General features: G+C 46.6%; 3 protein-coding genes across 4 annotated transcripts in view; 1 reads left to right on the top strand and 2 right to left on the bottom strand.

The window, feature by feature from the left end:
• Positions 1-1,016, bottom strand: part of ULK4 (unc-51 like kinase 4) — a 610,308-nt gene extending 609,292 nt beyond the window's left edge. The window contains exon 1 of the mRNA XM_080819657.1: positions 948-1,016. The gene's annotated coding sequence lies outside the window, so the exon portion shown is untranslated. The remainder of the gene's footprint in view (positions 1-947) is intronic.
• A 92,128-nt stretch (positions 1,017-93,144) lies between these two features.
• Positions 93,145-212,079, top strand: TRAK1 (trafficking kinesin protein 1; the record flags this gene model as incomplete). 2 transcript variants are annotated; one of them, XM_080817903.1, is made up of 16 exons in its annotated part: positions 93,145-93,388; positions 126,115-126,309; positions 168,023-168,099; positions 175,724-175,840; positions 178,075-178,175; positions 179,008-179,116; positions 181,026-181,104; positions 181,983-182,113; positions 182,760-182,834; positions 183,500-183,637; positions 187,567-187,643; positions 189,065-189,301; positions 190,305-190,621; positions 197,080-197,433; positions 206,344-206,446; positions 209,302-212,079. In XM_080817903.1, 14 exons carry the CDS (start codon positions 168,049-168,051, stop codon positions 210,098-210,100), a joined length of 2,688 nt encoding a protein of 895 aa, XP_080674029.1. In that variant the 3' UTR covers positions 210,101-212,079. The 2 variants fall into 2 exon arrangements, with proteins under 2 accessions (XP_080674029.1, XP_080674030.1); XM_080817904.1 differs by lacking the exons at positions 93,145-93,388; positions 126,115-126,309 and adding an exon at positions 152,325-152,436 and having other exon boundaries at positions 197,080-197,298.
• Positions 212,080-250,126: 38,047 nt separating this feature from the next.
• CCK (cholecystokinin) lies at positions 250,127-255,817 on the bottom strand. The gene is made up of 3 exons (XM_080811216.1): positions 255,710-255,817; positions 254,435-254,650; positions 250,127-250,535 (listed from the first exon to the last, which is right to left on the bottom strand). Exons 2-3 carry the CDS (start codon positions 254,646-254,648, stop codon positions 250,402-250,404), a joined length of 348 nt encoding a protein of 115 aa, XP_080667342.1. The 5' UTR covers positions 254,649-254,650; positions 255,710-255,817; the 3' UTR covers positions 250,127-250,401.
• Between the last annotated feature and the right edge of the window lie 32,541 nt (positions 255,818-288,358).

Genomic DNA, 288,358 nt, shown 5'->3' with positions numbered 1-288,358 from the left:
TTTCCAGACACCACCATTTAGTCTTCCCAATTTTTCTAAAGGTGTGGCGTGTTTTTTAAGACTCTCAACCTACAAGCTCACCAAGGTATTATCAGAGAAGCCAGAAATCAGAACGAATCACACATAGAACCAAATGAGGCATTCTTAAGATTCAGTGGCTGGGCTTACAGGCAACAAACTCTAAAACTAACCAGGTGCTAGAGGCACGCAGATGAAGACCGGAACCCTCCCTCACTTAACTCTACCTTCAGATCATTAACTCCTCAACTAGCAGCAGCTGACCCAGCCCAAACCTGTTGAATCAGAAACTCTGGAAGCAAAGCCCAGCCACCTGTGGTTTCACTCACCCCCCGGATGCACGCTCAACTTCGACTAAAACAACCTTTTTGGAGGGCGTAAAGGTGGCAGGCGCTGTGCCCAAGCATTCAACAGGTGCGCCTCCTTGACAGGCTTAATTAACTACAGGCTTTAAGCTTAGTCTGATCTCGAAAGCGCAGGTGCTCAATCACTATGTAAACACCCCTCACTCCAAGAAGCTAACTGCCAGCTAACTGGAGGCTTTCACTCTCTCTCCACGTCCACGGACATCTGGAAGCACAGCCGGCTTAGAATTCGGGAAGCGCCGCCAAGGTTTTAACGGGAAAAACTCCGAATCTAGGACGTCCATAAAGCTCATCTCCTGAACCCTACAGCCCCGAATCCCCCTTGCACCTAAGTCCTCGAGGAGGTGTTCCGTGTGCCCGGAACCAAAGCCTCGAGAAAACTGTTTCAGGTTTTTAGTTTAACTCGGTAACAAAGCAGAGTCCGAAGAAAGAAGACGCCGGAGACACAGGGTTCACGGAGAAAGGGTAGGTGAATGGCGCCCCTCCAGGCCTGTAGCGTACCCCGCACCCTCAGCAAGACACAAACCCGAATTCGTAAACCCTAAAACTGCCACTGCCTCTCACCAGAACGCTCGGTGGGGAAAAGCCGCCGACGCAATGGAAGGCTCCCGCCAAGGCCCGCTTCTAGGGTTCTAATCCTTCAAGGCAGGTCCACTGGCCAAGGCCCGGGGTGAAGCAATGAAGCAAAGTGGAACGCGCAGGCGTAGTTTTAGGTAGTGCGTGTCTAACACCCCTCTGCGTTTGGATTCGCCCATCCCGTCTCCAGGGCAGCACGCAGAACGCCGGAAGCAGCGCAGGGCGCTGACTGGCTGAGCAATTTGAGTTCCTATTGGCTAGGACCCGGAAGTGGGGGGGCCGTGGCAAAGCGTCTGTCCAACCTAACTGCGTGTGGTGGTTGGGATTTGGGGCGGATAGGAGACCTGCTTGGGCTATAGAGATTCGCATTTGGAGGCTATGAAAGCCTGGGACCTTGTTATTTCTTCTTGTCCCACACTGTCCTCCTCTATCTTCTTGCATTCTGACACTTGCCGGAGCTCAGGGACGAGGCGACGCAGTCTGGGTAACAAATAGCTCAGAAAGAAGCGGATGTCTCGGGTCCCTCACCCTTTAGAAGAAAAGAGAAGAGAAGACTAAAGAGAAAACCTTTCTTCTTGCACCTGAGAAAACAGACTATATCCTCCATCTCGAGTTGATTGCATATGTCTTTTAAAATTCCACGTCCTCAAATTCCTGCCAGGAGACACGTGAACACAAGCCCCCCTCTTCCCTCCGTCAAGTTAGGCCAGTGGTTCTCAAACTTTGGAACTTTCTCAATCACCTGGAACGCTTGTTGTAACACGTTTCTGGCCCCACACACAGAACACCTGATTCTTTGCCTCTGGATGAGGTCCAAAATGTTGCAGTTCTATCAAGTTTTACCAGATGATGTGGATGTTGCTGATCAGGAGCCACGCTTTGCAAAACTGTATGTGGAGGAGCTGTTCATCTCTTTGATCTCGGGTGAATCGCCGTTATTCTTTGACTTACAACCGTTCGTACTCTCTCAGGAATCTTTCTCAGCGGCTTCTGCTTTCAAGATAGAACTTGGAAGTACTTTCTAAATGACATGAGCTAAAGGCTGAAAGCAGTGGAGAATGAAGAATGCCTTCTGAACCCTGAGGCTTTTTCTACCCACAATGATGGCAGCCCCTAGTGTTCTAATCTTTGGTGAAAAAAATTAGCAAGGTTGGAGAAAGAGATTTGCCAAATACCTGGCAGAAGAGAAGGTCTCCCAATAAAAGAGCTATATTAATGCCTTATTTCTTCTAAACAAAGTTCGCTAATCAATAACCCCCAAAATGTGCGATAGATACTGAATGAGCCTTTTAATGCTTTAGTCTTGCATGTGTATATGTAGCCGCAAATATCAAGATACATGAGGAAAGACCCTAATATGAAAGAGATTAAAATAAGCAAACCAATGAAACAAAAACATGGCAGAAACCAGGCTAAAACCTCAATATAATATCATTATAGATGTGAAATATATAGCATCTGTAGTTTGCATTCTCTTTTGCTTTTCTTTAATGCAAGAGATTTAAGAGTTGGGCCTTTGTTTGCTTTGTTACTAGATAAATTTTGCTCTTCTTGTTGGCCCGCATATATTTGGTTTGGGGAAGCTACTGAAATTTCCTTTGTGGTCTAATAAATTACTAATATTTTTAAATGTTCCACAGGAGTTTGGAAAGAAGATCTGTTTCTTATTTGTTGTGTTCAGAATTTCATATGCATATTTTCAAGGTTATTAACTGACATGTTCTAATCTTTCAAACCTTTTTAAGTTGTTTTATCCTGATTGCTCTGCCACTTCCTGAGAAAGGTGTTTTGAAGTTACTCATTATGATTGTGGATTTGGCAATTACTTGTTTCTGGGTTTAGTTCAAGGACAGTGAGCTTAAAAAATAACAACAAAATTATCCCAGTGGAAATAAATAGAAGGAAAACACTATTAAAGATTTAAAAAGAAATGAAGGGGCACCTGGGTGGCACAGTTGGTTAAACAACTGCCTTCGCTCAGGTCATGCTCCCCGAGTACCAGGATCGAGTCCCGCATCGGGCTCCCAGCTCCACGGGGAGTCTGCTTCTCTTCTCTCATGCTCTCTTTCACTGTCTCTCTCTCTCAAATAGACAGATAAATAAAATCTTTTTTTTTAAAAACAGGAATGAATGAAACAGAAGTGGGGAAAATCCAACCAGGATATAAATTCAGAGGGCAGAAGATGGTTTTCATGGTTCTCTTTTGGGTTGTAATATCCTCCAGAGAACTAGACACAGAAGCTGACCATTGTCCCCTGCGGTCTCCAGCTCTCCTTGTGGTGTGCTCCGTGCTCAGATTACCAGCTCAGGATGGACTATCTGGGAGACACAAGCTCAAGTCTGAGAACCTCAAGACCAAAATACTCCATTACTTGGGAGTACTTTGAAGGCTTGGGAGAGAGCATGACCATTCCTCTAGCACTGGCTTGCAAGTGTAAATACTGAAAGATCCAGGTGCCACCTTCCTCTTCAATGGGAGATTTTCAACCCTATAACACTAACCCATAGTTTTTAAAATTTCTGTCCTCCCGAGATGTCTTTTCCCTTTAATAATAAGAATTAATCACTCTAACATCTGTTACACATGCTGTGGAAACTCCAGGTTAGACTAGATTTCCACAGAAATTACATTTTTTGGACACTTACTGCAACAAATACCTTGATGATTGCTTCCTTCTCCCCGTCTTATCTCCAGGACATCCTAGTCACCTCTGACCCTGCTCCCCCTCATGCATCTGATGGTGCTTTCTTCTTCTTCCTTCTGCAAAGCCCACGTTACTTTGCAAGACGTTTTACCGATGGTGTGGTAAGAACAGAGGTTACAACACAGACAGGACTTAAAGAGTGAGTGTTAGACATAGTCATGAAAAGGGTGTTAGAAAGCAGGCACTTGCACACTGCTGGTGGGAGAGCAATTTGGCAATGTTATCGAAATAACAGATGCACATCCCCAATGGTCCAGCGGCTCTTCTATAAATTGATCTAAATCATATATATGTGTGTGTATACATACACACACATATATACTTACATTTGAAATATAATGTATGCAAAAAGTATTCAATGCAGCCTCGTCTATAATTTTTTTAAAATGTCTATCAGCAAGATAATGATTAAATTAGACATGAATTTGCTCTTTGTGTATTGATATAGAAATATCTCCAAAACTAGTTATTAAGGGGAAAAAGCAAGGTGCATAACACTAAGCCTAATATACTCCCATTTATAAACAAAAAAAAGGAGCAAAAGTACATGCAGATATTTGTTCATATATGTGGAGAATAGTTCCAACACCTCCTGAAGGAAGGACAAGAAGCCAGTGACTGCTGACTATTGAAGGGGACCTGGGTGGGTGCAGGACCAACTAGAAGAGACACACTTTGTACAGTTCAAATTTGAAACCACATAACAGGACTACCTATTCTATCTCTGCATCACATAATGTAAATGAATATATGTTTTTATATGATATATAACATATGGATATGTTTTATATATACACACATATATACATTTATCCACAAATAGACAAAATGGAGTGTGGTTTGTTGCCATTCTGCAAGCCTCCCAGCCACGTACCACCCTCCTCTCTTAGACTTTCCCCATAGCCTCATATTCCCTTCTCTCCTCTTCTACTCAGTTCAGGACTGACATCCCTCTTTCTTTGTCTTCAGGGGAATATTGTCTCAGTCCCATCATCCTATCTGATGGAGCACCTGAGCTCCTTACCCATTCCTTATCTCCTCCGGACAGAACTGATCTAATCTTTCATCAGCAGGAAGGTTGTTACAGAGTTTCCCTAAACAGATGTTGACTGCTCCTGATTGCTACCTTTAGGTATCCAAAGAGTCTGTAGATTATTTGAACTCTGAGTTTTCTCTGAACAAGTCTCAAGCCAAATTATTAAGCCAGCCTCTCTAAGAGTCTCTGAAAGGGGAAGGGCTGGTTCCCTTCCCTCTTTCCTGGTAACACTGAAAGAAAAGTTCTTATCCATCCATCTCCACAAGCAGCTCTGATTTTCAGCCTGAGCATAAATTCGCATGTGATAGGGTAGTGTCACAGGTTTAACATTTCGTTTGTGATTTGTAGAAAATTATTTGTAAGCTTAGAAAGGCATTTCACACACACACACACACACACACACACACACACACACAGGCATTTCCCATGTGGAGATTAGCCATTCACATATTTTCTGCGTTTATTGTTTCGCTTTTACATTGGATTATTTAGTCCATCTGGAATTTGTCTTGGGGAACATAGGGGAAGTAGTTTCTAACTTTATTACACCTCAGAATAATTAACCAGTTATCCCAACACTAACATTCTCCCTTTCCTCAGGCACTTGTGATGCCTTCTTCATTGTAGACCAGTTTTTTGTAATATACACATGAAGCTCTGTTTCTAGCTTGTTTATTTTGATCGGTTGAGATCTCTATTTGTGGAGTAGTTGAAGATGATTCTGAATAATTTGGGTTTTAAAATTTTATAACATGGAAGAAAGACAAATTACCTGCAGAGAACAAAGGGGCAGGGTAACAGTGAGAACATAGGGAAGGGGATGGTTAAGAAAAGGCAGGGCACATGGGGCGCCTGGGTGGCTCAGTGAGTTAAAGCCTCTGCTTTCAGCTCAGGTCATGATCCCAGGGTCCTGAGATCAAGCCCCACATGGGGCTCTCTGCTCAGCAGGGAGCCTGCTTCCCTTCCTCTCTCTCTGCCTGCCTCTCTCCTTACTTGTGATCTCTATCTGTCAAATAAATAAATTAAAAAAAGAAAAGAAAAGAAAAGGCAGGGCACATGTGTGATGGGGAGCCATTTAGAGTTGAAGCCCTGAGCTACGCTAATAGCTGACCTGTGGCTGCAGAACATCAAATTACAATAAGAGAAAAATTCTGGCATTGTGACCCTCTGGAGTTCACAGCTGTCTGGGAACAGGATCAGAGGAATCATATGTATTAACCACGCATTCATTCAACAAATATATACTTAGAGCCTCCTATGTATCAAGAAAGACATTCACTCCTGAGTCTAAAGCAGTGAACAAAAAGATAGCTTTCTGTCTCACAGAGTCTACTGGAACTGGAGAGAGAAATGGTGTCCCTGGACAAGAATACATTGTCAATGGGGGTTATGCATCTTGCTTTTTCTTTTAAAATAGCCATTGTGGATGACTGTCCATTTTTGGTAGTGCAAAACATGAATCTCCTTCTCATAATTGAGTTATTGCTCACTGTCTTGGGTAGCGTTGCCTAGAAATCGAACCTGAGAAGGGGATTCTTGTGCATGTGATTTATTGGGAAGCGTTCCAAGAAAAGGGGGAGTGAGGAAAATAGGACAGGACATAGGAGAAGCTAAGCAGGAATGTGGTCTACCTGGAGACAAGCTTTGGCCCAAACCCACTGGTAGCCCCAAACCATAAATTGCAACTCAGAATTGGTTCCACCTTGAAGCTGAGGTGCCATTTTCAAATGCTGGTAGCCGTCAAATATTGTGGAAGTCCACTTCCACCAGGTCGAGCAGCCTAATTTCCAAGGTTGTGATGGTTACTCTTACATAGAGTAAATTTCGACAGAAGGAAGTAATTGGAGGATGAGTATACCAGCCAGGTAGAGAAAACCTTGGTTAGATCTCAGAAACATGAACTACATTCACCAAGTGAGACTTACACTTGCCTTAACCATAAATCTAACTAGAGTACTAGAGGTAACCCCACCTCTAATCCTATGGGTCTCTTTGTCCTAAGGTTATCAAAAGCCATAAAAGCCTAGACCAAGCCATAACTCTAAATTTACTCTTTCAACCCTAGACCTACGTTAGCCCTAAATCTAATCCTAGCCCCAATTGTAACCCTGACTTTAGCCATATCCCAAACATAATTCTATCACTAGGTTAACCTAAGCCCCACCCCTTTCTCCAATCTGAGCCCTGATCCTAACCCTAACCTTAACCACAGTTACAGCTCTGATCCCATGTCCTAGTCCTATGGTTCTCTTTATTCTTTCTTGTTTTTTTAAAGCCCAGTTCCCCAGTCTTTCCAATATTTCTGTGAACTTCCCTGTATCTTATCAATATATTAATATTTTATTTAATCAGAGTCCATTTCTGTTGCTTCCAGTTAAGAGCCCTGACTAATATGGGAAATGATCCCAAGAGTAGATGCAGACTAAAGAAAAACCCTAAAATTTCAGAGCAAATGGGTGGGTATCAGGTCTGCCTGGGGACCAACATGATGAGATCTAGCTCATTTTAAGGGTGGGAACTTGGCAACCTCTGGAAGAATGAGGGAAAACGATGATTGAAATTATTATCTGTAGTCACCTGGGATGGATACCCAATTGAAAAAAGGCTTGAGAGTAAAAAGCCATTACTGCAGGATACACACACACACACACACACACACACACACACACACACACACCACAAAGAGTTTAAGACCTGTGGCTTGAGATAGCTTCTTCTAATGGGGCTGGACAGTGTTAAGTTCCTAAATTCTTGGTTTGAAGCATGGAATAAAACCTCAGGAACCTGTATGACTATGATTAAAGAATCTCTTATTTCAAAGCTACATGACTTAAATTGGAAAAAAACTGTGGATTGCAAATTATATCAGCTGAATTTATAGCCTATTTTCTTAGTTGATTGAAACTGGTCTCACCGGTGACCTAGTGTGTTTTAATGCCAAAAGCCCCAAGTTATAAAATATAAATCAAAAGTTCTCAAACTTTTTGGTGTTGGGATGTTTTTCCATTCTCAAAAATTATTCAAGACCCTGGGGCACCTGGGTGGCTCAGTCAGTTGAGTGTCTGACCCTTGATGTCAGCTTGGGTTGTGATCTCAGGATCCTCTGATCAAGCCCTGTGTGGGACTCTGTACTCAGCAGGGAGTCTGCTTGGGGGATTTTCTCTTTCTCTCTCTCTCTCTCTCCCTCTCCCTCTGCCCCTCCCCCTGCTTGTAGTCTCTAGCTCTCAAATAAATAAATAAATAAATAAATCTTTTAAAAAAATTATTGAAGGGGTGCCTGGGTGGCTCAGTGGGTTAAAGCCTCTGCCTTCAGCTCGGGTCATGATCTCGGGGTCCTGGGATTGAGCCCCGCATCGGGGTCTCTGCTCAGAAGGGACCCTACTTCCCCCTCTCTCTCTGCTTGCCTCTCTGCCTACTTGTGATCTCCCTCTTTCTGTCAAATAAATAAATAAAATCTTTTTAAAAAATTTATTGAAGACCCCAGATTTTGTGTGCATAGCTATCGATATTTATCATGTCAACAATTCAAACTCAGAAATTTAAAAGTATTCATGTAATAATGTTTAACTAAAGAATAAATCCCTTACATTTTCACATAATGTATTTTGATAAACTATTTTCCAGAGAAAAAATTTAGTGAGGAAGATAGCATTGTTTTGTAAATCTCTCTAGGGTCTAGCTTAAATGGAGAGAGCTGGATTCTCAGTCGTGCCTCTGCATTCAGTCTGCTGAGATGTCATGTCACAGAGCCTCTGGAAAACTTCACAGTCTACTCAGAGAGAATGAGAGTGGAAAAGGCGGGTGGCCCCGTGTTTTACTATGAAAATAGGTTTGAGCTTGTACATACCCTAAAAGGAGCTCAGAGGCCCCCGGGGGTCCCTGCACCGTACTTTGAGCGCCATCGATAAAGAGAAAGGGCTCCAAAGACTTTAAGAGGGGACCTAATCATCCCTTTGTATGTGTCCCAATAGAACCCAGAAGACCCTTACTTCACTAAATCCTTGAGAAATATATTGGGAGAGAAGTATAAACATTTTTTAAGATTTTTTTTTATTTATTTGATAGAGAGAGAGAGACAGTGAGAGAGAGAATACAAGCGGGGGAGTGGGATAGGGAGAAGCAGGCTTCCCACTGAGCAGGAAGCCTGACACTAGCTCAATCCCATCATGACCTGAGCCAAAGCTAGACGCTTAACGACTGAGCCACCCAGGCACCCCTAAACATGTTTTAAAAGCACCTGAGTGGCTTTTCTCTGTAGGCTGTATTTGTTTCAGTGGGAATGGCGGGATCCCAGGAAGGTCTTATCACGCAGCTCTTGACTGCAAAGATTCAAGATGGGCATGGTTACCATGATAGCCGCCAGGGATGGTGAGACTAAACAGAATGTGCTCACCTCAGGGATATTTAAGTGGGGCTACTTAATGGTGTAGTCTGTACTACTAACGTAGATAACTGTGTACTAAGTACTATTTGATCTGTATGACCCTCCCTCCCCCCACAAAAAAGTTTAGGTCTAAAAAACAGAGGTGTAATTTGAAATACCATGATGGAAAATCATGGCCCCTCACCCAAAGACAGACCAGGAGTCTTTGAATGAGGAGGAGGCCCAAATGCCCATGAGAAGAAAATACTTCCACCAGACACAGAAACTTACTGTGTGTCTTCCTCCTGGTATTTTCCAAAAAGACTTGAAACCACTGATCAAAGTAACAGTGCACCAGGGAAAGGGAAATTCCTGGACTGTCAGGGGACTACTTGGCACTGGCTTTGAAATAACAAACCCAGACTGACTTTAAACAAAAGACGTTGCAAAACGACAATGGATTACCACAGGCTTCGTCAGTTGGTGTCTTAAAATTGCACTTGCTTTTCCAGATGTGGTCTCCTTACTGGAGTAAATCAACCTTCTTAGCATCTGGTGTGTAATTGTTATTTGTCAAGTGCATTTTTTAAAGATTTTATCTATTTATTTATTTGAGAGAGAGAGAGCATGAGAAGGGAGAAGTCAGAGGGAGAAGCAGACTCCCTGCTGAGCAGGAAGACAGATACAGGGCTCCATCCCAGGACTCCAGGATCATGACCTGAGCGGAAGGCAGTTGCTTAACCAATGGAGCGCCCCAGGTGCCCTGGGAAATGCATTTTTCTTTATCTCTCGACATGGTGGTGGGGGGGGGGGGGAATCAGTGTTTTTTTCTTCACCTGATAAGGTGAGTAGTGCACTTTCAAATTTTGCCTCTGGCTCTGTGCCACAGTTTAGCTCATAGCGACATTGACCCTCTCATCATCCTACAGGGTATCACACAGTTTCATTATATTGAAGCCATAATGCTGATAGAATCAGGAAAGATGGAAATAACAGGTCCGCTAGATTCCCTGGTAATACATATTTACCCTGTGAATATTCATAGGATATGAATCTTAAGAAACCCTAAGAAAATTCAGATACCTTTTATTTGGTCGAATTTTCTGATAAGCCAGTGGTCCCTACTTCAAAGCCAAGAGGAAATTACAACACCTTGTATCTCTACCACTAAAAAAGATGCACAATGTTTGCTGGACTTCTTTGGATTTCTGAAGCAAAATATTCAGATGTGTTACTCTGAGTCTGCTAACTTATATGAGAAGGATGCCAAATTTGAGTGGAACCAGGAACAAAAGAGCCTCTCCAGCCTGTCCAGGCCAATGAGCAAAGAGCTCTGGGATTTGGTCCACGTACTCCAATGGATGCAATGCTGTTCCAAGTGTTGGTGTCAGATCCACATGGATCCTGTAGTCAGCTCTGACCATGCTAGCCTAGGGCTGGTGCCCATGAATTTGAAACAGAGCACCCTCTCTCCATCAGGTAACCAACTTTGAGAAACAGTTCTTGAAGGCCCCTGGTAGACACCATTAGATAGTAAGTAACCTTGGGATATGAGATGCTTATCATGAACTGAGTTTTAGGATCCACCAAACCACTAAGATGGGTGTGTCCAGTGTTAGTACCACCTTGTTAATTGTAGGTCCTGAAGGCATCAGTGAGCTGCCTGAGCAGGTCGGTTAAACTCCCAGCATGACAACTCTTGATGCATAGAAACCCTCCCTTTTTTAAAAAAACGCTTTAGTTTTTAAAGTAATCTCAACACCCAACATAGGGCTCTAACTCATGACCCTAAGATCAAGAGTGCTCTACCAACTAAGCCAGCCAGGAGACCCTAGAAACCCCTTTTTAACCCACAGCTTTTTCCTCTTGGGGAGTTCCTTTTGACCAGTCGACGGTTGAAATAAAATTCAAGTCTGGCTTATATTGTTCTCTGCAAGGTTTCTTGGAACCCACCGGAAGTGGGCTGCCTTAGCATTATGAAAGACAAAGAAAGATGGCTTTTGAAAACTAAAGGAAAGAAAATCCTCCCAGTGGGGGAACTTTTAAAGAGTGAATCCACTTTTCTAAATAGAGAAAAGCCCAGAAATAAAGAGCAAACAAGATTCACGGGCAGTGTGTAATGGTCACAAGAAGTGAAAGCTTCCTTGGACATCATTCCTCTCTTGTAATCTTATCCTGATACACTTACTGCAACACTCTCCCGCACACTCCTCCACTGTGCCCCTTCCAGGCCCTTCTGCTCTGCCCTCTAAACCTACAACTCATCATCAGCCAAACCCCTGAATACATAGCTGCTCCTACCAACCTCTCAGGCATTTTTCTCCCACACCCCAAATGGTTTTGTCATCCTTCACCGCTTTCAGCTTCTTTTTACTTTCCTAATCACTAAAATTACTCTCCTGTGTTTACCCTAAACTACCCCGAACCTACCTCTCTTTCTTCATTAAACACAATTGGAAAAAACTAACTTGGGTGAAATCCAACTTTCTTCTTCCCTTTATGCCGACACGAAGCAGAGGATTGTGGTCAGCGAAAAACACGCAATCACACTGATCGAGCTCTATTTAAATTTATAACCCACGCGTCTAAAATGGTCCTTCAAGACCTCCATGAAATCCTACATTTTCTTAGACAATTCACTTCTTCCCTTTTTGAGCAGTTCCTCTCTCCTGCAGATTCTGATATTCTCATCACTACCCTCACTCTCAGTGGAAATACTGAATCAAGCCACTTACATCTATCTGAATCCATGAGCCCTCTCTCCCCGCTTACACAGTGGATGGGAGGTGGCACCCCTCTCCCCCACACTTGTTCCCTGATCCATCCTCTCTCTCCTGCATCATCAATTTGCTCTTCCAGCATTAACTTAATATATTCTATTTTTTTCTCTCACTAGATGCAATTTCATGAAAATAAATTAGGAAATTTGATGAAATTGTTGTATTTTTACCAATATTCAGACTCACAACATGGCCTCAAACATAGAAAATTTTAATAAAACAATAACCAAAGAAGACATTGAAAAATTTACAAAAGATCTGGAGTCCCTCAAAAAGCTAAGTCAAGGTACGTTTTGTGAACTCAACCTCATGAATCATTTGTACATTTTTAAAAAAGATTTTATTTACTTGAGCACAAGATAGCACAAGTAGGAGCATGAGTGGGGGGAGCAACAGAGGGAGAGGGAGAAGCAAACTCCCCGTGGAACAGAGAGCCCGATGCGGGACTCGATCCCATCACCCTGAGATCAAGACCTGAGCTGAAGATAGACGCTTAACTGACTGAGCCACCCAGACACCCAATAACATGTACCTTTTATATTGAAGTATGATTGACACACACATGTTCCAGTAGTTTCAGGTGTACAACGTAGTGGTTCCACAGCCTATACCTCATGCTCTGCTCACCACACGTGCAGCTCCCATCTGTCACAGTACAGCTCTATTAAGATACCATTGACTAGATTCCCTATGCTGTGCCTTTTATTTCTGTGACTTACTCATTCTAGAACTGGAAGCCTGTACCTCCCACCTGACCCATCCCTCCACCCTCCTCTCCTCTGGCAACCACCAGTTTGCTCTCCGTATTTATGGGTCTGTTTCTGCCTTGTTTGTTTGTTTTGTTTTGTTTTTTAGATTCCACTTGCAAGTGAAATCATATGGCATTTGTCTTTCCATAACTTATTTCACGTAACATAATACCAAAACTCGGTACATTTTAGGTAACTTGTCAGAAAAGGACTTCTCGTCTTTGAGAGAGGCACACTGAAATATTTATAAATGAGATTATATGTTGTCTGGGATTGGGATTTGCTTCAAAATAATTTAAAGGATGAGGGAATTGAGTGAGGATGGAAAAAGGTGGGCTCTGCCCTGATCATTGTTGAAGTTGGCGATGAATACATGGAGCCCATTATACGATTCTATTTTCATGTTCGGAAATTTTTTTATAGTTTCTTAAAAAAAATTGTTGAATCTGTGGGTGATGGCTGTTGGAATTTCAGGGCCTCTAGATATATATTATCCACATCATCTCTTTAAAAAGAGGAAGAAGGGGTGCCTGGGTGGCTCAGTGGGTTAAGCCTCTGCCTTCGGCTCAGGTCATGGTCTCAGGGTCCTGGGATTGAGCCCCACATCAGGCTCTCTGCCCCGTGGGGAACCTGCTTCCCCCTCTCTCTCTGCCTGCCTCTCTGCCTACTTGTGATCTCTATCTCTTCTCTCTGCCAAGTAAATAAATATAAACCTTTAAAAACAAATCAAAATAAATAAAAATAAAAAGGGGAAGGAGAGGGGGCTCCTGGATGTCTCAGTTGGTGGAGCATGTGACTCTTGATCTCGGGGTCATGAGTTCAAGCCCCACCTTGGATGTAGAGATTACTTAAAAATAAAATCTTTTAAGGCACTTGAGTGGCTCAGTCAATTAAATGACTGCCTTCAGCTCAGGTCGTGATCCTGGGGCCTTGGGATAGAGCCCTGTACTGCTGAGCAGGGAGTCCGTCTCTCTGTCTCCATCGGCCTCTCCCTCAGCTCATGCTCTCTCTCTCAAACAAATAAAAAATCTTTAAAAAAATTTTTTAAATCTTTCAAAAAATTTAAAAAATACAAAAAGAGGAAGAGAAACTAAGAAAAAATTAGAGAAACAAGGAACACTTAGGGAACCCTTTTTAAAAGTGTTTTCTCTGAATCGTTCAGAATTTTACCTGAAACTCATGTCACGGTGGGCACTATGTGATTAATAAAACTTCACAGTTTTCTTCCAGTAACACAGTTTTAATTTAATTATTCAGGACCCCAGAGAATTTTGACTACTAAAACAAAGGGAAAACAGTGTCCTAGCGAAAAACCTAAATTCTCACAGTGGCATTGTTCTGTTTTTCAATTCTCAGTTCCATGCGATTCCTGTTCTTGTCAATTCCCATGACAGAAACAACCCTGTATTTTGCTTTCTGGTTAGAATTAGTAGCCCTCGATGGTTTTCTCAATTGTCTTGGATATTCTTATGTATTTATCCTTCCCTATGAACTGAAGGACATGTTGTTGTTTCCTTAAAATAAAATTTCTTTGGCATCTGATTGGTTTAACATAAAACCCATTGATCAGGGATGCCTGGGTGGCTCAGTTGGTTAAAGCAGCTGTGTTTAGCTCAGGTCATGATCCTGGGATCCTGGGATGGAGCCCAGTGTGGGGCTGCCCACTCAGCGGAGGGCCTGCTTCTCCCTCTCCCTCTGCCTTCCACTCTGCCTACTTGTGCTCTCTCTCTAACTCTCTGTCAAATAAATAAATAAAATCTTTTTTAAAAAATCCACTGATCAATTTGGGGGGATAAATGACATATCACAACAACAACTCTTTCCATCTGGTGAGCTTGGCTTACATGTAATGACTGTCCTTGGGTCTTTGTGAACTCTAATTAAACATGACAGCCCTACATTAGCTGTGCTTGGCTGGACATCGGGGGGTCTCCAGGTGGCCTTGACTGGAGAGATCCAGAGAGGCCAGAGGCCCAAGTGAGTCATCCGCAGGCCCAGCACAAGAGGTGACAAGAATAGCCAGATGGCTTTTCGGAAAATGTAAGCACTCAGATTTACCAGGGGAAGGGGTAGAACTTCCTGTAGATAGGTGTGCATTGGATTCAGGCTGGGTGTGAGCGGACTGAGAAAGGCTCGTGTAAGCAGTTGAGGACACTGCTCTTGTGTTAGTAGTGTCACCAAAGCTTTCTTAAGCTTTGTTTCTTAAGCTTTGTTTCCATTTCTTAATGTATTGTGCCTTCTATTGTTATATGTTTGCCCTTCCTAGGACTGTCAGTGTTTTAAAAATCATGCTCCTAGGATGCCTGGGTGGCTCAGTCGGTTAAGCGTCTGCCTTCAGCTCAGGTCATGATCTCAGGGTCATGGGATCGAGTCCCTCCTCAGCTCCCTGCTCAGCGGGGAGCCTGCTTCCCCCTCTCCCTCTGTCGGCTGCTCCTCATTCTTGTGCTCTTCTCTCTCTTTGACAAATAATAAATTTTTAAAAATCTTAAAAAAAAATGAATCATATTGCTTTTGGTGTCTTTTGTAAAGCTCAGAAAGCTGGACTTTCCTTTATCCAGTCTGAGAGTCTTCTCTTTCTGAGGGAGGATTTAACCTTTTGAAGTTTCCTATGATCCCCAGTTACACAGTGGCCTTCTTCTGGTCATGTTCTGTGTTTGACTTTATTATGCTTTATCGTTGTGCTCCTCTCTTGCTTTGCCTATGCTGCAGCTACTTTAATTCCTCCAGCAATAAGCGTGCCCATCTACAAAATACGTCTTTTTTCTCCATCAAAATCATGCATTACCCAGGACCAAATCTTTAGACTCACCTTCCCTTCAAAAATGTTTTTAAAATGTATTTTTATTTTATTAAAGTATAGTTGGCATACAATGTTCCCTTAGTTTCAGATATAAGACAGAATGATTCAACTTCTCCATACGTTATGCACTGTTCTCCACAAGTGTCCATCACCACACAATGCTCTTCCTATGGTACCATTGACTATACCCCCTGACATGTTCATTCCATAATGAGAAGCCTGGACCTCCCCTTCCCCTTCACCCATTTGCCCATCCCCCTGTCCCCCAAGACTTAATTTCCTTCTCCAACTTCCTCCCTCTCCACGGATTTTGTGGAAATTGTACTTTCATTTCAAGTTATTAACTTTATTTATATTTAAATAATTTCTTCACAACCAGTGCATTAAACATTCTCATCATATTATTAAAAGTTATTTTGACTTTAGGGGTACCTGAGTGGCTCAGTTGGTTAAGTGTCTGCCTTCAGCTCATGTCGTGGTCCCGGGGTCCTGGGATGGAGCCCCAGCTCGGGCTCCCCACTCGGTGGGGAATCTGCTTCTTCCTCTCCCTCTGCCCTCTCCCCAGCTCATGCTCTTGAACGTACACTCTCTCTCAAATAAACAAATAAAACCTTTTTTAAAAAAGTTATTTTGACTTTAAATGGTACCAGTTTTGATGTTTACCATTATTTTTTAAATAAACTTACTTTAGAATTGTTTTAGATTCATAGAAAAATGATGAAGATAGCATGAACACTTCTCATGCCCCACACCCAGTTTTCTCTGTTAACATCTTAGGGTGGCACGCTTGTCACAAATATTGAGACATAACTAAAGTCCACATTTTATTCAGATTTCCTTAGTTTTTACCAAATGTCCAGGAGCTCATTCAAAATACCAAGTTTAGTTTAGTTGTCGTGTCTCCTTAGGCTTTTCTTCATTGTGACCGTTTCTCAGACTTTCCTTGTTTTTGATGACCTTGACAGTTTTGAAGAACACTGGTTAGGTATTTTTAGAACATCACTCAGTTGAGATCTGTCTGATGTATTTCTTATTATTAGACTGGGGTTATGGGTTAAGGAAGGAGGACCACAGGGTGAAGTGCTCTTCTCATCACATCATATCAGGGGTACCTGCTGTCAACATGACTTGTCACTGTTGACGTAAGTCTTGTTCGCCTGGTGGAGGTGGTGCTTACCATGTTTCCCCACTGTAAAGTAACTTTTTTTTCCTCTTTCTGTATGGAACTCTCTGGAAATAAGTCACTATATTTAGCTCACACTTCCAGAGTGGGGAATTATGCACTAACCCCCTTGAGAATGGAGATCTACATACTTTATTTGGAATTCTTCTGCATGGGAGATTTTTCTCTTGCTTCCTGTGTATTTACTTATTCAATCATTTATTTATGTCAGTATGTGTTCATGGCTATTTAACTTGTACTTTGGGTTATAATCCAGATGACTCAATAACCATTTTATTTTTTGCTCAAATTGTCTCAGCTTTGACCATTTGGAATTCTTATAGCTGACCCCTGCGTCCCATTGACATCACCTATCACTGTGGGTTTTGTTTTGTCCTTGAGCATTTCTTTTTCTTTTTTTTTTTTTTAGATTGGTTTATTTATTTTAGGGGTGCCTAGGTGGCTCAGTTGGTTAAGTGTCTGCCTCTGGCTCAGGTCATGATCTCAGGGTCCTGGGATCCAGCCCTGGGATCGAGCTGAGCAGGGAGCCTGCTTCTCCCTCTCCTCCCTGTTTGTGTGCTCTCTAGCTATCTGTCCCTCAGTCTCTCTCGAATAAATAAAACCTTTAAAAAAAAAGATTTATTGGGGTGCCTGGGTGGCTCAGTGGGTTAAAGCCTCTGCCTTCGGCTCAGGTCATGATCCCAGGGTCCTGGGATAGAGCCCCACATCAGGCTCTCTGCTCGGTGGGGAGCCTGCTTCCCACTCTCTCTCTGCCTGCCTCTCTGCCTACTTGTGATCTCTGTCTGTCCAATAAATAAATAAAATCTTTTTTAAAAAGGATTTATTTATTTATTTTGGAGAGAGACAAAACGAGGTGGGGAGGGGAAGAGGGAGAGGGAATCTCAAGCAGACTCCACAGTGAGCACAAAGTCCAACTTGGAGCTCCATGCCACGACCTTGAGCCAAAGATCAAGAGTCAGACACTTACCGCACTGTGCCACCCCCATGACCCAAACACATATGACATTTTCTCATTATTGTTTTACATGTCATCTGTTAGCTTCTTTATTTGCATCTATGTTTGTTTGTTTTCCTAGAGTACATCCTCAAGTCAGATTGATGCCTTGTTTTGATAAATAACCATATATTTGTAAAATTTTAAAGGTAAATATGAAAGAAATCAAAACAGGTTGTAAAACTTCCGTAACAATTGAGACAGGGAGGAAAAGAATCACACGTGTTCTCTCCGGCAGCCTTTTGAAGTGGAGGGGGAGGGGGAAGCAAGGACTTCATCAAGTTGCCTTGAGTCGTGTGTCATTTCTTCCATTTGGCGCTGGGATGTGCACCCCCCACGGAGGCTTCACACGGGGCTTCTGAATGCAAGCAAACCCCAGTTTCAGTTCTTCTCAGGAAGAAGATGCACCCTCTCTGCAGCCTGTCCAAGATGACGAGCCACAGATGCTCCCGCACTTGGCCTTCGCCTTTGTGCTTTTGTCAGCAAGAACGTCATCCCATGTGGGACGGGGTGGCTTTGTGTCTTGTCCCATGCGATGATTCAAGTCAAACGAAAGCCATGAGCACTTCGTGTTCCTGAAAGCCCTTCTTTGTCGCCTCAACTAACAAATAGGCTTAGGTTTGGGGGTTTTTTGTTTCTTTGTTTGTTTTTTAAGAGCTTGCTGCTACTGCTATACCGTCAATATAATTGGTCTGTGTTGGGGGGCTTGGGAGGAAGAGAGCAAACTGTTTCCGCCCTGCCGTATTCCATTACCTAACTCCGCTTCATCTGTGCCAAGGTCTTACATCCTACATGGAGGCTGTTTCTTACAGGCTTATTTATTCCTAAACTCCAGTGAAAGAAACGGGAGTCTGTTCAAGTTGGGTCAACTATTTTCTATTGCTGAATGTGATAAATTTAGTAACAGCAGGGGAAAATGTTCTACTTGCTGATGCTGAGCTCTGCCAGACTGTTACTTTTGTTTTCTTTTCATAGCCCTTGCAGCGCAGAAACCACTGACCCTGCTTCTCCTCACCTTATTTCCCAGCGTGACATAATCACGGTGTCTATGACATAATCACGGTGTCTAAAGAAATTTCCATGGATGTTCTTTGCTTTGCTTTGACAGTACAGAGTCTGCGCTAACAAACATTGACCAAGATGCATAATGGTCATGGCAGGGTAAGTGTCTTAGTCTGGGTCCCCCCCAAAAGAAACTCCAGGGATTTCAAGCTATTTATTTGGCGATCCCAAGAGACCTGGGCAGGAGAGCAGAGAAGTGAGACAGGGAGAGAAAGATAGCCAATGAAGGACGTTTTATCAAGCAAAAATAACTGGAACTTAATCACGTGGAGGAAGTCGGGGAGCCAACACAAAATTGACATTGTCCTAAGGTGCAAGGCAATGGAGACTTCTGGAACAGGGTCTTCAATACCTCCAAACTTCTAAGGTGTCCTAATGAGCAGAACAGCCTTCAATTGCCAGAAAAAGTGGAAGAGATGCATGTGCTGGCTACTGACACGGGCTGCACTAAACTGTGAGGGGGACAGGGAGGGGCACCTGGGTGGCTCAGTGGGTTAAAGCCTCTGCCTTCAGCTTGGGTCATGATCTCAGGGTCCTGGGATCAAGCCCCGCATCGGGCTCTCTGCTCGGCGGGGAGCCTGCTTCCTCCTCTCTCTCTGCCTGCCTCTCTGCCTACTTGTGATCTCTGTCTGTCAAATAAATAAATAAAATCTTTAAAAAAAAAGAGTTCCAGGTCTCTGGCTTTAAACTGTGAGGGGGACAGGGAAATTCCAGTTGTGTCCCTCACAACAGGTTTTTCCAATTAAGTTAATTCAGATGACGCGCTAGTGTGATAATCCTTGTATCTTGCCTGAACCTAAGTACCAGCATCTTTCCTTGGTAACAGACCCCACCCCCGATTCCCTATAGTCATATGACCCAGTCCGGCCAATCAGATCACCTTATGCCTCCTCATGAAGCATAAAGTGAACTAAAACCATAAGCTTATACTTTGAATTAGTAAAGCAATTTTTTCTTTGTAATTTTCAAAGTAAATCAAATGAAAATGCATCTTTTGTGGGGTGTGTGTGTGTGTGTGTTTGCACCCGTTCTTCAGACCCTTCCTGTCCCCCCGTGGCAGAAAATGCTAGCTGAGTACCAAAATCTGTTCCCCCTTTCTTCCTGGTTGCTCAGCTAGATGACATTGCCCAGCTTCCCTCTAGTGACTGTGGCCATGTAACTAAGACCTTTCGCCAGTGAAACTTGAGTGGAAGTGGTTTGTGTGTTCTGCCAGGCCTGGCTCACAGAACCTCCCCTGCAGGTTCCTCCACACTCTCTCCCCCAGCCCTTCACTGAGTTGGACGATGCCCAGCGTGACCCAAGATGGTGGAGCCAGATTTTGCCCATTCAGTCCACAATCAGTCCCTTAGTGAAATACGTGGAACAGAGCTTCTCTACCAGTCTGGAATTACTCTAGATTGTTACTTGAGCAAAAGACAAACCACCGTGTCGAACTGTTACATTTTACATTTACTTACTACATCAGTTTAGCCCACTCAAACTAATAGGCTCCCTGACATCTCCCCTTGGACCTCTGTGGACCCTGGATGAAGAATCCATGCTCAGGGGAAAATGAAACAAAACATAAATATAAAACTCTAGGAATCAGGCAACTAGGAGAATATTGGCCACATGTAAAATATTATGTACCAGAAAATCTTCAAGGCATATGAATTTGAAAAGACTTAGATGGGAGTAAGTAAACAATTAAAATAGCAGAGGTAGTTTCCTATCAGGATAAACTTACAGTGACACTCCAGAGTCATCCAGTGAAATGTGGATTCCTAGGACTTGGAGATAAGAAGTTGTTTTATGACAATATTAGCCAATAAGAATGAGTATACCATAATCAGAAAGTCATATAGGATACTCGTTCCCTTGAGAATAATACTATAGATCTTGAGAATAAGTAGGGTCTCGCAGGGTTTTGATAGATGGTCACTTCATAATGGGTTTGGAAGAGAAGTTAAGGAAAGTCGGGACATACTCTCAAGATGTTTTAACACTGATATAAAAACCAGAAATTACTACATTCTCCACCTCCAACAAGACAATGAAATGTTAATCAGTGAGTGTATTCTGGGTCAGATGGTTCTTTGGTAAGAGTCAGAAGGATGGATCATTTGACAAATAATTATTGAGCAACTACTTTGTTCTAGACATTGTGCCAAGATTATACCTAGGAATAAAACTACCTTGTGAATTGAAAGAGAAAAGGCAGAAAATAAACAGCAATGAGTACATGTTATAATGTGTTGAATAAGAAAAAATAGAAGAGAGCAAGGGGAATTGGAGTGCCTAAGGGCCTTGCTGGGAAGGTGATGGGAAGGGCCATGTGGAGGAAGAGAATTTTGGGCGAAGGGAACAGTGTGCAATGCTGAGGTGAGAGTATCTTTGGGTGTTCAGGGAATAGCAAAGAGATCATTATGCCTGTGGAGTGAAGGGAGTGAGTTGGAGAGAAGAGGGAAATGAGGCTGGGAGGTGGGGGTGCAGACCATGTAGGTCTTATGGACAACTGGAAAAATTTTTGCTTATTTTCTGGGGGAAATGGGGAGCTATTGGAGGGTTTTGAGAGAGGAGGACCATGAAATGAGCCACATTTTACAAGGATATTGGCTCCTGTGTTGACAATGGACTCTGGGGGAAGGGAGAGGATGAGAGAGGAGCAAGCAAGGTTTGGGGACGCTCTTGCAGGGCTCCAGGGGAAATGGAGCAGGTTGAAAGCAATGAAGATGGTGAGAAGTAGATTCTGAATTGTATTTGAAAGGTAGAACCAACAGAATCCCTGATAGGTTGGGAACAAAGAGAGAAGTTTAAAATGATTATAAGGTTTTTGGCCTGAGCAACTGAAATCTAAAAGACTGGGAAAGTAGAAGTACTTGGGGCAAGGCCAGCAGCTCAAGCTGGCGCATCAGAGGGTTGAGATGACTGCTAGACATCCAAACAGAAGTGCCAGTTAGGCAGTTTGTTTACACGAGTTTGGAGTTCAGGAGGGAGAGTCAGGGCTGGAAGTGTAAAGTTGGAAGTTACCCACGTATAGATGGTGTTTAAAGCATCAGGACTAACACCAGCTATTAAAGAAGGTTTTGAGGGATGCCTGGGTGGCTCAGTTGGTTAAGCGGCTGCCTTCAGCTCGGGTCATGATCCCGGAGTCCTGGGATCGAGTCCCACATTGGGCTCCTTGCTCAGCAGGGAACCTGCTTCTCTCTCTGCCTCTGCCTGCTGCTCTGCCTGCTTGTGTTCTCCCTCTCTCTCTCTCTGACAAATAAATAAATAAATAAAATCTTTTAAAAAAAATAAAGAAGGTTTTGATATTAATCTATTTTTTCTTACTTCCCACGAGCAGCTGGTCGGCATTATAAACACAAGGCTACACATTTTGATCCTAGGGTTCCTTTCCCACCTCAATCCTAACCTCCCCATTCTTCCTTTCTTCCAAGACTGGTTGATTCTCTTCTTCTTCACAGGACAAAAGCAAAGTGTTGAATCAATCATAGGGGACTAGAAGCCTGGATTGATTCTGATTTTGTCAGTAGTGTGTGACTTCGGGTAAATTAATTTCTCCGAGGCTCCAATTTTCTCATATATAAATTGCAGATGTTAATGGCTATCACACAGACTTGCTGTAGGGATTCAATGAAGTGATGTCAGTTCTTAGTACAGTGCTTGGTGCATATATGTGCTCAGTAAATGTCAGATTAAAACCCCACAATAAGGGGCACCTGGGTGGTGTAGTCAGTTGGTAAACTGACTCTTGGTTTTGGCTCAGGTTGTGATCTCAGGGTCCTTGGGTCCAGCCCTATGTCAGCCTCTGCACTCGATATGAAGTCTGCTTGGGATTCTCCTTCCCCACTCCCTCTACCCCTCTCTCAAATAAATAAACAAATCTTAATAAAAAACAAACCAATCGGGGCACCTGGGTGGCTCAGTGGGTTAAAGCCTCTGCCTTCGGCTCAGGTCATGATCCCAGGGTCCTGGGATCAAGCCCCGCATTGGCCTCTCTGCTCGGCAGGGAGCCTGCTTCCTCCTCTCTCTCTGCCTGCCTCTCTATCTACTTGTGATCTCTATAAATAAATAAATAATCTTTAAAAAAAAATAAAAACAAACCAACCAACCCTGGGATAAGACATTCAGTGACAATGTGGGTGTGGATATAACAGGATTGGATTTTTGTTCTTGTTCTGGCAGGTTCAAGTTCTTCTCTTGGAGGATGTGTGTGGGGGAGGTGGTTATAAATGAGGAGCCCATGATCATTTGGGGGTGCTCTCAGTTCAGTTAACCTGATGCTTTATTTATGACTCCCTAGATATTTATTAAATGAATAGAAAACATTTTCCCTTTTTTTGTCACATAGTAACCTTGAAATAGTTACTAGAAATACTGATTTTTTTTAAAGATTTTATTTATGTATTTGACAGACAGAGATCACAAGTAGGCAGAGAGGCAGGCAGAGAGAGGGGAGGGGAAGCAGGCTCCCTGCTGAGCAGAGAGCCCAATGTGGGGCTCGATCCCAGGACCCTGGGATCACGACCTGAGCCAAAGGCAGAGGCTTTAACCCACTGAGCCACCCAGGCACTCCAAGAAATACTGATTTTTTACAAAAAGATTTTATTTATTTATTTGGGAGAGAGCATGAGAGCACGAGCCAGGGCGAAGGGCAGAGGGAAAGGGAGAAGCAGACTTCCCGTTGAGCAGGGAGCCCCACTTGGGGCTTTATCCCAGGACCTCGGGATCACGTCCCAGGACCCCAGGATTGTGACCCGAACTGAAGGCAGACGCTCAACCAACTGAGCTACCCTGGCACCCCAGAAATACTGATTTTAATTAACCTTCAGTTTTGTGACCCTATGCTACACTCTACCAGTTGAATTTGCAGGGGCCTGCTTATATGACGTGGGGTTTTAGTATGTTCCCGAAGTATTACTTGTAGCAGTAGTGGAGGTGGAAGTGGAGGTTGTGGGTGAGCCCTGCCGTCTGGCCCTGAAGTGCCGTCTGGGTTTCCTCAAACTGGCACACAGGCCACAGTCTGGCTCTTCCCTGAAATCCCAGCAGGGCCAGCTACTGTCTTTCTTTCTTGCTTCTGGGCCCTTTTCTGATGCTGCCCCTTGCCCCTTGCATGATTGGTTCCTGTTCCTCTTCTGGGTCAACTCCTTACATCCTCCCTGACCAACTGGTCTATTATAAATCCTCCTATGATTCTATTTCCAGTGCCCACATGCTTTTCTTCTCAGCATGTGTCACAAACTAATTGAAGGTGCATATAGAGCATATTATCTGACTCTTCTACTGGAGCGAAAGGTTCACAGGGCCAAGACTGTACCTTTTTTGTTCACTATCACTCTAACCTATCTAATACCCAGTGCACATACAAGTGAGCATGTAAACACACACCCATTGTTGATAAATGACTTATTTACATACTTTTAACAATTTCCTCTACATTTCACTCATTCTGGGTGAATTGATTGAGCATCTACTATGAGTCAAGCCCTATTGTTGCTGCTTGGAATGCAGCAACGAATAAAGCAAGCAAAAATCTCTGCCTGTAGGCTGCTTTTCTGCTGGAATCTGAGCATTTTATATATGTATGTCCCTGTGATACCTTCTCAGTTCACTTTTTTGCTCAGTGCCCACTTGGCCAATGGGAGCTAGGAGCTGGTGGATAAATGCTCCCTTCTTCCGTCTTGCATCCTTTTTTTCAAAGATTCATTTATTTATTTTAGAGAGAGCACAGGGGGAGGGGCATAGGAAGAGGGAACGATAACCCCAAGCTGACTCCATGATGAGCACAGAGCCTGATGCAGGGCTTGATCTCACAACCCTGAGATCATGACCTGAGCCAAAACCAAAAGTCAGATACTTAACCGAGTGCACCCCCCAGGTGCCCCCACGTCTTGCATTCTATGCAATTCCTCAGAGGGTGCTGGGAGGACTGAGCCCTACTTGCTCACGGAGGAGACCACCTAGATTTAGCATCCTTGGATGGGTTTTCTCTCCCTGCCTGTTTCATTCTTTCTGGTCCTGATTCCTTTTCCTATCCCTGTTCCATGCAATCACTTCCCAAAAGAAACTACCTGCTCTTGAGTCCTCCTCTAACACTGCTTTTGAGGAGAACCCAAGCCAACAAAGCTAACGTTTTAATTCTTTTGTCAGGTCATTTTCTGCATTTCCGTCTTGGGTCCCTGGTTGTATTTTGGATTTCTAAAGGGCAGGAATTACACACACACACACACACACACACACACAGATATATATATATATATATATTTTTTTTTTTTCCCCATAGCTACTTATTCAGGGCCTGGCAAATATCAGTGAACATATGCTGATTTTGATTTGATTTGACAGAAGGAAAGAATACAGTGCCTATCTGTGCCCTAAGGGAGGCCCAAGTCACTTCTGGTGTAGAGACCTATGCCCGATGCTGGGTAAGTTTGGGACCTGTCAGACAATTAGTACTTTCTCTTCTGTATACCCATCTAGCTCCCCTCTTAGGTCGCTGCACCCTTGACTTCCAGAAGTTGCAGGTCACCAGCTGCTGAAGTAGCTCAGGGCACACAGCTGGGGGCTCACTCAAGGGGTCCTGCCTGCCACCTGCTCCTACCAAGCTAGGGATGGCAGAGGGAAACCAGCCCCTCCTCCTCCAGGATGCATGCATCTGTCATCTGGTGCTGGAAACAGGATGTCAGGACCCTGTGCCCACAGGGCCACAGTCAGGGAGTCAAAATGAATGAATGGATGACTTCAAAATTTGGCACCAATCTTGACCGCACCTCATGGATATAGAGAGTGACAGGCAACTGGTAAAGGTGCAAAGAGCATTGGACGTATTTGGCAGACAAGAGTTGTAGTTATGGGTCTACCACTAATTGGATGCTCCTTTGGTCATGTACCACTTTTCTGCCCGCAGTTTCCTGAAAATGAGAAGGTTGGACTAGATGATGTCAAAGATCCCCCAGCTCTAGGATTCTTAAATTACAGAATTGGAAGGAACCTGATCTGTCAGTTATACATCAAATAGTCAAATAGTTTATCAAATAGGTTATTATTATTATTATTTTATTTTATTTTTATTTATTTATATTATTTATTTTATTTTATTTTTATTTTTATTATTTTTTAGTTAAAAAAACATGTTGCTAACAGCCCCATGTCTACTCTAAACCCACAAGGAGACAGCACCAGCACATTTGCTCTTACACATTCCCAGTTAGCCCTGCCTACCTACATACCAATCTGGCATATACTTGATCACTTCTTTTGTAATTGAAATTTTTAAAAAGATTTTATTTATTTTAAGTAATTTCCACACCCAGTGTGGGGCTTGAACTCACAACCCCGAGATCAAGAGTCGCATTCTGTAGCAACCAAGGCAGCCAGGCGTCTTTGTAATTGAAATTTCTGTTGAGATAACTGTAGATTCACATTTAACCACAAGAAATAATACACTTTGCACAGTTTCCTCAATGATCACATTTTTTGAAAACCTTGATATGTTATTACAACTAGAATATTAACATTGATAAAATCCACATCTTATTCAGATTTTCCCAGTCTTACTTGTACTTATTTCAGTGTATGTCAGTTCTATGTAAATTTGATCACTTGCTCTAAGACCACAAGTTCTAAAAGCAGAAGAATCTTGTGTCCCCCTTTTACAGACGCACCTTGCCTTCCTCCCATCCAACCATATCCCCTGCTTGGTTTCTCAAAAGTATTTTTATTTGGAAATAATTTCAAACGTACAGACATGTTTCAATACATCCTGTACCCAGATTCACTGATTGTTAATATTTTGCCCATTTATTTTATTGTTTTTCCTATCAATATGTTTTTTTCTGAGTCCCTTGAAGTTAAGTTGCACACATCATGCCTGCACAATACTTTAGTGTATTTCTAAGAATGGGGATATTCTTCTACATGACCATGGTCCAAGTTATCAACAGCAGTGAATTTAACATCGAGTCAATAATTTACTATCAGGATTCCAACCTTGCCTGCTGAAATATTCTTTCCAGCATTTCCCCTCCTCCAGTATAGGATTCAGATTAGGACAATGTATCCCATTAAGTTGTCATGACTTTTTAGCAGCCTTTAATTTGGAACATCTAACCTTCTTCTGTCCTTTTTTTTTCTTTTTCCTTTTTTCTAATGTACATATGGTAATGTTTATTTATTTATTTTTATTGTGTTAGTCACCATATAGTACATCATTAGTTTTTGATGTAGTGTTCCATGATTCATTGTTTGCTTATAACACCCAGTGCGCCATGCCACTCGTGCCATCCTAAATTCCCATCACCAGGCTCACCCATTCCTCTATCCCCTCCCTTCTAAAACCCTCAGTTTGTTTCCCGGAATCCACAGTCTCTCATGCTTCATATCTCCCTTCTGATTTACCCCAATCCACTTTTCCTTTTCTTCTCCTAATGTCCTCTATGCTATTCCTTATGTTCCACATGTAAGTGAAACCATATGGTAATTGACTTTCTCTGCTTGACTTATTTCGCTTAGCATAATCTCCTTTAGTTCTGTCATGTTAATGCAGAAGTTGGGTATTAATCCTTTCTGATGGCTGAGTAATATTCCATTGTGTATATGGACCACATCTTTATCCATTCGTCTATTGAAGGACATCCCAGCTTTTTCCAGTTTGGCTATTGTGGATATTGCTGCTATGAACATTGGGGTGCATATGGCCCTTCTTTTCACTACATCTGTATCTTTGGGGTGAGTATCAGTAGTGCAATTGCTGGGTCATAGGATAGCTTTATTTTTAATTTTTAAAAATGATTTTATTTATTTTATTTATTTGACAGAGAGAGACACAGCGAGAAAGGGACTACAAGCAGGGGGAGCGTGAGAGGGAGAAGCAGGCTTCTGGCCAAGCAGGGAACCCAGTGTGGGGCTCAATCCCAGGACCCTGGGATCATGACCTGAGCAGAAGGCAGACCCTTAATGACTGGGCCACCCAGGCGCTGCTATTTTTAATTTTTTGAGGAAACTCCACACTGTTTTCCAAAGTGGTCGCTCCAATTTGCATTCCCCCCAACAGTGTAAGGAGGTCCCCTTTCTCCACAACTTCTCCAATATTAGTTGTTTCTTGCCTTGTCGATTTTTGCATTCTAATAGGTATAAGATGGTATCTCAATGTGGTTTTGATTTGAATTACCCTGATGGCTACTGATAATGAACACTTTTTCATGTGTCTGTTAGCCATTTGTATGTCTTCTTTAGAGAAATGTCTGCTCATGTCTTCCGTCAATTTTTTGACCCAGTTGTTTTTTGGGTGTTGAGTTCGAGATTCTTTACAGATCTTGGATATTAGCCCTTTGTCTATAGTGTCATTTTCGTATCTTCTCCCATTCTGGGGGATACCTCTTTGTTTTTTTTTTTTTTTTTTTTTACTGTTTCCTTTGCTGTGCAGAAGCTTCCTATCTTGATGAAGTCCCAAAAGTTCATTTCCGCTTTTGTTTCCCTTGCCTTTGGAGACATGTCTTGAAAGCCCAATGTGGGACTTGAACTCACTACTCTGGGATCAAGACCTGAGCTGAAATCAAAAGTCAGACACTTCATTGACTGAGCCACCCGGATACCCCTCTTTTGTCTTTTATGACGTTGACATATTAGAAGAATACAGCCTCTGTCCCTTTTTACTAGATGTTCCTCATTTGGGGTTTTTCTGAGGTTTCATCATCGTCAGATTCAGGTTATGCAGTTTCCCCGGAACACTGCGTAGGTGAAGTGTTCTGAGGACATGGTACCCGTCTACTCTCATTCATGATGTTAATTTTGACCACTGGTCAAGGTGTTGTCTGCAGGCTCCTTTGTAAATATTTCCCCCTTGCTATTAATGAGCCTAAACCATCAATGGAGAGACACATTAAGCGAAGCAAATATCTGCTCTTCAATTAAATCCGCTCTAGTGTTAGCATCCGGGGATGATTCTTGCCTAAATGAATCTTTACGGTGCACTTCAAGTCCTCTTCAGTATTCGAAACCAGGTTTTCTATGGCTCAGCTTTCTTAAGTCTTTGGTTTTGGTTAAGAGTCCTCTCCGTGCCTTCCCAACATCCTCTACGACCTTTGGGCAGAGAAGGGGCCAAAGGAGTACACTCAGCAGCCCTAAGTGTAAATGAGCTAATTGGGTTGTTCCGAGTTAAACTGTCCATTGGTGATTTGCATAATATAATGGCCTGTGAGCACTTACTTCCTGGATCCTTTTCTGATTCCACTCCCCGCCACCCAACCCTCGGCCTTCCCCGACCTAGAGGTCGGTGGCATTTTGTTCAGACTGTCCATTGACATACCCCTCCTCCACCGCCACCCCCCAGCACCCGGCGGTGTCCTCCCCCTGCTTAAGCCTCAGGTTTGCTTCTTAGGAGACCGCCCAACCTGCAGGAACGCGCCTGGACTTCCACTGCTTTGGTGGCAAACAGCGCACGTGCTCCCTGTAGACTGAACCTAGACGGACGCCGAAAAGCGCTAGAAGAAAATAAGCGCTCGGGGAGAGGTGTGATAGGTTTCCCCTACCCAGGTGTTCGAGTCGACCGGTACTTTCCCAAGCCCCGCGGCGCAGGTAAAAGCGAGGGGCGGGACCAGGACCGCGGCTGCAGGGCAGAGGGGCGCGGCTCCCGGCGCAACCCGCGCGCTCTGCGGGGCGTGCATCCTGGAGGGCCGCCCGCAGGTGGCGGCGCAGGCCGGCGGGCGGGCGGGGCGGTGGAAGGGGAGGGCTCGGCGCGCGTCGGGCGGTGACGGCAGCGCGGAGGGGAGGTGCGAGCCGCCCGCCCGCGGGGGAGCCATGGCGAGAGGCCGCGCCGCGGCGCCCGCATCAGTGCCCGCGTCTGCAGCAGCGCCCCCGCCCGCCGCCCCGGGGCCCACCCCGCCGCCGTGCCCGCGCGCCCCGAGCCCGTGACGCCCGCGCGCCAAGAGCGAGGCGCCCCCGGAGAGGGGCTGCGCGCGGGAGGGAGCGCGGGGCAGCCCGAGCACCTCGACGACCTCCGCGTCCCGGAACCGCGGACCCCGAGCCCTCGAGCGCCAAGTCGGCGGCGAGCAGCAGGAGGAGGGGGCGCCGAAGCCGAACCCAGCCGCGTGCACCCCGGTGCCGCCCGGCCGGCAGCTGCGGAGGGAAGCGGAGCCGCCGGGCGGCCGGGGCCGGGCCGAGGACAACGAAGAGGAGGCGGCCGGCGGAACCGAGCGCCCGGAGAGCCCCGCGCGGGAGGCCCCCGGGACCGCGCCTGCGACGGGGCCGCGCTCCGTGCGCCTCTCGCGGGTAAGACTCGGGGCCGCGCATCGGGCCCGGGGGGTGGGTGGGGAGGGACACCAGGGTTCGTGGAGTCTGGGCGCGTGATGCGGTGGTGGCGGCGGCGGGAGAGGCCGGGCTCCGGGACCCTGAGGCAGTACCCCTCCTGCATTGGCCGCACCTGAGGGAGACCTTCGCGGGGCCCCAAAAGGTGCCCATAGCCATGGTGTCGGTCACACCGCGTGGCCCGGATTCCGGGTTTCGGCACTCGGAGATGACAGTGAGGCGACCTTCAGAGAGCCCCGATCTGAGCCAGGCCAGAGAGTGAGCAGCACCCCGGTTCCCACTCACCCGCAAAACTAATGTAAATTACATCATCTGAGTGTGTCTGGGACCAAACGGGTGGCTTTTAGGAACCTTCCTTTCAGTTCTGAGAGTTAACAAGTTTACTTTTGTCACTTTTTTGACGTGGGTTTTTAAATCCTTTTCGAATCTTCAAGGTCAGCAGCCTCTTGCAGGTGAAAACAAATGTGATGGAGTGTGGTTTCTTCTTTTGTTAAGTTGTGTTTAGGGAAGCCCAGCTGCTCCCGGGCTGGCGTTCCCGGTGCACGAGAGCCTTTGAAGCCTCTGTGCTTCAAGCCCTTCCCTGCACTTGCTCAGAAACCGAAATCAGCCTTCACTCTGAGCGCCTCCGAAGTGTAAGTGGTTTGGCCTCCGATTTTTTTTTTAAACAGTTTTCTGATTTTCTTCACCAGAACTTAAGGGCTTCAAACAAATACGTAACTGTTGTCTGCAAGTGCGTAGGCTGGATGGGTACCCTTTCCTGGAGCATCTTTTGTTTATCTGCGGCAGGGATAAACAAGGGATATCAGACAGGGGGACAAGCTAGGAACAGGGTCCTTTTCAGTTTGCAACTGCAAGAGCAGCAGAGAGGGGGTTGGCCAGATTGAGCAATGCCCAGTCCTGAGTGGTCTGCACTGGGGAGGGTCAATGCCCCCCTCCCCCTGCGCCAGACAGGGCCTTTGCCTGGCAGCTTCAGAGTTGGACCTGGAGTGACAGATGGCACCTTCCTCTTTTTCCTGGTTTGGAAAGATCACACTTGGTGTGCCTTTTGATCTCTGACCCTAGTTTTATCACAGAGGTGCCCTGACAAACATAGGCCACCTGGAGAGCTGAGCAGGGCTGGGGGTTGCTGAGCTGGGTTAGAAAGCCCAGCAGGTTTGGCAAGAGTTGGGTCTCAGCTTGACCCCAGCATGAGCCAGTTCCTGTTCGACTCCCCAAGGGCCTGTGCGATTTGGTTTCCCATCCCCAGCTCTTCCTGGAGGGTGTCCCTAGCTTGGCTGTGTTGCTGATGTTCTTTCTGAAAGGACACAGGCTTTTTTTTTTTTTTTTTAAAGATTTATCTATTTATTAGAGAGAGAGTGCATGTGTGGGAGCATGGGCCAGCCCCGTGGAGGGAGCAGTGGGAGGAGGAAAGAGAATTCCCGAGCAGACTACGAACTGAGTACTGAGCCTGATGGGGGGGGAGGGTGGGCTTGGTCCCAGGACCCCAAGACCATGACCTGAGCCTAAATCAAGAGTCTGCTGTTCAACACACTGAGCCATCCAGGTGCCCCAGGACACAGGCCTTTGGGTGGAAGACCTGGATTCAAATTCCAGCTCTTCTGTCTTTTGTGACCTTGGGCCCTTATTTAACCCCTGTAACCTGGCTTTCCCTTCTCTGGGATTGCCTGCCTCCCCGGAACAAACAAAACTCATGAAATTATTACAAGGATTAAAGAGTGTTTTAAATGAAAGTGTTCGTAAAAGTTTGACTAAATGATGTGAGAGGGTTTTCAGGTCTCATTCCAACATGACTAGGTGTGTCACTGGGTGACCTTTTTCAGCCCTAACAGAGATAAAGCAGATATTATACTAATTATCTTTCTTACAATTTTGCTGTGAAGGTCAAATCAGATCACATAAAAGGGCGTTGAGGGACACCTGGGGGAGTTCAGTCCATTAAGCGTCCGACTCTTGATTTCAGCTTAGGTCATGATCTCAGGGTTGTGAGTTTGAGCCCCAGGTCAGGTTCTGTGCTGGGCTGGAGCCTGCTTAAAATTCTCCCTCTCCCCCCCTCCCCCAAAAGGGGGCTTTGAAGATAAACGAGCAGTACTTGCATTGAAAGGAGTTCCTCAGCTTTCAGTTTCCAAACTAACAGCACCTTACCATTTGCCATCTGATGTGGATTTTCTTCTGGTCATTGCTTCTTAAGCCCCACCCTCTGACCTGGCACACAGTAGGTCTCTAATTGTTAGATGACTCTTGAGTTGACCATCTCACATAGGTTCTTAGATTTTATTTTTCAGTCTCAAGGGAGTGTCTTTTGTTTAGAGACACAACGTTGAATGGGCCTTCTGGTTCCTCCCCCCGTTTTTGGGAACAAATATTACCCATTCTGACTTGCTGCCTTATTAGGTGTGTCCAAATGGAGGCCACCTGCAGTGTTGAAAAATTCAGCGTTTTAGTGAAGAGACAGTAACTAATAGCATATGCACAAATCTGGATGCCTCCAAGCTACATATAATGCCAGTGATGAGCAGCTGCTTAAAGAAATGCTTTGACGGTGTGTTTTATGGAGGGACGTGTGGCTTTATGATTCATTGAGAAGCTCATTTAATTATGTGTTTGTTAGGAGTGCACCTGAGGTGGAAGAGGATGGCACACAGGTGGAAGGCTAGCTCTTAACAACCTTGTTTGGCTTCTGGTCCTGCATTTGGGAAGGGCTGCTCCCAGCCTCACCTGGTTAATGGGAGGAGGGCTGTAAATCTCTTCGAAGACTAACATAGCGCAGTGACTTCTAGGAGCCACTCACAGCCAGGTCTCAAGCTATGAAATGCATCATATTGATACTTCTCAAGCCTGCCCCATAATGTTCAGGGCAAAGGAACCCTGGAAAGGGGGATTTTGGAGCATAGCCTGAGGTTTCTGGCACTTTTCAGGGAATTTTTCAATGTGCATTCACCGATTCCTTTGATGGAGAATAGAATGCAGGATTCATGTGTTTTAATATAAAAATGCTTTAAGTTACTGTCTTAATTCAAAAAGCACCCAAGGAAGATGCACCTTATTTTCCCTGAGGCTCTATGGGCTCCCTGCAGCATAAGTTTGGGTACCCCAGGGGTGCCTGGGTGGCTCAGTCGTTGGGAGTCTGCCTTCGGCTCAGGTCATTATCCTGGGGCCCTAGGATCAAGCCCTGCATCGGGCTCCCTGCTCAGTGGGAAGCTTGCTTCTCCCTCTCCCACTTCCCCTGCTTGTGTTCCCTCTCTTGCTGTGTCTCTCTTTGTCAAATAAATAAATAAAATCTTAAAAAAAAAAGTTTGGGTACCTCAATTTAGAATCTTGGAGCTGGATTATTTCTAGGGGCTCTGCTCATTCCAGACTTCATGATGTGCCTGGTTTTTTTTTTAAGATTTTTTTTTTAAGATTTTATTTATATATTTGACAGAGATCACAAGTAGGCAGAGAGGCAGCCAGAGAGAGAGGAGGAAGCAGGCTCCCCACTGAGCAGAGAGCTCGGTCCCAGGACCCCTGGGATCATGACCTGAGCCGAAGGCAGAGGCTTTAACGCACTGAGCCACACAGGCGCCCTGTGCCTGGACTTTTAAAAGCAGGAAGTCCTCTCCTTCCTAGAGGTGAAAAGGGTGCGCCAATATCCAAAGGTATGTTAGTGAATCAAAGAAACACCAGAGTATAAATTATCTGGATTTGAATGTAAAGGAAGACCATGTTCTGGCTATTCAAGGGACTTTGAAGTCTTTTTTTTTTTTTTTTTTTTTTGCCCCTAAGAATTGTTGAAAAAAACTGTGAACCTGTGGATGAAGTGGTTTGACTTTTTCTGGAAGGTATCCCTTGTAGAATAGCATTCAGAGCACTACTTACTTTATTGCATGCCCCCTTAGTAACTAGACCTAGTTACTAGGTAGTGAGATGATATTGATTACAAAATGCTGCTGTCTCCTGAATTACGTTCACATGAACTAGCTGGTAGCAATTCCTACCTTGGATTACACAGATGCAGGTTTGCTTATGTCACTTTAAAATGGGTATTAATTAGAATAAGGGTAAGGATTTTGATTTTTCTTTTCCACGTTTAGGGAGAAAAAGCATCCCTGCAAATGGAGAACCCTGGGATTTTCGAAGTTCTCCATCAGTTCCTCTGGTGGTTTTTGGTAAAGTCAAAACTCCTTCCTGGCAGTTCTTTACATCAGTGGTATAGGCTGTGGGCCTGGATTTTTTCGAGGGTGCGTTCTGCAAGCTCTCACTTTCTAAGTTTTGCAAAAAGCAGAGAAGGCGGGACAGGTGTAGGTTTGCTTCCTTTTATTATGCTCCTTCTCAAATAATAAGTGGGATGTGGTCAAACACCCGTGTCTCCCATTAGAATGTTAGAATAGGTTTGGCTTCCCTTGTGTGATTGGCTCAGGAGTTTGAACAGGGGGAACAGGTGAGTAATGATTGTGGAAGCTGCCCTTGAAGTTGTCAGAAGAGTTTGGAAAATTTTGCCTGGTGGGGAGTGAGGAGGAGGAATTTCATTTTTACTATTTATGCCAAAGGGGACCGAGAGTCCGGGTTCAAGGTGGGACCTTGGTTGGTCCCACCCATTGGCTGTGGCCCCAGGTGGCCGAGAGCGACGCTCATGAGAGGAAGATCCTGATGGTGCTGTTTGTGCCTGGCTTTTGCTCCCTGCTTTCCTGGCTCCAGCTGTTTGCAGGAATGGAAGGCTTCACTACCCAACCTGTGGCAGGTGGGCCTGTAGCCTGTCAGCATTACTTGGGAGCCTGTTAGCCCTGCAGATCCTCAGACCCTGCCCCAGACTTGCTGGATGTGAAGCTGCATTTGATTTGATTTTATTTTGATTTTGTTTTATTCTATTTATTTATTTAGTTTGATGCTTAACCAGTGGAGCCACCCAGATGCCCCATGAGTCTACATTTTAAACCTATTCCAGGGGCGCCTGGGTGGCTCAGTGGGTTAAAGCCTCTGCCTCTGGCCCAGGTCATGGTCCCAGGGTCCTGGGATCGAGCCACACGTCGGGCTCTCTGCTCAGTGGGGAGCCTGCTTCCTCCTCTCTCTCTCTGCCTGCCTCTCTACTTGTGATCTCTGTCTGTCAAATAAATAAATAAAATCTTTAACCCTATCCCCAGGTGGTATTGATGCTCAGAGACCTCTTCACCTGTTGGTGGTTCCTCAGAACGTTCTTTCCCCATGCGTGAGGCCAGACTTCATATATGCTGGGAAGAACAAGTGGCCGGTACACACTTGTTCCCTGCCCCCCTTGGGGGAGTTGGCCCTCAAGGTTGGATTCCTCCTCTTGCCCTCCCCTGGAAGGAAAGGGGTTGGGGTTTCTCAGAAGAGGTTGGTGAACCCGGGCTCTCCCCAGTGCCCACCTCTTCCCTTAAATTGTGCGCAGTGAACTGTACAATGGGAGACCCAAGGAGGGAACGGATAAGTTGTTGTTCTCAGTCAGCAGTGAGGAGAAGCATTCCCAAATGTGGCCTGTCATTTACCCGCCCTGCCACAATGCACATCTCAAACATTCGGTGGTGCTTTACGTTCTTAAAAATACGCCAGAGCAGTGACTAGGTGGTTCTGTCTAAGTTCTAGCCCTAGAGTTGACCCAGCTACCCACATACTCACCTCCCTTTGCTGAGTAGATCAGAAGTGCCTGGTCATATGTGTGGACATCACTAGACAGGGTGGAAGCTAGAGAGAAGGTAGGTGGATCTGACCCCAGTATATAGGTAAACTTTCTCATCCTCCCTTCTTTGTTCTGCTTTCCTGGCAGGTGCAGAGCTCTCGGCCTAGGGTCCTCCTGTAACCTTATGCTGGGATGGGCGCAAACAACCCGCCTTTGCAAAATTCTCCTTTTTTTCCTTTTTGCCCTGGAGGTGCCCAAGATCCCAGTCTGAGAGATGAAAGGAAATCTCTAGGGGCCCCTGGGGGGCCCAGTAAGTTAAGCATCTGCCTTCAGCTCATGTCATGATCCCAGAGTCCTGGGATCAAGCAGGGAGCCTGCTTTTCCCTTTCCCTGACTTGTGCTGTCTTGCCCTCTCTCTCTCTGAAATAAACAAATAAACTCTTAAAAAAAAAGCAAATTAAAAAAGGAAAGGAAATGTCTAATATAATCAACTTTTCTTTTTAAAAAAGTTGTATATGTATACAACAAATTTCACCGTTTTAGCCATTTCTCATTGTACAGTGTGTTGTGGCATTAAACAGATTCACTTTGTGCAGATATCCCCAGAACTTTTCCATCTTCCCCAACTGCCACTCTGTACCCATTAAATCCTGCCTCCCCATTCTCCTGTCCCTTCAGCCTCGGGCAACCACTGTGCTGCTACTTTCTGTCTCTGTGAGTTTACCACTCTAGGTCCCTTGTTTAAGAGGCATCGTACAATATTTGTTGTTTTGTATTTGGCTTTTTTTCACTTAGCATAATATCGTCAAGGTCCATCCATGTTGTAGCATGTACCAGAATTTCAGTTCTTAAGGATGAGTAGTATTCCATTGTGTGTATAGACCATATTTTGTTTATCCATTCATCCATCTTTGGACACTTGGGTTGCTTCAACCTTTTGGCCATTGTGAATAAGGCTGCTATGAACATGGGTACGAATATCTGTTTGAGTCCTTGCTTTACCTTCTTTGGGTGCATACCCACAAGCGGAATTGCTGGGTCCTGTGATAATTCTGTTTAATTTTTGAGGAAGTGCCACACCATTTTTCTCAGTGGCTGAACTGTTTTCTTTTCCTACCAGGAACACACAACTGTTCCAATTTCTCCACATTCTCACCAACGCTTGTTATTTTCAGTTTTTTGTTCTGTTCTTTCTTTGATAATAGCCATTCTGATCGGTGTGATGGGGTTATTTCTTTCAAGTCCCTTTTCTTTATTCTGATATTCTCCTAACACTAGCCACAGTTTTTGCCGGACTTTGACCTGTGGAGAATTCCTGAAAAGTGGAACTCTTGCTTCAGTCCTTGCTGGTGATTGCTGTTTAACTCCTCGCGTGTCACACTGAATTTACTTAGTGTGGTGAGACTCGGATGAATAAGGTTTCTAGGAGCTGCTAGTATTTCAGAGTCTGTGAGGTCTGTGAGTTCATGGTCTTTCCTTCCATGCTTCCCTCTCCTCTTTTATTTTGAATGGGAACGTGGGTGTGTGAGTTGGGGTAATAAGGAGGACAACAGTGGAAAGACTACTCAGTAAGACAGGACATCGCATTTCGTGATTCTGAGTCCAGGGTTCTAAGAATAAATTTGATTTGCTCGTTGGACCTTGCCTTGGAGTAGGGGTTTTTGGCAGTCTAACATCTGCAGAAATCTGGCAACACAGTTGTAATGTCGGCTCCAGATCTTGCCCACATTGCAGAATTTCAAATCCGGGGTTTCAACTCAGTTGGTTAAGCATCTGCCTTTGGCTCCGGTTGTGATCCTGGGGTCCTGCTCAGCAGGGAGTCTGCTTCTCCCTCTGCTCTTCTCCCTGCACCTGCCTGCTCTTTCTCTGTCTCATCCTCTGTGTGTGTGTCTCTCTCTCAAATAAATACAATCTTAAAAATTTTTTTCAAATCTGGGAAGAAAATTGGCGATTTATTTAAACTATGGTGGCAGGCAGATTTTTGTCATGTTACATGGTTGGGATTGATGAGCTTTGTGCCAGGAGATTAAAAACACCAGCCAACAAACAAAACACCAGACCTATGATTCAGGGGTAGCAGTATAATGATTTTGAGGAAAGGTTGGGAGAAGGAAAATGAGCAATTGGTTACACGTTTGAGTCACTGGTGTTGTGTCTGTGAGTGTTAGTTGGACACAGCATTTCTGAGACAATTGGTTTACTGGCTTAGGTAGTAGGGAAGGAAATAGTGTCATCCAGACGGTGGGTATTCCATTTCAACCTTGGCATCGAGAATATGTTTTAAATAAAATGCTGAATCCTGGGAATTGTACAGTTTTGTTTTATGTGCTTGACTGGGGCACAGCCTTATTTCCATTCATTAAAAAATAAAATCCTCCAGATTTAATAGTTTGTTGGGATCAACTGTAGCACACTGTTGATATGTTTGAAGTCGTGTTTTATCCCCTCCCCCCCCCCCCCCCGCCAAGATTGGTGATTTTCCAGGGTTATTTGTGTTGAACCCGGCAAAAACTCCTGTTTGGGGCAGACAATTTCTGAATCATTACGTTGTATAATAATCTCATATGGTTATTAAAGGGATTACGTGAATTTAATGTGTATGCATGGCTCACAGTAAACATTTTGTGTTGGCCATTATAATTGTTACTGAACTCCTTATGATGCGTTCATTCCCGAGTCATTTCAGAGCATGTATCCTGTGCCACGCCCCAGGGCTGTGGGCCTTGTCTTTGTGGTTCTCACAGGAATAGCCCCCATGACCTAAGGCAATGATGTAGGCTGTGAATTTTGCTCACCTGACAGTGAACTTCCCTCCTTTGGCTTTGAGGAGAAGCTGTTCACTTTGCAAGGATCCCGAGGCGTCAGAGAAATCCCTTTGGACTTAACATTTGGACACAAATATCAAGACATTTCCAAGGTCTCTTGTGGAAGAAGTGTAGTTTGGTGTTAAGTATTTGAGAAAATACCTTTCTGTTTGAGAAGACAGGCAGAATATTCTATTACGACAGATAAAAGTATGACAAGCAAATCACTGGGAAAACAAATAGGCTGTAAATTGTTGACTGATGCAGTAGGTGTGTGTTTTTTTTTAATTAAAGATTTTATTTATTTATTTATTTGACATACAGAGATCACAAGTAGGCAGAGAGGCAGGCAGAGAGAGATGGAGAAGCAGGCTCCCTGCTGAGCAGAGAGCCTGATGCGAGACTCGATCCCAGGATTCTGGGATCATGACCTGAGCCGAAGGCAGAGGCTTTAACCCACTGAGCCACCCAGGCACCCAGTAGGTGTGTTTATACTGTACTGGAAAGATAGGAAAATAGTTTGTGTCATTAAAAGAGTAGAAGAGGAATGTCATAGCCACTGCTGAGTGTGAACTTGAACAACTTTCAGCTCTGCTAAGTCTCTTGATACTAGAAGAGAAACAGTACTCATATGGAAGGGAACAAAGGGAATAATGAAGGGAGTTTGGTTATTTTATCAGCAAACATACCCTTTTTCATCATCCTTTATGGTATCCTGATTGAAGAGGCCACACGGCAGAGAATCGCAGTGTAATCAAATGTGAGAATTTCCCTCACAGACTCAGAAGTTGCCCCCACATTTGTTCAGTAGGAGAGCAGGGATGCAGCAAAGAGAAGGCCATGGCGGGGTGGGGGTATGATGAGGGGAGGTGGCTGGCTTCACAGGGTGAGTGTGCCCAGGCATGTGTGTGGTCCCCAGCCTTATCCGCCACTGGAATGACAGCCCGCGCTGGAGCTCTGGTTTGGCTAGAGGTGAGAGAGGGTGTGACTTCAGACAGTGAGCGATAGTGTGGTTAAAGCGGATGGATTCCTTTGGGTGACCTGGAGGGGATACCTCAGCTTGCCCTTCGAAGAGATGGTGGTTAAGGTTTGGGAGGGGTGGCCTCAAGGATGGGGCTGAGAATTTTGAATTGGTTAACTCAATTGTGATAACTCAGTTGCGCAGCGGGGGTGGGGGGGTGGGTGGTGGTGAAGACGGGCAGGACCTTGTTTGGGAGGTCCTGAGTTTGATGGAGGTGTTGAGGGCAGTGCGAGGGCAGGGTGTTGAGGCTTAGGGGAGAGATCCGAGTGTGAGGGGAGGGCTTGGGGGCCATCGCGGTGTAGACAGTAGTGATGTCATGGGAAGAACTCCCAGAGTTCTACCTGGGAGGAGACCAGAGGTGCTGGGGGAAGAGAGAGTGCTTGCAGCAAGCATGAGGTTCCTGGCTTCTCTCTGCTGTGCAGAGCCCCGCAAGATAGCAGCTAAAATGTTCTCTGGGTTTGTTTACACTTGTTGGTATGCAAATATTTGTGGAGTTGTATCTAGAAGGGATGCAGGCTTCGCTTTGGAAGCACAGTAACGTGTTGACCATGACGATTCTTGTGGCCTTCAGGAACATTTTCAAGTGTTCTTGCCAAGCATCCCATATGCTTATCTCATGGGGGTGGGGGGAAGGCATGTTTGATGAGTTCCCCAAATTAGTGAGTTTGGAATTAGGGATTTTGTTGTACTTTCTTGTGACCCTTGTATGTGTAACTTGAGGGTTTTCAGTTTGTGTTGTTAGAGCTGGGGAGTCATGGTGAAATGGGAGGGAATTAGAAGTTGCTTGTTCTAGTAAAGATAACTTCTGCTGCCTGTCATAGTGGATAAAATAAGCAACGGGGCAGTACTAGCCGCTGGTGAGGGTGTGGAACAGGCAGAAGGAAACCTCACGCACCACATGCAAAGAACAACAACCGGTAGGAAGATTGGCGATAGTTACTCACACTGACCATCTATATTATGAGCCCGAGATTCACGCCTGGGCGTATATTAAACAGAAATGCATGCTGCTGCTGCTTAATTAGTAGCAGCTTTGCTCATGTTAGTCCCCAGGTGGAGAAGCCCAAATGTCTATTAATGAGTAATAACAAAATCATGGTTTATCCATACAGTGCACTGCTGCTCAGCGGTAAAAAGGGATGAGCTATTGATCGATGCAACAAGTAGATGAATGCTGCGAGAAAATGTTGAGCTGAGGAGACCAGACACTAAAGTATACTCCAGAGGATTCGATTTTCAGGAAGTCTAAATGGACAAAACTCTCCTACAATAAGGATCAGGATAGTGGTGGTTACCGACGAGGAGGTATTTGTGCAAGATGGGTGTGTAAGGCATGCATAAGACAGTGAAAGGTTCCGGCAAATTTGGCAACTGTGAGATTTTAATGTAACATGACGTAAGATAGTTAGCTGTTCCACAGAATTTAACAGTGCCCTAATCTGGGGTTTCCATCCCCTCGTCCCCTTGTGGAGTCATTTGGAACATAAAATGCACACCTCGTACATGGTCCTTAAGGCAGCTGTTGTCCAGTCTTTGGGGTAGTTAATGAAGCCTGGATATTTACTCATTTTTCCTTGGTTCATGAAGGATGTATTGTTATCATGGTGGCCCAGGGCCAGGCCTAGGGTGATATAATAGAGGCACAGTTTAAGTAATCAAGAGAAATAATATTTTAGTGCGGTATTTCTTTTTCTTTTCTTTTTTTTTTTTTTTTAAAGATTCCATTTATTTATTTGACAGAGAGAGATCACAAGTAGGCAGAGAGAGAGAGAGGAGGAAGCAGGCTCCCTGCCAAGCAGAGAGCCCGATGCGGGACTCGATCCCAGGACCCTGAGATCGTGACCTGAGCAGAAGGCAGAGGCTCAACCCACTGAGCCACCCAAGTGCCCCTTAGTGCGGTATTTCTTTAAAAAAAAAAAAAAAAATCTAAATGAGCACAGAGAAATCAATGATGAACAAAACGTCAACGTTTGTAATAAAGACAGAATTCATATTACTGATTTTTCATTTTTCCCGATGCTCCCATATGGCTTGACAGGGCACTGTCGTGGGCCGGGAGATGGAGCAGGAGGAGCGTGAGGCTTAGGAACCATAGTCTTGGCCTGGATGTCCGACTGACTCAAGAGAGTAAAAAGTGAAAGGGCAGGTTGGTAAAGACTGAACGGCCCTTGATTCTGTTAATGCTTTTCAGTGTTTTGGGAATGGAAACAACTGTGCTGTGTCTTGGAAAGGATTCTTCTCAGTACATTAAACATTCTGACAACAGGGAATAATGTATACAAGCACTTAATGATGGTCCTTCAGGTACGATAATTGTTCTGTTTAAGTTTTGGTGAATTTTGTAGTGTTGACTTCTGGCAAGAGTGGCTTGATGTTCTAAATCAAAACAGGAAATTCTCAAGGCTCAGGTAATTTGTTCATGGCATTAACAAGATAAAAAATGTTGTCTTTTAGTGTGGAACAGTATTTAGTAGTAGAAAAAATTCACGATTGCCCACCTTTGAGCTAATTGTGTGACTGCTGTTGATGTAATTACTCTGTAGGCAGGGCAGAATCTAGTAATTTGCTAGCCTCCATACTGCGTACTTACAGACACATCCATGCGTTTGTATGTTATCAAGTGTGGTTTCTAAAATGTAGCCTCTTGTCTTTTTCTGGTGAATAAGTCCCATGCATCATGTCCATTTGGCTCTTCTTCGTGGTCGGGAGGTGTTGCCTGTACTGAGCGTGCGCACGCGAGAGAAGTCCCATATTTTTCAGCATCTCTTCCAAATTGCTATGGATACTGTATCAGTGCCAACAGGAGTCTCCTTTCTGTCCCTTTCCGACAGGCTTCCCCTTAGAAGCTGAAATGCTTGCCCTTCCTGCTGCTAAGGTATGGGTTCTTCAGAGTACTAGAGGACTTTTCTAAGTGCACTGTATGGGAATTACTTTCAAAAAAGTATACCAGAGAGGGTTAAAACTTCACAGCCTTGTAAAAGCTCACTTCTTTGTTCACAGCCTTCCCACCCGGCTTGCCCATTTTGCTGGGCATGGTTTTCTCCTAGCAACACGCAGTGGTCAGTGGGAAAGTCAAGCTGGCTGAGAGCCTCCCTGCTACAGACTGGCTTCCCCAGACCGGCACCAGGGCTCCTGGAGGGGCTGGTACCCTGTACCCTGGCATCAAGGCACAGCTGATGGTGCACTGGCCTTTCATGGGATCTGGCAAAGTTTTTTCATTAGGAGTTCCATTGCTTTAATAAAGATGGGGTTATTCAGATCTGTTCTTTCCTCTTGTGTTAGCTTTGGTTAAGTTGTATGTTTCCAGGAGTGGTCTATGTCATTGAAGCTGTTGAATTTCTTGACGTAACCATTATCCTTTTAATGTCTAGAAGAGTTGTAGTGGTATCCTCCCTTTTGTTTCTGATCTGTGCCTTTCCTGTTAAGAAGATCTCTGTTCATAGGAACTGCCACATCGGGGTAACTGAGTTCGGGAGAGTGGGTGGGGGTGGTGTTGCGAGAAGGGAGTGGGGAAGGCAGTGGAGGAAATAAAGCCTGGGGTAGGGAGGGCGGAGAGGTAGGGACTGGCCGCTGCTGGCTGCCTTCTCTCTGGGGAGGAGCTGCCGGAGAAGAGTGGTCACGTGGGCGGTGAGCTCATTAGGCTGGGGACACCAGCTGTGCTATTATTAGGGCTTTTAAAGTCCATGGCAGATGTTCTTAGGCGGAGTTCCAGCCTTGTTCACTTCCCACATATGGCATAATACAGTACATGGAAAAGGAGCGACTCGGTAACAGATAGCTTTTCCATGAAACACATCACTCCTCCCCGCCCGCCCCCGTGAACTTTTCCCTTCTCTTTCTCTCGCCCTTTGTGTCATTTTGTCATTTTCTCTCTGTCGTTCCTTGTCTTTTTCTTTCACTGTGTTTTCTCTGTTCTCTTGTCTCTGTCTTTTGTCTGTTTCTCTCTCTGCTGTTTGTTGTCTTTCTCTCCCTCCCCTCTCTGTTTCTGTCTCTCTCTCTCCATCTTTTCTATTTCTGGGCTGTTACACACACCCCCCATCCCTCCCTCCTATAACACTTCCTTCTTTTCTCCTTTGAGGCCCTCTTATTTAACCCGGTGGGGAACTAGGGCAGGACAGAGAGGCACGGGAAGAAAGTTTGCCCATTTTAGGTTAAAAGTGAGCCTCGGCGTTTCCTAGAAAGTATAAGGAGTGCAGGTAAGTCTGAGGGTGATGAACACTGGAGGTTGTGTGGTCAAGAGCCTGTTTTAAACTGCACAGTTATCTTAACTGCTCTCCACTCATGGGGCGCAGCAGTGGTCCTAATGGCTCTGGAGCCATTGTAACCCAGACAGACTGAGGAGCCGGCCAGGGCACTGGTTATTTCTGTTCATTTTTGCACACAGTGTGTGCATTGTTGGTTTGGCTGATGACCTCTCCTCCCACCATTGTCCTGGGTCCCTGCCAATCAACTTTTATCAACAAGCGTCCATGTGGCCCTTCCCTCGCCCCTCATTTTTATAGTAACCCATCTCAGCTTGGAAACACAAGGTAAAATTAGTATCAGAGCTACTTAAATTATTGTTCTGGGAGGACTGAATTGGTATGGGGGATGTGTGGTTATGGGCTGGGACCTCAATGTATATGTTTTAAAGCTCAAAGGGATGCAAGCTTCATTAGAAAAGTTTACTACTGTTTTTTTCCCAGTGCTGTTGTTTTGAGATATTTACACTAATTTTGTAGCTATGACAAACTGATCCCATTTTAATTTCAAAAATAATGAAATAATACATATATCAGTGTCCTATCTTACTCTAATTTTAAGAAAGGCTCTATAACCTGGACATTTTTTTCCAAAGGAAAATAAATATAACTAAATATAACTATTTTAGAAAAAAATTACTTTTTTTGGATTTTAGAAACCATTTTGTTGTGAAAATGCTAAAAAAAAAACAACAAAAAAAACACCCCAAACCCAAAATGTAGAGTGAGATCAGCATGGGAAGAGAGTTATGAACTGGGCACCTAATTATTCTTACTGGTTTCTCTGCCAATTCAGAGATTGGGAAATATAACCAAGAATGGCCTTTTTCCCCCCGTGTCCCTAACTTTATCTGAAGAAGGGGAATCATAAAGTAGGAAGCCTTTTCCTATGATGGCCACCCCAGCTCTTACAGACCGGTGGAAGGGGGTGCCGTGGCTCCATGCTGTGGGGCGACAGGGGCAAGTGTCCATGCCGAATCTCAGTGTATTGGCTGAGTGGTGTATGCTTATCCCAGAATCGTGGTTGGTTCTGACTTCCTAGGTCTTCAGCGGGTAAGAGTCAGCTTTCGTTGGAGTCAGTGCCTTCTCAACAGGATGGGGAACTGGAGGTCTGGTTAGAAGAGTGATTGCAAGTATGTGTGGAGTGGCCTCTCTGGGCCAGGCACTGAGGTGTGACAGTAAACTGGACAGCCCAGGTCTGGGGACAGGTGAAAGAGATGCAAACATGTAGCAGGTGTAAGCTGTAATGCCAGGTGGAGACTGGGGGCGATAGGGAGGGAGGGGTGGCAGAGGGTGGAGCAGCTCTGAAGGCCTCCGCAGGGAGGTTATGGGTGAGCAGAGAGACCCAACCATGGGGAGAGGGAGATGAGCCATGGGAAAATGTGGAAGGACAGCGTCCTCTCAGGTAGAGCAAACAGCAAGTGCCCAGGCCTCTGCAAGTAGGCTAGTGTGACCTTAATGCGGGACCCACACCCCTACCCCAATCCGCCCTGGAAAGTGGATAAAGATGAGGGAGGCAACCAGGACAGGCCTGCGTCCCACTGGCCTGCCTGGCTATGGTCAGCAGTTGCAGTTTTATTTTGAGTATGATTGGTAGGAAGCTGCTGGAGGATTCTGAGCAGGGGGTGTGGCGTGAATGGATTTACTTTGTACATGGGTTCCCCCGCTGCTGTGTGGAGAGCCAGGGCAGGGGAGCAGGGAGAGGGAGAGGGTTCTGTGCTGGTACAGGCTCAGGCAGGGTGGTTGCAGCTCTAGGCCCGATGAAGGATGCGCTGTGTGTTGGGGGTAGAGGCTCAGGACAGGCGGGCCAGGGATGTGAGGAGCCGTAGCAAGGAAGACTCTACGGGGATGCCTTAAATTTTGTACATCCCGAATGGAGCTTTTAACACCGGACAGCATTTACATAATTTAAAATCCTGGTGTTAGAAGTCATTCGGTGTCCTTTGTTGGTGAAGTGGTTAGTGGGGACAGCTGGAGGTAAAGTTTACCCAACACCTAAGAAGTGAGCGGAGGCGTCTTCCTCTGAAGCCGGAGGTAAAGGCCGAGAGGAAGGAGAATGCCGTGTTCTTTCACAGCCCCGAAGTCACTCTTCTTGGCAGAGGAGGGAAGAAGGGGAATCTCAAACTTCAACCCAAGGCAAGGAAAGTGAAGTAACCGTTGAACAGATTACAAAGAGGGAAAGGAACGGTGTGCCTCAGCACATCAGTAATGGTGAGAACCATAGCAATGTGAATTTTCAATGTTGAAAAAATTTCTGAAGATTCTCCAAGCGATTCGGTAGTATTTTCTTTGTGTGTGTTGCCAGTTTGCTTATCCTGTGTCTGGATACAGTGCCCTATTTGGAATTTACTGTTTTAAAAACGCTTCCCATAAATTAGAGTGGGGTTGTCTGAGGTGCCTTGCCGATTTCCTCACAGTGTGGATGATAGCTTTTCCCCCCTGTGAGGATCAAAATTTCAGGAACCAGGAAGATGATAGAAACAGTAAAAGCCGATCCCAGGTTTATCATTATCACTCTTGCTTACCTCATAATCTGAGATGATGTCCCTCCCTAGAAGGCCTGGCCTTGAAACTTGGCCTGGGCAGAAAATCTGACTCTGCCCCAGCTCCTGGGAAGTGAGAGGTTTCCCTTCTTTCACCTGAAGGCTTGAAGGGACTGAGTGAGGAATGCTTAGTAGCCTTCTTTGAGAAGCCTGTGCTGTTGCTTGAGTCCGTTCAGTCGCTGAGATTATCAGTCAAGAATCTGGAAGGTGCGTTCTCTTGGAATCTGAAATATTTAAGGACAGATCTTGCTGCTTTCTGGTCGAGTATGGCAAGAATAATCAACATGAGAGCTGGGCTTACTTGGGATTCCGGTATGTGCAGATGAGTGGGGCATGCCTGGTTATTCCAGAACGTGCTGCCGTCTTCCAGGTCGTGGCTCTGGGACTTGGGTTTCCTCTCTGTGCAGCGCAGAGGAGCCGCCCGTCACCCTGTCATGCTGTTGGAGGCCTGGCGAGTCTTTGCCAAGTATGGTGTGAAGCCCCAGGATATTGCTCAAATTCACCTAGTGTGTGTCAACACCTGAGGGCTGCTTTCCAACCTCTGAACGCTTCTCTTCTAGGCCTTTCCACTATGTCTTATTGGTATCTGAATAAATCAATAGGAAGTTACAAAGAACCAAATTAATGCTGACAGCCATCTTGCCTATTATAAGACTGTTATCCTGTTTTCCTTCCTCGTGTCTTCTCTATCACCCCAGGACTGTGGCACCAATATTTTTTAACTCCCCTAAACCAGTGTGGTAGGCTGCTACCCTCCTTAAAATGAAACTCCATTGTCATTGAATCAAGACACTGGCTGCTTTGTTCGGAAATGTGGGAAGGAAGGGATTTTTCCTGTAGAATACGATCAAGTCAGCTCTTTTAGAAATAGCCATTCTCGGCTCGGGTTGCCTTCAACTATATTTTGATGTGTTTGTCCTGGAACTATTAGCACATCACATTCTGGGCTCTTTTTAATGGGCTCTGGGTAATTACCGTGGCCTCCCATCTCAGCGAGTACAGTAAGCCATTCAGGAGGATAGCCGGTTGCTTATTAGCTGGCAGCTGGTGGCCCCTGACCCCTCCTCCTTGGAGATGGTGTGAGGCCCAATTAGAGAGCCCTTGGACGGGGCTAAGTGATTGCTGGGGCATAAATAATGCAATCTACCCTGTCTCCCTGTGCATGTGGCAGGGCTGAGCACATTGGATCTTCGGATGCCTGAACCTCATAATCTGGGTCCTGCAGGCTTCGGCTTTGTGACCTTGGGAGGGGTCTACAGCCAGTGAGCCTCTGTGTTTCTATCCGTGGAATAAGACTGTCGCAAGAATGTGGGGATTCACTAAGGTGATGTGTAGAACGGTTTGGCTTCTTGCTTGTTCAGCAGGCCCTCAGCCTGGAGAGCTCTGAGCTCCACTCTTTGGGGCTGGTGACACTTTGGGATACTGTCCTCTCCTTCCACTCCCAGGTTGTACGCCTCTCATCATGGAAGACCAGGACGTTTGGGTTACGGTCGTGTTCCCCTGACCTAGTGCCTCATTCGGGATTCTGATGACACACCCGGCACGTTGACCATCTCCTCTGCCGTGGTGGCCTCTCCTCCCTTGCCCTTGTCTCAGCCTGGACTGTGTCATCTCCTGAAGTTACCTGTCCTACCTCTGAAAACCTCAGCATAACTACCCTGTTCTTTGGACTCTAGACCGTCCAGCCCTTCATGCACGTTCCTTGCCCCCTCCAGGTTCCTGGCATCTCCCCTCCACTCCAGCCTCCTGTCACCGAGCACCCGTTGTCTTCCTTTTTGCCACCCGGCAGAACTCTGTGCCGAACCTCCCGGGGGCTGCTGGAGAAGTTCTAGAATCACCTATCACCCAGCACGGTGACCCTGTCAGGCAACTTCAGCTGGGCCACAGGTTTTGCCCAGTTGTATGCAGAAGTTTCTTTAGGTTTCTCTCTCTGTCTTGTGCCCCAGTGACTGTTCTAGACTTTCCAGGTCTTCCCTAAACATTTACCCCTGGCAGTGTGAGCAGGAGCCAACAGACTTGCTGCCTCGCAGCCTTCACGTGCACATGTTGAGAACCTTTTTTCTGTCCTGTCTCCTGTGACGTGAAGGAGGGACCCTCTTCCTGCCTGAGGCTACTTCACATCGGCCTGTGGGTCCATCCTCTCTCATGTCCTCAGGAGCGGCGCCTGAAATCCCCGTCCTTTCTGTCTCTTCAGCCTCATCTTGTCTGTGGACTGCATCCCACATCCCTCTGACATACTTTGTTCTCTCCCATCTTCCTAGACCCCTGGTCTTCCTTGGCCATAGCTCCTTCCTTCCTTCACTGCCAGTCTCACTGAAACCTCCTCTTCCCCTCCTCCTTGGCCCTGTTGCCCTCAGGCACCTGAGCCAATTGTTCCCCTACTAAGAGCTCTGAATTTGGTGCTCTAAGTCCAGGGCACACCCAGTCCTGGCATTCTTAACCTTTGACAGCACAGGCTACACACTCTGGCATTCCTTTCATGTCATGTCGGAAGGCTCTTTTCCCTGGGCTTCTAAAAAGCTGCTCCTTTCTGGCTCCCTTCCCACTTCTGCCACCGCCCTGCCTCACAGGTTCTTCTGCCCCAGTGCAGTCTTTGAGTGGTGGCGTCCTCGAGCTCTGTCACCTCAGTGGAGCACCCTGCCTTGCACACTGCCCCTGGAGGTGGCCATGCCTGTGGCCTCGTTTGCCATCACTACCCAAATCTTGTTTCCTGAGCCCTGGACCCATTTACCTGCCTGCTTCCCTGCCTGCCTACCTCACACCTCCATTTTGGGGTGAATGAACATGGCCCAGCTCGTTAACCACCTCCACCACTTTCTCTCCCTGCCCCCCACTTCCTCCCCACCAAGAAAGGAGTCTCAACCTGTGAGTCCAGTCGCATGGAGGTTATCCCTGTTCTCAGCTGCTCAGGCAGGAACCTGGACCTTTTCCTGACCCTCCATTTCTCACTCCTGCCCCTTCCCCTGGGTATTTGCCTCCTGGGTCACTCTGAATGGCCTGCTGGCCTTGGCTGCTCTAATACTTTCTCTCCTCTGCTGAGGTGACCTTTCTGAAGTGTAGATCAGATGCCTTCATTTGCTTGCTTCCAGCCTGTTCAGGAACTCCCCAAGGGGCCAAAGAGGCTGCTGCCCCTCCTTCCCTTGCTAAAGCCCTTCAGAACTTTTCCGTTCCCTCGCAGGGCCCTGCTTTCCCTTCTTCCTCCTGGACTTTGCCTGTGCTATTAACTCTGCCCCCACTCCCTGCACAGCCTGTCCTGGCAGTTTGGCTGACTCCTGCTCACTTTTTAGGTCTGTCCTGAGTTTGGCACAGGAAGACTTTCCTCACCCCAGGTTACCCATCTGTATCAGCAGTTCTCCCGGAGGCCTATCACTGCTGATATTTTTGTCTGTGGCCCCTTTGGAGGTAAAAAACATCCATGAGAGGCTTCAGTGGGACAGTGGAGGGCATGCAGACATCCGCCCTGGCACGTGGCACTTGACCCGAAGGGCTATTTTCGTCTGGATCTTATATGGGGCACAGCATGTTGAGATCATTCTTTGCGATGGGTGGCAGGTTCCATCAGGGCAGGGATTTTTGTCCCATTCATTTCTCTCTAGTCCCGGTACTACCAGAGGCAGGCATAGCTCCTGGCACCTAGTAGGTGCTCAGTAAATACCAGATGAGATGACTGCAGAGCAAACGTGACCCTTTCGATTTTGTTCAGTTTTCATGATGGCGGATTTAAGTTGCTCTATCTGTCAGGATGAGGGGGGAGAGGGGGGGATGGATTTGGGAATGGGAGCAGCCCCTTGGAGTGGACTTGTTCTACGGCCTCTCTTGTACCGTTTTGTCACACGTTTGTGAGCCTTTTAAAATCACAAGTCATAAATCACCAGAGCCGTGTAACAGAATTTCTGGGTCATGAGATAGTTGCGGCTGCTCTGACTCATGCCCCAACTGGGGAAAAATGGACATGTTTCTGGTCTGGGGAAGCAGACCCGACCTGACTTTCCACGTCACCTTCCAGGGAGTTGATGCTCCTTGGAAAGGGACCTGGCCAAGTGCAGGAGTTGGCGCTGGGGTTCCGGGCACCAGGCACCTGCTGTCGTGCAGGAGACACACGGAAGATGCTTTCATGCTTTCAGGAGCCGAGTAACGAAATGGGTACGGTTCTTTGTCAGTCATTTACTGGACAGATATGTGTAGCGGGCCCATTTTGTGCCCGTTTTCTTAATGATCTTATTCGCTGGTTTTGGGGTTTTATTTCCAGCCTCCTCCGAGGGAGAATGGAAGCTGCTGGAGGTTGGGAACCTCATCTGTGATGCTCACTGGGGGTGCGCAGGGCTCAGCACAGTGCCTGGCAGAGTGCTTCTGCTGAAGGCATGGCGGGCAGGGGGTGGGGGATGGTGGACAGCTGTGCAGTCCCTGCCCCCTAGAGTTTATAGTCTGGTGGTGTAGACAGACATTAATGACGTTTCAGAAAGAAATGTAGCGTTGTAGCAGTGACTGAGAAGCTGCTGGGCTCAGAGGATGATCACAAGAGCTTTTTGGCTTGGGGAGTTTGGGAAGGGTCCCCAGAGGTAAAGGAAAGGTGCTCAGCTCAAGAGAAGGGCAGGGCCGTTCAGGTGGAGGGAGCAGCATGACCCACGTTGGGAAATCATGTTAGAGGACCCTCTTTTCTGTGTCTAACAGTGGACTCTAACACTTGCCTCTCCTTTCTCAGAACAACAGGTGATGTTTCATGGGTGTTTACATGGATTACAACGTTTTAACCTCTCAGTGATTTCGCTGAGTTGGGACTGGCCAACCTTTGGAATTTGAGTAGCTGGTCCATATTGAGGGGTTTGAGTCCAGGCATCTTTACTCGTATCCCTGCTTCTCCTGCTTCCAGAGGCAAGCTGTGTGAAGGGTGTGAAGTCCTGGCTTCCCGAGAGCTGTCTTGCAGGGTCACTGCAGGGAGAACTGCAGGACTTTGTATATGTGAAAGACAGGGTTAGGGTATTCTTTTTTTTTTTTTAAGATTTTTATTTATTTATTTGACAGAGATCACAGGTAGGCAGAGAGGCGGGGGGCAGGGGCAGGGCAGGGGAAGCAGGCTCCCCACTGAGCAGAGAGCCCAATGTGGGCTCCATCCCAGGACCCTGGGATCATGACCTGAACGGAAGGCAGAGGCTTTAACCCACTGAGCCACCCAGGTGCCCCGGGTTATAGTACTCTGACAAGAGTGTGGATTGGAGAGGTCAGCCCCTTTTTCGAAGGGGGACAGCCAGTGGAGGGGAGGCTGGGATTGGAGGGTGGCAGAGAGGTTCACAACCCACTGGGTAACTCTTGAGATCTTTGCAATAGTGTCCCCTCCTAGAGGTGGCGCAAGGGTATTGGGGTAGGGTTAGGAAGGCTGAGCTGCCTTTATACCTGGACCAAAATACCAAGGATATGTAGTTTTGTTTTGAACAGCCTTGAGGTCCAGTTGACATATCCATTCTGTGTTGTCTTTTCACTTTCTTGATGGTATCATTGGCAGCATGAAATTTTTAATTTTGACCAAGCCTAGTGTATCTCTTTTTGGTTCCTTGTGCTTATCGTGTTGTAATGAAGAAACCGTTCATTGCCTTAAGGTCCTGAAGATCCATTCCTGTGTTTTCTTCTAAGAGTTTTATAGTTTAAGCTCGTACATTTAGGACTGCGATCCGTTAATTTTTGTGTGTGGCGTGCTTAGGAGTCCAGCTTTGCTGTTTTTGCGTGTGGGTATCGTCCCACCGCCATTTGTTGGAGAGACGGTTCTTTCCACATTGAATTATCTTGTCGAAAGTCAATTGTCCATATGTATAAGTGTTTATTTCTGGGTTCTCATTCTGTTCCATTGATCTGTAGCATTATGACAATATTACACTGTAGTGATTAACCATAGCTTTGTACTAAGTTTTGAAATCAGGCAGTGTGAGTCCTCCAACTTTTCCTTTTTCAAGATTGTTTTGGCTCTTCTGGATCTTCTACATTTCCACTTGAACTTTAAGATCAGCTTTTAATTTCTGCCAAAAAGGCAACTGGGATTTTGATAGGGGTCACATGGAATCTGTAGATCAATTTTGGGACCATTGATATCTTAAAATAGTAAGTCTTCCTTAATGCGGGATGTCCTCTCATCTAGTTAGATGGTCCTCACTTCTTTCCACAATGTAGTCTTTTTTTTTTTTTTTAATATTTTATTTATTTGACAGAGACAGAGATCACAAGTAGGCAGAGAGGCAGGCAGAGAGAGAGGGAGAAGCAGGCTCCCCGCTGAGCAGAGAACCCGATGCGGGGCTCGATCCCAGGACCCTGAGATCATGACCTGAGCCGAAGGCAGAGCTTTAACCCACTGAGCCACCCAGGCGCCCCTTTCCACAATGTAGTCTTAAACACTTCTGTTGTTAAATTTATACTTTAGCGTTTTATCCTTTAGTATTTTATCCTTATTTAGATGTTACTATAAATGTGATAATTTTCCTAATTTCATTTTTAGAATGTTCCTTACCAGTGTATGGAAATACAACTGATTTTTGTATATTGATGACATATCCTGCAATCTTGCCGAACCTGTTTATTAGTTCCAATAGGTTTTTAGTGGGTCCCTTAGAATTTTTTGTGTATAAGATCTTGTCATGTGCAAGTAGAAATAGAAGCTTTACTTCTGCCTTTCCAGTAATAGTGTTTTTTATTCCATTTTCTTGCCTATCTGCTCTGGCTAGAACCTCCTGTACAATGTAGAACAGAAGTGGCAAGAGTGGGCATTCTTGCCTTGTTCCTGATCGTAGGGGAAGACTTTCATTCTTCCATTAATAAGTGTGGTGTTAGTTGTGGGTTGTTCATAGATGCTTTTTACCAGGTTGAGGAAGTTTTTTATTTCTAGTTTGTTGAGTGTTTTGTCATGAAAGGGTGTTGAGTTTTGTCAGATGTTTTTTCATCGTCTGTTGAGATGGTCATGTGGTTTTTGTCCTTTATTTTATTAGGATGGCTATCGCAGTAAATGATTTTCAGATCATTACTTCCTTATATTATTTTTCAGGATCTCCATTAAAATACTTTTGAATACAAATTGTTTTTCACTGAGCTGAAGTTCTTTGTTTTTTGTTTTTTTCTTTTGGAAAATGAACCCGTGACAGTGATTGCTTCCTAGGATGTGTTCCCGAGAAGAAATGCAGTTCTTAATGTTGATGGCAAACGGGCTGTCTGGCTCTCCAGGGCTGATCATCTCCGGTTGCCACTGCTAGCTGTGACTGCTGCGGACCCTGACCTGCCACGGTCTAGAAGTGTTACTAATTATACTGATCTCCTTGTCTCATCTTTAAAAAGAATGATGAGCCCGGGTTCTTATTACCAGAGAATGTTGGCCTCCTTTGTAAAGAATACATTAGGAAGGATGCTTATGTGGAATTTGATCCCGGGAGCTCTGCTTTAGTGTTCTTGCTGATCTTGCCTCCCCCTTTTGGGGTAAGGATTAGTGTATCTGCAGCCATTATTGTGGGTTTATGGGCAGCAGCTTAGCAACCATTTCACGGCACTCAGCTGTCTCAGTTTGTCCCTGGTTGTGCCCTCTTTCTCCTGCATTCACTCTTCTCCCTCTCCCCTCCCCCATTCCCCTCTTTCCTTCCCCAGTCCTTCCCCTAACCTCTCCTCTGGTCTCCCCTCCTTGTTCCTCTTCCTTCTATCCCCTCCCCCATTCCCTCTCCTGCAGTCCATCTCCCCTCTCTCCCCCTTCCCTCCTCTCTCCTGCCCCATCTTTTCTCTTTCTAGACCCCTCCCCCTGACCCTTGCCCTCCTGCTTCGCCCTTTGTCTTGGGAATCCTTTGTACTTACTGTGACCCCCGGGGGGGGGGGGCTTTTCTCCCCTAATCCCCCTCTGCCCTGTGAGCAAATCTCTCTGGTTTCTGATGGATGTTGTTTTTGGCTTTTTGCCTGTGGGTTTCTCTAACTTGAGACCCTGTGTCCTGTTTTCTCCACAAAGGTGGGGAGTAAGGAGGACCTGGTTTTCATGGTCACTGACAGGCTCTGTTTTCAGGGTCTAGCTATTTCTGAGCCAGTCCCTGGCTTTGCTTTTCAGTATCCCTGGTTCTGATTGTGACCTCTTGAGAGTGGCAGAGCTCCTCCCCCACCATTCCCGGGGGACACATATTGGCAGATTTGAAAGAGGACAGTGCTGTTGCCTCTTAAAGCTCTTGATGACTTGATGGGCAACCTTCTTACTGCCCTTTGGAATGCCTTTGATTAGTGGGAGACAGTATATTTTACACAAAATGATTGCTTTGGTCGTAGTTTAATATTTTGTAAACATCTGGTTGTGATTCTTTGCCCTGATCTGCAGATGTGGGTTGGTTTGGGATGGAAAGGGTAATCTGCTGACCAGTTCTCTTGATTTGCTGGAACCTAGATGTCCTGGCCGCTGGCCTGGGTAGAAATTTACCTTTCAGGTAGCTCTAAGTAGGTACTGGGTTGACTTAGATTTTGGACCTTAAAACTGGTGTTGAAATTTTTTTTTTAAAGATTTTTTATTGATTTATCTGACAGAGACAGCAAGAGAGGGAACACAAGCAGGGGGAGTGGGAGAGGGAGAAGCAGGCTCCCCACTGCACAGGGAGCCCCATGCAGGACTTGATCCCAGGACCCTGGGATTATGACCTGAGCTGAAGGCAGAGGCTTAATTGACTGAGCCACCCAGGTGGCCCTGATGTTGAAATTTTAAAATAATGAATTTTTTCTTTTTAAGTTCTACTTGGGTGTCTTTCACCCTCCCCACTAACACTTTTTCAAGGCTTTATTTTCTTTTTTTTAAAGGTCATTTAAATATTGTTTGTATAATGTGGAAGTTTTCTGTCTCGGAGAGGGCAAGTTTCCTAGAAAGTAGTTAATAAATTGGATTTGCCAGTCCAAGTTTCATCTTGCTGTGCCAAGAGGCTGGGCTCTGGTCTGTGCCACCTGCCTGCTGTGTGGGCTGTTCCTCCCACTCCTAGAGTTGCAGTCTCCTCCTTGGTAGGGCTGAGATGGGGTGCCTTGTTCGAGGGATGGTGTGTGAGGGGGGGCGCTGTAGTTTAAGTGCTTATTACTAAACACCATCAATGTGTTATTATGACTGTTTAGTTACAGAGGTCAGTCCCTGAAACAGCCTTGAGCTGGTTGCCCCTTTTCTTTATTTTTCTTTCCTGTTCTGTTTTTCACTTGAATTGCATGATTCCTCTGGATTTTTTAAGTTAGCCCGGACTAAGAAATTAGAGCTGTAAAACCAATTTACTTGAAGAAAATAAAATCTTTAGCAGCTGATGCCTGTGTGTTTCTTAAAAAAAAAATTTTTTTTTTTAAATTTTAAAAGATGTGGCCATTCTGAAATGGGATGGTTTAAAATTCTCAGAGCAGGAACCTATTGCTGCTGTAAACTGCTCGTGAGGACACATTTTATAGTGTATTACATCTCTATATAAATGTATACCTTTTCTTTTTATAACCTTATTTAGAAGCTGGACTCCTATTTCATTTAAAGGCACCTTACTGTGGGGACTGTTTCAGAGTTGAGTTTTAAAGGTGGAATCACGTGCTTTTTCTATTCATTTAAACATGGACTGAGGGGCACCTGGGTGTCTCAGTGGGTTAAGCCTCTGCCTTCGGCTCAGGTCATCATCTCAGGGTCCTGGGATCGAGCCCCACATCGGGCTCTCTGCTCAGCGTGGAGCCTGCTTCCCACTCTCTCTGGCTGCCTCTCTGCCTACTTGTGATCTCTCTGTCAAATAAATAAATAAAATCTTAAAAAAAAAAGGTAAACATGGACTGAATGCTCTCTGTGAGGTGGGGTAACTGTGGAACCAATCCTTTGCCTCAGGCTCACACTCAAAAGTGGGTCCCCTGAACTCTTGGTTCACTGCATGGTTGGGGCGCCAGACTGGGATTCAGTTTCTCCTCTGGCCTTCAGTTGTCCTGTGATCCTGAGGCCACGCCATCTGACTTCCTCCCTGAACCAAGACTCCTTCACCTGGGATGGTTAGAAATCAGGCCATTGTGTTCAAGTAAACCGAAAGCCTTCATAGTGTACTGTTTGTTCAGAGGTACTTCGGAATCAAACCCATTCCCCTGGCCTGCTGTTCCAATCGCCCATAACATACAAACGTAACCCTACAGATGTGTATATTTAAGCTTTTTCAGTTATATGAATTTTAGATGATTGAACGATTCAGTACATCCTATGAGTGGAGTCCCTGTACCTACAGGTCTCTGAGCCTCCTCTCCCAGACCAGTATCGGTCTTTTAGTAATATGTGTGTCCTGGGGTGGCAGTCCCCGAACTGAATGGCAAACAAATGAAAACCAGGGACTTCCTAGGGTAGCAGATCCCAGATTTGGAACTGGAAGCTTTGCCTTGATAAACATGGTTTGGACTGAGCAACTTTTGCAATTTTCTTTCTTTTTGTGGATTCAAATGTACCATAGAGCATACTTGAAAAAAAATCACATACAATTTTCATGTGGTTCAGGAACTCCCATGAGACCCTCTGCAGGCCATAGCTTGGGAAGGCGGGTGGACTCTGCCTGGTGAGAGCAGATGCGGGCTCTGCTCTGTGCCCCTCTGCTGCCTTGTGTGGCTGCTCATGTTAGGTCTTCCCCTCTGGAGGAGTCTGTTGGCTCATCCAGCTGCTGCCTGGGGTTCTCAGGCCCTAGTATCCCACTCCTAGGAAGATGAATTCAGAGGATGTCTATTGAGTGCTTGGAGCCCTTCTGAGAGAGGGAAAATGAATCAATGTGTTTACAGTTAAGTTTGGATTTAGGCTAGAAGACACAGTGTCTGCTAATATTTACAGTACTTGTCTTGGGAGGAAGAAATGTAAACGGTTTCCATTTTCCGATAAGATTAACTCCCAATCCGTAAACCGATCAAGCACTAATGGGTCATAGTTCTGGTGTTCATTGAGGACTGTTCCCCCCCCCCTTTTTAAAGATTTATTTATTTGAGAGAAAGAGGGAGAGAGAGAGCCTGCACACGTATGTGTGTGTGCGTGCATGCAGGAGTGGGTTGGGGGGCAGAGGGAGAGGGAGAGAGACTCTCATGTAGACCCTCTGCTGAGCATGGATCCAGGTTCAATCCCACGACCCTGACATCATGACCTGAGCCAAAATTGAGAGTCTGCCACTCAACCAACTAAGCCACCTAGGCACCCCTCCTCCTTTTCTTAATGTAAGTGTATGCTTTTTGATTGTCCATTCTGAATATTGTGTTTTGCTATTTCCTGAGGGTCCTGAAGTAACTATTTTTTTGTTGAATTGGATGGCCTTGGTTTCATTTAGTTTTTAAGGGACAGTGCAGACTTTGACTGAAATTGGAGGTACTTGTATATATTTCTTACTAATTAAGAATAACATTTTAGTGCCTAATATTTAAATTCATTCTTTACATTAAGTGTGGTCAAAGTATTAGGTTGCCTTTTTTTTTCATATAAACAAAAGTGAAGCAGACTTTAAAATACATGATTATTATATCCCTGAATTATCTTCATATATTCAGTGGCGACAAGAGGGAATGTAAATGGTCCCACACAGGCCAGTCTTTTGGCAGATCTGGAAGATAGAAATGGGCTCATTTTAGATTTACTTTTTTCCATTTCTATCCTTCAGTTCTAGTTTTGACATTAATCAGGTGGAAAGAAAAGAAGAAAGCTCTGGAACCCCCAAATTTGAATGATTAGCCCATAGATACCTGCGGTTGACTTTTTAAGTTAAAAATCGTGAATCTTTCTTGGCAGTAGCCAGTTTTCAAGGGTCTGTGATTTAGGATGGAACAGAGATGAAAGCAAGAAAACATTCCAAATCAGACCACTCAGAAATACCCAGTGTTGATGCACAGAGAACATCTTGCCAGAGAATCTCATGTGTGTGTGAGATCCACTTGCCTTTTTTTTTTTAAACAATTCTTATCGAGACAAGCACATGCACATAACTTAAAAATTTTTTTTATTATAAAATCAAACAGGTACAGAACACCACACAAAACCGTGAATAGCATAATGAGTTATTATTAAAAACCTTCTATAGTGACAGCCCAGTTTAGGAAGTACAACTTTGTCAGCTTCTGCAGAAGCCCCCTCTCACCCTCCCTCCAAAAGTAACTGCTGTCCAGACTTTTATCATAATCATTAAGTACCATAATTTATTTTTGTCTATTTTAAAAAAGATTTTATTTATTTATTTACTTGAGAGAGAGAGTGAGCGAGCAAGAGAGTGAGTGAGAGAGTGAGTGAGTGCACAAGTCAGGGGGAGGGGCAAGAAGCAGACTCCCAGCTGAGCAGGGAGCCTGACATGGGGCTCGATCCCAGGACCCTTAGATCATGACCTGAGCCGAAGGCAGATGCTTAACTGACTGAGCCACCCAGGTACCCCCGGAAACAGAGTTGACCACAGCTCTGAAATGACCTGGCTTGTGCGTACCGTCACAGTGCAGTTCAGTGTGGTCCTCAGTCCATTTTATTTCCTGCTAATCTCATGTACATGGTTTCTAAAAAGTCTAATAACACTAAGGGACCAGTGAAAAACAACTGTATTTTCCATATTCTACCTGTTCACCTCTCCCTCTTATTACAAGCTCTGAGGTTTTTCTTTTCATCTTCGCTTTTATAGTTCTAAATTATCCTGGTTTACTCTATTCTCATGCTTGATTGGTAGTTGGACTGGGTATAGAATTCTCGGTTGTGGTAACTTCCTCTCAGAGTTCCGAGGGCCATGCTCCCTGTCTTTGACCCTTCAGTGTTGCTGTTAGGAAGTCTGTGACCATCCTGATTCCTGACCCTTTGCATGTCACTCAATTTTTTAGAAGCTTGTGACATTTAAAGATGATGTGTAGGATGTTTGTCGTTCATTACTCTGGGTATTCAGTGGGTTGTCTTCATCTAGAAATGTATGCTCTTCAGTTCTAGGAGACACAGTTTTTATGCATAAAGAAATATTTATGTGATATAAGTGTAGATACAATTACATATAAATCCATAATATAATCATGCATATAATTTTTGTAATCTTTATAAGTATATAAGTATATAAATATATAAGCACATAAGTATATAAGTATAGATATAATTATATATAAATTGTAATATAATCATGTATATAATTTTTGTAAAATCTTTATATACATTTTTGATAATTTCTTCCTGTTATCCCCCAGCCCCTACCCCCCTTTTTTCCATTCTGGAGCTCCTTTTATTGATTGTTGTACCCCTGGGATTGGCTCCCTCTTTATCTTATCTGTTTTTCTCTATTATTAATTCTTATTCTTTTTTTTGGGAGATTTCCTCAGCTTTATTCTTGGTTCTTTAATTTCTTATTTCTGCTATAAGCTAATTTCTGGTATTTGTGAATGCTCACTTTTATTCTCTGAGTGTACCTCCTCCCTTTTTTTGGAATAGTGTCCTATTCTCATTTTTGGGGGGACAGTGTCTTCTCTTTCTGAAAGTGTTAATGATAATATTTTGAAATTTGCTTCTGTTCCCTGCATTGTCCCTGTTTCTTTTGAATTCCTTTTCCTGTTTGCTTTGGTCTCTGTCTACAGGTTAGAGGCTTTTCTCAAATGTCTGGTGGTCTTTGGTTGTCCTTATTCCATTTGGAGTTCTATATGGAGAGTGGGGCTTGTGGATTAAGTATTATGAGTATGATAAGTGTTGGGGCACTTCACCTTTTCACTGGGGACTCTGGGTATCTGGAGTTGTTTCCTTTGGTTCTGGTCTGTTTCCCCAGAGAGGAACCCTTAGTCTCTTGCCTGGCAGCTGGTATTCTATGAATTGAGTTGGGGAAGTGAGTAGGGGGAATCTACACATACTCCCCTATTTTTGACCCAATCTCAGCCCTCCCTGGTGTTCTAGGGCCCAGTGCTTCTGTGGTGCAACGTCTTTGACTCTGACTTCAAAGGTCTGCTGGAATGAAGAAAGAACTATTACCTGGATGTTCTGGCAGGCCAGCAGGATCTGTGGTCCTGGGAAGGTGTCCGATTGCTCTTGTGTGTGAACCTTCTGCTAATCCCCAGCTTGCTGGCCCTCACCATCCCCCACAGTTCAGTCTTCTCAGAGTTAGTCCCTTACTTCTCCTTGGGACCCCCCTGCAGGTACTTGTTACAGTGGCTTCTGCTCTGGGAAGGTGCGTAAAGCCAGATTCTGCTGCCTTTCATCTTCTGAAAGTTGGTTGACGTTTTTCATGTTCTCTTCTCTTCCATTTTCTTTGACTTTATAGCTTATTATATCTTGGCTTTTTTTTTTTTTTCCTTGTGGGACTTATGGGAGTAAAGTTGAAGGCCCTCTGGCTGACTTTATTTTGAAGGCAGAATTTTATTTTTATGTACAGAAAAGCTGACATTGTATCATCTGCCCAGCGTAGAGGCTCTTTAGCTATTGTCTTCGCAATGGTGGTGGGTCCCATCATATGGGCGTTGTTAGCCGCCAGGCCAGAGCTCTCCCTCTTTGAGTTCACCTCTGTGAGCGAGAGATGGTGCAGCTCTTGCTTGTCTTCTTCTTTGATACTCACTAGGGAACCTTCCAAGGCCCGTGGGAAGATGGGTAGGTAGCTCTGAGAATCCATGCCTTCTCGTTTTGCTCTGCAGTGGGGGCAGTATTAACCCTCCTCACAGTTCAGGGGCTCCCTTAGTGAGGACTTACCTTTTATCTGCAGCTTGCTTTTCAGCCTGGGCCAACATCTGCCACGTGGTTTTCCTCTTTTGGGTCTGTTGGGTACTTATGCACCAGTTTGAGCAGGTGAATAGCTAAGACCCAAGTGAACTGGCCTTCAAAGTCTTATAGAGGATGGCTAGATCTTTGCTACTGCCTTTGGATGGGTCAAGGAAGAAGGGTAGGACAGTGAGGGGTGATACATATGTGACCTTGAAGATTGTCAGAACCCCCATCTTTTAAATCATGAAACACAGTGGAGTTGTAGCTGCTTCATTGCTGGTTCCCAAGAACGCAGGCCTGGTGACTGTTTATGTGGGACGTGGGACGGAGATTTTTTTTTCCTTATCAAACTTCTGTCCCTTCTAAAACGATCTTCTTTAGTGCCTGGCAACGCCCTGGTGACTCATTTGGAAGCTTTTGTGACTTGAAGCTGCCCCATGACCTTGTGATATGATAGCTGAGCTGGGGCCCCAGCTTTTGAATTATGAAATCTGGCTTCCTAAGAAGCAAGGAGTAATCCGGGAATTCCAAACTCACAAAAAATTTAAAGAGAATTAAAAGTCCCAGACACCCCTCCTGGATAGTGTTCTAAGGGACATTAGCCCTGTGTTGAAGAATTCAGTGTGTTGGCGTCTTAGGGATGTTTGGCTTGAAATTACATATTGGTTTAGAGCAGTGGCTCCCATTTCGGTCTCCTAGCAGCAGCCTCACCTGGGAGCCTATCTGAAATGTAAATTCTTGGGTCTTACTCCACACTAGAGAAATGCAGGGATGGGGCCCAGCAATCTTAGTTTTTAATAAGCCCTCCAGAAGGTTCCCAGGCATGCTGACTGGTTTAGATGATTAGACTCACACCGAAGCCCGTCCTTGTGGACTTGGGGGTTAGTGGCACAAAGCCTGGAAATCTATATTCCACAGGAGCGGTAATCTTGCCTGCGGCTTCCTGAGAAAAGTATCCCCCCAGCGTCATTGCCCGAGGCCCCTATGGCGTTGTTGAGCAGTTCCAGCCTGGGATTTGGGAAAGCAGCCAACTAGACCAAAAGCGTGGTTAAATCTCCAAGGCAAAAAATAACTTGTCTTATTCTGCATCCTGTGAAGAACTGAGGAGAGGGGTGTGTGTGTGTGTGTGTGTGTGTGTGTGTGTGTATGGGTGATAAGAACAGTTGGCATTCTGGGGGTTTCCTTCCAGTCTTTCTTCTGTGTGCCTGTGGCTACGGGATGTATATTTCACCGAGCTGTGATCCCACTGTACGCATTGTTCTGTATTATGTTCCCTGCCTCCCCCAAACCCATGGTGGAAGAGCCCTGGACACCGCTAAGGACTGAGGTGGCAGGTGGCCCCCAGCTTTGAGTTCTAGTTGTCAGAGGCACCTACCTGCTCTCTGAGAAAAGTGCTGGGCCAGGTGCATGACCTCAAGAAGTCATCTCCCCCATGCCATTTGGGGTTGTCGGCGCTCCTGGGTCATCTTGAACCTTTTGTTAAGGGGGAAAGGCAGGGGGAGCCAACTGACCAGGTCACTCCATTGCCATTCAGATTCCCTGACGCTGCAAGCTGGCTGAATGTTGCTTTCTCATGTGCTGCCGGGAATAAAGCTGCCTGATTCTTTTCCTCCCAAACAATGGCTGGTTCTATGAGTTCTTGCTTCTCCCAGGCAGTGCCCCACACAATGAAATCTTTTCTTTTCCATTTGTTTAAGCTGGTGGACCTTATGGACTCTGTCTCGTTGACTTTTATCTGATGTTTACAGATAGTGTAGTGGGATAGCCGACTAATTCTTTGCACAAAGCAAAAGGTGGATGATGGCATCACTCCATTCCCGGGGCGGGGGGCGGGGATGGGACACTCTGTGGAGGGAGGATTCCACAGTCCAGTCCCTTCAGAATAAGGAATCAAGTTGGTAGCAAGGAAAGAGGGTAAAAGAGGACCCTTAGGGCAGGTGGATGGTTGGGCCCTGGGGTGTGTCTCCTTTTGGTGGGGGAGCTGGGTATACTCTGCTGGGTTCCCCATTCTGTGGTGTAGTCTCCTTTCCTCCTGGCCCCAGGCAAAGAGCAGAGAAATTCCGAGGAGCTACTGCCTCCCTGTCCCCGTCCCTGAAATCCAGGCTCAGAGGAGCCAGCAAAAGTTGGGTCTGTGCCTGTGCCCCAGGCTTGCTCTCAGCCAAGTTCACACTGACCCTGCTTGACCTGGCCCAACAGGTAGTGTGGGTCTAAACGGGCCTGAGCAAAGAGGTGTTTTGAATATAGGGATGTGGCCTTTCCTTCTTGATTTGTCTTCTGTGTGCGAGATGAGACCCCAGATTTCTGTTTGCTTTTTCCAAGCCGGGTGATGGATTTACTGCTCATCTCACACACCTGGGAATCAAAATATGTGTCCCAGCGGACAGCCTATACTACCCTGACACTTACTTCAGCTATGACAAAAGATACTGGGATGCATAAAGGTCTTATAACATTTTAAGTAGAAATGTCTCTAAAGACAGTGGCTTTTTCTGAAGAATCGTCCCTTGGTTCTCCAGGGCAAGTTTCATGCGGTCACTGTGTGTTTACTGAATACCTGATATTGTTGCCATTTGGGTGTTGATACATGGTAGAGCATAAACGGGGACCTGTCCTTCAGGAGCTAACATTGGGTTTGTGTGTGTATCTTTAACACAAACAATAGCTACCCTTTATTGAGGATGCATTATGTGCCAAGCGTGTGCTCAGCGCTTAGTCAACATGATCAATAAGTACTTGTGGAGTGAATGACCTCCTTTCGTTCTCTCTCTGGCTGGAGAGTCGGGCCTGGCTGGTTTCATGGCCTACCCTGCCGTCCTGCCCTGTCCTGGCCCCCAGCCAGCACGGAGAGGCAGAGAGACGTGGCGGCACAGCCAGAGTCTTGCACGCCAGAATCGGGAGCTTGGGTCTTGTTTTAGCAACGATGGGAAGTGGTGGGCAGGTTTAAGCAGAAGAATCAGAAATAACTCAGCCCAGGTCACCTGCTCACCAGCGAAGCAGTTACATAGCAAGACTGAGACTCAAGGACCTCCCACTCCTTGCCTGGTGACTGGGGGAGGCAGCGTTACACTGGGGCACTCATTTGCCTCTGAAAACGGCCTTCTGCTGTTTTACCACCTTCGTACTTGTTCCCGGCATGGTCGAACCATTTCTAAAGCATGTTACAGTTCATGTAAGGTGGAATGTGGAGAGGGCTTGGTCATTTTATGCACTGCAGCAGATACAGCTAATGTTATATCTGAAAATTTGTTCCTAATACGTCAGCTATGGATGCCCAGAGCTATAGACTTGTGAAGAATCTTTTATTTTTCAAATCACCATACAGCAAAATGGACATTGTTCTTTTGTGTCTGGTCTGTGAGACTCTACACACGTGTAGAGTCACTAACCACCATTGAGGGAAAGAGTGGTTCCCTTACCCCAAAGCCACTGCCCTGTCCCTTCATGGTCTCTCGCTCCCATAGACGTCTAAAAAATTTTCTTTTTCAAAATAATGGCTTTATTGAGATAATAATGTGCACACCATGCCCCTTACCCCTCTAAATAGAGAATTCACAGGTCTTGTGTGTATTTATGAGCTATGCAGCCATCATCACCACCAATTTTAGAAGGCTTCCATCACCCCAGAAAGAAACCCTGTACCGGCAGTGGCTCCCCATCTCCCTCAATCCTTCAGCCGCAGGCAACCACGAATCTGCTTTCTGTTTCAGTGGATTTGCCTGCTCTGGACATTTCATATAAATGGAGTCTTATGTGGTCCTTGGCGTTTGGCTTTTTTCACTTAGCATACTGTTTTCCAGGTACTTAATGCCTTTAACACTCCGTTGCCTGCATATGCTACATTTATCCAGTCATCAGTTGAACTTCTGGATTGTCTCCACTTCTTGGTTATTATGAGTCACGTTGCTGTGAACATTCAGAAACAAATGTTTGCATGGAGGTGTGTTTCTCCTCTCGGATGGATACCTGTGAGTGGAATTTGCTAGATCCTGTATATGGTAACCTTTTCAGGAACTGCCCCACTGCTTCCCAAAGTGGCTGCTCCATTTTGCATTTTCCCAAGCAGTGTATGAGGCTTCCAACCTGCCCATCAGCTTACCAAATGGTTGGGTCTTCTTTATCATTGTTATTTTCCACCAGTCCCAGTGTGTGGGATGTCGCAGCTCATTAAGATTTTGATTTCCATTTCCCTGATGGCTGCTGACCTTGAACATCTGTCTCTTCATGAGCTTATTGGCCACTTGTCCCACGAACTTGTGAAATTATTTTGTTTAATTAAAACGTATTTTGGGTGAATAACCAGTAAATGCTTAAAATATTTCAACATAAACAGAAATCCACCCTTTTATCACTGATCTTTACATTATGTTTAGCATACATATTAACTAACATCAAACAGATTTTTTCACCAAGTGAATGTTAGAAATTGTAAAATTAAAAGCAGTCTTTTTTGTTCCGTTCACTTGGAGATCTTACAGAAACAAGGTCAGAATTCCTGCTTTTTAATGCCTCAAATATATTAGAAAAGTGTATCTTTCCTACTGTAAGGTTACGTGTGTGCCACAGTATTGAATATAATACTGAAAACTTGAGGGAGGGGTGTGTGTGTGTGTGTATTCACACATTCTTGCTTTTTTTCCTGGCCTTACTTGTAATGATAGACTGCTTTTCACCCTTTTTAATACCTTCATTGACATTTCTATTTCCAGTACTAGGGTTTTAACAATAAAAATCTCAGGGGAGGAAAAAAGTACCCAAATTGCCTGTCAGAAGAGCCAGTTGTCTATGGATTTGAACCAACCTGTAACCTGAGTCACACTGAGCTGCTATTAATAGAAGGGGCCTGGCGAAGGGCACCTTCCGCCTCAGCCGCTTTGCCCTGAACCACTTCCTAGCCACATATGATCATGGCAATGGGAAGTAGGGTACTGATGCATTTTAAGGTATAGTAATTAAAATCTGTGCATCACTATTATATTACTCTTTGATTTTTTTTAATTTTGGAGGTAGAATTTAGTGATTCATCAGTTGCGTATAATGCCTAGTGCTCATTACATCAGGTGTCCTCCTTAATACCCATCACTTAATACCCATCACCCCCCTACCCACCTCCCATCCAGCAACCCTCAGTTTCTTTCCTAGAGTTAGCATCTCTTTTGGTTTGCCTTCCTCTCAGTTTTCGTCTTATTTTCCCTTCCTTTCCCCTATGTTCATCTGTTTTGTTTCTTAAATTCCACATATGAGGGAAATCATATGGTATTTGTCTTTCTCTGACTAACTTATTTCGCTTAGCAAGATACTCTCTAGTTCCATCCACATTTTTGTAAATGGCAAGATTTCATTCTTTTTGGTGGCTGAGTCATATTCCATTGTATGTCTATAGCACATCTTTGTTATCCATTCATCTATCTATGGACATTTGGGCTCTTTCCGTATTTTGGCTCTTATGGACATTGCTGCTGTAAATATTGGGGTGCATATGCTCTTTCAAATCACTATGTCTATATCCTTTGGATAAATACATAATAGTGTGATTGCTGGGTCTTAAGTTCTGTTTTTAACTTTTTGAGGAACCTCCATACTGATTTTCAGAGAGGCTGTAGCAGCTTGCATTCCCACCAGCAATGTGAGAAGGTTCCCCTTTCTCCTCGTCCTCACCAACATCTGTTGCTTCCTGACTGGTTAATTTTAGCCATTCTGACTGGTGGGAGGTGGTATCTCATTGTGGTTTTGATTGTATTTCCCTGATGCCGAGTGATGTGGAGCACCTTTTCATGTGTCTGTTGGCCATTTGTAAGTCTTCTTTGGAGAAATGTCTGTTCAGGTTCTCTGCCCTTTTCTTGATTGGATTATTTGTTCTTTGGGTGTTGAGTTTGACAAGTTTTTATAGATTTTTGGATACTTAACCCTTTATCTGATAAGACATTTCCAAATATCTTCTCCCATTCCATAGGTTCCTTTCTAGTTTTGTTGACTGTTTCCTTTGCTGTGCAAAAGCTTTTTATCTTGATGAAGTCTCAGTAGTTTATTTTTGCTTTTGTTTCTCTTGCCTTTGGAGACCTGGCTAGCCAGAAGTTGCTGCAGCAATATTACTCTTGGATATTTAGACCACCTGGGTAGTGCTACTCTGAATATCAAGCAGTTGGAAATCTTCTTATGTAAATACGGCTGGACCATAAGCCTAGAATTGAGTTTGGGACAGGTGGGTTTTTTTTTTTCTACATAGGCTGACAAGCTCACAGTGGTGCTTGGATGAACGAACGGACAAATGGATGAGTAAGTGATGGGAGTAGCAGAAACTCATCGCCAACCCACATACCCATCGTCCACCATGCTTTTGTCTTTCCTGAAAGAATCAGGATTTTGTGCCACTCTTCAGCTTCCTTTGAAGTGTACAGTGGTGGGGATAGGGAGGAGAGGGTGGGTGCTGATTGACGTAGGCCTGTCACTGGGGTCGCATTCTCCTTGCTGTGGTTTTGAAATGGGCTTTGGCAACTAGGACAAGTGGGCTTCAGTCTCCTGAGGAAGGTTCTTCTTAGAGAAGAACGACAAAGAGACTTGTGAAGACTGGCTCTCTCCTTCCCCTGAACATTGTCATGTCTGCAGTAATGCTGTATCTGCTCTCTGAGGAGAACCAGCGTGTCGGCAGATGCTGCACCATGGGTGCCCCCGTGGAACAGGAAGGATGGACGGGTAATGGGTTTGGCTCTGACTCATCTGCCTCTCAGGCAGGCCATATGTCCTTCCTCCATAAAGTGCCCTATAACTTTGAGAACTCACCCTGTTTAACTGGAAAATACAACCATCTGAAAGTTGTTTTTTTTTTTTTTAATGCCAGGAAACCTGAGCCTGTCCTTTAAGGCTGAGCTCAGACTTCACTTACACCTTTACTCCTTCCCACCTCTGCCCTCTGCCCGAGGTGAGTTGGGATTGTCCTTGCACCTTTGAGCTCTCCTGGTTTTGCTTATGGTTTTCTTAACTGCTTTGCCACGGGGCATTTTGATGGGAAGTCAGACCTGTGTTCATTACCCCTCCGAGTCTCTCTCCTCGTGTTTAAAATGGGAGTCATTCTCATGTCATCTGGCAGTTACGATGATTACATGAAATAAGGATTGTTTGTAATGTCCTTTCCCCCGTAAACTCTGTTTTGTCATGTTCATCTCCATAGTGGTCAGTGAGGACCAGAGGAACCCTTAGTCACCCTGTCCTCCCTGATGCAAGGATCTCTCATAAGATGCAGCTTGTCCTTGTTCCTCTTCTGTTTGGCCACTTGAGTTGTTGAGCTTCTCTCTCCTGTCCCAGGGGCTCTTGGTAAAGTGACTAATTTACATGATTTCTTCAGACTTCACCATGCCATGTCTAGAAACCTCTCCTCTGTGTTCAGGAACGTACAAAGCCATTGTCCATGGCCATTCATCGCAACATATGGCAAAAGATTTAAGACAGTCTAAACTACTAGGCAGCTGGTTAAGTTAGGGTTTGTCCATTCAGTGGCTTGCTGTGTATCTGCTTAAAGGCAAAGAGATATCTCTATTTGTGCATCGATAAGGACTGATTGGAGATCTGCTAAGCAAGGAGAGCAAAGAACAGATCTGCGTGTATACTATGCTACCTTTTATATTAAATAGGAGTCTGCCATTTTATATACCTCTCAAAAAGAAAAAAAATGGTGCAAAATGAAGTGTAAGATTCCATTGGCTGTATGTAAGACAGACCTTGATTTCAGAGATCTTGAAATGTGAAAAATGCCCATTGTATGTATCTTGAGAGAGTTTTTCTTTACCATCTGCCCTTTGTGCTGTGATATTTTTCTTTTAAACAAGCACGTATTCACCTGATTTAAAAGAAATCTAGGTGCGTGTGTATACATATTCATGCACGGGATGTAAGTAGGCCTGGGGCTTCAGGGAATTTTTTAGAGATGCAGGGCAGGAAGGGGAAGAGAGAGAGGGAAAGTCTTAAGCAGGCTCTACGCACAGTGCAACTTGATGCAGGGCTGGATCTCAAGACCCTGAGATCATGACCTGACCCGCAGTCAAAGAGTTTGATGAGTAACCAACAGAGCCACCCAGGCACGCAGGGCTTCAGCATTTTATGTGTGCTTTTGTTTCTGTACAAATTTTGAGATTCCACTTTCATTTCCCTCTCCCCCCTGAGGATGGGAACCAAGCTAACCGTATCTTAGGAGAATATATACTTGGCTTAACTGGTAAGCTTTCTGGTAGTCTTGATGAATTCCAACAGAATTTTGGAAATAGCTTGGTGAGAACTGGTCTGTTTCTCCCTGTGCCTATCAGCAGGGCCCTGTGTGTTTTCCTACAAGAATACATGTGTCATTTTCATTAATATTTGTTTTAATTTATAAATTATCCAACTTTGAAATGTTATTTTCTAAGAAAAAATTTGAAGTGACTGATTTCAGGGTGTTTTTTTCCCTTACAGAGAAATAGCTACCAGTGGTGGAGACTGTTACAAAGAAAGTATTGGTAGCTTAGATTCTTTCTTAGCTTTACTATTTACTTGTGCCTCAGTTTCCTCCTCTGTGGATTGGGAATGATAATACCTGCTCCTCCTCCTTTACAGTTTTGGGGAGAGCAAATGAGATAATTTACCTGAAAGTGCCGTGTAATCTCAGAGCATAAAGGATAGTGTTGTGTACACATAACAGTGATTCAGAAAGCGTTTGATTGATGTTAGTCACTTTCTTTCTGCATAAGAAATGTCCTTTCCTTATTTAAAATACTCTGTTCTTTTCCTGTCAACCCTAAAGAACCAGGGTTTTTTCTTATACATACTTAAAATTTTTAAATATTTAAATAAAAAAAAGACTCTTTTTTTTTTTTTTTTGTGGAGCAGTTTTAGGTACCTAGCAAAATTGAGTGGAAGATGCATAGATTTCCCATATTCCCTACACCAGCGCAGCCCTCGCCATTACCAGCATCCTCCACCAGAGTGATACATTTGTTACAGTTGATGAAACTACATTGACACATCATAATCATCTGAAGTCCATAGTTTACTTTAGCATTCATTTTTGGTGTTGTACATTCTGTGGACTTGGACAAATGTATAATGACCTGTATCCACCATTATAGTATATAGAATATTTCATTGCTCTAAAAATTCTTTGTGTTCTGCCTATTCATCCCTCCTCCCCACCTCCCACCCTTGGGAACCACTGATCTTTTTACTGTCTCCATAGTTTTGCCTGTTCCAGAATGTCATATAGTTGGAATCATATAGTTTGTCACTCTTCAGATTGGCTTCTTTCACTTAGGAATATGCATTTGAGGTTTCTCCATCTCTTTCTGTACTTGATAACGAATTCCTTCTTAGCGTTTAGTAATACTCCATTGTGTGGACGTACTATAGTTTATCCATTCACCTACCAAAGAGCATCTTGGTTGCTTCCAACTTTGGGCAGTTATGTATAAAGCTGCTGTGAACATCTGTGCACAGGTTTTTGTATGGACTTAAGTTTTGGACTCCTTTGGAGCTTGATTCCTGGATCATATGGGAAGAGTATATTTAGCTTTGTAAGAAGCCACCCATCTTCCAAAGTATCTATGCCATTTTGTATTCCTGGCAGTGAATGAGAGTTCCTGTTGCTCTGTATTCTCATCAGCATTTGGTGCTGTCATTCTCATAGGGGCTTAGTGGTATTTCATAGTTGTTTTAGTTTGCCTTTCCCTGATGACTTGTGATTTTGAGCATATTTTCGTATGCTTAATTGCCACTGTGTATCTTCTTTGGTAACGTATCTGTTAAGGTCATTGGCCCATTGTTCAATTGGGTTTTGTTTTCTCATTGTTGAATTTTAAGAGTTCTTTTTTTTTTTTTTTTTTTTTTTTTGGCTAACAGTCCTTTTTAGCAGAAGTGTCTTTTGCAAATATTTTCTCTGAGTGGTTTGTCTTCCTATTCTCTTGATACTACCTTTTGCAGAACATGTTTTTAATTTTAATTTTAATGTTAAATTTAACAGTTTATCAATTGTTTCTTTCATGGATTATGCATTTTCTGTTGTATCTAAAAAGTGATAGCCACACCTAATGCCATCTAGGTTTTCTCCCACGTTTTCTCAGAATTTTATAGTTTTGCATTTTACCATGGTCAATTTTGAGTTATTTGTGAAGGGTGTAAGGTCTGTGTTTAGATTCATTTTTTTGCATGTGGATGTCCAATTGTTCTAGTACCATTTGTTGAAGAGACCATCTTTGCTCTTTTGTCTGAGATCAGTTGACTGTGTTTATTGGTTCTATTTCTGGGCTCTTTGTTCTGTTCTGTTGATCTCTTTGCCTATTCTTTCACCAGTACTACACTGTGTTGATTACTGTTGATTTGTAGTAGGTCTTAAAGTTGGGTAATATCTGTCCTCCAGCTTTTTTTTTTTTTCCTTTAGTATTGTGTTGGCTGTTCTAAGTTTTTTGCTTCTTCATATAAACTTTACAATCAGTTTGTCAATTTCCACAAAATAACTTGCTGGGATTTTCATGAGGATCGCATTGAATCTGTAGATCAAGTTGGAAAGAACTGACATCTGGACGATATTGAGTCTTCCTGTCCATGAACATGGACTATCTCTATAGAGGGTTTCTGAGAAATTGCGTTAGCAGTGCACAGAACATACAGAAACTCCACTCACATGGAGTGTTATTTCAGTTTGGGGACTATGGACCCTTAACAAATGAGTAAATTATAGTACATTAGAAGGAATGACTTTTTCTTTTTCTTTTTTTTTTAAGGTTTTATTTATTAGAGTGCACACGAGTGGGGCTGGGGAGGGGCAGAGGGTGAGGGAGAAGCAGACTTCCTACTGAGCAGGGAGCCCCACGTGGGGCTGGATCCCAGGACTCCAGGATCATGACCTGAGCTGAAAGCAGATGTTTAACTGACTGAGCCACCCCGGTACCTCTAGAAGGAATAACTTCTAAGGAGAGAAGTATAAAGGGAAGAAGATACTGAATGTTGGGAAAGGTGCAGTTTTAAACTGGGCAGTCAGGAAAGGGCTCTCTCAGGTGTTGCTGTGTCATTAGTTTCTGACAAAAGATGAGACAGAAGGCAGTGAGGATGCCTGGGAGAAAGAGGTTCTAGGTAGAAAGAACAAATAGAAAGATTCAGAGTTTCAAGGAATAGAGGATGCTAGTGTTATATGACTCCTTATGAAGTATTCATTTAAATATGTAATAGTCAACTCTGCGAAAACTAAATGAAAAATATTTTCAGTGCCCTTAAAATGTTGATGGGCTACCAAGGGACCGTTCCTCTGTGTTTGCTGACCCTTTGCATTTGGGAGCGTGGAGATGGGGCAGCATTGAAATGCAGGGTGGTATAGGAGCATAACCAGCAAATGGCTGTCTCTTCTCCAGGCCTGGCTTCATTTAATGGTCTGGCTGGTGTGTAGCTGTGGCCCGTCACGGGGTGAAAGCCTGACTCTGAATGTTGAACACTCATACATTTTTGTCAGGCATGGTTTGCAATCCCTTGGGAAGCTCATGAGCTTCATTTCAGGGCTAAACAAACGGACCTTCTGGGGGATTTAATGGTGGATGCAAAAGGAGCCTGTGAAAACTAGAAGCACCCCTCAGGCCTTCAAGCTGACCTGAAGTTTATTTTATTTAAAAGAAACTCTTTATAATGGTATAATTTTAGATTTGTAGAAGAGTTGCAAAGAGTACAGAGAGTTCCCATACACCCTTGACCCAGCTTCCCCTGATCTTCGCATCCTACATGACCTGTGACCTTCAGCCGTGTTTGCTTGTGTGTGTGCACACACGCGTGCGCACGCGCACACACACACACCCCCGCACGAGGGGGGTGGCTCTGTTACCGCTCGGGCCTCTGGTAGCTCATCACCCTCACACCTCCTGGGTGCAGAATGGACTCTGGCTGTGGCAAAAGCAGGCAGGGAGCTACTTTGAAGCTCAAGTTCCAAAGCGAGAGATAGGGGCAAACAGTCAGCTGTGTGGAGAGTGCCGAGGATCATGTGAACTTAGTGCCACTTGAACTCTATTTAGGAGAAGATTGGCCTCGGAGACTTAATATAGACATCCCCGTGATCATGTGAGAATTCCATTCTGCTCAAATACAAATACAAGAGAATTTGTAAGCGTTCACTTTTGCTTCTCTCAATGCTAAGTCATCTTGCTTCTTTCCCATCTGATTTCTGAATCTGAAGACCAATGATATGTACCAGTTTATTAATTTCCGGATCAGGAACAAGAAAGCCCATTCATCCATCCATTTGCCTGGATTTTGACTTTGTTCAGAAGGATTTTGTTCTGGAGGTGGTATAGGTTGCTTTGGAAATGGACATTGAATCCAAATGGTGACAGCCACTGGCACTCACTCCGGGGCTTAGGAGGGAGCCCACACCCTTCTAGGATGTTCCTGACACCATCCCTCTGGAATGCAGCTGTCTCTCATGGAGGCCCTAGGACAGCTGCTTTTGACCAGGGCTGCCCAGCTATGGGAGAAATGAACATGAAATTGCAAAATGAGTGGTGGCCAGGATCCTGCTCAGGTGTGGGCAGCAGGACGATCCGGTAGTGGACAAGTTGTTGTCAGTGAGGCGATGGAATTTTCCAAACACGGGAGTAGAATGCTGCCAGTTACTTATGGGAAATCTCTTATTCTCACAGAGGACTATTGGTATGATAAAGGGCTGCCCCATTAGGAGAGATGCAAACAGAGTTCTTTAATGCTTTTAATTCCTTTTGGCTATGGATAGATTTAAAAAATTTTTTTGAATACATTGTTTCCCATCAGGGCCAACTTAAGGAAAGTAAAGCTTGCACTCACATGTTTAAAAAATGCCAGTTATGCTTTTAGCATTAAAAAAAATACATATGTATATATATATATATGTCTTAATATATATATACTTGACTCAGACTGTTTTCTGCCTAACCTCTCAGAAATTATAAAACCAGCTTAAATACAGTATGATTATATTGCTGTGCTTCTGAACCAACTTTGTATTTGAGAAAATATTTCTTTTGCTCATTTTGGTATTTTTTTTTTCCTTCTCGTTGAGCATGTGTGCTACTCGTTTGTGACATACTGGTTGTTTCAATACTCTCTGTCTGCCTTAAAACAAGGTATTTTGCTGTTGAAAAAGAGCAAAACAGTGCCAGGTCTTTAACAAAGAGTGTTCAGTCTAGTGCGAAATATAATTTTCACAGTGAAGGTTCCATTTCACTGAAAAACAGTGTAGGACAGTACCTTCTCTCCTGCCCAGCTGGATTTCCCCATGACCCCCTCCCAAGGAGCTGTTCTTCAGGCCCTGCAGGCTAGCACTAAGGCATGCTTGTTTTACTGGGGGGAGGGGTACTGTGTATCCTTCCTGCCCCTAGCCACCCTGGGAGATGGATGATATTACCCTTTGTTGTAGATTTAGAAAATAAACCGGAAAGTTACGCCAAGGTCACGTGGGTAGTGAATGGTGAAGTCAGAATTCCAGGCCTGGTTTTCCATTCCCAAATCCAGTGCTCCTTGTCCTAGACCAGGGGTCTGCAAAATACTCCCTCCCACCGCCTGTTGTTGTAAATAAAGTTTTATTGGAATACAGCCACCCCCCTTTCATTTACATATTGTCAGTGGCTAATTTCCTGCTACAAAGGCTGAGTTGAATAGTGCAGACACCATATTGCCTTCAAAGCCTGGAAAATTTCTGTCTTGCCCTTTACAGAGAAAGTTTGCCAACCCTTGTAACAGTCCATAGCTGAAGAAGCCTTTAGGTTCTTTGTGTTTTCGGACTCCCCCCCCCCTCCCCCCCCAGGAAAGCCTTTGTGGCTGAGTTCTGCTGTAAACAAAGACAAGGCAGGCAGGGGCAAGGCAGCTGTCCCTACAGTTTCATGGGCCTGATACCTTTGGCCATGTGTTGGACCACAGATTGTTGCCACGTTCCTGTGGAGAGGTAGAGTCTCCTTCCCCTGGAACGTGGGCTGGGTTTGTGATTATTTTTTTTTACTAGCCGACTGTGGCAGAAGTGATACTGTGTAACTTTCAAGACTGGAGTCTAGAGAGATGTACAGTTTCTGCCTCATACATTGAACACACCATCTACTAGGGTCCAGCCACCGTTTGAGAAGCTCAAGTAGCCCCATGGAAATAGCATGTTGCCACATAAGAGAGGTGTTTCAGCTTTCCTGCCGTGCCTGCCAAGGTGCTAGACATGAGTGCACCCATTTTAAATGCTCTAGCCCTTGTTATCATCTGACTCAGTGTCAAGAGAGACCCGAGTGAGAACAGCAGAAGGACCACCCAGCTGGGCCTCTGCTACTCCCATAGAATTGGGAGGGACAGTCCATTGTTTTGAGCAAGCGTGTTTTTGTGGTGGTTTGTCGTACAGCAAGAGATAAGCTGCCCGAGACCAAGGTGAGATAAGACCTGGGGGAGAGGCCACAGATGCCTTCTAGACTGGGAGGTGGTGACACAGCATACAGATGGGAATTCTCGGACGCTCCCGTGTCAGTGCCTGAGGACTTTGAGGTGTGAAACAAACTTTTGAACTTGCCATGTGAGTTACCCAGATGTAATTCTGAAGAGCTCGAAAATATTATCAGCTGGAATTTGGGAAGCTCTCATGTGATTCTAGACTTATAAGAATAGCTTGAATGTTGCTCTGTTATAGGAGCTTATCATGGAAAAGCAAGTGAATAATGAGCATTTTAAGCAGCTTACAGAATGGTTCCTAAAATACCAAAGTTAAAATATTTGTGTTAGACTTCCCAGAAAGGACAGCTTTTCTGAAAATGATTTGTGAGTTGCTTTTACCTTGGAATATTAAGGGTTTATTTTCAGTGGGTTAAGGAGCTGTGTGTGTTTTTTTTTCTTTTCCCCCAGCAGTCATGTGGCGTAGGGCTGTTCAGTTTGATTTTGTTTGTTTCTAATCAGAGGAGTTGTGGAAGGGTTGGAATTGGTTTTTAAAACACATGCCTTTCTGCATATCTAAATCTATGGGACTTGTTTGTCCTGAGGCTTCCCAAGCCCCCTAGCCACGAAGTTCTCTCCTGTCAAAGCCCCTGGTGTCATCTTAACTCACTGGGTATCTTAGGATGAACTTGGCAACCCAAAGAATTTCTTCCACGGTAGATTATTTGCATCCTGGATAAAGACCAAGCTCTTTTTAGCATGGGGCAAGAAGGCCAGGGCCATCTTAGTGTATAGTTACACAGGTGACAGTGACTAGCGGCCCCTTGGAACTGTGTGATGATGTGGCCTATGCCTGCCCCTGCCTCTCCAGCTTTCTCCCCTGCATCTTCAGTTCCACCCACACCGAACCTTTTTAGGGTTTCCTTGGTTCTGCTTTTCCTGCCCTTCCCATGAAATAAACACCCTCCACCTTGTTATTAACAATAGTTGTTTATTATGCAACACCAACATATTTATACATTGCACCCCAAATAATTTTAGAAGTGGTTACACCCATTCCAATCCCATCAATACACCTACTAAGTAAGATTGGCTTTGTGTAGTTCTTTTTTTTAAGATTGTATTTGTCACAGAGAGAGAGAGAGAGAGCGCGAGCGCGCGCCCGGGCGCGCACACACAAGCAGGGAAGTGGCAGGCAGAGGGAGAAGCAGGCGCCCTGCTGAGCAAGGAACCCAAAGTGGGACTTATCCCAGAAGCCTGGGGTCATGACCTGAACTGAAGGCAGACCCTTAACCAACCGAGCCACCTAAGCGTCCCTGTGCAGTTCTTTTTGTCCTGAGAATGTATCTTATTGAGTGTGTTCAGGGTATTGGGTGCAAGAGTGACTTTGCCGATTTCTTCTTCGAGTGCTAGTGTTACTCGTTTGCTCTGTGACTGTGTTCTCTTTTGATTATGTGCGGTATCAGTTTCCCATCGTCATTGACTTAATTTTTCAATTATGTAAACTGTGAATCTGACCCAGAGTCCAAAGTGTAGGAAAGGGTGCACCCAGAGATAGCGTGTGTTGCTCTCACCCTGTTCCTACCCACCTGGAGAGGCAACCAGTTTTCAGTTGTTTGTTCCTCCTGTGTTTCTTTTTATAAAAATAATCAGCGATGGGGCACCTGGATGGCTGCGTTGGTTGACCATCTGCCTTCGGCTCAGGTCATGATCTCAGGGTCCTGGGGTCAAGCACCACATCAGGCTTCCTGCTGGCGAGAAGTCTGCTTCTCCCTCTGCCCCTCTCTTAAGCTTGTGCTCTTTCTCTCTCTCAAATAAATAAAAAAAATCTTAAAAAAAAAACACAACCCTGCTACTTGTATGTGAATGTTTTATTTTCCCTTCTCTTGTACATAAAGTAGTAACCTTTTATACCTTTTTTCTTGCACTTTGCAGTGTATTCCAGAAACTAGTCCACAATCCATTTATGGAGATCTTACCTCGTAGATATTTTTTTTCTTTACTGCTGTATGGGATTCCATTGTTTGGCTGAATAAACTCTTTTATATAAACATTTATGCTGTTTCTGATGTTTTCGTCTTACAATTTGTGACACGATGAATAACTGATTTTTATTTTTTATTTTATTTTATTTTTTTTTGAATAACTGTGATTTTTAAAAAAATGTTCTCCTATGTTGTACATACATTTGTTTGGTTTATTTCAGAGTGGTTTATTTTGGCGTGGTGGGGGGATTCATCTGCTGTCGTATCTTCCCTTTGGTTATTGTTCGTGGACGTGAAGGCTGTTGATGTTTGTGCCAACATATCCTGCTACTTTGCCAACTTCCTTTATTGAGTTAGTATTGTTTTTCTCTTGGTTTTTCTCCATATATAATCATATCATCTACAAAGAGATCATTTTACTACTTCTTTTCCCATTCTGAATGCTGCTAATTGTTGATTTGTCTAATTGTGTTAGCTCATACCCACAACATATTGTTACCTAGTAGTGGAGATAGTGGGTGTCCTAACCTTCTCCTCACCTCACTGAGAACGGTGCTATGGTTTTTCCATTGAGTAAGATGTTGATGTGTGTGTGTGTGTGTGTGTGTGTTGTTAAGGCAGTATCCATCAATTCCTATTTTATGGACTGTTTTTACTAGATAATAGGTTGTTGAACTGTATTGAAGTTTTTTAGCATTTATAGAGACAATCATTTTTCTCCTTAGAGTTAGTAATATGGTGGGTTGTAGTAAAGGATTTTTAAATGTTGAGCAGTTCCTGGAATAGATCCCATGATGTGTGTGTGCATGTTTTCTCGGTGGTTTTTTTTTTTTTTCCCTTTTCTTTTTAATGTGACCTGGAGCAATTTAACTGTACTTGGGATTATCTGGTCTTTGACGGTCTAATAGAATTCCCCTGTGAAATTCTGTAAATGAGTAGTAGAGTTTGATGGAGAAAATTTTCATGATGGGAAGTGTAAGGATGTCTTTAAAAACTTTTATGTTGGGTTGTATGTTTTTTATTACAAGTATAAACAAGAAGCTAACCAGGAGTTTATCTAAAACCAGTCCCTTTTCCAGAGATTGGAATTTTGCAGAATGATAGGAAAAAGGGCACCTGCCAAGATGGGAACCACTCTGTATTGAAGGAAAGCTATTCCAGAGTGTAACCTTTGTTAGTATAGAACATGCTAGTAGAGGCCAGGCAGAGAAATACCAAAGGGTGGACCAGCTGGGCATCAGATAGCTGGGAGGGATAGGGACCGTGGCAGATGGAGGGTACCTGCCCTCTAGCTCCTGACCAGGGTTGCCTCTCAGGACCATGAGACTGATGTTACCAGAACTCTGAATTTACCATTGAGAGGTTGAGAAATCCAGATATTTTTTATGCGAAAACTTGTGATTTTTAACGCTTGGCAATTAGTTCAAAAATTAACAATATGCTGTAGGCCAAACATAAGAGAGTTGTGAAAATGTGACCCCGTCAGTTCTCCTGGGACCACGTGGGTGGTGTGGTTTTGAAGTTGTGAGCAAGCAGTCTTCCTTGGGTCTCCTGTTAAACTTGCAGTTGTGAAGATGAAACTCTGGGGTGCGTTAGACTCACCATGGCCTTGGAGAGAGGCCACTTGTTTGAACTGGAAAGATGGTGGAGAGGGAAAGGGATAGCCCAGCTTGGGAATGTGGCATGTGGGCATTGATCCCCCCAGCTGAGGTCATGAACAGTACAGAATTAGTGCCTCTGTGGGACCCCTACTTTTGGCACCCTTGAGGGCAGTGACTGGTGGGGACCAGTGAGATGCCAGTGCTTGTTTGCTTGGAGATGACTCTGTCCTCCCTGCCTCCCACCCATCCAGTTCTAGCCAGTGCGTTTCCTCCTTCTGTTTTCTGTCTTGCTATTGCCTTTATGTGTTGTGGTTATCATGGCCTGTTCACCCTAAGGAGATTTTACCATCTCATGAAACTACATGTTGACTACAAGCCACCTGTCAGGATTCATTCAGTGTGTGCGTGGCTGTTCGACCGGTTCCCTAGTAGCAAGCCTGTTAATTTCAGAGAGCCTCATTGGGTGCCGTGTGTGTGTGTCTATGTGTGTGTGTTTTAAGTAGGATCCATGTCTAGTGTGGAGCCTAGCACAGGGCTTGAACTCATGACCCTGAGATCAAGACCTGAACTGAAATCAAGAGTCAGATGCTTAACCCACTGAGTCACCCAGGCTCCCCTGGGTGCTTTTTTCGGGGGCAGGGGGTGGAATGTGCTTCCTTTAGTCCCTCAGTAGCCATTGTCTCTGACCTCACTGCTTTCTGCGATACTCTTTTTTTTTTTTTTTTTTTCCCCCTGTGGTATCTTCATACAGAAACTTTTGGCTTCTACTCTCAGTACTATGCATTCCTAATTATTTGTGCTACTTCTTGAGTAATCCCAAAGTCTGTTTTGGATTACTTACCAAAAGTGGATGATAAAAATTGAGCCATGGTTTCCCACTTCTGTGTAGATGCCTATGTTAATGTTTTGTAGAAAATTCCTTCTTTGTTGGCACGATGATTCAAGTCCAGAATCTGATTTTTAATGTGGACCAATCACTCGCCTCTTGGGGGATTATTTAGAATTAATAAAATCAGGACAAGGAGATTTGTGTGTGTGTATCCCTAAGTATGAGTTGTTAGTTGAAGGAACCTTTATGTGGTGCAGTTTGTCTAGAGAATTCTGTTTAAGGGCTTTGTTAATTATGGTTTAAGCACATTGTACTGAAAAGAACACTGTCCGGAGCTGATTAGCTGTGTCTGGACTGAGAGCTGTTTCTCCCCAGTTGATCCTACAGTGAAGTCCGAGTAGTGACAACTTCTGTTACCATAGCTACGGAATCTGTTTTCAAAAACACAAGGCTATGATTTCACTGTAGTTTGTTGCACACTGAGAAGCTGATATGGAAATGGGAATGAAGCTTTATTCAGAAGTACAGTTGAAAATAAAAATTTCCTGTCCTCCTCTGATGCTTAGGTGAGACTTACTTTTCTCTTTTAAGCTTTCAGGTTTTGTGGGTCAATTTCAGAAGATGGAGATGACCTTGGTTCTGTCATTCAGGAATCCTCTCACAAAGTCTCTTCTCACTTCCTAATGTGACAGATGACTCAGTGGAAACCCGTTGTACCCCAGAGTCACCACAATTGTGATTAGCCTGTCATGTAGTTGTAATTAAATCAGAAGATTGGGTTGGGGTTATAGTCAGTTGGGCGAGTCATCTAATTCTTTCCACATTCATGGGCCTTTTGCTATATCCCAGGAACTGAGGCCACAGCAACGAACAAAAGAGGCAGAAGTGAGTCTTGATTGTAGTCAGCTTCTGTCCATATGATATGAAGCATAGAATATAAGCCATGTGTGCTTGAACTTTATGCATAGCTTGGTTGTAGGAAAATGCTTGTTGAAATAGGGTTCCCATTTTCCCAACAAGTTGACTCCCATTAAGGGAGCTGTCACTGAGCATTGACTCTGTGTGCTTAGAGTACATTTGACTTTACTTTAACATATTATATCTCACTGAATCCTTATGACAGCCCTGCATGCTTAGGTACTGTTATTATGTCCCATTTTACAGAGGAGAGCACTGAGGCTTGTAGAGGCCAACTAACTTTAACTTGCCCCACCCCCCGTGGTGACTAATGGGGACTGTTTCAAAGGGGTCGAGCTTATGGTGGAAGTGCTTTAGGAAAGGCATTTGTTGCATTGGTAAAGGAATGTGCTTGTACTCAGGCCGTTCAAAAGTTGTGGGCATCTAGGAAGGTGCAGCCATTGAGAGGGGAGGCTGGATTGCCATGGGGAAGGACAGCCAGGGCCCTAATAAGGAAAGGGCAGCAGCAGACTATTGCGTGTAGTTCTGTGGGTGGAGATGGGGCATGAGGTTGGGATGCCCATGAAGATGACATATTCTTTTATTACATTTGTATGTGTTTCATTTTTATTAAAACAGGCACCCTGTCTTCTGCACCTGCTTTTATGGTCTGCCGTTTTCCCACTGAATCTATCCTGAGCATCCTGGCTTGACCACCACACGTTTCTCTGCACTGATGTTAGAAATGGTGTTATGGGGTACCTGGGTGGCTCAGTGGGTTAGGCCTCTGCCTTCGGCTCAGGTGATGGTCTCCTGGTCCTGGGATCGAGCCCTGCATTGGGCTCTCTGCTCAGCAGAGAGCCTGCTTCCCCCTCTCTCTCTGCCTGCCTCTCTGCCTACTTGTGATCTCTCTCTCTCTCTGTCAAATAAATAAATAAAATCTTTTAAAAAATGAAAAAAAAGAAATGGTGTTACGGTCAGGAGTGTACAGATGTGTTATGTGGATGGGCCTTGCTTTATTGAATTGAAGTCCGTATCATTAGGTGTTTTCATTTTCTAACTGTTCTCTGTTGTGCAGTGCTGAGAAGAGGAAAGTTCTCTCTGTCCACAGTTATGGTCTTTTTCCTAGGAAGTACTTGGAGAAGAGGGATTGCTTTTGATGTCTGCCCCTGGACATGAAGCTAACTCATTATCTAAACCCTTGTCTGCAGTGGAGGCTCTATCTACAGGGGAAGAAAAAGGGTTCTTGTTTGATAGATAATGAGATAGTATCTCATGTTTTCATTACTATTTCTTTGATTTTTTTTGGTGATTTTTTTTTCTCCTGAAAACTATTACTGAATTTCCTTTATTAATGACTGATGCCTAAGCATTTTCATTGGGGATGTTAACATTTTTCAGCGTAAAATGATCTTCATGATTTCTTTGAATGCATTTATCTTGAAACTGACATTATCTTATACTATTAATTTCTTTTTTGTGAAGGATTGCTCTTTTTATGTCCTAACTGTTCGGAAAAATTACCAGTCTACATGAGTGGTAAGAGAATACCCTGAGGGACGCCTGGGTGGCTCAGTCAGTTAAGCCTCTGCCTTGAGCTCAGGTCATGATCTCAGGGTCCTGGGATCAAGCCCTGCCTCGGGCTCCCTGCTCAGCGGGAGTCTGCTTCTTCCTCTCCCTCTGCTGCTTCCCCTGCTTGTGTTCTCTCTCTCTGTCAAACAAATAAATAAAATATTAAAAAAAAAAAAAACCATGAACAAAGCTGACACTCACCTTCTGCATTTATTGGCATTTGCTATGTACAACACATTTGCTGTGTGCTGGGTAGACAGGCTAAGGTTCAATACCAGCCCTACCTCCAGGCTCTCAGACCGTCGGCGAGGAATCTCCAGCCCGTGTCTCCATCAGCAACGTGAGGAAGGAGCCACGATGCAGGCCCCAGAGGCAGCCGTGGAGTTTTACGTCAGGACACCTGGGGTAACGCACCCAGCCCTGACCCAGGACATGGTCACTGTGCAGTAACCAGGAGCCATTCGTACTCTTTTCCTTGTAATCATTAAAAGCCAGGCTCCTCCCGGGGACTGAGTGCCATAAAAGCCAGGACCTTGGGAGGGCTTATGCACAGAGAACTGCTCCCTTCTCCTTTCCTTGTCTCCCACCCTTGTCCCACATTCTTGGGCCTCCTTCCCACTCTGGTTATTGTATTAACTTTATTCTGGAGCGTGACAGCTTGGCAACTGCTGTTCTTGGCCAGGCTCGGTTTATTGTTAATTCAGGCCTATACATTGAGAGGGCAGGTGAGGCCTCATGCGCTTGCCTTGAGGCAAGCCATGATCTCTGCTCAAAGATCTCTGCTCTCTTCCCTTCCACACTTTTTGCTCCCCCGAGACCCCATGCCCCTTCAAAGTGATGACACTTGCATCTGGGCTGCAGGGCTTCCTGGTGAGGACATCTGCCTCTTCTCAGGGGACCGTTTCCTCTTTAAAGCAGCTGCAGCCCTCCAGCCTGGAATCATGGAGATTGTTGGTGAGCCATCCCCTGGCGATTCTGGACGAGGTCACCACCCTTGCCACCCTCCCCAGCTTTGGCCAGCCTCCAGAACTCCTCCAGGGCATCCTGGGAATGTGAACAGACCTCTGCTGCAGTTTCGGATTTTCCGATTGGGGTTCGAAGTGGGGCAGGGCACCCACGACTGCCTCCGTCCTGCCTGCCATCTGTCGGGCTGGCCTCGCACTCTGGGGCTGGCAGGATAAAGTGTCCAGAGGCCATGCTTTGTCCTGAGTTGGTCTAGGAGCGTGGAGCGACCCAGTGGCGCTGGGGACACTTGTCTGCAGAGCAACATGCTGGAGTTACCATTCCTCCCCTGGCCTGGGCACTCTGTCTCTGAGGGACCCAGGTTTTGAATGTCTTCTCCAGCATTGAGGGAGGGTCTCAGGTGACACCTGTCTGTGTGGGGCCCTGGCAGCTGGTCTCACTGAACTTGCTTTGTGCTAGAAGGCGCAGAAGGGGTCCTTTGCGGATGAAAGGGGAGAGGCAGGCTGTAGGCGAGGCTCTGCTGCTCAGCCTCCCAGGCCGGTCCTGTTTCACAGGAGAGGGAGCTATTTCTGGCGTGTTATAAATCTGTTGCCGCCAGCTCGAGAGAGCTGGGCCTGTTACGTAAAGCTGTCAGCACACGGCCTTTGATTCCCTCGCCGGCCTTCTTCTGGGAGACGGGGCTGGGAGGGGGCGAGGCTGGGCATTTCTGTTCTCTCCGGTGCGGCAGGATTAATTTTGGAAACTGGGAGATCTGGTCACCTGACAGCAGTTTTCATTCATGAGGCCCGATGGATGAAATGGGCCTGTTCTTCATGGCAGGGACTAGGGGGCGGGGGACAGTGCTGTGTGTGGGCTGGTTTGCTTCTGTCCTAAGCAAGATTTAGAAAAGACAAAGTGGGGTTATATAGGACCAGACCCCATAATTTTTGCTCCACTTGCCTAGAGTTATCAGCCTTTTCTTTGATTCTTGATTTTCTTTTAAAGACTGTTTTGGGGATTCACTTTCTTTGGAACTAGAGAATGGTACAGCCTTGGAAATGGCTTTTGTTTCCTCTGTGTGTGTGTGTGTGTGTGTGCGCGCACACACACACACTCGAGCACTCGAGCATGGGAAAGTGGGTTTCAGTGAGGAGGACACGCGTGGCAGGCACTAGAGTGCCACCCCCACCTCCCCACCTCCACGCCTTCAGCCAGCCTAGTGCAAACCATGACGACACCCGCCTGCAGTCCCTAGCTGTCCCCAGCCCTGGCCTCTCCCTTTCCAGGGCCCCTTTCCAGGCACCTCCTAGGAGTCCACGAGAGGCCCTGACAGTTGTCCTTGAGACCATATGACATTGCCTTTTCTGTCCCTTGGGGTGCCCACTGTGGCTCTGACCTGGCTGACCCTGCCTCCTCGTGCCACGGGTAGTCCCTCTCACTCTCCCAGGACGCTTCTTCCCTTTGCAGTGTGGCATAGCGATCAGTTGTTGAAGTTTTTTTTTTTTTTTTTAAATTAATTTATTTGATAGAGATCACAAGTAGTCAGAGAGGCAGGCAGAGAGAGGAGGAAGCAGGCTCCCTGCTGAGCAGAGAACCCGATGTGGGGCTCGATCCCAGGACCCTGGGATCATGACCTGAGCCGAAAGCAGAGGCTTTAACCCACTGAGCCACCCAGGCGCCCCGGTCGTTGAAGTTTTTGTGTCAACAAGAAATGCTTCCCAGTCCCGCTTCTCCTGTTACCGGAGATGAAACGTGGAGCCAGGCCCTCAGCCTGGCCCCACTGCTGCCTCCCTGAATGAGAAGGGCCCCACCAGGCTCTAGTGTGGGTTTGGTTTAGGGGACAAAGGGTTTTGGGTGTGTGAAAGCCTGCAGTGAGCCATTTTGTCATTCTGCAGGACTGGGGGCTCACCCCCCCCTCCCCCGGACTCCCATCCCTCCCTCCACTGGCAGCCTTGCTCTTTCTGCCATGTGTCACCTTTGTGCAAAGTGGCAGCTCCTCCCCTCCTCATCCTCCAGCTGTTCCAACTGTGCATGGTATTTTCCACTACTTTGCTGCTTGTCCAGTTATTTAGGGAGCTGCCGGAGCTGCTGGGAGTGGCAGAGAGGTCAAATGCGGTGGGGAGGGAGCGATAAGATGGAGAAGTAAGGGAGGACTGGACTTGTGCGGGTGCCCCTCGGCGGCCTGCCTACCCACCCAGCGTGGCCCCAGAGGTCAGACTGCGCCTTGGGCTGGCTGGGGGGGACACATATTTCTTATGTGCACTTGGGTGGTTTCAGTGGGATCTTCACTTTGGGTTCCTTTGCCCCTATTATGGCAAGAGGGTTTGTTTGTTTTGAAAGATTTGTTTGTTTTAGAGAGAGAGAGAGAGCACTTGAGCATAGGGGGGAGAGACAGCGAGGGAGAGAGAATCTAAGCAGACTCCGAGTGAGCGCGGAGCTGGACATGGGACTCGATCTCATGACCCTGAGATCACGACCAGAGCTGAAAACCAAGAGTCAGATGCTTAACCCACTGTGCCACTCAGGCGTCCCAGGAGGGTTGTTTTGAGAGACAGTGGACAGCTGTAAGAGAAGGGGCAGCGGTGAGAGAGCACGGGGCATAGGATTCTCCACTTGACTGAAGGACACAGTAGCCCAGGATCACTCACGACTGCAATAGGGCAGCGTCTTTGGGGCCATTCAGATCTAGGTTCAAATCCTGGGCAAGTTACTTATCTCTCTGAGCCTGTTCCTCTCCTGAAAACAGCAGCTACTGGTATTACTTTGATAGGTTGTGAGCCATAAATGAGGTCATGCATGTAAATTACTAAGTTGAGTGCCAAGCCCGTGGGTCATTTTACGTTACAGGAATGCTGAGGCCGCGTGGGTTCTGAAATAGCGCATGTTAACTGATTCTCGAGAGAAAAACTGTGTTGTAGATAAATCTGCCTCCGCAGTATGTTCAGGTACTAACGCTTAGGCTCCCCTAAGGCCGGGCAGGCCACCTGCTTTCATTGTTTCTCCTTGTCCCAGCCACCTGGTGACCCATTGATGACACCTGCATTTTATAGATGAGAGACATCTTAGAAGCTGACCAAGGACCACAGTCAGTAGGTGGTGGCAGAGCTGGGACTAAACCCTCTCCTGTCTGGTCCCCAGTGTTGGGTCTCAGGCATCTTCCTGTGGGGCCAAAAGGGTCTGGGCTGACTCTGGTTTGCCCTCTCACCAGGCTGGGGGCGACATGGCGGGCTCCTGAGGTCTACTGGGCCTTCAGAACCAAAGGCCCTTGTGGGAGGCAAAATTCTAAAGTCGTTCCTTCAAGATTGCTGTCCCCTGGCTTTCATCAGTCCAGTACCAACCTAGGTTCTGGCCCAAAGGGGCTTGCAGTTGGAATTAAGGTTATTGATCACATGACTTTAAGACAGGAAACTGCCCTGATCATGTGAGTGTCATCACATGAGCCCTTCAAAACAGAAAAGGGGGATGGAAGAGGAGCTACTCAGATGTGGAGGGAGGGGACTGTAAGTTCCAGGTGTGAGAAGGACTCGACGGGCTGTTGCTCTGAGATGTGGGGGTCACAGGCAAGAACCTGGGAAGTATGATAAGGAACACAGGACGCATAGGAGCAAAGGCTGGCCCCCAGCAGAGAGCCCAGCAAGGAAACCGTGATCTCATTCCTGCAAACACAAGAAACCGATTGTGACCAACAATCTGAATTAGCTTGGATTCCGGCTCTTCCCCAGGGCACCAGGAAGGAGCATGGCCCTGCTGACCTGTTCCCCGGGGCCCAGGAGGTCCCATGTCAGATTGCGGACCTAGAAAACAGTGAGTTGGTAAATAGGTGTCATTTCAAGCCAGCAGATGTGTGGCAGCCTGCCGCTGCATCAGTGGAGGACTGATATAATCCTGATGAAAACTTTTGCTGTACTTGGACCTGTTCAGAATTACTAAACTCTGACAGCAGGTCTTGTGCCAGATGTATTGGATGCCTTTGCCCAGAAAACGGAGGCCTTGCAAGCTCAGGCACCTGGCTGGCCATGGAGGGAGTCATCCCGTACCGGCTTCTTGTCACCTCTGGGGCCATTGACCTGGATCCTGTTCTGTTTTCCCCCTGACAACGTCTGAGTTGGTCCTGGTGGAAGCTCCTTTCTTTGGCTCTTGGGAAATACCTGATTCGTCTGTGCAGGGCGGCTGTATCTGCATAGTATCACTTGGCTCTCCTCTTAGAGGTCCCCTGTATGTGGGTGAGGGAGGAGGATTCATGCGGATAGTATGGGGTGGGGGGAGGGTGGTGCAGGGGAAGGGCTGATGACACAGAAGCCTTCCCATAATTTCCTGTGCTTTTGGGGCTCTTCATGGGGCTTAGCTGCAAGGGACTGTCCGGTTCATGCTTGCTCAAGGTCTTCCTTATCCAGATGAGGCACCAGAGAGGCAATGCCATGTCTCAGTGTCACACAGCTCTCTGGGTTTTAGTTCTGGTTCCCAAAAATCACATGCCAGTGGCAGGGGGGACGACGAGCTTACACCCGTGTACTTTGTCAGCAACAAACTAGAGTAAGATGAGTGGCCTGTCCTATCCCCTGACAACCAGGGGGCCAGATCATGGGTCATAAGTTGAGAGGAAGAGTGAGGCAGGAGAGCCTAGGTCAAGGGCCTCGGGCCAGAGGCTGGAGAAGCTTCCTAGCTCGAATGCAAAGCCGCCTCCATGTGTACTTTCTCCTACTTCTTTTCCTGGCACCTCTCTGGCTGAAGAATTGACCAGGTTGCAGAATTTCTCACTCCTCTGCTGAGAAAAATCCCTCCTTCCCGCAGGCTCTGCAAGCAGAAGTCAGGCAGGGAAACAGAGGCCCTTTCATGGCTCAGGACTGTCCACTCTCACTTTGCCTAAGCCCTGTTTGTTTCCTCTGCCTGAAAGAGGCCTTTTGCTGGGGGTGCCAGGGTTTGCCGGAGCCAGAGAGCACCCAGGGCTGTGGCTGCTCTGTTCCTGGATCCCATGAAGCCTCAGATGCTCGTGTGTGGTGGACAGAGGGGAAGGCAAGAGACCAGGTGCTAGGAATTGTCTTCATGTTGGCTTTCCATCCCTTGTCGCAGTGAAGACCTGGATTGCTGGCTCTGTGACCTCTGGAAAGTTAATGAACCTTTCTGAGCATTTCTTTTCTCAACTGTGAAATGGGGCTGGTCACAGGACCCCAGCAAGGATGGGGAGGTGGTAGAGGGTGGCATAACTTAAAGCCTCCAAAATACTCTTGACACTGTGCCTGGTGCACTCTCCGAGCTCTTAGTAAAGTTAATATTGTTGGGGCGCCCGGGTGGCTCAGTTGGTTAAGTGTCCGACTCTTGATTTCAGCTCAGGTCATGATCTCAGGGTCCTGGGATTGAGCCCCGCATTGGGCTCCCTGCTCGGCAGGGAGCCTGCTTCTCCCTCTCCCTTAGCCCCTTCCCCCTGCTTGTGCTCTCTCTCAAATAAATTACAATCTTAGAAAAGAAGTTGATATGGCTAGGACTTTACAGACATGCACTGCCCTACAGAATACTGGTATTCAAAATTGTGCACATTTAGGAACGTTCACTTCTCTTACACAGTAAATAAATAGTTTTGGGAGGCGGGAACAGTTTGGGGATTTGTAAAGTTGGAGGGTTTGCTCTGTGGTTAGCACCGTGCTGGCTATAAAGACTTACATCTGTGTCTATAATCTGTTTAACAGCCTGAGAGATGTGTGTATTACTGCCTCAGAGAGGAGGCGTCTGAGGCTCTGGGACATACGGGAGCGCCTCTCTCCCCCCTGCCCCCCAAATGTTGCTTTGGGGTTGTTGGGGTCACATTGCTGGGTGGTCTCCTTTGCAGTGGCCACTTGGTTCTGGAGTCTGATTGGGTGCCTGGCTCTCTATTTCTGATCCTTGAGCTCTTAGAGTCCCCAGCAGAAAACTGCATTATGAGTAAAAGCGCTGATAAACCACTGTTCTGGGAAAACTGATTTTTGAAATGGTACGGTGTCTCTCACAGCACTCCTGGACCGGCTGCCCGGCTGCACTTAGGGGCAGGAGAGAAGCGTCGTCACCCCTCCCCCACCATCCCTGAGGTCTCCCCGGGTTTGGGGGGCGGGGACAGGATTCGTGCTTTGAGTTTCTTCAACCTAGAAACTGGGTGAGGGACTCGCAAGCCAGCTCTTGAGGGTTTTACAGGTTAGGCTTCCTGATTCCTGAACTGTTGTGTGTGGGTGATCTTACACAAAATCACACTTGGTGTGTATCAGTCAGTAATGGGAAGGGCCTGTTGAGGTTCGATTGGCGCCCTCTTGCAGAGCCCACAGGGTGTGGTCTTCATCCCCCTCCCCCCAGCACTGCAGACGCGCTTCAGAGAGATTCCTCAAGGTCAGTACGTGGCGTTGTGACTTGTGATGGGGTTCGTACAACACAGATCCTCAAACTACCACATCGTAGCTTCAGGAGATCTCAGAGTCATTGGGACCAAATCCCTTGTCTTTCACTCATGACTGTTTATTCTGTAAATATTTACCTAGTACCCAGCAGGTGCCCGGACTTTCAAGATGCTCACAGTGTGTGGGAGACAGGAGGATGGGGGCAGGGGGATTGAGTCAGACTCACAGAGGCTTTTCCCAAAGTAAACTCCGTTAGGTAAACGCCTGGCAACTGGGTACCATGTGGAGAAAGGTTTCACAGTGAAATAGGATGGGAGATGCTGGCATGTGAATATGATGGTCGAATTTGCAAATCTGTGATTATTTTGAGAATGTTAGATGTACCTGGCACAGAGGCATGTGTCTTAGGTGGATTAGCTTCTCTTCCAGAATTTCAGTGGTTTGGGTCTGCTGCGATTTGTAACTTTTTTTTTAACTAATTAATTATTTTTTAAAAAGATCTTATTATTTGAGAGAGAGAGACACAGTGAAAGAGGGAGCACAGGCAGGGGGGAGCTGGAGAGGAAGCAGCAGGCTTCCTGTGCAGCAGGGAGCCCGATGTGGGACTCGCTCCTAGGACCCCTGGATCATGACGTGAGCCGAAGGCTCAGATGCCTAACTGAGTGAGCCACCCAGGCGTCCCTGTAACTGTTTTTGTGTTTGTAGAAGTTCAGGTTGTTTTCCATTTGACTTTAATGGGCGAGAGATTGGTCTTTTCATTTCAAGAAGGGCTTCTCAGTATAGTGCAATATTATTCAGCCTTTAGAAAGAATGAAATTCCAACAGATGCTCCAACGCAGATAAACCTTGAGGATATTATGCTAAGTGACGTAAGTCATTGGCAAAAAGACATGATATGGTTCTGCTCACATGAGGCACTTAGAGTAGGGAATTCATAGGATAGAAAGTAGATGGTGTTTGCCAGGTTGTGGCGGGAGAGGAGGCTGGGGGCTGTTTAATGGGTGCATTTTCATTTCTGCAAGCTGAAAAGCATTCTGGAGATTGGTTCCACCACGAGGGGAAGGTACTCAGCACTACTGAGCTTTACGCTTAGAAACGGTGAAGAGGGTACATTTTATGTTATGTGGGTATTTTTTTTTTTTAACCACAACAAACCAAAAATATTATGACCAAAGAAAGACATGTGGTGAGCATTAAAATTCACAAATTATGGGATATGATGTACCTCAGGTGCAGCGTGCATGTGAATGCCCGTGCCTACATACTTAATTCTTTTTCACCGGGGTTGGAGATGAGAAAATAAATTGGAGTAGTTCTGTTCTACTTAAAAGAGAGAGACCTCTCAAGCTTCTGAGGGCTTTGCCAGTTGCAGCCCATAATAAGTGTACTTTGTGCTTCAAAATGGCTCCTTGTGTTCCCATTTGAGGCTTGAGTGAGCATTTGCTGATGTGTCCAAACTATGTTTTTTAGAAAGTGCTTATACTTACTTGAGCTATTTGTTTTTTAAGATTTTATTTATTTATTGGAGAGAGAGAGAGAGAGAGAGAGAGAGAGAGCACGAGCAGGGGGAGGGGCAGAGGGAGAAGCTGGCTTCCCACTGAGCAGGGAGCCCGACATGGGGCTCGGTCCCAGGACCTTGGGATCATGACCTGAGCCCAAGGCAGACGCTTAACCGACTGAGTCACCCAGGTGCCCTGGAACTATTCGTTTTATAACAGTATGTTCCTGGGGTGAGGGTATGACTACTGTAAATTGAAGCAAAGGCGCCAGGAGGCAGGACAGTAGCAGTTTAGGGCTCGTAATCACCAGGATTTCGGCCAAACCCCTCACTTTATGGACTGTGAAAGCAAAAGTTGTATAATCCACGGTTGAAGTCGTCTTTAAGAAATCTGTATATTTGAGACCCCTTATTTAAAAAAAAAAAAAGATACATTGAGGGATACATTGAGGGTTCAGTCTATTAGCGGATTTGAAACTTTTGGAAGGCCATGTTCATCCTCTCCTCCCTCTGGGCAGGGTGTCTTTCCATGGTGATGAAATCATCTGGGCCCTGAAACTTCTTTTCAGGGTGGCATGGTTGCCTTGTCTCTGGTGGAGCTGTAATTGACCCCCCACCCCACCCCCGCTCTCTGTGACACAGTTGGGTTGTTGTTAGCATTTCACGGTGGTAAACATCCTGGGCCCACATCCAGCCAGGCTGCCCTCCTGAATTTATTACCACCCCTCCCACCCCAAGTAATGCCTAAAACTGTTTCTTAAAAGTCTTGCCAAATTGAACCTTTTTATAATTTTTAAATCTTTGTCAGTCTGATAGAGATTTTGTTTGTTTGGACCGCTATTAAGGTTCCTTAATATTGTTTAGTGTGTGTGTTTGTGTATTTCTTTTTTGGGGACTAGAGAATCTATAAATCCTTTGACCTTTTTTTTTCCCCCCTTTTCAGCTGTTTGCTTCAGGCTTGTGAATCGTGTGCATTATTTAGACCTTAATTCTAAGTGTCCCTGGCTTAATTTCACTGCCATTCTTAACTGTAAGCAGGCCTTCCTCCCCTTTGAGTTCTTTCCATTGATCTGTTCACTAGTGGGAGCCTGTAAGGTGTGGTGGGCTTCCCTGGCTGGAGCTTCCCCAGGAGTATCGGGGATCAAATCTTTAAGCTTTTACATGTCTGACAATGTCTTTCTGTTGTCTTTGCATAGAACAGTAGATTAATGGGCTCATGGGTCTCTTCTGGAGGTCTCCTGGTCCATTTCCGTAGGCCACTGCAGCCTGCAATATTTTTGGGGTACTGCTTGGGAATTCTAGGCTTTTTCTTACCAGGCGGCTTCTCCATTTATATTTGAATCACTAAGTAGATGTCACAATCCAGTTTTATCTCTGGTTACCCTTCACTTTTCACCAGGGATCTACAGGCTCCCCCACTCCTTCCCACTTGATAGTTGTGTGTTCACTTGAATGAGGGCTGAATTCATTTATATCTAATAGGAACTCTTGGTGTATTATGGTAAATAACATCTTGTGAAGGGAAAAGGTCACAGATCTAGGGCTGTAGTTTTCTGTCACAACCTACTGTGCTGTGTTGGTGTTGGGTAAAATGTCCGTTAGCTTCCCCCTCTTTTTGTTTCCTTTCTTATTTCAAAAAAGTAGGGGGCGCCTGGGTGGCTCAGTGGGTTAAGCCTCTGCCTTTGGCTCAGGTCACAATCTTAGGGTCCTGGGATCGAGCCCCGCATCGGGCTCTCTGCTCAGCAGGGAGCCTGCTTTCCCCTCTCTCTCTGCCTGCCTCTCTGCCTACTTATGATCTCTCTGTTGAATAAATAAATACAATCTTAAAAAAAAAAAAGAACTATACTGGTTATTTACTATTAACTATACTGGTTGTTATTATACTTGATGAAAAGAACAGAACTATATACTGGAGCAGTAATTCTAAAACTTTGTTGGTCCCAGGATCCCTTAAAAAATTATTGATGATCCCAAAGAGCTTTTGTTCATAGGCATTATATTGATTATATGAATTAGTATTAGAAATCAAAATGGAAATTTAAACCACAGCTATAGGGAAGGACACATTCCATTAATAAGCCTTCGGGGCAAGGTGTCACCCTACATCAGGTGGTCTCTGGAAAGCTCCACTGTGCCGTTTCTTTGATCAGAATTGAAGAATTTGATGGGAAATGCCTTGGTTTGCAGAATTTGTGATCTGAACCCACATCATCTCAGAAGCTCCGCTAACTGCTCCTCTGTCTGGATTGTCCCCTAGGTTTCCTGTAAGGAGCCCCTGCTGGTGCAACACACCTACCGGGGGCTGTCCACCTGACTGCCCCAGACTCCGGCAGCGGGGCCCCCGATGGCAGTGGGCACCTCCCCGTGAAACCTGCCAAGCTGGACGCCACAGCTCCGCACGACGACACTTCGGCCAACTCTGTGCCCCCTTTGGAGGCGTGCAGCCATGCAGTCCTAGCCTGCAGCCCGGGCATCCCTGAGGAGCACTATGTAAGCGAGGCTGTGGAAGATGCTCCCAGCTGCAGAGGGTACCGGGATGCCTGCACCATCACCGGTAAGGGGGCCTTTCCTGCCTGGGGTGGGGTGGGGGGTACGGGGGTGTGTGGCCACAGGAGTTAGTGGAGGGAGGTGTGAAGGGCCAGGGAGGACGAGTGGAGTGCGGAGGGTCTGAGCTTTGGGATGGCGAGAGCCACCATCCAGACCCAACATGAGATGAAGAACTGCCCTGAAGATTAAGGATGGGAAATTTTCTTTCGTAATTTTATTTATTTATTTGACGGAGAGATACACATCGAGAGAGGGAACACAAGCAGGGGGAGTGGGAGAGGGAGAAGCAGGCCTCCCGCTGAGCAGGAAGCCCGATTCGGGGCTTGATCCCAGGATCCTGGGATCATGACCTGAGCTGAAGGCAGATGCTTAACAACTGAGCCACCCAGGTGCCCCAAGGATGGGAATTTTGAACCCTGAGCAGCTTGCTTGGCCTGTAGTGATGCTGGGTGTAGTTTGGCTCCTGCTCCTCTCGGGGAGACTCCGTTTCTGATTCTCGCATAAAGGCAGGTGGAATGGAAATCACACACAACTGCCTTGTGGGGATGCAAACATGGGGAGCTGCTCATGGTGCCCGGTGTCTGCTGCCAAGGCTGGCTTAGATAGCGCTTCTTACACATGCCTTCAGCCGTCATGACTTCCCCGCGGCCCAGGAGCAGAGTTCATCCCACTGAAGCTCTTGCTTGTTTTCCCCCCGCCCCCAGGGATCATGGGGATGAGTGCTTGGCGGGGTTCCGAGCAGATGTGGTGTGGGCTGGTGAGCGCAGACAGCAGCAAGGAGCGTTGTTCGAGTCACATCTAGATGCTTTCATATCAAAGTTCACCCCAGTTCTCGTTTTGTCTACAGTGTTTGCTTTTCTCCTCCTGTTTGAAATAACACCCAGTGACAGCTGAAAATGTGCAGATTTGCTTCCAGTAGCTTTCCACTGATCTGTCTCACAGTTAAGCATGGGGGACCTCCTGTATGTCAGGAGTATCCCAAGTATAGAGGGCCAGGGGGATGACCCAGGATCCCAGCCTGGGGGCCTCGCCCTTGTGCTGAGTTCCTGCCCCACGAGTGGTCCTCCGTCGGCTCGTGCCCTGAATCCCACCCCTGCTGGTCTGCCCACTTCTGGAAGGAGACGTTTCCTGCAGCTTCTCTTCTTACACGTCATCCATTTCCCCTTGCTCAGGGAGCCTCCTCTTAGCACAGAAGCATGCTATGATCTCTCCCTTCGTGAAGAGGATTGCTGGGGGTCCTCACGGCCAGTGTCGGTACCCATGTCTCTGCTCCTGTCTGTGCTCACCTGCACCCAGGGCGAGCAGGGTGTGAGCCTACCATTCTCCTAGCACTGAAGGCCTTGTCAGTGCAGGGGTCCGTCCATAGCCTTCATCTTCTTGCCTTTTCAGCAGGGCTTGACAGTGCTGAGCACTCCCTTCTGGAAATCTGGTCCTCCCTTGGCTCCCTGATTCTCCTGTTCTCCTACCTTGCTGGCTGTTGTTCCTCCCGATCCTGGGGATGTTGGAGGGCCTGGGGCTTAGTCTTGCTAGCCCCTCCCTCTCTCATCAGCACTAGTGCCACAGGTGATCTCCCCCAGTCCCCAGGATTTAGAATCTGCCCCACACTGACCCCTGTCTAGCTCCTGTCCTCAGACTAATCCTCTCCCCTGGAGGCCAGACATGTTGGTTTAAAGCCACATACAACATCTTCCCCTTGGGTGCCTGTGGGCATCTTAAACTTGAATAGCTAAAAGTGAACCCTTTCCCACCTCGGACTGCTTTTCCTGTAGTCTACCCTGTCTTTATAAATGGTACTTTTGTCCTTGTAGTTGCCCAGGCCAGTCGCCTTGGAGGCATTCATGACCTCTGTATTTCTTTCACACCCCAGTTTGCTGGGAAGTCTGCTGGCTTGGTCTTCAGTGTGTCCAGAATTTGATGGCTTCTCACCAGCTCCATGGCATCTACCCTGTCCTAGGCCACCTTCCTCTTACATCTGGATTATTGCGGTGGCCTCCAAATTGGGCCACCTGCTTCCCTGCTTGCTTCTGTGCGGTCCGTTCTCCGTCTACCCACCAATGAGGCTTTTTAAACACACAGTCAGATGATTTCTTTAACTCATCTGCTCCAGATCTCCATTGGGCTCCTATCGGATCATTGCCATTGGAGGTCTAAGTGACAGGTCTAAGTCCCACCTCTCTGTCTTCTCTGTGCCCACTCCACCCCAGACACACTGGTCTCCCTGCTAATCCTTGGACTCACCAGGAATGTGCTGCCTCAGGACCTTTGTTCTTGCTGCTGCCCAGCACCTGGATCGCCTTACCCTGATATCCTCATGATTCCCTTTTCACTTTCTCCAAAGGGGATTTCATTAGAGGCCATTTTGTGACTGCCCTGAATGAAGAATGGTCCACTGTTACCTTTCCCCTTCTCTTTCTCCTGCCTTACCTTCCTCCCCAGACTTAGTCATGAGTTACTACTGTGCGTTTGTATTTTAGGGCAAGGACTTTGTGCAGCCCTGAATCCCAGTGATTAAAATCATACCTCATGCAGCCAGTGCTTGGCAAGTGGGGTCTCTTATCCCCTTTTTACAGGTAGAGAGACTAAATCATGAGAGGTTCAGCATCTTGCCCAAGATCCTTGAACCTGAGGGGTGAGATTGGAGTGCATGTCATGACCCCAGGACAGGAGTTCTGGGCCCCCCAGGAATACAGTCCAGTGGGGTGGTCAGATGAACGTGTGAAAATGGATGGTGCGCCACAGTTAGCACAGCGATAAGCATGGGCATATGGGAGCATGCTGAGAGGAGTGCTTGGCTGAGCCTGGGAGGGAAAAGTTTGTGGGAGGACCCAGAAGGCTTCCTGGAGGAGGCAGTGTCCCAACTGTGTCCTCATTTGTACAAGCATGTGAACTAACCCCTGGGCTTCCAGTGGCATCTGTACCAGCGAAATCCAGGAAACATCTAGCCTGTTGAAGTAGTTTCACTTTCTCTGAACGTGACAACCGAGGACAAGGAAATGGTAGAATGCAGTGCTGGAACTTCAAACCCCATAGGGCGTGGTGCTTGGAGGCTCTTTGCTGGGATGTTGGTGGCAAGCCGGTGGAGGACAACTGAGACGCAGAGCTCAGCGCTGTCACATTTGGCAGTGGCTGAGTGAACCAGGAGTGTGAGCACAGACCCTGTTTCATGGTCAAGGTGCTGGACGGCCGGATGGTGCAGGTTCAAGTCTTACTAGAGGGTCATTGAAATAGTGAACACTATTCTCGGAGAGACCTGGAGTGTCCCCAAGAATGCCTCTCCGCCTCTAGGGGCTTTGCCAAGTGCAGTCCCGGGAGCCCACTTGGCATCAGGCCTCCGGTAAATACCCTCCGCCCTCGGTTCCCAGCGAGCAGTGAGGTGAACAGCAGACCTTTTGTTCCTTTTTCATTTTTAGGCAAAGCCCAGTGTCCAGCACAAAGCCCTGCTCCCCTGCTCCCCCCCACCCCAACAACTTCAGGATATCACATTTTGGGTGCGTCATTTTCTCTTTGGGGCGGTTTAACAAGATGAGCCGATAGGGTGCCCAGGCTGCCTGGAGTTACGTAACCCATTGTGCCTCCAGAGCAGCCACAATCTTGGGATTTGCCCCAACAAGCAAACCGAGAAAGCTGCTGAGGGAGGCACAGCGGGGTGGCTGTGCTGAGGTCTTGCTCGTGCTGGGGTTCTCACGGAGAATCCCCCTTCTCTCTGAATTGCTTTTGGAGTGGATTTCTGTCCATGGCCTTGGTACTTCGGTTCGGGCAGCCCGTCGGGGCCCAGCCTCTGCCAGGACTGTGCCAAGGCGAGCTCATTCGGACAAACGCATGTGGTAAGAGTATCTGCTGTTTGTTTTCTTTGTGGTGTGGCCGGAAAGAAGAGACCACAGGAGAAGTAGTGTCTCTCCTGCCCTGTTTTGCTTGGCGGGATGTCCTTGGGTGCATAGTGGGGAAATTGCAATATTGAGTCATTTAAGGGCAGAGCCGAGGGTCCACAGAAGCTGGTCCCACCTTGTCCCCTCATCTCGGAGGCTCGGGGGAGGCAGTGACACGGGGCTGTGAGGACAGCTCTGAGTTGGGACCAGGCCTCCCAGACTCCCAGCACTTTCCCCCTTGTGGTTCTTTGCAGCAGCTAAACAGGGAGGGTCTTCCAGCTTCCCGTCCCCCCAGCCCTTACCTCTCCAACTCTTCAATTTTTCCTAATCCTGTGTCTTCATCCTGGTTTCTCAGAACCTCACCTGGCATCTGGGTCAGCGAGGACTTTTTTGAAAGGCGAAGGAAGAACAGAGTTAGTGTCTCTCTTCCTCCCCCTCTCTTCTCTGCCTTTACTTTTTTTTTTTTTTTTTCCTTTCTTTCCTAAACATGCTTGGCCCCGTCTGTACCTCTGATCCACACCCCAGTGATGGAGAGCTTGCGAATCATCTGTGCTCTGGCTTGTCTCCCCTGCTGGGGGAGCGGGTCAGAGTCTGATGATGGATGAACATCTGGTGTCTGTCCTGTCTTCCTGCTCTTACCAAGAGCTGACTCGGCCCAAACCCAGTAAACTGAGAAGCGAGCCCCTCTTGGCCTGTTCAAATTGGTTCAGTTTTCAGGACATTTAAGAGTTCAATGAGAGATGATGGGGTCCTGTGAGTGTGTGAGTGTGGGGGTGGGAGGGCTATGTAAAGCCCCTCAGGCATGTGCTGCGATTCTGTTCAACCAATAGCTCCGCAAGGCCAGCATTTTGTTGGGGTCCAGCCTGAGAACTGGCTCCGGCTCTGAGCCCCGGAGACAGGCAGAGGTTGAGCTGACCAGCGGCGGCCCCCGAGCATTGCTCCCACTCTGCAAATCCACTGTTTAGGATTTGTTCCTCTTCTGTTGCTAGCCTAAGCCATCAAACCTGATGGTTTATCCTCTGAAAACATGCTCAGAGAAAATATTATGGACGTCTTTTATGAGTTCAGTTTAACATCTTGCCTGTTGGTTCCTGTCTAGCGTAAAAGTCCTCATGTGTTTCCCGTTGAGAAGTTTAGCCTGAATGGTACTTGGCTGAGTGAGACAGAAAAGAATGGACCGTGAAATATCCCTTCTTTCACAGGGTGAGTTGTGAATTAGCATCCAGGGAATGACACGTTTTCTAAACTCATAACTTAGACGTGTTCTTTTCTTCGTAGCGGAATCTGCTCTGTTGAGCAGTTGGTTTTTGTGCGTGGAATGCCGAGGAAGGCCTCGTATGCTGGTTTCCGGAGCTGATGTGTAAGCTTCAGCAAAACACGCAAACATTCACATCTGTCCTTTCAATGCTCTGTAAGTGATTTTGGAGGTCCGCAGCGGATCCTCCTTCCCCCTCGTTCCCTCATCGTGAGGGGAGTGGGGAGAATATCTGTCACACAGGGTCTTCGACAGACATTGTAAAGTCTAGGCAAAATGTATTAGTAAGATTTTTAGCATGCGATCTGGCATCTGTAGTTCCAGGTGCTTGATATCTATGTATTTTTTTATTGTCCGAATTGGTTTGCATTTTGAATTTGAAACAAGTTTTGAACATATCCAATGTATTCCTGGTAGTCTCTGCCCATTTTAAACCGTTTTAGGAAGCTGGCAAATAGTAAATGATGTTAAACAAAATTAAAGAGTGATCTTGTTATTTCTCTTAAAGATTTTTTTTCTTTCTTTGAGAGAGAGTGAGAGAGCACAAGCAGTGGGGGAAGGGGCATAGGCAGAGGGAGAAGCAGGCTTCCCGCTGAGCAGGGAGCCCGATGCAGGGCTTGATCCCAGGACTCCGGGATCATGACCTGAGCCTAAGGCAGATGCTTAACCAACCAAGCCCCTCAGGAGCCCCGAGAGTGATCTTATTTTAAAGTATTAACCAGGTGTGCTTTGCAGGCGCTTCAGGACATCGATCCCAGCCTCAAATAGCGTTCCTCATGGCGTTCCTTTGGCCGTTCCGTTTTCATAATGGATTTATATTAATTTGCAGGTATCAGAGTGAAATGAGGATCGCTTCTTACATGCTTTTGTCAAGGGGTCCCCTTTTTGATGTGACCAGACCAGGGCTCAGGGGCATTTGCTGACTGAGGGGCCAGGTGTGGGCCTCTGGCCTTAGCACCCTGTTTGCCCCCTTGGCACGGCGTGCTATAGGGCCTTTCCAGGGAGAGGGTGTGAGGCTGGCAGGAGGAGCTCAGTGTAGTTGTTCCCCTGGGTTCAGATGTTCCCCTGTCTGTGCGGTTCAGCGGTGACTCTGGGACTCGGGGCCTGGGGAGACCTGTCTGTGTTCTCTGCCCCCCGATGTGGTGTGAACATTGACAGATTTGAGCCCTTCAAGCTGAAACCGTTGTGAACTGGAACTTTATAGCTATAATTAGACCTGGAACGAATCAGATTTCATAAATCATGTATTAGTCAGGGCTCTCCAGAGGAACAGAACCAACAGGATATACATCTGTAAAGAGGTTTATTATGAAGAATTGACTCACAGGATTATGGAGGCTGACAAGTCCCAAGGTCTGCAGTCAGCAAGCTGGAGACCCAAGAGAGCCAGTGGAGTAGCTCCAGGTCAGAGACCGGCAGCTTGCAAGCTAGGAAGAGCCAGTGTTTCAGTTTGAGTCCAAAGGCAGGAAGAAGTTGATGTCAGCTCCAAAACAGTCAGACAGGAGGAAGCGTCTTACCGGAGGGGGGTTTCTTTGTTCTAGTCAGGCCTTCACCAGATGGGATGAGGCCCACCCACATTAAGGAGGGCAGTCTGCTTTACTGGGTCTACTGATTGAAATGTTAATCCTTCCAAAAATACCCTCACAGAAACACCCAGAATGTTTTCCCGACTCTCCCGGCTTCCCATGGCTCAGAAGGGTTAACAGCCATCACAAATGCTAACACAGGCTGATGCTTATGAGTGGTTGCTCTGTGGCTGGCAGGCTTCCGGGCACTGCTGTGGAAACTCATTTCATCCTTGGCACAGCCCTGCTGGGGTTGGGGTGGTGGGCAGTGTTATCACTCGCACCCTTAAGGAGGTGTAGAGTGAAGTGGCTTGTCCTCTTATGTGAAATAGGGGTCCTTGGGGTTTAGACCTCATGGTGTCATTTGCTGACCCTATTTCAGTGGATTTCCTCCATGTGAAAAAAATTTTTTTTGAGAGAGAGAGAGAGAGAGAGTTCTTGAGCAAGTGAGCAGGGGGAGGGGCAGAGGGAGAGAGAGGGAAAGAGAGAATTTTTTTTTTTTTTAAAGATTTTCTTTATTTGAGAGACAGAAAGAAAACGCACAAAGGGAGAGTGAGAGGGAGAAGCAGACTCCCTGCTGAGCAGAGAGCACGATGTGGGACTTGATCCTGGGACCCTGAGATCATGACCTGAGCCAAAGGGAGAGACTTAACCCACTGAGCCACCCAGGCACCCCCTAAAGACCATTTTAAAAGAACCAGCGTAATGCTTCCTTGTAATGTGGGCGAGAAGCCAAAGCAAACTGCTGTAACCTGGATCTCGGTTGTGACTACAGGCACATGGCCTTGCCAGGGTGTGTGACGATCAGTCAGCTCCTGCCCCTGCAGGTGGGATCATCAGGGAAGGTGGTAGCTGCAAAGGCAGTTGACCATGTGCTGAGTACTTAACGTCCAAGCAAGAGCCACTGTTTGGGGTAGACTCCTGTCAGGGGAGCCTTTACAATATTTCCAGAGTTTTCATCATAACAGTATGCCAGGGAATGGTGTTGCTTGATATCTTTTGGGTCACTTATCCTATGTGTCTGTAAGGTAACAGGGAATGTGCATTTAGGATTTGGTCTACACCACAGCACTGCCCTCCAGAGAGCCTGCACCCATTAAGTGCCCAGGACGAGTGTAAGGGTGTGGCCATTTCCTGCCAACTTTGGGCATCGTCAGCTCTTTTCATCTTGGTTAATCAGGTGGTCAGGAAAAAGGGGACTTCATTTTACTCTGTCTTTTTCATTATGAATAGTCTGTACCTCTTTTCTGTTGCATTTTATTTTCTGCAGACAACCTGGGTTTTTTGGTCTTTCCTCATTTTTCTAATGGGTTGTTGACCTTTAAGAGGTATAATTGAGTTTCTGTTGTGTGTACAGAGGATAGGGCAGTGTGTCAGGTTGAGATTCTTTTACGTTTCAGAAGAGGAAAAATGTCTCAAAAATAGTCACACGAATTACTGTTTAACTACTATTACTATATCTTTGATATTCATAGGAGAACCAGAAGGTAATAAAAGATTGTATGAAGGGAATTTCTGAAGTGGCATTTCCAAGAAGGTTTCTGTGGGAAAGCAGTGTTTGAGCAGAAGTCTGAAGAGTATGTAGGAGTTTGCATGGTGGGGATGGGAGAAGAGCATTCTAAGCAGCGAAGACAGCCTGAGCAAAGGCCCTGTGGCAGGGAGATTATTGACACTCATAGCTAACACTGAAAGAGCACTTACTATGTACTTGACGTTGTCCTAATTGCCTTTTATATCTACCTGCATTTAATTCTCATGTATCACTTATGCAGCATACTTCCCCAAACCTTGGCCGTTGAGAACAGCAAACATTTATAGTCTCACATATTTCTGTGGGTTGAGAAGTTAAGAGTAGCTTGGCTGGGTGGTTTTAATTCAGGGTCCCTTGCAGTGTTGATGAAGGCTGCCGGGGATATCGATGTTCCCAGATAATTGAGCAACTATATGATGAAGACAGTTGTGGGACTTTCTGGAGTGGGGACTTCAGTTTTGACGGATGTTGCCAGAGCAGTTGTATTTTTATGCAGATAAAGTGGGGGTGTTTGGGCCCACACCCCTCTGCACCCCCCTGCACGCTGGGTATTGGCAAACACCTCGTGCTTTGCCAACTGAGGCGTGAAAACAAGAGCGCAGATGGTCTCGATTTACATTCCCCTCAGTACGTAGAGGGAGTTTTTATTTTTATTTTCTGTATCTGAGAGAAATGCTTCTTACCAGTTTCTGTTTTTAGCCCATGGAGTAGTTAATTCCATCATTCCATATAAGAGAATAGTAATTTACGCTTTCCTTCCTTTGCCAACGGTGGAGAAGGTCTCCTTGTACCTGCCTCACGGGCTTGCGTGAGGATTCACCGAGTTACCTCACGCACGGTGCCGAGCATGCTGTGGGCACATAGTAGGTGTTCAGTGAGTCCCTTCCTGTGTCCGTTACTGTTGCATGCGGACTGTTTATCATCTGTCCTTTGTCTGTTATCGCTGTCTGTTGGTCTGTGTGTTTGGCCCAGAGGAGAGGCCTGGGCTGCCTGAGGCTGGGTTGCTGGGTGGAGGGTCAAGGGGAAGGACCGCAGGCTGCAGAGTTGTTTCACCTGTTGCCCTTTTGCTCTCCCTTGGTTTTCGGTCCCCTTCCCCCCTTCTGTCTGTCTCACTGTCTCTGAGAGGGTCCCAGGTTTTGGTTTTTTTTTTTAAGATTTTATTTTTTTATTTAATAGAGAGTGAGAGAGCACAAGTAGGCAGAGGGGCAGGCAGAAAGAGAGGGGGAAGCAGGCGTCCCGTCGAGCAGGGAGCCCGATGCCGGGCTTGATCCCAGGACTCTGGGATCATGAGTTGAGCCAAAGGCAGAGGCTTGACCCACTGAGCCACCCAGATGCCCTTTTTCTGGGCCCCAGACTTACTCTGTCCTTTCTGACATCAGCACGCTCCCACCCATCTCCCAGAAATGTGCTTATCTTTTACTCACTTGTGCCTCCTCTCTCACCTCTTCCTTCCTTTGCCCGGGCTGGGTTTGTTCCTCCTTTTTTGTTACTTTACTGCTCTCCTTGTTCTGGGTCAGCCTCAGTGGGGAGTGGCAAGTTGGGCGGGATTTGGCTCCCATCACTGGAAAGCCTTGCGAGGAGACCTTGGGGCGGGTCTCGGAGGCTTCTGAAGAATGCTCAGGAAGCAGAATTTCTCTGCCTGTCTAATGGGGATGATGGATTTATTGAGGGGTGAAGCAAGTAACCTATTTCTGTGAAATACTTAGAAAAGTGACACTCGACAGGGAGCCCAGTGGCACCTTCTACAGTGATGGAAATGTCCTCCATTAAAATGTTCATAGACATCCAGCATATGATCTCTGATTTTGCTTTTTTTAAAGCTCTGGTTGATTATAGAAGTGATTGGGATAAAATATACTTCCCATTACATTATTGAATATTTGTCTCAAAAATTTCTGGGTGAACTTGGGGTACCTGGGTGGCTCACTCGGTTAAGCAACTGCCTTCAGCTCAGGTCATGATGCCAGGGTCCTGGGATCGAACAGGCTCAGTGGTGAGCCTGCTTCTCCCTCCCCCTCAGCCCTTCCCCCTACTCATGTTGTGTGTGTCTCTCTCTCTCTGTCAAATCAATAAATAAAAAATCTTTAAAAAATTTTCTTGGTGAACTCTTGGGATTCTTGCTAAAACTGTTTTCTGCTTAGTTGTGGTTCTTTTTATTAGATAATGAGGGTTTTTGTTTTTGGGGTGGGTTTTTTTTTTTTTTTTTTTTTTTTGGTGTTTGTGCCAGGGAAGGTCTCTTTTTGCCTTGGTTTCTAGGAGGCTCAATTGCCTTAGGTTTTCACTGAATAGGTATTCTGGTAAAACTGTCCTTGCCTCCTTCTGCCTCCTTCCATTTAATAGGATACACAGGGTGCTCTCTTTTTATGCTTATTCTTTTCTTTTTAAAAGATTTTATTTATTTATTTGACAGAGAGAGAGAGAGAGAGAATGAGCACAAGCAGGGGGAGTGGCAGGCAGAAGGAGAGGGAGAAGCAGGCTCTCTGCAGAGGAGGGGAAGCCCGATATGGGACTTAATCCCAGGACTCCGATTGAGCCACCCAGGAGCCTCTTTTTATGCTTATTCTAACATAGTTCTGTTGAAACCTTTATGGACATATATGAGGTTTGAGAGGAAATAAAGGCTGACTCACTATACTTTCTCAAGGCTCCATGAACTTGCTCCTGTGGGAAGTCCACCCACCCCCATATTTTAGCCTGTACAGACTCTGACAGTATTCCCAAGGGAGAGGCAGTGTGCCTTCCTGGGGTTCTCGGCCTAACCATGTTGGCTTTGGGGCAGAGACATTTTGGGTGTGTTTTACGGCTGCAGCATTTACTGTGGGACCTTGGGCAAGTCAGCTTGTCTCCGAAGCTGTTTCTGCATCTCTAAAATGGGATGACAGTAAGAACCTCAGGGTCCTTCGGTGTTGGTACTCAGCATGGTGATTCCTATTAAGTCCTTGGTACAACGGTACAAGGAAGGTGTTCAGTAAGGATTGGTGACTGTTGTTACTTATGGCTCTGCTTAATTCCCATTGGGGTGAAGCTGCCTCCATGCGGCCCGGTTTAGTGGGAAATCTGCTAGAGACCTTGCCCGTCGTCCTCATCTCTTAGTTCACTGTCCGCACTTCATGACTTTGAATTCCAGGAGTGCCTGCTGGGGTGTGCCTTGGTGCCTTATGCAAACAGGGATCACTGTGTGTTTTGTGATTTGAGCCTTTAAGTTTCACAGGTGTCTGTCCTGGGAAACAGACTGAACACAGGTGTGGGGACACGTGGTCAGGCCGAGACTCTGGGAAGGCCTGCAGGGCCCCGGCTTTTTATTTTTTTTATTTTTTATTTTTTTTTTAAAGATTTTATTTATTTATTTGACAGACAGATCACAAGTAGGCAGAGAGGCAGGCAGAGAGAGAGAGGAGGAAGCAGGCTCCCCGCTGAGCAGAGAGCGAGATGCGGGGCTCGATCCCAGGACCCTGGGATCATGACCTGAGCCGAAGGCAGAGGCTTAACCCACTGAGCCACCCAGATGCCCCAGGGCCCCAGCTTTTTAAACTGCAGTCATACTGGGGCCTGCCTCGGAGCCCTGGGCCAGTGGGCATCCCGTTGCCGGAGGACTCGCCTGGAGGACTTATATTTTCAGTTTCTTTTTCCTCCCTTGTTTCTTTTTACTTCTCCCCATCTTTCCTCTCCTATCTTTGTCCCCCCTTCCTCTGCCCTCCCTACTCCCTTTCCCCTCTGCCCTTCCCTCCATACAAGAGAAATGATTTCTTCTTTTTTCTTTTTTAGAAATATTTATTTATTTTTAGAGAGAGTGTGCGACCGCGCTTGCTCGCACATGGGGGTGGGGCAGAGAGAAAGGGAGAGAGAGAATCTCAAGCAGACTTCCCACTGAATGTGGAGCCTGACTCAGGGCTTGAGCCCACGACCCTGAAATCAGGACCTGAGCCGAAATTGAGAGTCAGACACTTAACCGATTGAGGCACCCCTCTTTTTTCTTTTTCTAAAAATTTTACACCGGGGTGGATCTAGCCGGGCAGACTCTGGAAACTGTGTCACATTCGACCAGAACTACTTTGGTAAAGACTGCAGGATACAGGCCCTGCTGGGTTAATGTTCTTTAGTGCTTTTCTGGCACAAGGTGGCCTGTTGTAAACTAGTTCCTTTCTTGTGTCTGGGTAACAGGCACCTTCTTCTGTTCCTGGACACATCCTGGGATAATGAAGGGGCTCCGTTATGCTGATTTGGAACATGCTGGGGTTTGGCTACAAGAGGAAGATTAGGAAAGGTGTTTCCCAGCCACGCTGCTGAGCGTGCTGGTGAGCGAACAGACAAGAGAGGGGACGGGTCCTTAATACCGTGTGTGCAGTCAGTGTGCGGTAGGTCTAGGGAATTCTCAGATGGAGCTAAGTGGGAAGGGAGGGCTCTGTGTTTGCATGTGAGCTCTGGAAGTCTTTAGGAGGGAACCTGACCACTGGGAGAAAGGAAGAAGGAGGGAGAGCGTGCAGAGACCGGCCTCTCCTCCTGTGGGTGACAGCAAGCTGCTGGAAGGTGTTTTACCCTGAGTTACTGCTCTGCAGAGAGACGGTTTTAGACCTTACCCAGCCCATCTCATCCCCCACCCTAGCACTGTTTCAGAATAGATGATGGGGTGCTGGGCATGGGCCCCCTCAGCATGGGAGTCCTCAGCTTTCTAGGGCTTTCCACCATCCTCATGGTGCTTTCTGCTTTCCCCTAGTGCTTCCGGGAGCCCAGGGACAAGGCAGGGCAAGGTGGACGCTTGTTGCCATGCAGAATTGGATGAAAGCACCGTGGAGTAAGGGGGTAGTTGAAGCAAAGGGCTGTGGGATTCAAACTGGAGGGAAGGGCACAAGAAAGGCAAAGTGGAGGAATCATAGGGCGGTGGTTTCCGGGTGGTGTAGTGGGAATAAATGAGGGGGAACTGTGAGGAGAGGGGGCTGGGGGGGCTGGTTGTGGTCAGGGAGGGGGTGTCTGAATTTCGGATTGCAGAGGTGGCCATGATGCGGCTGGCAGAGGTGGAGCGTGCGGTCAGGGAGAGACTAGGGAGTGGACAGGTGAGCGTGAGCAAGGGTGGCTTGAGTCTCAAGTGAGCCAGCGTAAGGGCAGGTGGAAGGAAATGAACCATCGGTGGCTGGAGGAGCCGGAGAATGCGGATACCAACTCCAGACCCCAAGTGGACCAGCTCAGAGCAAGACTTGAATCCTCATCTTCCAGGAGGTCTTCTGCCCTCCTGGATTTTGACCTGTATGCTGGAACATGTATGTGGGCCGCACTGAACCTTCCCAGTGGGGGAGAACTTCCTTCTTGCTTCTCAGTGGCTGGGAAGACGATGATAGGGCTAAGCCTGGGGCATGGCGACCCTGACATTCCTTCTCTTACAGGAATTCTGTTCTCCTTTTCAACCCAACTTGCCAAGTTTCAGCTTATCTGATAAATGTAATTGTACTTCTTTTTCCGTATGAAGAAAAACCTTGACAACAGTCCGTTCAGATGATCATAACTGCAGGCGTGAACTCCTCTGCTCAGTGTCAGCTCTGTTTCTCCCTATTTATGTGGGGCTTTGTGGTGAGTAAAAAATGGGAAGGGACAAGTCTGAGTTTGAGAAAAGGTGTGTGAGTCCCCTGGTGCCTAGTCTGCTTTTGCTGGGACCAGGAGGCTGGGAGGGGTGCTGGGCCCACCCAGGTGTGCACGCAGCACCATCTAGTGGGCGAGAGAAGCACCAGCAGCAGGAGTGACAGCTTAACTCAGAGAAGAGAGGCATCGGTGCCCTGGGGTCCGCAACTTCCGAAAGTGGTTGAAGGAAAGAGGAGGTTAATTGTCCAGAGAATCCCACAGGAAGGCAGACGGCTTCAGTTGTGTAGAACAAAACAAATCTCCCTCCATCCCTCCATGCCTTCCTCTGTCTCGTTCTTTCTACCTTTATTCTAATTGATCCCCGTCTGCTGTTTGCTGGAGTTCATTCCAGAGATTGTTTTTTGCAATTTATGAGAAGAGGGAGGGTATTAGGAGAGCCAAGCGTGACCGTATCTTTCCTGCTTAGGCTGCTGTTTAGGGGGTCCTGGTGGTGGTGTGATTTCAATGCCATGTGGGCAAATTTTTTCTTCCAGCTCTCAGTCATTATATGTTATGTCATTTCAAACTGAGTGTATATTAGTCAGGTTTTGCTGGGTAACACACCACTCCCAGATCCACAGTGGCTCCTGTAATGTTTATTCCTAGATTGTGGTCTTCAGTAACCTGAGGTTGGCCCAGGCTTCAGTTCAGGTCTGCCCCCCTTAGCTCTCATTGGAGGATTTGGGCTGAAGGGGCCCTGGCTGTCTTCGGCCATCCATCCCCTTCTCCTGGCAGAGGACAAGGCTTACATGGACAGACTCAGCCTGCACATTCAGAGTCTCTGGCTGGACATGCAGCGGAGTCTCTGGCTGGCATTCCAGACTGGCCGAGGCACGTTCTGTGGCCTCACTCAGTCGCAGAACTGTGAAGTGGTGTTCTGTTCACAGTGCACCAAAACCAAGGTAGACAGTGAAGGAAGAATTGTGAAAAAGATGAACAGCCAGATTTTTAGAAGATCCTTGAATGGCTGAGGTCCCTCGGTGGCCTTCAGGAAGCCACAGGGAGTCCACATCTCCCCAGTGGCTTAGAATACCGGTTGGCAGACCTTTCCCCTAAAGATCAGAGGGTAAATATTTCAAGCTTCTGGGTCACATGACCTGTGTTGCAACGACTGGCCTCTGCTGTTGTAGCTGAAAGCAGCCGCAGACAGTATCTCAAGGAATGGGTGTGTAGCTGGATTTCGGTAAAATCCTTATTTATGAAAACAGGCCGGGGTTGAATTTGACTGTGGATTGTGGCTGGGGGACTCCTGGTGCAGACGTTCCAGCCCTGATTTCTCCAGATGTCAACCTAACAGTAAGAGAGGAATAGCCTTTGTTGGGAGGCTACTGGGGAGTCCAGTAATACCCTACCCACCGTGCAGCATCGTCAAGCTGTAAACTGGTTCTTTGTCGCTGAATTTTCTAGGCAGCCAAAGCTGCTTGTTTCTACATACGAAACCTCGTTTTGTTTAACCTGTTCTCCATGGAAATGTCTGGAAAGGGTATGAGAAGATCCTTGGTCTTTCCAAGGATAATAGTGAAGGTGATTTAACCTTCCTGGGGGATTCAGATTTATCTTTCAGAAACAGCATTTTTGGTGAAGGACTTTGAGGTGGGCCTAAGTAAGGGTAGTAGGTGTGCTCACTGACCCTACTTCCCCATCTCTTGTGGTTACATTTTTATGTGTGTGGCCACTCCATTGAGATATAATTCACCCATTTAAAGTATATAGTTTTATGGCCTCTAGTTTGTTCACTGGGTTGTGCAGTTGTTACCACAAATCAATTTTAGAACAGTTTCATCACTCTCAAAAGAAACTCCAGACTCTTTAGCTGTCACCCCCAATCCATTCCCATCCACACACCTCCCTCCAGTGTGGCTGAATTTTTTTTTAAATTTTATTTTATTTTTTCCCAGTGTTCCAAGATTCATTGTTTATGTACCACACCCAGTGTTCCATGCAATATATGCCCTCCATAATACCCACCACCAGGCTCACCCAACCCCCCTTACCCCTCCCCTCTAAAACCCTCAGTTTGTTTCTGAGTCCACAGTCTCTCATGGTTCATCTCCTTCTCTGATTTCCCCCAACTCCTTTCTCCTCTCCTTCTCCCAGTGTCCTCTGTGTTATTTCTTATGCTCCACAAATAAGTGAAACCATATGATAATTGACTCTATCTGCTTGACTTATTTCTTCCAGTCCCATCCATGTTGTTAAAAAAGTTGGGTATTCATCATTTGATGGAGGCATAATACTCCATTGTATATATGGACCACATCTTTCTTATCCATTCGTCTGTTGAAGGGCGTCTTGGCTCTTTCCACAGTTTGGCGACTGTGGCCATTGCTGCTATGAGCATTGGGGTATAGATGGCCCTTCTTTCCACTACATCTGTATCTTTGGGGTAAATAACCCAGTAGTGCAATTGCAGGGCCATAGGGAAGCTCTATTTTTAATTTCTTAAGGGATCTCCACACTGTTTTCCAAAGTGGCTGCACCCACTTGTGTTCCCACCAACAGTGTAAGAGGGTTCCCCTTTCTCCACATCCTCTCCAACACACATTGTTTACTGTCTTGTTAATTTTGGCCATTCTAACTGGTGTAAGGTGGTATCTTAATGTGGTTTTGATTTGAATCTCCCTGATGGCTAATGATGATGAACATTTTTTCATGTTCTGTTAGCCATTTGTATGTCTTCTTTGGAGGAATGTCTGTTCATGTCTTCTGCCCATTTTTTGACATGATTATCTGCCTTTTTTTTTTTTTTTTTTTTTTTTTTGAGTGTTGAGTTTGAGGAGTTCTTTATAGATCTTGGATATCCAGTGTGGCTGAATTTTTAATGATTTGGAGGGTCACCTCTTGGATTCTGCTGCCCTGGTTTCTTGGCCCTAACAGGCTCAGCTCTGGCCTTGGAGAGCAGAGTGAGGAATCATCATCATTATCCACCATCATCATCATCATCATCATCTTTTTCTTCTTCTTCTTTTTTAAAGATTTTATTTATTTATTTATTTATCGGGGTTGGGGAGGGAAAGAGAGAGAAAGAATGAGAGAGAGAGAGAGCACAAGCAGGGGAAGCTACAGGCAGGGGGAGAAGCAGGCTCCCTGCTGAGCAAGGAGCCAGATATGGGACTTGATCCCAGGACCTGGCACCATGACCCGAGCTGAAGGCCGATGCTTAACCAACTGAGCCACCCAGGCATCCCCGGAGCCAGGAATCTTCTTGAGTGGTCATCGCGCTCTGCAGGTGCACAACCAATACTTTCACCGCCCCTGAGAACCTGGGCATCAGAACTACGTCAGCTGAGGACATAGCTTTAACATTTGTCCTTTATCATACCTTTCTTTTTCTTCATTTGTATTTTGCTTTGGAGGAGTCGCCCTTTGTAATTTTATACTTGTGTTGTTTTGAGACCTGGTTCAGGGAACATGGAATCATTTCACACTCGGGTTTTATTGGTTTTACCTATTTTGCTTAACCGCTTATTGTTGGGTTTTGGTAATGGTTTGGGGGATGAGTTTGTAGTCTTTTAATATCCAGATGATCTCACTTCATGTTTAGAAAAAGTGGCCATTGTTCGCCTCTAAACAGAATTTCCTGTCTAGGAAATCATTTAGATGAACAATAAAGCAGTGTACCGCATTCAATGGTCGAGGCACGGTAGGCATTATGATTTTAAAAAATTGTGTTCTATTAATAAAATAAACTTGTCCTGATTTGCCATCTGACCGTTGATCTCAGCGTTTAACCTTCGACATGAATTGGCTTTCATCCCATCATAAAAGCTAACTTTGGGGAGGAGAGGACCTGGGGAGGATGTGGGCCTTGAACTCTGGAAGCTGCTCAGCTGCTTTTCAGGGCAGCAGATTTTCAAAGCTGCCTTGAAAGCTTTAGAGAGCCTAACCATAAAGACTAGGTATAGATGTTTCTGGGAAACAGAAAGCAAGTGTTAGTGTAAAAAGTTAATCTTTTTAAAACAGGAGACTGGATCTGAACCCACAAATTAAAGCAAAAAGGAGTCAAGGGGGGAGAGGGAGATGGGTGAGGTGAAGTATGACAAGCTGTCTTTTCTTTGCTATGGAGAAGCAGAAAAATAGGCATTTACCTCCTAGTGACTGAAAGATAACTGCCAAGCAGCGGCTTTACCTGGTAGGATTTACGTAGTGGTGGTAGCCCTCCACAAATGTTTGCCTTCTTATTACTGTTGTTTGTTATCATTATAAAAAGTACAGCTGGATCCCTACATCGCTCTCACACCCAGTAAAATCCACATGGCCCAAAGAGAGAACGAACGTCAAGAAAGAAGCCAGAAAAGTGGTAGAAGTAAACATTTCTGGGTATTTTAATCATCTCGAGACGGGCAAGGCCATCCGAAAGCTGGATGCAGAGGTTAGAACTGTAAAGAAAAGGAGGGATCATTTTGACGATTTAAAAAATTAAGCCTGAGACGGGGATTCTTGCTGTAACTCGATGTGTCTGTTCCTGAAAAGCTCACATGTTCTTCGGAATCACCAGCCAGAAATAACAGGAGTTGGGCGACTTCGTAGCCAGAACACTAAAAAGTACAAAGCACCCACAGTGCACGGGGAGATAAGGTGAGGTTGTGGGAACCGTGCAGGGCAAAGGCTGGGAGCCGTGCAGACACAGTGGGGGCTCTGAGCCCTGCAGCTCTCATGGAGGTGGGCATAGGAGGAAGGGCAGCCTCTGCGAAGAACCCCCCTGCAAGGCTGGGCTGCACCTCCTGGGGGATGGAGCCCTATGTGTAGGGCTTATTTTAAACTTCTTTAAAGAGGGCTGAAAGGGCTCCTGCCTGTGCAGTATAAGAGGGCTTCCCTGCTTAACACTGACATAGGAGCTCCTGCTAGAAAGTCCTATTGCAGCACACAAGGCTGTGTGGGAAAACCCAGGAAGCACGAGTAGGGCTGCATGACCAGTGGGGGGAGGGAGGGGCAGGTGGCAGGAACAGTTGCTCTGTATTTGATAGGGAATTAATATAAAGCTTCTCTGTGTATAACAATGTTAAAGAAGAAATAAGCAAGAAAAAAATACATATGAGCATCCTATAAAAGCAAAAGGCCAATATGTCCGTGAAAAGAGGTTGGATATTATTAAGGAATAAAGGCCAACAGTCAGCAGGTACATGGAAAGGTGCTCAGCATCAGCAGTCATCAGGGAAATGCAAACCAAAACCACAATGAGGTATCACCCCCCCCCCCCCAGCTATTAGAATGGCTCGTATGGAAAAGACAAGAGACAACACATGTTGGTGAGGATGTGGAGGAGAGGGGACCCTTGTGCACTGTTGTTGGGAATGTAAATTGGTGCAGCCACTATGGAATATTTATTTTGGTGTTAATTGCAAAAATCTGAGGAGTCTGTGAATGGGAGAGGGATTGCATAACTGAATTGTGGCACATGCTGCAAGTGGAATACTATGCAGCCCTTACAAAGGAGGTGGCTCAGAATTTATTGTCATGGAGAGATGTCTGTGACATATTGATGACATCACCAGTGAATTTTCCAAGGCATATGGAGGGAAGAGAAATAAAATCACAGGAGACAGAAAAGAGATTTTCAAAGTGGTTTTGGAATTAATGACTGTCTCCAGGGCTTTTGGATGTTTTCCTTCCTCCCTTCTCCTAAATCTGTGGCCAGCTTACTGGTGCAGTTCTCATCCATCAGCAAGTGCTGTTACCTCTACCTTCAGCATGTTTCCTGAATCTAACCACTTCTCCCACCTACGTCATTCTAGCCTGAGTCACCATTGGTTCTTGCTTGGACTTCAGCAATAGCATCCTGGCTTATCCCCAGCTGGTAGCCCCTTCAGTCTGTCCAACAGCAGCCAGAGAGGCCTGTTTAATTTCCGAGTCAGAACATGGCACTCTTGTTGGCGGGGCTGCCCATTGTGGCCACAGTGGGCTCAGACCTCCTGCCATGGCCCAAAGTTTCTGGGTGCTATGGCCTCTCTCCCATCCCACTCCCCCTGCACTGCTTTTCCTACCTGGTCACCCAGGATGCCTCTGGCCTTTCTTTATATTTACTCTTCCCTGTGCTTGGAGCACCGTACCCCTACATCCTCATTCCAGTTTCTGCCCCAGTGACCCTTCCCCTGAAGTGAACAAATAATCGATATTCATGGTTTTATAATAGTCTACTACGTTGGTATGATTTACTTAAATACTGCCATTTTGCTAGACATGAAGGTTGTATTTGGCCAAGCAGTGAACACCCTTCTGTTTTTAAAATTAAGAATTTTTAAATTCAAATATAATGACCTTACAAGATTCTGTTAGTTTCAGGTAACGAGTCAACAGATCTATACATTTCTCAGTGTTCATCAAGATAAATGTACTCTTCATCCCCTTTCTCTCCTTCACCCATTCCCCACCTACCTCGCCTGCGGCAACCACCAATTTATTCTCTGAATTTATGAGTCTGGTTTTTGGTTTCTTTTTTTTGCAATGAACATCTTTTTTTGAAAGTATGTCGAGGATGTGAGTGTTAATGCAGAAATGATTTATGGGTACTTATGACCCCCATTTGTCTTTGATAAGCTTTTGTTTCGATTTCAGGCCTCCTAAGTAGTCTACCCAATTTAGGGTGATCATTGTTCAAGCAAAGACAATTTTTAACAGCCTCGTTGAGGTGTAATTTACGGAACCGTATAATTGTAAGGACACAGTTGAGAGAGATTTTGCTGTGGACTTGAGCTGTACCATCTGTCAGAGGACCCGTACCATCTCCTGTTCCCGTCTGCAGTGTGGAAGGGTCCCAATTTCTCCCCATCCCCTCTGACTCAGGCTGCTCTTTTTTGTTTCAGCCGCTGTAGCACGCGTGTGATCCTGTTGCAGTGTGGTCTATCAGCAGGGGCGCTTTCGTTATTAGAGTTTTTTTTTTAAACTATGTTAAATCTATGTAACATTTCCCACTTAACAATTTTGAAAGTATATAATTCAGTGGTATTTGGTGCATTCAAATGTTTGTAAGCACCATCTATTTCCAGAACATTTCCTCACCCCCAGAGGTAACTTCCCATCCATCAGCGCTCACTCCCATTCTTCCCTCCTCTTAGCCTCCAGCAAGGGCCAGTCTTTCTGTCTCTGTGGCTTTCCGTATTCTGGATATTTCCTGGGAAGGGAACCATATTACCTGTGGTCTTTTGTGAGTGGCTTCTTTCACTTCGTGTGATGTTTTCAGTGTTCATTCGCATCATAGCAGCTATCCTCTTTATGGGGCAGAATGACATTCCATTGTGTGGTTATACCATATTTTCTTTATCAGTTCATCCATGGGTCGACAATGGGTTGTTTCCACTTTTTGACCCTGGGGAAGAGTGTTGCTGTGGATGTTTGTATACAAGATTTAGTTTGAATACACACCTTCAGTCCTTTTGGGTATCAACCCAGGAGTGGAATTAATTGTAGGGTCATATGGTGATTCTGTGTTTAACTTATCGAGGAGTTGCCATACTGTTTTCTAGAAGGGACACCTTTGAGTATGACAGAGTGATACTAATACTTACACTGGGAGAACAGGCATGAACTGGGGCTGTCCTTGGGGAAGCCCAGACAAATGGGCATCCTTGCTCAGCCTAGCCCCGCCACCTCCTCTCTTCCCTTTCCTCCTGGTGTTAGCCGCCATCCAGATGGTGTACTAGGTTCCCTCGCATGTTTTTCAACTTCTATTCCATGTGTATCTTTTCTTGTCCCTGAGGTGCCAAGGTCCCCAGGCTTCCAGTCTGAGAAAAGGAAATCCCTAATGCAGTGACCATCTTTTATTTCTTTTAAAAAATAAAATAGTGGTAAAATACACATAACATAAAACTTAACGTTTTAGCTATTTTTAGGTATACAGTTCTATAGCATTAAGTACCTTCAGGGTTAAGCTAGTACTGCCTTCATCCATCTCCAGAACTTTGTCATTATCCCCAGCGAGACTCTGTACCCTTTAAGCCCCCTGTACCCCTCCCTCCAGCCTTATGCCCCGCCCCCCCAATTCGACTTTCTGTCTCCATGAGTTCGCTGCTCTGGGTACCTCATAGAAGAGGAAGCATGCAGTGTTTGCCCTTTTCTGACTGGTTCATTTCACTTCATCTGAGGTCTTCAAGGTTCATCCATGGTGTAGCGTGTGGCGGAATTTCCTTCCTACTTAGGGCTGAATGATAGCCCCCTGTATGTACAGACCACGTTTTGATGTCCATTCATTCATCTGTGACCACTTAGGTTGCTTCTACCATTTAGCTCTTGTGATTGTGGGTATACAAATACCTGTTCAAGTCCCTGCAGTTGCTTCTGGACATATATCCAGATTTGGAATTTTTTTTAAAAGATTATTTATTTATTAGAGAGAGAGAGAGAGAGACTGGGCGGGGGGAGGGGCTGAGGGAGAAGCAGCTTCCTCGCTATCCTCGCTACACAGGGAGCCCCATGCGGGGCTCAATCCCAGGACGCTGGGATTGTGACCTGAGCTGAAGGCAGAGGCTTGACCGACTGAGCCACCCAGGCGCCCCCAAGATTTGGAATTGTTGGATCATAAGTTAGTTCTGTGTTTAACTCTCGAGGAAATCGGTTAGCCATGTTTTCACCCAATGCACTGTAAACATGCTTATATATTTGGCATGCTAGATTTTTTGGATTCCTTTCTTAGATTTGATCCTATATGTGAGAGTACTGGCTTGAGGGTCATGACACATTTTTGGTTCTCCAAACATGCTGTCAAACTGTTTACTGCCAGTGTTGTTCCAGTTTATACCAGCTCCATCTGTCTAAACACTAATTCAGCTGCGAGCACTTTAATTGCAGTCATCACCCCGACCCTGGCTATTTTTGTGTAAAATTACTTCCCCCCTGGTGATTTAGTAATTATAAAATATACACTTTTAAGAGAAATGATAAAGGAAATTAGAAGACCAAAGTATTTTTTTTCTGTTTCTCTCCCACTAAAACAAATTATTCTAAGGGGGAGGAGCACTCCCGATTTTTGTGTGCGTGTGCAGGTTTAACCATGGGCTGAATTTATACACAGGACTTTTTCCTTGTAAGATAAATTTCTGTACAGTTCAAGCTGTATGTCTCAGTATAACAATCAGTCCAGCCCGCAGTGTGACATCATTCGCTTTGTCAATTTCTATGCAAAGCCCACTTGGGGGCGCTCTTTCAGAAAAGCTGGATTTGGTTTTTGCCACTGGGGATCCCCCGTAGCAGGATCCGCCTCCTTTGCTGTGCCTTGCCTCTTCTTGCCCTCAGTTCTTGCACAACACCCTGGCGTGTTGGGGTGGACGGTGCCACGGTCAGGTGCACGGGATTGCACTGTAGCGTCGCGTCAGCGATCCTGCGCGTGAACATGGCCGTCTCGCCAATGGGCCGTCTCTGCCGCCGTGCTCCTGGCAGGGGTAGGTGTCCTCCAAGCTGGTGTTCGTGTGATTATGCGATAGCTCGGGACCTGACACCAGGTCTCCGTGGAGTCCACTCTGTGTCATTGTTGATCCTTTTTCTTAGGAAGACTTGCTTCTATGGTAGGTAGGGTCACAGCCATTGCTGGGAACTCCCCCGTCTAGGTTTTCCTTCCTATAGTTGGCCTCTTCTTTCTGTGTCCATGAAGTTTTCTCTGTGTGGCCCTGCCCTTCCCGGGGATCACGTGTGCTGCTCCCAGCAAGGGAGTTGACCCTCAGTGGGGTGGGGCAGAAGAGGAGGGGAGGGAGGACTGAGGCCTGTCCCTCTGGGGCTGGAACATGAGCTGAGGTGCCGCGGGTGGACAGCAGGGCTTCGAGTATGGTCCGCCTACAGCCCTGCACCTCGTGGGGCCTTTTCTCCTGTGTAAGGCGAAGGGGAGGGTGAGGACAGGCTCATGGGGAGTCCACACTGGTTCTCAGGAGAAGTCTGAGAAGGGTCTTGTGTGCACATAAAACAGGGTGGAGTGTGGGCGAGATGGAGCCGGTGGAGAGACCTGCTTGCCCTTGTGTACAGTTTGAGTATTGAGCCACATGCCTTACTAATTCATTCTATTTTAAAGAAACCAAATTCAGTTAATGAACACCACCAGGGGCTAGGTATCAACTCTCGGTGTGCAAGACCCCTTGGAGGGCTTGAAATAAAAGTCAGTTCCTGGGTCACACCACCTAGATCCTGGTATGGGAGGTCTAGAGTAGAGCCTCAGGAACCATCTGAAGACCCCTCAGAGAGAAGCTTGCCTATTGGCAATGCCACCCTCACGTACGGTTCCTGGGAGGATTCCTCAGCACGGATCAATAAAGGAAGGGAAATGCTTTCTCGTACATTCCTTTCCTGGAGAATCCTCACCAGGACCCACCAGACGAGGAGTGAGCTGTGTGTCAGTTAGGGTTGGGGGGAGATGGGCTACGGTGTGGGGTCCAGCTCAGCCCCTTGCTAGCGGAGTCACTTGGGCTCCTCAAATAATCTCTGAGACTTTGGTTTCCTCCTCTGTAAAGTATGTTCTTAATTCTCCCTACCAGCTGCCTGCTGGTTCATGAGAGTAGATTAAATTCAGGAATAGGTACTATGTGCATTGCATCATTCAGCAAAAGTTTGTTGAGCGCTTACAGATTACCAAGGCAGGGTGCTGTATAAACAGCGGGGGGTGGGGGGTGGACAGATCAGCATCCAAGATGGCATTGTCCCTTTCTGAGGCCTCTCACGTGGTGGGCTGTGGAGCAGGCTGAGCACCTGCTTCACGTCGCGTCTGTTGCTGGTTGCTCCCTGGTATTTGGCTACCTCCTCAGCCTCTCTGAGTACAGTCTTTTTTCCGTTATGTGAGGCAGTCGAGCCAGTAATTTTTAGCTCTAATGGTCCTTTTGCAGTTTGTGAAATTGCAGCTTTTGTGATGTAGAGCATGACTACTAACCCTGAGTTCCTGAAGATGCTGAGGAGAGGCTCTCAACCATGTGACCCTATAGTAGGAATATTCTAGAAAGACACCAATTACAAAGTATCACATGTGTCTCCGGCACCAGAATGGCCCCTGTGTAAGTCTTTGCATCTGTGCCCTTTCATCTTAATAATATCAAGAAAAATGAATTGTTTTCAAGTCTGTACAAGTGATTTGCAAGTGGCTGAGAAGGAGAACGGTTGTGTCTCATGCAGTCTTTAAAACACTGCTGCGGGTTTACCGTCTCTGCCAAGCATAGTGGTTAATTGGAGGCTTACCGCCTTTCCAGAACCTCCTCAGGCATAGACCTGGGGTCACGTTCCTCAGCCACCACCCTTGTGGCTAAGTGGACGCGTGTTGGGCAGAGAACTGGAATGGGTTGGGGTAGGGGAGAAAAAGTAGAAAATAGATGGGCTTTTAGGATATGGCCAGGTTTGTTGAGTTCAGGTTCCTTTGCTTTTTCTTTGATTGTCACCTTTGTTGTAGTCTAGAGCATTCTCCCGAGGCCCAGAGTGAGACACTAGCTTTGGAAATCCCTGAGCACAAACAGGAGGCACACGCATGTTTAATGTGGTTCTGGGGTGTTTACAGAATTCTGAGTGCCTGGCATTGACAAAAATCAAGAGATCTCATGTAAAAATGCAGATTCCTCTCAGAAGGAATCAGCATGTCCGGGGCTGCAGGCACCCCCCTGGGAGGAGCAGGGAATGCTCTACACGCAGCCCTTGGCCCAGCACGGGTAGGGCTGGAATCGAGCTTTTCTGCAGCCGCACACCTTTGTTCTGTGCATGCAGAAACTGAGCTCCAGATGGACGAGATGGCACTTGCTGGGGTGACTGGGAGAAGTTGGGGACAGAGCCAGGCTTGGGGTCCCCTCCCCTGAGTTCTCCAACAGCACTCCTGCTGGACCTGGGCCCCACGCACCTTCCGGCAGGTGGCAGTATTGCTGCTGGCTTGCCTCCCAGTCTGTCTCTTCCCTGACTTGACCGGGTTCCCTTGTTCCCCTCGCTCCTGATTTAGCATTTCTTCTCAGGAAGCCCTCCTCTTTATCCAGTGCTGTCCCCTCTCTCCTTTTGTTCCTTCTCCTCCCCCTGTTGTTGCCCCAGGATCTCCTGGAGCCTCGGTGAGTGTTTGGGAGGCTTCTCCCCTGCATCTTTGCAGTTCCCCATTCTCCTGGGCCCAGAGCCCCCCAGCTTCAGCGTGCAGGCAGGGAGGCCCAGAGACTCCGAGGGAGACACCCCCACCCCGTCTGGGGATGGCCACCAATCAGCGTGTAACCGCACGGGTCTGGATATGCTGATTTCTTCTAGAGGCCAGGGATCTGTGTCTTTACATGAGCCTCCCTGATCTTTAAATGTCAGGCACTGATTTAGAGCTGCCGCCTCTGCTGTAAAACGTTAAGCATTATCTCAGGCACCTGGCAAGTTCCATGAAGCAGGCATGTCCCCTGTGTATCAGAGGGGCCTCCTTCCAGCCCTTCTGTGGGGATGAGGATCTAGCCCAAGGCAGGTGTCAAGGGGACATAGTGCCCCCATACCCCCCGACCTTTAGCACCCTGTCTCACCTCCCAGCCAGTCCTAAATGTAGCCTTCACCCTCAGGTAGGAGGAACCCACTCCAAACCTTATGCCTTGGAGAAAACCTAGGAGGGATTATAGCCCTGAACAGTTGAGGAAACCCATTATGTTTTGCCCCCCAGAGTGGTGTGGTAAGAATAGGGGACATTGGATTGGATCTGTGTTTGCTGAGTGATTGAGGGGACATTCCCTTCCCTGGGGGACTTACCTCCAAAGTCCCCCATGCCGAATGAAAACAGCAGCAATGCAGGATGCCTGGAGGGGCCTGAAAACAATTGGCCCTGCCTCCCCCATGCTGAATGCTGGGCTTTGGTCTGTCTAGGATGCAGGGCTGACAGACCAGCCCTGCCACCCACTGCTGGGTTTTTCCCTTGCCCTTGTCTCCATTGTTTACCCAACACTCACTGGGCTCTTACTGTTTGTTGCCCAGCTGGACAAAGTCGGGAACTCAGTTCTTCGCCCTGAGGGGCTCAAAGCTAGTCGAGAAGGAGCTGCAGAAAACACTGATCACGTTGTAGTGAAATCATCAGTGTACTCTGTACCTAGCCACAGGACACAAGTCAAGGCAAGCTTGAAATACAAGGTGACATTTGAGTGGTATTTTGAGATGGGAGTTTGCTGGACAGCGAAGGGCATTCTAGGCAACAAGGACAGCTGGTGTAAAAACCAGCATTTGTGAAAAAGTATGCTTAGCAAGTGGTGAGAAGTTGGCGTGGCTTAACTGAAGAGGTACTGATAAAACAGCAGAGTCTGCACGTGATAAGAGAGGCTGTTTTTACGACACCAAGACAATAGTGCCTTCCACAAGGTAGACCTGTCTTTCTCTCCTCAAAGTCCCAGGTGAAGGCTGGGCTCAACCAGGTGGTCCCTGGTTGCTCTGGCCTTGCTCTTCCTTGTGTGGTTAAGGATCATTTCAGCTCCATCCCCCCTCTGCACCGACTGCTGGAGAACATGGCTTGGAAGCTGTCTTTATAGCGTGTGAACCAGGCATGGGGACTTACCCTGCTGCAAGGAAAGATGGGAAATGTAGTTTTTAGCCTGGTGGCCATGTGCCCAGCCACACCTTGGGAATTCCATTACCAAAAGGAAGGGACTGAAATTGGATATTGGGAAACCTCTCTTCCGACAGCTTCTATTTTAGGAAGGTGTGGGCCGAAACCTGGAACACTATGTAGGGAGCTGGGAGGTTTTTAAAGCAGGACAGTACCATGTTTTTAAAAAGCACCTTTCCTCAGATGGCCCTAGTAGCAGTGTGGCCAGCAACCTTGGGGCTGTTGTAGTAACTGGGGAAGGGGGAGATCGGCCCTGACTGAGCCAGCCCGGCCTTCTGATGGTTTGACAGGCTGGACATCGGTGGTTCCGGACTGTGTGGTTGCTGCACATCTCCCAGAAGCCAGGGACCTGTTGGGGTCTGAGTTCAATCTGTAGGCTGATGCCCTTTATTTGAGGTTTATCTGAGAACACACTTTTATAGCTTCTTAATAATGTGAGTTGGGGGCCGCCTGCGTAGCTTAGTTGGTTAAGCATCCAATTCTTTTTTTTTTTTTTAATTTAATTTTATTTTTTCAGTGTTCCAAGATTCATTGTTTATGCACCACACCCAGTGCTCCATGTAATACATGCCCTCCTTAATACCCATCACCAGGCTTACCCATCCCCTCACCCCTCCTTCCAAAACCCTCACTTTGTTTCTTGGTGTCCACCGTCTCATGCTTTGTCTCCCCCTCAGATTTCCCCCAATTCACTTTTCCTCTCCTTCTCCCAATGTCCTCCATGTTATTCCTTATGCTCCACAAGTAAGTGAAACCATATGATAACTGACTCTCTGCTTGACTTATTTCACTCAGCATAATCTCCTCCAGTCCCGTCCATGTTGATACAAAAGTTGGGTATTCATCCTTTCTGATGGAGGCATAATACTCCATTGTATATATGGATCATATCTTCTTCATCCATTTGTCTATTGAAGGGCATCTTGGCTCTTTCCACAGTTTGGCTATTGTGACATTGCTGCTATGAACATTGGGATGCATATGGCCCTTCTTTTAACTACATGTGTATCTTTGGGGTAAATACCCAGTAGTGCAATAAGCATCCAGTTCTTGGTTTTGGCTCAGGTCACAGTCTCGGGGTCCTGAGATCAAGCCGCATGTCATTGGGCTTTACACTCAGCCAGGAGTCTGCTTCTCTCTCTCCCTCCCCCTTTGTATCCCCTGCCTGCCCATGTTCTCTCTCTCAGATAAATACATAAAGTTTAAAAAAAAAAAAATAATGTGACTTGGAGCTGTGCAGAAATGATGACAGTCAAGAGTATCAAGGGGTCTTTTCCTCCAGGCTGGGCTAACAAGTGTTCTTTGACCTCGTCAGCTTGAGTAAGCCCCCGGAGAGGGGGCAGGGCCGTCCTTCTTGCACCCCTGACCCTCCCTGGTTCTGCAGACAAGTTCCTTCACTTCTCCACTCTGCTTCCTGGGCTCTAGGAGGGAAAATCACTCTGATGCCTCCCTCATTGGTCAGTGTGCTTAATTGCACATCCCTGTCATGCTTATGAAGTCGTCTCCCTGCTTAGAGCAAAAACTTCCTGATCAGAATATCCTGGGAGTTCCCCAGCATTTCTTGTGCGCCCGCCTGGGAGGGACGGACTGCTGGTGGCAGAGGGAGGGGCACAGCTTTTGGTCAGACAGCTGAGGCTTCTCATGCAGGAGCTGCCACTTAGCTGCATGACCTTGACCAACAAGATATTCCACACCCCCTGTGAATCTCTGCTTCCTCCTCTGTTGAACAGAGCAGATATTCTCTGTCCCAGGTTGCTGGCAGGTTCAGAGAGTGCCCTGCACGCAGCTGGCTTGGGGCCTGCAATACTGCAGGCATTCCTGGAGAATTCCAGAAGGCTATCCTGCTATGTGTACCCAACCTCAGGCCTTGAGTATGTCTCCTCCGTGGGGCAGATGTGGTGTTCCCCTCTTCACCCTGCCGCCAAGTTTAAGGAATGCTCCCTGGGTCTCTGCAGTCCTTCCCTGTGCTCTGATTCTCTGGACCTTCCAGGTGGCCAAAAACTTGCTATGTTTATATGGCTGGTCATGTTATGGCAGAATCAAATACACAGAATTGTTTGTTTGTTTGTTTTTAAAGATTTTATTTATTTGAGAGAGAGAGAGAGAGAGAGAGAATGGGGAGAAGGTCAGAGGGAGAAGCAGACTCCCCATAAAGCTGGGATCCCGATGTGGGACTCGACTCTGGGACTCCTGGATCTTGACCTGAGCCAAAGGCAGTTGCTTAACCAACTGAGCCACACAAGCACCTGAGTTTTTTGTTTTCTGTTTTTTTTAAAAAAGGCGTTTTGGCACAGTCTCACCTTTTGATACTTTATCTTGCCAGTCATCATGTGCTCCGAGGGAAATGACCTCTCTTGGACATCAAGACCCGCACTGTAAATAAGTTGACCTTCAGTCCTGGAAATGTAGAAGGACAGGTCAAGCCTCAGTCTGAGCAGCTGCCAACATGCTCAGAAGTAACCCAGTATTCTTAGGAGGGACTTCTGTTTTAGATGGTTGCCTTCCCTAGCACCCAAAGCAGTGACACCAGAAGACTCTAGGCTGTTGGGAGGGTGAGTCATGCAGGAATGTGTCAGTCCCCTGCCTGGTCTCCTCGGCATAGGCTGGCGCTGGAGCCCATCCGGGTTCAGTTAAAAGAGGCCACCAGTCAGGTGTCAGCCCTCCTTGACCCTGTGTCCCCTCAGCTACAAGGCCGCCATTTTTTAACCATGAAGCCTCTCCCCAAGATGAGCTTTGTGAGAACTTACTCTTCACTTGATTATGAGGGGAGGAAATACTTGCTTAGTTACGCGCCCCACTTGAGCCTCTTGAGTGGCATTTTGTTGTTGGCGGGAGGTGAGAAGAAGTAGGAGACATCTGTCTTGAGCTTGGGCTGTTGGCACTGGCCTCAGGGAGGAGGCCCCTTCTGTTCGCGGCAGACCTTTGCTAAGTGGCAGAGCAGCTCTGGTCTGGTTTTCAGCTGGCTGAAATGCCAAGAGCGCTTGCAGTGACATTTCCCACTTGAAGCCAAGAATGAGTGTTCAGATGTTGTCCCTCTCCAGTCCCTGAAGCTCCAAGGAAAATTCTAAATGTCTTCACTTTGTACTTATTTTCTTCTCTTTCCTCAGTGCTTGAAAAACACACTGACTTCCTGAGTTGAAATGTTCTGTGGTAGAGCTTTGCATAGTGAATTGAGTAAGACTGGGGTGTGGGGGGGTGGTAGGAGGTGGAGAGAGTCTGACAGGTGCTTGCTTTCTTTCTTCCTTTTTTTTTTTTTTTTAAGATTTTATTTATTTATTTATTTGACAGAGATCACAAGTAGGCAGAGAGAGAGGAGAAAGCAGGCTCTCCATGGAGCAGAGAGCCCGATGCGGGACTCGATCCCAGGACCCTGGGATCATGACCTGAGCCAAAGGCAGAGGCTTTAACCCACTGAGCCACCCAGGCGCCCCTGACAGGTGCTTTCTGAGGGTGGGCTCTTGCCCAGAGGGTGACACTGGGACACCAAACGCTTCCTTGACCTGTGATTCTGTATTTTTTTTTTTTTTTTTACCTGCCATGTGGCCTTAAACAGGAAGGACAGAGGGATTTTGGTAAGTCTCTGGGATAGCCGTTGTTGTGGGCACAGGAGGCTCCATATTGTCCTCCAGTGTGAGTGGCCCTGCAGCCACGCCCTGCTGCCACCATTGCTTTGGTTCAGCCCCAAGAGCAGCAAAGGGACTGGTCTTCCCTGCTCTGCTGGCCTTGGTTCCCCAGTGAATCCCGAGGCCCCGCCCCGGTCCCTTCCTGCTCCCTCCGCCTCCCCTTCCAGCTTGCTTCCCTCCCACTCTTTGTGCCACTCATTTCCTCTCTGTGTGTTCAGGCTGGGCCTCTCTCCTTTCCTTTGATGCCACCTTCCATGTCCTAAGAATGACTCATAAGAGTGATCTCTTGTCAGCATCTCTTCCTTACTTCACCTTGACCTTGTGTGGTTTCACATATCTCCAGAGGATTTTCTCCTGCCCCTTCTTGTACTTTGGAGAGGGATAGGAGGTGGAGTCCCATGTTCTGCCTTCCACCTTGACCCAGGCCCCCGCCTTTGTTTACTGCTTCAAGGCAAGAACATTGTGCAATAAACTTCTTAAGAATTGCTCTGATTGTAGTCTTTTTTTTTTTTTTAAGATTTATTTATTTATTTGACAGAGAGATCACAAGTAGGCAGAGAGGCAGGCAGAGAGAGGGAAGCAGGCTCCCTGCTGAGCAGAGAGCCCCATCTAGGAGGAAAGACCGAGGTAACTCTCTTGTCCAGCCATGAGCACCATGGGTGCTCCGGTTTCTTTATGGGTTCACAAGACCACCACTGCTCGCATCTGCCGTTTGCCGTCATGGGTCATGAATATTCTCTGTGAACTGGGCCAATATGGTCACTGTTGTCAGAATTAGTTGAGAGATAATCAAGGCTCACCCATTAGCATTTATTTAATTCATTCTTCCTCGCGGTAGAGAAGTTGAGGAAGACTGGTCTTGTCCTGGGTACACTGGCTGTGTTGTTGTATTTACTGTTTAATTACGAGGCCTCTTTAATGGGCTTCGTATGGATTGATGGACCTTCACAGGTGTTGCAGTGCACCCCTTGAGCACAGTCTGGGCCAGGACCTAGGAGGGGTACAGGTGGTGGATTGAGAAAAACCAGTGGTGGAAATTGGCCTTCTCCCAGGGGGACAGGTTGGATACTAAAATACCCAGAAGACAGAACGTAACAGAATATCTAACAAAACACTGTGGGAATATGGAAAGGAGGAGAGAGGTTAATTCTTCTTGAAGTGTTCAAAACACCAACATATCCGGGAAGATCTAGCCTCTCCCTCAAAGGAGGGGCACCTGTTGCTTTAATGGTTAGAAGCCCCACAAGAACACAAGCATTGCGAGAGCAGGACCATGACACTTGTGTTGACTGGTGCATCTCCTATGTCTCTGAGACTCAGGGTATATTAGGATGGATGAATGGAAAGAAATACAGGTGGATGAACAGTTGAGTGAATTAAATGAAGGCAAAAATCCCAGATGGGATTTTTGAGTGGTAAGAGTAGCAGGCAGCAGTTAGGCATATTGGTGAAATTGTAGCGGGTTTGGCTTACAGGTAGAGTGTTTGAAAGAGAATGGTCCGAGAAAGGGTCGGGAAGACTGACTGAGCCCAGAAAGCCCAAGAGTTGTGGCTTCACTTTGAAGAAAGTGAGCTGCTAAAAACCGTATAGGAACTGTCTCAGGTAGGTCTTGTATGTTTTGAGAGTGGAATTTAAATTGGAAGAGGGCCCCTGAGGTGGCCAAATATGGCCTCGCCCCGCTGTGGGTAAGTAGGTGAAGACACCTGTTGGGACCATGATGTCAGTGGCTAGCAGCCGCAAGGCCAGAGCCAGTTCTGGGCTTTCATTTACCTGTCTTCTTCTCTGTAGACGTGTGCAACAGCACCGATCTTCCAGAAGTCGAGATCATCAGCCTGCTGGAGGAGCAGCTGCCCCATTATAAGCTAAGAGCCGACACCATCTACGGTTATGACCACGACGACTGGCTCCATACACCCCTCATTTCTCCAGATGCCAACATTGACCTCACAACCGAGCAAATTGAAGAGACGCTGAAGTACTTCCGTGAGTAGTTCCCCTTCATCTGGTGATGGCACTGTGACGGCCGGTGGTCCTTAGCCATGGCCCCACGTGGGACCTCATGCTGGTTAGCAGGTCTTACGGCTTGCCGTTCGTGGTAGGGTGTGCCAAGAAATGTGGCTGTAGGGTTTAGCCACACACAAGGCCTTGATTTTGAGTGTTCTGAATAGAAATTTTACGGTGGTGGGGACCAGGTACGAATTTTCATTTGAACCAGTTTTCTCTTAACTGTGCAGAAGAATTTGAAAATATTCCCATTTCCCCTCTCTTACCAAAATACCATGTGAGTCCGTAGAAACTCTCCCTGGGAAGGAGTTTGCATTTAAACCAAAGGCACTGGGAACATCTTGGCTGCATAGCATTATTTATATGATATAGCAAGACATGTATACTGAGGCTGAGCATTTTCTTTCTTTTTTTTAATTTTTAAATTGGGGTATAATTTACATATTAATTTCAGGTGTACAATGTAATGATTTGATATTTGTCTACACTGCAAAATGAATGATTGAACCACATTGTTTTGTTAACATCTATCCCCATACATAGTTAGAAAAAAAATTTTTTTTTTCTCATAGTGAGAACTTTTAAGATTTACTCTCTTAGCAATTTCATATATGCAATACGGTATTATTAACTGTGGTCATCATGCTGTGCATTACATTCCCGTGTCATATTTATTTTATAAATATATTATAACTGGAAGTTGTTTTGTTTGGTTTTTGTTTTTGTTTTTAAAGATTTTATTTATTTGATTGACAGAGATCACAAGTAGGCAGAGAGGCAGGCAGAGAGAGAGAGGGGGAAGCAAGCTCCCTGCTGAGCAGAGAGCCTGAATGCGGGGCTCCATCCCGGGACTCCGGGATCATGACCTGAGCTGAAGGCAGAGGCTTTAACCCACTGAGCCACCCAGGCGCCCCTGGAAGTTTTTTTTTTTTAAGATTTTATTTATTTATTTGACAGACAGAGATCACAAGTGGGCAGAGCAGCAGGCAGAGTGTTGGGGGTGGGGGGAAGCAGACTCCCCGCGGAGCAGATAGCCCGATGTGGGGCTCGATCCCAGGACCCTGAGATTATGACCTGAGCTGAAGGGAGAGGCTTAACCCACTGAGCCACACAGGCGCCCCATAGCTGGAAGTTTTAACCTGTTGACCCCCTTCACCTGTTTTTCCTGCCTCCCCCCGCCCCCCAGCTCCCAGCTCTGCCTCTGGCAACTACCAGTGTCTTCTCTGTATCTGTGAACTTGGTTTTCCAAGACTAACGATTTCTGTGTGAGAGCCCACTAAGCTGGTTATTTTGGATTTTCAGGAAAATCCAAAGGCTGCTCCAACGACAAACCAGTCATCTCCTGGGGCTGCAGAGTTGGTACCTGGTAGGGTGAACAGTATACCACGTAGGTGCCCCCCCCCGCCCCCGCAGCGTGTGGTGACAAGGATGTGAAACCCAATATTGCAGATTTGGAAAACATGTGATAATTTAAAAAAAAAAGCACATGCTAATGATGTTTCTAATGTTCATTCAAGAGGCACCTTTGTAGAAATCATTTTACACTTTAGAAATTCAACACAGCCCAATGAGGTTGGTAGGACAGACCCAGCTCTCCATTGTCTTGACACCTCTGAATTTAAAATTCAAGTTAACTTTAACCTTGTCTGAATTAGTGATGTTACTTTGGCAGTGAGATCGTTTACATACCTGTGTATCATTGTGTCACCTTTAAAAAGAAAAAGTATAGCAATCCTGCTTCTACTTGATGGTAACTTGGTTCAAAACCAGCTTCTAACATCCATAAGTTTTCTGTAATTACTGTCTCAATACAGAGTGATCTCCGGTGTTCTTGAATTTGGTAAATCATTTATAATAAACAAGTTGGAACTACAAGTTTCTCTTTTAGAATGTATTGGGGCTATTTTCTCTCTTAGATGTCAATGAGAAGGGAATTTTGTTTAGATTGACCTGTGTGTTTATACCTGAGACAAATCAGGTATATGAACACGGCAGGTAATCAGTTTCGGTTGGAATAAAAATAGAATAATCCACACCCGGGCAGATATGAAGCATGTTAGACTTGTACCAGTGTTCCCAGTGGAGCTTTAGACTTTCTGACGTGTCTGGCAGTGAATAAGAAGCTTTTTGCTGTTCCCTTTTGTTGACTCACGATATCTGTTACCCCAAGAGATGTGGTGTTGGATAGAAAACTGTGTCCAGAGTCACGTCCTTGGCAAGTTCTGTCTTTGGTTCCTTCAGACCGCTTCATGGTAGAATTCACAGCAGGACAGGTTTTTTTTGGGTTGGTTTGGTTGGTTTTTTTTTTTTTTTTTTTTGGTTCTTTTCTCCCCCCAAATCCCCGTGTATTACTTCCTCTTCCTTCAGAGATCCTCCTGTGATTCTGCGGGACCCTGCATGGCCCTTTCCGCTGCGAGAGGCTCCTGGGTCCCTGCACGGGTGAATCGCTTACAGGCACAGTGTAACAGGAACCATCCACAGGCAGGACTTCAGTATTCTCGGAGAACTTTCACATGAATTGTTCCTTTCATCCCTATGCAGTGTCTGCAGTCTGGGCAGGGCTGGTTTGGTTATCGAGGAAGTGGAAGCATGGAGGGCTCCTGTATTTCCTCCATAGCACTGACCTCTAGCTTCTGAAATACTTGCAGACAGTTAGCCTTGAGCAGACGCTGTGGCTCATTTCTGTTTGTGCACTCCGTTTTTGGTTATGCATTTGGCAGTGGATAACAAAATTATGCCAAAATTAGAGGAAGCTGAGCAGAAACTCTGATAGTTCCTAGGGCTTGGTTGCCCCCAAGTCTTACGTTAATTTTGTATTTTTCTTCTGCGTTACTTGTGCTTAGAGCAAAGTGGGTATTTGCTAACTGTCGATTAAATGAATGATCAGGGGGAAACTCTTAAATAAAGCACGCTCCTCAGCATGGCTTTCCAGCGGAGGTCCTAGGACCCTTGAAGAGTCTATAGAGGGAAATTGGGGATTCTGTGAACTTGTAAAGAAATGACATGGCGTCTTTATTTTCACTGATTTCCAACTGAAATGCAGTGTTTCCTTTCACGGCGAACCCAGAAAACAAAGTACGGTGGTATCAGCAGGCCCTGTGGCTTCATCACCGCTAGAAATGAAGATTTTCATGTCCTGCTGCGGTGGAGATGGTTTGAAATACCTCTACTCGTCACGGCTCTGAAATTACCTTCGTTGTAAGGTGTGCTGATCCATCTTGTTATTTAATGCATTGACAAGCTCTTCTATCACAGACTTTCTGCAAGTTTTCATAGCTGCATTGCAATACAATCGGTTTCCTCCGAGTCATCTGTACTTTATGTTGTGTTTTCAACTCTGTCTACTAAGAAGGGGTCTGTGAGCCCGGCCAAACTGGCCGAGAGATCGGTGGAAATCACAGATCAGGAGCCCTGCTCCATGCGTGGTGTCCTCTTTGGGTTTCCTTGTTTGTTTGTAGGAGCATAACCCAGGGGATACCGTGGCCACAGCGCTGTGACTCACCGATGTGTCAAGTCAGTTGTGAGGTGTGGGAGAAGATAACAGAGCTGTTTCCTCTTAGATTTCTTTTCTCATCAGTTAGGGCAGTGGTTCTCTGTTGTGGGTGGGAGTGGGAATAAGGGGTACCCTAGGGGTTCCGATAATAGGAGATGAGGTAAACCTCAGCTCCCACTCTTACAGGCTGTCTCCCAGAGTAGAGGAATGATGCTTTGCCTTTTGGATCTGGCCCTCCCCTGGCTTGTTTTTTTAAAATTTTTCATTTTTCATTTTTTTATTTTACGTAGCTTCCATGCCTAACATGGGGCTTGAACTCATGACCCTGAGATTGGGAGTCACATGTTCTACCAACTGAGCCAGCCAGGAGCCCCTCACCTGGCTTGTTAAGAAGTGGTGGATACCTCTTTGGGTGTCTCCCTTTACCAAGTGGTAGAATGACCTTTTCAGACAAATTTTTAACAGGTTGATTTTTTTTTTTTTTTTTTTAATCTGGAGGAGCGTGGGAAACACAGAACAGGAAGATGATTCACATAGCAGATGTACCCATAAATGGGGACATTTAGGATTAGATGGTCTAGGAGGAAGACAGAGTAGTCAACATTTAGCCCTTACTGTGTATCAGGCACTGTTCCTAATTCCTTACATGTATCTCATTCAATTCACACAGTGTCCTCTGAGTGAAAGAGTCTTGCTGTCCCCATCCTACAGATGAGGACACTGAGGCACAGGGAAGTTAAGAAGCTTGCCCAGAGTCACACAGCTTGCAAGGGGTGGGGAATGGTGAGTTGCAAACCTAGGTTGTCTGCTCTGCCTCTGTATCTTAACTACTCAGAAGAGCAAAACGAGAAAACAGTTGTAGTTTAAGAGTAAAACTGATTTGGCACGTGGGATGTGAAGAGCAGACCCTCAGTTTGAGAATATCAGTAGCTATTTGTTTATAAAATGTGTTTCCTACATATTTAGATTTAACTTTTTTCCTCTAAAGGTCACTGTCCCAAGTGACACTTAGTGGGAACTTACTGTCAACTTCAGATTTCCTCCCTGCTTCCCTGTGGTTTTGCCTCTGTCATGTGGTCTGTAGGTCACGTTTCCTTCCCTCTGGTGGAAACAACTTGTGTGTGCTGTGGACCTTTCTTGTCACATAGCATTCTGCAGACACCAGACGTGGAGGTGGCTGGCTTGGTACAGAGGTGGCTGTGGCCCCTTCCCATTCCTCATTTCCAGGGCCTGCTGTGTGTCACTTTTTGGTTAAGGAGCATTGGGTCAAGAAAAGAAATCTCTCTGTGTCTCTCTGAGTGCATAGGATTCCCTGACCACTTCACCTCCGACTTTACCTGGAATAATCTTTTTTTCCTAAGGAGAAAAGAAGGTTATAAAGTCAATAAGAGTTTCAAGACATTGTTCTATTGTTTACTCTTACTGTAAACTAATCTTAATGAATCAGCCAATAGGTATTTACTGAGCGCCTTGTATGTACCTGTAATCTTTTGTGAACTTGACGTCTTTGAGTTCCAGCTCAGGTTTTCTGGCTAAGGAAGTAAGAACGACTCCTGGATTATGGATTTTCTTCCCTCCCTGAGCAGGGACTTTGCAGCTGGACTTGGGTCCATGCAGAAAGCCCTCCAGGCCTCTGCACAGTTGCTTGCCTTGCTTATGCGGAAGGAGCGAGTGGGGTCTGGGAACTTGCATATTCTACCAGGTCCCTGTTTTTAAAGTTTAATTTAAACAACAAAAAAATGAAAGACCATTGTTGGAGCACCTGAGGCCTGTGGCAAAGTGCTTCACTAAGCTTGTGCATGGTGCCAGCCTTGCACGGGCCAGGGGTCGTGGATGGGTCCCTCTGCCCCTCACCCTGGCCCTCGGGAGTTGTGTCTAGGGAAGATTGGAGTCCACAGTCACTGTCATATGCTGATTTCCACTGTGTTCATTCACTTGTGTCCACATGGTCCCAAGCGTCGTGAGTGTTTGTATGAGCTTGTGTGTTACCCTTCACCACACTAGGACTCTTTCAGGGCAGCGGGAGAGTGCTTGGGACGAGGTATGCAAGCCCAGAGCGTCTGCAGGGTTCTAACTGGCCAGAGTGTTGGCTGGACCCCAGCATCTCTACCTAGCTGTCCCTGGAAGTCTTGGTGCCCTGGGAGCAGGGATGACACAGGGACCACTCCCTTCTGGACTCTTGCCTTCCTGGAGAGCAGCCAGCCCTTTCCTTCTGGCTGCCATTGCGGCTGGCATCTGTCTATATGCTTCCACCACGATAATGCAAGCAGTAATAATAATGAGTCAGATCTGGGGAGTGCTTCCTGTTGGCTGGTCTGGTGCTCATAAGCGCTTTACCTTCATGAATCTATTAGGGCACATACACTGGATTTGAAGTCCATGATCCCCTCTTTGTTAAGTGATTTTTTTCAGATATAGTGCAACGGTGTATCCAAATTGAATTGGCCATTTAATCCTTAATTTAGTCTTTCAGGGTATTAAACTTCGCTTTCATAGAAACAGCTCTTTGTCTGTGCGATTCATGAAATAATAAACGTAACTCTGTCATTGCATTAACAAGCAAAAACAGCCATGAACAGATCTGGGGACAAACACAAATGAGCCTTGGTAGAGAAAACTTGATTCCTACGAGCCCACATGGCCAGGCTGGAGAGACAGTGGTGTGTCTGCGGGCAGTCAGCCTGCCCTCCAGGGGCCTCGACTCCTTGTTGGGACTCTGGGTCCGGCAGGAGTGCCTGGGACTAGAGAGGGCTGTAGCAGCTCTCTGTGCAAGTGACTTGGCCTTGGCAGTGTTGTAGTTCTGCCTCTCCTCAGACCAGTCCTCTCTGGTCTGACTTGTTCCTGTTCCTTTTTGGTAAATTTCTTTTCTCCTTCCTCTGCTTCATGATAGGTGCTTACCAGTCTCCTGTCTGGGGTTCTCCAGCGCGCCCCCCCCCCCACCTTTTCTTTAGCCGTGCCTCTCTGCAGATGGCTTCTGCATGTCCCTCTCCACTGACAGGATGCATTGCCAGAGTCTCCTGTAAATTGAGCACGGGTTTGTCATCTTCACACCGGTCTTCTTATAGCTACCTGACGTGCATGGAGGTCCCAGGCACCTGGCCGCTGCCTGTGCCACATCCCATCCTTTCTGTCCTCAGGGGCACCTTCTGGTCCTGGTCCTGAGTGAGCGTTACTGTCATCTCCACGAGCAAGTCGTGGAACCTCTGTGGACCTCGGTTTTCTTTCTTTTTTTTTTTTTTTTTTAAGTTAAAAAAAAAAAAAGGTTCTGTGACTCTGTTGGGACATAGTGTCCATTTCTGATTTTTCAGGTGGAGGAAGCAGGGATGCTTGTCATCACTCTGCCCTTAGTACCTGGCCATTTAGTGAATGTCAATGGTCCTTAAAGGGAGTGAGGTTTTAAAAATAGTATATCCTTCGGTCATAAAAATTTGCTGATTGTAGGTAATTTAGCAAGACTTAGGACAAAAAGATGACTAACTTAGCAACCATTTCTCATTTTTGTGAGATATTTTTAGTGGTTTTTTTTTTCCTCCAACAAATATATTACGTATCTGGGGATGTAATGCTTTTTTACTTAATTGCATATGTTGACCATTTCCCTGTGGCATTAAAATTCTTGAAAAGCACAGTTTTCATTATTGCTTAATATCCCATCATTTATACCTAATTATTGGTCGGTTATTGAGGATCTGGGCTGTTTCTAAATTTTCCTCAGATAACACACCGGTAAACATCCTTCCACATCCGTAGATGTCTACCCAACTCATGGTTTCATTAAGGTGTATTTCTAGAAATTTACTTGGCTTGAAAATGTGGCAATTTTTAAGTTTCTTTGAACTTATTTAAGATTCTTTGAACTATTACTCTTAGATTAAATATTAACTGGGACGCCTGGGAGGCTCAGTCATTTGAGTGTCTGCCTTTGGCTTGGGTCATGATCCCAGGGTTCTGGGATTGAGCCCCATGCGCTCAGCAGGGAGCCTGCTTCTCCCTTTCCCTCTGCCTGGTGCTCCCCCTCCTCATCCTCTCTCTGCCAAATAAATAAAAATCTTTTAAAATAAATAAATAGATATTAACTTACTGCAACAAAAGCAGCCCATTCTTGGTGAGCATGAGATCATACGAAGACATAAGATCATTAGGAGCCCTGAGGAATAAATGTTGAGTGAGTGAATGAGTAGAACATCATTCCACGAGGTGCTAAGAGTTCATAAACTTCCTGATTTTTCTTTTCTAACCTAAGAATGGTAGGCAGAGATTCCGAGATTGGTGGATGCCTCATTCTTTGGATACAGAATTCTTTTCGGGTTTCATCTCTAATTTCTGCTGGATGGTTTGTACGTCATGGTGGTTAGTGAGAGATGAAAAGGACATCTATTGAGTGCTTATTACATTCTGAGCAATGAGTCCCCGTGCAGTGCTCAGAGGTAGAGACTGGCTTATCCCCATTTTTAAAATGAGGAGGCCACGGTTAGAGGGACCCTCCATTGCCAGCCCAAGGTCGCACAGGATGGGGGAGAAGCAGGATCTCAGCCCAGCTGGACCGAGCCCATTTTCTTTTACCTTAGGATATCCTCAGTGCAGCCCAGGCCTTATTTGTGGTTTGAAAAGGTCTTATGTACTTTTGAGGTGCTTGAAATGGGCAGCATTTCCCTGCTCCCTAGCCCTGACTTGTGATCTTCTCATCTTTCACCAAATCTTTTTATTTCCAAGACTTCAGGCCGTGTAGTACTCAGAAGCACTTTGCCTGAAAACGCCATATTTGGTCTTGAAGAAGTCTGAACATATCCTATGTGTTTTCTTACAAGACACCTGAGGAAAGATATCTGACCCTTAGCTTGGACAGGTCGTTACGCATTAATGTTTGGAAAATGACAGTAATAGATAATGGCCTGAAGAAATGATTGAAGTGCTCAAGTGTGTCTGTGTGTGTGTGTGTGTGTGTGTGTTTCAAAGTGTTATCCAGGGATCACCTTAAACTTTTCACCAAGGACCGCTTCATGAGAGAGAACAGTAATGTATGTTGTCTGTACAAGTTTAGCTAGGACTGAGAGATGCAGCTAATCTGTGTGGGGGTAGGGGATGTCTATTGAGGTTTAGGTAATCTCCCTATATGGTGAAGGTTTTCCTCTTGAGTAGTTCTTAGAGACCAGTCGTGAGGGACCCAGTAGTCAGCCCTGTGTTAGAGGGCCTCGCCTCCCTCATCCCTCTCGCCAACTCCATGTGTGACCTTGAGCAAATCTCATAGCCTCTTAGGGACTCAGATTTTACTGTCTGGAGATTAGTCAGCGTTAAACATTCTGTGGCTCTCTGAAATATGTCACTGAGAGTTTTTTACTCTTTTGTCAAAGGGATCCCAGGACAAAGTTCTTTTATTACTGTTATTGTTTTTGTCTTACTGTATTTCCTTTTAAAATATTTTTTCTATATTGTATAATAGGAGTTATGAGACTCGCGACTTTAATTTTCAGTTTTAAGAAATTGTTAAAAAGAAAAACCAGCTTTATAAGTTAAAAAAAAAAAAAAGGTTGTTTTTGCTCTTTTAAAATAGAAGTGCTGGGTGGCTCAGTGGGTTAAAGCCTCTGCCTTCGGCTTAGGTCATGATCCCAGGGTCCTGGGATCGAGCCCCGCATCGGACTCTCTGCTCAGTGGGGAGTCTGCTTCCTCCTCTCTCTCTCTCTGCCTGCCTCTCTGCCTACTTGTGATCTCTGCCTGTCAAATAAATAAATAAAATCTTAAAAAAAAAAAAAAGAATTCTCAGAACACGATAGAAATACTGGCCTAATTCTCTAAGCACATTTTAAATTACCTAGAACTTTTCTCATTAAAATTTAGATCTCTGCAAGGCTTATGTTCTAAAAGACTGCAAGCTGTTAGAAATAATTTCTGCATTCATTGAGTAAATCCCAAGGGGACAGAGCCCTTGTCTGCCTCATGTTTGTGTTAAGTAAGTGTTTAATAAATGCTTCCTCAGGAAGAGAAAATGAAAAGATATATGTTTTTAGGTTCAAGTTTTTCTCCTTTTTTAAAATAAAAACAAACCCAAAAAACCCATATATGGCATACAGAGTTTGGTTTTTGCCACCTTCCCAAGATGGCCTTCAGTCTGATTAAAATCCTACGTGTGGCCAAAATAGAGGCACTGGGATATGCCAAATGACATGGATGGCTAACACCCGGTGCTGACTTCCTGAAGGGAGGGGCTTAATAGTTCCGGGAGGTGGCGACATATGAGAAAACATGGGGGAGGGTGCCCTGTGGGACCCTGGGGATCTGTTCTCCCCCGGGTGTTATGTGTGGTGGGGGGGGGGTCGAGTGAGGGGAGGAAAGACAAATTACAGGGTTGGGGTGGAGCATGTGTCGGGGATGGGAAAGGGATCTCGTGGCGAGGAACAACTTCTTATTTTCATTTGCAAACCAAAATGATACCAAAATGCATACATTATAATACATTTATAAATAGTTGCTGTGAATTTCTCTCCTGTAAACGCCCATGCTTTGGCTGGGTCCTTCTGCCATCCCAAGACCGGGGGCCATGTTGTTGACAGGTGAGCGTCCAGATGAGCCCTGGATTGTGCCTGCTCCCCTCTCTTGCTTGCCCCTCGCACGAGTGGACTCTTCCTTGGGCCTGTTTTTGCTGCTTCTAGCTCTCCAGGGGTGTGCAGGGGCAGAGGTGGGAGCAGAGCAGCCCTGGCTGCGTGAGCCCTGCGCACACGTGAGCCGCACCTGGTCATAGCCATTCTCACCCTGGCGTGGGCCCAGGCCCCACGGGAACTGGAGGACCTGTATCCCGGGGCCAGTGCAGGGCAGCCGCACGCTGGCGAGCCCGATAGCACCTGCAGCTCTGGGCGCAGCATCCGGTCAGCAGGGTGGCCAGGGACTCATCCCTGGGGGCAGTCTACCCACGTGTACCCTAAGCTTCCTCTGGCTTTTGCCACCTGCCACCTTTTTTTTTCCCCTCACCAAATCAGATTCCAATCTTAAGTATCTTTTCTTTTGAGACCAAAAATGCTTGGCACGCAGTTCTGTACAGATTGACTGTTTGCCTTCCCGCGTCCCTCTGGCGCGTCCAAGACAAAGTTGGAATGGGCTCAGGTGGGAAATTGACGTGACAGCTCAGCTCACACCCCCATCGGCTCCTCCTGGGGGACGCGCTCAGGCCAGAGGGGCTCCGAGTTGCAGCAGGAGCAGAGTGGGGGTTCGGTGGAGCTTCTGGCTGCGTTTTGAAGCCTGTGGCATCGGCCATGTGACCTGCTGGGTCCTGGAGTGGAATGCCCCATGCAGCCCCCCCAAGGCTGCAGGAAGCAGACTGGGAACCTGGGACACATCTGAGCTGTTTCTTCTCCATTTCCTTCTCGGATTTTAATAACTCCACCGCAGGGCCGCACATCGGGTCTGCAGTGGCCTGTTGAGTGCCATGTCCCTGCCTTTGGATGTGTCTCTGAAAGCCAGGCTCTGTTCTGCCCCAGAGAACTGGGAGGTGGCATGGGGGCCTGCTTTTCCTGAGCTTGAAATGAGGTGGAGATGGTTTGGGAGGGGGGTAGCTGACAGCAAGCTGTTTGCCTTCTGCCACAGGAGCTCAGTGACTGGCAGTGGCAATGTCTTAAAGATCGGAAGGCGAGCTCCCCAGAAGCATTCTCTCTGCGTCAGGTGCAGGAAGGTCTGCTGGTGAGGCTGGGTTTCATGCGAGCTCCAGCAGCCCTCTCTGGAAGCCCATTTTTCTGTTGTTAGGCTTCTGGCCTCTTTGAGTGCGATAGAAGGCCAGCCTCGCTGTTTCCTGAGGGGAGGAAAGCCCTAGAGACTGGGATCGTGTTCCAGAGGGGATTGGGGCCGCCGAGTGGTTCTGCTTCGTAGGAGGAGGGAAGCCATCCTTCTACCCACCTGCTTGAGCGAGTGGCAGCGCGTGGCCCGTGCTGATCACTGAGGGGCACGGAGGAAGGAAAGTGGCGTGTGCCATGACATCAGATACTTTGGGGCAAACTCCTAACTGCATTCTTTGTGCTTTAAATTGTTCAGTGTTAGTGTTTACTCATCTTTTAAGCATATTGAATAACTGTTCAAAATTAGGTACACACATATGTATATGTTCAGATATATATATAGAAAATCACTCATATGCATGTGGGTATTTAATTCATACGCTAACAGAACTAATCATTAGAAACTTAGAAGCTTAGAAACTCTTTTCAATATTTGAATCTGATCACAAATGCAAGCCAGCCATAGATTCCCTGCAGACCGGATCTGTTAGATTCGCTTCTGTGCTCCCCAAAGCAACAACACAGGACAGGACCCTCCTGCTTGCCTGGGTGTGGCCTGTGACCACAGCGTTCTGTTCTGTTTCTGTTCTCCACCTGCCTCCTCGTTCCATATCCGGTTGTTTTATTCACAGCCACCCTACTTCGAGAAGTGTTCATGTAATGCTTTATAAAAGATATTAGTGGCAGAGACAGAACAGTCATACACGCCCACCCTCCCCTTACTTCTTCAGATGGATTAAAAATATCTTCCTATAATCTTCTCTCCTTTATACATCAGTTGCCTCGTTCACTTGGTTGCCCTTTTAGTCTTGGCATTCCCTGATCATCACCACGATCTTTACAGACTCGACTTGTTCCCTTTAAATGTCATTAACTGTAATCGGTTTTTGATGTTCAGTTTGTCACAGCCTGGCCCTTGACCATCCTTTTAAGCTGGCTTCTGTGCCTTATCACTTCTACCCCCAAGACCTTGTGGAGCCATCTTTGCTTTCCTGCGAGCCAGCCTTGTAGGTGGATCTTGGTTTTTCCTGCCCCAAGGCATGGAATGAGCAGCTCTCCAAGGAGCGCTGTTGACATTTCACCTAAAGCTGGACATCAGAATGTTGACCTGCTGGTTGTGGGTGCAGTAGTGTCGTTGCTGGGCCACTTTCTTGACAGATCTGGAAATAGTATTTCTTTTTAGTATCACTAAGTCCCATTGATATTTTCAATTTAATTCTTTCGTGATCATTTTTTAGTTTGTTCTTAAAAGGAAAAAGGACTTCACAATTTTTTAAAAAGATTTATTTATTTGAGAGAGAGAAAGCAAGCATGAGTGGGAGGGGCAGAGGGATAGGGGCAGAGAATCTCAAGCAGACTACCTGCTGAGTGGGGAGCCTTACAGGGCCTTGATCTCACAACCTGAGCCAAATCCAAGAGTGGGGCGCTTAACCCACTGAGCCACCCAGGTACCCCCACAATTTGTTTTTGCTGTGAAATACCAACTTGAGTTTTTATCTTTGTCTCCCTTTTTCCCCCCCTTTCACAGTTCATTTGTAAATAATCCTTAGATGTTTTCTTAGTTATCGTGGGAAGACTGTAGAGGTGGACCATGCCCAGTTTAAATCTACATGCTTTTATTGCTGACTGATCTTGGACAAGTGAGTTAAATTCTCTGGGTCCCCTGGCCTCCTCTGCACAGCGAGGGGACTGGTAATTAGGTAGCAGGGTCTGAGGAAGGAGTGAGCTAGAAAGTGCTGGCTGCCTGGTGTGCAGCCTGCATGCCCTAAATGGTATTGGGTGATGAGGGTGAGTGAGAGGTGGCTTCTTTGAGGCTCTCCGGGGACCTGTCCCTGATCCTCATTCCCCCAGGGTAGGGCAGTGATGGGAGCAGTCCAGGGGTGGGGGTGGGGGTTGCTGTGGAGGAACTTGCTTTTTCAGCTGCAGGAAGTGGGGGGGCAGATGGGGAAGGAAGGGAAGGAAGACTGGGACCCTCGGGGCCATGGGACTCTTGGAGGAGAATGTGGATTTGAAGGCAGGTACAGCCAGATCTCAACCTCAGCACCATTTCCAGAGCTGCAGATGGACTGCTTTATCCTTCTGAGCCTATAAAATGGGAGTTGTGGTATAGATGTTCACTCTGAATCTTGCTTTGGAGCCTGTGGAAGTCACCCACAAGTGATGCTGTTTCCTTTGTGCTTGTTGCTGCACACTCTGTTTTCTTTCCCATTTTTGTAAGACGTGAATTGGGTATGCAGTCTTTGCACACGGTGTAAGTCGTGTTCAGGAGTATGTCAAAAATGCGTCCCCTGCCCTGCCCCCCGCCGACTGTCACTCGGGCCTATTACTGTGAACTCAGTGCCTTTTCATTAATTATGCGGGGACAAGCCAAGACAAGACGGTTTTACCTCATTTCCCTAATTATAGCTTAGAAAATTGTACTGTCTTTCTAATTGCCTGTACTGCCTTACTTACGTTTTTAAAGAATTTGAGTGATGAAGATGATCGGAAAGTAATATTTATTGCAAACTCATTTTGTCCCAGGCACTGTGCTGAGCGTTCCGCCATCCATTAATTAATTAATTAAAACCTCGCTTGTCTCTGAAACAGGTATTACAATCCCCTCGTGTAACAATTAAGGCTCAGGTGTCTAAGAAGGTCACAGGGATGGTGGATGAGGAGCCTGGACCAAACCTCAGGCCATCTTACGCCAAAGCCCACGCTCTTAACTATGAAATTAAACTGACTGTTAGTCTGTCTCTCATCTGTCTGTATGTCCATCCATCCATCCATTCATCCATCCATCCATCCATCCATCCATCATTTTTTGCCTTTATGATGATACCGATAAAGTATTTTTAAGAATTCATAGTATGGGGAGGGAAATGTGCATGCCTTTGTTTGTCTCTCCCCTCATCTGACTTTCTGTGACGCTTTACAGAGTTTGCATTTCCTGTTCGTTTATTACATCTGCATTTTGCAGATTCATATTGGACCCTTTCCCCCAGACGTAGTGGATTGAACCTGTTGAGCATGCTGATATTTGAGGAATCTGTTAATTGTTGACCGGAGGCCTAGAATCATCTTTTTAGAAACACCTTAAGGAACTTTATTTTTATTTTTTTTTAGATTTTGTTTATTTGAGAGACAGAGAGAGGGCACAAGTAGGGGGAGTCGCAAGCAGAGGGGAAACAGGCTCTCTGTTGAGCAGGGAGCCCGATGTGGGGCTTGATCCCTGGCTGTGGGATCATGACCTGAGCTGAAGGCAGATGCTTAACTGACCGAGCCACCCAGGCACCCCCAACTTAAGGTTTTAAACAAAACCTTGGAAAACCTTGGGGCACAGCCTCTGCTCATGTCTCACATGGGGGTTTGCTGTGGGGCTGTTGAGAGGTGCTGTCCTTGCCAGGGAGAGACATGATAGAGGACCAGAGGGAGAGATATGTTCAGATAATGGGGGCAGCTATAGCCAGAATTAAAATCATTGGCTGCTGAATTTAAATAGGCAGATGTCCTAGAAAATCTTAAATGTGTACCTAAGCGGGGGTCAGGGAGAAAGAAGGGCAGGGATTCAAGTGAGTGAGGGAGGTGATGGGGTCTGATTTCTATGTTGCCCAGGAAGAATTTGGAATTGGGTGGGGAGGGGCACTGTTCCTCCAGGGTATAGGTGACAGCTGGGGAACAGCATGACCAGAGACAGTGCCATTCCCTGGCACTGTGTATCTTCCAAACTTTCCCAAAAGCCTGTTTACAGCCTGAGCCAAGATTCATCACCAGCTGCCTTTAGCTTTCCTTCCCCTTCTGAGAGTTGAGGAGGTTCTGCTATTTGATGTTGCTGAAGAGGCAGGAACCCCGCTTTCCACACGGGACAGGACGTGCTCTCCCAATGTGCAGTCCAGTCCAAACGGGCTCAGTTGGCCACCTGGCAAGTGGGAAGATCTGCTTGTAGCATCTTGTGCTGGTGGGCAAGCACGGCCTGGTAAAAGCACAGGGCCCTCGAGTACCGAGAGGGTACCTGGAGCTGGGAGAAGCTTCTGGAACCTGCACGGGGGACAGGAAGCCAGCTCTGGGGACTTCACAGCACAGCATTAGAGGTGCATTTGCTTCCCATGATTTAGGAAGGTTGAGATAGATCTATACGTAGTACAGATTCTGCCCAAGAGTCCATACATGGGGTTTGGAATTGTGTGTGTGTATGCGTGTATATAAACATATGTGTGTGTGTGCGTGCATATCTACACATAGTTTTTTCTTAAAATTTTTTTATTCAAATGCAGAGAGACACATAAATATACACACACGTACACACACACAAATACGCACACACTGTGTATGTTGTTACCCTTCCCGATCTATCCGTCCTACTGACGTACCTCACCATTGCAACTGTGGCCTGTGGACCAGCAGCATCGCTGTCCCGTGGGAACTCATCAGAGATGCAGAGTCTTGGGCCTGCTGCACACCTGCAGCGTCCGGATCTGCAATTCAGCAACAGCTCCTGGTGCTTCATGGGCACGTTAACTCCCGGAAGCCCCGCCCTAGAGGGATGCTTCCGAGGTTGTGAACTGAGGCATCATATGCCACTGGAAGAATGAAGGGAAACCGTCCCTGCTCGGTCACTGTAGAAGGAAAGGAGCATGCTCTCCCCATGGTGGAAAAGAGACCTTCTCGTATTACTCGTTCACAAGTTACATGGTCTTGAGTAGAAAATAAAGAGGAGAAACCCATCAGAGCCCACGCAGCTGCTGATGATGCCAGCACATGGTTACGGTATCCAGCCAGCAGGCTGGTGAGGTTTGGTAGGGAGTTCTGTTTTCGGTCTTTGGTTTCTGAGGGAGATTTTTGTTCCCAGAGGACATTTGGCAGTGTCCTTATGTCAAGGAGAGAGAGAGGGTAGTGCTCCTGGGATCTAAGTGGTAGAGACCAGGGGCACTGCTAAGCACCCTGCAATGCCCAGACAGCCCCCCAGCAGCAAAGAGTAATCCCACCTTAAATGTCAGTTGATCTGACCTTAAACATCAGTAGCACTGAGGTTGAGAAACCCTGGTTCAAGGTATGGAGCTAACCTATAATAAGTCCACAATCTATTACTCATTTAATTGAGATACTTAAAACATGCCAAACACTAATCAATGGTGACTCCATTTTTTTTTCTTTAAGAAATAACACATTACAGATGCATTTATAAGGACGGTTGCAAAAGCCCATTCCCTCCCTCCCTAGAGGCAACCACACCATTTTGCAGGTGGGCTCTTGCCTTCTGTGGTTTGTACTTGGATCACATGTGAGTGCCGGTGAAACAGTCTGTTGCATTGCCTGGGCTCCTTTGTGATGGCGTTCTCCCCTGTTTGTATGTTGCAAGCTGTTTTCCCAGAAGTTTGAGCAAAGGCATGAGCAGCGGAGCAGAACTGCATTTCAGTGAAAGCATTTCCATTTTCTTTTTCTTTTCTTTCTTTTTTTTTTTAAGATTTTATTTGTTTATTTGAGATCACAAGTAGTCAGAGAGGCAGGCAGAGAGAGAGGGGGAAGCAGGCTCCCTGCTGAGCAGAGAGCCTGACACAGGACTCGATCCCAGGACCCTGAGACCATGACCTGAGCCGAAGGCAGAGTCACCCAGGTACCCTAGCATTTCCATTTTCTGAGTAATTTACCTTTCCTTTAGGTGGTGGTCAAAAATGTTCACAAAAGGTGTTTCATGTATTAAATCAGGTTGACCAAGGAAAACAAAAAGTAATGGTTACAGATTTTAGAACGTGGCATTTTTTCAAATGCAGACTCCGTAGTGGCCCAGAATTGAGCAGATGTTCTTGTCTTTACATTTGTTGGAAGTGATGATGGTGGCAAGGCCCCCGGCTCCCACCTGCCTGCACCCCCCTTTCTCCTTGTGTGGCACCTCCCCGCCCCTGCTCCCAGCATCCTTGGAAGACATTTCCTCCATCTTGGCATCATTTTTCAGAGCTGGCCAGTTTCTATGGCAACTGTTAGATTGAAAGATGATCAGCGAGCGGGAGGCAAGAGCGGGAGGGAGGCTGGAGTGAGACCTCCGGGTGGTGGTGTGTGTCCCTGACGTCACCCTCCTCGCGTCTGGATAGGGCGATAACGGATACTCCCATTCAGGGCTGCTGGCTACTGCCGCTTTATTAGCAGGGCTGCTGGGGGGCTCTGCAAATTGCTTCTCTTTCTGCCCCTCCTGTCCTCGCCCCACCAGAATTCTGCTTCTCACGGCCTCTTTTTCTGTTTCGGCGGCAGACTATCATTAAGAATGCACGGCTTAATCCCGGTGTGTTTTAGGATGCTCTTCTGCCCAGTGTTCTGGAAGGGCAGGGAGGCATGGCAGTGTTTTACTTGATGTTGATGGTGCTGTGAAGTCCGTTCTTTCTTCTGCGAGAATACTGACTATGCAGAAATTTATTGAAGCGGATTATTATGAACTAGACTGGTATTATGAAGAATGCTCGGACGGTAATTATGGACCCCCCGCGAAACAGAGCGGGAATGTGTAGGAGCATTGTCTCCCTCTGGGGTGGGGTGGTGATCCTGAAACCTTTGCTAGGGACACGGGCAGGAGGTGGTGGTGGGGTGCCGGAACCTGCATGACCGCAGGCGTGCATGGCCCTGATGGTTTTGAAAGCAGGGTGGGTGAGATGGCAGGTGGGCAGGGCTTAGGGGGACCCTTCTGCGCTTAGTCGGTGTTTGCTCAGAAGGGCAGACGGTGTGTGCCTGGTTTGTGAGCATTGTACTTCTCTTGGATTGAATTCTCTCCGGGGTGAGACGTGAGTTTGGTGTTGATGTGCGCATGCATGCACACACGTGTGTGTATGTGTGTGTGCACGCGCGTGCAAGGAGAGGTGTGTTCAGTGACCTTTGTGCTGTTGGCGGGGCTGGGGAGTAGTGTATTGAGGAGGCGCCTCTCTGGACTGTTGGCAGCAGGCCTGGAAGAGTCCTCCCTTTCCCAAGCCCAGACCGAGCCCTGACCGGGGGCGGGCCGTGGGGAGTCTGGAGAAAATGCAGAAGCAGCTTCCCACCCGGCAGGCAATTCAAATGCATTTTGCTTGTGGGATCCCAGCGATCTGTGGGGGTGGGGAGACGTTGGGAGGGGCTGGAGAGACTGTCTCCTTCCGTCACAGGCCGAGGTTGTGCAGGGAGGGTGTGGCACATTCCAGAGGAGACTGGGTGGAGTTTGTGTGGCCGGACAGGCCTCAGGAGCTTTCTGGTACCCAGAAAATAGCACTGAGGTGCATTCTCAGGGAGGCCACAGGAGAGGGCCCTTAGGCTCCTGTGGTGCTGGGTCCCAGAATCGTGTAGGGCACAGTGGATCTGTCTTGTTTAATTTCTTCTTCAAAATGACCGTCAAATCACATGTCTTTTGCATGCCCCCCTCTTCCCCCATACATGAAAAGAACACAGTTAATATGTACAGTCCGAGGGTCTGGTCCCTAGTGGTACCATGTTCTCAGCGCCTCAAGAGCCATTAATAGGTGAGGTAGCTGTTTCTTAATTGAATTGGGAGTTTCAGACCGCTCTGACCATGACCACATTGGATGAACCTGGATGATGTGGCAGGCCGGGAACTGGCCTCGTCAGTAAGCTGAGGAACTGCATAATTATCTCCTGTCTGCTGATTGCTGCCTTGACCAACGGCTACAGGAGAGGGATGGAGAGGCTTCCTCTGGGAGGGAGGGTGGGTATGTAACTGCGCTGAGAAACTTCCCCAGTTGAGCCCCACTGTCCCCTAGCATTAGGTGAGGACAGCGTCATGTGGAGTTCCTGTGCGGTTTTTAAATATCCCGAGTAATGGTGGTGGTGGGCAGCTCTGAGAGTCTTCTGGGGAAAAGGTGACTGGGTCCTTTTTGCAGTTTGGATGTGTTATTCTTGATGCAAGTTCCCATCCTGTTACCCCACTCCAAGAGGCAGTGATAGGGAGGGATGCTTCTTTTCAGAACTGTCACTGAACTCTTAAGAGTTTCCTTGGTGATTTGGGACTCAACTGAGTGAGCTCTCCCTAACTTTATTTTAGAGTATGGACCTCAGTGGATCCCTGGAATGGGGAGTGTGAGTTCTGGCAGAATGCCTTTCCCACACTGTGGCTGAGTTGGGGCGTGGCCATGGCTCCCACGGATCCCTCCTAGAAGTGGGGGAGGAAGGTTTCATACTGTCTTGACCCAGTTGCTACAGCGTCCAGCTCTCTTTACACCCTGGTCCTTGGGAATAAAGCCAGTCGCTTGTGGTAGTCAGTCTGAGGACTGAGAGGAGGCGGGCTGACTCTTATCTGGGTGTCTGTCAGAAGGATTTTCTTACCCAGCCATTTCTCAGTGGAGTCTTTTGGCCCGGAGGCAGCCAGATCTCTCTTCTTCCAACTGAAAGGAAAATGGAAGGAGAGGCGACTCATCTGTCCAAGGGTAAATCAGTGTTGCTCGCAGTTACTGTCTGAGTGTGTGTTGAGCAAAATACTTGCCTTTACCCGCCATTCCGGTTTGGATAAAGGGGAGAGGGCCATTGGGACAGAATCTACTGGGACAACCAGCATTTGCGTAATCCCATTTTTAAAATAGTCAGCAAAACGGGGATACAAGGGACAGAAACCCAGAAATCATCGAGTTTAGGAAACCCAGGGGATTGGGATTTCAAGTAAATGCTAATTTTATAGTTAACTCCTTTACTCATTTCTCCCTAGTTGGGTTCTTTCCTGGCCTGGGCAGCTGGTCTGGAAATGCATTTTGCCTTTGTTTATATATGCATCTTTTAAATTGCAAACAAAATAGTCCTTTCAACTCCGAGTCCTCCCCTACTGGGCGGTGAGGGGGCCAGGTAGGAGTAGACACCCCGCACCGGCTTTGTCTCTCTTATCATTTGGCATTTGAATCATTAACGAGGGGAACTTCCAGGGACCTTTCCATATTAATAACAAAAGATGAGTCAAATGTTTTGAGAAAGATGCAAAATCATCATTTATGTCAGCGTTACTGACTCACATTCGCATTGGAGGGTTAGCACTGGAAAGTAATGTGTATATATATATGGGTGGGAGTATGGACCACAGGACAGTTAGTACCTTTCTTTTAAAATTGGAATAAAAAAATAGCTGCTATTCTCTTTTCCCTCTGAGGTTTAGGAGAGCTTTATTTGGTGTCGAATGCCGTATCCTTCCCCGTTTCAGCCTCAGTTACGGAATCTCACACATCACCTTCCCCACCTGCCCTAACCAAAACCAGTAAGACCCCAGAGGGCATAACAAGGGGTATGGGGTAGGGGCTTAGAATAATAAGAAATTGGAGGGTTTGTTTGCCCAGCATCTTAAAGTCATTTCTAGAGATTCGAAACAACCAGCCCTCAACAGTATAGCATCTCCTTCGTGGAATTCGCGCAGATAAACGAGGGCCTACGGTTTTAAACTGCAGTGTCAGACAGCCCCAGCTAGCCACAACGGATGTGTCCCCCATCTAAAGCCTGCCAGATTCTGAAAATCACCCACATATTTAGAAAGAAGATTCTCGGATTTACTCCAGATCCAGAGAGGTCCTGAGAAATCTGAATTTTTAGCACATGCTTTAGGTGATTCTTTACATCGGGTGTGTTTGGGAAACTGTCCCAATGTCCGTGGAGACCAGCCCCAGGCTCCAGGGTCTGGAAAGTAGTTCTTTAGATCTGTCACAGAATCCTATGTTGTTTCTTGGCTATACTGGTTGCTTTTTTTTTTTTTTAAGTATGTTTTTAAAAACAGGCCTTTTTAATATTTAAAAAAGGCTCGGGTTCAAGTGTGGGTCTTTATTTATTTATTTATGTATTAAAGATTTTATTTATTTATTTGACAGAGATCACAATTAGGCAGAGAGGCAGGCAGAGAGAGAGAGAGGAGGAAACAGGATCCCTGCTGAGCAGAGAGCTGGATGTGGGGAGAGGCTTTAACCCACTGAGCCACCCAGGCGCCCCAAGTGTGTGTCTTTAATGTACATTAGCAATGACTGTACAAGTACAGAGATTGCCAGAAAGTGCACTGGCCTGGAGTTTTCTGTCTGAGGCCCGTTTAGCACTCTGTATGGCTGTGTGGTTTGGGCACATCTTGGGACCTCTCTGAGCCCCTGTCAGCTCAGATGCCCCATCTGAAAAGTGGGGATAGCCACACTGACCAGAGCCTTAGTGAAGAGTAGTTAAGCCATAGTGAAGAGAGTCAGCCACACTGACCAGAGCCACAGTTGAGCCTTGAACAATGTGGGGTTTGGGGTACTGACCCCCCATACAATAAAAAAATCTGTGTAGAACTTTTGACTCCATCAAAACTTAACTGCTATTAGCTATTGTAAATAACATAAATAGTCAATTCACACGTATGTGTATGATATACACGTATGTTATGTCTGTCTATTGCAGTAATCTTAGACTCAAGTAAGCTAGAGAAAAGAAAACGTTATTAAGAAAATCGTAAGCAAGAGAAAATATACTCACAGTACTGTGCTGCATTTATTGAAAAAAATCCACATATCAGTGGACCCACCCACTTCAAACCCATGTTGTTCAAGGGTCCACTGTAAAAAGCTTCTGTAAACGGTGATGTGCTAGGTCAGTGCTTAATTTTATTTTCTCAGAAATAGTCTAATTAGTACGTTCTTTTTAAAAATCTCTTTCAGGGGGCGCCTGGGTGGCTCAGTGGGTTAAGCCTCTGCCTTTGGCTCAGGTCATGATCTCAGGGTCCTGGGATCGAGCCCCACATCGGGCTCTCTGCTCAGCAGGAAGCCTGTTTCCCCCTCTCTCTCTACCTGCTGCTCTACTTGTGATCTCTCTCTCTCTCTGTCAAATAAATAAATTAAAAAATCTAAAATAAATAAATAAATAAAATCCCTTTCAGAAGGGGAGTGGCATTTTGAACAGGGTATAGTATCTTTCTTTCTTTCTTTCTTTTTTAAGATTTTATTTATTTGAAAGAGAGAGAGCCAGTGTGAGAAGGGGGACGGTCAGAGGGAGAAGCAGATGTCCCGCGGAGCAGGGAGCAGATGAGGGCTCCAGGGCTCGATCCCAGGACTCTGGCATCATGACCTGAACAGAAGGCAGATGCTTCACCGATTGAGCCACCCAGGCGCCCCAAAGTGTAGTATCTTTACCACCTGTTTTTTGCTAGTCTCTCTTGTACCCGTGCACCCTCATTGCCAGCTGTACGACATTGTAGTTGTGAGTGTCGGGGTTGGGGATGGTTTCGTTCATGCCGTCTTATCACAGGGAAGCTCCAGTGGACGACTAAAGACATTGTTCCTTGGGCTTCTTACTCCATAGTGAAAAGTTGGTGATGATACATGGAGGCCGTCATGGGGGCTCTGGGTGGTCGGGGGTGGTGGCTAGTTTGGGAGTAAAGTTTTGTTAGAGGTATTGTAAGCATTTATTAAAAAGCTGTTCCTTGGTTTCGAGATGATTTTCTAAAGTTCCTGAGCTTTGTGTCAATGCAAATAGGCCCCCATGCGTTCATCTCTTGCTTATTGTGGGATGCACCTTTGGGAGTGGGTGATGGTTTTTCCCTTTCCAGACACAGTACCCTTCTGAATGGCTGTAAAAGTGAGTTAAAAAAAAAAAAAATTAAGTACAAATGCATAAAGTAACCGTCCGATCTTATTACTAGCTTTGGGAAAGTAGTGGTAATGTCCTCTCTCAGATGTCCATGCAAGCCCAGAGCCCAGGTTTTGAGCATGATGTTTCTGTTACTTATTTTTTTTTAATGGCATAGCGAGGTCCTTGGACCATGACCCTCAATAATGGGGGCTCTGCTCCAACGGACCAAGAAGTGGAGGTGGGGTGCTTGGAGCACTGAGAGAAGTCTGTATGGTGGATGGTATGGGAGTAGAGGACAGAAGGACACTCGTGGCAGGGGGGTGCAGTGGGGTCAAGGCAGGCAGGGGGCTGTTGGGGAGGCACAGACCGTGGAGGTCAGAAAGTGTACAGCTCACATCTTGAAAGGAAGGGGCACCCTCTGGAAGGAAGCTGTCCAGTGGGACTTGTGACAGTGGAAACATTCTGTGCGTGTCTTCCGGGATGGTAGGCTAGCCACCTGTGGCTCTGGAGTACTGGAAATGTGGCTAGCATGACTTGGATTTTGGATTTTATTTAATTTTAATCAATTTAAATTTGAACGTAAATGGCCCCAGTGGCTTGTGGCCTCTCTTGGGACAGTGCATGGTAGAGCTTTGGGACAGTGATGTCTCTGATGGTATGTTAAGTGGATCCGGAGAGAGACACTCCCAGAAGGAAGCCCTCTACCTTCCTGTCCAGTGTTCCCGGCCACCGTCCGGAGCTCAGTCCTGTCTCTCTTCCCCGGGGCCCCAGTGTCAGGTCCTTGCCTCCTGGATGCACACACCCTTGCTACTTGACTCCTCCTGGGGCCGAGCTCCATGTGGAGGTCCAGGATCTCCCCCTTGGCACAGGGATTGCTGGGCTTTCTTGTTTGGGTTTTTGAAGAAATTACTCTGTCAGAGAAGAAGTTCTTTGGTCCATCTCTGCCTTTAATCTTGAAGTGTATGCAGGTGTGGTTCAGGTTTGAGAACTCCTTGACATCCCTGGTGGGGGGAGGGAGGGAGGAGGGGGAGGAGAGATTTGTGGCGCGAGGCAGGGAATATCCTGAAGGACTAAACCCAGAAATACGGGGTGCCACGAAGAGTCTGGTTTTGTGTTCAAAATGCTGTGTCCTCAGTGTTTATTATGTAATATATATAGACTTGGACATCTTTTGTTAAAGATAGCCTAGATTTGAGTTAAAGGCTGAGTTAGAAACAACTTGGTGATGAGTCATCACTGAGAGTATTTTCAAACACATGAGATCAGCTTTTGTTGTCATTTGTACACACCGTGGCCCAGTACAGTATCCTACACATCTTACAGTCAGTCTGATATTTGCTGAATGAATAATGCGCAAGGTGGAGATCCTCCTTCCCTTTCTCCCTCCCTCGACAGGGCTTCAGACTCACTGTCATTCGAATTGAATTAAGCCCAATTTGATGCCATTTATTGAGATTAAATAGCACCCCCCCCGTGTGTGTCCTCCTAAACATTGTATTTAAAGCTTATGCAGATTTTCGAAATGTGATTTTAAACCCCTTGCCACTGAATTTCTGCTAAGCCTCCTTTTCATAAAGAGTACCTCTTTAATGTTGTACAATGTAGTAATCATTTCCAGGTTCCAAAATATTAACCAGACAATGCATATGTCTCTCGGGTTTTATTTTTAAATAGCATTTTCCTTGCATTCTGGTTTGCTATTTGAGGCACTCATATGGTCTTATATTCATTTTTGTGGAGGTAGCAATTCAACGTAGCAGACCTCTTTAGCTGCCAAAACGGGATCTTCAGCCCTGCGGATCCAAAGCCAAATGAGACCAGGCACCCGCCCCTGGGCAGGGAATTCTGCGTGATGGCCTGGCCCGGGCTCTGCTAGCCGCCCTCGCGGTTACCTGGGGGAGGTGAATCGGCAGACAGCTGGCTTAGGTCTCCTGCTGTTGCTTTTAGGAGCAGAGACACCCGCCACAGTGTAGCTGGGAGTTGGCTGAGGCACGGAAATTGCAGAATGTGCTGCAGTCCTTAGCTGCCAGTGCTTGGGGCCACCTTCCGGTGGGTTTGATGGAAGAACCTGCCACTTCCACTGTCAAAGGCAGAATCAGACAGTGCTGAGGAATTGGTACTGAGACACACAATTAAACCACGGATTCTTCTTCCAGGCGACATTGTAAATTATTCGGTTTTAGATACTTTTCCCATCCCCCTTTATCCTAGCAATTAGAATTTGTAAATCTGACTGTGAATACACAGATTTAGCATGACAGTAAAGGTTATAAAATGCGGATTTAAAAACAGCAAAGGCCATGTATTATTACCGAAGAAAGACTGAATGAAGCTTAAAACCGGTAATGGTGACTGCCATGTCTCTTTTTCCTTCTGCTAGAAATCAGAGTGATCACTCCCTTCTCTATTCAGCAGTATGTCAGGCTGTTTGCCAAAGTCACAATGGGCTCGGGGGTGCCTGGGTGGGTTGGTCAGTTAAGGGTCTGCCCTTGGTTCAGGTCATGATCTCAGGGTCCTAGGGTCCAGCCCCGAATCGGGCTCCCTGCTTAGTGGGGAGTCTGCTTCTCCCTCTCTCCTGTTCCTGCTGTCCCTCAAACAAATAAATAAAATCTTAAAAAAAAAAAAAAGGCAGGTTGGTTTCCGCTTCCGGAGCACGCCCACCAAAATTCTCTCATCTGAGGGCATTAGGCAGTTACTCATCAGGGCAGCTCCCCTGCTGGAGTCCTACCTTTAGACAGGTGTACCTGCTTCAGGCTTGTTTAGTATTGTCGGGTGCAGTTGCTATGAAACTTCAGGGAGCTACCATTCCTCATTGCTTCCCCGGGGGAGTAAGAGTGGGGAAAAGGATCTGGAGGTGGAGAGCTTAACCTAAAGTCCTGCACCTGCCTGCCGGCCTCCCCTCTGAGATGACAGCACCTGGCAGGGTCACCTGGGGCAGGCAGGGCATTCCCATTCTGGCAGGTGCTTCTGCCCTGCCCCGCCCCACACTGTCCCTCCTCCCAGCTCCTGGGAGCCACCCCCTTCCGGGTCTGTCCTAGGTGACGCTGGGCCAATTCCCTGTGCACACCCTCCACTCCAGCTCAGCCAGGGAATGTCCTCTGCCCCGTCCAGGGCCCAGCATGTGCCCCAGGGGTCCAGGCTCCAATGGCTCCTCTGGGTAGACGGCTGGGTGCTACCCCAAGAACCGCCCATTAGGGCAATGTTTGGGCTTTGGGGTGACTTCAGCAATGTCCCTGAGAGACGTGGGAAGGGAAGAAGAGTACTTTGAGTATGACTACCAGGATGAAGAGAAGAAAACCTCCCGTGAACAGCATGAAAGCCTGGACCTCTTGGAAGAGGGTAAATTCTATACTTTGTTCCAATCTGACCCTTTCCCTGTTAGTGTCTCACTGGCTGTTTCACTCATCTCACAGCACTCTTCTGTTTTCCTATTGAGGTGTAACTTCCAGTATACAGATCTTACATGGTGAGTGGCTTGTAACGACCTCTGTGTAAAACCACACGCAGCACGTCCAGCACCCTGAGGAGGCCCCTCGCACCCCAGGAGGGAGGCCACTGTCCTGGCTTCTGTCATCTTTGCTCTGTTTGCTCCTTTGTTCTTGATCTGTGTAGATGGAATCAGTATTGGGAGTTAGTTTGTCTGGCTTCTGTTGCTTAACCAATTCATACATGTTATTGCAAGTATCAGTAGTTGTCTGGTTGGTTGTTTTTCCCTTAGTGGCATCCCAGTACTCTTTTTTAAGAGGTTTAGTCATTTTCTTGTGGCTGATTGGATTTTGGTAAATTAATGGGCAAGAGACTGAGTCATTATTAAATAAAGTATGTTTTTGTGCCGGTGTTATTTTTACTTATTATTATTTTTTACACTTAAATTCAGTTAATTAAGGTACAGTGTATTGTTAGTTTCAGGGGTAGAATTCAGTGATTCATCAAATTGCATACAGCACCCAGTGCTCCTTCCATTAAGTGCCCTCCTTAATGCCCGTCACCCAGTTATCCCATCCCCCTTGCCAACCTCCCCTCCAGCAACCCTCAGTATGTTTCCTGTAGTGTGCTAGCATTATTCTTCAAAGATCATTAACCACCAATTTGAAATAGGGACTTTAAAAAAAAAAACAACTTAGGATTCTTTCTTTCTTTTCTTCTCTTTCTTTCTTTCAAAGAATTATTTATTTGAGAGAGAGAGTGAGTGGTGGTGGAGAGTGAGGGGTGGTGGAGGTGGGTAGTTAGGGGCAGAAAGAATCTCAAGCGGACTCCCTGCTGAGTGGGGAGCCATTACCCTGAGACAATAACCTGAGCTGAAATCAAGAGTCTGTCCTTAACCAACTGAGCCACCCAGGCGCCCCAGAGTGGTTAAAGGCTCCATGCCCAGCGTGGAGCTCACCGTGGAGTCTGAACTTAAAACCCTGAGGTCAAGGCCTGAGCTGAGATCAAGAGTCGGATGCTTAACTCGATGAGCCACCCACATGCCCCTGGGATTATTCCAGATAGAAAAGTACAAGGGCTGATGTTGAAGTCACCTTGGGAACCCACCTTTGGGCTCTATCAGAGAGATGCTGCTTTTGGACAAGCAGGAGAGTGTTAAATTAAGGATAGGCCCAAAGGCTTGGTGTGAGTTTCCTAGTTGGCCTTCTTTGGCTTTCGCCCACAACCCAGAGAAATCCCAGAGAAAGGGATTTTTGGGGTGCAGCTGGATGTTTCAATGGTGACTGCATGTCTGTTCCTTAGGTCTTGAGTAAAATCAGTGTGAATACCTTTTTAAAATTCTGCTCTGTGATGATCTCTTTTCACGTCTCAACAAAACTTTACTTTAGAAATTATTTATAATTGTCCATATAGCAAAAGTTTCTCTTTTGAGGTTTCTGTCCTGAAGATACTAACATTTCCCCTGCTGGACAGTTAAAAGCATTACTTTGGAGAAAGCAGGGAAAGGGGACAGCCAGGAGAGAGCCAGGGGACTCTGTGCTAAGGCTAGGTGTCCTGCCTGGCCCTTTCACAGAGGAGATAATGGAGGTGGATGGAGAAGTGTCTGGCCGATGGGGACTGCACATAAGTCAGGTTCCTGAAATACTCAGGAGAAAGGCATCCATGTGTTCTTGTAGGTTTACCTGGATCAGCTGCTGTCCCTTACAGCTGTGGAACTGTAGCCTGCAGTCCGTGTGCCCACATCACCTGGGACCTGGTTAGAAATGCACATTCTTGGGCCCCAGACTCACAGTCACAACCCACTTTTTAACAAGATCTTCCAAGGCTTCCCATGTGGATGAAAGTGTGGGATGAGCGGTCGCTGTAAAGCAGAGTAGGATGATTTTAGAAACCACTCATTGAACCATACGATTCTAAATTAAAGACTATTCCAGGTTCTGGAGCAGTGCCTTATAGTCTAAGCAAGAGAAGAAAAAACGTTGTATTGAAAATGTTTCCTATATCTGTATTTTTAACCTTAAGGCAAAAACTCTGAGCCAGATGATGGTGATGAGACCCAGTGTTTGTCTTGTATTTACTGCACGGGCCGGGCACCTTTCTAAGTATTTTCTGTAGGTCTGTGCATTTAATCCTTAAAGCAACCATATGCGATGAAGTGCTGTTACCATTTCTATTTCACAGGTTTATGAGAGGAAACTTATCTGACCTTGTCCAGAGTCATGGAGCTAGTAAGTGATTTCAACCTGTGTAGAACGGCTCAGGGGCCCTCTGCTCTTAAACAATTGTGCTAGCAGTTCTCAAAAGTGCGTTCCCGCCTGGTAGCATCAGCATCACCCAGGATTGTGTTAGAAATGCACATTCTCGGACCCTGCCCCAGAATGTGGGGACCTGCTGAGCCAGACACCCTGGGGTGGGGCCCTGCAGACTGGGTTTTAACATGCCCTCTGGCTGATTCCGACGTACATTGTCCTGTGCTGGGCCACGTTTCATAGATAACCATGGGTGTTGGTTCGCAACCCTTTCCAGAGCTTCCTGGGTGTAATCTGAAACCCGCCCCCATTCCCCGTGGGTAGCGAGAGATGAAGGAGGAGGCAGGCCACTCCAGATTGGTAGGTGGCAGGTTTTACAAGCAAAGAGAACTTCGTAGGAGGCTTGCCTTGGGCAGCTGGAAGACAGTGGGTCCCCACACCTGCCTGCCAAACCTTAGAAGTTTATAGAGGAGCTTTAACTGGGTTTAGTCACGTATACCGTGCAGGTGTTCTCAACACTACCTTACCATCTCAAGGCTTTGACCTTGGAGTGGCCTCTGGGAGCAGGAAAGGCCAGCAGAACCCACATTCCAAGGATAGGGAGGGGACGGGGAGCCTCTGAGTGCCCAGGTCCGGCTCACAGGTCACCTGAAGGTGGTCACATCTTTTTTTGGCATCCCCCAACACAGGTCCCCTACTTGAAGATCACATTCGAGGGGGGCCACTGCTCTGTATTTGCCATCTCGTAGACTTAATTTGCCTCTCATAGACTTAAATTCTCTTTTATTCCTTCCCATTCCATTGCCTTCCTTTCTCCAATAAAATGCTCAAATGTCCTGGAGGGGTGAAGTGTTAACAATAATTTCAGGACAGTGAGCTCCAAAGAAAGACACTTTATTGCCAGTGTGCTTCCTTTTCTTTGTAAAATGAAATTCATGAGACTGGCTCCCGGCTGCAGGAAGTCTGGGGTATGGATCAGAAGACGGCGGTTTGGTTTGACAGGTTTGGTTTCTGGGGCCAGTCCTGTGTCCCGGAGCAAGCCACTCGCTGGACAGGCTCTTGCTTTTCTCCAGCGCTTTCATACTGCCTGTGTCTTGAAAGCAAGACAAGATGGGAAGCAAGTCCTGTGTGTGGAAGAGAAGTGCTCTTGGGTCATGAAATTATGTGCAGGATGTGGACAGGACTGTTCCCTGGATTCTGAGCTGGTTTAGGTGGTTTTCTTCCCTGTTAACTGACCGAAAAGAAGTGTTGGGTTGCTCTGATAGCTGTGGGTCTGGGGCACATTTATTCTCTTCGGTCACCTCGTGGGGGTGATAGGCACTTTCCAATGTCATCCTTTAACCTTCAAAACAGCCTTTGAAATAAATGCTCCTCCCATTTGCTGTCAGCGCAACAGAGGCTGAGCTGGACTGTCCCCGACCTGGGTTCCCCCACCGTCCTCCTGCCTGGGGTCTGCCTTCCACCACACCCAGGCGCAAAGCTAATGGAGTCGAAGGCCCTTCCTGGCCTCTCTTCATGTAGTGGTGCTAACCCATGAGGCGGCTGCTCCCAGGAGAAGCAGCTTGCTCTTCTTCACAGGCAGCTGTGAGGGGCAGCTTGGTGCTCGCTCTCCTCCCGGGAGATGTCTGGGTTCTGTCTTCCGGCCACTGAGGACTTGAATAGCGCAGAAACGGCATTGACCCGAAGCAGGTTTGGGGTGTGTGGTGTTCTGGAAGGAGGCCTCTCCTTGTTTGCCGCAGTCCCCTCTGCTCGGGCTGAGAGTGGGCAGGGGGCAGGCCTCAGTGCTGCTGGAGTGAAGTTCTAGGTCGTGCCCCCCTCTCCGTGCCGAGCAGGGTGCTGGCGCTGGCACCAGGAAAACACTGGTGAAGAGCGAAGTTTTGTGGTCATTTCCTTGTGGTTTGCTGTGTGGCAGATTCCTACCACTTTCTCAAGGGAGTGCCTAAGGAATCCCGATTTCGTAACTTTTTTTCTCATCTGGACATTCCTTGAGGCTGTTACCCAACTGCAAAGTTCCTCACCCGGTCCCTGGCAGGTGGCAGGATTGGAAAAGAGCATATGGAATTCTCTGGGGTTTACATGGTGCCCTCATAGCAGGTTTTGGTTTTCTGAGCCCACGGGCTACAGAGGAGCCTGAGTCCTGGGGCCTGCTGGACCAGGGCTGGGTTCTGTGTCTTCTGGCCACTGAGGACTTGAACAGCGCAGAAACGGCATTGACCCAAACAGGGCTGCCATGGTGTTCTGGAAGGAGGCCTCTGCTTGTTTGCCACAGTCCCCTCTGCTCGGGCTGAGAGTGGGCAGGGGTCGGGGGCAGGGCTCAGTGCTGCTGGAGTGACGTTCTAGGAGTGCTGGGGTTCTGGTGAAGTGCTACTGGAGTGAAGTCCAGCCAGGCTTGACCCCGCTGATGGCCAGGACGGAAGTGGCCCCATCCGTGTTTTGCACAAAGGGCAGTTTTCAGGTGTTGAGCACTAACCAGAAATGGTCATCTGGAAAAGTAGAGTTGGAGAAAACACTAGTTGGCAGTGGGAACCTAGCAAGAGCTTGATGGAGAGCCTCCGGCCAGGGGACTCTGTGCATGGTGGCACCCTGCTGGGCTGTGCCTGTTCTCCAGCTGGTTCCAAGGCGCAGGCTGAGAGTCAGTGCCAACAGCACATTCCTCCAGTTTGAGAGGGAAATCGCCAGCTGCGTGGAAGGTGCTGGATGGGAGGTGTTTGTGATGTCTGCCCCAGAGCAGGCACCATCAGGGTCCTGCCGTGGTGTCTGTGTTGACACAGGATGGCCGGCAGCATGTGAGCAAGCTGTGTAGGACTCTCTGCTGTAGGTCACGCAGGAGGAAGGAGCTGACCCCGCTTATCAGTACTGGCTCAGCACTGTTTGCTTGTGGTGTTCATGACCTTGGCCTCCAGCCTGGGGTTTGGTTAGTGGTATCCATGGCCACCCCATGCAGGCCTCCAGTGATGTCAGTTGCTTGGGTGGTCCTCTGACTGGGGTGCAGGGACCAGCATTAACCCAGGGCCAGTTGAGGACAAGGCTCGCCTAGGGCCTGTGTTCTTTTGGGGTCCCTTTGCGGCTCTGCCCACTTCTGGCCCCTGTCCCCAACCCCTTGCCATCCCCAGTCTTCTTGTATCTGAGCTTCCAACAGCACCTCTCATGGCACTTCCTGCTGGGTCCTCTCTGTCGTGCTTGTTTATGCAAGTTCCTTACCTGCTTGAGGTTCATGCATTTACTCAGCAGACCGTGGTTAAACTCGCCATCATGGGGGGAGGGGTCACGGCAATCAGGCCCTCCCATGATAGCACTGTGACCCGGGGGCGTTTCTCCATCTCTAAAGGGTGGACAGCAGTTAATACTTCTGTCCTGGGATGAATGTAAACACTGAAAGAGGCGATAGCCGTCCAGCACTTGGCAGAGTGCCAGCAAGTGGTGAGCCACCACCATCCTGATGGTGGAAGGACACCAGAGATCAACTGAGTGTTCCAGCCCAGGGTGGGGTGGATGGTTATGGCATCAAGGAGTCCATGCTTATGTCCGTGGACAAACCACTTGCCCTCCCTCCTTGCCTGGTGTGTTAAATGGGGATCATTTGTACGTCGTGGAGCTGTGCTGGGTTTTAAGTGAAATAGTCCAGTCCGTTGTGAGATACCCAGGGTAGCAGGTGACATATTGTATATACTCAGTAGGTGTTTCGTTTCTCCTTCCCCGCGTCTTCAGGAGTTTGCTGCCATGCTCTGCTCTCGGCCCATCTTGGAAGGGAAAGTACTAAGTAAAACAGTCACACTGGCATTGTAGTGAGTGGTGGTGATGAGCAGTGAAATGTAACCAGACTGTATTGTCTCGTATGAGCTCTTGGCAGTGCTGCCCCTCCCCCACCCACAGTGCACACGCAGTCACTGGTGGTGGCTGGACAGACTGCTGTTGTAGCGGCCGGCCTCTGCCACCACACCGTCCCAGAGCCCAGCTCCTGGGGCTGCGGTGACAAACCAGCACTTTGCACGGAGAGGAGCGGTGGCCTCGGTCAACCCATTTGCTTCTGGCCTGAGACCACGGCTGCTTATAAGTTGATGCCTTTCCTTTGAACGCTGCTTCTTTCTTAGCAGCTTCCTTCCTCATCCCTTTGTGTCCCATTGGACTTGAGACTGCCGTTTTCCAAGTGGCTTATTTGCCCCACCCCCAGCCCCAGGGACGTGGGAGAGAAGGGGAGGCGATACTCTGGGACCTTTGCTTTTCTTGGGGTGACCAGATATACCCTGAGGCTTTAATGTTTTCATCCCTCTCTGGGGTATTGGTTAGACATGACCCAAAATCTTCCTTTTTTTGAGTATCAGTTATGTGTTGGTCCCCAAAGAAGGCTCCACTGCCTTCCTGTGACGTCCATAGCCCAGGTGGGAGGGGACGTGGGCCATTTGTAAGAATTACATTCATTGGGGCGCCAGGTGGCTGAGTCATTAAGTGTGTGCCTTCGGCTCAGGTCAGGATCCTAGGGTCCTGGAATGGAGCCCCAAGTCAGGGTCCCTGCTTAGCGGGGAGCCTGCTTCTCCCTTTCTCTCTGCCTGCTACTTCCCCTGCTGTGCTGTCTCTATGAAATAAATAAATAATTTTTTTTTTTTTAAAGAATTACATTCTTGGGGTGCCTGCGTGGCTCAGTGGGTTAAAGCCTCTGCCTTCGGCTCAGATCATGATCCCAGGGTCTTGGGATTGAACCCCGAATCAGGCTCTCTGCTCAGCGGGGAGCCTGCTTCCTCTCTCTCTCTGCCTGCCTCTCTGCCTACTTGTGACCTCTCTCTCTCTGTATCAAATAAATAAAATCTTAAAAAAAAAAAAAGAATTATGTTCTTTATGGCCTTGGCCGTGGCTGTTTTTGGTGGGTCCTCACCCTATTCCTATACCTACTTCAAGGGCTACATCAGAATAGTTACTTTGTGTGTTTGCTTGTTTAAGCCAAATAATGTGTGTCTTATGGGTCTGGTAGTTAATCCACTTGGGCTGTTGGGCCAAGTCTGAATGAATTTGAAGATAGGGGAAGGACAACAGCTGCGCCAGGGATGCGGCTGTAACTTGGGAGGAGAGTGGACGCCGGCGAAGGGCATCCAGAGTCCCTCTTATCCACAACTGGACCGAGGTGGCTCTTGGTTTCCTTACAGATCTGTCACCTGAGCACATTTTCATGACAGTCGTGCAAGTTATCCAAGTGAAAGTCGTAGATCGTCTCTGTGGGGTGGATGAGTACATTTGTGTGCTTTTGAGCACGGCGGGTTTTGGACTGAGGAACTGCTGTGTGGTCTGGGGAAGGCTCGGTCAGGGATCGAGGCTGTGAAAGAAGGCTTTTATACTGCCACGTAACAGGGCAGTGGTTGGAACAGAGTCTGTGTAGTTCCTGTATATGTGGTTGCCTGTTTGGTAACTTAGAATATTGAGGAATAACTTACATACCATAAAACTTTAAATGGACAGTGTGATGCTTTTGAGGAAATTCTCAGAGGAGTACAGCCATCACCATAGTCCAGCTGTAGAACATGTGTATGCCCTCCCCGTGTGAGCTCCCTCATGCCCGTTGCTGGCTAGTCCCATTCCCACTCCGAGCCGCAGCCCCTGCTAAGCTGCTTTCTGTCCCTTTTGCCTGTACTGGATACCTCATAGGAAAGCAAGATAAGGTACCTACAAGGTAAGGTCTTTTGTGTCAGGCTGCTTCTGAACGTAGGCTGCTGAGATCCCTCCACTTGATGCGTATACCAAGCCTCCCCTCTTTTTTACAGCTGTGTAACTCGCCAGGGGGCAGATGTACCACATTCTGTTTATCTGTTCACCAGAAGAGGGTCATTTGGGTTGTTTCCACTCTCTGGCTCTCATAGTAACGCTGCTGTAAATATTTGTGTGCAAGTTTTGTGTGGACATAGATTTTTCTTTCTCTTGTGTAGAGGCCTGAGGGACTTGTCAAGTCTGTGACCTTAGGCCATTCATCTGACTTCTCAGAGCCCAAGTTTCTCTGCCATAAAGTATGGGGACACAGGTGTCTAACCCACCAGCACTGTGTGTGGTCAAGGCACGCAGGGGCTGCTGCCATTTAAAGATGTCCCCCTGCCTTTGGGGCACTTGGGTGGCTCAGTAGATTAAGCCTCTGCCTTTGGCTCAGGTCATGATCCCAGGGTCCCAGGATCGAGCCCCACATTGGGCTCTCTGCTCAGCAGGGACCCTGCTTCTCTTTCTCTCTCCCCCTCTCCATTCATGTTCTTTCTCGCTTGCTGTGTTCACTGTCTCCCAAATAAATTAAAAAAAAAAAAAAAAGATGTCCCCCTCATCAAAGTGCTTTGCCAGATTGGCCCAGTCTGGGAGTCTGCTAGCTGTCTTCCAAGGGAAGGCTGACTGGGAAAGCCACAGTCTTTACACGGGCGGACTGTTGACTGCTGGGCCTCGGGGAGGAGCAGGAAGGCCCAGCTGGAGAAGCAGGCAAGAGACGGTCCCTGCAGAAGGAAAGAGGCACATGTGGCACCAAGCCAAACCAAATTCAAAAGCATCTAGACAAAGCTTTGAATAAAGGATGTTTGTTTTGTAATGCCTGGAAACTTAGCCCCAGTGCTGACTCACTTAGAATTTCACAGGGGTGGGGGGCATTTTTTTAGCCTATGACTTTCAGGTTCTAAACCTTCCACTCCTTGCCTTACCTGGGGGCGGGACAGACAGTAAGTACTAGATTTACTTCCTGGAGGATGGGGGCCAACTGTAGGGATGCTTTTTCAACTGGCACCTGCTGTTACTGGTCAGAGAGAGAGAGGGATAACCAACCCACTGATTTGTGGACTCTTCCTTGACACCTAACTGCCGGCTTCCATCTCAGCTGGGCATATTGAAAGCTTATTCAATATGTTTAGGGTTTTTATAAGTATTATAGAAAATAAAATTCACTTTTTTAAAGATTTTAAGGTAAGAGGAGAATTTATCAGGGAGGGGACTTAGAAGCAGGTTCTAAGGTTGAAAAGCAATGTTCTAATTAATTAAAGGATCTGTGAATAAGCTAGAACACCAAAAAACCATAAGCCAAATAACCCAAATAATAAGCCAAACAACCCCAAATGCAAATATTATGGGCAGTCATGAATATCTTCTCTCCATTCGTGGATATTGGTGACTTGGTCTTTGTGTTCTAAGGGAGCAATGTCTCCTGAGGTCTTGGCGCTTGCGCGCACACACACACACACACACACACACACACATATTTATAATTTAATCGTATATATATGTGCACTTTTGTCTGTATACACACATATATTTGTACATGTGCAAAACATTCATTTATTTGCTCCAGAGATGTGTAAAACTGACAGGAGAATTGTTACCAAAATTAGGTTAAGTGATGAGACCTACTCTTTCACACAGCTTGAGGAGAATCTTTCCACCACGATGCAGTACCTAAGTGAGCAGTGAGGACTGCCAACCAGAGTTTCTTGGAGAAGTCTGATAAGGCCAAAAATGTCAAGGGGGCCTTGTTGAGTCCGTTAATGTGATGAGAAGGCACGGGTTCATCGGGAGAGCAGGCCATGTGCTGGAACCTTCTTGCCCTCCACACCATTGGTCAGGCTTGCAGTTCTGCGTCTGACTTCCTGCTCTGGCTGACTTCCTGCTCTGGCCGCTCCACGGCCTGCCCCACCCCTGCCCCCTTCTCCCACTGCTGCCCCACCCCTGCCCACTTCTCCCACTGCTGCCCCGGGGCTCCTTCCCATGGCGTGTCTGATTTAACCCTGGAGTCCCACCCCACCCCCCACCCCTGCTGCCCCTGGTCCCTTGTTTTCTTCCCCGTGGGGGTTTCTCTTGGGCCTCAGGTGGTCACCCCGAGTTTCCCAATGACAGCATCTCCTCATTAGGCAGTCACTCCTCTCTCTTCAGGGCCTGCTCTCTGTAGATATTGGGGATTTCTTGGCTGGCATCTCAGGTCTATGAACGGGAACTGTAAAATGGCTGCCAGCATTTATTCTCAGAAATGTATGGGGCATGGTTTAATTTGAATAAAATTTGCATTGCTGATTTTCAGCCAGAGCTGCACCCCCCCTCCCCACCACGCTCCCCGCCCCGAGCTGCACTCTCCTCCCTCCCCCAGTTAGTTGACAGCCCAGTACAGGCCTTGCTGTCTCTGCTTGGCCTGCTCAGGGCCACTCATTCCAGTCTGGCTTACTGATTCCACCTGCCCACCCAGGGATAGGCACTGGGTTCTTCTCTCATTGCAGACCAGGATTTAGCTCCTGGGAAGTCATTCCTTGCTGCTGTGGCCCTCCTGCTACAGGTGGTTGTGTGGCCCTCTGCCTGGCACGTTATTCCCGTAGCGACCTCAGCCACTGCCCCCCTTGCCAGTGACTGCATTAGGGCCGCCGTGCTTCTGACCTTCCGTCACATGCACCTGTCTTTGTGGGGGACAGTAGGCCTAAGAAGTGGAGTGCCCATGTCCCCTCTGTTCCAGTGAGAAGCCCAAATCCTGTCTTTCTGATTTACCTCCCATCCCATCCTGTCTCTTAACTCTCTGAACAAGAGAGACCACTCCTCTCCATTTCACAGCCATTTAAGAATGCCTTGGATTAATCAACAGCCTTGACTACCCCCGCCCCCCATTTCTCTGTACTGTGGCCAAAATTTTTCTGAAATACAGCTTTTAGGTGGACACTTCCTCTTTGAGAACGGCTTCTGCTGTCCCATCATGGAAGCCCAGGCTCCTTAAAGGGACTTGCCGGGCCTCACACACCCCGGGCCCCGGCCCATAGTTACCCAGAAGGGGCATGTGGGCGGCCTGTTTTCTCTGTGCCTCGGAAAAGGCAGGTTTCCTGTCCTGGTGAGCACAGAGCCTGCTGCTCGTTTGAGACACGTTAGTTTGATACTGCGAGAGGGGTGCTGTGTGTATGGTGTATCAGCTTTGCTACTGTGGGCATGTTAAACTTCTTTTTCTAGGGCTTAGACCCTAGATGTTCATGTTACTATGGAGGTTTATGGCTGTACTTTTACTTTAGTGTTTGTTTTTTCAACATCCTTTGAGTGGAAGTGGATTGATGTGCTAGCGCTCCTTTGGTCAGAACTGGAGCCTCCCTTTGGAATGTCGTTCCCATGGAGAGAGAAACAGGACTATGGTCTCTTGTAGATTGAATATCTAGAAAGTCTGTGCTTGGAAGGTGCAGCCTGTACTTGTCTTACTGTTTAAAGGCATTGTTGGTTCTTTGCCCACTTCATTGTTCTCACCCCAGACCCCTCATTTCTTGGAAGAGGAACCCAAGACACACAATTACAGGGCTTGTCCAGGGCCTCATGACCTTGCTAGAGTCTCCTGTGGAAACCTAAGCCTCAGAGCCCTGGCACAAGGGGTCTCTGCCCTACACCACAGATGCTTCTTGCTCTGTTTCTGGATCCTGAATATTATTGATGTGTGCTGGCCTCAGCCTCGCCCTTGTGTCCTCTAAGGCTCCCTAGCTCAGGACGCAAGCCAGACTGGCCGACGTGCAGTCCTGCCGTGCATCCATGACCTTGGTCGGGTCCTTCACGTCTCGGTTTTCTCATCTGTGGAATGGTCATCATGACAGCACCCACCCTGCAGGGCTGTGGTGAGGATTAAGGAAAAGGCACATTAAATCCCCCAGACGTAGCAGAAACTGTGTGAATGTTAACTGCTGCCCCTGCTGGGCATCTCTTCTTAGACTGACATCACCATTTGGTAGCTGTATGACATCAGAGGAGTGACTTAACCTCTCTGGGCCTCAGTTTCCCATTTTATTTTTAAAAATATTTTATTTATTTATTTGATAGAGTGATCACAAGCAGGCAGAGAGGCAGGCAGAGAGTGAGGAGGAAGCAGGCTCCCCACTGAGCAGAGAGCCCGATGCGGGGCTTGATCCCAGGACCCTGGGATCATGACCTGAGCTGAAGGCAGAAGCTTAACCCACTGAGCCACCCAGCAGTTTCCCATTTTAAAATGGGGTTAGTGTAAGTTCCCATCTGGCTGTATTTATCAATCATCCGTATAGAGGGCTATTAAACATGGCCTGGCCATAGGAGATGTGCTCAGTAAAGGTCTCCTGCTGCTGCTGTTACTGGTTTCTCTAAAAAGTTGCATCAGGGAGGATCTCAGGACCCTATATTGTAGTCAACTGTATACGTTCTGAGAAATATTTTAAGTAATTTTTCCCCCGTCAGTACATGGTCACTACAAAAAAAAATTTTTTGAATTTGTAATGCTATCTAAATGTCAATATTTTTATGACTCTTCTAATTTTTTCCTGTGTTTTTATTATAAATCAGTACATCTTCTCTTCATTAGGATTATATATAATATATATTATATATACTATATATATAATATATATGTATATATGTATATATTTATTTATTTAACAGGGAGAGACACAGCAAGAGAGGGAACACAAGCAGGGGCAGTGGGAGAGGGAGAAGCAGGCTTCCCGCTGAGCAGGGAGCCTGATGCAGGGCTCCATCCCAGGACCCTGGGATCATGACCTGAGTGAAGGCAGAGGCTTAACCCACTGAGCCCCCCAGGTACCCCAGATTACATGTATTTTTCAAAGCATTACTGGAATAACAATACACATCCTTTAATAGCTCAGGGTCAGCAGTGGTTTTTCATTTATGCCTCTGATTTCCGAAGCTGGGCTCTCTCAAAGGCCTGGGGACTTTGGGAAGGTCTCTCCCTCACTCTGCAGCCCTAACTGAACGTGAAAGGTCACACCTGCCCTCCTGTCCCTGTGTGCGTGGCAACAATATGTATCTGGTTCATGCTAGGAAAAAACCCACTGGTCCAAGTGTACATCTTATTGGGTCAATGGTTAAAGCACATTAAAGCTTTTTGAAAATTAGCTTTAGAAAAGGAAACACGAGGGATCTTTGTGGTGGTGGATACACAACCAGCACAGTAATAGGATTGTTGAGAGCTTACGAGTCCCATGTGGGGCATGCTTGCACGCTCAGATGACTAAGAATTAAGCTGGGGAAATCCGAGTCAGCTTCGTGGATTGTATCAATGTCAGTGCCCTGGTTGTGATATTTCACAGAATGTTACCATCTGCAAGAAACTGGGTAAAGAGTGTTAGGGACCTCTGTATTATTTCTTACATCTGCATGTGATTATCTACACATGATTAACTCAAAAAATTCGCCTGAAAGTAGAAGTGTAATTTCTGATTAATACAGTCCCAGAGGAAAAAAGCAGCTCGGAATCCTGCTGTCTCCTGTTCGGGTGACATGGAGACCGATTCAAGTCTAGCCTGGTTTTCTTTTTCTCCACAATAGCAGAGTACTTGGTCCTCTAAGTTAAGGGCTGGGGTAGGCAGTAAGCAGGGCCCCCTGGTCACAACACCGGGTTCTGCACAGAGGCCTTTTGTTCCTGCTGGGATCTGTTTCTTGTTAATGAGCTGGGTGTGCCAGTGCTTGTCTGTGGGGCCAACAGGCTGGGGAGGCCTCCTGCCTCTTTTCCTGCAGTGCTGCCACAGAGCACAGTTGTACCCCCCACCCCCCTCCTGTGAAAACGAACTCCTTAGGGGGCACAGGAATCTTCTCTTAAGGATTTCTCCTGCCCTGCGCTGATGAACAATTTAGAGCCATTTGAGCTGCACTCCACCTCCATCAAGTTAAATTCTGGTTTAAACCAACCCTTCCTTACATGAAGCTCCCTGGTTTTTGCTAGCAGGGCAGCCCCCACTGGAGGCCAGGGAAAGGAAGCGCCCGAGGCAGTGTACTTCCTTCCAGCTCCCAGAGAAGTGTCTGGTGGAGGAGAGAGCTGGAAGGGGGTTTCAGATTTGGACCCAGATTTCAGATCTCCTTAAGCTGGAAAATCATTCCAACGGATCCGGTTTCTCTGAGCTCATTCACTAGGGTGATCTTTACTTGCATTTAATAAAATATTTAGAGACCTATTGCATTCCTCTTGCAGCTTGCCATTAGCAATGCTACAGAGGTTGGCTTAGTAACCCACTTGATTCCCAGCTGCCTTGCCTGGGCCATTTCTGAACGTGGGTCGTTGTGAAAGCTGAACCAAGCCTTCGGCTCTTAAGGAATTATTTTGTAGAGTCTTAGTTATAAGGAGTTACCGGGACTTTATTAATGGCAGAAGTGGCAAGTTTTAAATAATTTTTCACTTGGGTCTTACAGGGACTTACGTTCATTCCTTCCTCCACAGAATAAAACCTGTGACACCCTTCTTGGTGTTTGCAGAATTGCAAATCGATTCCTTGCCATGGATTTAAAATAAAACCGCCCAGTGATTTTTCCGCAGACTAAAGTGTTTTGTGGCACCACCTTTTACTCCAACAGGAGAACAAAGGCCCACGCGCCCTCAGGCGGCCCTCGTAGCCTCTCATGACCATAGCCAATTAGATACCTGGTGAAATACCAGTCTGCGAGCTGTGTTTGGGTTCATGGCGGGAATGGTATCAGCCTTTTTGGCGTGGATTAAAAAGAATCGACCACCCTAGTTTTCATGGTAGGGAAACTGGTTGCCTTGCCTTAGAATTTAGGCCATTTGGAGAGGGGAGGGGAGGGGCTGCACCATTATGAAATGATCAGCTAAGATTGTTATGTGTTTGTTTGTTTATTTATTTATTTTTAAGATTTCATTTATTTATTTCTTTGACAGGCAGAGATCACAAGTAGGCAGAGGCAGGCGGGGCGGGGTGGGGAGGAAGCAGGCTCCCTGCTGAGCAGAGAGACCCATGTGGGGCTGGATCCCAGGACCCTGAGATCATGACCTGAGCTGAAGGCAGAGGCTTAACCTACTGAGCCACCCAGGCGCCCCCTAAGATTGTTATTTAATAATTATACCAGTAGCCCATTTCTGAAGGATCCTTCTCCGTCCATGCAGTTGGGTCTCTGTGGTTGGCGAGCTCTAGACCCTTGGGATGCTTTCTGATCCCTCACACACTGGTGCCTATGCTGCTGATCCGTTTCAGTTTGCTGAGTTTACATGAAGCCAGACCCCTTTCTAATCCAGCGTCTTGTCCCCCGTGCCACCCCTCTGTGTATGCACGAGCGTGGCACACACAGACACATACGCACAATCAGAACCTTGCAGGATTGGAAGTTATCTCATCCCTGAGCCCCCCCTGAGGCTCTTCTCTGGAACTGGGAAATGAAATCTGGTGGTGCCGAGTGCAGTGTGGGTCGAACCCGGCCAAACCAGCGACCCTTTGTGCCCGACTTAAAGGCCGCTTTATTAGATGGGTTATTTGTTTGGCTGGTTTGTGACATCCGTAGCTCATTGCCACTTTTATTTCTTGCAGTTTTATGTGCTGAAAGAGTTGGCCAGATGACTAAGACATATAATGACATAGATGCTGTCACTCGGCTTCTTGAGGAGGTAAGTGCTTCTGGGGAGGCCGAGGGCCGCTTATGATTGACTGATTATAACTTACATTGATTAAAGCATACATGGTTGTTGGTCTCAGTGAAGAGTCCCCAAAATGGAGCCCTCTTGGGGTACAAAGCCGTGCCTTTGCTTTTTGAACTGTTAGCTCCGCAGGTCTTTGTAGCTATAACTTTGTACAAGGTATGTTAGGTTTTTAAAAGGAACGTATAAATGACACAAAATAGGAGTGCTTGCTAGAAGATCCAATTTAAGACTTTTTAAAACCCTGAAAGTGTTTTGTAATGCTATACTTTAAGGGTATCCAAAAGCATCCAAAGAAGACATCATCATTATATCTTTGTGGTTTTTTGGAACTTACCTCAGGTTAAAGGGATATTACACAGCATAGAAATAACCAAAAATCATTCTGGGAAAGAAAAATTATGAAACTTGCTTAGAAGTGGATGAGCTGCTGGTATTTTAGGGACTCTGTTTTTCTCGGTTTCTTCTTAGCATTCTTTTGGCAGTTGAGAATCCCAGGGCTGTGCATACCTCTACAAACAGATGAGCACCATATGTATACCCCCATGCCTAGAACCGGCCAGAATACAGCAGGTTCTTATAGGTGCATATTGAATAAGTGCCTGTCTTTAAACGTTATCAGTCCTTAATGGCACCAGTGCTAACTTAGACCCTTGTTTCTGCTCTGGAGCCAAGGTTGACTTGGGGTCATGTTACTATTCGTCAGCTCTTCTCCAGGAAAAGGGTAGCATGATGTGGGAGACACAGAAATCATTGTTGTCCTTTTCAGCCACTGGTAGGACAAGGTTGAAACACAGGACCGAGCAGGAGTGGTGGAACCCAGAGTTTTGGGAGACATCTTTGTATCCCACTTTTATGTATCTCCTCTCCTATATTTTTCCCATCTGAACATCCAGTACTCTCACGGCTGCTCTGAGGGGTGGACTCTTTGGATTCCCCCCTGAGTTCCTCAAGGCTCACCTGCCTAGCCATCGGCTCCCCTCCCTTCTCCTGCAGCCAGTCCTCTCTCTGCTCTGCGTGTAGGCAGAAGCTGAGACTTCTCGGTCACCTGCATGTCACAGTAGTTACCAACAGGTCGGCCCCAAATAAGTGATGTTACATTTTTGGCCGTGAGACAGGGCCATTGCGAGGCATTTTGGGGCACAGGCCTTCTGGTGGTACTCTAGTTGCCGCCATTATGGTGGCTGGCGTTAGGCACTTGGGAGGCTAGCTTGGTTGGCACCAATGACTTTTTTTTTTTTTTTTAAAGATTTTATTTATTTATTTGACAGAGAAAGATCACAAGTAGGCAGAGAGGCCGAGAGAGAGAGAGAAGCAGGCTTCCTGCTGAGCAGAGAACCCAATGCAGGGCTCGATCCTAGGACCCTGAAATCATGATCTGAGCCAAAGCCAGAGGCTTAACCCACTGAGCCACCCAGGTGCCCAGCACCAGTGGCTTCTGAAAATGGTTCGTCACAGACCCCTTCCCACTGGTCCTTACCCCCCAGCAGTGCCATGCTGTTTGGGTACCCTGGTATTTCCAGCATCTACTCCTCAGTCCACACTGTTAGCTGTCAGTTCTCCTGAGGAGGCTCTGTCTGGACCATTCTTTTTATTCCAAGCCCACTCCACTCCTCCAGCCCACAGAGCCTCAGGAGGGAGGTTTCTGTTTCTTTCTGTAGCCCGCATCCCAAGCCCGCTCTGACCTCTTTGCCCCACCCCCCACACTTAGAGACACTTAGAAGTCCTCACTGTGGCAACCAAAGCTACACACAGATCCCGTTCTGAAACCCCCTCCAGCTTGTCACCAGGGACCTCCCCCATCCTTCCCTGGCCTTGAGTGTTGTGCTGCAGGGCTCATGGGGACCTTCAGAGCTGTTTGTCCCCACGGCTCCAGGGGGTCTGTACCCCCGTGAGCCCTGAGCATGGCAGTCATCCTGCAATTCGCTTTGTTCTGTTCTCCTGGCCAGATTAGCTGGAAGCTTTTCCAAGGTGGGGACCATCCAGGACAGGGGTGTGGGGTTGGTGGGGGGAGGTCTCTTCCCTTATAACCTTGGAAATGATAAGCCCTTTGCAAGTGTCTGCTGCTGTTGTCATGCTTGTTATCAAAGGTGAATTGTTTCTGAGAGCTGTGTCTTGTCAGTTCTGCGTTAGCTCTCGGCCGCAGGTGCCCCCGGTTCGGGTGTAGGGACCCAAATCAGAGGACAGAAGCAGCCCAGGGCCACACGGCTGCCTTGCACCCTAGGCTGGTAACTGCAGCACCCGGGACTCTTGCTTTTGGCTCGAGTGTTGACCGCCCTGTTCATTTCGTTGTGGGGAGTATAGGCCATTGGCTGTCAGTGGGACATTTTAAAAACAGAAACAGGGTCACATTTATTATGGGATGCTGACTCTGTGAGCATCTTCCGCCTGCCGTGCTTGGTCCCTGCTGAGCTGGCACTGGCGGTGCCGAGCCCCATCTCTGCTTGGACATCTGAGGATTGCTTCCGAAGGAGCTGGGCCTGCAGCGCTTCATGCAGAGCCTGGGTATCTAGTTCCCTGTCCCCCCAGCTCATCTGCTCAGCCAGTGTCACTCCCCAGATGGCATGCTGTCCTCTTTAAAAAAAAAACAAACCCCCAAAACCTGAGCTGTCAAGAAGAATATTTGTGGGGTGCTTTCTTCTGGTGGCTTTGTGCCCTCTGGGTTCTGTTTTTAGCAGCTCATTCTGGCATGGTCTGTGTGTGTGTGCATTTCATTTATAATGCCATTCTTCTCCTTGTCCTGATAAGAACCACTGCTGAGTCACTGCCTTTCTTCGGAACTAGGCGGTTCCCCGGTGAAAGGTGAACTGCCTCGGTCACGGGACCGCGGTACTGGGCTGTGTTATGCTTGGCTTGGCTTTGGTTCTGCTTCCTCTGATCATTTGCTTTGGTTCGCAGGCCGGCCACACGCAGGCAGGGTTTGGGGGTGCGGGTGAGGGGAGAGAGAGAGAGAGTGTGTGTGTGTGTGTGTGTACACGTACTACACACAGGATGCCAAAGCGCAGCCGGTGGCAGGTGTGGAGCTTTTGTTTCTGCCTCTAAGGGGAAGAGGATTCCACAGCAGCTCGCCTTGACTTCCTGCCTTTGGATTTACCTTTGGGCAGAGCTTGCCTCCCACCACCCCCACCACCCTCTCCCCCTCGTTTGGAGAGGGTTTTTCCGAGGGCCCCTTAGTCATGCTTTTGATGCTGAGATTGGTGAATGAGATGAGTCATCCGCCATGTGTGGGAGGCTTGCTGCTCTCCATCTCTGAGGGCTGTTGTCAGACAGCAGGGGCGCCACTGGCAGAAGGGGCTGAACCAGGTCACTGTCTCTTTAAGCAAAGCAGGGCAGGCAGAGGGAGCGAGCCCTGGGAATGAGCTCCTCCACCTGGCTGCATTTCCCAGCTGAACGAGGGAACCCGGTTCTTTTAATAGTTTATTACCAAGGGCCTAAATTCTTTATTTGTAATCTCTCATGCTCACTGTAGTTTAACCCAGTGGTCACTTCCTAGCCGCTCTCCTGTTTTTAGCTGTAAACATTTACCACATTTTGGCTGGTTGTGTAATAAATGTGAATGTTTCATTTCTGGAATCATCCAGGAGAAACCAACCAGTCTGTCCTCTTAGTAAAGAAAAACCAGAGCTACTTCAATAAGTTAATGTAACTTATAAATGAACTATTTTTAGGTAACTTTTAAGTAATCTCCACACCCAATGTGGGGCTCAAACTCACAGGCCTGAGAGCAAGAGTCTTATGCTCTACCACCTGAGCCAGCTAGGTACTCCCCTTAGATAACTTTTAGACACCACAGAACTTGTTTAATTTTTTCATTTCATCCATAAATAGTTTTACTATAACTTCTTGCCCTTTTATCCCCCCCAGCAGAGAGTTTTAGTTTCTGTTACTATAAAGATTCAATTTTTGGTGTAGATGGGGTGAAAGCTGCCCCCCTGTGGGGCAGGGACGATGAGGAGAGCCCCAGGTCTGAGGTTTGGGGTGTCATGGGGAGGGCAAAGGGCTTCACTGAGTGCACAGCCCATTTGTTTTTCTTCCCCTGCCCATTGCTCTTGGGCTCTGGCCTTTGTGTGCCATGGGAAGCCCTCACCATCCTTTGGGTGCTCCAGCCGGCCTTACCCAGAGGGCTTTTGTAACTATAATTTTTGCTTGATTTGTTTGCCATGGAGTTTGCATGCAGACTGTGGCCAAGACATGCAGAATGTCTGCGCTTGTCGGAACTTCCCACGATGCATGCATGATGGCAGTGTAGACCCAAGGAGGCAGTGAAGCCTCTGGCCTTAAGTGCTTACTGGGTATTCAGTCTGAGAATTTGTTCTGGTAGATTCAGTGTGCTTGAGTTAGATGTGTGGAGACCACACTTCCAAAGAGAAATTGACACTGGTATTGCCTTTTTAAGTGAGTGTTAGCCAGCTGAAACCATTTGCACAAGATGCTAATTTTGAGTTGGCCTGGAGAGGTAGGTTCCCTCCCACCATTCCTTTGGCTCCTTTCCTCCACGTACCCAGTAAACACATATGTTGAGTCTCAGAAGTGATGAAGGGCCACCGAGCAGAGAACCGTCCTTGGAGGACTCTGTAGCAAGCACAGATGAGTACACAGATGAGTACACAGAAAGTACACAGAAAGGTTCATTGGCCAGAGTCACTGGTCCCCTTTGTGCCTTGGCAGGCTCAGATTGCGGGAATAAGGTGGAGGTATTTGTGGCTCCCGTGATGTGGCACCCGGTTGGCTTCTGGGGCAGCGGTGACAGCAGTGACAGGTTTCCAGACTGTGGGAAACGGAGTGGGGAGTGGCCATCATCTGTGCGAGAGAGTGCCAAATGGCATCTAGAGTCTTCCCAAACAGTACTTCAACCTCCATTGCTCGGCTCCTATGTCAGTGAAATTCCTGTGATAAGCAAGGGGGAAGGTGTGCTGCTCGTGCACGGAATTACTCAGTGGGTATATAAAAAGTTAGAAATACAAAGTGCCTTTGTTTTCTTCATATCGTACAAGTCTGAATCATAATGCTAGGAGATTTTTTTTTGAGGGTAGCTAACAGCCAGTCTGCCCCACACCCCCTCCCCACCTAACAGAGGAGGGAACTGGGTTCCAGGGATGTTCAACCAGAGCCTGATCTCACCGCTGTGGAAGAGAAGGGTTCCCCCGGAGCAGGTAAACTTTTGACCAGTACCCACTGTAAGAAACGCATCTCAGGTTGCAACTCAGTACTCCCATAAATGAGTATATGACAAGTGAAAGCATAAACATGAAATAATACCCTCATTATGTGGAATGCACTTTGGTATTTCAATCTTGTGCTGTTGAATTTCATTTAAAACAAATTATCAGTTGCCATTACAAAAATGATTCTCAACCTATGATGGTTTATAATGTATGTTTGGAAAAAACTGACCTAGAGTGTACCTGATCCTTGTTAAATGGAAGCCATTGGCCCAAGGTCATATGGTTAGTTAGTAGCTGGTTAGAAGCTAAGGCTCCTCCCTAGCTTTTTTTTTTTTCTAAGTTCTATATATTTATTTGTCAGAGAGAGAATTTATTTGTCTCAGAGAGTGTGTGCGTGCGCACACACACACACACAAAAGCAGAGGGAGAGGGAGAAGCAGTTACCCCGCTGAGCAAGAAGTCTGCTGGAGGATTTGATCCCAGAACTGTGGGATCATGACCTGAACTGAAGGCAGATGCTTAACTGACTGAGCCACCCAGGCATCTGCTCCCCGCCCCCCCCCCAGCTTTTCTCCTCCACATTCCCTTCCTCTTCTTCTTACACCAGCTGGATGAAATTAGCACAAGCTTCTTTTTTTTTTTTTAAAGATTTTATTTATTTATTTGACAGATGGAGATCACAGAGAGGCAGGCAGAGAGAGAGGAGGAAGCAGGCTCCCTGCTGAGCAGAGAGCCCTGATGCGGGGCTCGATCCCAGGACCCTGGGATCATGACCTGAGCCGAAGGCAGAGGCTTTAACCCACTGAGCCACCCAGGCGTCCCTAGCACAAGCTTCTTAAATGATTTAGTTTTCCAGAGCTCCCCTCCCCTTGCTAATCCTACCCACAAGGGAGCAAGTTGAACCTAACCACAGTGGCAAACAGTGTCTCAGCACAGAGGAATCAGCCTTTGGTGATGGCGTCTGTCCTGCTGTCTCTCCGGTGAGGAAACATCTTTCCTCCCATATTTATTTATTTATTTAAAGATTTATCTATTTTAGAGAGAGCACAGAAGCAGGGGGAAGGGCAAAGGGAGAGGGAGAGAATCTCAAGCAGACTCCTGGCTGAGCGAGGACCCTGACACGGGGGCTCGATCTCACAGCCCTGAGATCATGACCTTACCGGAAGTCAAGATTCGGCTGCCCCACCGACTGAGCCACTCAGGCGCCTCACAGCTGTACCTTTATATGCCACTAAAGATCTTCCTTGGTGTACTGCTCTGCGGCATATAAGTGGTATCATCAACTGAAATAAAAAAACTTCTGTGTCCTTAACACAGTCTTTGCCTCTGAGGTAAGGCGATTTTATGCTTATCACCATTTTGAAAGTATTTTTTTTTTAAGATTTTATTTATTTATTTGATAGAGACAGCAAGAGAGGGAACACAAGCAGGGGGAGTGGGAGAAGGAGAAGCAGGCTTCCCACCAAGCAGGGAGCCCAGTGCGGGGCTCAGTCCCAGGACCCTGGAATCGTGACCTGAGCTGAAGGCAGACGCTTAATGACTGAGCCACCCAGGCGCCCCTCCATTTTGAAAGTATTTTTAGCAGTTTTTTAAAAGTTTGTTTTTTTTTTAATAATCTCTACATACAACGTGGGGCTCAAATCCCCAAACCTGAGATCAGAAGTTGCAGGCTCCTCCCATGGATCAGGTCCTGATCTCAGGGTCCTCGAATCCAGCCCTGCATTGGGCTCTACGCTCAGGGGAGAGTCTGCTTCAGATTCTCTCTCTTCCCCCCCTTGGATCCTCCCACTCGTGCAGTCACGCTCTCTCTCTCTCAAATAAATACATAAATAATAAAAAACCAACCTAAGTACCCTCCATTAAGTAAAAGAAACATGCTGTTGGATTTCAGAGTAACTTTGGCCATTTTTGTTTCATATGAAGTAAATACAAATAGCTCTGTAAATTCCACTTTCATATGTTCTAAGGAGCCTGCCTCCCTGCATCAGCTCTTTGCTTTATTGCAAGAGCACCGTGGGATTCCTGTGCTCATTCATTCATCCAGCAGGCAGCTAAGGAGTATTTCCATGTGCTGGGCCCTGGGGGTACAGTAGCTCAGCCCTCTGGCGGACAGATTGTCACGTGATTTCACAGACACCCAAAGCCGCTGCGGAGAATTGTTTTTGGAAGCACGTTTCTCTTGTAGAAACAGAGACTTGTAGTCCTTGGGTTGTCTCCCATTGCCCGAGGTCTGCGTAGCTCTGAAACCTTCTGTAGGCAGAGCGTTCCCTTCTTTGAACAGGTATCAAGTGTGGGTACGTGGACGGTGAGTTATTAATACCTTTGTTAGTTCGAAATGTTCTGTTTTCCTCAGTTGACACTGAGTGCCCTGGGCTCCTCTGGGAAGCACAGGTGTTCTGAACATCTGTTCTCACTTTTGCCTTTCATAGAAAGAGCGGGATTTAGAACTGGCTGCTCGGATCGGCCAGTCGTTGTTGAAGAAGAACAAGACACTAACGGAGAGGAACGAGCTGTTGGAGGAGCAGGTGGAACACATCAGGGAGGAGGTGAGCTGGTGGCAAGGGCCAGGGGCCGTTGGGCTTGGGCTCAGGCTCCAGAGCTGTCTATTCCGGGGCGGCCTCTTGCAGGCAGAAGGCTGCCTTCCTGCTGCTGCTTCTGTTCATGACCCTGCTTCAGACAGTGTGGACAGTGCCAGCTGGGGTAGGAACAACCTTTACCTGCTCACTGAGGCCAGAGTAGCCAGTGCCACCAGGCCTGGCTGTGCGGGGGCAGCACCTGTCCCTGTCCCCTAAGAGGCCAGGTCCTCACACAGGCTGGGAAGTACACTTAGCCTGTGAGGAGTGCACGCAGGCTAAGACGGCGGTGAGCGGGGGTTCCTGGGGCAGGTGGGCACAGGCAGGCCATAGGGGAGCCCTGTGGGGAAGAGGCTAGCCCTGCTGCAGAGTAGGGCAGCGACGGCACATTCTTCATTCCAATACAATTTTGTGTTTGTAAAACAAAATGAAAAAATAGGCTGTTGTAGTCACGGTAGGAACCCTGTCATTTTCATGATGCAGACCTTGGCTGAAGGGCATCCGTGGTCAGGGCTGGGGTACTGAATGCTTTAGGCTTTAGGTCTGGGGTTTCGGAGGAGCAGCACTAGTTTTCTGGAAGGTTGTGGTGTGGGCAGGACAAGGAAGGCTCTGCTGAGTTGGGCGGGGTGGCTGGAACAGGCTTAGGAATTAGAGCCGGGCCCTACTTCGTTGCTTCTTCCCCATCACCCTGTCCTTTTAACTGCAGATTTTAGCTGTGAGGACTTTCACTTGCTTCTTCTTCTCCTGGTTTCCCTTATTTTCTGTCAGAAACCTTCTAAGTGGGAGGGGATGCCCGGACTCATGTCTTTTAGATTTATTTAGACCTTGTCCTCATTGAAGCTATTCCCACCTGTTGTTGCCTAGGTTTGGTAATGGTTTTAATATTGATGAAACAGACTTGCCAATATCTGAGAAAACTTTTCACCCTCAGCGGCTTCCTCTGAAAAATGTTAGGGTAGGATATGGTCATGTTTGGAGAAGTCAAGTCGCCCCCTGCTTTCCCCGCACCCAGCATCATGGCCTGACCTCCCCTTCTCGCAGGCATTAGGGAGCAGAGGACCATGCCACCCAGGGGACCATACGTGGTCGCCCACTGTGCCTCGTGTGCTGTTCCTCCACGTGACTGTCCTTGCCGGGGGTTCCCTCACGTCACACAGATAGTACCCACCTCTTTGGAAGTGGATAAGTGTCTTTTTCCTTGGAAAAGCTTTGAATTTGGAAGCTGTAATATGTTCCCCTTTGGCACATCATTAAATTGTCAATGTAGTGTTAGAACTAAGGCTTTTGTGCACATAGAATTTGCTTCTCCGTGGAAGTCATAAATACCCACTGTGTTGGGTAGGAAAGCTGGAAACAACCGTAGACCCCAAATCAAATTAGAAACAAGAAAGAATGACAACCAAATTGTAATTCTTGCTTACAGCACCGGTTCCCTGCTAATCAGAAGTGAAAACTTTTATGGCACAGGTTTGTTTGCTTAAGATGTTAAGTATAAATCAGGCGACTTGCAAAAACTGTCCTAGTTATCAGAATGGCCACTTCCTGATGGCTGCCTCCTTTCTCCCTGTGTCTGAAATTGCTATCTTGTGGTCACTGAGTACAGAGCAAGGTCTGGCCAGGCTTGGCCGAGAGCCCTGTGAGGGTGCAGCAGTCACAGGGTGGGGCTGTGAGTGTCCCAAGTATGACAGTGAGGGTGGGCTAGCTGCTCGAAGCTGCCCACCCAGAGCTGGCATCACCAGGGGCCCGGTCCAGGGTGGCGTTGCGTTTCAGCAGAAGTGAATGGCCTCTTCTTTCACTTGGTAACATGATCTCTTTCTCTGGCCATTTGCCCAGCTGGTCATCTGGCTACTTGCAAAGCCCATATGCTGTCTTGTCCTCCACCCCCACCCCTAAACCTCATTCCAGAGCCTTCTAGTCTCCTCTCAACCTCCCCTCTGAACCAAAGTAAAAACCATAAACTTTGGCAGAGGGTTTTCTGTCAAAACACAGGTGACTGTATTCTTCTTCAGTGGGATCAAATGCAACCTCTTTTCCTTGAAAAGCCCAAAATTGATGACCTGCCTTCACTTTGGGTGAGGAATTAAACAGACATTGTCACCCAGCAGCAAGTGTCTGGACATGGCAGGGGCTCTGTGGTGCTCAGGGCTGAATGCTGTCCCCCTCTCCTCCCCCCCCAACAAAACCCCGGCCCCACTGTGTCTGTGCAGGTGTCTCAGCTCCGGCATGAGCTGTCCATGAAGGATGAGCTGCTTCAGTTCTACACCAGCGCCGCGGAGGAGAGCGAGCCCGAGTCCGTGTGCTCCACCCCGTAAGTCGCAGAGGGCCGTGTCTCTGGGGCCAGGGTGCAGGCAGCTGGCTGTCGTCTGTTTCCTTGGCAGTGCCTTGGCAGGGTCACTTCCCCAGTGGCTTAGGTCCATTGCTCCCAGCCTTCCCCAGACCAAGCATCTCCACGTGCCTCCAACAGAGTGGATGATTTCAGCAGGACGTGGAAGGAGACAGGGTTATTTGTCAATTTAGATTGATCCGGCCTGGTCACGGGTAACAGGTGGGCCCTGGAGTTAGGTAGAGGATAGGACGGATGCTGGAGCCAGAGATGCTATGGTGAGCCCCTGGGACAGAAGGTGTGGGGACTTCTCAGAGAGTCCGCAGAACCTTACATCAGGAGCATGAACTCTAGAGCCCGGTGGTCTCAGTTCACACCTTGGCTCTGTGGTTTCCTAGCTGTGTGCTCTTGGCTAAGTTACTTAACCGCTCTGTATCTGTTTCCTCTTTGTTATATGGGAATACTGATAGTACTTGGTTCAGAGGGTTATGGGCATTAATTGGCTTCATACTTGTAGAATACTTAGAACTAGGCACACAGAATTGCAATGTAAATATGAAATAGACTTCTAGGCATCCGGAATTGTGCGTCAGTTTCAAATAGTTGATTCTGCTGAGTTGTGAGGCCATGTGGTAGCTGCACAATGGTGGCCAGAGGGTGGGGATGGGAGTCCTGAGTGCTGGTGAGCCTATGTGGCAGCAGGGGGCCACCGTCACTCCTGCATGGTTCATGGTCACCCCTCCCCCCACCGGAAATGGTACTTCGCCAGGTGCAGGGAGCCGGTCTCTCTGGAGCGAGATTGCACTTTCTCCCCCAGGTTGAAGAGGAATGAGTCATCCTCCTCCGTCCAGAATTACTTCCATCTAGATTCTCTTCAGAAGAAGCTGAAGGACCTCGAAGAGGAGAACGTCGTACTTCGATCGGAGGTCAAGTGCACTCCCTGCCCTTATTCCCTCTGGAGGGTGGTGGCCCCCTTTGCCTCATCTGGCAGGAGGAGCTGTGCTTACAGCGCGGTTTTCAAGGGTGACCATCTGTGAGAGAGCCACCTGAGCTCCACTCACATCGGCACCCTGAGCCTGGCTGGCATGCCTCCTCTGAGCTGGGCATTGGCTTCTGGGGAGCACGTACCTGTCCGGGGGACCGAGGACTTGGGGATTCTCCTTGCGGGTGGGCAAGAGTGGTAAGCCCCTCCTCCTCCAGTTAAGGCACGCTCTGTCGGTGGTGTCTCTTCGTGGCATCCTCTAGCTCTGCCATGGAGATGACACGGAGGCTTGTTGCCACAGGGCACATATGCTCTAAGGGAATATAGTACGTGAGAACTTGGAGACAGACTTCTTAGACAATTAACATAAAAAGGTAGAGCTGGGACCACATGGGGACTCATGCTTTTGAGTGTTTCTGACTAGCTGGGCGCTATGCACTTTGCCTGTGTTGTGTTTTTTGTTTTTCAGGTTTTTTTTTTTTTTCCCAGTTTCACAGCAGTTGTGTTTTGTTTTTGTTTTTGTTTTTTCCAAGTTTCACAGCAGGGCTAGAAGCTGGTTATTTTGCTTCTCATTTACAGTGAGAAAGCTGGGACCCAGGCTCCTAGGTGTTTGATTTGCCAACGTGGTGAAAGTTAGGGAATGACAAGGGCTGGATTTGTAAGACTCTGTGACTCTGAACCTCTTACTTCCCTTCACCCATGGCCCCTACCTAAAAACACCGATGCGTGCAAGTTTAATACTTTTTGTCTTAATTATCAGTGAGTTATGTTCTCCAGCCAGAGGTATGCTTTGTCAAGTTTGGGTTGCGTGCCCACCTCAGCTGGCTCAGGGTTCCCTGAAATCCCTGCAGTAGGGCAGACCACCTTGAACTTACCCACCCATTGCAAAGAGCCTCATGTCTGAGCTTACGAGGGCTATGCACGAGGAATGGGTCCTGTTTCCTTACACCGTAGATCGTCTAGTCCTTATTTTCTAGTGGGAGACACAAACCCAGAATGACCAAGAGGGTTGTCCAAGCTTTCTCTGATAGCCAGGGGCCAAGCCAGGGCTATTGTCCAGCATAATAGCCAGTGCCTGTCTCATGTGAATGCCCCAGGCCTGGGTGCATGGTAATCTGTCCCTCGGTCAGTGTTCCCCTAAAGCAGGTGGAGGGAATCTGATCCCAGCTGCCTACCCGTTCTACCTTGGTTTCCGGGAGTGTAGTGTCTCCTTTGGGCCTGGTCCTGAGGGCTGGCTCAGAGATAGCTCCTCTCCACCTGGGATATTTTCTTCAGACCTTTGGATCTCTACTTTCTTACCTTGTCAGCTGGGAGCAGGCTATCCAGAGTCCCGGGGTAGCTCCTGGGTCTCTGAATTTTAATGCTTTCATATCGTACCATGTTTTTACTTAGCTAAATACAGTAGATCTAACTCCAACTCAGACCTCATAGGACAGTGCCTTGCATAAAGCAGGTACATGATAAGAGTTAGCCATTCTTGTGGTCATCCGTAGACGGTAGGCAGAGCTGAGTCCTAGACACCCTTGGGGTCACAAAGGGGTCTGTGTCTGTGAGCCGGGACTGATGCAAATGAACAGACACAGGGGAGCCACTTGCGGGCTGTACATCGCTTTGTGTGGTGCCCTCTGGTGGTATGCCGTTTTCAGCTCTTTAGCTTTGAGGGTCCGAGATTCCTTAACTGAGCAGGGCATTCTGATGGACTGTCTGTATTTGAGGGTGTCATGGATGGCAGGTGGGGAGAGGGTGAAGGGAAGTCTTCCAGACCCAGGTTAGTCCTTGCTCCTTGCCCCAGCCTTGCCTGCCCCGCCGGTCCAGGTGTGACTGTGGGGCTCTGACCCGAGCCTTATCCATAGGCCTGCCAGCTGAAGACGGAGACCATCACCTACGAAGAGAAGGAACAGCAGCTGGTCAACGACTGTGTGAAGGAACTGAGTATGGCCTGGTCCCCTTGTTCCATCCCCATCCCCTCTTTTTACTTTCTGTAACTGCCATCATTGGGATGAGACACTCTCCCCACCGCCCTGTCTTGCATGGCACCCCTCACTCTGATTCATAAGAAATTGGGTGCTGGATTGTCAGTCTTACACTGTCCTAATTTCTCCCTGAGATGGATGTTTGATTCCGGCTTTCTGCTGGTATACTGGAGTTATGTGAAATCTAAGTTAAGCCCAGTTAGAGTTCTCCTGCCGATGTGCAAACACTAACCAATTATGGTTTCTCAAAACTGATGGGTGAAAGGTGAGGCCAGAGTTCTCCATTTTGCAAATAAGTACTTCCCCCCCCCCTCTCCATTGTAAGTTTACAAGTTAAGACAAAAGAGCAAACAGTATTTTGAGTTTCAGCAAAACATTCAGTAAATGAAACACCCCCCGTGTTCTAATCTAGTAAAATGAGTTATGACTCTGAATATGGGTTGAAAACACTCCAGGGGATTACACCGTGCCGGTAGCAGTTCCTTCTAGGACATGGTGGAGCAGGGAGCTCCTGTTAATGATGTGGACCCGTTCATGCACAAACGTGGGGATTCGGGCAGATGCACTGGGTGGTGGGGCAGTCATCTCCTGGCTGACTCCCCAAGCCTGTCTGACTTTCTCTGGGAAGGGAGGCGGCTTTGGTCATCAGGGCTGGGTCCCCACGCCTCTTTCTCATGACAGACTGAGCCCGTACGGGAAATCGGGCACTGTTCCTTCTTCACTGTCCTCTCCACTCCTCCCCCTGTCTGGTAACAAAGATGCCTTTTCTTGAGCACACCACAAAAAAACCGTTCTCTCTGGGTCTGACTTTCTCTTGTTGTCATTTCTTGGTGAAAGGGGACGCCAACGTACAGATTGCCAGTATCTCAGAGGAGCTGGCCAAGAAGACTGAGGATGCCGCCCGCCAGCAGGAGGAGATCACACACCTGCTGTCGCAGATAGTCGACTTGCAGAAGAAGGCAAAAGCTGTAAGGCTTCTGTTTCTCTGGCTGCTGCAGATGGCATTGGCCCCTGAAGACCAGGCCCTTTGGTCTCATAGTTTAGGTGTCTGTGCTGCCCCTTTGGAGAAAAGGCTTATTAGCAAGTTCAGCAGACTGAACTAGTCATCCTGAACTGGGGAGGGCATCCTATAACCACCTCTCAAAAATAATCCGTGCATCAATAGAATTCATTAAGAAAAGTACTGTAGATCCAGAGTTCTGGAATCTAGCTCATGAATTTTCTAGTCTAGGGTTTGTTTTTACACAGTGTACTCTGGTGTGTCCCGCAGCAGAGTCATATCCTCTGTAGATTTAAGCTGGAGCAGCAGCAAGACAGCAAGAACAGAACAAATACGGTTTCATTTCCCACGTCAGGCCTTTACCAGAAGCTCGAGGTGGAGCCCATCTGGGGAGGAGCTGTGCCTACAGAGGCGGGGGAATGGGGGGCCATCCAGTATGAACACGGATGTAGGAAAGGCTGCCTTCAGAATTATGGAAAAGACGAAATGGGACTCTGGCATAAAAGTGTCCTCGTAGAAATGTGATAGGATCGGAATAGACCAGGTAATAAGAGGCAGTTAGACGTTTCCAAGTATCTTAGAGGAGAATTTGACAGGCCTTTGCCCTGTTGCAGTGTGCGGTGGAAAATGAAGAGCTGGTCCAGCACCTGGGGGCCGCTAAGGATGCCCAGCGGCAGCTCACGGCCGAGGTGAGCGCCCCCCCCCCCCCCGCCCAGCACCCCCGCCTTTCCCCAGGCCCATCACAGTTAAGGTGCTCAGCCTCCCTCTGACGGGCCTTGGGTTGTGTCCACCTTGCTAGCTGTCCTTATTTTGAATCAAAAGCTGTTCTTACTGGTAAATTCCTGCTGACACCTATCGCTGCTGGCGAGCATCCAGGAGGCCAGGCCCTGCACAGCCCACTCCTGTTCGATGTCCGGTGACAGAAACGGCCCGGAGCTCACCACGGAAAGGAGCCCACTCACAGATGTGGCTGGAAATGAGGGTGTTGGCTTTGAAAAAAATAATCATTTTTTATTGGGTCTCATTGGCACAAGGTTCCGAGAGTTTTAGGGGTACAACGTAGTGATTGGACACCTCTGTACTTTACGCTGTGGTCACCACACTGTTGCCCCATCTGTCACCACATGACACCCCTACTGTCCCACTGACGCAATTCCTATGCCGTGCCTTTCACCCCCGTGACTTACACACCCTGTCACTGGAAGCCTGTGATCTCGGTCCTGCATTAGAACTTGGGAGGCTAGAAGCACGCCCCAAGTGAGAGCCGGACTGAGCCTCCAGGGCCCTTCGGGGTTGGGCCCGGAGGCCCTGGGCAGCCCTGCGCTGACCCCGCGTGCCTTTCCGGTGTCCGCAGCTGCGTGAGCTGGAGGACAAGTACGCTGAGTGCATGGAGATGCTTCATGAGGCTCAGGAGGAGCTGAAGAACCTCCGGAACAAGACCGTGCCCAACACCACATCCCGGCGCTACCACTCGCTCGGGCTGTTCCCCATGGTGAGCACCCACCCTGGGTCCCTGCTCCCCACCTGCCGGGCCACGAGGCACCATGGCAGAGAGGCAGGTCCAGAGGGGAGGTGCGGTGGGTGGGCTTCTCTTTCCACTGCTTAGATCAGATCTGCAGCTGGGGCTCGTGAGCCCTCTCCCAGCTCCTTAACAACGTGCGGCAGACTTACTCCTCCTTTGCCGTCTCTCTGACTCGGTCCTTTTTTTTTCTCCTTGTGTCCGTAATGGATATATTTCATGGGAACCTCAGCTGTCTGGAAGATCTTATTCATACCTTGTTATTTTTCTAACCGTACTAGAATATGAGCTGTTTTGGCCTCACAGTGCATTCCAGATTTAAGTTGCCCATGCATTTCTGCTGGTTCTTTCTAGGCTTCCTGGTCATCCTCTTGGGGGCTTTCAGTGTCTGTGATCTGAAAAAATGCCTCTCCACCTGGAGGGGCATTTCCATTGCTACAAGATGATTTCCCCCGCAGTCTGATTTCGTAGCTCTGGCCTGATCTGTTTCATGCTTGGGGTTTAGGGAGACACGGTTGAGAAGGGGATTTTCCAGGTTAACCCCTCCCTGCTGGGGTTTGGCGGCACCGGGCAGGCCTCCTCTGCTGGTCTTTTCCCCGTGACACGTGGTGAGCTTCCTCGCTGCACCTTCTTCTGTCAGACTAAGGCCCCCCGAAGGCGGGGGCCATGTCTTCTTTGCTCCTTTTCCTCCGTCCCTCGCTGGGATGCTCTGCTATCTACTCGGAGCTTGTTGTGTTACAGAATTGATTATAGATTTGGATGGGTGGACTAACAGACCAAAGAATAAATGACCGAGAACTTTTATATTTAGGTCCTGTTCCGTGGTTTGAGGAAATATCACAGTCTCTTTGAGGAGACGAGAATTTTTGAGAGAAACACTTCCAAATGCATATGAGTGGATGGCGGTGTCAATGTTTGTGACACACAGTCCCTTTGGAATTTGGCCTTTCCTTAGGGCTCTTTCCCTGTACACCCTCCACGCCCGTTACTGACACTGCTCGCTCCCCGCCTTGTTGTCTGGCCCACTTTTCCTAAATCATGAGCTTCTTTCCTTTTATATATCAAAATCAGGCTAGAACACACACACTCTTTCTCTCTCAGCTTAACTACATCTAATGAAACCAAAACGAGAGATACATGACATAGCTTTCCAAGGGGCAGACTGGTGGTCCAGGAATCCCAGTAAGGCAGCAAAGAACATTCGGTGCCCCCCGATTCCTCCATCTGGAGCCGAGGACACTCAGCTCAGACTGGCCTACGTAGCAGTGTGTGCTCCCTGCCTCAGTTTCCCTTCTTCCTGGCTTCCCACCTTGGCGCGGTGGCCTCCTGGGGGCTTCTTACTTCCATGCACTTAGGAGGCTCTCCACCGCATTCCTCACTCTCAGGGACAGACCTGTTTTAAAACGAAGCCGTGACATAGTGAAGTCAAACTGAAAATCTGCGTTTGGGGCTTTTCTGCAGAGATTCTCAGCTTTCATATTTGCTGAGATGGAGCTTTCGCTTGTCTTTCCCTGGAGCCGTTGGCACAGCTGGCCTCAGTTTTTGAGGATGGCTATTTTTAAAGTGCACGATGTATTAAAGGTATTTGCGGCACTGAGTGGTGGTGTGCCCGTGTTTCTGGAGCAGAACGGCCAAATCTGCCAGTCTTGCTCCCAGCCTCTCTAGTACTGAATCAGACCATGAGCAGCAGTTTCTGCCCGAGGAGTGCGTTGCCAGCTCTCTTGCGTTTGGCAGGAGCTCCCAATCGGGGATCCCCAGACAGGACTCAGGGGGCCTATGAACCTGAGGGAGGGGCACATCTTTTCTCTTAATCCCTAATTGTATACAGTGTTTCCTTCTCATATGAAGGTGGGCACCAAGGCACAGTGTTAATAGCACCCGTGACTTTGTCACTTGTGGAGATCACAGCTGCTGTCTGTTGTAAGATGTCTCTAAGTCCTGTTCGTGCTAAGCTCCACTTCAAGGTGGCAGTAATTACCAGGCCTGAAGCCAGGTCCTGGGTGTTACCGTATCACGATTGTTGTTATTAATAGTCTAGTGACTAGTTCAATATATCTGGCTTCCTTTTTGTCCTAATTACTTTATTCACTTAAGATATTGTTCTGAGAAGGGGTCCATGGCTTCCCCCAGACTGCTAGGGGGCTCAGGGCCAAAAAAGGCACAGAACCAGCTTGCAATTTCCTCCAGGCATGGCCTTGAAATTAGTAGTTTGGTGTGTCATCTCTCCTAAGTTGTATGAAGGTCCTTTCCTCGTGCAGAGGAAATGCACTCTGAATGCAAACTATATGGTGAATTACAGTAGTAAGAAAAGGAAACTTGCAGGTTGCCTGGCTGGCTCAGTCAGTTAAGCTTCTGCCTTCGGCTCAGGTCAGGATCCCAGGGTCTTGGGATCGAGCCCTGCATTGGGCTCTTCTCTCTCCTCCCTGCTTGTCCTCTCTCACTATCTCAGTTTCTCTCTCTCTTCTCTCAAATAAATAAATAAAATCTTAGAGAAAGAAAAGTAAACTGGCGTTAAAAAAGCTCACCCAGGGTGCCTGGGTGGCTCAGTGGGTTAAAGCCTCTGCCTTTGGCTCAGGTCATGAGCCTGGGATCGAGCCCCGCATCAGGCTCTCTGCTCAGCAGGGAGCCTGCTTCCCCCTCTCTCTCTGCCTGCCTCTCTGCCTACTTGTGATCTCTATCAAATAAGTAAATAAAATCTTTTAAAAAAGCTCACGCAGGGAAGCCTTTTACAACTTGGTTTATGTTGAATGGCAATGTGTACATAATAATTACTAAATAAAATCATGTATGTATAAATCGGTTCCAGCTTCCAGTCTGGAGCGTCACTCCTTGACTTTGGGACTGTGGAGGTGGGCGCTCTGGAGTTCCCATGCTCTGTCTGCTGGGAGGGCATTGGCCACAAGTGGCTGTTTAAATTTAAATCCATTAGAATTAGTATAGGGAATTCAGGTTTCCAGTGATACTGGTCATGTTTCAAGCACCCGATGGCCACCTGCAGCCCGTGGCTCTCACAGAGCACGGTGCAGAAAGAACATTCCTCTCATCTCAGGAGCTCTTCAGTTAGCAAAGAGTTAGCCCTTCCCTTCAGGCTGTCCTAGGTGGTGTCCTTATCTGAGGCCCCAGCGGGTGCTTTTCTGCACACACCTGGTCCTCCTGTTGGCACCGACCTGTGCCGGTGTGTGGGGTTGCTCTGCCTTGGGTGGTAAGGAGTGGTGGGACATTCAGGGAGGGGGCCCGCTCATCAGAGAGTCTTTATCAGTGAGCCTCAGCTCGGGGCCTGGCCCATCTGAGAAGGCAGAAGCCATCTGTGACCGGCCTTCCCCTGACCCACAGAATCCACAACCTAGCTAGAGGAAGATCCAAGTGAACTCACTGTTCAGGGAACTCGCCGGGACTTCGTGTGTTTGGTGTCTTTCTTGGGGGAGGAGTGAAGGATTGGTAGTGGAAACGAGGTAGGAGTGGGTCATTAAAGGAGGGTGGGCATTGGGTCATTGGTGGGGAGAGGAGCCTTCCTTGCACGGGAAGCGGGGCGGGGGGCACAAGAGCAGGGGCTCACATGACAGTGCTCACAACTCAGGGCCCCTCCTCCACAAATTCCCAGCCTCTCCTTGTAGGCAGAGCCACAGCTCCATGGTGTGGCCAAGGGAACAACACGGGGTTTGCTTAGCCACAGGGGAGCATAGGGGCTGTCTGCTCAGTGCCCACCGGGGACTGCTCCATTCGGAACCCGCCATGGGGCTTGCTCACTCAGGGATGCCCCCAGTGATGAGTGCCGACAGCCTCATGGAAGGGCAGTTTGCAGGCTTCTGAGACCTCACCTGAGACCCTTCTGGCAAGCCAGCCGGGAGCCTCTTTCAGAGACTTGAATTGCTCTCACTCCGTGTGTCTCTGGCTTTTCTCAGGACTCCTTGGCAGCGGAGATCGAGGGGACGATGCGGAAGGAACTGCAGTTGGAAGAGCCCGAGTCACCAGACATCGCGTACGGCCTGCTTCTAAGTTTTCCAGAGACCGCCTCACGCCCCGTGCTCATCCAAACCAGCAGCGTTTGGGCTTCAGACACCAGCACTGTGGTCCTTGCACAGATTTGGGTCCAGGTTGAGGGAGATAAGAGCACATAGACAGTCATGTATATCCCCCAGCTCCTCTTCCTGGGTTTTAAAGCTCTTCTACTAACTTCTAGAAAGTTGAGTAAGGAGAGCTGTGTTTCCCATCTCTGTTAATACAGCCCTGTCTTGATACCACCCCTTGGTTTTATCTTTCCGTTCAATGAAAAACAATACTTGGAAATGTTCAATGTCTGTTAGAGAAAGAGAGATGGCATGCAGTAGGAGATACAGAGGGCTCTTTGAGGGGTGCATGCAAGGCTTCTGTCCTTTCTGGGTATGTTTTCTGATACTGACCCCTACGGGCTTTCTCCCTGGCATGAGACCTTGTGCTAGGCCGGCCCTGAGGTGTTTCCTCAGATGTGTGTGGATCTGATTTCACTGTGTATTTTCTGTATCCAAAGCCCACAGCCAGAACTGAAATGGGATCCTGGGAGTGACCAGAGTCCCCGAGCCTCTGTGCGTGTATGAAGCCTTATGCGTCCCAGAAAGATGTGGCCTTTATAGCAATGTGCCTACCTTTGTCTCCTGTAAAAGGAACACATAAGGGGACGCCTGGGAGGCTCGGTTAAGCATCCCACTCTTGATATAGCTCAGGTCATGATCTCAGGTTCGTGAGATGGAGCCCCGTGTTGGGCTCTGCACTGGGTGTGGAGCCTGCTTGGGATTCTCTTTCTCTGTCTCTCTCCCCTTCTTAAAAAAGGGTGGGGGGTGGGGGACAAATGAACATCAAAAGGAGGTTCCATTCTTAGAAATAGCAGTTTCTGAAAAAGATTCCTGTGGTGTTTATCATCTCATTGTAGAAGTTTAAGATTTTGTCTGGCTTTTATATATATATATGTAAACAGTTAACAAATACTCATTCTACAGATATTTATGGGGTCCTGTTATGTGCTGAGCAGTGAACACTGCTCTCTTGGACCTTGCATTCTAGCCACCATCATGACAGGAAAAGTAGCCAGGAGACAAAAGCCCTACTTAAGTATTTGTATTTATGGGTCAAGCCTAAGGGAGAGAAAAGCAATATCCCCTTGCTAGCATCACCTCTGGGACACAGCCACGAAGCAGAGCCCTGAATTCAGTGGGCACTGAGTCTCTTGCTTTCCAGCCAACAGTCTTAAGAAACACATGGAAGGCAGGGGATGGTAGGTTGCTTGGGGGGTTCACGTGGGCCAGCTGCCTTTTTCACCCCTCAGATGGTAGTTTCTGGAGGGTTGAACTCCACAGTCATTCCTGCATTTGTTTATTCATGGATATTGTACATCTTCTCCACGTCCCCCCCCCCCCGCCCCCCCAGGCACCAGAAGCGGGTCTTTGAGACAGTGAGAAACATCAACCAGGTCGTCAAGCAGAGGTCTCTGACCCCGTCCCCCATGAACATCCCAGGCTCCAACCAGTCCTCAGCCGTGAACTCCCTCCTCTCCAGCTGTGTCAGCACCCCCCGGTCCAGCTTCTACGGCAGTGATGTTGGCAACGTTGTCCTGGACAACAAGACCAACAGCATCATCCTGGAAGCAGAGTCCGAGGACCTGGGGTGAGCCAGCCAGGAGTTTGTAATCTTTGGGTCTGGGAGACAAGTAGTGTGGACGGAGGATAGGTTCGGCGCACAGAGAGGGAGGCGGGTAAAGAATTGCCTGACAAGTATAGACCTTTCGTTCTGTAATCTGTTTTGCTGGGACCTCTGAGTGTGCGCTCATTCTCGATTCTGGTACTTTCACCAGTGGAAGGAGCCACAACAGGAAGTCTGCTTTTCTGTCAGATGCTGAAGGGGGGGGATAAATGATTATTTTCTGTTACTTTTTTCCCTGTCGGGCTACAGAATAGACCTTTGTTTCAGGGACCCCTCTGTAGCTTGGGTGTTTGGAAGGCTGAGGAGGACTCAGGCTCTGACTTGTGACCAGAATCCAGTTTGCTGCAAAAGGCACACATCACAGCGCTGTTGCTGGGGTGGGGCCTCCTCAGTGGTGGGCAGCCCCTCTGTGTCACCAAGCCCCGCAGACCCACTGCTGCGCGCGCACACGCAGGCAGGCATGTCAGCTGTGTTGTACACCCTTTTTCTGTGACAGAGAGATTGGTTCTTCTGACCTCTTGGCTCTGAGGGGAACTGCTTGATCAGAACAGCTGTTTCAGTTCAAGAACAAAGAGAAATGCCCCTAGAACCAGTGACCCTTCTGGTAACTAGGACCTCGGCCTGAAGAAGTCGTCTTCTTGAGGGCTCATGAGGGAGATGTAGCTAGGGACGGAATTTTTTACATAGTCTGTACGAATTTTCATTACACCTTAGTGGTCTCCCCCCACTCGGCAGAACACCCAACAGAGGGAACTAGGTTCCCTCCCCGTAGGCATTTCCCTCCCCAGTTTTGCCTAAATTTCTGCTGCTTGCCTTGTTGGCTTCCCTAGCAAAGATCCTGCGGGCAGCAGGAAACACGTGCACCCCTGGCCACCTAGCAGTAAGGACTGCCTCGCACCGTGCACCCTACCCTGCACGGCGCCCAGTGCGGGGTGCGCCTCGCTCAGCCCCATCTCCCTCCTCGCAGGAACGACGAGCGGAGCAAGAAGCCCGGGACGCCGGGCACTCCGGGCTCCCACGACCTGGAGACGGCGCTGCGGCGGCTGTCCCTCCGCCGGGAGAACTACCTCTCGGAGCGGAGGTTCTTCGAGGAGGAGCAGGAGCGGAAGCTCAGGGAGCTGGCGGAGAAGGGCGAGCTGCTCAGCGGCTCCCTCACGCCCACGGAGAGCATCATGTCCCTCGGCACCCACTCGCGCTTCTCCGAGTTCACCGGCTTCTCGGGCATGTCCTTCAGCAGCCGTTCCTACCTGCCCGAGAAACTCCAGATCGTGAAGCCGCTGGAAGGTGATCACCAGGGGCCTCGGCCCCTCTCCGCCCTCCTCGGCGACCGCCTCTGGTCCCTGATCCACCACCAGCAAGCGGGCAGCCTTTGTCATGCCTACTCCTTTTTCTTCCGGGACAGCCTCCCCCGCTGCTGGTTTGAGTTCCTCTGACAGCGGCGCCCAGCCTGGGCCTCCGTCTCCCGGGGCAGGTGTGGGAGTGTGGACGCCGGCCACAGGCCGGCTCTGACCTCCTCCAGTTAGGCCAAAGGAAAGGAATGAAGCGTTTAGGCCAGTTTCCTAGTTCTCTTTGTTGTGCATCTGGAACCTTATAAGTTAGCATCTTTTTGAGAGGCAGAGGCACTGCTGACGTACTAGAAAGTTCATGAGGTCATGCCTGGGGTCTGAGAAGCGCAGGGAATTCTTGCTGTCCCCTCTCAGAAATGCTGGTGTCTGGGAGGGGTTCAGAGCACATGCTAGAAGTTGTTTTTTCAGGAACCACCTGAAAGCGATCTGCAGTTACAGGCTTTCATGTTTTGTTTCCATCTTCCAGTAAAGGGGGTGTGGCTTTCTTCCAGTGCTGTGGGTTCTGAGCAAGAGGCCTAGACCTCCACAGTTCCGGGGCCAGGAAGGGGGTAGTCAGGGAGATGAGCGAGCTCTATACCGCCTCAAGCTTGCCTTTCCCGGGGCAATTTACTTTTTAGTAAATTGGGACACGAGATGGTTAAACTCCTGGAAAAAATTCACCTTTGTTCTTTGCTTTTTCTTCCAGGTGTTGTAAGAATGTCTTCCCTCTAATTACCCACTTCACCCTGTCAGGAGCCACTGAGAGTTTGTATTTTTCATTTTTGACTCCTTTAGGCTGGAAACCCCTGTGAGTGTGAGAAGGTACTTTAGAATTCTGCATTACATTTCTGATGCAAAGTCAAATCAGAATTTCTGTAAGGCCACATGTCCCGTGTTAGACCTATATTCTTAAGGAGTCATTTTAGACATAGAGTCGATAGTTACTCACTCCTGCACATCCCCACCACATATACACTGTTGATGTATTAGAGCTTTGCTCTCTGCCTAAAAAGAGTGGATTCTTTTTACCCCGTAAGAACGTGTTGAGAATGTGTGGTGTAAAATGAGGGTGTGCTGGTTAAAGACCCAAGACATGCTGGGTCCCGTAGTCTCCAGAGGTAGGAAGAGGGTGGGCTGACATTCTTTTCTCAGAATTATTTTTTAATTGTATAATTCAGACCCTTATTAGATTTCAGAAAAGGGATGGCTCGTTCTGTTTTTAATTGTTTATTCAGTTGTGAGCTTGGTGATTGTTTCCTGATCCATAATTATGTCTGTTTTTCTTTCAATAAAATCTTTCATTTCTGCAATTTTACTTTCTGCCTTTCTTTTCTTTTTTTCTCCTTTGTCTCTTAAAGCTCATTGGAATTTATCATCTCTATTTCGTCTGGTTTCTGTATTTGACTTTATGTTTCATTAGATCATCTAAGAATATGTCTTTGGATTCATTTTCCAAGCATATTGCAGGAAAAGATTTTTAAAAATTTATTTCAACCAATTCATCTTTTTTTTCCTTTTAATCTTGTGGCTTAGCAGTATTTTTTGTGTTACTAGAAGAAGAGGAAATCCCTTGAGGTGTGCTAGATCAGTTTCATCTACAGTACCCTTCTCACCAGGAAGCTAAATCACTACTGTTAAGAAGTCATGTTGTATCACCATGGACTGTAATGCATCCTTATGCTAGAGATTCCTCTCCTCCGTTCTGTAGTTCTCAGACTTCTCAGCTATTTCAGATACAACCAATATTTTCTTTTTTCCTTACCTCCACAATTTTTTTTGTATTACCTTGTTTAATTTGACGAGATGGAGTGCTGGCACTGGGTTCAATGCAGCTCCAACTGTGGCAGAAGAGAAGTGACCCTTTGAAACCCGTTTCTCTGACTTGTGAAATAAGGCTTACATCTGCCACACAAAATTGTCAAGAGTTAATGTGATTATGCCTGGAACCTAAGAGGTGCTCATTAAAACTTAGGTTCCCCAAACTTGCCGTGTCTCAGCAGTTCAGGTCTAAAGGGTGTTGAGATCCCGGACCAGCACTGTGCTGGGGCCATGTTTTCATACCGTCCTTTCCTGTTGGCCCACTTGGAAGCCGATCGTATCCTTGATCTTCAGTGGCTCAGGTCAGTGTGCCGGGATGAGGTCCCTGGAGAGCGTTGGCTGGGATCGTAGATAGCCAGTCTGGGTCTTCCCTCTGCATCTCCCTTCCCTATTTAAAGCATCCTGGTATCTGCTTGTAGGTGTCAGCCGAAGTAGCCGAGCTAGGTGTGTAAGGTCAGTACTCTTGCCCCTTCGTCTTACCCTAGGAGTTGAAGCAGGTGAAGAGCCGGCGAATTTCTCGGACTCCTTGACAGAGATCAGCATGACAAAGATGAGTCTGGCAGTACTTTTCCTCCCTGTATTTGTTTGCTCTTTCTTTGTGGATAATTAAAATCAAGAGGGTATTTCCCAGTAAATAAGTTCACATGTAATTAGTTGAAAGCATACACTTCTTAGCTAAGCTAGACATTGTCCAGCAGGTTAGGTCTAAACTTCCAAGGCCCGGGTACTCCAGTGACATAGATGGATTTGGTTTCCTTCTTCTTTGATCATATCACAGCTTTTAGTTAGAACAGTGAGATGTAGAAGGAAAGCAAACAGGGAAAGGCATGGTGACCATGACTGTGTTCCCTGCTGGTCGCATCCTTGTTTCATAGAGCTTCATCTTGGTGCCAGCTAGGAGCACAAAGCCTCCCCTTTCCCTGACCCCAGCCTCCTTCTCTTGTGGGTGGGAGGGAGCGGCTGGTCATGGGAAGTATCTCACAGTGCGGTGATTCTCCTGCTTTGTGCTTGACACATAAAGGAAGCTAGGCTTGCAGGGGTTGGAGGGGGGGACAGTGGGAGTAGGAAAGAGGCAGCCAAGGCTCTGAATAAGGTGCCGTTCATCTTTAATTTTTAATCCGTGCGCCATCTCATATCAAAGGCAGAACCTCAGGCAGTCAGGAGATTGGTCGGATTCCTACGTGGCGGTGCAGGCAGTGGCAGCGGGAGGGAGTGAGGTGCGAGCTATTTTGCCTGGGTCCTGGACTCGAGAAACCCTCTTGGGGCCTTAGAACCAGTTGGGAATGGAAACGATATGTGGGTCCCCCAGCCTGATGTAGCTCAGATAACAAGGCTGTGGGGGCTTTGGCCAATATTTACTTTTGTAGGATGGAAGACACCTGTATGAAGATTGAAAAAGCCAGTTGGGTGTGTTACTGCCCTGATTTCTGAGACGCACACCCGGGAGGCCCCCTCACTGCTGACCCAGAGAAGGTGTATATGGTTAAGAGGACAGACACTGGAGCCAGCATGGGTTTGAACCCCAGATTAGCCACATGCCGGCTGTGCAGCCTCTGGCAAGTTGCCTGACCACCCTGAGCTCCGTGTCCTTATCTGTAAAATGAGGACAACAGGGTTATGATGATCGAGTTACTAAGTGTAGGCTCTTGGAGGGGTGCCTGACACCGGGTTAATGCTCCGTAAAGGTTGGCTCTTCATGAGTAAGGGGTGCCCAAGGCGGGGGGTAAGAATCCAAGTACTATGCATCTTCCAGCATAATCTCTCCATTGTGATCTCAACTAAACTCCCTTGGCTCTGCGTGTTCAGGGAAGGCAGATAACCCCATGTACGTGTGTAGCATCTTGAACTCCAAACAATAACGTTTCTCTCTCGAGCCTGTGCCGGGAGTGGAGAGAGATGAAGGCTGTCTGCTGAACAGAGAGAGGATGGAGGCCCCTGGGTCTGGTGTCTGGGCCCAGACCTCAGTCTTCCCTGACTTCTTTCTTTCCCTGGGCACTGTAAACCTCTCAGCCCCCTTCAGAAGGGTGAGGACCTCTGGCGCTTCAGACATAGTTCCTCACTTCCCCGTGTCTGTCATCTCTCCCTTTCCTTCCCTCCCAAAAGTAGAGGTGATCTGGCCACACCATACTTAGGCATTTGCCATCATCCTCGTGAGACCAGCATGTGTGTCCCAAGCTGGTTGTCCCGGTGCCATGTTAAGACTTCTCCCCAGTGTGGTATTTTTGCCAGGAATGTGCCTGGGTATCTGGTGACCACATGAACAGGGGCCTCATTATGGATCATGAATGGGGGTCTCCAGGGGGTCTTGAGAAATCCCATCAGCTACAGTGTGTGTGCCTCCTGGCCGGCCTTGGACGGCCACCTAGAACATTTACTGCCCACCATGGATGCTTCTCAGTTGGTGTGGGTTCCTGGCCGGAGCACGGAGGTCCTTGCCTGTTTACAGACCTGTGAACTTGGGCTGGGGGGCAGGCAGGGTGAGCTTACTCAAGGGACCTGGACTGCAGGGCTGCCACTGCTCAGGGACTTGGGAAAATTCTCTAACTTGAGTGACCCTCAGTCCCCTCATTGGGTGGCTTCTGAGCTGGGAGTTGATGTAACACCAGCTGCTCAATCAGGGTAACATTAAAAGAGAAGCTGCTAAAAAAAAAAAAAAAAAGAAAAGCTGCTGTGGCCCCGGTGGCTTGAGCATGTCTGCCGAGCCCTGGCCACTTGCACCTGAGCTCCTCCAGGTTCTCCCGAGATCTGACACCAGAGGACCACAGCTCTAGGTCTGGGTGTCTCCGTCTCAGCCCTGCTGACATCCAGGGCTGGATCACTCGGGGGGTGGGGGACTGCCCTGGGCATTGTGGGACCCAGCATCTCTGTCCCTGCCCCTTCCCGTTCGATGCCATTAGTGCTCCCTCCTTCCCTACAGTGGTGACAACTGGAAAAATCTCCGTTCGTTTACCGAGTATGTGGGACAAGATCATCCCCTAGTTGAGAACCGCTGCTCTAGACGCGTCTCAGCAAGCAGTGAGAGGACAGTGTGGACGCTCTTTGTCGTGCTACCACGTTTCTTCTGCGTGTGGGGTATTTGCTATTTATATGCGGTAGCTTCAGGTGAAGGTTGGACTTGTGCCCACTTAAACCTGGTACAGACCTCCGAGTGGGTGTCTGGGGGTTCTCTAAACATATACTGGCAGCATGTGCAGCTTAAAGTGTGTGTGAACTTGCCCACTTACGAGATCCCTTCAAGACCCTTTGGCTGAGGCTCCTCCCTGGGAAGCTCCTTCCCGGCGGTGGGTTGGGGGCCGCATGCTCGCTGGGTGCACCAGAGGGTCGGGGGCTCCTGTGGAAGGGGTTGTCTGTATCTCGCTCACGTTCCTACACCGGCCCCCGACCCCAACACCTGCCATCCTTTCCTTCTCTCTTCTCTTGTCTCCTGAGCTGCCGGCTCCTGGCGCCCCGGCTTCCCTGTCTGACATGTCCCTGGGCAGCCTGCCCCACAGAGGACTCCCTTGGTAAACCAGCGGTAACTGGGAATCATTCATGTGGGAAGGCTCTTGCTTTCCCACGCCTGAGAACTGCTCTCAAAGCTAAGCATTTGTGTGGCTGACTAATTTATCGGTAAAATGGGGACAGACACCCGACCTCAAGGGCCATCATCCCCGGGCCACGCCAGGTGTAAGAAGTGTCCCAAAGGAAAAAAGGGTTGCTCTGACAAACGGGCTGGGCAGAATCCCAGGATGCAGCAACATACTGAAGGTTCTAAGATGTTCCTTAGTAAATCTGCTTCTCGACCCAGACTGTGAGGCATACTGGTACTTGGAACGCTTCTCTCTCTGAGCCGCCGTGACGCCCTCGAGGTGCTCAGGGACACGATCTGGTGTTATTACAGACCTTGCACGATGTCATCTGAGTCCCGGGATCTGGTGTCACTGAGGAGATCTGCTCCTCTGCTTCAGGCCTCTGTGTGGACTTCTGTGCTCGTCAATCACACCTGGCTAGCCCCATTCCGTCTCCCCAACCTGCAGCCTCTCGGGGTTGCTGCCAGAAGACAGAAACCCTAATAAGTAAAAGAGGCCATAGTCGTGTGCGTGACTCTCATTTCCTTTTGCTTGTGTCTTGTGCATCCCAGGGTCAGTTCCAAATTGTCTTACGCTGCCTGGGCTTGCGTCTTCCCTGTCCCTGGCCATGGGTACTTGGCACAGATTCGGTACCCAGACACCCCCTTTTTGTACTGGTCTCGCTTCTTTTTCCTCTGCTGGGGCTCCTACATGCATGTGGTGTTGGATCTGGGATTCGACCTCACTTGACTAAAATAGTCCCCAAATATCCTTGCCACACCAGAGAGTATTAGTTTCACTTTGTGAAAAAGATTCGCTTGGGATTCCTTGAATGGGTGCCCCTCCCAGGCGTGGTGGGGTATCAGCCCCTGTGGCACGGTGGCCGGGGCTGCTCTGCCAGCGTCCCTGCCAGAGTTCACCGGCCGGGCTCAGATCCTGCCAGGGGTCGGGTTCCACGCTCCGGGGGTGGTGCCCGCCATCTGCTCAGACGTCCGTCCTAACCCTCTCTCCTCCCTGTCCCCCCTTCCCTCTCTGCCCTTTCTCCTGCAAGGCTCTGCCACCCTTCACCACTGGCAGCAGTTGGCCCAGCCCCACCTGGGGGGCATCCTGGACCCCCGGCCCGGTGTGGTCACCAAGGGCTTCCGGACACTGGACGTTGACCTGGATGAAGTGTACTGCCTTAACGACTTTGAGGAAGATGACACAGGTGACCACATTTCCCTCCCGGGCCTAGCTACCTCCACGCCAGTTCAGCACCCAGAGACCTCAGGTGAGGGGTCCCGAGCACGCGAGACTGTCTCAGGCAGCAGAAGTTTCCCACGCCGGCCTCAGGCTTTCCCAGAGGAGATGCAGGAGCCGCCGGCGGCCGAGCAGAAGGAGGAGGAGGAGGAGGAGGAGGGGTCTGGTGAGGGCACCCCGATAAGTCCTGTGAACCTGGCATCTTCACCAGAGGCCGAGTTCTGGGCCATTCTCACCTCTGTCCCGAGCACCATCCGTAGTGGCTCTCTGTCTGTAGCTTCCGCTCGTCTGTGTGGGTGATGATCACAGCTTCCCATCGTGCGGTTCTGTTGTGTAACGCAGAGTCTGATGCCCCCGTAGTGTCTGATGTAACGAGTGGGTGTAGCTCCCTGCCCATCTGGGAGGTGCATGGCCCGGCAGGGCTCCTGACAGGGGAGCAGGAAAGGCTGCTAAAAAGAAGTGGATTGTTGGCCCCCCACCCCGTCCCGCCCGTCAGCTCCCCTGCTTCTGCTGTGGGTCTCTCCCCGATTCTGGGGGGCAAGTTCCCGAGTCCCGTGGTGATTTCCAAACTAAGCTGAGCAGAGTTGGGCATCTTAAGGGGAAATGAGTAGAGTGCCAGAGGAGAGAATCTGTTACCTATGAGGAGCATCAAAATAGGAAGAAGCCCGGAAAGTGTTCAGGATTTCAGACAACACTGGGATAAATCAGCCTTTTCCCCCATTTCTAACTTCAATGAAGGTATATGCATTTTCTCTCCAGCTTATGCATGTGTTCAAAGGGGATTTTTCCAAAGCATTTTAGCAATACTCCTTAACCCAACAAACCCAAGGAGAATGTCAGTAAGCTTTTCCAGAGAGAGGACCCCAGATGAACCCAGAGAAGAGTTCTAGCTGATCACCTGCCCCCTGCTACCTCATTATGGGATCATGAGTTTGCAGAATTATACCCTAGGTGACACTGAGATGAAATGGTTTGGGCTCAGGGTACCGGGACCACACGGGTCATGTGGTTACCATTTGCCCCAGACTTCCTGGGTGCCCCCTCCCCCTGCCCCACCCCAGCCACGGTGCTGAGAAGACAAGGAAGCTCTCTTGTGGAATCAGGGCAGAGACTCAGAAAAAGATGAATTCGTCCAATGCTGTCATCCCAATGGCATCTTGGAGTCACTAGACTTGAGGAGAGGACGTGCATCTTGGTGATTCATAACTTTGGTTCACAAAGGCCGCCCTCCTGCCGGGAAGGACAGGGCAGGAGAGAGCTGAGGTGCGTGGTGGTGCCTCCCTGCTAAGGGACTTTATTTGGGGCCAACTTTTCTTTTTTCTTTGACATAAACTTTAGAGATATCACCAAGTAAAAAGGATTGGTTTATCAAATAAGCTTACGGTTTATTGATTTATTTTTTACCAAATAAGATACCAGATTAAGCTTGCACGGGAATGAAAATGTGTTTTATTTAATATCTTCACCTTAAGGAAGGGAAACCAGCTGTGGTATCGTGACTTCCCTTTGTTCTCAGCACCACTGACCTTCTGGAAGGCAGACAGTGGTATGGGAAACACGGTGCCTGCGAGCGTTGTGACTGAAAGGATAGGAATCATGTCACGGGCGATGACCCCTCCCTGCAGTCCTACAGGTAGACCAGAAGGTGAACGCTCTATGCTTAAAGAAGCACCATTAGGTGTGTCTTCAAGAAATTATTCAGAAAGAAGAAAACTTACCCTCAAGTCAGCTAAGAACTTTCCTCAGAAATTAGAGGGAGAGACCAATTATGACATAAGTCCTGACCACTTTCCTTACATTAAACAAAGACATACTCATATTTATTGCTTCTTCCCTCCTTCCTCAAACCTGCAGCAAATTCATCCCAGCAGCTTTGAAGGGAGACACACCAATCTAGAGTTGGAATTTAGCCCCAGGTTAGAAGTATGTGATCAAAAAGAATTCTGTAGATTGCCAAAGGTAACTTAGGAAGGGCCTGATCATTTAGACAAGAGTTCTTTTGGGCTTGTTCTTGGTCAGACTTGTTAAAAGCTCAGCACAGAGGGTATCAGTGGTTTGGAACAGTGACATGGCTCTCTTTTTTCCTTGCTGGGAGTAAAAGGACTCTTTTGATTACTGGAAGGTAAGAAACTGTCACTCTAAATTGTAAATTACACCCATGCGACCCCTGAGTGGCACTATATACATAATCCTGGAGTCACAGGTAAATAGATAAGCTTCAGCAGGGAGGACTGGGCCATTGCCTCTCCTGGGATTTGTGTCTAGGCTGGTTTAGTCCCTGCCTTGGTCTACCTTTGATATGTTTAGGCTTTTCTGTTGCCAGACAGCACAGTCCCAGAAGCTGCCATCTGGGGATACTGTGTAGGGAGGAACTTTGAAGACAGAGGCTTAGCCTTTTTTCTTGCAACTGATTCTCTGGAAGGAAACTGGGGAGACTTATATATTAGGCACTTTTGTCTAGAACATACTAGCTCACAGAGAAAAAGCTCTGAGTACTGAAAAAAAAAAAAAAAACCCTACTAATATATTTTAATGTATCGTATCATCATTGGCTGATTTCTATAATCCCATGTCTTAAAAAGCACGATTTCTTTTTTTATATTTGTAAATAATTTAGATGATTAAAATGGATTATTTAAAACAATTTTTAGATTACAGTTTTACTTTTCAGTGATGTTTTATGTATTAACTCACATGGAAAGTGCAATTTATCAGGAATAGTCATTATCTCGTACTGTCCGTGTTCTGAATTTTAGGTATTTATGTGGAGGGAAGAGCCAGCATGTGGGAAAGGATTAAGATCAGAGTTTTGAAGTCCTACAGTTACATTGGTAGATGGTTGGTTGGACAGTGTAGTTGAATTATTTTGGACGCCAGCCAGGATCCTTCAAGGAAAGAAAGACGTAGGATTAGCACAACATAGAAGAAAGTGAAGGTCAGTTTATTTTCATAGTCCTACCCATGAAGGCCACTCAGGTGGGGGAGTACCTGAAAGGAGGCTCATAGCAATCACGGCTGCCTGTCTGGCAGCGGCCCCACAGTGGAGCTGTCTTCATTGGGGCAGATGTAAAAGTAAATGTTGAAGGCAAAAATCACATTTGGTCAAACAGTCCTTGAAAAATCCCCTGAAGCCGCAGCACATGGACCTGTTCTCCCCTCTCCCCCACCCTGCCCCAGCATAGCTGGCAAAGGCCAGGAATTAACTTCTGTAGTGACCTTGCTTGGTCCGTAGGTCCAGGTTCTGTTCAGGAGCAGCTACTGAGCGAGGCAAGAGAAGGAAGAGCTCGTGGAGGAAGGGAGCCAGAGCGCCAGTGGGGCCAGCGGAGTATTTCTCCAGCGCCTGGGCCGGCCACGAGTGGGTTGGAGCAGAGCCTCGCAACCGCGCCGTCTCTTTTCTGTCCCAGGACCCAAGCGGGGCCCGATGGGTGTGGAAGGCAAGCCGGGTCCCTCCGATTCCCAGACCCTCAGGTGTGGGAAAGGTTCGTGTTTGTCTCCACGGAGAGAGTGGACCACGCGTTCCCACTCTGATGGGAAGACGTTCCAACCCAGCCCTCGTTCTGGAGTGGTTACAAGAGTTGGGTCCTTGTGCACCTGTGTTAGGCGATGCTAAGGAAGGCCCCGTGCTCTTGCCTCGGGATATCTATAAAACTAGAGCAGGAAACAGGCCCACTGCGACCTGGAAGTAGGAAGATGAATGAAGAGAGGTCGTTGACTCCTCCCAGACCAACAGCTGGAGTCAGCCCCGCTTACAGTGTCCTGAACAAGCTTGCTCTTCGCGAGCGCTCTCTCGATGGCAGCGTCGCCTCTGAAGACCACAGGAGGGCGCCCCCGTGCTCCAGGAGCACCCCCCATGGACCGCAGAGGACTGTGCGCAGGCGGACACTGCGCGGAGGAGAGAGCGCTGCAGTGGGCGTCGGCGGCGGGATGAGCGGTCCAGCAGCACCGCCAAGAGGCGGGTGGGGGAAGCGCACTCCTGGACTGGCTTGGATGGGTCTCCGGCAGAGGTGGGTCTCCGGTGCAGCTTGGCCAGACCAGCTCCCCACGCTGGTGGACGTCTGCCACAGGAGGGACAAGAGGACAGGGTGTAGGGTCCAGCTTTGTTGGCAGCCAGAGGATCCAAAGAGACTTTTGCATTTTGTCCCTTTGACATTTTAACCACCTTAAAAAAAAAAATCTTTCTTCAGAACATATTTCAGGGGCCACTTGTGGGGAATTTCTGTCCCTCTCTGCATGACACTGTTAGAGTGTTCATCTGTTAAATCACATTCTTCTTAGATGAAACAGGGAGTAGACAGCTTGGCACAGTGGGCAAAATTGACTTTTAATTGTTTTAATTTTGTAGGAACCCAAAATAAGTTGTATGGAAACCAGAAGAAGAACTTGTGTAGTTCACCAATCTGTGATAGAATCCTCCCAGGGCCTGCAGGCCCAGGTCTGCATCAGGGGCTCGGGGGGCCCGGCTGAGCTGTAGGAGCAGAGAGAGCCATGTTGAAGAAATGCTCAAGAGGCAGAGAAAGAGAGTAAGCAGGTCCATGTTAAGCCTGGAACTAAGGGCTTAAGAAATGTTGCACTTCTGCAACATTGTTTGGCTTAAAATCACTTTTATCTTCTTTTTGTTTTTTTAAAGGGTGAAAACGACAATGCTGTATTTAGAAACTTTTGGCTTCCATCCCCCAGAGGAAAACTCTTATTAGAGCCACATGAAGCCCAGACGCAATATTGATATTAATGATGAGGCATAGGGTACACAAAAGCATTATGAAGCTTTTCTCAGGTGCACTCATCATGGAACTTTTTTTTTCCCCCATAAAAATTCATGGGCAGAGTTATATAAAGAAGTGACAGGAAAAGTCTTTAAAGCATTTTCCTGTGTCCTGACATTTTAGTCTTTTAGGAAGAATTCAGAAGCCTTGCTTTTGCTTTTTTTAAGAAATGGGAAAGTAACTGACAGGCAAAGACATATCCTCCCCCCTCCAGTATGATTACTCTTTGAACAAAAAGTAACAAAGTTGTTAGAAGCTAGTCAAAAGGTCAAGACAAAAGGTATGGATGCTCTTAGTTCAAGCCACAACCTTAAACTGGTTGGACAGTGGCTTCTCTTTTCAGTGGGTTTGGTTTGGCTTGGATGGAAAAGGCCAGCCCGTGGGTACCACTGTTGATGTGGTGGAAGCTTCTGGAACCCTAGGGGGCGGGGTGGGGGGGGAAGAGAGAGAAGATGTGCGTGTGTGTGTGTGTGTGTGTGTGTGTGTTGGCTAATGACTTCATAGAAATTGCAAAGCAGATCTAAATCATGTGACCTCAGCTTCACCCTAGGTGTTTAAGTTAAAAGGAAATTGTCAGGCATTTTGTTCATTTTACACAGGTTTGGCCGCTTCCCATGAAAAGGGGAAAGAAACAATGGAAAACGTTCAGTGCATCACAAAGACAGTCCTCTTTTTCCAAGATTTCGAGAGGCGTTTGTAATTTTGATTTTTAAGTTTATGTTAGCAAAAACATAGCCTGGGGGTGTGGTGTGGCCAGGTTTCTCCGTCCTCAGAGAGCCCCTTTGAAGCAGCCTCACATGGCTGTGTATTTTGCAACTCTGCTAGAAATCTCCAGGTGCAGGCATACTCTTTGGCATCTGTGTGGGCTCATATAAGGGCTCTTTCAAGGACTATGTGCCATGCTGGCCTTTAGTGGGGTGAGTTTCTGTTCTCCCCTTCCCTGTGGATGGGGGATGGAAAGCACCATTGGGATTGACTGAGATGCATGAGTTGGTGTATCCAAATCACATCATATGGATGGGAGAGGCTGGTAGTCTCGGTTGGGCTTCAGGTCCTCACCAGAGCAACCCCACCTTTATGCTCCTTTTCTCTCCTCACAATTAGAGCAAGGGGCCCTGCAGTCATCCAGATTTGCATAGCACACTTGCAGATAACCCCCAGTATAGTCTCAGGGCCATCCAGGGAGGCAGCCCCAGCTCTCTGGAGACTATGGGCCCCGTCAGGGCACCCCCGTGACTGGCTGCAGCAGCAGGATCCCAGGCACCCAGTTTCCAATCAGTACTGAGCACCCTGCGCCCCCCAGAGGAGCACAGCCCATCAGAACCATTTACCAAGTGCACCTGCCCCAGGCAGAACATGCACAGGGTCTGCTCAGAGAGCAAGCGAGCAGGGTGACCCTTGTCCTTCAAAAGCCTTCCTATGCCCAGCCTGCAGCTAGCTGAAGGGCTGTACCTGTGTGTGCTGTGTTCAGAAAAAAACCAAAAAACAAAAAAACGACTGCATGCTAGGCACCTGTATATAGTTCACCAACACAGAAGATCTTGAATAATCAAGGATTAACTAAGTTTATAGGTTCTTGTTGATAGATTTGGATTTTGTACCAGTGTCAGAACCTGGTGGGAAAGGAACAGACAAAAATAATGTAGGATTAAAAAATAATATTTAAAAAATTTTTTTTATAAATACGTAGGATTAGGGAATGCTTGATGGAAGCCCCTTCCAGTGTGACTACTCTAACCCGTTTAATACTCTCTGCTTACAACACCACGGGGCCCCGTAGTCCAGACCAAGAAAAAAGGATGGAAATAGGAAGCCGGAGCATTAAATCCAAGAAACCCCGTTCCTCGGAGGCCCCGAGTGGGCAGCAGGAGGTGAACACCCAGCATGTAAAGCAGGGCTTTGGTGCACTCTGGGGACGGGGCACTGGAGCAGGGAGCCCTCACCCCGAGCCTCCTGTCCCTGCCGAGAAGGCATCTGGTGCATCTTGCTTGGAGAAATCTCTCTCTCCTGCAGGCAGGGTGTTAGGAATTAGCCTGCAGGTGCTGGGTGGTGAGCACAAGGGGCCTCGGGCGACTCACTATCTCTGTGTTGTGTTCCAAGGAAGGGAAACGCCGCAGCAGCCCGTCGGGCAGTGGTGACTTGCGGAGAGCTGGCGGGGCCAGGCGTCCCAGTGGTATTGCGGAGGGGCCGAACCTCTGGCTTGGCGCTCTTGATTCCTGTTGATTTTCCTCTCCGTGGCTTCCGGGGAATGATGACTTCTGAATTTTAGCAGCCTTTTCCTATCCCCAAAACCCATTTGCGTCCGATGGGTTTTGCTTCTGCTAATGCAACCGTGTCCTGAAAATGTCCATCTTGCGCTACCTGTTGCAATCCAAGATCCCATGGGTGATGGGGTGGAGGAGGAGGGGGCCTTTGGTACCTTTTGATTGGATATTCTGGCCACGTGTTTAAAGGGGGTACACTCCTACTTTTAAATCAGCCTCGCTTTTGACTTACTTGTAAGGTTCTCTCTTTCCACTGTTCTTAGTTACCTCTCTTTACTGCATTTTTCTTTCCTCCCTCCCTCCCAAATAACCCCTCACGCCGGTTATTTGGGACGCTTCTCTCAGGCTTTCTGTTGCTTTTGTTGCTAGACCTTATTGCAGTTAGAGAATCGTGATTGTTCGGTTGCCTTTTCTTCATAGCTTATTCCATTTTTGTTTTGTTTGCAACGGTTTTCCAGTTGCCTGAGTTCCTAAGCCATCCCATTTGTTGGTTGAGAAACAAAGATTCATAAACCTGTTTCCATGTGTGTTTTCCCCCTTCCTGCTCTGCCTGGCACTCTGTGTGGCTGCGAGTTTACTCTGGTGGCTGGGGTGCTGGCTGCCACCCAGGGACCACGGGCACCTGCCCGGACCCAGCAAGATGGGCTGGACTAGAACAATAGGGGCAAAGCAGCCTTACGCTGCACCTCTACTCACTGCCACCATTTTTGTGCTCTGGCTTTGTCCTGCCTGCCTTCAGTTTGCCCGTCTCCAACATTTTTTGTTTCATCTGGTTCTGGGTTTTTTTGTTTTTGTTTTTGTTTTTTAAAGACACAGTTGGCTGTGTGTGGATCTGTAGGTTTAGAGCACCGATCTCTTCTGTTTTGTTTTCCATTTCCTTTTTGTCAAATCCAAGAGAAAAGTGGCCATAACGAGCTAGAAGATTCTCATTCACAGCTTCCTGAATCTTCAGAGTGCTCATGGCATCTGAGAACCAAATGCGTTTCCCCCCAAGAGGTCTCTGGGGGCTGAGCTGCTGCAGGGGCGGCGGGCTGGGCGGGCGGGGGGGTGTGTGTCCCAGTACCTCACTGTGCATGCTGTTCAGAGCAGCATCTCCCCTCCTTTTCCTTTTTTTTTTTTTTTTTTTTTTTGCATTTGAGTTATGAATGAGGGTGACCTCTACAATCATGATGTCTCCCGTAGACTGTCACTCATCACTTCACCATTCGCCAGCTTCCTGACGCACGGTCCTAACACTTCTGTGATTTACTTTGCTCCCAATCCTAGTCTTCAGCTGCCTGAACAACAGCGCTTTAGAGCTTTAAAAGGAAATAACTTGAGGACAGCTGGTGGCTGTCTCACTTTCATTAGAAATCAGACATCCTGGAGAGGCCGGGACAGTGGCCTGCAGGACAGGGGCTGCACGCACTAGAGTGCATCAGACCACCCCCAATCCTAGGGCTGAAGACAGCCGCAGGCTTTGGGAGTCTTACCACCGTGTTGCTGAGGCAGCTGAGGCCCCATCTCCCCCCACCCCTGCCCACCACCGATACACAGTAGTGGAGCCAGCTTCCCTAAGCCCCTTTCCGTGTAATCTGGAAAGGGAGCCGTGCGAGCCTTGCCCTGTTTCCAGGTGGCAAGGCCCTTCCCTGCCCCGCACCTCTCCCATCTCCTTGGCAGAACTTGGCACCTGTTTGCCAGTGAAAAGAAGTGTGAAGCCCCACGAGAAGGAAGCCGATTCTGACCCCTGAGGAGGGAAACCAAATTACCCCCCGCCCCACAGGCTCATTAGTTCCTCAAACTGGATCCACTACTGGCCAGAGAACACCGATGGGGAACCCTGTCTGGACTGGGTCGGAAGCGGGAACTGGTTGCGCTGCACACCAGTGCTCCAGACTGGATTCTGGATTCTGCGATCCAGAACGTTGGCATTACACCTTCCTTGCCCAGATCCAGTTCACAAGGTAGCTCATCGCTTCTTCCGCCGCTGCGAGCCATGCTAGAATTTGACTGTTCTCGTGGGTTTGTGTGGATTCGAGGAATATGTTCTGTTCCCTCCCCACCCCGTAGCTCACCATCCTGGGAAGTGCATGTCACAGACCAACTCCACCTTCACCTTCACCACCTGCCGCATCCTGCACCCCTCAGACGAGCTCACACGGGTCACGCCAAGGTAAGGGACCCCGGCCCCAGGGTGGGGGAAGGGTGCGGTGAGGTTGGGGCTCTTGACGCAAGACTCGAGGTCAAGGAAGGTCGAGTAGAGGCTCCACTGAGGCATCCCGTAGTGCGTGCTGTCACCAGTGTGGGGTCCCATCTTTCCTCTTGACTTGAGGCCCCTGTTAGATTCAGATCCCCCACAGAGACAGACCTAGACCCACCTACAGTTGTCTTTTTCACGGGCCACAGATTCTTAGGGCTGGTCTTAACTGGCCAAAGCTGATGCTACCAGAGGCGTAAGGCCCAGGTTGCTGGCATTTTGTCCCCAAGTTTGTCGGTAGAGCATGAATGTCCTTCACGGAATGGAGTTACTGAGCCCGGTGGAAGCCCCCGGTGCCTCTGGACTAGACCGAGGGAGCCATGCACCGTAGCCACATGGTAATGACTGAAACGGTAAAACCCAAAGACCGCACACTGTGTACCCAGCTTGGGCCATTTCCCTCTGGAGCCTTAAAGAGGTGGTAGAGGTTGGTGCCATCTGGCAAGAGGACCTGGATGGCATGGGGTGGTCCGCTTGGCTTCCAGTGAAAAGGCAAGCCACCACCCCCCCAGGCGTCTTCTGTGTGGCGCAGGTGAGCGAGATGCCTGGGTGCATGGCAGGTAACGCAGAGAGGGAGGGAGGCGAGCCGGGCCCCCTCGCTCGGAGGGAGCAGCTGCCCCAGGGAGCACCTTAAACTATGAATAATTCTCCGCAGGTCATGTGAGGAGGACACCGAAGCGGCCCTGTGCCCCGTTGAGCTGAGAGGAGATGTAGGGCAGAGAGTGAGCCCACGGGCGAGGCAGGGGGTGAGCACACCGCCAGCGCTGCCTGCCTGGCGGGGCCTCCTGGAAGGAGCTGTGTGTGCACGTGTGGCCGCCACTAACCCAGGACTTAGGCGTGGCTGTGTCTCTGTGGTTGTGCCTGGCTAACGGGGCCTTGACAGTGGATACCCCTAACCCCTCCCCAGATGCTCAGTTGAGCCCAGTGCCAGCACTAATATGGGCCTAACCTGAGTTCTCGGCGGAAAGGGAATCCAAATGTTAGCTTGTCTTCTCTGTCTCCCTGCCTGCCTCTGGAGAAGCCAGCATTCCGACCCCCCCAGGGCTCTGTGTTGGAAGAGCTCTTTGTTTTCACCGTGCACTAAAGCTTCTCCTGGGAGAGATCAGTGCCCGGTGCTCTCCTGCCTGAAGCCGTAGGACTCCACCCAGCACACCTGTCCCCATCTCTTATCAGGGACGGGAAAGGCCTGGGCAGTCAGTAGCTAGAGAAGGCTTTTTGCCTGAGTGTGAAAGAGCTTGACCCCACATCACAGATCTCCCCAGAATGGCCCCGTCAACAAGATTTTGAGTCCAGAGTGTTTGGCCTTACTGCTTGTAGACTGGTTTTGTTAGATCCCACCTGTGCCGTTTGAGGAATCCACCTTTTAACCTTAGGACTCTGCTGTGGCTTCTAATCTCGTGTTTCTCTGAGTGCTCCTGACCCTCCAGCAGCCCCACTGAGCTTGTGTGAGGTGGGTCTGTTCTGGGCTTCTCGCCCTGTGCTGACCAGCCAGTGGTAAGCAGCCAAAAGGATGCCTTAGCTCGAACTTGGCTTGTGAACCTTCCTTCCCACAGCAGGAGGCCCCTTCCTGCCCATTCCCCTGGCTCCGGGCTTGCCCAAGGTATCTGGCCCTCCCCTCACCAGGCTGGGGACAGACGGTCCCCCAGCTCCTGGGGCCCACCCAGCTGGCTGCTCCAGGGGGCACCTACAGCCCCTGCCATGTCCTTGGGTGGGTAGCAGGACAGGGCTCACAACACTAAAGAGAGGGGTGTGCTGCTTTGCCCTTGCCTGTTCATCCAGCAACTGTGAATGGCCTCTGTGCCTGAGTGGCCTCCCAGCCCCATCCCTGTACCAGCTGTTAAGAGAGGGCCTTTCCTCCGTTTTAAGCAGACAGCAGTGCCTTTCCCCCTACAGCACTTTACGCTATTCTTTCCTAACTCCTGTTACTGCGGGACCCCAGCTTCTGGAACATCCTGGGTCCTCAGCCGCCATAGCAGGGGTGGATGAAGAAATCTTTGGAAAGAAGGCTTTCCTTTGACGCAGGCTTTATATATGCTATGAGCCTTTTCTAGATCCTTCCACAGATGTAGGCCTGATGTTATCTGACATGGCTGCCACTGACCCCACATCTCCACCCCGAGGTGAACTAAGCAACCACGGGAGGAGGACAAAGGGGCACAGAGGGAAGAGCCTACAGTGGGGGTCAGGAGGCAGGGGTCCGCTGCTGGTGTGATGCACACCCTCAGCCTCCATCTCCCCATCACTCAGGGGCCCTCCACCTGGATGTCCCACCTGCTGGGGCCATTCCCAAGATGAGCTCTCGGATCCCAGAACCCTGGTTAACTTCTGGCCTCAGGGAAGTAGTCGTTAGGAAGGAATGCTGAAATTTGATTACATTTGGTAGGGAAAGGAAGCCTCTCTGCTGAGGGGCTCCCCCCACCCCCATCCTTGAAGCCTGAGCCCTCAGACTTGGGCTCAAATCCTGGGTCTTCCACTTAATAGCTGAGTGTGACATTGACTAGCCCCCTAACCTCTGAGTCTGACTTTCCTCACCTGCAAAGGGGATAGTTAGCCCCCCTTCCGGGGCTGAGACAAGGGAATCATTTCCATGCCCCCTGCAAGGGAACCCAGAGCCCTCTTGCGTAGGAGGGAGGAACAGACAGGGAAAGAGGTATCTGGGGAGCCTGGGTTGGGGGACTCCTCCCTGTGCCCCTGCAGGAGACTGGCTACAAGCTGTTCCCAGGGGCTTATGGGCATTTCCTGATGAATGACCTTTTGTCTTTTCTTATCAGCCTTAACTCGGCTCCAACTCCAGCTTGTGGCAGCGCCAGCCACTTGAAGTCCACGCCCGTGGCCACCCCATGCACTCCACGGAGACTGAGCCTGGCCGAGTCCTTCACTAACATCCGTGAGTCCACGACCACCATGAGCACGTCTCTGGGGCTGGTGTGGCTGCTGAAGGAGCGGGGCATTTCTGCGGCCGTGTACGATCCTCAGAGCTGGGACAGGGCCGGCCGGGGCTCCCTCCTGCACTCCTACACCCCCAGGATGGCCGTGATCCCCTCCACCCCACCCAACTCGCCTATGCAGACGCCCACGTCCTCCCCGCCCTCCTTCGAGTTCAAGTGCACGAGCCCTCCCTATGACAACTTCCTGGCCTCCAAGCCGGCCAGCTCCATCCTGCGGGAAGTAAGGGAAAAGAAGAACGTCCGGAGCAGCGAGAGCCAGACAGACGTGTCTGTCTCCAACCTCAACCTCGTGGACAAAGTCAGGAGGTTTGGCGTGGCCAAAGTGGTGAACTCAGGGCGAGCCCACGTCCCCACCTTGACTGAGGATCAGGGACCTCTCCTCTGTGGGCCTCCGGGCCCCGCCCAGGCCCTCGTCCCCGGCGGCCTGGTCCCTGAGGGTCTGCCCCTCGGATGCCCCACCGTCACCAGTGCCATGGGTGGGCTGCAGCTCAACAGCGGCATCCGGAGGAACCGCAGCTTCCCCACCATGGTGGGGTCCAGCATGCAGATGAAAGCCCCTGTGACTCTCACCTCGGGCATCTTGATGGGTGCTAAGCTCCCCAAACAAACTAGCTTACGGTGAGGAGGGGAGGGGGGCCCTTCCCCTGGAGGTGACCAGGCTCGCTCCTGCCTCCCTCTCCTCCCCCACTCTGCACTGCGCACTCTCCCTCTTTCCTCCTCCGTCCCTCCCCTCTGAGCTAGACAAATCAACCTCGTGCCTATTGGGGGAAGAGTGGAGACTTTGTAAAGTGTGTACATAGGACTTGCAGACCTTATATCCACCTGCCCTTTCTCCCGATCCCGCGGGAGGGGCCCCCAGCACCATCCCTGCTCTCACTGGGACTTCGCCTGTGCTAGCCCGAGGCAAAGGGCAGCCGGGTGTCCTGTTCTCCTCCTCTCCTTCGAGAAGCACTGAAACTCCCAAGTGCGTTCTTATCCCATGGATAGGAAACCCGTGAATATGTGGCTGGCTTCCAGTGCCACACATTGCGAGCTGGCACGCGGCCCATGTCGCTGGGCGCCTCGCCTCCCACACCCTGGGGGAGCCGCCGAGCCTCCGTCGGCGGCCACACGCAGCTGATGTAGCTTCCGGGATGGCAGGGCTGTTCTTCCTCTTCCGGGTGGCCCAGCTTCCTCAAGACCTTCACTCCGCTTCAATGGAGAGTCGCTTCTTTTTTGAGGTGTGACTTTTTCTTTCCATGCCTTCAACCTGAGTCATCCTTCAGTGTCCTTCAATGTCCTGTCCTCAGTCCTCAGGCCAGATGTCAGACCTGAAAGAATGTATTGACACTCCCGCTGTGTTCTGTGTGAGGTCTTATTTTTTCCATTTTTTTATATGCAGGGAAGTAATGGTACTAGATGGAAAGTCGCAGTCTCTCTCTGTGGCTCTGGGACACGGAAATATGTTTCATGCACACCCAGTCACTCGTGAGATAGCAGTGGAGTTTGGGGACCCAGGATCACAACCAGATTAAGACCAGACCCAGGACAAATTTCACAATAGGGTGAAAAGGAAAGGGGGCAGGGGAAAAGGCGTGGATGGAAGGTGTCCACGGGAAAAATAAAAAGAACCACCCCCAAAGGTAATACCAAACTGGTTCACAAGGGCGATGAGGCAGTCCTCGCTGTAACATCGGAGGCTGGTCCATGTGCTTCCATGTACGTGGTTTTTACGCACACAGTTGATGCCCGCACACCTTGCCCTCGTGTTTCAGGACAGAATGGTCACAACACGATCTTTTCTCCTGCCACCTGCCCCACCAAAGCCGTGGTCTCTGTGTGCCACTATTTATCCCTAGGAACAGATAGAGGTGCTGGTGGGAAGAACCAGAAATGAACAGAGGGGAGCCTGATCCTGTTGCCGTCACTGACCAAGTTCTGAACTTTTATTTATTATGTGTGTGTGCTGTCCTCTCCAGTTCTGGTCACAGTGTGTCTGTGGCCTTCCACTCCGAGCAGGTAACTTATTTATTCTCACCTGAGGGCTGTACTGCCCAGCACAGTGCTCCTTGGTCCTTTGTTCCAGGCATTTGTGGAAGGGTGACATCATATGCAGATGAAATTGTCATGTTGCCATTCCCTGTTCCCCGAGCCCCTCTCACCTTGGCAAAAATGTGTCCAATTGAGTGTACGCCCACCGAAGACTTTGAGAACATCTCAAAGGAGCAAGCTCCAGTCCCACCCTTCTAGATTACTTATTCTCAGAACTCAAGGTGGGGGGCTGGTTCATTATTTTCAGCTCCCCTCGTGGTTGTATGCGTGCACTCACTGCAAAGAAATTCTTTGTATTGGAATGTATTTTAAAGCAGTAGGTAGAATAACAAAGGAATATGAAAACCACGAACTAAACGGACCACTTCATGTATTCAGAGAGAGCCACCCATCACCACAAAGGAAACCAGTGTAAAAATCAGCAATTCGGAGGTTGCAGTATTTAGTATAGTTAATGATCAACCTTTTGCAACCACTACCAACAGAGTGTGTTGTCATGCATCAAAACAACAACAACAACAAATTTTATTCTCTAATATCAATAAAATAAGTTCAAGTGATGGAAACCACACTGGGATTCTGGCTTGTGTTTCATTTTTTGTCTTTTCCATTTATGTGAGACGTAAAGCTATTCAGCTCTTCTAGAAGATTAAATGGAAGCCATCTACATTCCATGCTGTTCCGACCACCCCTTTCCACACGGTGCCGTCCCTTAGACACCTGTCCAGTTGGAACCTGGAGATCTTCCCTACCTTTCAGGGATGCACACCGTTCCACTGTGTACTCGTACCCACGGTGGATACAGTCACACTCTGGGGCCCCAGTACCCTATGGCGACACACGGAGTTCCGTCTGGCCTTTTCTATCACAGCACTACAACGAAAAAAAATTTGCATGTATGTAATCTTCCACATATGTGAGCACATCTGTGTGATAAATTCCTAGATTGATTTTACCAAATTGCCCTCTACAGAGTTGTGTTAAAAAACTTACGCGGGGGCAGAAGGCGCCTGGATGGTGCAGTCAGGTAAGCATCTGACTCTTGATTTCAGCTCAGGTCGTGACCTCAGGGTCATAGGATTGAGCCCCACATTGGGCTCCGTGGTCACTGCAGAGTCTGCTTAGGATTCTCTCTCCCTCTCCCTCTGCCCCTCCTTCCTGCTGCTCTGAAATAAAAAGCTTTAATTTTTTTTTTTTTTTAAACCAAGGGCAGTGGAGGGTCATCAGAGAATTGAGAGAAAAAGGATCAAACTTACCCTGCCACCTCTGTCTGTGGACTTATGCAGGCAAACAGCAGGGGGTGGAGGCAGCATGCATTTCAAACCAGGCACTGCCATTCTGTCCTGGTGTGACCTTGGGGGAGCCACGTATTGTCTTTGGGGCCTCTTTTCGTAACCTGCAAGATGTGAACAGTAAAATTCTTTGGGGTTAATCCGTTGAGTCAGCTTGCCTTGACTCTCTACTGTGTGCCGGGCACTGTTCCAGGTTGTGGGGATCGGAGTCGCTTCTACTCTTACGGAGTGTATAATCTTATTAGTGGGAGAAAGAGGGCACCGAACATGGCTTAAGGAGGCCGTGCAGAGAATTCTAGTGGGGTGTTGTGAGGGAGTGGGTGGCAGTCAGGGAAGGCCTCTCCAGGGGGGTGGCACTTGAGTTAACCATGTGAAATCTGGCACAAGACCACACGGGTAGAGAGCAGCCCGTGCAAAGGCACAAAGGCCAGAAATGCATTTGGTGTGTTTGAGGAGCAGAAAGAAGACCCACCTGCTGGCAGAGAAGGGGAACCCCGTGGTGACCGGGAAGCCAGGATGCTCACCCAGTGGTCCCTCTGATCCCCATGCTTCCCAGCCACTCTGCAGGGAACAAGGCACATGATTATTTCTGGCCTGGAGGCTGTGAGCAGAGAGAGATCCGTGCCCGACTCCCCACGCCCCTCCCTTCCCCTGAAGGGCAGGGGGAAAGGCGGGGGGACTGGTTGGTGCAGCCTCCTTCACCCTGAGTTGCCCAGGACCACATGGGCCAGACTCTGTGCCAACCCGCATTTTGCACATGATCTGAAGGAGAAACAAACTTGTTAAGCCAGTGAGATGCTTGGGCCGTGCATCAGAATCCAGTGTAGGGCCCAGGCATCTTCTGCATTTTCCCCCGACCTCCTGGGGATTCTGGGGCTAAAGTTTGAGAACCACTGTGCTGGGTCAGGCAGTGCTGGGGGTGGGATTCTTGCTATGTGAGGGAGGATTTTCCCTCCACAGTTTCTTCTGGCCCTGGGGTAGAGGGTGGGTGGGTGGGTGGGAGGGCTTGAGAAGGCCAGACAGCTGCAGTCCATCTTGCTTGAAGGGGAAAAGCAGAGTGAGGGGTTTATCTGCCCAACTGGGACAGGGAAGGCTTTGAGACAAGGTGACCCTGGATCTGGGCTTCAAAGATGGGCAGGATTTGCTGGGTGCGGGAGTGGGGAACGAAGGATGGCATTTCAAGCAGAGAGTAAAGATGTAGAGGAGGAATGGGAAAAGGATCCTAGCATAATGCATTCTTCTAGGCCCTTCCTTACAGTAGCATGGTAACTGATAGAAAAAGGGCAATAGAGTTAGGAAAACCACCATTTTGCAACCATAGACTAACTCATCTTGACAGCAATGGACACCAGAACCACTGGGTTGGGTGAGAGTGTGTTAAGTAGCATGCTAGTTACACACATTTCCTCCGATAGAATGTTTACTATTTTACAAAGGGGGTAAATACCTTTGGAGTGGAGAAACCAGTCATGGTCATGCACCACTTCTAACAAGTCATTAAACTTAACATTACCCAAATGAGACAAACTGGCCTCAGTTCCTCCTGATGTGATGTACTGGGAAGGACACATCCCTTCTGTGCTACTCTGCCAAAATCGCAAAACCTGAGTCATGAGGCTGAGAAACTGACTAGCCCCAGTGGAGGACATTCTATAAAACAAGGTACCTGTTCCCTTGAAAAATGTTGATGTTGTGAAAGAAAGATCCAGGTCCTATAGCTGAATAAAGGAGAATAAAGAGACAACTAAGGGAATTCATGGTTCTGAACTGAAAAACAGGCTCTAAAAGAAGCTGGGATGATCAGAGAAATTTGAATATTGAACACATTTAAAAATGCTGTGTCCATGTTAAATTTCATTGAATTCAGTTGTACAGTCACTATGTAAAAGCTTGTCCTATTTCTTAGGAGATACTAGCTAAAGAATTAAGATAGAGGGGCTTGAAGTCTGCAAGTCATTTTTGGAGGTTTCCAGCTGGCTAAGGTTGGTAGAACATGCAACTCTTGATCTCAGGGTTGTGTGTTTGAGCCCCAGGTTGGGTGTAGAGCTTAACTCAAAAAAAGGATTTGGGGTAACTGGGTGGCTCAGGTAGTTAAATGTCTGACTCTTGGTTTTAGCTCAGGTCATGATCTCCCGATTGTGCGATCAAGTCCCGCATCAGGCCTTCAGATTCTCTCTCCATCTCCTTCCCCTCCTCTCCCTGCCTACTCTCTCTCTCAAAATAAACATCTTTTTTTTTAATGCAAGAAAAAGAACCCCTACAAGTTGGAAGGCACCCTAATACTATAGGTCTTGTAAACTATAAGAATAAATACATTCTTCTGCCTCGTGGCTGTGGCATGTGGCAGGAGTATGCTTGGGGTGACTTGTTTTTTCCTCCCTGTTCTGTGTTTAATTTCTTCACATACATCCCAAATCCTACCCCCAGCCCAGGAGACTCAACCAGAAGGCACCAGGACCCCAGGGGAAGTTCTCAAAGAGGCAGTTGATGGGACCAGGAAACAAAGATGTCTAATTCTTGGTATTTTTAATTATGAGTACAGGAAAAGCTGAGTAAATGTTTTGATTAAGGTCAGAAGATTCAGGGGGCACCTGGGTGGCTCAGTTGGTTAAGTATCCGTCTTAGCCTCAGGTCATGATCTCGGGGTCCTGGGATCAAGCCTTGTGTTGGGCTCACTGCTCAGCAGAGAGTCTGCTTCTCTCTCGTGCTCTACCTCTTCCCATCGCTTGTGCTCTCTCTCTCTCTCTCAAATAAATAAACATCTTTAAAAAAAAAAAGATCAAAGATTTGAGATGAAACCCACTAAGCCAATTTCTCTTTTTACTACTTACTACCCCTCCGCTACTGCAATGGCCCAGCAGATTCTCCAAGCCGGTACATGAAGGAGAACGTTAGATGGGGCTCTGACCCACAGCTGACATGGGGGCCCTTCACCTTCCCTGACCCTGGGCCAACTCAAGGATCTTGGGAGAAGCCCCAGAGGAGTCTGAAGATCCAAGTACAGATGAGCTAGTTTCATAGTGGGGGCCAAGAAAGGGAAGATATTCCAGAATACCACCCTGCCTCATTCAGGCAATGACCACACAAAAGTAGTAGTGGCCAGTGGGTCTCCACAGAGAGATTCCCAGGGGATCACCAAGTATCTGGTACCAGACAGATGTAGGACTCACTTCTAAACATGGCCTGGGAGCAGAGAGGCAGGTATGCCCAAGGGGCCCTTTCCAACACAGGGAACAAAGTAGACACGTGCCTCCCTCCATGCTCATAGGAGTGCTGTCACCCAGAACTTAGATGCATCTGGGGAGGTGGAAATTTATTCTGATGACTTAAATGGATTGGAAATTTAAAGATTTTATTTATTTATTTATTTACTTCACAGACAGAGATTACAAGTAGGCAGAGAAACAGGCAGAGAGAGGAGGAAGCAGACTCCCCGCCGAGCAGACAGCCTGATGCGGGGCTCGATCCCAGGACCCTGGGATCATGACCTGAGCTGAAGGCAGAGGCTTTAACCCACTGAGCCACCCAGGCGCCCCAGATTAGAAATTTAAAAAATTTTTTGCTCACGTGGGCTCCTGGCGGGAGAACATATCCTGGGAGGATTTATTTTCTGTAGCCAGTAGAGGGCACTTTAAGACAGCAGAAGACCAGAAAGAATTTACCAGGATGATCCAATCCTGAATTCATGTGGGTTTGCTTTTCCCTGGAAAGCAATTCAGGGATGGCAACTGGGATGAACAGAGAAGGTAGGAGGCATGGTCTCAGTTGACCAAGTGAACTGGAAGGAGGCATTCCAGGCCAAGGGATCGGCTTATGCACAGTCTTGGGCTATCACTAAAGAAATTGAGCATAAAATGGGAAGGAAACCACTTCCTCTGTCCTGCCATACCCAGGAGACAGAAGAAAGCAAAACATAGTTTACAAAACATTCTGTACTAGAAGGGTGTTTCTACCTTTGGAAATTAATCCACTCCCTTTTAATGCACCTCCCTTTTAAACAATTTTTTCCTTGCTTTTTCCAAAGACATTTGAGAGTGGGCTGTAGATATCCTGCCTCTTTACTCTTTAATACATTAGCCCAAGTCTCCTGAGCTTGACAGAGCCACTGCACACTGACTGAACCCAGGGTTCATTGGTGCTTGGATATTCATCATGTCTAATACCCAAGGTGCAGCCTGATTCTGATTTCAAGTCCCAAAGAACTTCAGACCAGAGAGGGAAAGTGGGCCCTTTAGCTTAGACCCATAGCATGGAGGCTCAGCAGTGCTTGTGAATAGACATGAAAAGTCTCAGGGAAACGAAGTAAGACAGGAACCCGGTGTCAATAAAGAGAGGGCAGAATGCAACAGGGTTTCCTACAATCAGGCAGCTGCACCACTGAAGGACCACCAGGAGAGGTGATTCACAAGAACCAGGCCAAAGTTTAGGGACATCTTTACAGAAGAGAAAAAAACAGGTGTACCTGGGTGGCTCAGTTGGTTAAGTGTCAGACTCTTGATATCAGCTCAGGTCTTGATCTCAGAGTTGTGAGTCCATACAGGGCATGAAGCCTACTTAAAAAAAGAGAGAGAGAGAGAGAGAAGAGAAAAAATAGATATTTTGTTCTCCTAAGCCCCCAAGTAGATAAACTCTTAGTCCTCTCTGGGGCTTCTACTCATCACCTGTGACACTAAGACCCAGTTTAACAATGGCTCCATGTGACCCCTGACTCTCCTGGTTACCAACAGTGACCTTCACTGGCCTTGGGTCATTGTACTGCATGCTCAGCTGTTCCAAGAGGGTGCTCCCAGTTCTGTGGGAGCTAAGGAACTGACCCACCTGACTGGCTCACGACTGGGAAGTAGGTACCTCCACCCTTGCCAGCTGTTATCCAGGCTCTGGTCCCCCTGAGGCTGCCTCGTCAAAGCTGGAATCCTGCCCCCACATGAATACACAGGGAAGAAGAGGGGTTCACTGAGTCAGGTTGTCAAGAGCCAGCACCAAGAGAAGCCACCATATAAAATGGTGCTTCTCAATTCTTAGTGGTGAAGGATTGGTTGGTTTGCTTTAAATCAATCCCTGTGGGTCAATATTTGTCAAATACAACAACGAGAATATAAAACTAACTTTTAAATTACTAGATTCAAGATGGAAAACTGCATTTCAAGAATATAAGAACATAAGAAAAGTAAAATTATGAAAATAGTGCATATTATTCATTGAAAGTACCTATAAAACATTTACCATAAGGACTCACTATTCCACTCAACTTTGTCATTCAGCAATCATAACTAAACAGTTATAAGTAGTGATTTTCCGTATTAAACACTTACATGTTCACTTGGGATGAACACTGCCCGTCAAAGTTTTTAAGGTGGTAAAGGAGTTGGATTCTTTTCTTTTGTCTCAGCTGGTTCAGACTGACAAGCATGCTCCTTGTGGGGGGTGGTGCTTGCATGTTTTCTTTGACTAACACCCACCATAGAGAAATCAGCCTCAGAGAACGAATATTGACAGGTAACAAGTAACCTCTTGACAAATAATTCTAGTGGGGCTTATTTACAATCTGTAATTTCCAGCACCACAAAGACTTTTGGGAAGATGGCGGAGTAAGGGGACCCAAACCTCACCTCATCCCACGGATGCAAGTAGAACCCACATCTTTCTCTCTTTCCTTCGTTCTCTTTCCTCCTCTGCCTTCCCTCCAGGAAAAGACCTGAAGACTGGCAGAAAAGACTCTCCACTCCTACATGTAAAGAAGAGGCCACATCAAAGAGGGTAGGCAAGGCAAAATCTAGTAGAGAGCTAAGTGAGCCCATAGAACTGTCCATGGGAGGGTGAGGTGCCAAGGTAGCAGAGAGGAGAGAGAAACAGACCCTCACACTAAGAACCCCAGGCATGGGGGACCCACATGGGGAAGACAAACCTTCATAACATTTGACTTGAAAACCAGAGAGGCATAATCTCATGAGTTCGTACAACTGATGGGGCTTAACCTCCAGAACTTTAAAACTCAGCAGGCTTGACTTTGGGAGAGCAGAGAGGGTGAGAGGAAACTGAGTTCCCATTCTTAAAAAGATAGCCTAACAAACAACCCTGCTGAGATACAGCATAAGGGCAGGAGCTTGATAAACGGCCTGAGGTATAGGGGAGAGAGATTTACTTGCTAATCTCAGAACATGTGCTGGAGGGGCAGGGATCATTGGGAGATTTCTCCAAGAACAAAGGAGCTAGTGGGTATCATTTCCCTTCCCCTATCCCCAGCCTAGACACAGGGACACCTGTGGGCAGACATGTCCCCCCTCCAGTACAACCTTGATCAGAGCCCATATGAAGGTATGCCACCAGCCTGGCAGTGTGCATGCAGCCCCAATAGGGGCCAACACCACTCCAAAGTGACTTCGGGGAGAGGGGGTGATAGCCACACACACCCATATGACTGCAGTGGGTTGGGGACAGATATTGTTGTGGACCCTGCCCACCAACAAAAGCATCTCAGGGAACACCACAGGGAAAGAGCCTGCAGTGTGGTGCTACGGCATCTCTGGCAAATGCCTTTGGGTCTGATTCAACTCAAGCCCAAGCTGGCCTCAGACTGGTCCCTTAACACACGGACCAAACTCTATTTACAGCAGGCAAAGAGAGCCACTGTGGATGACTGGACTGAAGGAAAGAGCCACCAAGACGCAACAACAGGAGACACACAACACACATAGGAGACATCCCTAAAGTACCAGGTTCTGGTAGACATGGGACATTGTACTGCGGGGCACTGCAGGACCCCTTCTTCATAAGGCCACTACTTCCTTCCTTCCTTCCTTTCTTTCCTTTTCTCTCTTCCTTTCTCCTCTCTTCCTTCCTTCTTCCCTTCTTCCTTCTTCCTTCTTCCTTCCTTCCTTTCTTCTTTCTTTTCTTTCTCTTCCTTCCTTCCTTCCTTCCTTCTACTTCTTTTTATAAGACCACTGCTTTCAAGAGCAGGAGACATAGCTGACTTTCCAAACACATAGAGACACAGAGTTAGACAAAATGAGGAGAGAGGAATATGTCCCAAGTGAAAGAACAGGACAAAAGTCACATCAAGAGAGCTTAACAAAAAAGAGAAAATAATATGTCTGATAGAGAATTCAAAGTAATGGTCAAAGGTACTCATTGGACTTGAGAAAAGAGTAGAAGACCTCGTGAGACCCTCAACAAAGAGATAGGAAACAAAAGAAGAACACAGGATAAAGAAGTCAATCACTGAAATTAAAAATATACTAAGTGGAATAAACAGTAGACTAGAGGAAGCAGAAGAATGGATTAGTGACCAGGAGGACAGAGTAATGGAAACAAATCAAGCTGAAATGGAGAAAGAGACCAAAAAGGGAGAAAGAAAAAAGAAAAAGAAAATAGACTCTAGGAACTTGGGAACTCAGCACCACCACCAAGCATAATACCATTTGCATTGTAAGGCCCACAGAAGGAGGAGAGAGAGAAAAGGGGCAGAAAAAGATTATTTTAAGAAATAATACCTGAAAATTTCCCAAGTTTTGGGGAAAAAATAGAAATCCAGATCAGAGGGACCCTGGCAAGATGTTGGTGTAGGGAACCCTATTTCAGTTGGTCACCTGAATTGAGCTGGATATCTACCAGACCACTTTGAACACCCACGAAATCAGCCTGATATGTAAGAAGATATATCAGGATCTATACCAGTAGAATATTTTAACAACTGGTTTTGAGGTATGAAGCAGGGTGCCTGGACTCTGTGGGCATATATCAGAAGATAAACAGAAGTGGGGGAGGGAGCCGCTATAAGCACTGGCTCACTGGCAAGGTGAAATAACACAGGAGTGCAAAAGCCTCCTGTGTTGAGGCCTGGGCACAGACTCACAGACTGGTAGCCACGGGGAAAGGACTTTAGGGCAGCCCCCCAGGCTGAAACCTGGAGCTGCAGGGGTGCACATGTGAACTGCGGAGAGCTGGCAGTTTTTAGAAGCACAAAGGAAAGAGACATGCCTGGATTTGGAAGATAGGGCTGGGAGTGCTGCTGTGGGGCACACAACCCAGGTTGCTGTGGTTTTTAGCAGCGCAGACAAAAATGGAGTCAGTGTGACCTGCAGGGCTTTTTGGAGAACAGTCTGCAATCTTTCTGTTCTGAGACAGAAGCTTGGACACAATCACTTCTGACTCTTGGAAGGGACACAGAAACCTACCAGGGAAAGCTGCCAGAGAACAAAAGCCCCCCCCAGAATGGTTTTCACTGAGCCCATCCCCCACTACAGGGGAAGGGCAACTCTGCCCAAACAGGGTTATCTGAGTAACAGTGCAGCAAGCCCCACCCCCAGAAGACAGGCTGAAAGAACAAGAGGCAAGAACCCTAAAGTCCCTATAAAACTGGTGCATCTTGCTTGGATTGTAGTCAATAGTTTGGACTTTGTACATTCCCTCAACCACCTCTCACCAGAATGACTAAGAGGAGGAATCCCCAACAGAGGAAAAATTCAGAGACTGTGACCTCTACCACAGAACTAATGGATATGGACATAAGCAAGATGTTGGAAATAGAATTCAGGGTAACAATTATGCAGACAATAGCTAAGTTGGAGAAAACTATTAGTGGCAACATAGATTCTCTAAGGGCAGAAGTGAGAGTTGATCTGGCAGAACTTAAAAATGCTATCAATGAGACCCAATCTAATCTAGATACTCTAACAGCAGGGTAAATGAGGCAGAAGATCAAATTAGCGATCTAAAAGACAAACTGATAAAAAAGAAGGATCAGGAGGAGACAGAGAACAAATAGTTTAGAATCCGTGAAAAAACAGAATAAGAGAAATAAATGACACCATGAAACGTTCCAATGTCAGAATTATTGGGATCCCTGAGAGGGTGGAGAGAGAGAGAGGACTAGAAGATATAATTGAGCAAATTCTAGCTGACAATTTCCCTAACCTAGGGAATGAAACAAGTGTTCATGTCTTAGAGGCAGAGAGGACACCCCCCAAGATCAACGAGGGTAGAGCGACACCTGGCATGAGATAGTGAAACTCGTGAATCTTAAATCTAGAGAAAATGCCTTAAGAGCAGCTGGGGGAAAAGAGATTCCTTACATACAGAAGGAGGAACATCAAAATAATGTTAGACCTGCCCACAGAAACCTGGCAAGCCAGAAAGGCCTGGCAAGACCTATTCAGGGCACTAAATACTGCAGCCAAGAATACTTTATCTGGCAAGGCTATCATTGAGAATGGATGGAGAGATAAAGAGCTTCCAAGATCAGCAAAGTCTCAAAGATTATGTAACCACCAAGCTGACCCTGAAAGAAATATTAAGGGAGGCTCTATAAAAGAAGAAAGACCCCACGAGTGATATAGAACAGAAACTTGCGAGACAATCTATAGAAACAAGGACCTCACAGGCAACATGATGACAATAAAAACACATCTTTCAATAATCACTCTGAATGTGAATGACCTAAATGCTCCCATAAAACGGCACAGGGTTGCAGATGGGATAAAAAGACAGGACCCATCCATATGCTGTCTACAAGAAACTCATTTTGAACCTAAAGATAGATCCAGACTGAAAGTGAAGGGATGGAGAAGCATCTTTCATGCCAATGGGCCTCAAAAGAAAGCTGAGGTAGCAATTCTCATATCAAACAAATTAGATTTTAAGCTAAAGACTGTAGTCAGAGATACAGAAGGACACTACATCATTCTTAAAGGGTCTATCCAACAAGAAGATCTAACAATTGTAAATACTTATGCCCCCAATATGGGAGCTGACAACTATATAAGCCAACTGTTAATCAAAATAAAGATACATATTGATAAGAATATGTTAACTGTAGGGAATCTTAACATGCCACTCTCAGCAACAGACAGATCATCTAAGCAGAAAATCAATAAAGAAACAAGAGCTTTGAGTGACACATTGGCCCAGATGGACCTCATAGATATATACAGAACATTCCACCCTAAAACAACAGAATATTCATTCTTCTCGAGTGCACATGGGACTTTCTCTAGAATAGACCACATACTGGGTCACAAATCAGGTCTCAACTGATACCAAAATATTGAGATATTTCCTGCATATTCTCAGACCACAATGCTTTGAAACTGGAGCTTAACCACAAGAAAAAGTTTGGAAGAAATTCAAATACTTGGAAGCTAAAGACCATCCTGCTCAAGAATGCTTGGGTCAACCAGGAAATCAAAGAATCAAAAAACTTAAACAACTCATGGAAACCAATGAGAACCAAAACACATTGGCCCCAAACCTATGGGATACAGCAAAGTCATCCCTAGGGGAAAATACATAGCCATAGAAGCCTCACTCAAAAAAAGTGAAAAATCCTGAATACACAAACTCTCTTTACACCTTAAAGAACTGGAGAATCAACAACAAATTAAGCCTATGCCAGACACAGAAAGGAAAATAATCAAGATTAGAGCAGAGATCAATGAATTAGAAACCAGAGATACAGTAGAACATATCATTGAAACTAGAAGCTGGTTATTTGAAAGAATTAATAGATCGATAAACCATTGGCCAAACTAATCCAAGAGAAAGAGAAAGAACCCAAATTAATAAAATTATAAATGAAAGGGGGAGAGATCACTACTAACACCAAGGAAATAGAAACAATCATCAGAAATTATTATCCACAGCTGTATGCCAATGAGTTAAGCAACCTAAAAGATATAGAGGCATTCCTGGAAATCTATAAACTTCCAAGACTGAAACAGGAAGAAACTGACAACCTGAATAGACAAATAACCAGTAATGAGATTGAAGCAGTGATCAAAAACCTCCCAAAAAACAAGAGCCCAGGACCTGATGGATGCCCTGGGGAATTCTACCAAACATTCAAAGAAGAAATAATATCTATTCTCCTGAAGCTGTTTCAAAAAATAGAAACAGAAGGAAAACTTCCAGACTCTTTCTATGAGGCCAGCATCACCTTGATCGCTAAACCAGGCAAAGACCCCAACAGAAAGGAGAATTTCAGACAAATATCCCTGATGAATATGGATGCCAAGATTCTCCACAAGATCCTAGCTAATAGGATCCAACAGCATATTAAAAATATTATCCACCACGACCAGGTAGGATTTAACCCTGGGATGCAAGGGTGGTTCAACATTCACAAATCAATCAAAGTGATAGAACAAATTAATAAAAGAAGAGAGAAGAACCACATGGTCCTCTCAATTGATGCAGAAAAAGCATTTGAAAAATTACAACATCCTTTCCTGAATAAAATTCTTCAGAGTATAGGGATAGAGGGAACATTCCTCAACTTCGTAAAATCCACCTGTGGAAAACCCACAGTGAATATCATTCTCAATGGGAAAAAGCTGAGAGCCTTTCCCTTAAAGATCAGGAACACAACAAGGATGCCTACTCTTGCCACTATTGTTCAACATAGTACTAGAAGTCCTAGCAACAGCAATCAGACAACAAAAAGAAACAAAATGTATTCAAGTTGGCAAAGAAGAAGTTAAACTCTCACTCTTCGCAGATGACATGATACTTCATGTGGAAAACCCAGAAGACTCCATCCCCAAATTACTAGAAGTCATACAGCAATTCAGTAATGTGATAGGATACAAAACAATGCATAGAAATCAGTTGCTTTCTTATACACTAACAATGAAACTGTAGAAAGGGAAATCAAAGAATTGATTTCATTTACAATAGCACCAAGAACCATAAGATACCTTGGAATAAACCTAACCAAAGAGGTAAAGGATCTATACTCAAGGAACTACAGAACACTCAGGAAAGAAATTGAAGAAGACACAAAAAGGTGGAAAATATATTCTATGCTCATGGATCAGAAGAATAAACATTGTTAAAATGTCTATGTGGCCCAGAGTGATCTATACTTTAAATGCCAACCTGATCAAAATACCACCAGCATTTTTCAAAGTGCTGGAACAAACACTCCTAAAATTTGCATGGAGCCAGAAAAGACACCGAATTGCCAAGGAAATGTTGGAAAAGAAAAACAAAGCTGGTGGCATCATGCTGCCTGACTTCAAGCTTTATTACAAAGCTGTGATCACCAAGACAGCCTGGTCCTGGCACAAAAACAGACACACAGACGAGTGGAACAGAATAGAGAGCCCAGATATGGACCCTCAACTCTATGGTCAAATAATCTTCAACAAAGCAGGAAAAAAATATCCAATGGAAAAAAAAAGTTCTCTTTAATAAATGGTTCTGGGAAAATTGGACTGCTATATACAGAAGAATGAAACTCGACCATTCTCTTACATCATACACAAAGATAAACTTAAAATGGATGAAAGACCTCAATGCGAGACAGGAATCCATAAAAATCCTAGAGGAGAACATAGGCAGTAACCTCTTCAACATCAGCCACAGCAACTCTTTCAAATCACATCTCCAAATGCAAAGGAAACAAAAGCAAAAATGAACTTTTGGGACTTCATCAAAATCAAAAGCTTCTGTGCAGCAAAGGAAACAGTAAACAGAACTAAGAGGCAACCCACAGAATGGGAGAAGATATTTGCAAATGACACTATAAACAAGATCTATAAAGAACCTCTCAAACTCAACATCCAAAAAACAAATACTCAAGTCAAAAAATGGGCAGAAGACATGAGCAGACACTTCTCCAAAGAAGACATACAAATGGCTAGCAGACACGTGAAGAAGTGCTCATCATCATTAGCCATCAGGGGAATTCAAATCAAAACCACATTGAGATTCCACCCTACACCAGTCAGAGTGGCAAAAATTAACAAGGCAAGAAACAACAAATGTTGGAGAAGTTGTGGAGAAAGGGGAACCCTCTTACACTGTTGGTGGGATGCAAGCTGGTGCAGCCACTTTGGAAAACAATGTGGAAGTTCTTAAAAAAAATTAAAAATAGAGCTACCCTATGACCCACAAATTGCACTACTGGGTATTTACCCCAAGATACAGATATAGTGAAAAGAAGGGCTATATGCACCCCAATGTTCATAGCAGCAATGTCCACATTTGCCCAAACTGTGGAAAGAGCTGAGATGCCCTGCAACAGAGGGATGGATAAAGAAGATGTGGTCCAGATATACAATGGAATATTACTCAGCCATCAGAAATGATAATACTCAACTTTTGCATCAAAATGGATGGGATTGGAGGAGATTATGCCAAGTGAAATAAGTCAAGGAGAGAAATTCAATTATGATATGGTTTCACTTACTTGTGGAACATAAGGAATAGCACAGAGGACATTAGGAGAAGGAAGGGAAAAATGAAGGGGGGGGGAATCAGAGGGAGAGATGAACCATGAGAGACTGTAGATTCTGAGAAACAAACTGAGGGTTTTAGAGGGGAGGGGGGGTGGAAAGATGGGTTGGCCTGGTGGTGGGCATTAAAGAGGGCATGTATTACATGTAGCTCTGGGTGTTATACATAAACAATGAATCTTGGAACACTACATCAAAAACTAATGACATACTGTATGGTGACTAACATAACATGAACAAAAGAAAGAAAGAAAGAAAAGAAAAGAAATCCAGATCAAGAAGGCACAGACAGCCCCCAATAAAAACCCAAGGCAGTCCACACCAAGACATATAGTAATTAAAATAGCAAAAAGTAGTGATAAAGAGAGAATTTTAAAAGCATCAAGAGGGAAGAAAATAGTAATACACAAGGGAAATCCCATAAGACTATCAGATTTTTCAGGAGAAAATTTGCAGGCTAGAAGAAAGTGGCAGGATATATTCAAAGATATATTTAAGAGGAAAAAACCCTGCAACCACAAATACTCTATATGGCAAGACTATATTCAGAATAGAAGGAGAGATAAAGAGTTTCCCAGACAAAAGTTAAAGGAATTCATGACCGCTGAACCAGTCCTATAAGAAATGTTAGAAGGAAGTTTTTGAGTGGGAAGAAAAGATCATAAGTAAGAGTAAGAAAAGTAGGAAGCACAAAAGCATTAAAATTAAGTATAACTATAAAAATCAATTCACAAAATAAAAGGATGTAAAGTCTAACACCATATACCTAAAATGTCCGGGGGGGGGGTAAAGAATGGGTTCAATCTTAAGCAACCATCAACTTAATATACACTGCTCTATGCATAAGATGTTATATATAAACCTGAAGATAACCACAAATCAAAAACCAGGAAGAGATATGCAAAAATAAAGAAAAAGTACCCCCCCTTTTTTTAAGTGGGCACCACACTCAGTGCTGGGCCCAATGCAGGGCTTGAACCCATGACCCTGAGATCAATATCTGAGATCAAGAGTCAGATGCTCAACCAACTGAGCCACCCAGGTGCCTTATAACCCAATTTTATATCACTAAAGAAAGCCAACAAATCGTGAGAGAAGGGAGGAAGAAAAAGAACAGAGAAGAACTATAAAAACAACCATAAAACAAAAAAGTGACAATAAGTACATACCTATCAATAATTGCTTTGAATATAAATGGACTAAGTACTCCAATCGAAAGACATAGGGTGACAGAATGGACTAAAAAGAACAAGACCCATCTATACACTGTCTACAAGAGACTCATTACAGACCTAAAGATACATGCAGATTGGGGCACCTGGGTGGCTCAGTGGGTTAAAGCCTCTGCCTTCGCTCAGGTCATGATCCCAGGGTCCCGGGATTGAGCCCCGCATCAGGCTCTCTGCTCAGTGGGGAGCCTGCTTCCCCCTCTCTCTCTGCGTGCCTCTCTGCCTCCTTGTGACCTCTCTCTCTCTCTGTCAAATAAATAAAAAATATCTTTAAAAAATTTAAAAAAAAGATACATGCAGATTGAAAGTGAAGGGAGGGAAAAGCATTTATCATGCAAATGGAAGTGAAAAGAAAGCCAGTGTAGTAATATATATATTTCTGACAAAATAGACTTTAAAACAAAGACTGTAACAACAGATAAAGAAGGACACCATATAATGATAAAGGGAACAATCCAACAAGAAGACATACCAATTGTAAATATTTATACCCCCAACATAAGAGCACCCAGGTACATAAAGCAGCTATCAACAAACATAACGGAAGCGATCAATAGTAATACAGGGGACTTTACAACACCCCACTTACATTAATGGGTAGATTATCCAAACAGAAAAATCAACAAGGAAACAGTGGCTTTGAATGATGTTTTGACCAGGTGGATCTAACATATACTCAAAACATAATGATAATAAAGATTAGAGTGGAAATAAATGATACAGAAACTAAAAAACAATAGAGCAGATCAATGGAACCAGGAGCTGGTGCTTTGAAAAGATCAATAAAATTGATAAACCTCTAGCCAGACTCACAAAAGAGTAAGAGGGGGAAAGGAAGAGAGAACCCAAATAAACAAAATCACTAACGAAAGAAGAGAAATAAGAACCAACACCACAGAAATACAAACAGTTATAACAGAATACTATGAAAACCTGAATGACAACAAATTGGACAGCTTAGAAGAGATGGATAAATTCCTAGAAACACAGGAAGAAATAGAACGCAGGAAGAAATCGAAAATTTGAACTGACCAATTACCAGCAATTGAATCAGTAATTTAAAAAACTCCTAACAAACAAAAGTCCAGGACCAGATGCCTTCACAGGCAAATTCTACCAAACATTTAAAGATTTTATTTATTTATTTGACAGACAGAGATCACAAGTAGGCAGAGAGGCAGGCAGAGAGTGAGGAGGAAGCAGGCTCCCCACTGAGCAGAGAGCCCGATGCGGGGCTCGATCCCAGGACCCTGGGATCATGACCTGAGCTGAAAGTGGAGGCTTTAACCCACTGAGCTACCCAGGTGCCCCACCTACCAAACATTTAAAGAAGAGTTAATACTTCTTCTCGAACTATTCCAAAAAATACAAGAGGAAGGAAAGCTTCCAAGTTCATTCTATGAGGCCAGTATCAATCTGATACCAAAACTAGATCAAGACACCAGACACACACACACACACACACACACACACACAGAGGCCAACATCTCTGATGTACATAGATGCAGAAATCATCAACAAAATATTAGCAAACTGAATTCAACAATATATTAAAAAATATCATATACCACAATCAAGTAAGATTTATTCCTGGGATGCAAGCGTGGTTCAATATTAACAAAACAATCAACGTGATACATTGCATTAATAAGAGAAAGAATAAGAACCATATGATCACTTCAATAGATGCAGAAAAAGCATTTGACAAAGTACCCATTCATTCATGATAAAAAAAAAAAACCCTCAACAAAATAGGGTTAGAGGGAACACACCTTATAATAATAATAATAATAATAATAATAATAATAAAGGCCTTATACAAAACAAACAAACAAACAAAAAAAAAAACCCCAAAACCCACAGCCAACATCATACTCAATAGGAAAAACCTGAGATCTTTTGCCCTAAGGTCAGGAACAACACAAAGGTGTCCACTCTCACCAGTTTTATTCAACATAGTACCAGAAGTCCTAGCCTCAGCAATTAGACAACAGAAAGAAAGAAAAGACATCCAAATTGGTAAGGAAGAAGTAAAACTTTCACTATTTGCAGATGACAGAGAAAACCCTAACGACTCCACCAAAAAACTCCTAGAACTGATAAATGAATCCAGTGAAGTCACAGGATACAAAAATCAATGTACAGGAATCTCTTGGATTCCTGTACACTAGTAATGAAGCATCAAAAAATGAAATTAAGAAAACAATCTCATTTATGATTGCATGAAAAATTATATGTAGGAATAAACCTAACCAAAGAGGTGAAAGATCTGTATTCTGAAAACTATAGAACACTGATGAAAGAAATTCAAGATGATGCAAAGAAATGGAAAGACATTCCACGCTCATGGATTGGAGGAACAAATATTGTTGAAATATCTATACTACCCAGAGCAATCTACACATTTAATGCAGTCCCCATCAAAATACCAATAGCATTTTTCACAGAGCTAGAATGATCCTAAAATTTGTATGGAATCACAGCAGACTTCAGATAGCCCAAGCAATCTTGAAAAACAAAACAAAACTGGAGGTATCACAATTCCAGGTTTGAAGGCATATTACAAAGCAGTAGTAATTAAAACAGTATGTTTCCTGGGATAAAAATGGACACACAGATCAATGGGAAAGAACAGAAAATCTAGAAATAAACCCATAATTATATAGTCAATTGATTTTTGACAAAGGAGGCATGAATATACAATGGGGAAAAGTCAGTCTTCTTTTCAAGAAATGGTGTCGGGAATAGTGGACAGCCACATGCAAAAGAATGAAACTGGATCACTTTCTTTCACCATACACAGAGAATAATCTCAAAATAGATTAAAGGCCTAAATCTGAGACCTGAAACCATAAAAATCCTTGAAGAGAGCACAGGCAGTAATCTCTCTGATGTTGGCTATAGCAACATTTTTCTAGCTATGTCTCCTGAGGCAAGGGAAAGAAAAGCAAAAATAAACTATTGGGACTACATCAAAATAAAGACTCTGCACAGCAACAAACCATCAGCAAAAGTAAAAGGCAACTTGCTTAATGGGAGAAGATACTTGCAAATGACATACCTGATAAAGGGTTAGTATCCAAAATATAAACCATGAGAGACTATGGACTCTGAAAAACAACCTGAGGGTTTTGAAGGGGCGGGGTGGGAGGGTGGGGGAACCAGGTGGTGGGTATTAGGGAGGGCACAGATTGCATGGAGCACTGGGTGTGGTGAAAAAACAATGAATACTGTTACGCTGAAAATGAATAAAAAATTGAAAAAAAAAAAAAAAAAAGAACTGATACGACTCAATACACCAAAACCAAATTATCCAATTAAAAAAAGGGAGAAGTCATTAATAAACATTTCTCCAAAGAAGTCATACAGATCACCAACAGACACATGAAAAGATGCTGAACACCACTCACCATCAGGGAAATGCAAAACAAAACTACAATGAGAAATCACCTGACACCAGAAAATGAAAGAAAGAAAGAAAGAACAAGTGTTGCTGAGGATGTGGAGGAAAAAGGAACCCTTGTGCACTGTTGGTGAGAATGCAAACTGGTGTAGCCACTGTGGAAAACAGCATGGAGTTTCTTCAAAAAATTAAAAATAGAACTATCATATAATCTAATACTTACATTACTGGGTATTTACCCCCAAATTAAAAAAAACAAACACTAATTCAAAAGGATATATACACCCTATGTTTATTGTAACATTATTTACAATAGCTAAACTATGGAAGCAGCCCAAGTGTCCATCAATAGATGAGTGTGTGTGTGTGTGTGTGTGTGTGTGTAATGAAATATTATTCAGCCATAAGAAGAATGCAATCTTGTCATTTGCAATGACATGGATGGAGCTAAAGAATATAATGCTAAGTGAAATAATTCAGTCAGAGAAAGACAAATACTATATAATTTCACTTCTTTGGAATTTAAGAAACAAAACAAATTTAAAAAGAAAAAAAGAGAGAGAGAGAAACCAAAAAACAGAGTCTTTGCTATAGAGAACAAACCGATGGTTACCAGAGGGGACATGGGTTGGGGAATGGATGAAATAGATAAAGGGGACTAGGAGTACACTTATCATGATAAACACTGAATAATGTACAGAATTGTTGAATTTCTATATTGTAAAGCTGGAACTAATATAACACTATGTTAACTATACTGGAGTTAAAATCAAACAAAAAAGGAAATCACCATAGCACCTCACTTCTCTACAGCTACACTGACTAGAAAAGAATGACTCAAAATTTTTAAGGAGAGACTTTAACCTACAATTTTTGTATGTATATTATATACAGATGTAAGTAAATATGTATATAAGTATATACATACATTATAAAAGAACAAATATAACACAGGGAAGGAGTTATGAAAATAGTATGTTATTCACTGAAAAAGTACATAGAACATTTAGTATAGGGACCCATATTGCACTCAACTTTGTCATTCTGCAATCATCACTAAGCAGTTATAAGTAGTGATTTTCCATATTTAACCCTTATAAGCTCACTTGGAATGAACACTGTCCATCAAAGTTTTTAAGGTGATAAAGGAGTTGGATTTTGTTATTTTATCTCAGCTGGTTCAGACTGACAAGCATGCTCCTTGCAGGGGATAAGGTGTATCTACAGTGCTTCCATGTTTTCTTTGACTAACATCCACCATAGAGAAACTAACCTCAGAGAAGGAATATCGACAGGAAAGGAAGAAAGATTTGTCAAGTAACTTCTTGACAAATAATTCTAGTGGGGTTTATTTTACAATCTGTAAATTCTAGCTAAAAATTAAGCATGACAAGTCTTACTTTCTGATCTTGAATAATATTGAGTTACAATTTTTTATTTTTTTACTTAAGATTTTAAAAATTAACATATAATGTATTATTTGTTTCAGGGGTAAAGGTCTGTGATTCATCAGTTTTACACAATTCACAGTGCTCACCATAGCACATACCCTCTCCAATGTCTATCCCCCAGCCATCCCTTCCCTCTTCTCCAGCAACCCTCAGTTTGTTTCCTGAGATTAAGAGTCTCTTATGGTTTGTCTTTGGTTTCATCTTGTTTCATTTTTTTCCTCTCTTCCCCCATGATCCTCTGCCTTGTTTCCCAAATTCCATGTATCAGTGAGATCCCATGCTAATTGTCTTTCTCAGACTTGGTTCACTTAGCATAATACCCTCTAGTTCCATCCACATCGTTGCAAATGGCAAGATTTCATTTTTTGGATGGCTACAAAATATTCCATTGCATATATAGACCACATCTTCTTTATCCATTTGCCTGTCGATGGACATCTAGAATTATAAATTTTTTAAAAGATTTTATTTATTTATTTGAGAGAGAGAATGAGCATGAGAAGGGGGAGGGTCCGAGGGAGACGTAAACTCCCTGCCAAGCAGGGAGCCTGATGTGGGACTCGATCCCAGGACTCCAGGACCATGACCTGAGCTGAGGCAGTCGCCTAACAAACTGAACCACCCAGGAGCCCCTAGAATTATAAATTGTTTAAAAGCTTGACAAAACTTGATGGTAAATTTTAAAAGTTAGAAAAGTAAATGAAAGCTTACATTTGCTTAGATTTTTATACATTTTTGGCTTATGGTTGACAAAATAACCTTAAAATATCATGTGTGGTAATGTGGTACCACCCCATGTAACTATCTTCAGCTGGTGCCACCTGACAGTCCTTCCTACACCTGAACTGGTCCACCTTTTGGTATCAGATGATGTGGCAACGTCGACTGCTTCCAAAACATCTGACCATTCATTCTCCATTTCCATTGTTACTTTTCTTATGGACTGGCATCAGCCCACAAACCACTCTTTGAGTTGTGCTGGTATGAAGGACTCCTATGGTGATAGGCACCTTTTTGTTAAATCTCCCATTGTTCTGTGAAGTTGCTTTTTAACAACTGGGGATGGTTAGTTTTGCTTTTAGCAAACAACCCTCATGACATGGAGGAGCAGGAAGAAAGCAGACACCAAAGTTGGGCTGTACCTTTAGGACAGCCAACCAGAATGGGGAGAAGGTAATGACAGGGAATGGCGCCAGCAGCAACCTTCTTCCTCAGCCCTTCCCTCTCCATCAGTTTCCACTGGAATGCCAGTTCCATGGTGAACAGTCTCCCTTACATTATTGACTTCCACCATCAACAACCCTCCACCTCATGTTTCATCAAAACTGCCTGGTCCCTAGGAACTGCTTCCCCACAGCCTCTCAGAGAAGGTTCTCATTCTCTCATTCCCTTCTTCCCACATTCAGAGGGTCCTGGACCGATTGGTCTTTTCCCACTAACCCCTTTCAGAGCCACTGCCATATTGAAGTCCATGATTCCTAACCCTCATCTCCTTTCCCCATAAGGCTGTCCTTGGCCATCTTCCTGGAAATTCCCCCTCATTCTTTGAAGATGTTAACACTGAGCTTATCACCTTTTTCTCCACCTTACATCTTGCTGTCAGCCTAGGTGACTTCAACCACCATGGGGGCAGCCCTTTTGTCTCTGCGCCCTCAGTTCCTCTACCTCTTCATCCCCACTGGCCTCACCACCACTCCATTTCTGCCAAGCTCTCTCAGAGCCATAGCCTTGATCTTATTACCACCAGAGATTGCTCAACTTCTGAAGTTTGAGATGCAGTCATGCCCCTTTTGACCATAACCTCTTGGCACATGGTTCTATGTCAATTACTCACTCTCCCTGTGTTCTTGGGTCTCAAAGAAATATCTAGACTCCTGGCTCCTCTGCTCCTTTCATTTGCCATCTATCCCTCATCTTGTCACTTTTCTTTCTATGCAGCGTAGACTGTGCCCCATCATTCCAGAACCAAATTCCTAAGTCAAAACCCCAATTCTGGATCATTCACTTTATTTCCTGGCCAGGACTCCTGGCTTCTGGTAGAGAAAATAAACCATGCATATGGATGCCCAATTACTGTCCCCCACTCCACCTGGGCCTTCCGAGTGGCAAGGCCATCTTACATTTCCCTCGTCAATTGTCTCTCTCATTCCCTGTAGGTACTATTTCCGCTCTTCTCCCCTCTTCACTTCCAATTCCATCTCACCCTCATGTTGAACAAATGAAATTCCCTTTTTCATAGAGAGAATTCATCACATAGGAATCGTCTCAATTTTTTTGGGACCAAACCTGTAAATTTGCTGAAGACACACTCATTCTTTTCTCTCTACCTCCTGTTACAATGGAGGATGGGTTCTTCTTCTGGACTCTGGCCCATGTCTCCACCAGTTTTATAGATCTCAGCCCCTCCCTCATTCTCCCAGGGCCTTATTTCATCCATTATACTCTCATTCACCTGCATCTTAAAAACCTTCTTTATGAAGAATTTAAAACTTAGAGCAAAGTGTTATATAACACATTGTATGTTCTTACCATCTGCTCAGTCAGGGCTCTTAGTTACAAACAAGAGAAACCTGCTGTAGATGGTTTAGGAAGAAAATATGCTTAGTAAGGAAAAATAAGATTACAGAATCTCCTAACCCGGAGAACCAGGGCTAGAAGCCATGGAGGTAAGAACATTTCCAAATCCTGTCACCATCCCAGTCCAGAAGACCCACTGAAATCCATGCTACTGATGCAGTGTATGACTGATACGGCCAGCCTCCCAGGCCCATGCCTCAGCTGCAAAAGAGGCTGGGGAAAAAGCTTCTGGCTTCTACTTGGGGGTTATAGAGAATTCCCAAACAGAGGAGGGCTGTTCAAAGATGCTGAATAGACAAAAGGAATGTTGAATGTCCCCTATAGTCCACTCCCTTGGCTGTCCAACACCTAATTACATTCTTCTTCTTTACCCTCATGAGCAACAGCACCTTTCCTGCATATAATAAATGCATGGCCTTCTTTAAAGGGAATTTCAGGATCTCCAAGATATGCACAGACCTTCTCTCGTTCCATCGTGACCCCGTCTTGATGTACTGGACCTGCGGATGTACTGCAACATTAGCCATTTATCACATGTGAAAGAGAAAGTCAACTCTGTCGGTTTTTAAGCCGTTGTTTCTCAGCTCCGAACTTACCATTTTATACATGGCTGCAACTGGGACTGCAAACCATGTCCACATGGAAGTGGTACCAATAGGGGCACCACGGGCCAGAGGAGGGAGACGAGGCTCGTCACTTCCTGTCTGTGCGCCTTTCCCATCAGTGTCAACCAGCAACACTTCTTCACCCTGGAAGCAACAGTTGGTTCCAGTTCAGTCTTTTCCCTCATTCTCAGAACCAGCTTCATCATTCATTCTCCCTTTCTTTTTCTAGTGTGCATGCACGTGTGTACACACACACACACTGCTCTGTGATAATAGCCAAGTAACATGTTCTTCTCTGAAGTCTGGGTTCCAGACTGCTTGCATGTGTGACATCTCAAAGTCTGGATTTTTCAGTGGCAGATCCCCCAAATCTGGATGGTGGGAATAAAATTGTTCAATGATCTGTATGCCTCTGGAGATCTTTGAGTGGCCTATGAAGCTAGAGGCAGGAAGTGTGTCTATACATGAGCCAATATAGCAATTTTTCTCTGAAATTTATCTCGGGTTGTCCAGGTTCAGTTTGGAGCACTTCAGGAAAAAGCGCTTTTCTTTCTCATTAATTCCAAGTTTAAGAGAATGGGAGAAAATTGGAAGCCTTAGTTTGAAGAGTCATAGCCAGACATTTGAGGAAATTAGGATCCAGTCCAAAGACAGTTAAGCAGAACTAGAATCTAACATCCATAAAGGTGTTACTGAAACAATTTTTCTAAAATCACCCTCATTTCCAAAGACAGCCAAATAAAGCCAATTCATTTGTAAAATAAATCTTATTTTACCACACTTGGCCTAATTATTTACACAAGCACAGCAAGACTAGTGATTGGTCATATAGGTTAGTTGGTTTTTCATCTGTTTTGCTGCAATTTCATAAGAAATTTCGGATTGAACTTTTAACAGGCTCTTGAGGCTAAGAAGCCAAGCCACATACTTGTCACAGACTTCACCTGTGACCCCTCTCTTCCAGAGGTATTCAAAATCTGCACCTACCTGCACTTCCTGCACCTGCCAGAAAGGGACCTTCTTTACTCACCCGGTAAGGCTGCTGGGAACCCTGTAAGCAAGGTACGAGGCTGATTTTTCCAAAGGGCTTCATTAACTCCGTAAAGGCAACCTTACCCTTTAAAGCTGTCTAGTCATATCTGAGTCTATACATGTCTCTCTCAAGTAGGACATTCTAGTCAAAAGCTTGGTAATATAACCAGTGTTTCCAATTGTGTCCTGACATAAGGAGATCGACTCTTATTGAACTTATACAAATAATTACATTGCCATGAAAATATAATGCTCACAGAGTCTCTGAATTCTGGAGGGAACAGGTAGGGAGAAAAAGATAAAGGTTTCGTGTTTGTTTACAAAGGAATATTTTACCTGATTTCTGTAAGTGATAGCCTTAAATCTGGAAAAGCAAATATTAGAGAACCAGCAGTGTTTCAAACAAGAGTATGTTTGGACGCAGCCTTTCCATTAGTTTCATAAATTCTAGTTTTAGGATCTTAAAGGTATCAGAGACCTGCATTTGTCATTACGATGCAATTGACAAAGAAATTCTGTGACCAACACTTCAATAATTAGAAGGACAAGTGATGACATCTTGCCAAGACGTATCAGAACTTTAGGAATTTTATAGGATTCCTGAACAGTCCTAGAATTCACCCATGGGTGATAAAGAGGGTTTATTTTCACTTATTTGGCAATGCTCCCCATGTAATTGAACATACCAAATAAACAATGCCCAACAAATGAAATTTGTCAAGAAGACATCATTTTGAAGTCGAATTTTGAGAATTTTGTTTGAAATATCAGGTGTTGAAGCACATGTCTAAATAAGATTACAGATTACAAAACCTAATAATCAATTATCTATTTTGTCAAGGTGGCAATAAGAGATTCTAAAGTCAAATGTAGAGGGTTACATAGTTGTTAACAAAACTTTGTTATATTTGTTCATTCATTCGTTCATTCATTCCTGTAATCTCTACACCCAGTGTGGGGTCCAAACTCATGACCCTGAGATCAAGAGTTGGATGCTCTTCTACCTGAGCCAGCCAGGGGCACGATAAACTTTTGTTTATAATTTAGACCCATCATCTAAGAAAAATGTCATTTTAACAGAGAAAACCCAAATTCCAATCTTATACCAATGTACTTCTGATATTAAAACTCATTCATGTCAACAAGCTGAATTAAAAAAAAAAATGTGGGGGCACCTGGGTGGCTCAGTGGGTTAAAGCCTCTGCCTTCGGCCCAGGTCATGATCCCAGGGTTCTGGGATCGAGCCCCGCATCGGGCTCTCTGCTTGGCAGGGAGCCTGCTTCCCCCTCTCTCTCTGCCTGCCTCTCCGCCTGCTTGTGACCTCTCTCTCTCTCTCTGTCAAATAAATAAATAAATCTTAAAAAAAAAAAAAAAAGAGTACTGCCAACCATCCTTAACTCTCAGACACCATCAGGGATTTCCTTGACTGAAGACAGCTGCCTCGCCAAAGGCATGCCCTCTTCCTGGGTAGCCACATCCAATGACTATTGTAAAAATCCAGGCTTCGTGTCCCAATTTAGGTTCTCTTGGACCTTGTCAGAGAATCAGTTAGGCTTCTGTTGATATTGTATCACTGCTCAATGTCTGCCTGATCTTGCTCTCTTACTCTCCCTTCTCTACCCCAGGTGCTGATCTCTCCCTAATAGACATTTTTACATACTAGCCTCCATAATCTTCATCCTGACCATGCACAAAATTGCTGTCCAAAGATGCCCTTCTCCCAAACCTACAACTTTCCTTGATACATTCGGATTTTGTCCTAAAGTTTTCCCTCTTAAATAACCAGGCTCACTTTCCTTGCATACAGAGTTGGTCCCTTATTTTCAGTAGTCTTAACATTAAAATTATTTATATCTGTTTCTTTGCTCTCAGATTGCCCATAAAATTTCACAAGCCATCAAAGTTCTAAGGGCTTTTTTTTTTCTCCCCCTTGTGAAGCAAATTTTCTTCTTTCTCTCCCCATTGTGAAACAAATTTTGCAATGGAGATAACAAGAAGTTATTTGACTTTCAGTAAGCATGGGCAGGAATAAGTTTTATATTTAATGCTGATAATTAGAAAGACATGTCCATTTTAATGAAACCAACCTTAAGTTAGTTTTCATAGCAAATATTTCCCCAGATCGTGAGAACTTGTAAAACATTTATTTCTCTCTTTGAATTAGAATACCTAATTCTTATAAATGCTTACTTTCAACCAACTAAACAGAACTCTTTTATAAACTTTAGCAATTCCATCCAGAGATAGAAAATATAGTTCACATTTACAACATACATGGACAAATACACAAACAGGATGCAAACCAAATCTTTAAAGTTCAATTCCCCAATATCTCCCTTTTATAAAACAGATCTAATTGTGAGATGGTATTACAGCTGATGGATCCATGAATTGGCCATTCTTCTCCAGAGCTGAATGAATATTATGGCCAAGCAACGTTGCAAAAAAGAATAAAGACTGCCCAATTTTGGAGGACATAGCCCAAAGGGCAGCACGTAGGGATATATTGTCACCTCCCGTTTTCCAATTAGAACACGGCTAGTTTTATTCAAAGACACCGAAAGCTGAAGTAACAAACCAACCAAATGAAACCCAGAATACCTCTGTGAGCGTTGGTACCTCCTCAAAAATTGGGGCGCCATCAACTGAACCTACGGCTTCCTGCTTTCTAGTTCTGCCCTAAAATTCAGAGCTTCACCAACGAAATCAAAGTGCTTCCTAACCAACCTTTTCTTTCTTTTGTTTTCTTTTAAAGATTTTATTTATTTATTTGACAGAGAGAGATCACAAGTAGGCAGAGCAGCAGGCAGAGAGAGAGGAGAGAGCACGTTCCCTGCTGAGCAGAGAGCCCGATGCGGGGCTCCATCCCAGGACCCTGGGATCATGACCGGAGCCGAAGGCAGAGGCAACACCCACTGAGTCACCCAGGGGCCCCCCTAACCAACTTTTTCTTAATCAAACAAGAAAAAGAGGCTAAGAAAACCCAAACCCCATGTCTGGATGCAGCTGGGATTAAGAAATTATCTCACCTGCAGTCACCCACCAAATGCTCACTGAGAGACATCTGTCCATACTAAATCCAAAAACCATTTTCTTGCCACAAGAGTTAAATTAAGCACCAAGGATTGGCGACATTCAGTTGGGGTGGGGCCATGGGGACAGTCCCCAGGACAGAGAGCCTAGGCAGTTGGCTAGAGCGGTTACCAGACTCCCGTTCTTGGCTGGGGGTCGACAAACCACTGGCAAAGAGCCCCTGGCTGGCGCACCATATTTGTAATGGAATCCAAGTTCCTCTACCTGAAGCACAGCAAAAAGTGATCGTTGAGACATGGCGTATGCAGCAAGGAAAAGATTATTCGAGAGGGAGCCAAACCAGGAGACGGAAGGGCAAGCCTCCCATCTGCTTCCCTGAAGCAGGGGAATGAAATGAGAATGAAATGAAAAGGTCTGGGTTAAAAAGTTGCACATGTGCTTCTTGGTCTACAGCTGCGGAGTCCTGTTAACCTTTGCTTGCTGGTTTCAGTATCTGCCTGTGTTGCTGTAATTACGTATATAAGCTGTAGGATAGAAGCAGGCAGATTCCAGCAATCCACGTGAGAGAGAACGTGACTCAGAGCAAGGTGGTGACAGCGGAAGCGGTTAAAAAGTGGGTGGCTTCTTGGGGCACCTGGGTGGCTCAGTGGGTTAAGCCTCTGCCTTCAGCTCGGGTCATGATCTCAGGGTCCTGGGATCAGCCCCACATCAGGCTCTCTGCTCAGCAGAGAGCCTGCTTCCCCCTCTCTCTCCGCCTGCCTCTCTGCCTACTTGTGATCTCTCCCTCTCTGTGTCAAATAAATAAGTAAAATCTTAAAAAAAAAAAAAGTGGGTGGCTTCTAAATACTTTTTGAGGTAAAGCCCCCAAGATTTGCCAATGCTTTCGATGAAAGGCTTGAAGGCAAGAGGAGTCAAAGATTACTGCTAGGGGTTTCACCTGAGCAACTGGACAGATGAATTGCCCTCAGCTGAGTTGGAATTCAGGCATTAGGTGGAGAAGTTGGAGGGGGAAGGTCATCAGTCCAAGTTTTGACTTACTGAGATTGAGGTATCCATTAGGTATCCAAGGGAAAATGATTCCTAAATCTTTGCCTTTGGACCCGATTTCTCACCTCTGACTAGAACATGAATGCCTGATGTCAGTGCCCATGTGTCTCATTTTGAAATGTCTGGTGCTCCATGCTGGGTTCGGAGTGAATAGCGTTTGAATGAAAGGATGAAAAAATAAATGAACAACATCAGGGGTTTTTCACATAGGCCAAAGTTCATCTTACCCAGATTCCAACCCTACAATTCTTCTCCAGACAGTATCAGAAAATAAGGATTTTATTCTGCATGCTGTGCCTAGCGTTCATTGGAAACCCATCCTATGACTTCATTAATTGAGAGGAAATCTTTCTCCCTTGATGTGGAGAAATCCCTCACAGAGACAGGAGCTTCCCCTCTCTGGTGATAAGTTTACCTCAGCCCGAATTCAGCTGGAGACTGGGTCAGAGAGTCAGCTCTGGTGAGGCTGATTGGACTGAAGTGAGCAGAGTATCCCGCCTCTCTTCTCCCTTTAAAGGTGGGTTTGTTTTTATGTTGTCCTTCCTCTTCTCAGAACACCTGAGGAGGACTCCAGAACACCTTCTTTGGGGGCTTCCCTCTCTGTTCAAGTTCAAGTCCAAGTAATTATGGATCTCCTACTGGTCACTCCTTATGGGGACCACAGCAAGATTCAACCCCTCCCCAGGGTCCAGCACAGAACAGGAGGAGTTAATTCTGATCCTGTTACAATATGGTCACCCTAATTGAGCCACACTTAGAACCCCTGCATAGGTCTGACTCTGGGGTGAGCAGCCTGTCCTTCACCCAGGCTTCTGGTGTCACCCCCTTCAAAGAGACATCCTTGACCCCCAGTTTCAGTTATGAGTCCTCATTATGCAAGGACAGACGTAGAAGGTGAAGGTGAAGAGAAGAGAACACACTTCTATATCTCATCCTCTATGTTAAAGATATAAGAATACATACTTTCAATGCAAATTAACATGTTTACTTATTTGGAATTTTTTTCCCTTTCAATTTTCCTCCACTCAGATCTGGGAAGCATAAGGTGCTCGCTAATTAGAGGTAACCATAGTTACCAAGTTGCCTTCACAATGTATCCGAGAATTTGTTTTTCTTGGTTTTAATCCTACAAAAAGCATGTCACTTGCCAGTGGTTCTCTCTTCAGTTTCATTGGGTGATTTTCCAAACCCAGGAGACTTTTCGCAGCCATATTAAAGGTGCAAGATTAAAATAATAAAAGAAACCACCTATTCTCAGAGAACAGTCCCATACCCTGAATTCCCTGGTTTTAAAATCTCAGCCAAGTAGGTGGGGTAACCAGCAGGGTGGCAAGTAGAAATGGGCCTGATTCTGCAGATTTTGACATGGGCACAACTGTTTCTTTGCCCAGAAGCTTGGCATCCAGAGAAGTGTGGTTTTTTAGATGTCCATTTGAGGGCGCTGTTGTCTTCTGTAGGGGTGGAACCAAACTCCTTTCTCCAGTTGGGTAAACTATGAAGCCTGAAGAACTTCACTGACACTGGGATTTCCAACTTGTCTCATTGGTGCTTTGATGTCACTTAGAGACTGGCATCCTCGGGCAGTTGCCTGGCTGGCTGGCTTCTTCATTCAGCTGCCCTGCTTTCTCCCAGCCTCTGCATATTAACTATCAAGGTTCCTGGTGCATTGCAGTATGATTTTCTAGATCTCCCACCTGGCTGGGTCTCTGTACCTGTTACATCAACACAGTGCTGGCACACAGGCACATTTCCTTGCATGTCAAACCAGTGAAGGGTTTGTAACAGTCTGCCCACTGATACAAGAGAGCAGTTGAATCCTTTCCAAAATGTTACTTAGAGAAAGACTGAACCCATGGAAGTCATTCCTGTTGTAGTTCAGAGGTATTTGGGCAGGTAAGGCTTGAACTCCTGCCTAGTATGCCTGACTCTATTTGCTCAGCCCAGTGTGTGAGCCATGGAGAGGGAACGGTAGAAAAGATGCTAGTCTTGGAACTTGGTTAGATGTACCATTCTGCATGTCAGCAACTCTTGTCCTCTCTTGAGATTTTCCAAGCCAGAAGCCTCTTGGGAGTCATATTAAACAATTCAAAATTTAGATAATAAAGCAAGTCACACCTTCTTAGGGAATAGCCTGATGCTAGTAATGACTGGTTTTTTAAACTTTCAACACATCTTGAGATGACAACTCATCAGGATCCTGTAGGATATGCCAGACCCTGACAGACTGAGAGAAGGCAGGGGGAAAGTCCTGAAGGTTTTGATGGTGCCTATCTTAAGCTTAATACTCTGGAGACTGGAAGCGGGGTCTAGGGCACAGATAGCTCTAGAAGATGCCCTTTCGTTCTGGTTGGAGGAACGAGAAAGGGAGCTCCTAATGCCCAGAGAGTATGGACCTTCCCTGGTTTTTTCTTCCTCCTCTCTCCCTATTCTCTCATCCTGCAGCCCCCAGGCAGACCCACAGTGCAGCAGTGGCCACCAGTAATGGAGTAGGAGCCAAAACCCTGAGGAAGGGGAAAGTTGCTCTTTGCTAAAAGGAACTATGATCCCAAGAGGGTGAGGCCAGCCCCCATGGCTTTTTTTTCCTCTCTTTGTTCTCCTGCCCCTGGGACCTGAATATGGGCTCAGATGTGGAAGCGTGTGGCAGAATAGGGTACCAGAGTCCTGAATTTCTGGGTGGAGAACCCAAAAGGGGGTGCCCCAGGGAACCGAAAAGTGCAGGGGAGATGGCAGAGAGGGAGGAGCTCAGGAAAATGACTCTGTATCATTTTATATGAACTCCTGAACCATGCATGTCTGATCCTAATTAGCATACCAAATATTTTGAGAGCTTAAGTGATGCATAGAGCACCACCCAGTGCCTGCCATGGTCACTGGGAGTGCATGACTGAAGTGGAGCCAAAGAGCAGTAGAACTCCACTGAAAACCAAACTGTCATTGGAACCACAGCCTACAGCCGGGGCACTAGAACTTGCAGACTGAACCTAAACAGGTTGCACCTGCTAAATAAAAAATATCAACATTTTTGTTTGGTAAGACTTACCCAAGATCCAGAGTCTCAAAATGTAATATTCAATTGTCCAGGACACAATCCAAAATTACTGAACATACAAAGAACCATAAAATTTCCAATCTTCCTCAGAAAAGACAATTAACAGACACCAAGGATGAGATTTTACAGATGGTGGAATTATTGAAGACTTTTAAGCAGCTGTTCTAAAAGTGTTCAAGTGAACAATTGCAAACCTCCTTGAAACAATTGTTAAGATAGAAAATCTTCACAAGGAAATGGAAGCTATCATGGCAATTTTAGAACTGAGAAATACAAAAACCATACTAAGAAACTCAGGGGATGGGACTCATTAGCAGAATGGAAATGACACAGAATGAGTGAACCAGAAGATCGATAAATAGAAATTATCCATTGTAAACCACGGAGAGAAAAAAAATGAACAGAGCCTCTGGGACATGTGGGACAATGATAAAAGGTTGAATGTTTGTTGCATCAAAATCCCAGGAGACAAAAAGAGTGTGATGCTGGGAAAATATTTGAAGAAATCATGACTGAAAACTTCCCCAAGTTGAGTGAAAGATATAAACTTACACATTCAAGAAGTTGAATACATCCTAAACAGGATAAACTGAAAAAAATCCACACCCACACATAGCATAAACAAACTACCGAAATCTTTTTTTTTTTTTTTTTTTATTTTTAAAGATTTTTATTTATTTACTGGACAGAGATCACAAGTAGGCAGAGAGGCAGGCAGAGACAGAGGAGGAAGCAGGCTCCCTGCTGAGCAGGGAGCCCGATGCGGGGCTCGATCCCAGGACCCTGGGATCATGACCTGAGCCGAAGGCAGAGGCTTCAACCCACTGAGCCACCCAGGCGCCCCCAAACTACCGAAATCTTAAGATGAAGAAGATACCTTGAAAACAGCCAGAGAAAAATGACTCATTACCTACAGGCGAGTCAGGATTAAATACTGCAGGTTTCTCAGCAGACACCATGGACGCCATGGGAAGTGATGAAGTATTTTGAAAGTACAAAAGAAAAGAACGGTCAACCTGGAATTCTAAATCCAATGAAAATATCCCTCAGGAAGGAAGGTGAAGAAATAAAGACGTTTTCCAATGAAGGAAAACTAAGGGACTTGATAGCAGCAGACCGGCTCTAGAAGAACCAATAAAGTTCTTTAGAAAGAAGGGTGATCTTCTGGTTCCACCCCAGCAGCTGAGCTCTTGACGCCCCCTTGAACCTCACATAGCCAGCAGGTGTGAAGAATGGATTGCCTATGTGACTCACACTATCGTTTTTCAATTTACAAAGTAAATACAGAGACTTCAATATGCAAAGTGACCTTCAGAGGCCAATGACGGTGTTGAAAATTGTGAGTAGAATAAAGGACTTGCACACTCAGTGGAGGCAGTACCCCCACCTGGCTAAAGAAACTGGTGAATTTGATGATAACTGGCATCCAGGTCCCACAGAGAACTGTTGAGACCCAGTGAGGACAAAATGCTACAGTGTGGCCCAGGCTCCCACACTGAGGACAGAAGGTTCCAGAAGACTCTAGACACTGGGCCTGACCTTTGGGGTGGGGTGGGCACAGTAGCCAGAATACTCTTATCTCCACCAGCAGAGGTGACATCCCCAGGGAGCTTCAAGGCCTTAACGAGCAAGAGCTAAGGAAGGCAAATGGCGGATGCTGTGGGGGGGCTACACGAGTGATTGTCAAAATCATCTGGGGAGTGGTGGGAGTGTTTTCTTGGTAAAGGTGGCTGAAGAACTGATTTTATGGCTTTTCTTCTGATTCTGTGTCTCTGTAGACTGGCACAACCTGGAAAACATGAACTGTAGTTATTGTAAGGATGATCTACAAAGAGAACAGAAGTTTGGAGAAGAGGAAGAAAAACATCTGTGATCCTATGACCCTCACAAGACTATCTTCATTTTCACACAATCTTTTTAAAGGAAAATAATCCCTAATGGGATCCCTAATGGGATTAGATTAGAGGATCTTTTCACTTTGCATGGATTGTAGTCATTTCCCATGTTCCAGACACCATCTCGATACTCATGAAGTCACTGCTTCAGAGCCCATTAGCGGGTGCTGCACTCATCCTTTTAACAACTCCCGCACTGTGGACCATTTACATTGTTTCCACTTCTTTAACATTCTGTGTAAATGCAGCAAAGCCCATCAACATTCTTTTTCTTTCTTTGAAATTGCTCTATTCTATCTGGATTTTAACTTACAGCAAAAGAATAGGGGTGGAGGTGTGTGTTTGGGGTGGGGTATATTTTATTTTATTTTACTTTACTTTATTTTAGTTTAGTTTTAGAGAGGGAGGGAGAGAGAGACGGGGAGAAAGAATCTTAAGCAGGCTCTACACGCACCACGGAGCCTGATAGGAGGATTGATCTCACCACCCTGAGACCATGACCTGAACTGAAATCAGGAGTCCAACGCTAAACCCACAGAGCTACCCAGTACCCCTGGAGGTGGGGCATATTTTAAAGTATGCTCTCCATGTTGATCTCCATGGATGTTATTCCGGTTGTCAGCCAGTTTCTTATCCTTATGCCTATCTTGGAGGAACATGGCTGGGTCAACTAAGCCCGCTTTACTTCTCTGATTTTTAAAACAAATGTTCTCATGAAATTGCTTCTAAAACTGATCTATAACCTGACTAGCAGAGATCCAGAGATATTTTCCCTTATTGATTAATTAATTAATTAGACAAATAGTTATTGAGTATCTATTATGTGCCTGATACTGTGGTAGAAATTGGGAATATAGCAATAAAACGGATAAAAATCTCTACCCTCATGGATCTGACATCCTAGTAGGTGAGACAGAACCAATAAACAAATAGATAAGTAATGTAATTCCAGGTAATGGTAAGCACAAGAAGAAAAGTAAAGCCAGGAAAAGGATAGAGTGAAATGGAGGAGGTTTTTAAGAGAATGGTCAGGGCAGTCTCTGAGCAGATGATGTTGGAGTTGAATGAGCTGAGAGATCTAGCCATCCTTTTTGGAAGAAGAGTGAGCCAGGCATAGGAAGCACCAGGTGCAAAGGCCCTGAGGTAGGAGTGAGTTTAGAGTTTCCAAGGAATAGCAAGGAAGGCAATGGGGGTGGGGTGTAATGAGTAAGTGAGTGGGTGGTGTTAAGAAATGAGGTCAGAGAGGTGGGACTGATAATGAAGATGTCTGGGGGGAGGTCTGTCCAGCAAGGGCTTTGTGTGTGGTGGATAATCTGGCGCAGGTACTTCCTCATCTGGAGCCCCTGATCCTGGTTCTCTGGGAGGGCATATCTTAGAGCAGGAGGCAGACACAAACAGATCATTTTAATAAATCCTTTCAGAACCCAGAACCCAGAACCCAAGGAGAATTAGTGAGGCAATTTTTTTTTCTCTTGTTTCGCTTGATATCTGCTATACTTACCTTCAGGACTCACGATAATTTGAAGATGTTGAAAAAAAAATACACAGGTACCTGGAAATCTAGCTAACTGGTCAAGATTTTTTCCTCTAGCCCTTCAACCTGAGACAAGAAAGAAGGATGGTGTTTTGTGCTGTTGTTTTTTAAAAAAATGAACCCAGAATACCTTTCTCCCATCTTCTCTTTCCCTTTATCTGTGACTGGCTGAACTTGAAAACAAAGACGCCATCTGTAGCTTGGGGTGCACTGTGTAAAGATTTTCTCACTTTATAGGAGAGATATGCTGCAGTCAGACTTTGGTAAAGCAAATCTTGGGAAAGGGAATTCTGTCCACTCTGCAGCTGCTGGTCTTGCTGAGACTTGAGTGGTCACTGGTCAAGGCAGGCCAGGTCTGGCCTCTGAACCCAGAGGTCTAGAGGTGTGAGCAAGTGTAGGCGGCAGCAGGGAAGTTCGCTGTGTCTCAGCCTGGCAAGGAATCATTCCAGAGAGGACCATGGGTTCCACCACTAATTCAGTGTGTGATCATGAGTGATCTTATTATCTATAAAATCAGAGTCGGGTAGGGGAAGGTGTGTGTTGAGCTAGAGTGATAGCCATTGGCCTTTTCCACTTGTAAATCCCAATGGATTGATGAAAAAGGAGCCTTTAGAGCAGTCTTCATTAGCAGAGTTGAGATTGCAAGCAGCAGGAGCATCTGCAGGGGGGCAGTGGACTCAAGGGGATCAGCTGGCAAAGGAAGGGGGATGGTGAGAGGCACAGGAGGGTGGGGAGGAGTGAGTGAGGAGGAGGCTGGAGGAAGGAAGGGGGCATCATGGTTTTCCAATGTGTGTGCGTCCCCCATCCCCGCCCCAGGCATCTTTGAAGCAGAGCTTGAAGAGCTGATTCAGTCTAATTCAGACTCACGTAGACAAAGCTTCTAGATGAGTCTCCAAGCCCCTTCTCGGCCAGACTCTAGGTTTCTCCTCCAGGTGGCCTCATTAAAAGTTCGGAGCCAACTTCTTCAACCCTGATGCCACCATGTGTGGGCAGAGTGCATGATAAGTCACCGAGCCTCTCTGAGCTCCAGCTTCCTCTTTGAAAAGTGCGGTCACCTTGCTTGCAGGATTGGGACAGCATCCCGAGCTGGTGCTCATGAGTCTCCTTGTACAGAGTCCTACACCCCAGGAGAGGTCAGAAAATGTCCTTTCCCTTTCCCGCATTAGGAAGAGCTGTGAAAGACTGAAATGAGCAAAGGAGATTAGTGGGTGTCCTTTCAGTGGGACGCTGGGCATGGATCCTATGTTGTTGAGGCCTGTGTTTCTGACTGGGCTACTTTGTAAGCCATAGAAAACTGACAGTCCTGCAAATGATTCTTGTCTGTAGAAATGCCAGTGAACATCATCCCTGGAAAATACACCTACTTTCTGTCCTGGATAACAGGTTGTTCCAAACATTATATTTCACTGGCCTAAAGATACAACCCTGATTTGTGTCTATTGGCAACTTCATTTCAGCATTCTTGACTGCCTCTGTGTGTCTGTCCTTCAGACTGCCCTTTGAAATGATATGACATATTACTGGTCTCTTTATTAATGACTTAAATGACATCTTTGATGTGTGTTCATTCATATTTGTGTGACTCATTTTTTATCTTTGAAAATGATATTTTACCATCCACTTCCCTGATGATTTATAAATTAGTAATTCTGATCAACGCTTTGTCACCCATTCTCCATTGCTGATTTAATATTAAATTCCAAGTCTTTCACCATTCCCCACCCACCACACACACATGTGTGCGTGTGTGCATGCACACACGTGCACACACACACACCTCCCCATCTGTACCCAAGATCCCCTGCACACCCAGAAAAAAAAAATTGTTTTTTGTGAGATGTGTGTTCTGCGCTAAAAACATTCACATCTGGGTATGTGTCCAGGGCTTGGACCCCTGAGATATGAAGCAATCTTTGAGACCCAACTGTAGGGACTGAATGAGGTAATGACCTCACAAGGTAAGAATATAATGAGTTGTCTATTCAGAGTCCAAGTTTTACTTGGACTGAATGCTGACTTCAGTTCAGCTTAAAGAATTGCAAAGTCCTCTTCCTCTGAGGACTTTCCTGGCGTCCTCTTTCTATCAACAAGGAAGCTGGCAGTAAGGGCTTGCAGGGTAGCCCTGGGCTGAGGACGGCCCATCCGGGACCAGTTATAGACTTGCCAACATTCTTTTTAGTGTCTGTTCCTTTGGGGCTTCATGTCTGGCTGCAGCAAGCCATCTGTGGCCTTTGCTGGATAAGAACCCGAGGTTCCTGAAAGCCTTGGCCAGGAGACATGGCAAGGCTGCACTGTGGGTGGCAGGCGTCAGATTATCCCTGGGTGCCCCCTTAACATAATTTCTTTTACAGACTCCTACGGAGACCCAGAGGAGGGATTGGCTCAAGGAAGGAGAGCTTCTGCTCTGGATAGTTACCAGAATCATCCAACATGCCCTGAAATAAGTCTCTGAAATATGGTGAGACCCAGGGGATTGTGATCACAGGCTCCTCTCAAGACCACTGCCACCCCAAGTGTGGCCCAGGCCTCGCTGTGCTGGTATCACCCGGGAGCTTGCTCAGGCCCAAGGCTAGACTTGTTGAATCAGAGTGTGTGGGTTACAAGACTTCCTGGTGGTTCATATGCATTCCAGAGTCTGGAAGGGCTGGGGTGATAGAGGTCACTCTACCTGGGAATGATTGAGTCTGTGAATCTTGTTACCTTGGACTGTGGCCCAGCCACTTCTACCTCTCAGGGCCTGTTTCCCCATCTGTAAAAGGACAATAACTTCTGTGCCACAGGGCCATGGATAGATCCAAGGGATGTGAAAGCACTGACCGGCATTGCCCCAAAATTTGTTTAAAGGCCAAGAGAACCCCGAGGAAATTCTGGTGTGGGATGGGGTTGGTACATCCTGTGGGAATGGGCAGATGGAAGGAAGGCTCCATCCCAAGCTGCTTTTCTGGTCTTTACCCAGACAAATGAGTGCTCACTACAAGCAGGGCACATTCTCTTTTTACAGTGGACCCCAGCTGGGTAGGGTGGGTAGGGCTGGGCCATGGGGCTGACCCAGAAGGCCCTTTCACTGGTCACTTGGCCAACAGCAGAGAAGTCAGCCCGATGCCCGACCCTTGTTTCCGGAGCCTTCTCTGGAACCATCTACTGCAAGGATTTGTCTTTAGGCACCACGTATCAGGCTTCCTTCCTTGAGGGTCCTGAGGATGAAATGGCATCTTGGTGCTCGACAGACACAGGGAATGAGGGGGCAGAATGAAATCATTTTAATAGCATAGCAACACTTCAGGACCAGGCGTCACAGATGAGGACAATGTTTTGTCTTCCATTTGTACAATTCTGGTGAGGTGTGAGGTTGCACTGGAAAATCTTACAGACATGTTTTTCACATTGAAAACTTAATAAATACTTAAAATGTCAGACTTCAGAGACAATGAGTTATGAGTATGATTGTTTTCTTATTCTGCCTCCTCTGAGCCCGGAGGTTGTTTCCTGGTGTGCTGACAAAGGCAGGGTCCCTTAGGAGGGGTATTCATACTCCTCAGCACTGCGCCGACCGAAATCCATCCAGCCCATGTAATCCCGGTCGCTTATCCTGTGACTGGGGTCCAGGCCCTGCAGGTTCTTAATGACGGACATTCGGCCAGAAGGAGCTACAAGGCGCAAGGGAAAAGGAAACAGGGCCATTATATTTAAGAGCATCGCTAATTCAATCTGTAAAGGAGAACAATGAGAAAAGCCAGACAATATGTAACATGCACCTTCTTAAAGGTATCAAGGAGCTATCGAGTAGTGGGCTTGCTGGACCAAAATCTAAGAGAAGGACCCAGGTCTGGGAGGGTAATATTTACTAGTGAGGGGTATGACTTCCAATCTGTAAGGATTTCAGTGGATTTACCAACTGTGGGACCTGCCTCGGTTTCCCTACTCCTGGCGGGGCGGAGATGGTTTCTCTTATGTAGCTGGCCCTCAGCAGATGCCAAGCAAGGTTCCAGGGTACTTACCTATTTCTGAAGTTCACCCCTTAAGATCTCAAGCCTACCTCAGTACTCTTGTTAAGTTAACACAAGTACAATATACAATATTTTGATATTGAATGGTTTTTTTAAAATGAGTCAAGTCCCATTGCTAGGCAAATACTATTTAGAAATTAATTTGAAAGCTACCTTCTTTTTTGAAAGTGATATTGAGAAAAAGGCACCCTGTCAGATTAAAATCTTACGTCAGTAACACTCAGTGAAGAGTGGGCAGAGAGATAATAAGGGGGTTATTTCATTTATCCCTTTAGGCCAAAATGCAATAACTGAATGAGCAATGGGCCTTGGGGATGGGAGTGAAATCCTCAGGAACAGGATGATTCTCATGTGTAATTGACATTGAGGGAGCAGGGACATGAAGAAGCAGTTTCTTTGGGGACATGTGACACAGTCCTGACCCATAGATCACGGACTGTGGCCTTCTGGATACGAAATCAGTATCATGCCTTCCTCTGTGCAAGCTAAGAGACAAGAAAGGTCCCTCAGGGACCTCGAAGGGCAAAGCCCAGCAGACTCTAAGAGCAGAGTGGTGGGGGATCACTCCATGGGGCCACTGTGTCCCCACTGCTTGTGATGTTGTCATTCAGCCCTTCTGTATGAGGCCGCCCTTGCCAGCTCCTGCCCACAGGCAGCAAAGAGTCAGACCATGGCTTATTTATTGAGAAATGAGCTTGCAGGAGCAGTTCCTCTGTCTTATTGGATGACCAGGTAAAGCCAGCTACATTAAAAACCAGAAACAATTACACAGAGCAATGTCCCCAACCGTTCTTCTCCCCCCACCCCTACCTCAATCACTTCCCAGCCTTGGAATTAAGAGTCAACCCAGCACATTCCAGCCCCTTCACAGGTATCTCCAGACTATGCAAAAGGCAGAGTCGGCTGTTTAATTGTTCCGTGTTTTTCAGGTGAAATATTAGTCCTCGCGTTCAAAAAAAAACCTTGCAGATCCAGTTACTTGTACACAGTTAGCAGAAGTATGGCCCATCCTTCTGTCTGCTGCTGCTGAATGCCCCCATCAAGGGCTGGGCACAGCTCCAAGTTCCAGTTAATGAAGGCAAAGTGGCAGCTTCGATGTGTGCAAGCAGCCTGGGTGGTGGGGGAGCGGGGCTGGGGAGGGGACCACGTTTTCAGTCCTGGTAGCTGTGCTGGTTACACATCTCAGTTCCCCCATTCCACATGCTGTGCTCATTTACCAGGGTCCCTGCTCACTTCCCCACAGCGACACGAGGTAGGAACTCCAACTGGTTTACAGAATTGAATGGAAGGGCCTGGCTCCTTTAAACTTTGAAACCCCGAATGGGCAGTACAGCTGGGAAGCTGAATGGCTCCCAGACCTTCAGGCGAGGGCAGGGCTGGAACAGACTGTGAGGTGAGCAAAGTCACGTAGGTTACACATTCTCCTAGAGCCCCGGCTGCCACAGGGACAAAGGGACTCACTAAGCAGGGCTTCCTTGAGGACCAGGAGACAGTACGGATGTTACCGATACAAGCATGAGAGCTTTGTGGGCTGTGGGGTAGGTGTAAGCTAGATGTCCCCTGCCCCCAACAGAACTGCTTCCCCTCCCTCACTGAAAACTCTGCGTGCAGTTCCTGATGGTAACTCTTGAGCACTACTCCTCAAGGAGTACATGACTGTGTTTAGAATCTTTAAGCCTAAGTACTATACTTGAGGAGATATCCAGGATGTTCTCAAAATAGTCAAAGAAACTGTATGGGGATAAATATTTCTTCCTGGCTCGTATTTGTCAAAGAGAAGAGTGTGATTGTTTTCTACCTAGTGTTCCTCGTGGGTGTTGGCAGCTAAAGTACCCGGGGCTGCCATTCCCACGTAGGCTTGTTTAGCACGACATTCTACAGGCAAAGGGAGAAGGTGGCTGAGAAGAGATGCTAGGAAGAAACTTCCAGCTAAGGTTTGTAGCATAATGCCATTGTCAAGTGTCCGTTCAGGGGAAATAGTTTGGTAACTGGCTTCTTTCCCAGACCTATTTCTGGTGGCTCTTTCCTGAATGTGGGGAGGCGGTTCCAGATTACGGCTCTCTGAAAAATCTGTGATATTTCAGACTGGTCTGGCTGAAATTCAACCTACATCCAAGGACAGATATTAAATTACTTTGAGACAGACAATCAATAGGAACTCCAAAAGTTTTCAGACTTTCTCTGTCATCTGACTAGTAGTTCCACATCTCTCAATTTAATTAGCTGGAAAGCAAAATGAAGATGGTAGCTGGGACAATTTCCCGAAGAGAGGACAAAATATAACAAATCATCTTCTGTTGTTCTTTTTCCTTCTGAATTGCCCTGGTCAAAAAGCTCCGATCTTACCTTCATATAAAACCTTCATATGAAAGTCGAGCCCATCGTTTTCTTCTTGTCTAGTCAAGCCATGAGCTAAGGTTCAAATCTAGGCCCTGGCACATGGGAGGGTAAGAGAGCCTCCTGGGAAAGGAGCCACCCTCTACCCTCCACCCTTCCCAGCAGCATATTTTGTTTGGTTGGTTTTTTTGCGGTTTACTGTCCAGCTGTGTTGGTCCAGCTTAGCACACTGCCCCATAGCCGGTGTGTGACATCAGTGTCCCTGTGGATTAAGTCGGTAGAAAAAAACTACCCCAGTCACAATCATGGTTCCTAAGGCCACTACAGACACACTAGCCTCTCTCTGAATCACACAAAGAGCCAGAATGGACCTAAGGGAACTCTAGCCTCACCCCTGCTTTACAGATGAGGCAGGCCCAGGAAAGGGTTCGGACTGTCACTATGTCACCCAGCCAGCGAGCCACCGAATCAGCTTATTCCTGGAGACAGACTTTGATGCTGAGAAACCTGGCTTGTGCACTCCTGCTGCAACTGGGACCATGTCTCCAACAGCAAAATAAGAACAAACAGGTCTCCTGAGTAATCATTTTCAATCATGGCCAAGGAGAACTCAAAACTGCTACTGATTCTTTCCACCTGTTATTCTCTTTGGTGAAAACTGACATTGTCACTGCCTTTTCAACTGTCTTGCAGTCAGAACTCAAGAGCATTCTTGGTATCGATCCCTTCCTGCTAGGGGTTTCCCAGTGTCACTATTTGGGTGGCTCCTGGCTCTTCCGCATTTAGTGTTAGGTATGCAGTAGATCGGCAAACCCTTCTAGAGTCATTATCGGTCATTATCTTTTAATGTCTTTATAATATGGCATTGAACTTAACAGCAACACGTGCCAAAAACTAGTTTCAAGAAAGCTTTTTAAAAAAGGTTTTCCTTCATGAATTGAATCCTCCACCCTCATTCTCAGTTGCTACAAAGGACGTCCAGAAAACCATACTGTCCTGGCCGCAGCGCAATTCCGGGTGGGGTGGGAGTGGGGGTGGGAAGAAAGTGAAAAATCTTTAGCTTAACGTGTTGCCTTGCGTGTCCTTCCCAGGGGTTACTCCCCTTCATCAGCCAGACGCTAGGGAAGAGGGTCAGGATTGGAAGGCCCGCAACGGGTCAGAAGCGAGGGGTAAGAACCCTACAAATGAATGAACATCCGTACCTTTCCGGGCCTGCTGGATGTACCTGGCCAGCAGCGCTCCCAGGTGCGCTCGGGGCTCGCCGTCCACCTTCTGCACGGCCCTCAGCTGCCTCCGGGGCGCCTCCTCCTCCTGCTGCGCCCCTGGGCCCACCGGGTCGGTCGCAGGTACCGGCTGCGCCAGGGCGCCCGCCGCCAGTACCGCCAGCAGCACGCACAGGCACACGCCGCCGTTCATGGCTGCGGAGAGCAAAGGGGAGGAGACGTGAACGACTGGTGGCGGGGTGGGGGGGGGGCGGGGGGGTGCATCGCAGGCTCTTGCGGAGGCTTGGGGCAACTCGGGTACGGAAAAGGGGGCTCCGTCCAAACGCGCGGAGCCCCAGGCCCGCCACACTGGTGCACATACGAGGGCTCACGAGGCACCGACGAAAGCCAAGCGGCCACAGCCCGCGTGTCTGGGCACACCCCGTTTGTCTTTTGGGTGAATCACACCCGGTGCCCGGGGGAAGCGGACTGAGACCCTGTCTTCCGCCCTGGCTAGCATAAGAAATGTCTTCTGTTTTCCTTTTGTTTCAGAAAGTGTTGTTAGAGCGTCTGTCTTCTAATTGAAAGCAAGAGATTAAAGCTGGGAAAATATCTTAAAGAGAAGACTCCGTGGGAGAAATGAGACCCTGGATGCCAAGAAGCTTTCCATGGGGGAAAGAAAGGGTGAAAAAAAAGAAGCACAGCTTAAAATGAGGGGACAAAAAAGAAAAGCTATATTTATAAAGTTTCTTTAAGGTGCATATGGCTACTGGCAATAAACTACTATGCAAAACACAGGAAGGGTTTTTAAAAATCCGAAATATGCGCTCAGTCTTCTGTCCTTGGCAAAGCGCCGCCGCCTTTTAGATCCACCAGCAGATACAACACCCGCACGTTTCTATCCCCCAAAGCCTTGAATTTTTCTGCAGTATTTAGAAAATGAATTTCAATCTTAAAACCCCTTGATAGTTTATTTGCAGAGATTGCAAAGGACACTGCACCTCTGTGTAACATCTAGCAAATCCCAATTTGCATGCTAATCCTCGCAAATAGATATGCCAGCATTGCTTGCGGACCAGAACAAAGCAGGCGCTTGGATGTCTTTCAAGCAGCTCTACCCACCCAGACCTCCCTGCTGTTTCTGACTTTAAGAAATGTCTTCCGAGCTGTCGGGAAGAAGACACAGAAAACAGAAAAATAAAACGAAAGGGGCACAAAACTGAAGACGGCATTCTCAAATCAACTTGACACTTGGATTCCCCGCGGGGAACCTACCTTCAGAGTAGGACGCAGCGGGCTTCGCGTCTCTACGGAGTGGCGAGGGAGCCGAGCCAAGTTCAGGTGGGCCGGCAGGACGCTGCCTCTTAAATAGCCCCTCCCGGCGCTGTCAGCCAGTCATCTGTTTACTCAGCGTTGACGCAGACCGGCAGCAACACGTGCTCAGAGGCCGGCCACTGGGGCGACAACCGATTGAAGTGGCTCCTGGGAGAGAGGGGGCAATGGCCCAGTGGAGCGGGTTAACCCCTCGCAGGCGGGGTGTCCGGTGTCCAGCCCCCCTCTCTGTCTCTTCCTCTGCCAGCTCTGTCCTGCTCTCTCTCCCTTTGCAGGGTGGGAAACTTAGGTGTCGGGAATCTCCTTCAGGATGGAGAACCTGCCCCAGTTTAGTCCGCCTTGGGGACCAGAGGGGCCGGAAAGGAAACCGGGAGCAGGGCGGGGGGCGAGGGTGACTGGACAGGGCTGGGTGTCAGCCAAGTGTAATTTGGAGCTGGAGGGGGTGTTCCCCGCCCCCCAGAATCCCAGGCAGCGATGGTTTGTTTGTTTGTTTGTTTGTTTTTGGACCAGTGAGTTGGCTTCTTGAGGGAAGGAGGGGGTCTTCACTTTCTTCTCGGCCCCATGAAAAGCCCTGGAAGTTCTCTCGGACTCCGAGGGCAGGTGTTCCGGGTCAGTGAAAGGGCTTCGGCTGCAGCAGGCTCTTGGAGTTCCAGGCTTCTGTTCACGCAGCTGTAAAGTGAGGATGACACCCCAGGACTTGGCTCAGAGTTTGGGAAAGGGCTGTTTTCCTCTGGGCCGAATTACTCCTGCTCGGGGCGAGTGCGGCTCCTGGTCGCCAAGTGGCGCCAGCGAGTGTCCCAAAGAGCCCTCCCTGGGCGTTCCCCTCCCGCAGTGGCATCCGCCCCTCCCACCTTCCTCCTGCGGCGGAGCTCTCACACCCCCGCCGGATCCCCGCTCCAGCGCGGGCTACTCAGCTTTGGCTTGAGGACCTCGCCCTGGTCACTCACCACTCGCAGGGGGCCAAGGGAGGCGCCGAGGCCGCCCTGCGTCCTTCCCTATGCCATCGCGCCTCTGGCTCCCGAGAGAGGCGACCCGTGCCAGTGCGCCGTAGTGGCCAAACCCACCTGGGCTCTGAGGCCGTTTGGGTGGGCGCTCGAGCTCGCAGCCTCTCCGCGAAAGGCACTGCCAATCCCATTTCACCGACGGCAAAGAGAAGCGCGAAGAGCTGCGCCTAGCCGAGGCTCCACCACCTGTCCCTGGCCGCCTCGCGCGCCGAGCCTCCCAGCGCAAGACCTCCGGGCCGCATCCATGCCTCCTCCCGTCCCGGAACCCTCCATTCCTCCCACTCCTTTCCCTCAAGAAGGATTTGGAAGTGCTTCTTTCAAAACTGGCACCAGTACTCAGCAGTGGAGGTCCCGAGATGGCCGGAGCGAGAGGACTCTTGCGGGGTGGGGGGTAGGGTCGGAATCCGGGGTGGCCGGGGGAGCTTGGCTGGGAGCACGGCTGGTTGCATCCCCTTTTCTAAACTCTAGAGGCTGCTGTATTTCTGCAACCGACAGGCAACGTTTTTGAAACAGCGGCGCTTAAAATGTTTTCCGGTGGTTTTCCCACGAGGCTGCTAAGGGTTGTGCATTTCAGTTGGAGAAATTAGTTTCATTTGTGACTGTGGCCAAGACATTTCTGGGAACATAAACTTGTTATAAAACAGAATCACCTAAAGGGCTTGTTCAAACAGCCCCAAAGTTTCCGATTCTGAAGTGGGCCCCAAGAATCTGCATTTCTAACAAGTGCCCCAGTGATGCACCTGTTGGTGATCCCCTGAACACACTTTGAGAACCACTGCTATAGTATTTCCCTGTGGTAAGCCAGTGACTTAATGCCCTTCCTTCCATACATTTAATTAATAAGTATTTGTTGAACACCTGCTTTGTGCCAGGCATTTGGGATGCAGTATGGACGATGGTGACAATGAAATGGGGGAGCAGAAAAAACAAATTAACAGACACTCCCCCACCCCAGTGATTCTGATGTATTAGGGGGACTATCAGGGTGGAAGAGGTGGGAGATGATCTAAGAGAAATGTGTGTGTGTGCTTATTTAAGACTTATTTATTTATTTGAGAGAGTGCACAAGTGAGTGGGGGCGGGGAGCAGAGAGAGAGGGGGACTCCAGGCTGAGTGCAGAGCCTGGGCAGGGGGCTCCATTCCAGGACCCTGAGATCATGACCTGAGCTGAAATCAAGAGTCAGTCGATCAACCTACTGAACCACCCAGATGCCCCCAGAGAAGTGTTTTGATTTTTGGGGGGTGAAGGAATGAGACTCTGATTTTAGAAAGATGAGTCTGGTTGTGATGTACAAGGTGTTACAAGCAGGGAGAGGCTGTAAGTCATGATCTGCTGGGAGGGCCGGGAGGGATCGAGATGGATTTACACTGAGGATTATAATGCATTATGAAGCCTATTAGTTGTTATGAAACATACTGAACATTATGAAAATAAAGCGCTCATCAGAGATAATTCGGAAAATCAGTAAAAGTAGAAAAAGAAGAAAAATTCCATCATCTGGGGACAGCCACTATTAACCTCTTGGTGTCTGAGAAACCTGTAGGGGTGATGAAACTAGGTGACTGGGGCTGACCTTGAGGCTCCATGTTGAGAGACAAGGGGGTAGGTGGAGCATTCCCCAAGACCGGGAATTCAGGTGTGAGGGCAGGTTTGGGGTATGGGGATGAGGTAGGTAATGAGTGATTGGTTGTGCATGGGTGGGTTGAGCTCATTGCTTGTGCATGGTGGTCTAGGAGCAGGTTGAGAATGAGCCCTGAGCTCAGCACAGAAGCACTGGAGGTGTGGACCAGAGTCTTTGGGGGCGGGGGGAGATGGCTTCCAGTCTGGGAGTCATGGGGGGGGGGGTGCCTAGGAGGATAGGCAGAATAGGCACACCCTGAGGAATGAGAGCAAGAAGGTGAGTGGAGAAGAGGGAGCTAGTAAAGAACTAAATAAGGAGTGGCCAAGACGCCAGAGTAAAAATGCCTTATGTAAGGAGAAGTGACAAGGATTATCAGAAGCTGAAAGGAGGACTCCTGCAGGAGACCTTTATAACTTGCAATAAAGTTGTAGCCACTTCACCCTCTAGGAACGGGATTCTGAGCAGATTCTGAGCAGGGTATGTTATTGAAGATCCTCTGGGAAAATAAAAACTTAAAAGGGGTCTGAACTCCATGACCATAGTAATGAGTCTTCCTTCTTAATGGGTCAGAGGGTACTAATAACTCTGACCACATCTAAAGCAAGATGGGCCTGGGACCCCACTTTTTCTGTTCAGGCATATGCATATCTGGATTAAGAAGAATCCATTTATTCATTGAAAGATTCTTATTTAATACCTCTTAAGGCAGATGCTTTTGGTACCCTTCACCAGAGCTCCATGTCCCACCTCTGGCTCTAGCTGGGTTTGGACTGGGCAGTTTTGAGCATTCAGACAGTGTTCCCATTTCAAGCTTCTAAAGCACCCCTCTGCAGTTCTCTGCCTCAAAGCTCAGCCCTAGCAGATGTTTAGTCTGGAAGTGTAAAGGTCTTAACATCCCAGAGGACAACCCTCAACCAGTGGGGATAGGAGCCCATTTCCTGTTCTCTGTATGGACCATCCCCAGAAGTTTCTGGAGTCTTCTTAAAGTTCCTTTGCCTCCAGCAATGGCCTTGATAACCTCCGTTTAGTTGACTTTTCTTTCCTTTTTTAAAGATTTTTTTATTATTTGAGAGAGAGAGAGAGTACAAGCAGGGGGAGTAAGAGGGGGACAGGAGTAGTAAAGGGAGAGGGAGAAGCAACTCCATGCTGAGCAGGGAGCCCAATATGGGGCTCAATCCCAGGACCCCAGGATCATGACCTGAGCCAAAGGCAGACACTTAACCGACTGAGCCACCCAGGTGCCTCTAGTTGACTTTTCCTCCTCCCCAGCCTTATTCCTCTCATTCCTCACTTCTGGTATCTGGGATCATCTCTCAAATAAACCACTTGCCCCCAAAGTTTTCTCTCATTTCAGGATAATCCTACTGACAGCATCAACTGTCCATTAAGCACTCTTGGGATAAAACCGGAAGCAAGACAGACAAAATCCCTCTGCCCCATGGTGCTTCCATTCTAATGGGGGAGATGGGTAATAAACAAGAAAAATACTTGTGTATGCGGTAGGTCATCAATGGGTACAAATGATTCTGAGAGAAGTAGATCAGGTAGATGGTGTGGGCAGAAGATTTGCAGGAACACATGCAAACCCTTGCTTGAGGTCTGTTTAGGCTCTTTGATATGTAGACCTCACTATGTATATTAAGGAGCAGTGGTTTTGCTTTTCAGTACAAATAAACACAAGGGAAGTTGTAATGAGATTTTATCCCATTTGGAGGACTTTTGTATTTCAAGGAGTAAGAAATGTTAATCCCATCCTCTTGTCTCAGAAAAATAAAAAAAAAGGGCAGGGCCCAGAACTGCCCATGATGTGGAAGTTCCTTCACATCATGCAGGAGGCTAGAAGCATGACAACCATATTCAGATGTGGCATTTGATAGGGAGTAGTGGTGAGAGGAAGCTTGTGACTGGTTTTAGAAACTAGACATTTCCATCTGATTATGGTGAAAGAATTAAGTTAAGTTCCATTTAGAGTTGGGGAGGCATCCCCAAAGAGTGATCCTTGCAACAGGGGCAAATTGTTGCAATGTAGGATTTTTAGCCATGGGGGGTTATCTCAAAGACATATATCCATTCTGCCCTTGTAGAAAACTTACTGGAATTTCCAAAAATGTACGAGAGCCTCCTAGTTTATTATTCACAGAATGTGAACTTGTTACAAGCAATTCCCATTTAAAGGAGGTCAGGATTGGTTCAACATCTGCAAATCAATCAATGTGATACAATGCATTAATAAAAGAAAGAATAAGAACCATATGATACACTCAACAGATGCTGAAAAAGCATTTGACAAAGTACAGCATCCTTTCTTGATCAAAACTCTTCATAGTGTAGGGATAGAAGGTACATACCTCAATATCATCAAAGCCATCTATGAAAAACCCACAGTGAATATCATTCTCAATGGGGAGAAACTGAGCGCTTTCCCCTAATGTCAGGAGCATTGCAGGGCTGTCCACTATCACCACTGCTATTCAGCATAGTACTAGAAGTCCTAGCCTCAGCAATCAGACAACAAAAAGAAATAAAAGGCACCCGAATTAGCAAAGAAGAAGTCAAATTCTCACTCTTTGCAGATGATACGATACTTTATGTGGAAAACCCAAAAGATTCCACTCCAAAACTGCTAGAACTCATACAGGAATTCAGTAAAGTGTCAGGATATAAAATCAATGTACAGAAATCAGTTACATTTCTATACACCAACAGCAAGAGAGAAGAAAGAGACATTAAGGATTCGATCCCATTTACAATCGCACCCCAAACCATAAGATATCTAGGAATAAATCTAACCAAAGAGGCAAAGAAACTGTACGCAGAAAACTATAGAATACTCATGAGAGAAATTGAGGGAGACATGAAGAAATGGAAAAATGTTCCATGCTCATGGATTGGAAGAACAAATATTGTGAAAATGTCTATCCTACCTAGAGCAATCTACACATTTAATGCAATCCTTATCAAAATACCATCAAAATTTTGCAAAGAAATGGAACAAATAATCCTAAAATTTTTATGAAACCAGAAAAGACCCCAAATAGCCAGAGGAATGTTGAAAAAGAAAACCAAAGCTGGCAGCATCACAATTCCAGATTTCAAGCTCTATTATATTGTAATCATCAAGACATTATGGTACCAGCACAAAAAGAGACACATAGATCAGTGGAACAGAATAGAGAGCCCCCAAATGGACCCTCAACTCTATGGTCATCTGATCTTCAACAAAGCAGGAAAGAATGTCCAATGGAAAAAAGACAGCCTCTTCCACAAATGGTGTTGGGAAAATTGGACAGCCACATGGAGAAGAAACTGAACCATTTCCTTACATCACACACAAAAATAGACTCAAAATGGATAATACCTCAGTGTCAGGAATCCATCAAAATCCTTGAGGAGAACACAGGCAGCAATCTCTTCGATCTCAGTCGAAGCAAGTTTTTCCTAGAAACATTGCCAAAGGCAAGGGAAGCAAGGGCAAAATGAACTATTGGGACTTCATCAAGATCAAAAGCTTTTGCACAGCAAAGAAAACAGTGAACAAAACCAAAAGACAACCAACAGGATGGGAGAAGATATTTGCAAATGACATATCAGATAAAGGGCTAGTATCCAGAATCTATAAAGAACTTACCAAACTCAACACCCAAAGAACAAATAATCTAGTCAAGAAATGGTCAGAAGACATGAACGGACATTTCTGCAAAGAAGACATCCAAATGGCCAACAGACACATGAAAAGGTGCTCAGCATCACTTGCCATCAGGGAAATACAAATCAAAACCACGGTGAGATACCACCTCACACCTGTCATAATGGCTAAAATTAAGTCAGGAAATGACAGATGCTGGCAAGGGTGCAGAAAAAGGGGAACCCTTCTACATTGTTGGTGGGAATGCAAGCTGGTGTAGCCACTCTGGAAAACAGTATGGAGGTTTCTCAAAAAGTCGAAAATAGAGCTACCCTATGACCTAGCAATTGCGCTGCTGGGTATTTATCCCAAAGATACAAATGTAGTGATCTGAAGGGGCACGTGCATCCGAATGTTTATAGCAGCAATGTCCACAATAGCCAAACTTTGGAAAGAGCCTGGATGTCCATCAATAGATGAATGGATAAAGAAGATGTGGTATATATACACGATGGCATATTATGCAGCCATAAAACCCCTTAAATCTTGCCATTTGCAGCGACAGGGATGGAACTAGAGGGTATTACGCTAGGAGAAATAAGTCAATCAGAGAAAGTTAAGTATCATATGATCTCATTGATATGAGGGATTTGAGAACGAAGACAGAGGATCATAGGAGAGGGAAGGGGAAAATGAAACAGGATGAAATCAGAGAGGGAGACAAACCATAAGAGACTCTTAATCTCAGGAAACAAACTGAGGGTTGCTAGAGGGGAGGGGGGTGGGAGGAGTGGGGGGGGCTGGGTGATGGACATTGGAAGGGTATGTGCTATGGTGAGAAAAAAATAGAAAAAGAAAGAAAGAAAAGATAAGAAAAGAAAAAGATAGGAAAGAAAGAAAGATAGATTGATTGGTCAGGAGACTATTTGCTCTGATTCAAAATGTGTTGGTTTGAAGGCTTCTTTTTTGGGTCTTGAGTTTCTTCCCCAGGAACACGTATTAGAAATGCCATTATTTGTCCTGGCACTTTTCAAAGGCCCACAGAGCCAATGTTTCCGCTATCACCTGGGGACGATTTGATTGAAAAGAGGGAAGTAGCTGTGGTCATTGTGAATGGTGCTTCATTTCCTTAATAATGAGTTCCCTTAGAATGTCTTGTCTTAGTTTCAGTTCTTGCAGAGGCAGGGCTGAGACAAACACCTGGGAGCAGGGAGCTTATTTAGGAGTGACCTCAAGGAAGCAGGGGTGAGGGGGCAGGAGAGAGAGGACAATCAAATGTATGCTGATGAGCAGGTTCATGTTCTGGGGACAGTTCCACTGGGGTCTCTGTGAGATACCTCGTGGACCATGCTTCATAACCAGCCTACCAGAGGCTGGGAAGAGAGCCTGGGGCATATCCCCACAAGCTCCCATGCCCTACTGGTTGAAGGCTGTTCCAGGGATGTCAGCTCCCTCTTCACTTCTGTATAGACCTTCCTATCCTGTAGGGCCAGAGAACGTTCTCAGGTAGACAACAGAGAAGCTGATGGTTGAGATGGGAATAGCTACCACGGAGCCCAGGGGACTAGCTGGGCTTCTATAACAAAATACCATGCATAGACAGGGTGGCTTCAACAATACACATTTATTTCTCACAGCCTGGAGGCTGAGAAGACCCAAGTCAGGGGGCCCTGATGGTCGGGAACCTGGTGAGAGCCCTTTTTCTCTCACATGGTAGAGAGAGCTCTATGATTTTGTTCTTGTTAGGGCACCAGTTACATCATGAGGACCTCACCCACATGACCTCATCTAGAACTAATTACCTTCAAAGGTCCAACCTCCTAATACCATCACATTGGGGGTTAGGGCACCCACCTATGAATTTTGGGAGGACACAAACATTGAGCCCACACCACACTGCAACATACCTGCATGGAAAAAAGGGGGGAAAATTCTCTTTCACTGGCATTTCTGTAAGGTTAGTGGAATCCTTTGATATGGGGAGGAAGGACCTCTCATCACAAACCCCAACACCACCAGGTGAGTGAAACAGGCTGCGGGTAAGAAGAGCAACAGCAACATCACAATGATAAATGTCAAATGAGGCTTTTGGGCAGTAGTTCATCCCACTGGGGAACGCTGAGGGTGAGTGCAGAACTTGTACTTCAAAGTTCTCTTAGCTGAACGGGTGAGGGAGCTGGGGTATTTATACACCAACTCCAGTCGGTCACTGGTCAAGGGTGGTTCCTAGAAGAGGGACATTAATTCCCTAGTGTTCCTGGCCCACTCAGTGTGTGGGCCAGAGGGGTTTCCAGCTCCCATGGGAACCCCTTAGGGGAACAGCTGCAGCTGCTGGTTTTGGAAGCTGGGCCCACAGGCACTATGAAGGTCAAGCCCAAGGGGTGATAAGTGGGGCAGGGACACTGCCGATTTACTCCTCTAACACTTTGCTGACACTCAATGTTAGAGCTTACCATATTTCACCTGAATTTCCTACAACAGTGCTTGGTACCTAGCAGTTGCTCAATAAATCTGTTGACTGACGTCTTCATCTGTATGAATGTCTCATCTGCCAGAGGACAGAAACTGTGACTTCCGTGCTCGGGGCATGCTAAGTAATCAAGAAACATTTATTGAGTAAGCAACTCTTAGTGCAATAGATTGCATATACAAGGTATTTGGTGGTGAGTGACAAACCACTGGGTTCCCCTTGGCTGGGTTACTGACTCCCAAACTGTCACAGGAATTGTTTTCAGCACCATTTCTTTTTGCCAGGGATGTAAGAGCTACGAGAAATAGGAGGTCACCTCATGAATGGATAATAGGAATGAGGAGAGGTCAGTTCCCAGACATTGATCCAAAGCAGAATGAGTTTTTGCTTTTCAAACTAATACTGAAAAGCCAAGAGGAATGGTAGTTACTGGAGAAAGTGGCTGCCAATGTTCTCAGGCCTGTCCCTTGGCTCACTTTACTTTGTAGAAGGTTTAGAAGAAGCCTCTATGGCCATACTGGGGAAAAGTTAATGAACGGACTCAAGTTCTTTGACCAGTGATCTGGAGTCTTTGAAATCCTGCCAATCCGGCTTCCCTCTGAAGCTGGGGCCCATGTGCCAGAGGACAAGGGTGTGTCCCTGCAGTGGTCTCAGCACCCAGCAGAGACACGTTCCACATTACCAGCCTACCTAGTATCCAGTGGAGACCATTACCTCTCCTTTGAGTTAATGCTTGGGGCCACAGCTGTTCCAGGATGCTTGGGGCCACAGCTGTTCCAGGATGACCTTATTGGGGAAAGCTCTAGTTTTTTTTGTTTGTTTGTTTTGTTTTTTTTTAAGATTTATTTATTTATTTATTTATTTATTTATTTATTTATTTGACAGAAACAAAGAGATCACAAGTAGGCAGAGAGGCAGGGAGAGAGGGGGGAAGCAGGATCCCTGCTGAGCAGAGAGCCCTATGTGGGGCTGGATCCCAGGATGCTGAGATCATGACCTGAGCCGAAGACAGAGGCTTAACCCACTGAGCCACCCAGGCTCCCTGAAAGCTCTTAGTTTTAAAAAATAAATTTAAATGGTTTGAATAGGTATTAAATGCACATAATTCACAACTGAAAAGGTGGAAAAGAGTATATAATGAAACTAAGTTTTCCCCTCACGCCACCCTTACATCCAATTTCTCTTCCTTAGGGGCAAAGAGTATTTCTGGTTTATAGTGAATTCTTCCAAAGAGAGTCTATGCACATACAAGTACATCAAATAAATGTCTTCCTCTCTCTTCCTCACTCACACACACAAGCATGTAATGTCCCAGTAGAAGCACATATTCCATAATGTTTTCTACTTTTCCTTTTTAACTTAAAATATATATTGAGGTCACTGTGTATTGTTGGCATAATTCTACCTCAATATCTATAGAATATCTCTTTTACAAGGATGTGCCATAATTCACCTAGTTAGTGCCCTGTTGATAAAAATTTAAATAGTTTCCAGTATTTTCCAGTTATAACAGAAGCTCCTCGAATATACATCATTCTGCACATGCACAAGTATGCCGATGGCATGAATTTATAAAATTACAGAATTAAAGGGTATGTACATTTAACATTTTGATAAATATTGCCAAGTTCCCCTCCATGGCAATTGTTCCCAATGGTCAAGGACAGCATATTTATCTCTTCTTGCTTATTAATTCTTCAGCTCCAGCTACTCGGCCAGCTCATCAGCCACTCCCACAGCCTGAGAGCATTAGCTCTGAGTTGGTGGACAGCTGACCTCACTGAATGACAGGGATTTAAACTTTGAGGGACAGTTCTGTTTGAATTCCAGTGCACATAGGAGGCAAAGATAGGTAGTACTTCTCAGTGTGGCTGGTACTGCCCTCTAGGTGAGGTTTTGGAAATGTACGGGGACTTCTTCTTTTTTTTTTTTTTTAAACTTTATTTTTTCAGTGTTCCAAGATTCATTGTTTATGCACCACACCCAGTACTCCATGCAATATGTGCCCACCTTAATACCCACCATCAGGCTCACCCATCCCCCCATTCCCCTCCCCTCCAAAATCCTGTTTGTTTCTCAGGGTCCACAATCTCTCATGCTTCATCTCCCCCTCTGATTTCCCCTAACTCCCTTCTCCTCTCCTTCTCCCAATGTCCTCCATGTTATTCCTTATGCTCCATAACTAAGTGAAACCATATAATAATTGACTCTGCTTGACTTATTTCACTCAGCATAATCTCCTCCAGTCCCGTCCATGTTGATACAAAAGTTGGGTATTCATCCTTTCTGATGGAGGCATAATACTCCATAGTGTATATGGACCACATCTTCCTTATCCATTCGTCCATTGAAGGGCATCTTGGTTCTTTCCACAGTTTGGTGACTGTGGCCATTGCTGCTATGGACATTGGGGTACAGATGGCCCTTCTTTCCACTACATCTGTATCTTTGGGGCAAATACCCAGTAGTGCAATTGCAGGGTCATAGGTAGCTCTATTTTTAATTTTAAGGAATCTCCACACTGTTTTCCAAAGTGGCTGCACCAACTTGCGTTCCCACCAACAGTGTAAGAGGGCTCCCCTTTCTCCACATCCTCTCCAACACTTGTTGTTTACTGTCTTATTGATTTTGGCCATTCTAACTAGTCTAAATAGTCAACAAAGCAAAGAGGCACGGAATGGGAGAAGATATTCGCAAATGACACTACAAACAACGGGCTGATATTCAAAATCTATAAAGAACTCTTCAAGCTCAACACTCAAAAAAGAGATAATCATGTCAAAAAATGGGCAGAAGATATGAGCAGACACTTATCCAAAGAAGACATACAAATGGTTATCAGACACAATGAAAAAATGTTCATCATAATTAGCCATCAGGAAGAATCAAATCAAAACCACATTGAGAGACCACCTTACGGGGACTTTTTTTTTCTTGGGTGAGCATAATAATCTTCCCCTACTGGCATTGGTGGAAGGGGAGCAGGATGCTGAGTGTCTGGCAACCCCCTGGAGAGACAAACACATGGTGTTGAATGACTGATTGGACATTCAAGTAGGTGAATAAAGACTGTCTATAAAGATGCAAGCCTAGGGAGTTCCTGGGTGGCTCAGTTGTTAAGTGTCTGCCTTTGGCTCAGGTTTCTGATCTCAGGGTTCTGGGATCGAGTCCTGCGTGGAGCCATGTGTTGGTGCAGAGAGAGCGTAAGTACACATTTCTTCCTCCTCACCATGCTCCGGAGCAGTGGGGCTTGACCGCACCATTCATCCTGCATTCGCTTCCTGTGGACAAGCCTGAGATCTGAGGGTGGACAAGGAGGTCCCAGATTCCAGTGCAGAGGTGGGCAGAGATTTGGGGTTTTAGGAAAAGCAGGTTGGGCTACTTTGCATAAGGATAACATTGAACAATGTTCAAAGGGCATGTTGGCAGGAAAGGTAGCCCAAAGAAAAAGAGGAAATCGTTCCATGCTAAAAAGCAGTGGTATTTGAGCTGGGGGGCTTTGTTCCATAAATGTAAAAGTTCTATTTAGATTTTTCATTCCTTAAGAAATAGCACAAACCTGTAGCGTGTGCAACAGAATGTTAAAAATTGGCAGCCCAGAAATGAGGGATCTGTGCTCATATTTTCCTAGCACCCTGGATGATGAGTGAAGGAAAGAGTTTGTTTACCAGCTTCTGTGACTTCCCTGGAGATGGCTGGCAACAGACGGGCCTCCAGCTGAGTGGGGAGCTTCGGGGTGCTGGGCCCAGAGGCTGCTGAGGACTTGCAAAGGAGTGAGAATCTGATCTTATCTGCCAGATTGTGTTTCTTATGTAAGTTTCTGGAGCTGGGAGTGGAAAGGAAAAAGAGATTCAGTCTTTGAGCAAGAATGTTGGTTGATGGAGCACCTGGATGGCTCAGTCAGTCATTTGAGCGTCTAGCTCTTGATTTGGGCTCAGATCATGATCTTAGGGTCCTGGGATCAAGCCCCACATTGGAGCCCTACATCAGGCCCCACACTCAGTGTGGAGTCTGTTTCAGATTCTCTCTCCCTCTCCCTCCTCTGCCCCTCCTGTTTGTGCTCTCTCTGAAATAAACAAATAAATTTTTAAAAAAATAATGTTGGTTTATATTTTGGGTCTCTATCTTAATTCAGGTCCCCCCCCCCCACAAAGACCCTGAGACAAAGACCCTGAGACAAAGACTTTGGGAGGGCTTCTCAGATTGCCAAGCTGAGAAGGTTGGAAAATGAATCTGGGGGAGGGAAACATCAAATAAGTGTGGGTTGATGAACAGGTTGCTGATGAGGGAGACGGGGGCTCTGTCTGGCTGGGGCCCCTCTGAGTAGCTGCATAGGAAATGCCTCACAAGTGCCTCACCAAAGCTTTAATCTAGGATTCCTGTGTCCTCTTGGTTTAGGGTTCTGTGATGGGTTGGGGGCTGGGAAGACCTACCACAGACAGAGAATAAAGATGAGGGTAGTCAATGTGGACAGCCACCAGCCTGTACGGGAACTGTCCCCAGCAGCTGCTGGTATGTGCAGGTGGGCAGAGGGGATATTCGTGAAGATGCAACAGTGTCTCCTGCAGCCCCTAAGTGCAAACCTGAGGACAGATCCCATTTCATTTGTGAACTGTAAAAACACACAAGTCTTCCTGTTTTGTTCTAATTCTTTGGGGAATATGTATGCCTGGAGAAATGTTCAAGAAACATATTCTCTTTCTCATGCCACATGCTTTTCTCTTTCTTCTCTGACGCTGGGAGCTCCGTAAGTTCTGGGTCTCCCTGCCATGGTTCGTGTAACCCAGAGTGAGCCACTTTGGTTTCCTGATCCTGAGTTTGCACAACTGTCAAGTCATGTAGGAATCCCTTCCTAGAACGTTGTGAACTCTCAATGGGATAAACCCTAGCAGAGTGAGGTGAGGTCTTGGGAACAAGAAAACTTGCATTTTCAGCCTTTTCCCACATTCAGCTCTTCTCAGAACAAAAGGACTGGTCTCAGGATAAGATGCGGAGGAGGAGACACTCATGGGAGGATGGGGTAGAGGAGAGAGGCATTTGGGATTCTGACACTTACACAGATCCATGCCGAGACTCCCGACTTTATCAATCACTCCCTTTTCAGAGAACAGGGGCTCCATTGAAGTCAAACCACACTAAAAGCTCAAGTCCACCAAAACAGTCCAGTTTGGGGACATTTTTTTCTGGGCTCCCTGTGGACAACCCTTGTATAACAAGATGCTAATTTTAAAAGAGAAATCATGGATGCAGAGAACAGGAGTGATAGTGCAGCTCTTTCTTGGCAACCCTAATTGCCGCAAGAGTTGCCAGGCTGCTAAAGGCATTCGCTTGTGCTGTACACACAGCTGGGAAAATCAGAAGCGAGGAGCTGGGTTTGTCACCAGTCCTGGAGCTCACAAAGCAATCTGCTTTCCTTGGGAAGATACAGATGGGTCTAAAGGATTCATCTAGAGAAATGCTGCTGGTTTTAGGATATGGCTGTGTTTTTCTTCGGTCTGTAGCTATTTGCTTTCCTTTATTATTTTATTTTTTTAAAGGGACTGTGCAATAGGCACTATAATTGGAAAGAACTTACCTCACAGACTGATACAGATACTTCATCAGACGCCATGGTGCCTTGTGGGTGGGGCTAACTTCCAGCCCCCAACCCCTATGACTCTTCGCCTGAGCTTTCTCTCTGGTGGTGGGAGGAGCCCTGCTCTGCTAAGTGGAGGTGGGCTTCATGTGGTGGGGATTAATGGCCCCATTAATTGAGCAGCCCTCAACCAGTGACTCATGGGAAGTGGTGAACACATCCTCAGCTCTCTCTCCCAAGCAATGTTTGACACTGGCTTGGCTGCCATTGGTCCCCAACAGGATTCAGCCACAATGACCCCTGGGGGTACCATGCTCAGCAATGCTCTTTTCACTGGCTGCCTTCCTTACTCTGTCTCCTTCCTTATTTCCAACCTGTGTGTCTGAGATCCCCTCCCAAATAAATCACTTGCCCTCAAAGCCTTTGCTCAGGTCTACTTCTGGGAAAACCCAACTTATGAGAGTTGAATTGGCAGCTTCCATCAATCTGAATCATATTCCAGAGTTAAAAATATTCCTCATGCTTACCCCTGTCATGGGCAATAAACTCCCTGAGGACCATGTGGCTAGGAGACCTGCACAGTCCTGGGAAGCTATAGTAACTAAGGGAGTGCACTGGCCTTGAAGAGTTTACTTCTCCCAGGGGCTGATGTGTGGACATGGACACTAGAGTTTATCTTAATGGGTTGCAGAAGCTTCCTTTGCACAACTTGCCAAAGCATTTACTGAATGCACAGTGGCCTCACCCTGGCATCAGGACTCTCATCCATTTTTAGGACCATCAAACCACATGAGAATCCCCAAGTGTACATTTCCTTGAGGCTGAATCACTTATTTTGGATGAGTCATTCTTACCGTAGAGTCCACTGATTGATGCCGTCCTTCAGAGTCATGAGAGGTGCTTATTAAAAAGGCAGAATTTGAGCCTCATCTTAGACCTACAGTATCAGAACCTCTAAGGTGGGGTCAAAGTGTGCTTTTTGACAAGCTCCTGAAATGTCTTGGCTGGACTCCCCAGAACCCGGCCTGAGTGATGCATCTGGTAGAAGAGTGGGAGAAGTGAGGCAGGAATGGGGGAAGCCAAGGCAGGGTGCATCCCAGACAGAGCTCCATAGAACCACATGTAGAACCACACATAGAATCACACATAGAACCCCACATAGCCTCCACTCGATCTGGCAGGGAAACTCTGGCATTTAAGATACATCTCAGTGATGTCCCCACTTGAGGCAAAGGGCTGAGTTTTTGTTCTCCTGCACCTGTCAGTCACTGGCTAAGGGTAGGCAAGTTCACTGGCACTTGTGGCTCTCTGGAGGTGCCAGTAAAGAGACTCCAGTTGCCTGAACACAGCTCTCTAGATAGATTCATGAGTGGAAGCCATTGGAGGCTTGGGCAGGGGAGCACAGCAGCCACAAAAGGGATCCAAGGGCACCTGGGTTGAACAGAGACAGTGTTCATTCCAGCAGGTAATTCTTTTTTTAAATTTCTATTTTAATTCAATTAATTGACATAATATTATTGGTTTCAGAGGTAAAAAGTCTGTGATTCATCAGTCTTATATAATACTCAGTGTTCATTCCATCACATGTCTTCCTTAATGTCTATTACCCAATTACCCCATCCCCCACCCAGCAACCCTCAGTTTGTTTCCTATGATTAATAGTCTCTTATGGTTTGTCTCTCTCTCTGGTTTTGTCTTGCTTTATTTTTTCCTCTCTTCCCCCATGATCTTCTGTTTTGTTTCTTAAATTCCACATATTCGTGATGTCATATGATAATTGTCTTTCCTGATTGGTTTATTTCGCTTAGCATAATACCTTCTAGTTCCATCCATGTCATTGCAAATGGCAAGATTTCATTTTTGATAGCTGCATAATATTCCACTGTATCTATATACCACATCTTCTTTATCCATTTATCTGTTGATGGACATCTGGGCTCTTTCCATAGTTTGGCTATTGTGGACATTGCTGCTATAAACATTGGGGTGCATGTGCCCCTTTGGATCACTACATTTGTATCTTTGGGATAAAAACCAGGTAGTGCAATTGCTGGGTCATAGGGTAGCTCTATTTTCAACTTTTTGAGAAATCTCCATATTGTTTTCCAGAGTGACTGCACCAGCTTGCATTCCCATCAACACTATAGGAGGGCTCCCCTTTCTCTGCATCCTTGCCAACATCTGTCATTTCCTGATTTGTTAATTTTAGCCATTCTGACAGGTGTGAGGTGGTATCTCACTGTGGTTTTGATTTGACTATCCCTGATGTTGACTGAGATTCAGCATTTTTTTCATGTGTCTGTTGATGTCTTCTGATCATTTCTTGATAGGATTATTTGTTCGTTGGGTGTTGAGTTTGGTAAGTTCTTCATAGATTTTGGACACTAGCCCTTTATCTGATATGTCATTTGCAAATATCTTCTCCCATTCTGTCAGCTGTCTTTTGGTTTTGTTGACTGTTCCCCTTGCTGTGCAAAAGCTTTCTATCTTGATGAAGTCCCAGTAGTATGTTTTTGCCTTTGTTTTCCTTGTGACTTATACAGGACTAGAATGAACTCCATGGAGTGGAGACAGTAGGAGTGGAGTGGGGGGGAAGATAAGTGCAGGAGTGTTGCTCCATTGGACAGTTCCAGGCATCTTTTTGAGATCTCCCCACCACTGAGCTGTGCAAACATGCTTTTTCATTTCTCCTGGTTGTCTGCTAGGTAAGTTTTAGGGCACGTGCATGTGCATACACATGCTATTAGATAAGTATGATTGAGTGAGTCCTTCAAAATCTCTCTCTGCTGGAGGCAAAGGAGGAGCCCCCATGTTTACTGCCAAGTTCTTTCCCAGCCCATAGATACTCCAAAGGACATCCTAATTCCAGGAGAGACCCAATATAATTATTTGAATGATAGGAGAGAGTCTCTTTACAGGCTGTTATTTTTAAGCAGCTGCCTTGGTGTCAAGTACTAGGATGGTCCTGGGAAAACCAGGACTATTATAATTTCTTTTGAATGGAGAAGGAATTATGTCTACACAAAATAAATGAATTTTTAAATCTTTATAAAAGGGAAATTAGAGCAGATGGAAATTTAAGAAAGGGTGGGATGGGATGCCAGCACTCCTAGGCCTTGCTGTACGTCTCTGGCCTTCTGCCTTTGTCCCCGCAGCAGTCACTTCTCAGGACACTCCTGTGAAGGACTTGTCATTGAGATCAATGAAGCCCCTATGCAGGCAGGACCTGATCATTGCTGGGAATGAAAACACATTCTTCCTTTCAGGGAGACGTGACAAATGCTAGATGTGTATCTGGGGCAGCGACCAAAATGTCTGATGGCTTGCTACCCAACTTGGAAGGCTTCAGCAATGGAGATTCCAGCGGCTGGATTATTTGAACGTCTGTCCAGGCTTCGAGACTCTGAGTTTTCTAGGTCAAATCAAAGGTGACCTCCCCCCTCTCAATTCCTATAGTTTAGGTCCTCCTGGGTTCTTCCCTAGGCTATTATCATAGCCTCTGGATCTAACCCTTCCGCTTTCATCTCCTTCCTTCCTTCCATTATCTATTGCTGTGTAACAAATTGCCACAAAGCTGGACTGTTCAGAAGCTTTTTCTGGTAGTGACATCCACATTTTCCTGACTTCGCAGTTTCTTCCCCTTGCTGGCATCCATCCTTTCTCTGGACCAGAGATGTGGGGCCAGCCCAGAGTAAGGGCCTCTACAGAAGACTGTTTCTCTAACCAGGTGCCCCCCATTTTAACCCTGGGTCTTATCCCGCTCAGTGCTCCTAGTTGACTGAATTTTCCATTGCTGCCTCTTATACTCAGGACCCATGTGACCCAAGCACACCCAGGGCATAACCTCATATCCCCCTTTAAGGCCAACATTAGCTTAAGGGATTCAGTGGAAGTGGGAAGCTGGTAACCCACAGACTTTGTGGGATGTTGGTGAGTCAGATGTGGACCAAGCCTGCTGTGTTGGGAAAATGAAGTGTCTGCCACCTGAGCTTCTCCCTCTCCCCCAGGATAGGACACTTCCTGCCAATTGTGGGCTCGCTCCTCACTCTGAGGTGTGAGTTTAGCATTTATTCTTCATCTTGTCAGTCCCTCGGGTGGAGCACTATTTTACTTGAGATGGCAGGTTATACTTGAAAGAGGTTTGAATGGAGAAGCTGGGGAGAAAGGGGAAGGAATTCTTATGAATCATAAGAGCATACCCTTTGGTGTCAGACAATCTTTGCCCCTATTGGCTGTGTGGCCTTGTCTGTGTTACTATGTCTCTCTGATGATTGGTTTTTCATCTGTAAAATGAACAGCATAATGATACCTATTTCTCTTGGTAGCTGTCAGGACTAGATCAGGCACACAAAATTCTAACATATAACATATAAGCAGCACATAACACATGCTGCCATCACTGAAGATTAAAATAGGCTTTTTGCTTGCTGGGATTTCCCAAATCTTTAAAACAAATTTTCTGGAGAATTAAAAAAAAAATAGGTATTGCACTTTCAGTGTTGGTTCTGGGATATAAACTTGCACCTTGCCTGAATAGTTTACAACTTTAGAAAAGTTTAATGGTTAAATACCCTAAAATCCAGTTTTAAAGAGCCTGTATCACTCATGTTTGTTTCTAGGGTTGAGGGTGGGGAAGAAGGTGTAGCATTGTGCTCATCTAGGACACAGCCTAGAGCTTGGGAGCTGCCTTGGTCCTGCTTCCAAGAGAGGCTACAAGTGCGAGAGAATTGTCCTTCCCCCTTATCCTTGGGACAGGATAGCTGGACCTGAGAAGGTAACCTTCAGCTAACATGAGTCCCTGAAGCAAGGGGCATGCAGTTAGGATGATTTATACTCTCCCAGCTGAGTGTGTGTGGTGAGAACAAGGGATGGCCTTCAGAATGCCCACACTGTAATTACTTTCATTTTATGAAAAGCGTGCTTAAATTGTAGTCCAATTTGCAAAACTAGGCCAACTAACAGGTCAACACTGATGCAACTTTGAAGTGTGCTTGAAGTTGTCAAAATAGAAACAGCAATTAGAAGACCTTTTATGAGTAAATTACTTCCTTTTGGACATAGTTTTATGTCATATAATTGTGTGTGTGTGTGTGTGTGTGTGTGTGCATAATTTATGTGTACCATATTTTATCAATTATATGAAGTAGATATTTTTGCACATTTTAATGTTTCTGAAATCAGGACATGTGTGACAATATGTGGCATTTTATAATCACTGGAGACAAGGTGGCCTGTGATTGTCATTGCATACAGATGAACAAACTTGGCCTTGGTTGTTCATATTGGTGCATGTCAAGTGAGTAATAAAAAGGGTTATACATTTTGGCATTTTTTAGAAGATTTTCTATTTAAGTAATCTCTACACCCAATGTGGGGCTTGAACTCATGACCCCAAGATCAAGAGTCTCATGCTTCACTGACTGAGCAAGCCAGGCACTCCAATGCATGTTGGCTTTAGACACTATTTTGAATGTCTTTGGAAAGATTACACTACAATTGATATTGAAATGAAAAGTTGTTGTGTACCTAGAAGGGCACAGAAACAGTAGTAAAACCTAGAGATGTTGTCAGTGAAGCAAATAGGTATTGCTGGAAAATTATTGCAGTTCTATATTTTCTCAGCAAATAATAGTCAAGTCCTTTATATAGGTCATAAAAAGGAAGACACCCACAAGCAGACAAAGCTGTGCTGCATTTTGTATTAAGACACTTAACAAAATGATTGCCCAGTGCCCTCTAAGCCATGCAGTTGAAGGCAGGAAAGATTGCCAAATTCCTTAGAATAGATGAAAGAAATTTCAAAGCAACAAGGGGTGGGTATGACAGATATATGTATCATATAGGATGGCTATCAAGGAATTATGTTTAACCAACAACATTTTTTGCTTCAGTGTTCCTAGAATAATCATGTGTTTTACAATCAATAGAGTCTTAGAGTCTATGAAATATAATATATCAGAAATGACACGTAACTAGGTCACTAACAACAGATGCTGGCATGGCCTGGAAAATATGTTTGGCATATTATAAAGCTTAGCAAATAACAGACACATACTGCCCCCAAAATACGCACTTCTTTTGTTCATTGTCCCCTATTGTAAGCAATTCTAAAACTAGATGAAATAAATAAGGCAATTATTTTCGGTACAAGACAGCAGACCATGAAAGACTCTGATTATTGAGAGAAGAAACTCCTATTTTCCCTGGCCCTATGCCTAAGGGCACTTTCCAGACTTGAGCAGAAAAGTTGAGTGCAAGTTGAATCCAAGTCCAAGTTGAGTCCTTGGCACATGGACTGCACAAGGGTCTTGCAGGATGGAGGAGTCAGAGAATGAGCTTTGGAGTGGCTGGGTGGCTGGGATCAGTAGAGCAAGATGCCAAGGAGGAGAGACTGTGCAAGGGGAAGTAGCCTGAGCAATACATGTGCAAGGCAAGACTGCTGGCATGCAGAGAGCTAAAGAGATACAAGCAGTGGTGAAGAGCCGGGAAACATTGAGATTTCCATGTAGCCAGAGTTCAGAGATCTTACTGAGCACTTTGAGCATTCAGTCCAACCTCAGACCTTACTTTAGGAGTAAGGAACACATCATAAATCGAGGGCCACATCTCTAGGACATGGATACAACTGGGTGGCTTTACCAAAGCCTTAATCAAAGGCTGGCAAGTTCAAGAAGGTCCACCAGTAATTTAGCTACTCATCAGAGCAAAATCTAACCACTATTTAAAGGAAAACAGCATAGTCCAGACTTCCTACAATGTATCATCTACAATGTTCAACATGTAGTAAAAAATTATCACATAAGGAAAGCAGGGAAATAAGACCCATAGTCAATAGAAGAGACATCAAATAGATAAGTAAGATACAGAAAACAGAAGAAAAAAAATCCACCAATAAAATTTGATTGTACCCCTTTAGTTGGTTTTAATTTGAGAACATCTTCAGTTTGAAGGGGACTACTTATTTCAAATGTAGATCCAAATTCTTCTCCTTTTTCCCAGCTGTCAGGACTGTGGATGGTTATTTCTTTCCAGGCAAGTATTTCAGTTTCACTGTCTTCCTTATTTCATGACCTTGGGTGACTGGGAAGTTCATTGAAATTAAAGTTGGTCACATTGTTTATGCTATTCATAATTTGAAGATGGTATCTGAGACGGTGTTCTGGCTTTAGGGATTAATAAAATAATATTAGGCCACCTTATCATACCTTAATAAAATTACTGACTATTGAGCCAGGCAGAAATATTTTGCTGGAGAAACAGTTGTTTTCAATATTTCTCAGTTGAAGCACACATTTTCCAACAGGGATAAATGAAATAAACCATGCAGGTAGGTGAAGGTGCCGATTTCTTAAACCTTCTTTTAACTTTTATCAATTCAGTGCAACTTTCCTAATCACCCTAGACCATCATACACTTATCCTAGCTTTCCTTTTACTTACCTTTCAATGTATTATATGTGTTTTTAGATTAAGGTATTGTCTGTCCAGCTCCTGAGAGCAGGAACCAAGAGATGAATTATATCACATTAAATAAAAATAATGGAGTAATCTGAAAATGACTTTATACTAAGAATTCTCAGGAGATGAAGAAATTGTTATAAAAATAAGAAATTATTGAACAAAAACAAACAAAAGTGAAACAAGATCACATAGACATGCTAAGAAATCAATTAGAACTCTTAGAAATAAAAAATATGGTCAATGAAATAAAATCTCAACAGACCAAACTCTAATATTAATCAATTTGAAATAAGTCATAAAGGATGAAACTGGAAGTTAGCACAGAATGTGAAAAGAATAAGACACACACAGAAAGAAATTAGATTGGGGTGCCTGGGTGGCTCAGTGGGTTAAAGCCTCTGCCTTCATCTCAGGTTATGATCTCAAGGTCCTGGGATCTAGCCCCGCATTGGGCTCTCTGCTCAGCAGGGAGTCTGCTTCCCGCCTGCCTCTCTGCCTACTTGTGATCTCTGTCTGTCAAATAAATAAATAAATAAAATCTTTTAAAAAAAGAAAGAAAGAAAGAAATTAGACTGACAGTCTTTAACAAACATCTAAAAGGAGTTCCACAAAAAGTGAGTTAGAAAGGAGAATAAAAGGTTATATTCTAAGAAAGCGCTGGGAACTTTCTAGAACTGAAGTAAGGTTTAACTCCTTGGAGTCATAGTACTAAAATCCATTTAGGATAAAGATAAATCCACATAAAGACACTTTTGAGAAAACCTGAGAAACATTAGGGTAGGTAGAGAATCTTAGAAGAACAAAAATCACCCACTGAAACCTCATTTCTTCAGAAATGTTTTGGCTATTCTAGAGTCTTTGCATTTCTGTACAAATTTTAGAATCAGCTTGCCAATTTCCACAAAAAAAAAAAAAAACCCTTCAGGGATTTTGACCAAATATGTGTTGAATCTATAGATCAGTTTGAAGAGGATTGTCCAATCTATGGTCTGCTCTTGAGAGAAGAAGCTTGGAGGGATTAAAATACTTGCCCAAGATAATGTAACCAATATATGGTAGAGCTGGAACCAAGGAGGTGAGGGGCTCAATGGTAAAAGCAAGGATTTAGCACAAGCTGGACTTACTTTTGAATCACAGCAATACCGCTAAAATTTCTTTTCGTTTAGGTGGGATAGCACTGAATAAGGGAGGGGGGAAAGAATCTCAAATTGTGGGCTTGTTGAGAACATAAACCTCAGGCACATAATAAAAGGTGATTACAGGTGCCCCTTCCTCTATGAATGTCTATTACTATATATCTAAGCCTTACAGGTCAAGGCCAAGAATGATGACATTTCATTCAACAATACAGTCCCCCTCTCAGAGCTATTTTCTTCTGTGAAGGTCAAGTTTATCTCTGCTCTGAGTATATTACAAGTTGGCATCATTATTTTCCTGTGAATGAGGAGGGGAGTCCAATGGCCTTTCCTCCTGCTGCAAAAGCAAGATAGCACAGGCAAAGGCAGGGCATTAGCCTTTCCACCAGAGTTGAAGACTCTCCTTTCCCCCCAGATGAATGAGAACCACAAAATTTCACAAGAGAGAAGACAAGCTCTGTGGCCCTCCAGGTGAAGGCAGCCATCACAGAGAACAAGACAAGAGAAAGGGACAGAGGTCAGACAGTAGCCTTCAGTATATGGATCCATCTGTGCCTGAGGAGACCCACCACTGGATTTCCAGGTGATAGTAGTTAATAAATTCCAATTCTTTGTGGGTCCTTTTAAGCCAAGATTTTGTTACCTTCAATTAAATCTGAACCTGACTTTAAAAAACTGTCCTGCCTTGTTTACCCAGGTGAATGGAAGAAGAAATATTTTTTTCTTGGAAAAGGCAGCTCAGATGTGGGCACATGTGTTAGTTCATCTTCTCTATTGTGCCTTGCCTCAGAGCTAAATGTGACTGGAGTCTTTGCTATAGAAGGCTCTAGAGTTGTTCTGAGATGCTCAGTGTTCCCACCATCTCTCTTCATTACTCCCTCAACTTAGGTCTCTTTCTCTTTAAAAACTGGCTGGAATGCTGCTGGGGAGGAAATGCCAGGTGAAGCCCAAAGAACCCCCAAAGCAACAAACACATTCAGAATGGACAAGCCTTAGTCACGGCCTTGAGGAGGTATTGGTGGAAGTGGTGGTCCATATTCATAAAGATGAATGTCTTCTTCAGAATATTCACCTATGAAATGTCCATTGTATTAAGCAAGTTCTGCCCTTCCAGTGTCACAGTGCAGCCTACACACAGCTGAATGGCAAGCATGGCAGGCACAGGCTGTAATCAACTTAATTTCTCTGAGCCCCATTGACAGTGAAGTTGAGTGCATGATTATAGGGAACTAATACTGACTAACACAGAAAGGCTTGAGTGAAGATGTTACCACAGTGGTTTCTAGCCCTGGGGACTGGAGGGACATGGTATTGACCGAGGGATCTAGTTTTGTAAATTAGTAAACCAAGGCTTCTGAAATTAGGCTGGATCTGAAAGAAGTTGAACTAGGAGCTAATAAGAATTTATTAAACAACTTTACTGAGATATACTTAATGTGCGATAAACTGCATATATTTAGCATGTTTAATTTGATCACATTTGACATATGCATACAACCTTGAATCCATCACCACAGTCAAGATAAGGAATATTTCCATCTCTCCTGAAAGTTTCCTGGTGTCCCTTTCCTCCTTGCCTTCTCATTCCCATCCGCAGGCAACCACTGATCTGTTTTTGTCACTATAAAGTTGTTTACCTTTTCTGAAATTGCTAATAAGAATTTTAAAGTAGGTTGGAAGAAGTGTCTAGATAAGACAGGGCTGCCTCCTCAAAAGAGGAGGGGAAAGCTTCCCTGAGCTACTCAGGTTGGGAGAGGAGACTGCCCACAGCATAAGTTTCCAGAAATTTTCCTCTCACTGTCCCTTGAAAAACGAGCCAAATGCTAGCCCATGGTGGCATGTGGTTTGGAAATTTTGCAATAGAAGTTAGCCAAGTAGAGCAAGGGTATTAGGTGGATGAGGTGGAGGATGAGGGTGGGCAAAGGAATGATCCTGGGCACCTCGTCTTAGCCAAGATAAGAACTAAAGGAACGAAGTTGAAACTGAAGCATAAGGAATGGAGTGCCAATGTCTGTAAACAACAGCCAGATAGTATCGGAAATGGTGAAATTGCTCCTTGGAGCATTTATCATTATTAATTTTTTTAAAAGAAAAATAAGATAAATTCTCATCTTTATGAACTGAGGTAGTTATCGTCCTGTTGAAAGGTAGAAGAATGGACTAAGAACATCCTAAATTCTCATCCAGGTCTGATTCAATCATAAAATCTTTAAAAAAAAAGATATTATTTATGTATTTGAGGGAGAGAGAGAGAGAGCGGACATGCAGGGGTGAAGGCTAGAAGCAGGTTCTCCACTGAACAAGGAGCCCGATGCAGGGTTTGATCCCAGGATCTTGGGATCATGACCTGAGTGAAGGCAGATGCTTAACCAACTGACCCACCCAGGCTCTTCCTCAATCATAAACTCTTAAACTATTTTATAGAAACATACTTTGATGAGTAGTTACCAAGTGAACATTAAAAGTGTCTGACCCTAACTCAATCAGCTTCACTTTGAGACTGTGGCAGTAAGCTTTTGTGTTGAGAAGGATCAACGATGCTCAGGTCCTCTGATGTGGGACCTGGGTCGTCCACACACCTGCGCCCACATGCCTGCCCCGCTGCTAACCTGGGGCTGGCGGTGCCCTACACCTGACCCACCACTGCTATGGAGTAAGTTACCTTGGGGACATAATTTTAGGCTCAGAGACAGAAAAAAAAATCATTAAAAACTTATATGATTTATATCTACAAATACATCATGCTCATTTCCCCCTCATCCCTTCTCTCCCAGGGCCATTAAAACACGAAGGTTATAATTCTGTTATTGAACAAATGTCATTTCTCCTATCTTGGAACTCTTCAATGTTTCAGGGCTCAAGATGGTCAATATGTGCTACCTGAAAAATCATGTTGCTTATCTTTTCATAAAACCACTCTGCGGCTATAATAGGCGTTAATGTCAAATGAATTGGAAATCCATTTTTGAGTGACTCCTCATCTGCTGAGCTGGAAGGGCAATGGAGGAAATATACTGAAATCATTAAAATGGGAACTCCTTCCCATTGTGGTTTTCCTCACTGTGTGAAGCAGACGTGTATTATGTGCTTGCATGTTCCCCCCAGCAGGTCCCAAGGTGGGAGTCATACTGTATTTGTCTTCCACTTCCCAGGCCCTAACCCAATGTCTAGCCCATAGTAAGAGTTAGATAAATATTAAATAAAGGAATGGATGAACCAGAGTTACACTATTTAACATTCATATTGTTTCCAGTTTTTTTTTTTTTTCATAAAAGAGGGGAGGACCTAAAGTCTTCATAAAACTTTGGGTTCATTATTTCCTTAAAGCACAGATCCATGAATTAGATTATTCGATGGAAGTATATTCCAATGTCTTTTTATCTTTCTTAGGTATTTTAGATTGTTTTAAAAAGTGATTTTGAAGTCAATTTGAAATTTTAGCATCTTTAATAATGGGATAACCAGACTTTGTGTACTTTCTGATGTTACACAATGTGAGGTCCGTAGGGAAATCTACGAAATGCCCTTGCCCCAAATTTTAACCTCAATTTAAGTCTTTTTTAAGTCAATTTAAGTCTGACTTTTAGTCTTAAAAGATGAGTCATCCTATTGGACATCTGACTGTGTCTCTTCAATTGGTCACCATCATGAGAGAATAAAATAGAGGAGAGTAAGGTTATTCTAGATTAAAGGAGATTTAAAACACAGCAACAAATACAATGGAACTTCATAGCATCTTTATTCAATCAGATTATTTTAAAAGTCATTTAGGGAGCAATTGGAGAAATAGAAATATATAATAAGTATAAGAATATATTAAGGGATGGTTACTAATTTTGTTAACTGTGATCCCGATACTTTGATCATGTGGAAAAATGACCTTACATTTTTTAAAGCATATTTTATTTTATTTTATTATTATTTTTTAATTTATTTATTAGTGAGAGAGAGAGAGAGCAAGCACAGGCAGACAGAGTGGCAGGCAGAGGCAGAGGGTGAAAGCAGGCTCCCTGCCGAGCAAGGAGCCCGATGTGGGACTCGATCCCAGGTTGCTGGGATCATGACCTGAGCCGAAGGCAGCTGCTTAACCAACTGAGCCACCCAGCCGTCCCATGACCTTACATTTTAAAGATGCATACCAAAGAATTTAGGAATGAAATAGCATGTTGTTGTAATTTTACTTAAAATATATTGGGAAAAAATAAGGAAATATGGCAATATTTTAATAAATGTTAAATACAAGTGACGGGTTTATATGGGGGTTTACTATACTACCTTTCTGGTTTTTGGTATGTTTAAAACTTTTCATTGTCTTCAACGTGTGGCTTCCATCTCATGATCTAAGATGGCTGCTTTAGTACTGACCTTAACATCTGCATCCAAGAGAGTTTAAAAGCTCAACGGGTCTGCTACCCATTCCTTTTAAAAGTATGACCTCAGGTGCCTTAACATACTTCTACCATGACAATGTTAGCTAAAACTAGATTGTATGATTTCAGAAAGCTGAAAGGAAGGCTGGAAATTGTCAACTAACACTCAGGATTCTTTTTTTTTTAAAGATTTTATTTATTTATTTGATAGAGAAATCACAAGCAGGCAGAGCAGTAGGCAGAGAGAGGGGGAAGCAGGCTCCCTGCTGAGCAGAGAGCCTGATGTGGGGCTTGATCCCAGGAACCTGGGATCATGACCTGAGCCCAAAGCAGAGGCTTAATGCACTGAGCCACCCAGGCGCCCCAAGATTCTCTTATTAAAGAAAGAAAACGAGGCTGGATATTGATGGCTATAGTATTATATGCTATAATCCACCACTCAGGCTACCCAAATATCCCTATGCACCCTTCTTCCCACACATGGAACATGCTTACCCCATCCCGATAGGTAGCAACCATCCATCCTTGGACTTATCCAAGGTTACAACACCTCCACTTAGAAGTCTAGTAAGCACCTCAAATCTAACATAACCAGAAACCAGTTATTTTTTAAAAATTACTTATTTACTTGAGAGAGAGAGAACATGCACATTGAGGGAGGGGCAGAGGGAGAGGAAGGGAGAGAATCTCAAGCAGATTCCCCACTGAGTGCTGGGCTCAACACGGGGCTCAACACAGGGCTCAATTCTACAACCCTGAGATCATGACCTAAGCTGAAACCAAGAGTCAGAAGCTTAACCAACTGAGCCACCCAGGTGCCCCCCAAAACCCATTTCTTAACTTCAGTATCCCACATTTGGATCTTCCCTGGGTCTCCCCACCTCCGTTAATGGCAATCCCACTCTTCAGGCTGCTTATGCCAAAAAATCTTGGAGTCATCCTTGACTGATCTTTTTTTCTTCACATACAACATCCAATCCATAAGCAAGTCCTTTTGCTTGTTCTTTAAATATATGTCCACTTCCTAGTACTCCCTGATCTCCCACATGCATGTCTCACCTGGATTATGCAATAACGACCAATGTGAGCGTTTAAAACTTCAAGTTAGATCACATCATCCTTCCATTCAAACACTATTATGTCAACCTAGCTAAGAATTCCTTTCTCTGCATAGCCATAAGTTACTGTGGGCCACCAGAGATATTTTCCAGAAGATTTGGAAGGCTGACAGAAGGGGACAACCATGTTCCTTTACACTGGAGAAGCTGATGCAGGACATGAGACACCCCAGTGGCTCTCACGTGTTGTCACCAATCTGCTGAGTAACCAGGTTGGCATGGAGCTACAGCTGGACTCTCACTGCATCTGGTTCTTCAGCATCTCTGCCTCCTGGTCAGATGGGTGGCATTTGAAAGCAATGGCAGGAAATGAGTAATTTAATAAACCATTTTAGAAAATGGAAAACACAAAGCCTTTACCTCATTCCTTACACCAAAACAATTTCAGATGTCCCAGAAATTTAAATGTGAAAACTTACATTATAAAAATATATTTATTCTTAAAGGGATGAAGAAGACCTTTCTGAGGCAGACGTCAATACACAGACACAAGATAAAAGACTGATATATTTAACTGTTTTAGATTGAATTATGCACCTCAAGAAGATACATGGATGTCCTAAGCTCAGGTACCTGTGAATGTGACCTTCTCTGGAAATAGGGTTTTTGCAGATGTAATCAGGGTAAGATGAGGTCATTAAGGTGGGCCCTGATCCAGTATGGCTCATATCCTTATGAGAAGAGAAGAAATACAGAGACAGACATACACAGAGGAAAGATGATGTGAAGACACATGAGAAGAACCCCATGTAACCACAAAGGCAGAGACTGGAGTGATCCATCTATGAGAAAAAAAAAAAAAATAAGCCAATGATTGCCAACGATGCCAGAGGCTAAAGAAAGACATGGAACAGATTCTCCTTTAGAAACTTCAGACAGAGCATGGGCTTGCCAACACCTTGATTTCTGATTCTGGCCTCCTTAACTGAGAAAAAATAAATTTGTTTTAAGCCACTCAGTTTTTGGTACATGTTATGGCAGCCCCAGGAAACAATATAAACTCCATAAAAACTGAAAACATTAACTAAAAAAAAAAAAAATCACAAACTCAGGTACAAGTGAAAAGAGTTCTAGCAATGGCAGGTAAAAATCTGACACACCCTCTCTTCCAAAAACAGCTATAAAGCTGGACAAAAGAAGAATTATTACAAAGCAATCACTGTTTCAGGGCTTTGGTATAGACCAAAGGCAGACAACAAATTGAGGAGCATTCATTTACTAAAAACTGCTGAATTGGGGGTAAGAACAGTAGGAGTCTAGTTTTGCTTAAAATGGAGTTTTATGTGACATTCTCCAAGAAAGGAGTGGAGATGCTGCCTCATGCAGTCATTACCATGCCCGCAGTTCTCATTCTAGTGAAAAAATTAAACGCCCAAATGATACATGAGTATATTCTCATTGCAAAAGAGCAAAACTAATAAAAATGAAATTCCACCTTGATTCTATTATCCTCCAATCTCATTCCTCTCCTTCAACATTACTGTAGTTATATAGACACAAATAATTTGGTTTTGTGTTGGTTTTGATATTTAAATAAATAAGGTCATACTGTATTATAGTACTGTTTTCAACTCGCATTTTTTTTTCCCAGTTAGCAATGTTTTTGGAGAACTTCCTAACATACATGTTCTTTACCTTCATGGTTGATTGGAATTCCAACTTACTGATGTATTGTGTCCCCATGGATGAGCATTTACCCTCTTCATGCAGGTGTGTGAGTACTTCTCTCACACTTGGACCTGGAGGTTCCAAGTGCACGTGGGTGTTCGATTTATAAAGGCACAACCCAACTGTCCTCCAAAAAGGTGCTGTCCCTACACCCTTGCCAATATTACATACGATTAATATCTAATTTTTTGCCAATTGGCAGGAAAAAAAATACGTCATTTAAAAAATATGTCATTTAAAATATCTGTCAAAAATAAAAAATAATCTGTCATTTAAAATGGATTTATTTTACTTCCTAAGAACCTAGAATTATTTCAACATAAATAGTAAAAAAAAATTATAAACAAAGAAAGATACTTTTTTTTTTAACATTATTTTGCCATTCCCACAGCAGTGTTCGTATTTCTTGTTCCTTACATAAACATGTTTTCATCCCCAGAGAGAAATATTTCGGACCTGGGGCCTGTGACTCATAGGCAGCTCACACCCCTGTTCCACTTCTCCAGGCCCCACACTTTTTAGTGAGCTACATGACTAATTTCTGGGCAAAAAAGTCAGAAGGCTATCTATCAACTTAGAGATCTGAACATAAAGAAGGCCAAGAAAGAAACGAAGATGTATCCATGATTTTGTTATTTGTTGAGTCTCATGAAGGATTATGTACGGGTGGCATTCTCCCACCCCCTGCCCCCATCGCTGCCCCCGGGGACCGCCGCCTCCAGGTAGTCTCTCCATTCCTGACTGCCAGCCCTTCCTCTCCTCTGGCTCCTTCTCTGACTACACACAAATCCATTCCCTTCCACTTGAAATGTCCTTTCCAGAGCTTTGCTTCACTCTCTAGCAGATGATGCAGAGGCTACCTCATGGAGGCAGGCAGTCCTGAGTGCTAATTCCAGGCTTGTCCCTTACCAGCCTGTGACGTTGGTCTGGCCACTTTTCTGAGCCTCCGTTTTCCCTTCTCTCATTAAGGATGGTTCTTCCCTCCAGGACTGGGGATACAGTCAGTGGGGACATAATGTGGAAGACACTGGCCTGGTGCTCAGTGTTATACTAGGAAATGTTAGCTCCCTTGCCCTCTCCCCAGCTTCTGTCCCTTCTCCTTCCTGCCAGCATCCTCAATCTCCTCTAAGAGCATCCATGGAGGCACATCTCCTTCACCTCCCCCACTGCAGTCTGGCTTACATGTCCACATTTCTGCTGATGCAGTTCTTCATGGGGTTCACAGGTGACTTCCTAATTGCCAGACAAGACAGGTTTTTCCTCAGTCTGCATTGTGCTTGACCTCCTCACAGCACTTCACCTACTCCTCCCTTCTCTCCTTTGGCTTCTATAACAGAACACTCACTCTCCTGGCTCTCCTCCTAACACAGACTGTCCTCCCTTGGCTTCTCTTCTGCACATCCGCCTGCCTTGGATCCCCAGCTTTGAACCTGACTTCTCTGTGCCTTTCAGAGTGGCCTCATTCTAAGCCAGGCTTCTAGCCCTCCTGTGTCCCTAGTGCCAGATCCACATCTCCAGCTCTGGTCTCTTTCCTGAGCGCCAGACTTGAGTGAGCTTCAGTAGCTTCTGGATGGATTCTCTGTGAATATTCTGTAGACTCCCAAGTTCTGCCCCCCTTCAATTCTCTTGTTTCTCAACTACTGTTTCCTCCCTTGTACAGGACACTCAACTTGGGTATCGATTGCTCTGCTTTGATCCATTCCCTCCTCTCTCTGTATCAATCAGCACCCACCCGAGGAGGTCACCCTTCCAACCCATACCGTGAAACATAGGATCAGATTTCCTGGATGGTGGGCAAGGAGCTGAATGATACAATGCAGAAGGACTGGGCGTTATCTTCTTGTGGGGTAAGTTTGGAATAGGGAAAAATGGGAGGCAAGGGGAATCCAGGCAGATTAATTCTCCTTTCTCTGTTGTGGCTCACATCAATGTGTGACCCTGTTTGTGACCTATCATACATGCTTGGCAAACAACCTGATAAGTAATTTTTGTCTTGTTGGTTCCTCCTAATGCAGACTGAGAGGCAAAGCAGGTATGATGATAATTTAGTTGGGAAGTGATCCCAAGGAACAGGAGCAAGAGACAAGGGGAGTGAAACAGGAGGGAAAGTCAATACAAAGATGCTTTAAGTTAGTATCACTATGACCAGTGACTGGTGCTCAATGCTGTGGGATGGTCTAAGGAGCTTTGTGGAAGGCATCTCAGAATGGCCCTTCTGGGGTATGGAAAGGGAGCATCTATCCATCAGTGGCCATTACCCCATAGATGTTAACTCCTGGGTCCTCCCAGGTTGTGCATGCATGAATGCTAAATGGGCTCTCCCCAAATATTCCCAGCCTGGCATGAGAGCATCCCTGGGGCATGAGAGACACTCTCAGACCTCTCTTGTGTGAAATTGGTTGGGACCTGTGTAGAGCTTGCTTCAGAGGTGGCTGGCATAGGAATTGGGACCAAGAAGATTTTAAATGGTGTTAAAAATTGTCATCTCCGGGGTTGCCTGGGTGGCTCAGTTGGTTAAGCATCTGTCTTTGGCTCAGGTCATGA

Source organism: Martes martes (genome assembly GCF_963455335.1).
Source record: "Martes martes genome assembly, chromosome: 1".
Lineage (NCBI taxonomy): Eukaryota > Metazoa > Chordata > Mammalia > Carnivora > Mustelidae > Martes > Martes martes.
The sequence above is the reverse complement of the archived record's forward strand: the minus strand, read 5'-3'. Positions and strand labels throughout refer to the sequence as shown.

Coding starts and splice junctions, on each gene's coding strand:
- CCK (XM_080811216.1), bottom strand. CDS start 254,648: ATGAACGGCGGCGTGTGCCTGTGCGTGCTGCTGGCGGTACTGGCGGCG. Junction 250,536..254,434: donor CATCCAGCAGGCCCGGAAAG/GTACGGATGTTC, acceptor TGCGCCTTGTAG/CTCCTTCTGGCCGAATGTCC.